General features: G+C 44.3%; 1 protein-coding gene across 1 annotated transcript; it reads left to right on the top strand.

Annotated features, from left to right (window-relative positions):
• Nucleotides 1–57,761: 57,761 nt before the first annotated feature.
• On the top strand, nt 57,762–162,530 carry CEP120 (centrosomal protein 120). The gene is made up of 20 exons (XM_073676815.1): nt 57,762–57,986; nt 67,346–67,502; nt 72,117–72,231; nt 72,799–72,940; nt 77,542–77,681; nt 78,000–78,197; nt 79,465–79,689; nt 79,773–80,025; nt 81,448–81,625; nt 82,026–82,175; nt 85,047–85,229; nt 89,872–89,968; nt 90,794–90,931; nt 94,615–94,704; nt 103,383–103,475; nt 107,340–107,501; nt 110,571–110,693; nt 128,251–128,349; nt 156,885–157,030; nt 161,897–162,530. The coding sequence occupies exons 1-20, from the start codon at nt 57,938–57,940 to the stop codon at nt 162,126–162,128; spliced, it is 2,970 nt and encodes a 989-aa protein (XP_073532916.1). The 5' UTR covers nt 57,762–57,937; the 3' UTR covers nt 162,129–162,530.
• The last annotated feature ends 125,828 nt before the right edge of the window (nt 162,531–288,358 follow it).

Raw genomic sequence — 288,358 nt, forward strand, 5'->3', positions numbered from 1 at the left:
ATGGGATTCTGAAAGCTCAAGATGATGCTCCATCTAACACTCCCCATGGGAGGTTGTTCGTGCCTATAGCCTTTAGGAGAGATTTGTTTGTGGAGTGTCATGAGTCTCTGTTGGCAGGTCATCCAGGAATTTCAGAGACTAAGAGACTTATCAGTCACAGTTTTTGGTGGCCTGGATGGCAGAAGGAAGTCATCAAGTGGGTGCGTCAGTGTACTGTGTACGCTAGGTCAAAGGCTTCACATACTCCTGCTGCGGGGTTGCTTTGCCCTCTGGAGGTTCCTAGTGCGCCTTGGACGCATCTCACTATGGATTTTATTACTGATCTTCCTGTGTCCGAGGGCTTTACTGTCATCTGGGTGGTCGTGGACTGTTTTAGTAAGATGTGTGATTTGGTTCCATTCATTAAGTTGCCCTGCGCCAAGACACTCGCTAAGGCGTTTGTTAAGGAGATTGTCAAGCTCCATGGCGTTCCCACGGATATTGTTTCTGAAAGAGGACCTCAGTTTGTGGCTCGCTTTTGGCGTGCTTTTTGTGACAGTTTGGGAATCCATTTGTCATTTTCGTCTGGTTATCATCCTGAGTCTAATGGACAGACTGAAAGAAAGAACCAGGATGTTGAACAGTTTTTGCGTTGTTTTGTGGCGGAAGATCAAGAGGTGTGGTCTGAGTTTCTGCCTCTCGCACAATTTGCTCTTAACAATCATACATCCTCCTCTGCTGCGTGTTCTCCTTTTTTTTGTTGTACTGGGAGACATCAGTCTTTTGGTTCGTTCTCCAAATTAGGGTCGGCGGTGCCGGAGGAGGAGAATTTTTTCGGTGATTTGGAGAGAGTTTGGACTAATGTACGTTGTAACCTTCAAGAGCCTAACAGAAAGTCCAAGAAGTATTTTGACAGAAAACATAAAGAGGTTTTGTTTACTGTGGGTGACATGGCTTGGTTGTCCTTGAAGAACCTGCGGTTGAGGATTCCCTCTAAAAAACTGGGCCCTAAGTTTGTGGGTCCATTTAAAGTGCTTCAGGTTGTTAACCAGTCTGCTGTTAGGTTGCAGGTCCCCACCTCCTGGAAGATTAATCCTGTGTTTCATGTTTCCTTGTTGAAAAAGGCTGACGTATCTGATCGGGACTCCACTGTCACAGTTCCTCCTGTGGTGGAAGACGGCGAATATGAACTTTCTCGTATCTCGAATTCTAGATGGCATAGAGGGAGATTACAGTATCTTGTCTCCTGGAAGGGTTTCGGTCCCGAAGACAACTCCTGGGTAAGGACGGATGATGTCTCTGCTCCTAGGCTTGTTAAAGCTTTCCACAGGAGGTTTCCGGATAGGCCTGGGCCTGGAGGATCCGGAGGATCCTCATAAAAGAGGGGGTACTGTTAGAACCCTCCTGTTAGTTATTTTGTGGTTTGCGGTCATGTGACCATCTGCTTTTATATTCCAGCTCCGCCCTTCTGGCTGTGCTGGACTTCAGTGTTCTACTGTCTCTCTAGCCTGGTGCTTCTGTGCCTTTCTCTGTCAAGTTCGCTTGGTCCTCTGGGACCTCTAGTACTTTTTGTCAGTTTGTCATTTTGTGTTCTGCAACAACTTCTTTTTAGGAGGTGTCCCTTTTTGTTCCAGTCCTTAGTTCTTTTAGGGACCCCTCCCTTAATTCTATAGGTCTTCGTTCAGACTAGCCGAGGACTAAGACGGGTCTGTTCACAAGGAACAGGCAGCCCGCTACATCGTAGGGATTCAGCTTGGTCTTACTGTAGGGACAGCTTTCCCCTATCTTTCCTTAGTATATGTTGCAGATCATAACAGCAGTAGCTTAACAAGACGGTTTTAATGCCCCTTGGAAGAGACGTGGAGGTTGCAGTGGAATAAAAAGACAATATCAATGCCCCTGGGAAAAGTGTTGGAGGTCGCAGTAGCTTAACAAGACGGTTTTAATGCCCCTTGGAAGAGACGTGGAGGTCACAATAGCTTAACAAGATGGTTTTAATGCCCCTTAGAAGAATGGTGAAGGTCGCAGTAGCTTAACAAGACAGTTTTCATGCCCCTTACAAGAGCCATGCAGTACAGCATATTAAAAACATTATTCCCATTATTGGGGAGTGGTCTCCCATAGTCTTTGCCTATGCCTTCCAAGCAAAAGCTGCCAAAAATTAGGATGGAGGAACTTGCAATACTGGCAACACGGACCACGGTCACCCTGGTGGTGTAGCGGTAGTGGAGGCTGAGGATAAGGAGAAGAGCACAATACAGCCGAAATGAGGAAGCGTATACCCATGTGTGGGTGTGAAGCTGTGCATGGGAATACACCTCCCGAAATAACACAGTGGATTTGACTTTATGTTACTCTGCTGTCATTTGGTGGTGATGAGAAGTCTGGCCAAATCCAGCCCTTGTTCATTTTGATAAGGGTCAGCTTGTCAGCATTGTCAGTTGACAGGCGAGTGCGCTTATCAGTTATAATTCCCCCAGCGGCACTAAAAACACGCTCCGATAACACGCTAGCGGCAGGGCAGGCCAGGACCTCCAAGGCGTACAGAGCGAGTTCATTCCAAGTGTCCAGCTTGGATACCCAATAATTAAAAGGCACAGAGGAATCACGGAGGGCGCTGGTACGATCGGTAAGGTACTCCCTCACCATCTTTTGAAACTTTCCACTCCTTGTGAGAGTACCCCGCGCCTCAGGGCCTTTAAGCTGGGCGGGTTACAGAAAACGGTCCCAGAATGTTGACAGTGTTCCCCTGCTTCTGCTGGATTGGAGTTGCGTCTCTCTTGCCTGTACGCCTTGGTTGGTCAACGAACTGTGACCTCTGCTGCTAGCGTGTTCAGATGGCAATTTTTTTTAACAGTTCTGCAGCAAGGGCCTTCTGGTACTGCCCCATTTTTGTAGACCTCTCCACCTCAGGAATAAGAGAGTGAAAGTTATCCTTGAAGCGGGGGTCTAAAAGTGTCACCAACCAGTAATGACTGTCACCCAACATTTTGACAACGCGAGGGTCACGGTTAAGGCAGCGTACATAAAGTCAGCCATGCGTGCCAGACTGGTAACGGGCAAGACTTCCGTGTCCTCACCAAGATGACGACTGACCATGCTCTCCTCCTCCTCCTCCCTGTCCTCAGGCCACCCACGCTGAACCGACTGTATGACAGTTGTACAGGTACTGCCGTCTACAGCGCATGATACCAGCTCCTGTTCTTCCTCCTCCTCCTCTCCCTCATTGTCCCCCATTGCACGTTGGGATGAGATGAGGCTGGGCTGTGTGTAATCGCCCATTACGGGTTCTTGATCCATCTCATCATACTCTGGCTGCAATGCCTCCTCTTTAATTCTCTGCAGAGAGCGTTGCAAAAGACAGACAAGTGGGATGCTGACGCTAATGATGGCGTCATCGCCACTCACCATCTTGGTGGACTCCTCAAAGTTTGTCAGGATGGTACATATATCAGACATCCAGGTCCACTCCTGAGGTCTTATGTGTGGAGTCTGACCTGAATATTGACAGCTTTGTCGCAGCTGGTACTCCACAACTGCTCTCTTCTACTCACAAATCCTTTGCAACATGTGGAGGGTAGAGTTCTAACGTGTGGGGACATCACACACCAGTCGGTGTGCCGGAAGCTGCAAACGCTGCTGCAACACAGCAAGGGCGGCGGAAGCTGTAGCCGACTTGCAAAAATGAGCTGACAGGCGGAGTACTTTGACGAGCAGATCTGGCAACTCGGGGTACGATTTAAGAAACCGCTGAACCACGAGGTTAAGCACATGAGCCAGGCATGGTATGTGTGTGATCTCGCCTTGCCTCAGAGCTGCCACCAGGTTACGGCCATTGTCACACACGACCATGCCTGGATGTAGGTTCAGCAGTCTCAGCCACAGATCTGCCTGCTCTTTCACAGCTGTCCACAACTCACAAGCAGTGTGAGGTTTATCACCTAAGCTTATGAGTTTCAGCACAGCCTGTTGCCGCTTGGCTGAGGCAGTACTGCAGTGCTTCCAGCTTGTAACTGATGTGGTGATATCTGAGATGGAGGCTAAACATGAGGAGGAGGAGGATGCACAGGAGCTGTACACTGTGGGGGCAACTCTGACTGACATAGGGCCCGCAATCCTCGGTGTGGGGAGGATGTGTTCCGTCCCAAGGTCCGACTGGGTCCCGACTTCCACTATGTTTACCCAGTGTGCCGTCAGAGAGATGTATCGTCCCTGGCCACAAGCACTTGTCCACGTGTCCGTTGTCAGGTGGACTCTCCCAGTAACTGCGTTGTTGAGGGCACGGCATATGTTTTGGGACAGGTGCTTGTGTAGTGCGGGGATGGCACACCGGGCAAAATAGTGTCGGCTGGGGACCGAGTACCGAGGGACGGCCACCGCCATAAGATTGCGGAAGGATTCCATCTCCACCAGCCTAAAAGGCAGCATTTCCAACGTAAGCAGTCGTGAAATGTGCAAATTTAGGACTGTGGCCTGTGGGGCGTTGGCTGCGAATTTGCGCTTTCGTTCAAAGCTCTGGGATATGGACAATTGAACGCTGCGGTGGGACGTGGACGTTGATGCTGTTTCTTGAGAAACTGCCATAACAAGTGAAGACTGAGAGGAGGGGGCATCTTTGCATGCAGTATGGACAGGGGATTGCCTTGCACGCACAACAGGGGGTTATATTACACGCACAACAGCGAAAGAAGCAGTGGTAACACCCGCCGACACTGGTCGTGGACTCTGGGGTTCGCCCCATAAAGTCGGGTGCTTTGCTGCCATGTGCCTGATCATGCTGGTGCGGGTCAGGCTGGTAGTTTTGTCACCCCTGCTGATGCTGGCCTGGCAGGTGGTACAAATGGCCTTTTTGGGGTTATCAGCAGAGTCTTTAAAAAAATTCCAGACTCTGGAAGACCTACCGGTTGTACTGGCAACGTCCCTCGTATTGGTGTTACAGGGAACTGTTGCCCGCCTTCTGTGTGCGGCCACCACACTGCTTCTTCCTGCCTGTTGGGGTACTCTACCTCCCTCCCCCTGTGTGCTGCTGGCCTCGCTCTGCGTGTCCTCCTGCCACGTTGGGTCAGTTACTAGATCATCCACCACCTCCTCCTCTTCCACTTGCGCACCACGATCCTCCTCCTCACTTCGTGGCAATTGGGTCTCATCCTTGTCCACCTCTTGTGACAAATTGCCAGTGTCGACTTCCTGTGGCTGTGGCTGTTCAAATATTTGGGCATCGCTACATGGGATCTCCTCTTCCACCACTTCAAGCGGAGCAGGCGAGGGGCACAAATATGGAAATGGACCAGTGAACAGCTCTTCAGAGTGTCCAACTGTGGGATCAGTTGCTGTCTGACGACACTCGGCATGGTGGGAGGAAGGAGCATCAGGATAAGGAGGAGTATGCGGTCGAGACTCACGGCTACTAAAACTTGACCGTGTGGAAGACAGACCGGAGGTGGTGGTGCCCAGGTAACTGGAAGTATTATCTGCTATCCAATTAATAACCTGTTCACACTGATCAGTTTGCAATACTGGTGTTGTAGTGTGCTTCCCTAGTAATATGGTCAAGAAGTGGGAGCGAGAAGATGTGGCTGTTGGTTGTGGCACATTTTCACCTTGGCCGCGGCTAAGTCCTCTACACGCACCATCACCAGAACGTCCAGTTCCACGTCCCTTGCCACGCGCCTTGCCCATTGTAAATGAAGTAAAATAGCTTACATTCGCATCTATGGAAAAAGGGTAATAAAAAGGAGATTAGAACCGTGGAAGAGGAAAACCACAGTTCTATTCCTCTGGCCTACACCAGACTCTTTTAAACAGATATATTGGTGTCTGAACAGTCACAGATACACTCAATTTTTTTTTTTGTGGGGGGGGGGGGGGGGGGGGTGAATACCATAAGGTTAATAAGACGTGTATTTGTACAGTCTGACTGAGGGAAAAAAAAAATACAGGATTTAGATGAAAAAAAATAATAATTTTTCCTGGGGCCTGAGACCGGGGTGACAAGTCTAGCAAGTTGACCAACAGGAGCACACAGGACTGTAATGCAGCGTTTGCTGGTATAACCACTGCGTCTCCTATACAGCCTGCCTGCCTGATATCTGGGATGGATATTAGTCCTGAGAAGGACTGTTTATTTGATTTGGCAGGCTTTAGAGACCCTACACTACCTATTTCGCACTATATATCTCTCCCTAACTCAGCAGCACCCTCTCTACAGTATCTGATCCGGAGCGACTGTGTCCAAGATGGCGGCGCCCAGTTTTAAATACTCAAGGGGGCGCTGTGCGGCCAGCCAATCACTGTAATGCCCACAAACAACATGGCTGCGGCATTACAGTGACTGGCTGGCAATCCCTGCATGTTCATTGGCTCTGTAAAGAGCTCCAAACGTGCAGGCCGGAGACCAGAGCTCCCGCCCGAGTAACCCGGAAATGCTCGGTGCTCGCTGAACATCCCGAGTAGTGAGATGCTCGGGCGAGTAACGAGCAGTGTCAAGCATGCTCGCTCAACACTAGTAACAGCTGAATATTTGGTCACTTTTCATTCACCTCTACTGAGCCAGGATGGAATCAGGGGACGGTGGTAGCGGTGGTAAGTGACAGCAGTGCCGATGACGTTTTATTCACGAAGGGTGATAAACGCTACAGAAATGTGACTGCAGCCTGAGCCTCCTCTCAAAATATCACAGAAAGTGAGGTAAAAAAAATATAGGAAATAGCAGGATTGTGAGAAATGAAGGGAATTTAATAATAAAGCTAATTATAAACGTGGATAGGGCTTAAAAATAGCTATTTATAAAAGACTATCTGTATTGGACCTCCCCTTTAGCACAGTTCTCTAATAATTGCTATATTCCTATTTCTAATGAATGTAATGGAGCATTTTGCCTTTTCCTCAGGCTGTCTGTGTTTAGTAATGGTAAACTTTTATTTTTCCCAGTGATTAATAAATGATCGAAGGCCAAAAATATTAAACTTGGAATTGTTCTTCCATTATCTTTCTTTTCACCAGGAGTGTACTTACAAATTACGATACAGTGCAAACACTTTGAAAGCTTCACAGACAGAAAATAAATTGTCACATCACATTAATAGGCTAATTGATGTATTTACAGAGAAAAGCTCCCACCATATAACTCTGACAAAGGACGGCAGTATATCACACTATATAAGCAAACAGCAGAATATCTGTCCATAGGGTCCCATAGAAGAAAAGCGTATTCCACTCAGTATACTTTTGACCTCCATTGGGTATGGAACCCTCTGGATTCAATTAGTGCATACCTGCTAAGCAGAAGCCAACATTGTCATGATTAGAGATGAGCGTTGTTCTACTCGAACTGTTCGCCAATCTCAAATTCAAGCTGTTTTGGGCGGTGTTCGAGCCGTTCGGCGAACACGAACAATTTGAGAAAAATTCGGCTGTTCGAGGTTATGTTCGATAACTGTTCGTGCACCAAAATCATAACTGGATTTTTTCTCAGTAATGATGAAAATTAATTTTAATACGCAGTTTGAGTGTACAGCGGGGTGGGGGGAGGGGCATGGGATGGATCTCTGCAAGAACAATGAAGATCTCCATTTTTTTTTCTCTTTCCCGCATTTGCAGTGGGGAGGTGCAATCTGTCAGCCTATCAGCAGCGCACACACGGAGCGAAGTGCTTTTTTTCACACAAGCAAGGGCATGTGTCATTGGCAGTGTATGTCACATGTCCTTGCCCTATAAGACCAAGCCATTTTCCCCGTCGCCACCATTTTCTCACTGCTGCAGCTGCGTGTTAGACGGCACCGCTGTTGCTGTGTGCGCTATACCTTGTTAATTTCAAGCCAATTTTCGCACAAATCTACAGATAGCTTGGGAGTAGGGAATAGTTGTGATTGCAGTCCTTTTAAGGACTAGGTTACAGCATTTCCTACGACTTTTATCAGGCAGGTCTGTGCTCTTAAATAGATAGATTGTGGGAGTAAAGACTAATTGTAATTGGAGTCCTTTTCAGGACTAGGTTACATCAGTTCCTATCAGTTTTTGCCAGGCAGGTCTGTGCCAGTGCTGTGCAAGTTTTTTTCACAGCATTTGGCTGAATCTAGCAAAGATAATCCTTTTTGGCCTATTGCAGAGTGTGTTAGTCAGTGGAGTAGCCTATCTGTGTTGCAAGATATACCACCTGTGTATAGAATACCAATTTTTTTACTGCACCTAGTGAAGTAAAATCTTTTGGGCATAGCATCATTCTATTAGTCCATCTATACTGACCTCCATCAGGTTGCAAATTGAATATAATTTTTTTCTGCATCTACCTCTGAAAAAATATTGGGCTTCTAGCTGTGTGTGGGACTTGTTGTATTAGTCCATCTATACTGACCTCCATCAGGTTGCAAACTGAATATATTTTTTTCTGCATCTACCTCTGAAAAAATATTTGGCCTTCTAGCTGTGTGTGGGACTTGTTCTATTAGTCCATCTATACAGACCTCCATCAGGTTGCAAATTGAATATAATTTTTTTCTGCATCTAACCCAGCCAATAGTTTTGGCCTAATACCACAGTTTGGCCACTCAGCTCTGCTCGGTTCCCATCCATTGTTTTTTTGTGCAAACAACTCCAGAGTTGTGAATTAGTTAACCACCAAAATGAGTGGAAAAAGGCCTGCTGCTGGTGGAAAGGGGAATAGGCGTGTTGGGAAGGGGAAAAAAGGTTGTGTCCGTGGGGTAGGTGTTAAAGCAACAGTAACATCTGCAGAAGAAAGACCATCTTCCAGCCAAACTAAAATGTCTACTTCTTTTAGCGGACAATGTGATAAGATCCCTTTCTTACGGCCACGCCAATCGCTACAAATTCCAGATGAGGCACAAAAACAGCAGGTGCTTCAACGGATATCAAGTGCTCCTTTAAGTGGGCTCTCCTCCACATCAACTTCAACATCACAAATACTCCAGTCCTCAAAGGTGTCACCCCAATCGCACTTGCTTCCTCACAGCTCCCAAATCTCCAGCTGCCCGTCTGAGTATGAGGTAGAACAGATGGTTGAGTCTGCAGAGCTGTTTACTCATACTATAGCCTGGGAATCAGAGGTCGACTCCAGCGCTTCTGTGAATCCAGACGAGGAAATGATCTGCACTGATGCCCAGAATCTTTATGAGTCGGATCCAGGACCAGACGCAGAAGGTTCTGACCATAATGTAGACCCTCATTCCCAAACTGTAACTCCTGTTGGTGGAGACAATGAGGAAGACGATGATAAGACTCAAATACCTGATTGGAGCGACAACTTTAGTTTTTTGTCAGGGCAGGAACAGGTTGGCTCTGAGGACGACGGGTGTGATAACGCACAGGGTGATGATGATGAGGTTGGAGATCCCACTTACTGTCAACCCACAGTCAGCCAAGAGATGAGGTCAGCAGAGGAGGTGGAGGAAGATGCTAGTGACGACGAGGTCAGGTTGCGCCTTCCTGGACAGAGACGTAGTACTGGAAGCACGTCAACAACTGCATCCTCAACACAACTCTGCCTCTCACCACAAGTCGTGGTGGCTCTTCAGGTCGCATGGGTGCTAAGCCTTGCATAGCCTGGGCATTTTTTCAGATCGATAAAGATGACCCAACTCGTGTTATCTGTAACATTTGTCAGCAAAAGCTAAGTAGAGGCCAAAAAATACATAGTTTGAGTACTTCATGCATGAACCGGCACATGGACATGAAGCATAAGTTGCAGTGGGAAGCTCAGTGTGCTACAATGCGGCCTAGCCGGCCGGGCCAACCACCGTCTGCCATATCTTGTGCATCCGCGGCCTCTTCATCCTCTGTGACTGGGGGGACAGCAGTCACACCTGTTTTGGGGCGCAGACCTGCCACCTCTTTACCCGCAACAGCCAGCGTGATTGGCAGGTCATCATTTTCTTTGGAGGTGGTAACACCAGCTGGTGTTGAGCGCTGTCCGACATCGATAGCACCACCTTTGGATCAAGGCAACCTAACATGTCCGCCTGCATCTTCCTCACAGACCGGCAGTTTGCCGGGGACACCCTTATCAACCCCGTCTAAGCACAATAGCCAGCCCTCGGTCCCTCAGATGTGGACAAGTAAAAGACCATTTCCTCCTAGCCATGAGAAAGCTAAGAGGTTGAATTTCACCATCTGCAAGCTCTTGGCTACAGAAATGCTGCCTTTCCGCCTGGTGGACACAGAGGATTTTCGAGACCTTATGTCCGTCGCAGTGCCCCAGTACCAGATGCCCAGTCGGCACTACTTCTCAAAGAAAGGTGTGCCTGCGCTCCACCAGCATGTCGCACACAACATCACCGCTTCTTTGAGAAACTCTGTGTGTGACAGGGTGCATTTCACCACAGACACTTGGACGAGTAGGCATGGACAGTGGCGTTACATGTCGCTGACTGGGCACTGGGTAACTATGGTGACAGCAGGACAAGGGGCTGCTGTCCAAGTCTTGCCGTCCCCACGAGTTGTGCGTCAATCCTCTTTATGTCAAAGTTCCTCCACTGCTTCTGCCTCCTCAACCTCCTCTCGGTGTTCCACCTGCACCCAAAGCCTGTCTGGTCATGCCACAAGCTTTCTAACTGCGCAGAAGGGATCCTGCACACCTCCTTACTATGCTGGCAGTAGGGCTCAACGTCATCAGGCGGTTTTTACATTGAAATGTCTGGGAAATGTGAGTCACACAGCTGAGGAGTTGTGGTCAGCTCTGGAGAACCAATTTCATGAATGGTTGTCTCCACTGGACCTGAAACCAGGGAAGGCCGTGTGCGACAATGCTGCAAACCTGGGTGCGGCCCTTCGCCGGGGCAATGTCACACACGTGCCTTGTATGGCTCACGTGTTGAACCTGGTTGTCCAGCAATTTTTAGCCCACTATCCCAGACTAGATGGCCTTCTGCAGAGGGCACGGTCGCTGTGTGCTCACTTCCACCGTTCGCATCCCGCAGCTCAGCAACTTACATCTCTACAGAAGTCGTTGGGCCTGCCACTTCACCGGCTAAAATGCGATGTGCCTACCCGGTGGAATTCAACTCTGCACATGTTGCAGCGACTGTGGCAGCACCGACAAGCCCTGGTGCAATACGTTCTGACGTATAGCCTGGGCCAACGAGATTCAGAGGTGGGGCAAATCACGCTGGAGGAGTGGTCTCAGATCAGGGACCTATGCACCCTTCTGCACAGTTTTGAAATGGCGACGAAGATGTTTAGTGTTGACGATGCCATTATCAGCATGACTATTCCGGTGATTTACATGCTGGAGCACATGTTAAACAGAATTCGGAGTCAGGTGGTGGCACAAGAGGAGGTGGAGGAAGTAGAGGAGGAGGAGTTGTATGCGGAAGGGCTAACATCTGCAAGGTTCAGACGGTCGGCAGCACCAAGGCGGCAGGCATGTGAGGGTGGGGGAGATGGTTTTACCAGGGCGCATGGTAGCAGCCAAACTAGTGAGGAAGGTGCAGGAGCCCAGGAAGAAGTGGAGGACGAACTGATGGAAGACTCATCAGATGAGGGAGACCTTGATCACATTTCTGTTGTGCGAGGTTGGGGGGAGAGGACAGAGGAAGGAAGCATGATTGTTACCTCGCCACCAACACAACAGGGACTTGGTGCTCCTGGATGCGCAACACACATGAGTGCCTTCTTGCTGCACTACCTGCAACATGACCCTCGAATTGTGAGAATTAGAAATAATCCTGACTACTGGGTTGCCACACTGTTAGATCCCCGGTACAAAAGTAAATTTGCAGAAATTATTCCTGCAATAGAAAGGGATGCACGCATGCAGGAGTATCAGCAGAGACTGTTGCAGAATCTTACATGTGCTTTTCCACAAAATACCAGTGGTGCACGTAGTGAATCTCACAGTTCCAACTTGCCAACCGTGGGACCGTCAAGTGTTCAGCACTCAAACCGTAACAGAACCACAGTATCTGCTGGTAACATCAATTTTGCGGAATCATTTCACCACTTTTTTAGCCCATCCTTTGCAAGGCCACAGGAGACAAGAAGTCTGACACATAGTCAACGCCTAGAGACGATGGTACAGGAGTATCTCCAAGTAAACATTGAAGCCACGACTGTGTCACTGGACCCTTGCTCTTTTTGGGCTTCCAATCTGGATAAATGGCCGGAGCTAGCCACTTACGCCTTGGAGATCTTGTCATGCCCCGCAGCCAGCGTTCTGTCTGAACGTGTGTTCAGCGCTGCTGGTGGTGTGCTGACAGATAAGCGCACGCGGCTCTCCACTGATAATGTAGACAGACTCACGTTCATAAAGATGAACAAATCATGGATCCGAAACGACTTTTCTACCCCTGTGTCATCCTGGGGAGAGTAAAAGCTTGATGATTGGTTAAAATCACCCTACCAACCGTTTTAAGCTTTCAAATTACTAATCATGTTTATCTGTATCTTGGCTGGAAAATAATTTGGGCTTTGTAGCAGTGTGCAGCACTGATTCTATTAGGCCATCTATAATAAGCTTCACCAGATTTAAAATTACTAATAATTTTTAGCTGCATCTAGCCCGGAAAATAATTTTGGGGCTCCGAGATGCGCAAGATACATAAGTGCCTTCTTGCTGCACTACCTGCAGCATGACCCTCATATTGTCAGAATTCGAAGTAATCATGACTACTGGGTTGCCACACTCTTAGATCCCCCAAACTTTTCGATCAACCTTTTCATTTTAATAAAGACCAAAAAAATGGTCATTTTTGAAATTATAAGCATTAGCAGGTTGTTAGAAACTGAAATCAAACAGTTTTCAACTCAAAACTTTATTCTAGGTGATGTTACATTTTCACATAGGACCCCTTGTTCGAAAGGAGCTTCTGAACTCTCTCGTCCATTGAATTTGTCAGGTTTTGGATGGTTTCTGCTTCAATTGTTTTGCATGAGGACAGAATACCCTCCCAGAGCTGTTGCTTAGATGTGAACTGCCTCCCGCCATCATAGACACTCCTTTTAATGATGCTCCAAAGGTTCTGAATGGGGTAGAGGTCAGGGGAGCATGGGGGTCACACCATAAGTTTGTCCCCTTTTATGCCCATATCAGCCAGAGATGCAGATGTTTTATGTGCAGCATGAGATGGTGCATTATCATGCAGAAAAATGATCTTGCTGTGAAATACACGGTTCTTCTTCTTGAACCATGGCAGGAAGTGCTGTTTGAGAAAATCCACATACATTATGGAGTTCATCTTTAGCGCCTTCAGGGATCCTAAAGGGGCCGACAATCTCTCTCCCCATGATTCCAGCCCAAAACATTACTCCACCTCCTCCTTGTTGGCGATGTAGCCGTGTTTGCGTGGGGTGTCCATCAACCAGCCATCCTCCACTCCATCCATCTGGACCATCGAGCGCTGCACGGCACTCATCCGTGAACAAAACAGTTTTGAAATCAGTCTTCATGTAATGTTTGGCCCACTGGAGCCGTTTCTGCTTGTGTGAAGTGGATAGAGGAGGTCGACAGGATGGCGTATGCACAGCTGCAAACCTCTGAAGGACCCTGCATCTTGTTGTTCGGGGGACGTTGGAGGCACAAGCAGCTTCAAAAACTTGTCTGCTGCTATGACAAGGCTTTTTTGCCGCTGCTCTTTCAACCTGACGTAATTGCCTATAGGAAAGAGTCCTCAATTTGCCCTTATCAGCACGCACACGTGTGTACTGTGAATCAGCTACATACTTCTTGATTGCCAAGACACTTCATCCTGATCATCGCACAATGTTGATTGTAGTCATGCCTTGACCTAAACACTCCACAATTTGTTGCTTCTCAGCAGCCGACACATCCTTTTTCTTTCCCATTTTGGCAGAAAATGTAGGCTGCTTAATAATGTGAGACAGCCTTCTTAAGTAGTCTTGCCTTTCATTGGACACACCTGCCAAACTAATTAGCACAGGTGTCTGCAATTGCTTACAGTGATATAAAGAGCCCTGACACACATCACCATCAATGAGTTTAACTGACAAACAAACAAATTCTTCCCTTATCACTCCTAAACACTTTTTGCATAATAATTTGGAACACAGTGTACATGTGCTTTTCCACAAAACACCAGTGGTTCACGTAGTGAATCTTACAGTTCTAACTTGCCAACCGTGGTCTGTATGGAGTTGTTCAATAAAGGGCCCAAAATTAAGATAACATAGATGGGAGAGGTCTCTATGAATAGGAATTCCTAAGTATTTGATACCCTGTGAGGGCCAGGCAAAGGGAAAGTGGGACTGGATGGAATCCTATATGGATTTAGGGAGGGAGACATCAAGGGCCTCAGACTTCGCTGCATTGATTTTAAAATTTGACCATGTAACAAAGTGATCTATTTCAGCCATAACAGCATGGATGGATATATGTGATTGAGTGATATATACTAGGACATCATCAGCAAATAGAGAGCACTTGTACTCGGTGCCTCCCACCTCAATCCACCTAATATTGGGGTTATGGCGAATTGATGAGAGCAGGTGCTCCGTCACTAGGATGTATAAGAGAGGGGACAGAGGACATCCCTGCCTTGTCCCATTGGTGATTGTGAAAGGTGATGAAAATGTTCTGACGCACCCCCTGGGCCTTGGGACACCCGGAGCCGGACCCTTTTTGGTGGATGCTGGTGGTTGTAGTCTTCGTGGCGGCGACCCGGTTCCGTGGCTCAGGGTGGTCAAACCAGTGGCGGAACTATTTATGTGGTTTTGATGTTTAAATGTCCGACTACGCCACCCGTGGATTGCGGTCAGAGTGAACCGCCGCTACAGGGCAGACCGCTGAGGCTGGTGTTGTGGGTGCAGCAGAGCGTAGCATAACTCCCCACGGGAGGAGTATAGCCTCAGGGCAGTGTATGCGGAGGATGGGGGTGATGGTGCAGGGCAGCAGCAGTAACGACACGGAGTCAGTGATGCAGTTCAGGGCCTTTACTCACAGTTCTTATTATCCAGACCACGTCTGCAGGTAACGGCTGCCCACGTCGTACTGTGCTCACCAGGTGAGGGGCTCAGACAACTCCCAGATAACTTTGGAGCGCTTCACAGGACCCCCTTTGTGTGTCCTTTGTCTGGCCTTTCTTACCAACGCTTCTGTCCGGCTGCCTCGGGCCTCCTCTTGGTAAACTTGGCGCCAGTTTCCCTGACCCTATGTGGTGCCTTCCTAGCGGGTGTAGCGAGGGGCTGCGCCACATAAAATGTCAGAGCCTCCGGTTTCTAGCTGAGGGTCGTTTCCTGCCTCCACTAGTTCGGGGACCGGTCTCCCCCTTTGGCCTGACCCCTCCACGCAGGTGGATTCGGGCGTGCGGTGGCGACTCGCCCGTCCGCACCCCTGGGATCCCTTCATTCCTCGTTCCTGGAGCCGTCTCTGCTCCTCTTCCTTCCTTCTCCCTCTTGCAGGCCTGGGCCTCTGTTACTAGGCCCGCCTCCGGAGCAGAGCTCATGCAGAGCCCCTGCTCCCTGCCACTTCTGCTCAGACTTCTCTGCACTGAACTAAGATGGTGCCCACCTTTTATACTCCCTTCTCAATGCACCCAGGAACTGCTTCCTCCCTGCTCCTGCACTACAGGGTTCCCCTTCCTCAGTGTTCCCTCCCCCCACTCCAGCCAGGGACAGGGACTGTCGTGCCCATCTCAGGGGCATATTGGTCGCCCTGCCCCACGGCAATGTGGTGTAATGCATGCAGGTGTCGGGTCCTGATCCACACTCCATCCTTACCTGAGAGTGAGATATCACTCCTCTGGGTGAGGTGCAATACCTCTGTAGCAACCGAGCCCTCAGGGTGCTACAGTTCCATTTATCTTCAGCCTAGGTGACGTATTGGGATACAGGGCCGTGATTTTGGCTATAAAAGGGTCCCCTAGACCCCTACCCCAAGCTTTTTAAGAGAATCATATATGGCGTGCCAGGAGACTCTATGGAATGCTTTCTCAGCATCCAACGAGAGTATCTAATTACAAATTTTTAACTGCATCTAGCCCAGGAAATACTTTGTGCCTAGTAGCAGTGTCTGCTAGTCAGCGGATTATCCCGGCTGTTAAGCAAGCTACACCACCTGTAGTTTAGACACTTAATTTTTTCAAAGGAAATGCTTCGGGATCATGGGATACTCAGTGAAGAGCATCAGGAGGCACCCCAAGGCATAGGGGCTGGGACTGGCAGTAGGATGCCTTGCGGTGGACAGCCGAGCTCTATCCTTATAAAAGCTTTTTAACTGCAGCAGCTTTAGTGGACGCTACTGGAGCTGGAATTACGCGGCTGCTGGCATGAGACTTGCCCTCCAATAGATCCTTGTAAATGGATTTAAAGTGTATTCATTCAAATTAGAGAGACAATTTAAATTAAAAAGCTTAGAGCTGCCTCCACCACAGGGGGGCTCGCTCGACCCACCAGCGGACAGGCACCAGTATTGGGAGAGGGGGGCTGGCCATCAGGGTTCACCGCGGCTCTGGCACAAACCCGGCGACACGGAGGTGGCACGGGCAGGAGCGGACTGGCCGTGTCGGCTTCTCACTTTTTGGATTTTAGAAGGGCATGACATGCCTATATCTGTGTCTCCCCCTCCTTTTACTCCTCCACCTCTTTTATTTTCGCATGACTATATGTACTTGTCACTTTTCCATGTGTTAGTTATGTCTTCTGAGCAGTTTGTCAGCTTTTGGACACCTTTGAAGGTGTTTTCTATGTGTTTCTATGTGTTTTTGTTTGCCTGCCATTGGTTTTAACGGTGTTCGACGAACAGTTCGACGAACAGTTCAGCGAACACACGGGTGTTCGACGAACCGAACCGAACTCGAACACTACGGGGGTGGCTCAACACTAGTAATGATATGAGCACGGCCTTGGTCATTATTCGTTTTGCATGAGTCAATTTTCTGAAATTTGGCTTATTGTAAACCAAATAAAGCGCCTACAGGTTGTAATGTTGAAAAAAAAACAATTAACTGCACACTGCAACATACACTGACAAGCAAAAGGGTAACCATGTTTTTTACTTTTGACTTTCAGACTCCAAATTTCAACCATGCACTACTGCTTTAATCGTGATGGAGAGTACCATAATTTTAAAGACAATCATCTTGGCTATCTCATACGTAGATTTGTCTTGCAACTATTTTGCATATGATTAGTAATGCAGATTGTTATCATGTCACTGCATTGTTACCAGAGGTGTAGCTAGGGTTTTGGTTCGGGGGGCGGGGTGGGGGGTGAAACTTCTGAGTGAGCCCCTAACCAGGTAACCCTGATTACAAAAATAGTGGCGCACCCAGATAGTGGATGTAGGAGAACCTAAGCAGATGACCGCGCTGTTACTAAAAATAGTCTCTATACAAAGACCAGTACTGATACTACCGCCATATGGTGACATATATTGATAGAATCAATACCATTGAATCAATACCATCAATCACGCCTCATGGAATCAATGTAGAATATATAAGAGATTACAGAGATATATATATGTATATACACACACACACACACACACACACACACACACACACACACACACACACCTTACCTGCCATCACCGCACTCTAATCAGCATCTGTTTATCCATTCCTCTTACAGGTACGTCACCCAACTTTCCCATGCCGTCTTCGCTATACCATTCTGTTCCTATTTTCTAATGGTACGTCATCCAAGCTACACCAGCTACCCCCCACTTTCATTTATGACCTTGTTTACTCAGTCTTTGAGTATCCAGCATCTGGTTCAACCTTAATCAGCTGATCAAGATGAGCACAGACCACTCCCCTCTGGTTCACAGCTGAATCAATTATGTTACAAATATATTGTGGGCCAGGAGTCTGTGTCAGACTTTAGTCTGTGTCCATCACCTTAAGTGTCCATTAGCTGAAGTGTCTGAAATTTGAATTAATCCTGAAATGGAACTGAAGGAAACTGGATATTTTGTCACAGGAAACAATGTTTGGGTTTGTTTTAACTCTCACCCCCTTAATCCTTCACTTCTTACAACCATCCCTAATCCCTACACCTAGTAAGGAACTCTTCATCTCTCCCTCCATTCTCCCCATCCATCTCACCTCCTCCTCAGAGCTATTCCTCAACATACAATCCTTTGTCTCCAAACACAGACAGCCACCTCATGCCCTCTCCTGCTCCCACCTAATAACGCTTTCTCTGCTCTTCCTTACTGCCGGCGACATCTCTCCAAATCCTGGCCCTCCTCACCACATCCCTACAATCACTTCCACCTCCTACCCACGATCTATCCCAAACTCTCGTAACCCTTCTAACCTTACACCCATCCACCCAGCCCCAGCTTCCCCAGTTCCACTAATAGGAGCTCTATGGAACGCTCGCTCCGTCTGCAATAAACTTTCCTACATTCACGATCTCTTCATCACTAACAAGCTTTCCTTCCTCGGCATCACTGAAACCTGACTAACCCCCTCCGACACAGCCTCTCCTGCTACACTTTCGTATGGCGGATTCCACCTCTCCCATACCCCCCGCCCCACCGGCAAGCACGGTGGAGGAATAGGTTTCCTCCTCTCAGAAAACTGCTCCTTCACCCATATCCCACTGCCGCCCTCAATTACTCTCCCCTCTTTTGAAGTGCGCTGCGTGCGCATCTACTCCCCATCCAACCTCCAACTGGCTGTCATCTACCGCCCCCCAGGATCAACCACCACTTTCTTTGACCACTTCACCACCTGGCTCCTTCATTTCCTCTCCGTTGACATCCCCACTATCCTCATGGGCGACTTTAACATCCCCATTGACAATTCCCTCTCAGCTGCCTCTAAGCTTCTATCCCTCACTTCCTCCTTTGATCTTACTCAGTGGTCTTCCACACCCACCCACAAAGACGGCCACATGCTGGACCTCATCTTCACCCGCTTCTGTTCCCTATCTAACCTCTCTAACTCACCTCTCCCTCTTTCTGACCACAAACTACTCATATTCTCTTCTCTCTCCCCCCCGGGGCAACAATCCCCACTCCACAAACTTGCATACCCTCGCAGAAATCTCAAACACCTTGACCTACACTCACTCTCTGAATCCCTCCTCCCTCTTACAGACATTAGTTCCTTACATGATGCAGATGTTGCTGCCACTTTATACAACACTACAACAGCTGCAGCTCTCGATTCGGTCGCCTCCCTCACACATACCAAGACTCGCACAAACAACAGACAACCCTGGCACACCAGCCTAACTAAAGAACTGACACGGGCCTCCAGGGTTGCTGAGCGTAGATGGAAGAGGTCCCACTTCCATGAGCACTTCATCGCATTCAAACAGTCCCTCACTACCTTCAAGTCCACACTCACTGCAGCAAAACAAACATACTTCACATGTCTCATATCTTCCCTGTCTCACAACCCCAAACAACTATTCAACACCTTCAATTCTCTCGTCTGTCCCCCAGTGCCTCCTCCCGCTCCTCTTATTTCAGCCGAAGACTTTGCCTCATTCTTCAAGCAGAAGATTGACACCATCAGACAAAGCTTTTGCCTAAAGCCCTCACAGCCCCTCCCCACACCTACTCAACCCTCCTCCTCCAAAACCACATTCTCCACCATTTCTGAAGATCAACTTTCCTCCTTACTCTCCAAATCACACCTCACCACCTGTAAACTTGACCCAATCCCGTCCCACCTCATCCCAAACCTTACCACCATCTTCATCCCAGCCCTAGCCCACCTCTTCTACCTGTCACTAACAACTGGTGTCTTCCCCTCATGCTTCAAACATGCCTCAATCACACCCATCCTCAAAAAGCCCTCCCTTGACCCATCCTCTCTGACTAGCTATCGCCCCATATCACTTCTCCCCTATGCCTCAAAACTACTGGAACAACATGTCCATTCTGAAATGTCCTCCCACCTCTCCTCCTGCTCCCTCTTTGACCGCCTACAATCTGGTTTCCGACCGCACCATTCTACTGAAACTGCACTGACTAAAGTCACCAACGACCTACTAACCGCCAAATCTAAGCGACACCACTCTGTCCTCCTCCTCCTAGACCTGTCATCTGCCTTTGACACAGTGGACCATTCCCTCTTACTCCAGACTCTCTCATCTATCGGCATCACAGACTTGGCCCTATCCTGGATCTCCTCATACCTAAAAGACCGGACATTCAGTGTCTCCCACTCACAGACCACCTCCTCGTCTTGCGCCCTATCCGTCGGTGTCCCCCAAGGTTCAGTTCTAGGACCCCTGCTCTTCTCCATCTACACCTTCGGCCTGGGACAGCTCATAGAGTCTCACGGCTTTCATTATCACCTTTATGCTGATGACACACAGATCTACCTCTCTGGACCCGATATCACCTCCTTACTAACCAAAATCCCACAATGTCTGTCTGCTATTTCATCCTTCTTCTCTGCCAGATTAACATGGACAAAACAGAATTCATCATCTTTCCGCCATCTCATTCAACCCCCCCAACTGGCCTATCTATCAACGTCAATGGCTGCCCACTCTCCCCAGTCCCTCAAGCTCGCTGCCTTGGGGTAACCCTGGACTCGGAACTCTCCTTCAAACCACATATCCAAGCCCTTTCCACTTCCTGCCGACTCACATTCCTAAACCATGAATCTGCAAAAACACTAGTGCACGCCCTCATCATCTCCCGCCTTGACTACTGCAACCTCCTGCTCTGTGGCCTCCCCTCTAGCACTATCGCACCCCTCCAATCTATCCTAAACTCTGCTGCTTGACTAATCAACCTGTCCCCCCACTATTCCCCGGCCTCTCCTCTCTATCAATCTCTTCACTGGCTCCCCATTGCTCAGAGACTCCAGTTCAAAACCCTAACCATGACATACAAAGCCATTCACAACCTGTCTCCTGCTCTACTCCCCTCTTATCTACTCCTCCCACAACCGTATACAAGATTTCTCCCGTGCTTCCCCCCTACTCTGGAACTCTCTACCCCAACGTATCAGACTCTCGCCTACCGTGGAAACCTTCAAAAGGAACCTGAAGACCCACTTCTTCCAACAAGCCTACAACCTGCAGTAACCACCGCTCCACCATACCGCTGCACGACCAGCTCTACCCTCACCTACTTTATCCTCACCCATCCCTTGTAGATTGTGAGCCCTCGCGGGCAGGGTCCTCCTGTACCAGTCGCTGTCACATTGTGTTCAAGATTATTGTAATTGTTCTTGTATTATACCCCTTTTTCACATGTAAAGCGCCATGGAATAAAATGGCGCTATAATAATAATAGTTATATATAATAAATTACAGCTGACGTTCTTTCTGATTAAATTGTTCTTTTCCCGTCTTTTCCATCTGGCCCAGACCGACACGACAACGTCTCCATCCACATTGGACTCCTTACATTTCAGGCACCGTCCCCATCTATTCCCAACCTGCACAAACCCCTCATCCTGCTGATAATCCAATACTGAGCCTCTGTTGCTGTACATGTCCCTATTACTGCACCTGCTGTGTGCCCTCTAAATTGTAAAACAAACCTCTAGAATATAGTAATGGACTGTGCAAGTGCCCTAGAAAACAGTGCCCACATTTTGCCCCCTAGAAAGTAATAGTGCCCTCTGTGTGCCCCTTTGACAGTCACAATAACTTGAGTTCCCCTATAACACTAAGTGTCTACTTAACATTTAATAATGTCCTGAGTCCCCCCCCCCCCCCATGTACAGCCCCTCTCTACACAGTATGATGCTCTCCTATACACAGTATAATGCCCCCTCACTGTATAGTACCCCCCACACACGGTATACTGACCACTTAGTAGCCCCCAAACTGATGTCTCCAACACTGTATGATGGTCACCACACTATACAAAGACCCCACATAATCTCCCACACTGTATGACCCTAACTGTAATCCCCACACTGTATAAATAGCCTCCATATAGTATAATGCACCAGATAATCCTCAATATAGTATAATGCACTCCCCATAGGTAGAGTCTGTAGCATAATCCCCCCATAAGCAGTCTGTAGCATAATCCCCCCACCCCCATAGGCAGTCTGTAGCATAATCCCCCCCACCCCCCACAGGCAGTCTGTAGCATAATCCCCTCACCCCCCATAGGCAGTCTGTAACAATCCCCTCACCCCCCCCATAGGCAGTCTGTAGCATAATCCCCTCACTCCCCCATAGGCAGTCTGTAGCATAATCCCCTCACCCCCCATAGGCAGTCTGTAGCATAATCCTCCTCACTCCCCATAGGCAGTCTGTAGCATAATCCTCCTCACTCCCCATAGGCAGTCTGTAGCATAATCCTCCTCACTCCCCATAGGCAGTCTGTAGCATAATCCTCCTCACTCCCCATAGGCAGTCTGTAGCATAATCCTCCTCACTCCCCATAGGCAGTCTGTAGCATAATCCTCCTCACTCCCCATAGGCAGTCTGTAGCATAATCCTCCTCACTCCCCATAGGCAGTCTGTAGCATAATCCCCCCCTCCCCAATAAGAAAAAATAAATAAATAAAAGCACAATACTCACCTCTCTCTCCTACTCGTTCCCCCGCTGCTCCGAGCGCCCGGCCAGCACAAATCTTCAGCACAGCGGGCCGGGCGCCAAATGATGACGTCAGTGACGTCAGACACAAAGGACGCTATGGAGACTGATGGGAGAGGGAGCATCGCTCCCTCTCCCATCACTGAGCTTGCGGTTGCGGTGACGTGCGGGGGGGGGGGGCGATGCTGGCACCGGGGCCCCCCCCTCCTGCTCAAGAGCCCCATAGCAGCAGTCGGGCAGTGCAGGTACATCGGGTCTCCCAGCTCTGCCCGCAGTGTAACTGTAGCGGCGTGCCGCTACAGTTACAATAGCGTAGCTCCGGGTGGGCCCCCTCTGCCCCCCCGGTAGCTACGCTACTGATTGTTACTGTTTTTCTCTTGGTGGTGGAAAATCTTTTTCTTCCTGTATACTACAAAATACAACCTGTTCTCACATTCCCTAATGGCTCAGTGTGCAATTGGGTTGATTCCCAAGCGGAAGTCACTGGTTCAAATCAAGGAGCAGCCATGAAGAAGATTTCCCAAGAAAAGAGAAACAGCATCATCCAGCTCATAGATAGCAGTCGCTTGGCCTAGAGAATTGCCAAACTGCATCATGCGAGTGCCATGACAGTTGGAAGAATATGAAATCCATCCATCCATCCATTTAAAAACTAAGAGATGGACGTCCAGGCAAAATATCGGAGTCAACAAGCTGGCTAAAAATAAGGTCTATCAGTTCTGACGCGACAAATACGGCAGTGGAGGTGACTCATATGCTTCGTAATAGTGAGATCACAGACATCCATGCAAGCACGCACGTTACACAAGTCTGGAATGGTGTCCCCAAAAAAACGGGAAGAAGCCTCACCTTTAATATCATTATAAGAAGCGTTGGCTCGAATCTGCAAAAAATTACGAAAAGTTGACAGTAGAAGATTGGAAATGGGTGATTTGAACCGATGAGACAAAAGTCAATAGACTACGCTTTGATGGGTGCAAATGGGTCTGGAAGATACAAGGGAAAAAGGGGTAATGGATCAAGAAATTGAGGGAACTGTCAAGTTCGTTGGAGGATGGCTGATGATGTTGGGTTGTTTCAAAACCAAATATGTTGGATAGTTGACCAGGATCGATGGTGGTCTCAATACTGAGCTATTTGTGAGCATACTACAAGACGAGTTACTTTGTACACTCGAGTACTATGGGTAGGAAAAGGATGTCATAGTGTTCCAGCAGGACAATGACTCAAAGTATACATCGAGAATGGCGAAGAAATAGTTGAATGACAATGAAGTAGAGGTGCTGGATTGGACCCCACAGTCCCCAGACCTCAACCCAATCGAACACTTGTGGGTAGAGTTGAAGAAAAAGCTGTATACATGTGGAATGTAAAAGGTTGGGCACCCCATGTCAAAATTACTGTTATTGTGAACAGTTAAGCAAGTTGATGATGAAATGATCTCTAAAAGGCCTAAAGTTAAAATGACACATTTCCTCTGTATTTTGGGCAAAAAAAAAAAATAGTCATCTTTTACACCTTAAAAATTGCAAAAATGAAAATGGGCCTATGCAAAAGTTTGGGCACCCTTGGAGATTTGTGTGCTCAGATAACTTTGACCAAGCTTCAGATCTTGTTCACTATCATCATTATGAAAAGTCAGGTGATGCAAATTTCCTAGCTTTATAAAAACCCAGCCTACTCTACCCTTGTGCCAAAAAACAGCAGTCATGGGTTCTTCTAGCACTCTGAAAATGGTGGGGGCCCACAAAGTAGAAGAAGGCTATAAGAAGGTAGCAAAGTGTTTTCAAGTTGCCCTTTCCTCAGTTCGAAATGTAATTAACTGCTATTTCTTAACAGGAACAGTGGAGCTCAAGATAAGGTCTGGAAGACCAAGCTAACTTTTAGTGAGAGCTGCTAGTAGGATAGCTAGAGAGGCAAATCAGAAGCCCCGCTTGACGGCAAAAGACCTTTAGAAAGATTTAGCCGACTGTGGAGTTGTGGTACATTGTTCTACTGTTCAGAGATACCAACAAATATGGCCTTCATGGAAGAGTCATCAGAAAAAAACCTCTCCTGCGTCCTCATCATAAAATTCATGTCAAAAAGGAGAAAGGGAGGTAGGCACTGCTACAAATAAATGTGGCAGGGTGCTACAGTAACCTGGCAAGATTAGAGCATATTGATAAGAGAACAAGACTCAGGGTATAAAAACTATGCACACTCAAAAATAGAAAAGATATATCAAAAAACCTTTATCACAATTTTACAAATGACCACAGACACAAGAAGATAAAAACATTTAAAAGTAGGCAAAACATTGCACTACACAGTTGCAAAGAAAGGGGGTGCTGGTATGGTAACCCAAATCAGTAAATCCCTTTTAAACCGCAGGTATATTGAACATCATTTGTCAAATATCCCAATACAAAGCAAACATAGCTGTCAAAATACCATGACGTCTATATTATAAGCAAGATAACACACAAAAATGTAAATAATGGCAGAAATCTCCCTGGGTAGTCATATCATGAATTGATATGTGCTAAAAGGAATGAATTGGAATAGTCAACTGCCGACAATGAGGACCCTACGTGTTGCTCTGCTAGACCACAACTTCGTCAGGGGTAAGTTGTCAGTGGGCATATATGCATTTAAATACTGTGTCCAATTTAGTGTGACCCTTTACAGGTGAGAGCCCATGGCGTGGCATGATTTCAAACCATGCATCAGCATAGGATGCCGGCCGCTTCCTGTATCAGATGCGTACCACCTGAGTTTGTCGGTGGAACGCAACCGGAAGTGGGCAGTGCGTCATATCCGGCTAGTGAACCACCCCCATCGCGTGGTCATATCCGGTCAGCGGAATGCCCCCAATGAGTGTTCGCAACAGGAGGAAAGCATGCGTTCCATCTAATGGTGGAACGCAAAACCGGAAGTAGCACGTCCGCTACAAGAATACCGGTAAGGTATCATGGGTTGAGAGTGCAGATCTTTTCAGCTTGGGAGGCCACTCCCCAATTTAAATCCACATGGGAATCTGGCTTATCACAGTGCTCCAATATTCTTGTCAACATGCTGATTCAGCATGACAAAGAATTGTTCCAGACGCTTAAAACTCACATCAAACTGCTGGAGATGCAGATGCCGATGCCTAAATATGATTATAATAAGCTGGTAGTACCCTTTCAAACCAATTTGAAATACTGTCGTCATTTGTAAAATTGTGATAAATAAAGGTTTTTTGATATATCTTTTCTATTTTTGGGTGTGCATAGTTTTTATACCCTGAGTCTTGTTCTCATCATAAAATTCAGCATCAGACTCAGAAGTATGCAAAAGAACATCTAAACAAGCCTGATGCATTTTGGAAACAAGTCCTGTGGACTGATGGGGTTAAAATAGATCTCTTTGGCCACGATGATCAAAGGTATTTGTAGAGAAAAAAGGGCACAGAATTTCAGGAAAAGAACATCTCGCCAACCAATAAGCTTCGGAGTGATTAATCATGCTTTGGGGTTGTGTTGCAGCCAATGGCATGGGGAATATTTCACAAGTAGAGGGAAGAATGGATTCAATGAAATTTCAACAAATTCTTGATGCAAATGTGACACCCCAGGGGTCTGGTTGCCACAGTGATAGAGATATTACGTCTGAGAGCAGGTGGGAGGTCTCTTGGTCAGGGATCCTATGCATGCCACACCTCCTGCCCAGTCCTGGGAGGGGAAGAACTTCCCCTAGATAAACCTGGGGCTGAGGCAGGGTTAGTGAGTAGAGAAGAAGTAGAGACAGAGAAAAGAAGCAAATATAGGAACAGAACATCAGGAGCTCTGTGGGAGCAGTGTTACAAGGAGTCAGGGGCTGGCAGCTGCAGAGCTCGCCCTGACTGAGAAGATTTCTTACCGGACCCGGAGTCCGAGGCTGTGGGGACTAACTCCTACCCAGCAGCAGAATCCGCCCGGCAGGGGATTCCAGGTCCTCTGGCCAAGAAACCCGAAGGCACGGTCACACGCATGGGACCAGCACCGCCGTCGTGGAGCGGAAGCTACTAGAAGGCCCCGAGTCACCGGCCATACGGGTGAGCACCACACGGTACACTCAGGGACGTGGGCTACTTATACCCGCCTCTAGCAAGGTAGCCAGAAGAGTACAGTCAGTTTGGGAGGCCTACAACTCCGCCTGGCCAGGGGAGATCCCATCTGCTCAAGGACTGACCAGGCCCCAATCGCTAGCCAGTACTCCGGGAGGGTCTATCGTTGTCACCAGTAAAGACCCTGAACTACACTGTACCGTCTCTGAGTGGTTCCTGCTACCCCCATCATCCACGTCGGCTGCCCTGAGGCCATACCCCTCCCGTTGGGGGTTATACTATCACGCTGCACAATCCTACCACCGGCCTCAGCGGTCTGCCCTGCAGCAGCAGCTCCTTAGCTGCATTCAACAGGTGGCGTAGTCGTACAACATCTACCACTAATCCAGCGCCACTTAGTCTGACTCCCTGGGCACGGACCGGATCACCGCCACGAGACTACAACCCTCAACAGATCCGGCTCCGGGTAAGCTCCCGCGTGCGCAACGCAGCGCGACACAGGCCCAGGGGCGCGTCAACTTTTGGCGTAGTCGGCAGGATTTCGTGCCCGCAACCACCGGGTACTGCGTGCCTGAAAAAGACTGTTCAAACTTACCAGTGGTGAAGATTCCCGCCATCCGGCGCCATTTTCAGCCTTCTTCCCGCCTTCCGTGGAGTTTTCCCGCCGTTGGACGCCATCTTGAAGACGCCGCGCGGGAAGAAGAGGGGCGTGGACTCCAAAAGCGCGCGAGAACTGAAGCCCCGCCTCACGTCCAGACGTCGCGTAAGGTCCTGGAAGGAGCCTAGCAGACGCTGACGTCACAGGAGCGCGACGGAAGGTCCTCAACCCTGACGATCCACTGCGGAGCCGCGGCCTACGGAAGAGGATCATCGCAAGGTAGGCCACGGTCCACTAGGGGGGAGAAGGATGTCGGATACGGAGGAGAGCTTCACCGCTTCAACCCCCGCCAGCGCCACCGCTGTTGCGGTCATGCCTTTCACCATGCCCTATATCCCGGGGGCAGCCTGGCTACCCCAGTACTCAGGGGAATCGCATACCCTGCATGACTTTAGAGAAAAGCTGGATAGCCTCTTCCAGGTGTACCCCCTTACAGAAGAGCAAAAAGTGAGCATCCTGGTGGCCCAATTAACCGGGGCAGCCCAAAGGGAGGTAAAGTCCTGGCCACCTGGGGGGAGGACTGTCGCAGGGATACTGGCCCGGCTGAGGGACACCTTTGATACCCGCACCTCAGCCGAGATCAAGCTCAGATTCTACGGGTGCAAACAGCGGGCACATGAGAGTATAAGGGACTATGCATTAAACCTACAAGAAGCCCTGAGAGCCATTAAGCAGACCGACCCTGACGGCGTGGGAGACGAGGACAGGCTGTTGACTGAACAATTTATAGAGGGTTTATATTGCAATGCCCACCGAACCCAGTTGCGGGCAATGGCCTTACAGGACCCTCATCTGGGATTTGCACAGTTCAAGGACAGAGCCATCCGGGTGCTCCGAAAACCGGCACCAGGTGGCGTTGTGACCCACAGACGCCCCACTACCACTTACCACCAGGAGGCGGCGCCCTTGTCGGCAGGGCCTGTGGGAGCTGATGCGCAGGCTTTGAACAATGACCCGGCTCCAGACCTGCACCATCAGGTCCAAGAGCTAGCTAAAAGCGTTGCTGCGCTAACCCGAACTGTGCAGTCTTTACAGGTTTCTACTCCAGGGAAGATCCAGCTGGCATCCGGACCGGAGGACATCCCGTGGCGTCGACCAAGGAGGACCCCACCGGCCAGAGGAAGACCCAGCGACCGATACAACGAGGACGGACGACCCATCTGCGGCCGCTGTAATCAACCCGGACATATGGCAAGGTACTGTCCTTTAAACTGGCACAACCTAGGGTAGAGGGCCAACCCCTAGGAAGAAGATCATCAGGCCCATCGAACTGGCGCGACAAATATGTGGGAGGACGTCCAGTCTTGCCTGTGGTACTGGATGGCATTCCTATGAGTGCCCTACTGGACACCGGGTCACAGGTCACCACCATCCCGTACGTGCTCTTCAAGCAGTACTGGAATGACTCGGATATTACCCGCTACCCTGACGACGACTTGAGTATCATCGCCAGCAATGGTCAGCCCGTGCCACAGATTGGATTTAAAGAGGTGACCATTAAAATTGGTAGAGTTGAACTGGCAGCACAGGGACTGATCATTGTAGACATTGACAAACACGAGAGTCACCCAAAGATAACTCTAGGAACTAATGTAATTGAAAATTGTCTTGCAGAGGTGATTTTCCTTTTACAGCAGGTTGCCAAGAACGCCAGCTCCGGCGAGCAGCGAGTGCTCCAAAAAGAGATCCGGGCACTGATGCGACGGCAACAGGTGGAACTCTCCGGCGGTGAGATTGGTAGCGTGAGAATGTGTGACCCTTTCCCTATTGCCATGCCCCCAAAAAGTGAAATGATGATTTGGTGCCGGGCAGCTATTGGTCTGAGAGGTAGAGATTACTGGGCAATGGTAGAACCAGTTTACTCAGACAGTAGGCCCACCATCTTGACAGCACGGGGGGTGGTTAATGTACGCCATGGGAGGGTGCCCGTTCGCATAATCAATATCGGGAAGAGGGAAGTGTACCTGCCCCGGTATGCCACGCTAGCCAAATTATATACCATTAACCAAAATGCTATACAATCTGTGGAACCCTTGCCTCCATCTCACCCGGAGGAAGGTAACGGCTCTAAGAAAACAATGGAGGACTGGTGTCAGCAACTACATTTGGGTACTGACTCCACTCCCTCACACCAGAAACAGGGAGTCTATCGGGTGGTTCAAGAGTACGAGAGAGTGTTTAGTAAACACCCGTTAGACTTCGGGCGAGTCAAGGGGGTAGAACACCACATCCCCACGGGAGACCATCCTCCCATAAAAGAGAGGTATCGACCCGTACCCCCTGCACACTACCAACACGCCAAGGGGATGCTTAGAGACATGAAGGAGGCTGGGGTGATCAGGGATAGCTGTAGCCCCTGGGCAGCTCCACTAGTCTTAGTCAAAAAGAAAGACAACACCATGAGGATGTGTGTAGATTACCGGAAAATCAACCGTATCATACACAAGGATGCGTACCCCTTACCAAGGATAGAGGAGTCTTTGGCTGCTTTAAGATCTGCTAACTTCTTCTCTACCTTGGATCTCACTAGTGGGTACTGGCAGGTTCCTGTAGCAGAGGCGGACCGGGAGAAGACCGCATTCACCACCCCGATGGGACTTAGCGAGTTTACCTGCATGCCGTTCGGACTCTGCAACGCACCAGGAACCTTCCAACGATTAATGGAGTGCTGTCTGGGCCACAGAAACTTCGAGACGGTCCTGTTGTACCTGGACGATGTCATCGTATATTCTAAGACTTATGAGGACCACCTGAAACACCTGGCGGAAGTGTTCGAAGCTCTGGCAAGCTACGGCCTAAAGGTGAAACCCTCCAAGTGTCACCTCCTGAAACCAAAGGTGCAGTACCTGGGACACGTGGTGAGCGCTGACGGAGTGGCTCCCGACCCTGATAAGATCACCGCAATTAAGGAATGGCCAAGTCCCTCCAGTGTAAAGGAAGTGCGGTAGTTCCTCGGGTTGGTAGGCTACTACCGCAGGTTCATCCCCGGTTTCACCAAAAAGGCAGCTCCTATGCAGGACCTCCTGATAGGCCAGTCCCGGAAGGCCAAGAACCAGAAGCCGCCCTTCAGATGGGAGAAGTTAGAAGAAGAGTCCTTCCGCCAGCTGAAGATGGCCCTCACGGGGGATGAAATCCTGGCGTACCCGGATTACAGCCAGCCCTTTATCCTCTACACCGACGCAAGTAACATCGGGCTAGGAGCCGTGCTGTCCCAGATCCAGCAGGGGAAAGAGCGAGTAATCGCTTACGCCAGCCGAAAACTGCGACCCACCGAAAGAAACCCTGAGAATTACAGCTCATTTAAGCTAGAGTTCCTGGCAGTGGTGTGGGCAGTCACCGAACGCTTTAAGCACTACCTCGCTTCTTCCCGGTTCGTCGTGTACACGGATAACAACCCGTTGACACATCTGGACACGGAAAGACTCGGTGCCCTAGAGCAGAGATGGATGGCCCACCTGTCCAACTACGAGTTCACCATCAAATACCGGGCAGGACGCTCCAATACCAACGCGGACGCCCTGTCCAGGATGCCAAACCTACCGGACGTAGGAGAGGATCCAGAGGGACTGGAAGAAGTCGAACTCCCCGCGTTTCACCGTCATGGGACTATCCAGTATTCCCATCGGGTAAGGAGTAAGCAAGGCGCTACGCTTAACCCCTTACCTCACTACAACTAGACGGAAACGCAAGACAGTGACCCTGCTGTCCGGCTGGTGAAGGAGATGCTGACTCAGCCAGAGGCTCGCCTTGACCCAGACGCTCCGGAGGAAGCCAAGCAACTTTGGGCAGAAAAGAGTAGACTGTTCCTTTACAAGGGGAAGTTGTGCCGCAGGATGGTTAACTCCCGGACGCATGAACTAATCTGGCAAGTAGTGGTGCCACGACGAGACGCAGCCATGGTGATGGAGGCATACCACGATGGAGCTGGGCATTTCGGATGGAAGAAGCTGGAGTTCCTGCTGCGCGGGCGGTTCCATTGGGTAGGCATGAGGGGAACCATCGAGAGGTGGTGCAAAGACTGTGGCCCGTGCAACCTGAGGAGGAAGGACCGTGCCAGCCAGAAGACTCCCCTGCAGTCCATCGTCACCCGGCAGCCGTTGGAACTGGTAGCCTTGGATCATGTAAAACTGACCCCAAGCAGAAGTGTCTACGTCTACGCGTTAACCATCGTGGATCATTACTCCCGGTTCTTGGTTGTCGTCCCCGTCAAGGACTTAACGGCTCAAACAGCAGCTAGAGCCTTCCAGCAGCACTTCTGCCGTCCACACGGGTACCAGGACCAAGTGCTGACGGACCAGGGACCTGCCTTTGAAGCGGAGGTCTTCCAGGAATTCTGCAATCTGTATGGCTGCCGGAAGATAAGGACGACACCCTATCATCCGCAAACTAATGGACTTTGTGAGAAAATGAACCAGGTGGTAATGGATCTTCTGAAAACGTTGCCCCTGGAAGAACGCAGTCTGTGGCCTGAGAAGCTGCCCGATCTGGTGGACCTATACAACCACATCCCGGTAGGTTCCACCAACTGTACCCCGGCTTACCTAATGAGGGCGAGACCTGGTAAGTTACCTGTTGACCTGGAGATGGGAGTCCTGACACCCGAGGACACTTCACCAGAAGCAGACTGGGACACAGAGAGGCAGCAGCAGTACCGGAAAGTACAGGAGAGCGTGGAGCGAAGTCTCTGTCAGGCTAGGGAGAGACAAGAGAAAACTTACAACCAGTATGCTCCCGCTGTTCCCCTGGTGCCCGGAGAGCAGGTCTTGAAGAGGAAAAGACGGCTCCACAAGTTGGACGACCAGTGGGAGAAGGACCCGTACACCGTACTGCCCTCAAGCCACGAGAACCCGAAGGTCTGTACCATCAGTAAAGACGGAGGGGAGACCACAGCCATTGTATCCCGGGATCACCTGAAGAAGTGTCCTGAACAGCTACGGAACCCTGAAGAGGAACAAGAAGACCATCGACCCGTAGAGGAAAGGGAAGATATGGTTAGTACTGTGCTCGGAGACTTCCCTCGGTCTTGGACTCAAGTCAATGGTGCAGTTGTGGTACCCGTACTCACCTTCCTCCAACCAGCATCCCAAGCACCTACGGAGCAACAGGTAGAGCTGGAAGAACAGCCGGTCCAGGAGGCAGAAGACCCCACACCAGCAGACCAGGAGGATCAACCCTCTGCTTGCAGTGAGCCTGCCATATCCCTAGTGAGCCAAAGGGCCCGTAGACCGCTGCCCAGTTTACCCTTAACAGCTCCTACACCCTGTAGTTCAGGGCCAGACAGTCAGCTCCGTAGGTCCACTAGGGCCACTAGAGGCCAGTTACCCGCACGTTGGAGGATTTGAAGTGTATAAATTGTTTTATTTGTGGTTACCTGTTTTTCTTGTTGCTTGTGTATAATTATGTGTTTCTAGTTGTTTATAGGAGTCTTTGGTGGATTTACCGGGAATCCTGTGTACATAGTTGGAGCGTAACCCAGGACGGACTAAAGACTGTTAAGGACTCGGGGCAGGACAGACCCCTACCTGGTTACGTCTCCCTGTTTTGGTGAAATGGACACCTTGCTTTCTTCAAAGACTGCACCCGGTTACGGACATGCCGTGACCACCTTTATGTGTTTCTTTATTGTATTGTTATTGTTATATCTTGTTATGTTTTTCTAAAATATGTTTAGTCCCGGAGTACTAAATTTCACTAGGGGGGAATGTGACACCCCAGGGGTCTGGTTGCCACAGTGATAGAGATATTACGTCTGAGAGCAGGTGGGAGGTCTCTTGGTCAGGGATCCTATGCATGCCACACCTCCTGCCCAGTCCTGGGAGGGGAAGAACTTCCCCTAGATAAACCTGGGGCTGAGGCAGGGTTAGTGAGTAGAGAAGAAGTAGAGACAGAGAAAAGAAGCAAATATAGGAACAGAACATCAGGAGCTCTGTGGGAGCAGTGTTACAAGGAGTCAGGGGCTGGCAGCTGCAGAGCTCGCCCTGACTGAGAAGATTTCTTACCGGACCCGGAGTCCGAGGCTGTGGGGACTAACTCCTACCCAGCAGCAGAATCCGCCCGGCAGGGGATTCCAGGTCCTCTGGCCAAGAAACCCGAAGGCACGGTCACACGCATGGGACCAGCACCGCCGTCGTGGAGCGGAAGCTACTAGAAGGCCCCGAGTCACCGGCCATACGGGTGAGCACCACACGGTACACTCAGGGACGTGGGCTACTTATACCCGCCTCTAGCAAGGTAGCCAGAAGAGTACAGTCAGTTTGGGAGGCCTACAACTCCGCCTGGCCAGGGGAGATCCCATCTGCTCAAGGACTGACCAGGCCCCAATCGCTAGCCAGTACTCCGGGAGGGTCTATCGTTGTCACCAGTAAAGACCCTGAACTACACTGTACCGTCTCTGAGTGGTTCCTGCTACCCCCATCATCCACGTCGGCTGCCCTGAGGCCATACCCCTCCCGTTGGGGGTTATACTATCACGCTGCACAATCCTACCACCGGCCTCAGCGGTCTGCCCTGCAGCAGCAGCTCCTTAGCTGCATTCAACGGGTGGCGTAGTCGTACAACATCTACCGCTAATCCAGCGCCACTTAGTCTGACTCCCTGGGCACGGACCGGATCACCGCCACGAGACTACAACCCTCAACAGATCCGGCTCCGGGTAAGCTCCCGCGTGCGCAACGCAGCGCGACACAGGCCCAGGGGCGCGTCACAAACATAATGCCATCTATAAAAAAGCTGAAGTTGAAAAGAGGATGGCTTATACAAATGGATAATGATCCTAAGCACAAGTCAAAATCCACAATAGACTACTTCAAAAGGCACAAGCTGATGGTTTTACAATGGCTCTCACAGTCCCCTGATCTGAACATCATTGAAAATCTGTGGCTAGTAGTGATGAGCGAACGTGCTCGCCACTGCTCGGTACTCGCCCGAGCATCTCACTGCTCAAGATGCTCGGAGCTCGATGAGTATTTCCAGGTTGCTCGGGCGGGAGCTCGGCTCTCCTCCCTTCATGTTTGGCGCTCTTTAGAGCGCCAATGAACATGCAGTGATTGCCTGCCATGCACTGTAATGCCGTAGCTATGTTGGTTGTGGGCATTACAGTGATTGGCTGGTCACACAGCATCATCAAGTGTATATAAGACCGGGCTCCGCCATGCTCGTCACAGTCTACCCCGGAATCAGGCAGAGTAGGGAGAGATTGGCTTCTTCATAGTTAGTATAGGTATTCTGCAACATATATTTAAATCCATCTCAACTAACAGTCTTTCTGAGGACTAATCCAGCTGCATATATTCAGTGGTGATAGCAGGAATTGTATGTATCAGACTGCAGTGCATATAGTGCAAGAGGGTCCATTGAACGTTCCTGCTGCTGTTGTTCTTACAGATACTTGTAGACATAGCCCCAGATATCAGGGGCCAGGGAAAAAAAAAAAAATTCTCATCTTAATCCTGGTTATTTGCTTAAAAAGCAATCCTGAGTACACCATTTTTCAGCTCCATTTGCTTGTTGGCACTGCAGAATACAGCCAGATCCTTTCCATATTACAGCGATAAAAATCCAGAAATTTGTAATGAACGTGGAAAATATTGGCCTCCATTAAAATTTTGTTGCAGTGTGTCAGTGAAGTTATTGACACAAGGTCGCTGTGAAAAATAATAACCTATAGGCCAGCTATTTAAAACTGTTGTTTTCCGTCACACGTATCACATATCACTGCGGTTCAAATCCAGCCATTTGTAGTGAACGTGGAAAATATTGTCCTCCATTTAAAATGGGCAAGGCGCATGGCAAGGGATGGGGAAGTGGACGTGATGGTGATGGTGCATGCAGCGGATGAGGCTGAGGCCGTGGGAAAGCTGAAATTGTGCCACAACACCCACATCTTGTCGCCTGACCTTCCTGTCCCAATTACTTGTGGACCGTAGCACACCACTATTGAACCCATAGCAGTGTCAAAAGGTTGTTGGTTGGATAGCGGATAATGCTGCCAGTCACTTTGCCACCACCACCCTGTCTTCCATATGGTGAAGTCTCAGTAGCCGTGAGTCTGGACTGCATATTCCTCACCCTGATCTTCCTTCCTCCCGCCATGCCGAGTGCCCGGAGACAACTGATCCCACACTTGGACACTCCAAAGAGCTGTTCACTTTTCCATTTATAGATTCGATCCTCTCGCCCGGTCCACTTGAAGCGGGGCAAGAGGAGATCGCATGTAGCGATACCCAAATTTGAGCAGCCACGGTCACACGAAGGCAATGGTGGGAAAGTGTCACAAGAGGTGGATGATGATGAGACACAATTGCCAGAAAGTCAGGAGGAGGACCAGGGTGCGGAAGTGGAAGAGGAGGTGGTGGACAATGAAGTCACTGACCAAACCTGGCAAGGTGACATGCAGAGCGAGGACAGCAGCACACAGGGGAAGGGAGGCGTAGCACCACAACAGGCAAGAGCAAGCAGTGTGGTGGCCGCAGACAGAAGGCGGGCAACCGTTCCCAGTAACACCAACACGACGGAAGTTGCCAGTACAACTGTTAGGTCTTCCCGAGTCTGGTTGTTTTTTTTAAAGACTCTTCCGATAACCCCAAAAAGGCCATTTGCACCACCTGCCAGGCCAGCATCATCAGGGGTAGCAAAACTAACAGCCTGACCACCAGCAGCAAAGCACCCGACTAATTGGGCCGAACCCCAGGGTCCAGGAACAGTGTCCGCGGGTGACACCACTGCTTCTTCCGCTGTTGTGTGTGCACGCCAATCCCCTGTCTATGGCGCATGCCAAGATGCCTCTCGCCCTGCACCTGTCATTGCACATGCTCAACTAGCACCATCAGCAAGCACGTCCTTGTCCCAGCGCAGCGTTCAGTTGTCCCTACCCCAGTCCTTGGAACGCAAGTGCAAATACGCAGCCAACGCCCCACAGGCCACACTACTAAATTCACACATTTCGCGAATGCTTGTGCTCAAAATGTTGCCTTTTAGGCTCGTGAATACAGAAGCTTTCCACAGCCTGATGGTGGCGGCCGTCCCTCTGTATTTTGTCCCCAGCCGCCACTATTTCTCCCGGTGTGCCGTCCCCGTATTACACAAGCACGTGTCCCACAACATTAGCCGTGCCCTCAACAATGCAGTTACTGGGAAAGTCCACCTAACCACGGACACGTGGACAAGTGCTTGTGGGCAGGGACGGTACATCTCGCTGATGGCACACTGGGTTAACATAGTGGAAGCCAGGTCCCTGTCAGACCTTGGGACGGAACACGTCCTCCCGACACCGAGGATTGCGGGCCCTAGGTCTATCAGGGTTACCCCCACATTCTACAGCCCCTGCACCTCATCCTCCTCCTCCTCCTCTTCAGCCTCCATCTTTAAAATGACAAAATCAGTTACAAGCTGGAAGCACTGCCTCAGCCAAGCGGCAACAGGCTGTGTTGAAGCTAATATGCTTAGGTGACAAACCGCACAATGCTGAAGAGTTGGACAGCTCTGAAAGAGCAAGCAGATCTGTGGCCGACACCGCTGAACCTACAGCCAGACATGGTCGTGTGTGACAATGGCCGGAGCCTGGTGGTGGCTCTGAGGCGAGGCGAGCTCACACATGTACCATGCCTGGCCCATGTGCTTAACCTCGTGATTCAGCGGTTTCTCAAAACTTACCCGGATCTGCTTGTCAAAGTACGCCGCCTGTGTGTCCATTTTAGAAACAGCTTCTGCCACCCTTGCAGTGCTTCAGCAGCGTTTGCAGCTTCCGGCTCACCGACTGGTGTGTGATGTCCCAACGCGTTGGGACTCTACATTGCAGATGTTGGGAAGGATTTGTGAGCAGAAGAAGGCAGTTGCTGACTACCAGCATCAACAAGGCCGTCGGTATTAGGTTCAGACTTGACACATAAGACCTCAGGAGTGGACATGGTTGTCAGACATATGTACCATCCTCCAAAACTTTGAGGATTCCACCAAAATGGTGAGCGGCGATGACGCCATAATTAGCGTCACCATCCCGCTTCTCTCTCTTCTGAAATGCTCTCTGCTCACAATTAAAGAGGATGCATTGCCGGTGGCGTACGATGAGATGGAGCAAGGAACCATTTAGGGTGATTACACACAGCCCAGCCTTATCTCACCCAAACGTGAATTGGGTGACAATGAGGAGGAGGAGGAAGAACAGGAGCTAGTTTCATGTGCTATAGACGGTACTACCTGCACAATTGTCATACCATCTGTTCAGCATGGATGGCCTAAGGACAGGGAAGAGGAGGAGGAGGATGAGGAGGAAAGCATGGTCAGTCTTCCTCTTGGTGAGGACACTGAAGTCTTGCTTTTAGCAGTCTGGCACACATGGCTGAGTTTATGTTACGCTGCCTTTCCCGTGACCCTTGTGTTATCCAAATTTTGGGTGACAGTCATTACTGGTTGGTGACACTTCTAGACCCACGCTACAAGGAGAACTTTATATCTCTTATTCCTGAGGCAGACAGGTCTACTAAATTGGGGCAGTATCAGAAGGCCCTTGTTGCGGAATTATTTAAAAAATTACTATCTGAAAACGCTGGCAGCAGAGGTCACAGTTCATTGGACAACCAAGGAGTACAGGCGAGAGAGACACAAATGCAATCCAGCAGAGGCAGGGGAACACTGTCTAAGTTCTGGGACAGTTTTCTCAGACCCTCCCATCACATAGGCCCTGAGGTGCGGGGTATTCTCCCAAGGAAGGAAAAGTTTCAGAAGATGGTGAGGGAGTACCTTGCCGACCGTACCAACGTCCTCCGTGATTCCATTGTGCCTAATAATTATTGGGTATCCAAGCTGGACACATGGCATGAACTGGCTCTCTAAGCTTCGGAGGTCCTGGTCTGCCCTGCCACTACCGTTTTTGTCAGAGCGAGTTTTTAGTGCCGCTGGTGGAATTATAACTGATAGACGCATCCGCTTGTCAACTGAAAATGATAGCAGGCCGACTCTTATCAAAATGAACAAGGGCTGGATTGGGCCAGACTTCTCAACACCACCGAATGATAGTGTAACATAAATACAGTGTCTTTTTTTTTGGGAGGTCTAACTCTACTCCCATGCACCTCTGTCTTCACACCCAGACATGGGTATGTGCTTCCTGATTTTGTCTATTTGCTCTTGTCCTCCTTCTCTGCATCATCATCGTCCACCACCATATGTACGTCTCTTGCAAGGGGAATTGGTGTTCCTCCAAATTTTTGGCAACCGTTGCAGTCACTGCATACGCAATAACAGTATAGGAGACCCACTCGTTAATAATGGGAACAGCAAAGCATAGCCGACTGATAGCTCTCTAACAATAGCGTGGGCCGACTGCTGGCCCTTTAGGAATTGTAAGGGCTGCCTGATGGCCCTATAAAAATAGTCTTTGTGACTTTCAGAGTCCCTCCATCATAAATGAAACAGGATGTGTCTGATGATGTGTCACACATCACATGGCCAGATAAGGTAGTAAAATGTTAAAATGACATTTCCTGGTGAATGCATTTGTCTTGGCTGAAAGCAATGCAAAAGTGCAAAAACGCATCAAAAATGCTACTTGTGAACATAGCCCAAGGTGTGGAGGAGCATTTTTGTTTTTGGTTATTTATTTTGGCTTATATACAAGTCATTACCCTGGAAAGGATGTTCCTTAACATATTGCCCAGGAAAATTTTGGTTTCGTTTTTGTATGTTTTATTGTGAGTCCGTAAAAGTGGCGTAATACCTCTGACAACGTTGTTGACAGCAGTGATCTGGGAGTCAGAAAATCTTCCAAGGGTCTTCCCTATGCTGTTACCATGTCATTTGAGCACTGTTCCCATCGATTTGGGCAATTTTTAGGCCCTCTGCAGACCGCCGGGGTGAGCTGCCGGAAAAATTCTTGAGTTTTCCATAGACTTACATTGGGCTCGTTAATCGGACCGAGCACTCGAGCATTCCAATTTGCTCGAATTGAACAACAAGTACCCGAGCATTTTAGTGCTCGCTCATCACTAGTGGCTAGACCTCAAAATAGCAGTGCATGCAAGATGACCCAGGAATCTCGCAGAACTGGAAGAATTTTCCAAGGAAGAATGGATGAAAATCCCTCAAACAAGAATTAAAAGACTCTTGGCTGGCTACAAAAAGCATTTACAAGCTGTGATACTTGCAAAAGAGGGTGTTACTAGGTACTGACCATGCAGGGTGCCCAAACTTTTGCATCAGGCCATTTTCCTTTTTGTAAGGTTTTAAAATGTAAAAAATGACAATATTTTTTTTTTTTTTGCCTAAAATAGAAAGGAAATGTGTCATCTTTAACTTTAGCCCTTTTAGACATTATTTCATCAACTTGCTTTTCTGTTCTTGCGCTAAATGGTAAAATCATACTTGTGTAGGGCTAAGCTCCACTGCAGTAGTTTAATATTGTCTGCAGCCACCCAATGTAGCCATCTGAGAGGGTTGTGGTCAATCACTATGGTGAAGATGCGCCTGTATAGGTAAAGCTGCAGCTTCTATAGGGCCCACACTGTAGTGAGAAACTGCTTCTCCACAGTGCCGTAGGCCACTTCCTGGCGTAAGAGCTTGCGGCTGAGGAACATTACTGGATGCTCTTCCCTTTTCCCGCTTACATGGCAGAGCATGTCACCCAGGCCAAATGCACTGGCATCTGTTTGAACTACAAACCGCTGGGTGAAGTCCAGGACCTGTAGAACTGGCAAGGGCAGCCTTCAGCACTGTGAAGGACTACTCACAGTGAGCTGTTCAGTTGACTGTTTGCAGTAGCTTTTTTTTTGGTGACGTCTGTCAGAGGCTTTGCAAGAGCACTATAGTTGCGGACGAACTTCCTATAACACCCTGCCGTACCTAATAAGAACATCACCTGCTTCTTGGTTTTGGGGTAGGCTAGGAGGTGATAGCATTAATCTTCCCAGGCTCTGGTTTCAGAGATCCACCACCCACTTGGTAACTGAGGAGTTGCACCTCCATCATGCCTTTCTTTCCTGGCTTTATAGTCAAACCAACACTCTGGACCTGCCTAATCACCTGCTCCAGGTCCCCCAGTTGTTTCTCCTAGGTGGGACTGAAGATGGCAATATCGTCCAGGGGAGTCGGGGAGTCACTGTGGACTACCTGGCGCCTGCGCAATAGAGCACTGTGCTCAGCCAAACGGGCCCGGGAGGAAACAAAGCGCGCTTCCTGTGAGCCGCGCTTTGCGCATGCGCCAGGAGGTGAGGGAAAAAAATCCACGTCACAGGGACCTGTGATGTGCGGGGAGGGGGGGGAAATATAGTAAATGTGGACATAGGCGGGGAATTGGTGGAATAATAAACATATGGCCGGGGATAGCATGGCGTCCGAGGGACGCCAAGCCTGTGAAAAACCAAGGAGATAAAACTACATTTCTCTGCATTCAGACCTCTACTATGGGCCATACAGGTGTGTATAGATTTACTTTTCTATACCCTGTATGCCCATAGTAGAGGTCTGATAACTCCAGATCTGTGGTGACAGATTCCCTTTAAGCCAGTCAGTGAAAGACCAACTAGGGTTTATCTCTCTGCTGTTTATATTCTTTACCCCGCACCTATCTTCTGTTTCTTTTTAGGACGTAGACGGCATATTCTCTAACAGTACGTACTTAATCCTTTATTTTGTATTTCATGGTTTGTTTTACTTACTCTGGGATCTCTTTCTATTTCAGCGCACTTTCCCTTCTGTAGGTGATTTGCACTCTGCTCTGACCTCCGCTGACGTCGGCGGTCCCGTGACCTGTCACTTTACTAAATGACGTCATGGCAGGTCCTTTCACACCACCGCGACCCATACAACAGACCGGACGCATCGCTGAGGAGACCGGGGGCCATCAGAAGGTATAATCTTTATTTTTTATTTTAAATTCTTTTTTTAACAGGTTCTATGGCAGATGGGTCTGGAGGAGAGTCTCCTCTTCTTCAAACCCGGGTACCATCCGCACATTGAATCGCATAATACCCGCTTGTGCAAATGTGCTCATACGGATATTATGCAATTCAATGCAAGTCAATGGCGGCAATTACGCTCCGTATCCGCAAAATTAATTGACTTGCTGCGTATTTTTCCGCAATGATATTCCGCAGCGGAAATTTCCGCAGCATGTGCTCAGCACATGTAGATTATCATTGGAGACCATGGAGCACGTATTACCAAGCGTTTTTGCTGCAGAAATTCCGTGGCAAAAACGCTTGAAAAACGCATAGTGGGCATGCAGCCTTAGTGTGTTATCTATTTTGCCGAGTGAGTTGATAGACTAGTTGCTGTTATGATAGTGTATCGAGCAGCTGGTTGACTAATCACTGGAAAGTGGCAGGAGCATTTCTCATACCAATGGGCATGATGAGGGATTCATACAGTACGAATGGGGTAAAGAAGGTGGACCTGTCCTGTGCCTCCTTGGACATAGGAGTCTGCCAGTAACATCGACTCAGGTCGGTGATTGTGAAGTCCTGGGCTCCGGCTAAGCGATCCAGCAGCTTATCGATGCGTGGCATTGGGTATGCATCTGAGGCTGTGAAGGCACTTAGCCTCCTGTAGTCCATGCAGGACTCGGTGGTCCGGTCCTTTTTCGGGACAAATACTACAAGCGAAACCCACGCACTTATAGACTTTTGGATCAACTCCCACGCATAATATTTCTCTATCTCCCTTTTTATGTTCTTTTGTACCTCTAGTGAGACACTGTATGCAGGTTGGCGGACTGGTGGGGTGGGGGTGGGGGGGTGTGGTGACTCCCTGTGTCCATAAGGTGGATGGCTAGCTGCGTCTTCTTTGGTACACCAGTGAATATGGTCAGGTAGGGCAAGAAAACCACCCCCAGCTGGGACCTTTGGTTCATGGATAGCTGTGGGTTGAATTTCGTGTCCTCAATAGACCCTCCGTCCTAAGCTGCTGCTAGAAAATCCACCAGGACTTCACTCTTGCCTCTGTCTGGCAGGCTACACACAGGAAGGGCACAGGCTTCCTTGTCATAATGAGCTTTTATCATGTTGACATGGAAAACATTCTGCCTCTTCCTGGTGTTGTCAGTGGTGACCACATAGTTTATGTAATTAAGGCGTTGATGCACAAGGTATGTACCTTCCCAAGCTGCCTGAAGATTGTTCTGGGTCATTGGGACTAGGATCTACACCTCCTAACCCACTTCGTACACCCACTCCCAGGCATTCTGGTCAAACAACAGCTTCTGGCTGGCCTGGGCCTGCGCCATATTCTCACGCACCAGCCGTGTCATTGACTGAATTTTGTCATGGAGCTGCATGACATACTCGATGATGGACATGTTGGGGCTGTTCAGTTCCTCTTCCCAGGATTCTCTTACCTGACCCAGGGACCCCGAGACTCATCTGCTGTACAACAGCTTGAAGGGGAAGAACCTCGTTGAGGCTGGGGGTGCCTCTCTTTAAGCAAAGAGCAGATGTGGGAGGTACCGCTCCCAGTCACGCCCATGGGACTCAACCAACTTCTTAAGCATCTGTTTAGGGTACTGTGGAGACATGGGGGTCAGTGGGTGCTCTCGTCTGCTGGCCCAAGACTGCATGGACCAGGGTTCATCTCACTGAATGCCCGCTCTCCTTTACCGTGGGCATAATACTACTCAGAGAACACAGGGTGAGAGTAAAACAGTGTGGCAATATTGATTGAACCACCAAACAGACAATAACATATAGAACAGTCCCAGCAAATACCCAAGGTGGTACAAATTACAGAGTCTCACCCTTCTGCTGTCTCACCCGGATTAGAGCAGCTGCAACTTCGGGGCTTACGAGGCCGACGACCCCGACCAGTGGCACCCTGCTTTTGGTGGGGACCCACAGAGAGGAGGTAAAGACAACTTAGGAAGCCGACAGTCCATTGAGGCACGTTGCCAAGGTGACCAGAGGGTCACAACCTGGCTTTTCCGAATGTCTCCATGGGGGCAAGTGACCGATGGGTCTCAATCCTGGCTTCCCCAAACGTCTCGATGGGTTCAGTGATGGTCAATGGAGCAGATCTGTATTCTTCCAGCTAGGGCCATGGTCCTTAAGCTTGTATCCTGTAGAATGTCAAATCTGTGTCCCTCTTGATGGAGCCATGGTGTCCTGGCAGCTGTCCTGTAGAGTGTTTCTGGCTGTGGTTTGGTCAAGTTACCCTGATACAGAGGCGGATCCCCTTTTATAGTTTACAGCTCTTATTCAGGCATTTTTCCACAGGATTGGGGGAAGGTGGCAGGGGGCTCATCTCTCATTGTTTGAGTATTTAATCAATGTGCATAGTTTGTCCTCCTCTGTTTTCACATCACAAACATCATTTACAGTGTCAACATTCAAATTCATATGACAATAGTCCATGTGTCTTGACCCCCTCCCAACAGCCCAATCTAGGAAAACCCGTGTCATCGGGAAAGGTAGATGGACTCCCCCAATCCCAGTGGCAGTAAAGGTGTACCCAGGGATAAGGTCTTCAAGGGACACCAATTCAGGATGGGAGGAGGTTTCATTCTTCACCAGTGTCTTAGACCGCCACAGTGATGGTGTCACCAACATTAACTGGCTGCAAGTTGTCACAGACCCTCCCAACCACAAAAAGAACAGCTGCATTAGGCCCCTGGGCCTTGGAAGAGGGGTTCTTCTTTTATTTCAATGGACAGGTGAGGCTGATGTGGCCAGTTTGGTTGCAGGTATAGCACTGGTGGGAGTAAGATGCAGGTCGGGTGCTGGAAGATGGGGCGAGATCCCTCCGACGACTGGCTGGCAGGGGCATTGGGTGTCAGTATACCCCCTTTCCAACTGGTGAAGGCTGACTTTCGCACCTCAGGTGTATGGTTGGCCTCATAGGTGTCAGCCATCTGTGCTGCTTTAGCAGCCTCTTTTGGCTCCCGGTCCATCATAAACTGTCGCACCTCCACAGGGCAAAGAAGAAATTGTAGCTTGTTGATAGATGCTACTGCGCAAGCGCCGCTAGCAGCTCCATTTTGCTGGAGGAAGAAATTTGCCTGCAGCAATATGGCCCCCGCTGCCCGTGCTTACGCAGTAGCATTTCTCGGTTGCCGAGAGATGCTACTGCGCATCGCAACATGCGGCGCCATATTGCTGCAGGCAAGTTCTATTTCCTCCAGCAAAATGGCACCCGAGGGTGCACAGTAGCATCTCTCGGCAACCAAGAGATGCTACTGCGCATGCGAGGGTGCCATTATGGTACATGTAAATTTCATGTGTGGCACATAAATTACACAGGCAGGTCAAAATAGTAGGCAGGTCACTCAAAGTACATTGACCTGTCAGAAGGCAGAAATATGAATACATAAGCAGAGCACCAGATAAAGCCCCTCCCAAAAGGCCGCCCTGAAGCATGAGCATATCATTATGGCAGAAATGAAAATAAAGATTATAAAAGAACCACTGGACTGATTTCATCAACCAAGGTATCATTTTACTTAGTGTAACGGCGCCCACCTGACAGTGTATGTGGTTTACTGACCAAAATCCTGCTGACAGGTGCTCTTTAATGCAAATAATGTTGACATTTCCACATTAAAATAAGGCTTCCTAAGGCCAACATCTTGAACCTTAAAGAAACCCTTCTAGTGTTTATGACAGTAGAACCTAATTCAATCATTAGTAAGCTGCAAATTAATTTCAAGAATTTTACATTTTCATTTTAAAATAGCCACTCGGTTCTATGCCATCAAATGTAGATTGAGCACTGAAGTATGCTATTCACTGGGCTTGAAATATTTTCACCAGATCTAGTATAAATATGTTTGTCATACAATGTCAACTAGGAGGATAGACTGGGATATTGATGGTTTAGCTAACTAATACCGACCAGTCTAACTTGCGACTCCAGACTAGGAGGGTATGTGAGGGGTACAGACAGGGTGGTAGTAGTGGCGAGGGCCTGCAGTTGTTGTGCATTTGCATTCTCACTCTGACCGCCCACAAATAAAATATAATGTCTGGTTTGTCCTGTGCTTTGTATGTTGTGTAGAACACTTACAGTTTTCTGTTGCTTCTCCATCTTCTTTAGGAATCCAGAAGTTAAAGGCAAACAACCACTTTCACGGTCAGTTTCTTTTTTATAAAAAACATCTCAACTTCTTTTGCTCAGTTCTGGTCACAGATACAGCCTCTTTGAACATCACAGTTACAGTTTTCATCCTCTCTTCTGTCCCTTTCTGTCCTGTCCTCAGAGTTAGTGTCCCCAGTACCGCAGCTTTCCAGAACACGATCCTACTTTCCTCAGGTATGTCCCCATCCGTTCTCCTCTCCTTGGGAGTAGTGAAGGCTGGCTCCATCAGTCCTTCTACAGGCCGTAGACCTCGGACGTTTAGGGAATTTTCCTCAGAGTTGCCCGCTTTATCGTTCCCCAAGCTGCCTAACTCTTTTCCCATCATCCGTCTGTATCTCTATTGACCTTCAACCCCCAGGGCCCTGAACTTCTCCTCAGTCTTCCTCCTGCACATACTTAAACGTTACCACTAACTAAGACATCTCTGACAGAACTGATTCCTGACAGGAATAACCGTTGCTCCCCTCTGGCCCAAGCTCCTCCCCCTTTTAATTGGACCAATTACCAGCCGTCTCCGCTGGTTGCTGGGCAAACTACTCCCTTCACCAATGAACTGCCGTATTCACCCACTAATAACGTACACTGAACTTCCTATACTCTAAACTATGGCCTAAATCCCATACACTATTAGGCCCACCTCTGCCTATCAGCCCTATTCTTTCTAACTATCACTAACCAAACACTAAGCAATGTCCTATACTTTCCCTATATACCATATATAAATAACATTATACATTTCATTAGAGATCCATAAACAACAAAAACTGTTTAGTAAGGGAGAGGCACTTGGTAGCCTCGGTCACACCCTTACATGTAGACTAGTATTTAGAATAGTGCTGTCAGACTTAGCTCAATTTTGTCCATTTTACCAATCCAATCTAGGAGGATTGAATGGAACATTGAATGTTTAACAATTTAATGTCTAGAAGAACATTTTATGACCACAGACTAGGAGGATTAACTGGATTTACAATGGTTTTATTCGGCTAAGCACAACCATGTCCATCTTACAACTCCAACTAGGAAGATAAACAGGCACATAAATGTTTAGCAACCTAACTGCAGACCAGTCTATTTTATGACTCCAACTAGGAGGATTAACCTGACTACAATGGTTTCATTCGGCTCAGGCTCACCATGTCCATCCTACAACCCCAACTAGGAGGATAACCTAGGACACAGATATTTATCAACTTAAATCTTAGCCAGTCCATTTTATGACTCAAGACTAAGAGGATCAATTGGACTTATAATGGTTTCATTCGACTTAGCGCAACCATGTCCATCTTACAACTTCAATTAGGAGGATAAACCGGGACATAGATTTTTATCAACTTGAATGTTGATCAGTCCATTTTATGACTCCAGACTAGAAAGATTAACTCGAAGTTCAATGGTTTCAGCCTGCTTAGCGCAGCCATGCATATCTTACACCTCCAACTAAATGAATAAACTGGGACAGAGGTGATTTACCAAATTAAATGCTGACCAGTTCTATTTATTACTCTAGACTAGGAAGAATGACTGGACTTACAATGATTACACCTGATTTAAAGAGGTTGTCCACTACTAGGACAACTCCTTCTCATTCCCCATGTTTGGCCCCGATAAAATAAAAACACTTACAATGGTGGCCAAAAGTATTGGCACCCCTGCAATTCTGTCAGATAATACTCAGTTTCTTCCTGAAAATGATTGCAATCACAAATTCTTTGGTATTATTATCTTCATTTAATTTGCTTGCAAGGAAAAAACACAAAAGAGAATGAAGCAAAAATCAAATCATTGATCATTTCACACAAAACTCCAAAAAAGGGCCAGACAAAAGTATTGGCACCCTCAGCCTAATACTTGGTTGCACAACCTTTAGCCAAAATAACTGCGAACAACCGCTTCCGGTAACCATCAAGGAGTTTCTTACAATGCTCTGCTGGAATTGTAGACCATTCTTCTTTGGCAAACTGCTCCAGGTCCCTGATATTTGAAGGGTGCCTTCTCCAAACTGCCATTTTGAGATCTCTCCAAAGGTGTTCTATGGGATTTAGGTCTGGACTCATTGCTGGCCACCTTAGAAGTCTCCAGTGCTTTCTCTCAAACCATTTTATAGTGCTTTTGGAAGTGTGTTTTGGGTCATTGTCCTGCTGGAAGATCCATGACCTCTGAGGGAGACCCAGCTTTCTCACACTGGGCCCTACATTATGCTGCAAAATTTGTTCGTAGTCTTCAGACTTCATAATGCCATGCACACGGTCAAGCAGTCCAGTGCCAGAGGCAGCAAAGCAACCCCAAATCATCAGGGAAACTCTGCCATGTTTGACTGTAGGGACCGTGTTCTTTTCTTTGAATGCCTCTTTTTTTTCCTGTACACTCTATGTTGATGCTTTTTCCCAAAGAGCTCTACTTTTGTCTCATCTGACCAGAGAACATTCTTCCAAATGTTTTAGGCTTTCTCAGGTAAGTTTTGGCAAACTCCAGCCTGTCTTTTTTATGTCTCGGGGTAAGAGGTAGGTCTTCCTGGGTATCCTACCATACAGTCCCTTTTCATTCAGACGCCGACGGATAGTACGGGTCAACACTGTTGTACCCTTGGACTGCAGGGCAGCTTGAACTTGTTTGGATGTTAGTCGAGGTTCTTTATCCACCATCCGCACAATCTTGCATTGAAATCTCTCGTCAATTTTTCTTTTCCGTCCACATCTAGGGAGGTTAGCCACAGTGCCATGGGCTTTAAACTTATTGATGACACTGCGCACGGAAGACACAGGAACATTCAGGTCTTTGGAGATGCACTTGTAGCCTTGAGATTGCTCATGCTTCCTCACAATTTGGTTTCTCAAGTCCTCAGACAGTTCTTTGGTCTTCTTTCTTTTCTCCATGCTCAATGTGGTACACACTGTTATGATCTGCTTCAAGCACTAAGGAAAGACAGGAGATCTGTCCCTACAATAGAACTAAACTGGATCCCTACGATGTAACGGGGAACCTGATCCTGCGATCAGACCCGCTAAAGTCCTCAGCTAGTCTGTACGAAGACCTATAGATGCAAGGGAGGGATCCCTACAAGATCTAGGGACTGGGATAAAGTTGAATACCTCCTAGCAGAAATTGTAGCAGTAAAAGACAAACACACAACATAGGTCTTCTGACCTCTATGTTCTATCAAAACTAACAGAGAAAGGTAACAGAGCACCAAGCTAGCTCAAGAGTAGTAATACAATGAAGTCCAGCAAGGCCAGGAGGGCGGAGCCGGATAAAATAGGCAAAAAAGGTCATGTGACCAGCAAACTAGAAAAAAACCAACAGGAGAGTTCTAACAGTACTCCCTCTTCTAAGAGGATCCTCCGGATCCCCTAGGCCCGGGCTTATCAGGAAACCTCCTGTGAAACGCTCTGACAAGTCTGGAAGCAGAAACATCATCCGCCCTCACCCATGAGTTATCCTCGGGTCCGAAACCCTTCCAAGCGACGAGATACTGCAAACTCCTTCTATACCGTCTAGAATTTAGGATGCGGGAAATTTCATATTCCCCGTCCTCCACCACCGGAGGAACAGTGGATTAATCTTCCAGTAGGTAGGAATCTCCAACCTAACAGCAGATTGGTTAACTATTTGAAGCACATTAAAGGGCCCTACAAACTTGGGACCCAATTTTTTAGAAGGAATCCTCAATCGCAGATTCTTAGAGGACAACCAAACCATGTCACCAATAGCAAATGAAACCTCTTGCCGTTTCCTATCAAAGTACCTCTTAGATTTTTTGTTAGCCTCCTGAAGATTATCACGCACATCCGTCCAAACTCTCTCCAAATCACCGGAAAAACTCTCCTCCTCAGGCACAGCCGAAACCAATTTGGAGAATGACCCAAAAGACGGATGTCTCCCAGAACAACAAAAAAAAAGGCGAACACCCAGCAGAAGAGGATGTATGGCTGTTAAGAGCAAATTCAGCAAGTGGCAGAAACTCAGATCACCCCTCTTGATTGTCTGCCACAAAGCAACGCAAGAACTGCTCAACATCCTGGTTCTTTCTGTCTGGCCATTAGACTCTGGATGATATCCGGATGAAAACGACTGTAGCGCCGGCGTCCCTGCCCTCTGTTAGGCAGGGACTCTGTTCCCCTCACCTCTCTGCTCCGTGCCCGGCGTCCTCCTCCCGCTCTGCTGGCAGCACGCGCTCCTTCCCGGCCACTGTGCTTAGGGCGCGCGCGCGCGCTCTCCCTCCCTCTTAAAGGGGCCGCGCGCGCCGTCCTAAGGAGTCCCCGGCCAATGGCCGGAGGACTTCACCATATATAAGGCACCTCCTCCAAAATGGAGGTGCCCGAGCAATGTTGTTGCACTGTTCACTACTCTGCTTCAGCCCTCAGGTCCCGTTGCCAGTTACCTGCCAGATACCTGCCAGATTCCTGCCAGCTTGCTGTCTTATTCCTGCCTGATATTCTGCTACCTGCCTGCTAGCCTGAGGTCCAACGGTCTGTCTTACAACTCCTGTCAGTCTGTCTAAGGACCAGCTTGCCCGCTCACCTGGGAGCGCACATCAGCTACCTGCCTGCTTGCCTGAGGTCCGACGGTCTGCCTTCCAACTCCTGTCAGTCTGTCTATGGACCAGCTTGCCCGCTCACCTGGGAGCGCACATCTGCTACCTGCCTGCTAGCATACCTGGAGGCTCCGCCGTCACGTGCTGTGACCACCTGCCTGTCCAGTGACTCCTGCCCGCTCACCTGGGAGCGCTCATCTGCTGCCTGTCTGCTAGCCTACCTGGAGGCTCCGCCGTCACATGCTGTGACCACCCGTTTATCCAGAGACTCTCGCCTGCTCACTTGGGAGCTCACGTCTACCATCAGCCGCCACAGGTCGTACCAACCCTTTACCCAGAGACTGCCCCGGTCACTTGCCGTGACCATCTGCCCGTTCATCCAGAGACTGCCCCGGTCACTTTCCGTGACCATCTGCCCGTTCATCCAGAGACTGCCCCAGTCACTTGCCGTGATCTCCTGCCCGTTCTTCCAGAGACTGTCCCGGTCACCTGCTGTGACTGCCTGCCTGGTCGCCACCCGCTCCCTTACAAGGACCGCCCCCTTGTATAGTAGCTCAGAGGTTCCGCCTCCCAGACCCGTTACAACGACAAATGAACTCCCAACCTGTCACAAAAGGCACGCCAAAAACGAGCCACGAACTGAGGTCCCCTATCAGAAACAATGTCAGTAGGAACGCCATGTAGTCTGACAATTTCCTTGACAAAGGCCTTAGCGAGTGTCTTAGCGCAAGGCAGTTTGATAAAGGGAACCAAGTGACACATCTTGCTAAAACGGTCCACGACCACCCAGATGACCGGTGAAACCTTCAGAGGGGGGAAAGTCAGTAATAAAGTCCATAGCCAGATGTGTCCAAGGTGCACTAGGAACCTCCAGAGGGCAAAGCAACCCCGCAGCAGGAGCATGCGAAGACTTAGATCTAGCACACACAGTACATTGACGCACCCACTTAATGACTTCCTTCTGCCATCCAGGCCACCAAAAACTGCGACCCACAAGTCTCTTGGTCTCAGAAATTCCTGGATGACCTGCCAACCGAGACTCATGACACTCAACAAACAAATTTCTCCTAAAGGTCCTAGGCACAAACAACCTCCCATGGGGAGTGTTAGATGGGGCATTCTCCTGAGCTTTAAGAATCTCATCCTCCAAAACGGAGTCCAAAGCAGCAATCACAACACCTTCTTGTAAAATGCTCTCCTCCTCCTCCTCAGCACCGACCATGGGAGAAAAGCTGCGAGACAAAGCATCCGCTTTAACATTCTTGGTACCCGGGATGTAAGTAACGGAAAAATTAAACCGCGAGAAAAAAAAGTGCCCACCTAGCCTGACAGGCATTCAAGCGCTTGGCAGCATCAAGATAGATCAGATTTTTATGATCAGTGACCAGTGTTCGAATGAGAGTTTAATAGCCAGCAATTCCCGATTACCAATATCGTAATTAAGTTCAGTCTCAGAAATTTTTTTTGAAAAAAAGGCACAGGGATGTACTCCATCCTTGCTTTCCTGAGACAACACCGCACTGACCCCCACAGAAGAAGCATCAACCTCAACCAAAAAAGGCTTAGTCACATCAGGCTGCATAAGGATGGGAGCAGAGGTGAACCTCTCCTTTAGAAACACAAAAGCTTCAATGGCCTCAGAAGTCCACTGAACCGCATTAGCACCTTTCCTGGTGAGATCGGTCAGCGGTTTGACAATAATAGAAACATTTTTAAAGAATTTTCTGGAATAATTGGCGAAACCCAAAAACCTCTGTATCGATTTCAAACCAATAGGCCTAGGCCATTCCTGCACAGCTTGAACTTTAACCGGGTCCATCTCAAAACCTTCACTGGAGATAATGTAACCCAAAAAACTAATTCTCTGTACAGAGAACTCACATTTCTCTAGCTTAGCAAAAAGCGAATTGTCCATTAATAACTGTAAAACCTCACGTACGCTCCGCCAATGAGACTCCAGATCAGGCGAATAAATCAAAATGTCATCCAAATACACAACCACATTTTTGCTGATCAAAGGTCTAAGGATGTCATTAATAAGATTCTGAAAAAATGCTGGAGCATTGGTAAGACCAAAAGGCATAACCAGGTTCTCAAAATGACCCACAGGAGTGTTAAAAGCAGTCTTCCATTCATCACCCTCCTTCATGCGCAACAAATTGTATGCCCCCCGGAGATCAATTTTAGACAACCACTTGGCCCCCACTAACTGGTTAAACAAATCAGGAATCAATGGCAGTGGGTAAGGATTGCGTACAGTAATTTTATTAATCTCACGAAAGTCCAGACAAGGACGTAAACCGCCATCTTTTTTTTTTACAAAAAAAAATCCAACAGCCAGAGGAGACTTGGAAGGCCTAATGTGACCGGCGGCCAAGCTTGTCTGTATGTATTCCTCCAAAGCCTCTCTCTCAGGAATAGTAAGATTAAATAAACGACTTTTAGGAAGAGTCGCTCCAGGGACAAATTCAATGGTACAATCATAGTCTCTATGGGGAGGCAATATTTGTGACTCCTCCTCAGAAAAAACTCTCCAAAAATCCTGAATAGGTACAGGTAATTCCCCTTTTTCCACTGCAGCAATACGCCCGTTACAACACTTGTCATAACATTTAGGGCTCCAGGACTTAATTTCATTGGTAGACCAATCCAGTACAGGATTGTGCAATTTTAACCAGGGCAACCCCAAAATTACTGGAGAAGGCAAATTATTTAATACTACCAAATCCAAATTCTCTTGATGAATACCATTAATAGTGAGGGGAAATTCACAGACCTTTTGAGTAATATTCTTCAAGGGAGAGCCATCAACAGAAACCACGGCAATAGGGGATGACAAAGGTTTGGGTTTTAAATTAAGTTTTTCCAAGAATCCCCCATCAATCACATTCAGAGTAGAACCACAATCCACAAATACCCGAAATTCAATTAATTCTTCCTGAGCAGCGGTAGTAGCAGATAGGAATACTCCCTTAATATTTAAACAGGCTATACGTGCATGACTGACCATTTTTTTTTTCTTTGTTCATACGAAGCACACAGTTCTTAATGAAATGACCAGAATTTCCGCAATAGAAGCACAAACCTCCGGAAGCCTGCGGTCTTTTTCCTGAGAGCGGGGTGCCATCGCCCCAATCTCCATCGGCTCTCCTTTGTCAGCACAGACCCTCTCAAGACTCGGAGCTGACATAGCAGAGGATTTACTCTCTAACCCTTGCACGCAGTCTCCTGTCCATCCGTATAGCTAATTGCATTGCCTCCTGCAAGTTTCCAGGTGTGGGATAAGCAATCAGCAAATCCTTAACCCTTTCACCTAGCCCTGCAAGAAACAAGCTTTTCAAAGCTGAATCGTTCCACCCCACCTGGGAAGACCACCGACGGAAGTGAGAACAATATTTTTCCACATTACCTGATCCCTGCCTCAGATGTCTCAATTCAGACTCAGCAGATGAGACACGATAAGGATCATCGTACAACAAACCCAAAGCAGAAAAAAAAACTATCCACTGATCTAAAGCACGGATCACTAGGTTGGAGAGAAAAGGCCCATCCCTGAGGATCTTTGTGCAAAAGTGACATTATGAACCCTATGCGCTGTGATTCATCACCAGAGGAACTGGGTCTTAAAACGAAAATACAATAAACAAGCATTTTTAAAAGAAAAAAAATCTTGTTGTTCACCAAAAAATAGATCAGGCAGACGTACCTTTGGCTCCACAAAATGTGCTCCAGAACAGCTACTCACGTGTTGTTGGAGCTCGGCCACCTCCAGAGAGAGTCCCTGTAAGTGTTGAGCCAAATCTTGAACCGAGACCATGATGGAAACTGGAGGTCTTTCCTTAGAGATTTTTTTTTTTTTTTTTTTTTTAGGCTGGACTTACTGTTATGATCTGCTACAAGCACTAAGGAAAGACAGGAGATCTGTCCCTACAATAGAACTAAACTGGATCCCTACGATGTAACGGGGAACCTGATCCTGCGATCAGACCCGCTAAAGTCCTCAGCTAGTCTGTACGAAGACCTATAGATGCAAGGGAGGGGATCCCTACAAGATCTAGGGACTGGGATAAAGTTGGACACCTCCTAGCAGAAATTGTAGCAGTAAAAGACAAACACACAACATAGAACATAGAGGTCAGAAGATCTAGCAAAACTAACAGAGAAAGGTAACAGAGCACCAAGCTAGCTCAAGAGTAGTAATACAATGAAGTCCAGCAAGGCCAGGAGGGCGGAGCTGGATAAAATAGGCAAAAAAGGTCATGTGACCAGCAAACTAGAAAAAAACAACAGGAGAGTTCTAACACACACACAAGGACACAGGACAGAGGTTGAGTCAACTTTAATCCATGTTAACTGGCTGCAAGTGTGATTTAGTTATTGCCAACACCTGTTAGGTGCCACAGGTAAGTTACAGGTGCTGTTAATTACACGAATTAGAGAAGCATCACATGATTTTTCAAACAGTGCCAATACTTTTGTCCACCCCCTTTTTAGGTTTGGTGTGGAATTATATCCAGTTTGGCTTTAGGACAATTCTTTTTGTGTTTTTTCATTGAAGACAAATTTAATGAAGATAATAATACCAAAGAATTTGTGATTGCAATCATTTTCAGGAAGAAACTGAGTATTATCTGACAGAATTGCAGGGGTGCCAATACTTTTGGCCACCACTGTATATTCTCCTCCCGTGCTGGCGCCGTTCCAGTGGTGTTGGCACTCGCATTCCTGGAGCTCTCCTGCAGTAGTTATGACATGTGAGCCCTGCACCCAATCAGTGATGGAGTCACTTTCCCTGCCTTCAGACAAATCGAACATGAAGAGGAAGTCAGGGCTGCGGCTGCTCTCTGACTTCCTCTTGATGTTCGATTTGTCCGAAGGCAGGGACAGTGACGCTAGTGCTGATTGAGCACCAAGCTCACGTTTCATAACAGTCACAGGAGGGCCCCAGGAATGCAAGTGCCAACAAAGCTGGAACAGCGCTGGCACGTGAGGCAAGTATAAGTGTTTTTATTTTATCGGGGCCAAATATGGGGAATGAGAAGGGGTTGTCCTACTAGTGGGCAACCCATTTAATGCAATATGCACATCCAGAGTAGGAGAGATAGACTGGGAATATGATGGAGTCAGCAGCTTCCTGCATGACTGTATTTTCGCTCCATTCTTAATTACAACAGACTCCCGGTATCATCTGGAATTTATTTTTCACTAAGCTCAGTGGCATCAGGCCGCAACCAAAAAGAAAGCAGCATGCCAAAAATCATATTGTGAGGCAGTAGCGAAAGAATAAAGCTACAAAGCTATGAGTCGGCTAAGCAGGCAAAGCCACAAAGACCATAGTTAATGCATATCACCGATGGTCATAACTGGCTGAATGCCACATCAAGCCAATCCATGAGGCTTGATGTATATGTGTACACTGTTTTCTCAACGTTTCCTATTTAATGTATTGTAAGGCAGCGGCTTTCACGACAGTGTGGTAATGAGGCAGTGGCCCAAGATACTTCAAATTAAATGTTTTTTATTTTAGGAAATTACGAAAATAATCTCAAACGTTATCCTTCAGTTTGCAGTCGGACCTTCCGTAACATTCCGTTTCAATCCGTCGCTGTGGACGACTGCACCACCATAACTCGTGGGTGCGGCAATGGCTTTGCTCTCTTTGGCTCTGGACTGTGTTCAGTCTCACACAGACCTGACATACACAGAGCTCCTGCTCTGATGCTTGCAAAACCAAATACTGACACACCCAACCCTTAACTGAAAGTTTAAATGGGAATTGTGGACATGGGCTATTCCCAAGACCCGTAATGGAGGGAGAGATCTGTCCAACTACCTTCCTACAGATCTCTCCAAAAATAAAAGCCTATGTTAGGTTTTCCTACATCTGACTTGGTCAAATAGCTTGACCTAGTCCACACTCTCTTTTATTTTGCATTGTAACCAGAGCTGTAGCTGTAATTACAATGCTCTCCAGTGGGTTCAGTAAGTTTCTATGCACATCCTGGGGGACACGTAGCGACCCTCACATATGATCCCCCTCACTGCCTCATAGTATTTACAGCAGTCTCAGTGTATCCAGTGTGATATATACAACAGGCTCAGTGTATTCTATGTGATGTATACAGCAGTCTCAGTGTATCCCATGTTATGTGTATATAGCAGTCTCAGTATATACTATGTGATGTATACAGCAGTCTCAGTGTATTCTATGTGTTGTATGTGACATGCAGAAGTAGTGCTGTTGCTTCAAAAGCATCCAGCAACTATTAGAAGTAACACAAGCACAGGAGACAGGAAGTGTTGTGCTCCAGAAGCATCCAGCAACTAGAGGGATTAACATAGTCACAGGAGACAGGGAGTGGTTTAGCAGAGCCCCAGGGGGATTGTGGAGAACTTGTTTACTATTCTGGATACAGCCAAATGGAGAAGTGGTATGTGTGGTCTATATCTCACAGAAGTGAAGGAAAGAGAACAGGATTCAAGACCAGGGTGAATCTCAACACAGGTCAGATAGACTTCCTGAACTAACAGTGCAGGGTATCATGGGGCAGGAAGCTAAGGACTGGAAGGAATTGTGTCACAGGGATCATCTCCCTCATCAAACCCTCCCCCCTCCATCTCCATGCAGGATAAAGAATGCTGTTTACTATTGAGTCCTTGTGAAGGAAAAGCCTGTGGTTGTGTATGCATAGAAGTGTGCTGCTATGAGATCTAATCTGTGCTGAATTATGCAACTGAAGAGACTGACGTTACTGTGCCTGCTTTAATAGATTGTACTGTAATGAAGAGTTGCTGTAATATCCCTAATATCCCTGAATTGCACTGGCCGTGCTTCAGATTAAATCTCACTGTTAAACTGTTGAAAAAGACTCTTGTCAGATGTCTGGTCAGCAATTGAATCTATCGTGTGCCTGAGAGAAGCTGCAGCCTATGGTTGCCCTGAGTAACAGTTCCCACAGGATTCCAAAGAATTCATGAAACTCGTCTCGCCCTATCTGAACCTAGCGGCGTGCATGTAACATGTGTATATATATAGCAGTCTCAGTGTATACTATATGATATATATAAAGAAGTCGTAGTGTCTCCACTGTGATGTAAACAGAAGTCTCAATGTCTCTGTCAGCAGAGTCTCTGTATATCATATGCGATGTATAAACAGCAGTGTCAGTGTATCCTATGTGATGTATACAACAGTCTCAATTTTCTCTATGCAATGTATTTATAGCAGACGCCCTGTATCCTCTGCGATGTATAGACAGCAGTTTTAGTGTCTCCTATATGATGTTCACATTAGTTTCAGTGTTTCTTTTTTGTGATGCATACTTCATTGTCTTAGTATATCCTATTTGATGTACAGTACAGACCAAAAGTTTGGACACACCTTCTCATTTAAAGATTTTTCTGTATTTTCATGACTATGAAAATTATACATTCACACTGAAGGCATCAAAACTATGAATTAACACATGTGGAATTATATACTTAACAAAAAAGTGTGAAACAACTGAAAATATGTCTTATATTCTAGGTTCTTCAAAGTAGCCACCTTTTGCTTTGATGACTGCTTTGCACACTCTTGGCATTCTCTTGATGAGCTTCAAGAGGTAGTGCATCGCGGTGGTCCAATGTATTTTCACCTTTTTGATTACATCCTTTGATGCCCATTTTGTGCCACGTTTAGATTTGTGTAGCGCTTACACGCCGTATTCACATCATGGCTCCTATCTGCATTGAATGAACTGTATCATTGTGATCACTTCTGTTTGTTATTAACCATGTAAAACAAAATATAAAAATATCAACATTTTGCGAAAAATAAACTGGACGAGTAAGAATCCAATTTCATCTTCCAGTAGTATCACTAAGAGAGAAGCCAGCTGGGCTCTGCGCGTCCTGCTGCCCACAGAAAACATGGCTTCGCGTCTACTGTCATGTGACTGGATATCGTCTTAGTGCGCATGCGTGTTTCTGGTCCGTTCGGTTGTCCTCTAGCTCTTGCCTTCCCTCACGTTCTCCCGCCGGCCAGATTGCGGTTGCCAGGCGGAAGTAGTTGGTAGTCAGGAGGAGGAACTCGCTGTGTTTGTATGTTGGGAGAAGCGGCAAAGAGCCCCACAGCGGCGGGTGACGCGGTATCGTTACCGGGTAGTGAACCCTGGACGGCGTCCTGTGCTACTGTGAGTCTGCCCTGATACCCGCACAGACATGGGATACAAGACGGAGCAGCTGCTCATCGTTGTGTCCATCCTAGAAGGTAAACAGAGCTCTACATGAGGCTGTGTGCAGTGTATACCGGCATAGTGCGGTACCGCAAGGCCCAGCATGGCACTGCGGACTCCTGCTGTAAGCATACGTGTGATGTGCGGCACAGGCCGGCAGTGCAATGTACAGACATGTCTGCTGTGGTGGATGGATGCAGCCATGTTCTGATCTGTCCTGCGCATGTCCTCTATGGCTGATCCTACAGAAATGTCCTATATTATACCATGTAGCTGTCCTGCTGATGACACCTATGGCTGATTATACCATAATGCCCTGTGTTGTACCATGTACCTGTCGTGCTGCTGATGTCTCCTATGTCTGATCATACTCTAGTGTCCTATGCTGTACCTGTTCTGCTGATGTCTCCTATGTCTGATCATACTATAGTGTCCTATGCTGTACCTGTTCTGCTGATGTCTCCTATGTCTGATCATACTATAGTGTCCTATGCTGTACCTGTTCTGCTGATGTCCTCCATGTCTGATCATACTATAGTGTCCTATGCTGTACCTGTTCTGCTGATGTCCTCCATGTCTGATCATACTATAGTGTCCTATGCTGTACCTGTTCTGCTGATGTCCTTCATGTCTGATCATACTATAGTGTCCTATGTTGTACCATGTACCTGTCCTGCTGCTGATGTCATGCTAAAGATGCCGATGTACATCTGTCCTGCTGATGTCGCCTGTGGCTGATCATACAGAAATGCCCTATGTTGTACCTTTGTTCTATTACTGACATCACCCACATGGCTGATCATACAGAAGATGCCCTTTGTTGTGCCATGTATCTGTTCTACTGATGTCATCTATGACTGATTATACAGTAGATACACACTGCAATTATACATAGAGTAGGTGACTTACCCGAGACAATCAGTTACCTTTGACTGATCGCCCATAGAAGACAACTGACCGACACCCTGTGTAATTAGTGATGCCTCCCACTTGTACTTGATGAGACTCCCGTACTCAGGAGCATTCAGGTATTTCTGTACCTTGGAGAATGTCACACAAGGGCTGGATGTTGCAGGTTTTGCTCAGGCCTGACTGAATGGATGAGAAATGTAATTGTAATCCCTTGCTTATGGTGACATGCAGCAGGATCCCCATACACTGTAATACTTGCAGTTTTCTTGTGTGCTGCAGTAAATCACAGCAGCTACAACACTCCACTCATGGGGGATGTTTGCGTGTATCTCTGATTCTGGCCTATGCTAGGTTATGTAAGGCAGCGCTAGTCATCATATTGGTGGATACTCGCTGCACCGGGTCAATTAAAGCACACCAGCCACATTTTTCTGTTTTCACACTTCAGCAGTTTATTGCACTTCATAACTGCTTATCACACAGTCCATCTTAGTGGCTCACCGGCATATTACACACATAACATTCGGGAGCCTTTCCAGCGACAGACACGTCCACTTGGCTCCAGTTACAGCCCTCAGCTAGGCAACAACATAAATGTCCATATAACGCAGTGTTTTTACCTTTGGCTGGTTTTAGCTGCTTCAGGTTTATTCTGCCACCACTGTGGCTTTACGGCTTCCCAGGTGGGGGTCTCCAGCCCTCGTTCCTTCAAAGGCTGCTGGTATGTGGTCTCACCTCACATCCAGCCTTTGCCTTCCAAGCCTCTGGCCCCCCAAGGCTACTGGGATCGCTTACACAACTAAGGATCCAGCCTCCACCTTTCAGGCTTCACCAGGCTTCAAAAGGCCTCACTCTCGAGCGGTGTCCCACACAGGCCTTACACACCCTGTCTCAAGACTACCAGGGTTTATATATCCTGTAGTTCACACCCACAGGACCTGTGCTGATGTCAAAGTCATGTGATCAGACATTCTGTGTGCACAGGACCTGCACTATGTCACAGTCATGTGACCAGTCACCTGAGGGGAAGGTGCATGGTCAGCCCAAAACACATCATGGACCATTACAATAATGCCAAGCAAGCCTATAATAGGGTGAAATCTGCAATAAATCCACAGAATTTTTGCAGCAAGCTGTAGTGTTTTATACTTTTTCACTATTGTCCGTTATCCTGTATTTGTCACCAGGTTTCATATTGATGCAAACGATTCTCAGAAAAGTTAAGTCACTAAAATAATTTGAGACGTGTCTGTGACTCTCTGGCTATTTTAGAGCTGTGATTTGGCTGTTCCCACCCGAAAAACATCCACATTTTAGGCTCCACGTATCTTGCATTAGAGGGGTTGTTCAGTCCTATCAGGCCGTCTCGTCTCCACACTGTGGCGATCACCTGGTGAACCAGTGTCTTGTGCAATGATTTTTAAGCTTGCTAAGAATGATCGTTTTTCTAGCGCATCCTCCTGTGTAATTGTGAGATGTGCTGCTGATAATGTGATATTCTGTACAAACGGAAAGATCGAATTATTCACTCTTTGCTCATTGTATTCTGGTCTGCTGTTCTAAACAGAGCATTAAATAATCTGCGACTAGTGTGCCCATCGGCGGTTGTTCGATGGTCACGATCAATATATGTTTACGCAACATGTAAGGGGGTTGTCCAGGTCGAAGATATTGATGAGTTTTCCAGCTGTTATTGACAGCCGGATGTAGCATGGCGCCATGTACTATTTAGTGGTCATTTGCGATACTAAACTAAAAGCAAGAGGAATTAAAATTCCCCCAGAATGAAATAAAAAACTAGTAAAAAAAGACAGCAGCATTTACCTGCCCAGATCTCAGAACTAATGCACTACCAGAATGCAAAAAACCCATATAATAACGATGGCGGCAACACAGGTCCAAAATGCTGATGAGACAACCACTCACAACCTACCAATTCATGGAGGGGATGTGTTTTATCTTGAAATATTGCGTATTTTGGCCAAAATATTGACCAATACCTCATATATTACATATATTTTTGCATGTTTAGGGTGCCGCCAAGCCAATCAGTGTTAGCATTGTAAACTAGGATGTCTGTTCTCATGGGGTGTACTTATATAGTACTTGGCAGCCCGCCTAATCTAATAGTATGGGCGTCACGAATAGGCTGTAAGCCGGATACTGTGCACTACTTATGTGTGACCAGCGCTCTATACAACGCTTTTTTGTGTATAATTTTAATACTAAGCAGTCCTCCCCTCCCTGAATTGGTAGGTTGTGAGTGGTTGTCTCATCAGCATTTTGCACCTGTGTTGCCGCCATCTTTATTATATGGGTTTGCTGCTTGCTGCTAATTTTTCTTCTCTCGCCATTGAAAAGACATGAACGCTGTGCTGAGGGCTCATGTAAGAGGAAGTCCAAAGTAAGGTACTCTGTCATGTATATGCCTAGGTTTAAATTGACCATACATGTTAGATATATTATTTATTTTGCTTTGTTATATAGTGCCATCATATTTTGCAGCTCTTTACAGATATCATAATCACTGTCCCCATTGGGGCTCAAAATCTAGATTCCCTATCAGTATGTCTTTGGCGTGTGGGAGCAAACCGGAGAACCCGGAGGAAACCCACGCAAACACGGGGAGAACATACAGACTCCTTGCAGATGTTGTCCTTGGTGGGATTTGAACCCAGGACCGCAGTGCTGCTAACCACTGAGCCACTGTGTGTGTGTGTGTGTGTGTGTGTGTGTGTGTGTGTGTGTGTACACTGCTCAAAAATATAAAGGGAACACTTAAACAACAGAATATAACTCCAAGTAAATCAAACTTCTGTGAAATCAAACTGACCACTTAGGAAGCAACACTGACAATCAATTTCACATGCTGTTGTGCAAATGGAGTAGACAATAGATGGAAATTATGGGCAATTATCAAGACACACTCAATAAAGGAGTGATTCTGCAGGTGGGGACCACAGACCACATCTCAGTACCAATGCTTTCTGGCTGATGTTTTGGTCACTTTTGAATGTTGGTTGTGGTTTCACACTCGTGGTAGCATGAGACGGACTCTACAACCCACAGAAGTTGCTCAGTTAGTGCAGCTCATCCAGGTTGGCACATCAATGCGAGCTGTGGCAAGAAGGTTTGCTCTGTCTGTCAGCGTAGTGTCCAGAGGCTGGAGGCACTACCAGAAGACAGTCCAGTACACCAGGAGACGCGGAGGGGGCCGTAGGAGGGCAACAACCCAGCAGCAGGACCGCTGCCTCCGCCTTTGTGCAAGGAGGAACAGGAGGAGCACTGCCAGAGCCCTCCAAAATGACCTCCAGCAGGCCACACATGTGCATTTGTCTGCACAAACGGTTAGAAACCGACTCCATGAGGGTGGTATCAGGGCCCGACGTCCACAGATGGGGATTGTTCTCACAGCCCAACACCGTGCAGGACACTTGGCATTTGCCACAGAACTCCAGGATTGGCAAAGTCGCCACTGGCGCCCTGGCTCTTCACAGATGAAAGCAGGTTCACACTGGGCACATGTGACAGAGTCTGGAGACCCAGTGGAGAGCGATCTGCTGCCTGTAACATCCTTCAGCATGACCGGTTTGGCAGTGGGTCAGAAATGGTGTGGGGTGGCATTTCTTTGCAGGGGCGCACAGCCCTCCATGTGCTCGCTGGAGGTAGGCTGACTGCCATTAGGTACAGAGGTGAGATCCTCAGACCCCTTGTGAGACCATATGCTGGTGCGGTTGGCCCTGGGTTCCTCCTAATGCAGGACAATGCCAGACCTCATGTGGTTGGATTGTGTCAGCAGTTCCTGCAAGATGAAGGCATTGAAGCTATGGACTGGCCCGCCCGTTCCCCAGACCTGAATCCGATTGAGCACATCTGGGACATCATGTCTCGCTCCATCAACCACCGTCACATTGCACCACAGACTGTCCAGGAGTTGGCGGATGCTTTAGTCCAGGTCTGGGAGGAGATCCCACAGGAGACCATCTGCAACCTCATCAGGAGCATGCCCAGGCGTTGTAGGGAGGTCATACAGGCACGTGGAGGCCCCACACAATACTGAGCCTCATTTTGACTTGTTTTAAGGACATTACATGAAAGTTGGATCAGCCTGTAGTGTGTTTTTCCACTTTAATTTTGGGGGTGACTCCAAATCCAGGCCTCTATTGGTTAATAAAATTGATTTCCATTGATGATTTTTGTGTGATTTTGTTGTCAGCACATTCAACTTTGTACAGAACAAAGTATTCAATGAGAATATTTCATTCATTCAGATCTAGGATGTGTTATTTGAGTGTTACCTTTATTTTTTTGAGATATATATTACAGTGAAGGTAATAGTTATTTAATCCCTTGCTGTTTTTGTAAGCTTGCCCACTGACAAAGACATGAACAGTCTATAATTTTAAGGGTAGGTTAATTTTAACATTGAGAGATAGAGTCTCCAAAAAAAAGACAAGAAAATCACATTGTATAAATTAGATAAATTTATTTGCATTGTGCAGTGAGAAATAAGTATTTGATTCTTCTGGCAAACAACACTTAATACTTGGTGGCAAAACCCTTGCTGGCAAGCAGAGCAGTCAGACGTTTTTTGCAGTTGATGATGAGGTCTGCACATGTCCGGAGGAATTTTGGTCCACTCCTCTTTGCAGATCATCTCTAAATCGATCAGATTTTGAGGCTGTCTCTTGTCAACTTGGAGCTTCAACTCCCTCCATAAGTTTTCTATGGGATTAATGTCTGGAGACTGGCTAGGCCACTCCGTGACCTTTCTGTGCTTCTTTTTGAGCCACTCCTTTGTTGCCTTCTCTGTATGTTTTTGGTTATTGTCTTGCTGGGCCCACTCGCCGTCGGGCACCTCTGCGCGCTATGGGACCCGTGAGCAGTGCGGTGCCGGTGCAGGTCTATGATCTTGTCCCTGACATCCTTAGAAAACTCTTTGGTCTTGCCCATGTTGTAGCGTTTAGAGTCTGACTGATTAATTGAGTCTGTGGACAGGAGTCTTTTATACAGGTGACTATGTAAGATAGCTGTCTTTAACCCCTTTATGACCTTGTCAGTAATACTGCCTAGCTGCGCCCTGGGCTTATAGGGCCAGCTCCGTACTATTACGCGCTCTGCGATCGCCCCCGTATACAAGCGGTGCGGGGCGATCGCCGCCGGGTGTCAGCTGATTGTCACAGCTGACACCAGGTGCTATGTGCAGGGAGCGGTTCCGCACCTCTGCCTGCACATTAACCCCCGCAATGCTGCGATCGAAGTCGATTGCAGCATTGCGGTGGCAAAGGGGGAGGTGATCGCTATACTCACCTCTCCTGCCGGCGTCCCGCGATGTCTGTGGCGGCTTCCGGATGTTTTCATGATGGCCCGATGTCGTTATAACAACATCTGGGTCACCAGGAGGCAGGACCTTACTTTGGTCTTGCACAGTGCATTTGTAAAAATTCAAATTTTGAAAATTGTGAAATTTTCTACATTTTCGCCAAATTTCCAATTTTTTTTCACAAATAAACGCAAGTGATATAGAAGAAATTTTACCATTATATGTCACAAAAAAGCAATCTCAGAATCAGTGGGATCCGTTGAAGCGTTCCAGAGACACTGGTCAGAATTGTAAAAATTGGCCTGGTCATTAACGTGCAAACCACCCTCTGGGGTAAAGTGGGTAATGCAGGTAACGAGTTGATTAGGAGCGTCCAACTGGTCTGTAGGAGCCAGAACTCATAATGATTTGAAGGGGATCAAATACTTATTTCTCACTGCAAAATAGAAATAAATGTATCTAATTTATATAATGTGATTTTCTTGTCTTTTTTTGGATATTCTATCTCTCAATGTTAAAATTAACCTACCTTTAAAATTCTAGACTGTTCATCATGTCTTTGTCAGTGGGCAAACTTACAAAAACAGCAAGGGATCAAATAATTATTTCCTTCACTGTATGAAAATAGGTCAAACCCGCCAACCATCTATTGTCCATGTGGTCACTAACCTTTTGTTAAAGTATGGTGTTTGTTAATTTTTCTATATTTGTTCCATGGAAGGAATATCTACGGTATATTATTGAAGTAGAACATCCTTGACATAAAGACATTCCCACCATTTGAGCAGCAGGGAAATCATTTTTGGATGGCGTGGTTTATTGTTTCCATGCTACTGGATTAATCCTCCTGGGGAATAATTTTGTCATCTGAGAAGCCTTTTGGGAAATCGCAGCATCTGTTAAAACGGAAAAAAATTAATTGTAAAGATTTCTGCTGTTTTCTGCAAAATAGGCAATTAGTTGTGAAAATATTACCGTACTTCTTTGTGCGCGGGAGCAATGTTGGTAATTGCTTACCTTAACTAAACATTTAACAAAAAAAAACAGCTTAAAGGCTGGCGTATAAATGTATTTCTGATAGCGGTGCAATGCTGATACACATACTACATGAATAAAAATAATGTAAATGAGTTAATGTTGCTAGATACAAAGGATTATCTCAGGATTGCCATTGATGGTGGCAGAACGCCAGAAGATGCCAACCAAGTTGGGAGTGGTCTGATTTCTGTTACCCCATTTAACTCTAGAACCAAGTAGCAGAGTCCGTAGGAAAGTCTCATTTCATCTCCTGTGTCCTCTGAACTTTTTTCAGGTCATAGCAAAATTTGCTTTCATTGGTCCATTGTGATCTATAGATAAGTGAAACTTAAACCTGGAGATGAAAAGCATGGTGCTTCTCTAGGGCTGCGGTCACTCTCCTGCTCATCGGGTGTCAGAACATGATATCCCAGAGACAAGTAACAAATGTCTGTTCTGAGACTACACTTGTCCCTATGTCCTATTTAGTTCCTGCTTGGGCCCCTACAATGGGGCTACAGCTGCTCCCACTCTTGGAGTACCAGAACACTCCATACTTAATATCGATGGTGGGCTTGTAATGTGACCTCTGCAGCAGGGGAATGTCTAGGCAGACATGGCTTTCTCCAGTCATGACAGCTGATCGCCAAGGCTTAGAGAAGCCGACACACCGTGATTAGCCAATTTAAACCAAGGCTACCACCCCACCTCCATTGATGACCAGATCATTAGGGCCACAAGGATCCCTAGAAGTCAGTTACTTCAGTATGGAGAAAAAGAGGAAAATAATAGTGTACCTCCGGTTGTGACCTACAGCCCACAGCTTTAGGTACTAAGAAAAACTGCTAAAAAAACTTCACCACACCCTACACAAGGATGACCGGCTAAAAACAATATTCAAAGACCCTCCCTTGCTGTGCTACAGGCAACCTCCAAATTTAAGAACCATCATGATCCGAAGTTCAATGCCCTCAGATACACCAAGAGGAACTTTTCCTTGCAATGTGAAAAGCTGCAAAACCTGCACCCACCAAAGACCGGACACAGATTCCCAACACACATCAGGACATCAAGATTCCTGGGACATTCACGTTCCTCTTCCAATGTGGTGTACTTAATTCTCTGCACTATATGTCCTATTGGGGGTCTCTGTGGGACAAACAGGACAGAAACTGAGAGCAAGGATGAGGTCTCCTCGCCACACAATTACAGATAAAAAAAACAAAAAAAAAAACACACCCCATGTACCGGTGGCCAAACATTTCTGTGGTCCAGGACACAACATCAAAAATATGAAAGTTGTCATATTAAAAGGCAACTTTAAATCGCAAAAACATCAAAGGGTTTGGGAATACAAACTGATTAGGGTCTTTGGCACCCTCCATACAAGAATAAATAAGTCAGGAGGATTAATGTCTCACTACAAAATATGAAGACTGTGCTCCAGAGACATTGAGGGCACCAGGCCTCTGATCTTACATGGATATTGGGACCATAAAACTTTCACACCACTAATCTAATCCAATTAAGGATTCACTCTCTAAGCTCAGTTTGCTTATTTAAATGTCAATTTATTATGCCATGCATCTGCTTTTTGAGACAACTTAGGGACCTAAGTTGTCTCAAAAGCTTGCCTTGTAAGATCATTTATTTTATTTTTGTTAGCCATTAAAAAGTATCTGAACTACAAGATTATCTTGTTTTTCCCACTGAGAGTTATCTTTTTTTTTCAACTGGCTAACACGGTACCAAACCTCCCCCTTTTTTTTTTCTTTTTAGCCAATCTCTAGGTACATACAATATCGGGCTGTCGTCACAAGAAAACACATTTAAATTGTCCCTAGTTATGTCAATAAGTATTACAATCAAAGATTTGAAAAAATGCAGATGTCAACGCTGTAAAATTAATGATCGAAAAAGCTGAAGTGTGATCGGTCAGTAAACACCAGCGGTTTTGGAAAACTTACTACATTTTTGCCAAATTTCAAACAGAAGGGTGGCACGAAGAACAAGAAGAAAAGCAGCCTCCGATAATGAGTTGGACTTATAGTCATTTAGTCTTGTCATTATTACATTTTAACATTAACCTTCTTGTTTCTTTTGCAGACCTGTTGTACTGATCTTACTCTTCTCTCTTCCTAGGGCGTCATTTTCCGAAACGTTCTCGGCATATGCTTGTGGTGGAGGCCAAGTTTGATGGTGAACAGTTGTCCACAGATCCAGTACCGCACTTAGAGCAGCCACAGTTTGCTACAGAACTAGCCTGGGAACTTGACAAGAAGGCGCTCCACCAACACAGGTAATTATCTATCTTCTGCCTTCAAGGTGTTGTCTGGAAGAAACATTTAACCCCTATTTAACCCCTTCATGACCTTGCGATTTTCCGTTTGTGCACTTTCGTTTTTTGCTCCCCTTCTTCCCCAAGGGATAACTTTTATTTTTCTGTCAATATGGCCGTATGGGAGCTTACTTTTTGCAGGACGAGTTGTACTTTTGAATGACACCATTGATTTTACTATTTAGTGTACTAGAAAATGGGGAAAAAAATTCCAAATGCGGTGAAATTGCAAAAAAAGTGCAATTCCACAATTTGTTTTTTTCTTATTTACCATGTTCACTATATGGTAAAACTGACCTGACAATATGATTCCCCAGGTTGGAACGAGATACCAAACATGTATAGTTTGTTTTTGTTTGTTTTTTTATTAACCCCTTCAGGACCCAGCCTATTTTGACCCTAAAGACCTTGGCATTTTTGTAAATTCTGACCAGTGTCCCTTTACGAAGTAAAAACTCTGGAACACTTCAACGGATCCTAGCGATTCTGAGAATGTTTTTTCGTGACATATTGGGCTTCATGTTAGTATTAAATTTAGGTCGATAATATTTGCGTTTATTTGTGAAAAAATCAAAAATATGGGAAAAAATTTGAAAATTTTCAAATTTTGAATTTTTTTTCTACTAAACCAGAGAGTGATGTGACATAAAATAGTTAATAAATAACATTTCCCACATGTCTACTTTACATCAGCACAATTTTGGAAAAAAAAAAAATGTTGGTAGGAAGTTTGAAGGGTTCAAAGTTCATCAGCAATTTATCTTTTTTCCAGCAAAATTTACAAAACCATTTTTTTAGTGACCACATCACATTTGAAGTCCCTTTGAGGGGTCTTTATGACAGAAAACACCCAAAAGTGACACCATTCCAAAAACTGCACCCCTCAAGCTACTCAAAACTACATTCAAGAAGATTTTTAACCCTTCAGGTGCATCACAGGAACTAAAGCCACATGGAAGAAAAAAATGAACATTTTTATTTTTCTAACAAAAATTTTCTTTTAGCCTAAATTTTTTAATTTTCACATGGGTAACAGGATAAAATGCATCCTAAAATTTGTTGGTCAATTTCTTCTTAGTACACTGATACCTCATATGTGGTCATAAACCACTGTTTGGGCACACGGCAGGGCTCAGAAGGGAAGGAGCGCCATTTTACTTTTTGAATGGAAAATTAGCTCCAAAAGTCAAATTGCGCTCCTTCTCTTCTGAGCCCTGCCATGTGCCCAAACAGTGGTTTATGACCACATATGAGGTATCAGTGTACTCAGGAGAAATTGACCAATACATTTTAGGATGCATTTTATCCTGTTACCCATGTGAAAATTAAAAAATTTAGGCTAAAAGAAAATTTTTGTGAAAAAAAAAGTACTTTTTTGTTTTCACAGATCATTTTGTGAAGCACCTGGGGGTTCCAAGTGCTCACTATGCATCTAGATAGGTGCCTTGGGGGGTCTAGTTTCCAAAATGGGGTCACTTGTGGGGGAGCTCCACTGTTTAGGCACATTAGGGGCTCTCCAAATGCAACATGGTGTCCGCTAACAATTTGAGCCGATTTTCCATTCAATTTGTTAGCGGACAGCATGTCGCGTTTGGAGAGCCGCTGTGTGGCCAAACATTGGAGCTCCCCCACAAGTGACCCCATTTTGGAAACTAGACCCCCCAAGGCACCTATCTAGATGCATAGTGAGCACTTGAAACCCCCAGGTCCTTCACAAATTAATCCGTAAAAATAAAAAAGTGTTTTTTTTTCCACTTTTTCATTTTTATGAATCAATTTGTGAAGCACCTGGGGGTTCCAAGTGCTCACTATGCATCTAGATAGGTGCCTTGGGGGGTCTAGTTTCCAAAATGGGGTCACTTGTGGGGGAGCTCCAATGTTTGGGCACACAGCGGCTCTCCAAAAGCAACATGGTGTCCGCTAACAAATTGTCGGCTCAAATTGTTAGAAGACACCATGTTGCGTTTGGAGAGCCGCTGTGTGGCCAAACATTGGAGCTCCCACACAAGTGACCCCATTTTGGAAACTAGACCCCCCAAGGCACCTATCTAGATGCATAGTGAGCACTTGAAACCCCCAGGTCCTTCACAAATTAATCCGTAAAAATAAAAAAGTGTTTTTTTTTCCACTTTTTCATTTTTATGAATCAATTTGTGAAGCACCTGGGGGTTCCAAGTGCTCACTATGCATCTAGATAGGTGCCTTGGGGGGTCTAGTTTCCAAAATGGGGTCACTTGTGGGGGAGCTCCAATGTTTGGGCACACAGCGGCTCTCCAAAAGCAACATGGTGTCCGCTAACAAATTGTCGGCTCAAATTGTTAGAAGACACCATGTTGCGTTTGGAGAGCCGCTGTGTGGCCAAACATTGGAGCTCCCACACAAGTGACCCCATTTTGGAAACTAGACCCCCCAAGGCACCTATCTAGATGCATAGTGAGCACTTGGAACCCCCAGGTCCTTCACAAATTAATCTGTAAAAATAAAAAAGTGTTTTTTTTTCCACTTTTTCATTTTTATGAATCAATTTGTGAAGCACCTGGGGGTTTCAAGTGCTCACTATGCATCTAGATAGGTGCCTTGGGGGGTCTAGTTTCCAAAATGGGGTCACTTGTTGGGGAACTCCAATGTTTGGGCACACAGGGACTCTCCAAACGCAACATGGTTCCAATTTGTTAGTGGACACCATTGTGTAGTGTATGTCAGGTTGGTGTGCGGTGTGGTGTATTGTAGTGTATACACCACACACACACACACACTACAACACACACACCAGCCTGACATAGCCTCCTAAGCTGAGTACGCCCTAGACTGGGATGAGTGGGACGGGCGGGACATTTTGTGTGCTGTGTGCGTGTGTAAAAAAAAAAAAAAAAAAAATCGAAACTTTATTATAGTGTGAGTGTACATGTGTGTGTGTGTGTGTGTGCGCTTGGTGTAACCTTCTGCAGTCACGTGTGGGGGCTGTCAGGCGTAGGGGGCTGTCAGGCGTACGGGGCTGTCAGGCGTACGGGGGGGCTGAAGAGATGGAGGAGCCAGCAGCTGCAGCAAGGGGGGTGATCACTGGGGCAGGAGCCGGCAGCAGCAAGGGGGGTGATCACTGGGGCAGGAGCCGGCAGCAGCAAGGGGGGTGATCACTGGGGCAGGAGTCGGCAGCAGCAAGGGGGGTGATTACTGGGGCAGAAAGGGGAGCAGGAGCCAGCAGTAGGGGGGTGATCACTGGGTTTGCGGGGGGGGGATGATCACTGGGATGGGGGGGTGCACACTGGGGATGGGGAGTGAACACTGGAGACAGGTGGGGGTGAACATTGGGGACGGGGGGGTGAACACTGGGGACAGGGGGGGGTGAACACTGGGGGGGTGAACACTGGGGACAGGGGGGGTGAACACTGGGGACAGGGGCGGTGAACACTGGGGGGAGGGGTGATTATTGGGAGGTGGGGGGTGATATCACTGGGACTGGGGGATGGTGGGTTTGATCACAGGAGCAGGGCATTTACACTGAGCCTGCTGCTGCTGTGATCACAGTCCACCGGCTGTCAGAAGGAGAGCAGCAGCCGATGGATGAAGACGTGGGAGAGGGAGCAGAGGGAGCGGAGGTCGGGGTGCAGGTATGAAAGTGGAGGGGGGGTCGGGGGTGGAGGGGGGGGCAGGGTGGAGTGGAGGGGGGGTCGGGGGGAGCGGGGGCAATACTACCTGATGCAGATCAGCGGCGGCAGCAGGCGATCAGCGGCGGCAGAAGCGATCCACGGGGGGGCAGCTGCAGAGGGTCCACGGGGGGGCAGCAGCAGAGGGTCCACAGGGGGCAGCAGCAGAGGGTCCACAACGGCCGGCACCCGATCCATGGACGGGCAGTTGCGGCCATCATTAAAAACTCCCTCCACATCTGATTGGGGCTAGTATCCATGTGACGCTAGCCCCCCAATCAGATCTGGGGGGAGGGGAGGACAGAAGTGACACTCCCCTCAGCCAATGGCTGATGCTATAAGCATCAGGCCATGCCCAGATTTAAATATTACACCAATTTTCATTGGTGAAATATTTAATTCATACCGATTGGCAGTTTCATTAAAAGTGAAAATGAAACAGCCAATCGGAGGGGTCCCAGGCACAGGGGGGTTAATCCACCCCCCGGGGGGTCGACTTCAGGATGTCCAGTTGCAGTAGCAACTGTGACACCTGAGCGACCCCGCTCGCAGGCGCTGCAGGGGCTCTTTCCCTCCATGTCACAGACGCTGTGACATGGGTCGGGAACGAACTGTTTTCCATGTCACAAACGGTGTGACACGGGTCGGGAAGGGGTTAAAGTGGTGAATTATTATTTTTTTTTTTTAGCCCTGTGGGCTCATTATTAAGTTGGACAATCCCTTTAAGGCACAATGGCATTTGATACTGAATTTACAGTTTTAGTATTTTTGAGCTCACCATTACATTTTTCTATCTCGAGTTTCTTTAAGAGGAAACCTCCTCATATTTTGTAGTCTTGTCTCTGAGCGCAGTGCCATGTGTGTGGGATTATAATGCCTCTTGGATATGTAAAAATGTCCCTATAACAATACCTCTCTGTTCTTGTTGTAGGCTGCAGCGAACGCCGATCAAGCTCCAGTGTTTCGCCTTGGACACGCTAACATCAGCCAAAGAGTCTGTCGGATATGTTGTGTTAGATTTGAGAGCTGCTCAAGAAAAGAAACAAGTAATTCTATCCCCTTTATATAAAGAAACATTTCAGCTGGGCTTCTGCTGGAGCCCCAACCTTGTAAAAGGAATGTTTTCATTTATTTCTTACCTAATTATCCACATTCTGATGCTGAAAACTGGAAGCCATCTTTCCTTGTGTGATGCGGGAGGCTTATGAGAGTTTTGGAAGACTTCCATTACTTGTATGTGAATGGCTGACATAAGTAGTCAATGGTTGTACAGCCCCCGCTCTTATTTTGCCTGATCTGATGTTGGGTGTGGAGAGATGCTGCTACAAGCGTGGCAGGTCAGATGCCAAGGTAACCCTCTGATGGCCAGCAAGCATCATGCCTATCTTCCAGACTTCTTTGATCTAATATGTGAATGATACTTTTTGGGTGTGAGATTGATATCTCGTCATCCGTCCCACCAGTCTTGCAGCAGCATCTTTTCAGCTCCAATGTTGGATCATGAGGGGCTGCACATGCCTCCATGTTGCTCTTGTATCCCAGTTCAGCCGTACGTGTAGCATATACATTTATGGATCAGTTATTTTATTCACTTATACTTTTATATTTCACAGGCACCAAAATGGTATTCTCTATTGAGTAGTAAGTACACAAAATTTAAACCAGAAGTGCAGCTTAATATCGCTCTGGAAACTGACACCAAACCTGCTGTAGATGCTTTTAAAGCCAAAGATGCTCCTCCACGGGCCAGTAAAGGTGAGAAGAGTGCAGTATTACCCAAGTGTACACCGGCCTAGACACTTTACTTCACTCCAAGACCTAACTCAGGAAAATACCGATGTAGAGAGGTGACAGCACATGTGGTGACCAGGTTCAGGTCCACCCTTGAAATAGTAACCATAATTGTATCATTGTAAAATGTCTAAAGCCTTTTTATCATCTTGGAATTTCTAAATTGCCATCTTTGCTAAAGATCAATTGAGTTCCACTATATGTATAAGGAGTCTGGTCCAAGAATCCACGTGTCTCTCTAATCTACTAGTTAATGATCCTGATGTGCCCTTGCAGAGTAGGAGGACAAGCCTGAGCTTACAAGAATCTGTTCTGGTAGTCAAGCACTTGTTGGATTCCTGACGTTAATTTATTATTTGATGAGTGTTTATAATAAAGGGATCCTCTAGCCAGGTTTTGGCCCTATAAATTGTTCCTACCATGCTGTAGCAAGTGCGAACTACTTTTTTTTTTTAATGTTTGGCTTATGTCTTCAGAGTACAGCCATATATCTTAGAAAAAGAAACAATAGTCATTAATTAGTGCTGTCCACAGAGCTTATGCCGGACTCCCTAGTGGCCATAGAATCTGTGCTAGCCCAGGCTATCTTTGGTTCCTTGGTGTGGTTGATGGTTCTTGCGTCTTTCATGGTCCTCCTGGTGCTGAATCCTCTGCTCACCGTGAACTCCCTGCTGTGGGCAGAGACATTTAGAGTTGTCTGTGGATGAAAAAAGGAAAACATCATCCATGTCAATTAACCATAGACTAGTTGGATTACTACAAATTCAGCTCCACTCTTGGGTGTGTAATACTCCTAGGCGACACATACTGGTAAAATACAATAAGTGTCAATTCAGCTCACCACACCTGTGTTAGAGCTCAGTATCCCAGGAATCTTCCAGGATAGACAGTCTGGGTGTGGTGCACAGAGTATGCACTGGTCTGCCTTCCAGGTCAAATAGCTCTCAATAATTCAAAGGATTAAGGGTTTCTCTACCCAAAACACTTATGCATTATAGTTTTTTTTTTTTAATATGTGCAGTGCACTTTCTGCCATTTTTTTTATCCTGTATGATTAAAGGCTAAGTTTTAACTATTTTCTTTTGGTGTTGGAGAACATCCCCTTTTGCACCATTGAGAGTCGCATACTGGTACCACCGTATCTCCCCATCCATTGGGCTTAATCAGTGCTTTACAATGTCTCCTTATGGAGGGGCTTAATTAATTATGAATTAATTATTTGGGTATATTCACACGTTGAAAATTTGATGCAGATCATTGTAGAACTGGAAACCCATTTGATACATGGAAATTGGGTTCTTTCTGGAGCATGCTTTTGGATTTTTACAAACCCAGTTCACTTATGGCAGGTGAAATAAGTATTTAACATGTCACCAATTTTCTAAGTAAATATGCTTTCTAACTAAAGGTGCTAAAGATATGAAATTCTCACCAGATGTTGGTAACAACCCATCCAATCCACACAGGCAAAGAAATCAAACCATAGTTGTCCATAAATTATGTGTAATAATGAGAAATGATACAGAAAAAAAGTATTGAATACATGAAGAAAGACTGGTGCAAAAAAACATGGAAAGTCATGACACCAGCTGAAATCTATCAGAAATTAGAAAGCAATCCTGCCACCTAGTGAAAAATATCAGCTGGTTCATCTGATGGCCTATAAAAGGTGTCTCATTATCAAGGTGCCACACAAGTAAACATCTCATGATGGGTAAAACCAGTGAGCTGTCTCAAGATCTTTGCAACCTTATTGTTGCAAAACATACTGATGGCATTGGTTACAGAATAATTTCTATACTATTGAAGGTTCCAGTGAGCACTTTTGGGGCCATAATCCGGGAGTGTGAAAGAACAAACTTCATTTCAACATAAACCGGCCATGACCAGGTTCTACCTGCAAAATTTCAGAAAGCGGAGTCAAAAGAATTATCAGTCCAAGAGCCAATGATCACCTGTGGAGAGCTACAGAAAGACCTGGAATGGAATGGGTAGGTATAATTGTTTCAAGGAAAACAACAAGTAATGCACTCGACCTCCATGGCCTGTATGCACGCTTACCATGCAAGACTCAATTGCTGTACTAAAAGCATATTCAATATGGGAACATCATGGTGTGGGGCTGTTTTTCAGCATACAGCACTGGCAAACTTCTTATGATTTTGAAAGAAGGATTCATATACAAATGTATCTAGACTTTCTTGATAAAAATCTGCTGCCATCTACCAGGATGATGAAGATGAAACGAGGGTGGACATTTCAACAAGACAATGATCTCAAACACACAGCCAAGGAAACTCTCAATTGGTTTCAGAGAAAGAAAATAAAGCTGCTTGAATGGCCCAGTCAATCACCGGACCTGAATCTAATAGAAAATATATGGAATGAACTAAAGTGAGTTCATAAAGGCGCCCACGAGGCCTTCTTTACTTGAAGAGTTTTTGTGTGGAAAAATGGGCCAAAATCACACCTGAGCAATGAATGCCACTAATTTCTCCATACAGGAGGCGTCTTAAAGCTGTCATCACCAACAAAGGCTTTTGTACGAAGTATTGAATAAATTTTAGTAAGTGTGTTCTATACTCTTTCCCTGTGTCATTTCTCATTATTACAGATAACTTAACTTAATTTATGGACATCTATGGTTTGATTTCTTTACCTGTGTGGATTGGATGGGTTGTTACCGACATGTGGTGAGAATTTCATGTAATCTCATCTCTCCCCGTATCTGACCATCATCTACTCACTTTTTCATCCCTGTCGCTGCTCCAGTTCGCCTCCAAACTGCTCAAACACCGTGTCCACTCTCGCACCTCTCTAGTCCGTCATTAACTCTGCTGCCTGACTAATCCACATCACTCCACGCTACGCCTCTGCTTCTCCCCTCTGCAAATCCCTTCATTGGCTCCCAATTCCCCAACGTATCCAGTTCAAATTACTAACGCGAACTGACAAAGCTGTCCATAATCTGTCTTTCCGTGTATCCCCAAACTCCTCTCTCGATATATTTCAACACCATCTCCGATCCTCCCAAGACCTCCTTATCACCTTCACACTCGTACGTTCCTCACCCATTCGCCTTCATGACTTCTTCTGAGTGTCCTTCATCCTCTGGAATTCTGTGCCTCAGCACATCCGATTATCCGCCACACTCGGTGCTTTCAGATGAAACTTGAAAACCCACCTCTTCAAGAAAGCTTACAGCCTGCAATGACACCCTGCCACATCTCCACCACCGGAGCTGCCACAGCCCCCTACCCTACTGTCTCCTTCTCCATTATCCTGTAGACTGTAAGCCCGCAAGGGCAGGGTCCTTTCCTTTCTGTACCAGTCTGTATCTGTTGGATTGTTCACTGTAACTTATATTTGTATCCTGTATGTAACTCCTTCTCATGTACAGCACCATGGAATCAATGGTGCTCTAAAAATCCATAATATACCCGGGGATGCGTGTCTCTGTCTGAAGCCTTGATAGACTGCGCATGCGTGACGTGCAGTCTGGCTCCAGACAGAAGCACGCATGGAGCCGTTACAGGTAAGAGGAGTGTATGGTGCCGGAGATTGCGGTATGCGTAGATACTGAACGTATACAGCGATCTCCGGCGCCATACTTACCTGACCGGAAGGAGCGTTGCCGCGGCGCCTCTCTTCGCCGGAGACCGGGGCAGGAGTGAGGCGTCTTCAGCAAAATGGCGCCAGACAGCGCGGTATGGGCACGCGCGTACTCCGGCGACACACTCCTTCCCCGGCCTCCGGCAGAACAGTACACAGCAGCGCTGGAGCACAGGGAAGAAAGGTGAGTATAAGTGTTTATTTTTTTGTATGTGTGCAGCGTGAAAGGGATGAGGGATGCCATACATACCAGGATTGGTGGGTGAGGGGGGCCACGCATACCGGGATTGGGGGGTGAGGGGGGGGCACGCATACCGGGATTGGATGGTGGGGACATGATGGGGACAGCACAAATACCAGGAGGGGGGCAGCTCATACCAGCATTGGAGACCATATACCAATAAAAATGCTCGCTACCTGGGCATAGAATGGGTTCAATAGCTAGTAATAATAAAAGCACCTTTTAGAGAGCTATTTACTTAGACAATTGGTGACATGTTCAGTACTTATACCCGCTGTGTATGATACATTTAGTAAATCTAAAGGGTCTCTGGGTCTGAATCCTGGTACATCAGTATGGGATGTGCTTACAGCAGTAATGTGAGATCATGTATCGGGCCGGTCAGCTATCGGCATGTTACCGTTGATAAAGTATGAAGGCTAAGTGGGTTAAGCATGGTGGAGCGTCTGTCCTGGAGGAAAACATGTTTTCTGTAGCATTTTAAATCTGCTTTCCAACATAAAAAAGAACATTCAGATGGATGTAGAAAGGGATCTTCATGGTGCTGCGTGCTGAGTACTCTTTTGTAGATGTGCCCATTCAGTTATACGTTAGATTATATATAGCAGTTATGCTAACAGCACATTATATTGAGACAACTCACAGTTAAGGAGAAATGATCTATTGATCTGTCGTTTTATATGTCCTTAGCTTTGTCTTTTATTTTCTTTAGTTCCAGGAGAACTTGACCCGAAAAGTCTTGTGCCTATTCTCAATGAAGCGGAGGGCTACCATCAGATCGGGCCTGTTCAGTACTGCAAAGACTACTTTGTTCTCTCTGTAACCATCGCTTTTGCTACTCAGTTAGAGCAGGTAATAAAATTGTCAAAGCTCTATGAACAGAAACGCTCATTGTTATTGCTTAGCATATGGTCTCCAGAAACCAATTTGTTAGGTATTGGAATTATTTCCTGATGAAGTGAATTGTTCCTCGGACCTCCGAACAATAATAAATACATGTTACAACGGATCCTCCTAATGTTTTTCCAGTACATACATCATTAGAAGCGATCATGTATACGATTTTTATGGCACTTGAAATCGGTTTTGATAAAGGTTTTTTTTTGTAGGGGTGTTATTTATTCACTTGGTGATACATTTCCTTGATATCTCACATCTGTTTTCTTTCAGTTAATCTCTAATACTTTAAGACTTCCAGCACCAAAGCCAGAATTTTACTTTTACTACTCTTTATTGGGCAATGATGTGACAAATGAGCCATTTACTGATCTGATTAATCCAGACTTTGAACCAGAGAGAGCATCTGTGAAGATACGCAGCAGTGCTGAGGTGCTGTGCCTGTATCTGTCTGTGCAGCCTAAACTGCAGGTAAGGGTCTCCTCACTTGTTATAGTGCTGATCAGTAGGTCAGTAGGACTAATAGGACTGTAGTTCTGCCCACACTAATCTAACAATGACACTTAATTTACAGCAATTTTTTTTATTTTTTTTTATCTAACATTTTTATTAATATATTTGCCCCCACCCACTTATTATGTAGTAATGTCCCCCACCCTGGGCTTCTTACAGGAGTATATGCCCCTCATCCTGGGCTCCTTCCTGGCATACCTGTTCCCCATCCTGCTATATATGTCCCCCATTTTGAGCCCCTTCCTAGTATGTATGTTCCTCATTCTGGTATATATTCCCCCCCCCCATCCTGGGTTCTTTCATGGTATATATGTCCCCTATCAATGGCCCCTTCCAGGTACATGTGTCCCTCCATCCTGGCCCCCTTCCAGGTACGCGTGTCCCCCATCCTGGTATATATGCTTCCCATCACGGGTTCTTTCCTTGTATATATGCCCTCCCCCCCCCATTCTGGTATATATGTCGCTGTTCTCTAATGCATTAAAAAAAACAAAAACCTCTACTCTCCTTTTCCCGCTCCTACGACACGCGGCCTTCTCTTCTACAGCCGACCTTGAAGCCAACAGCTGACATTGGCATGCCTGCTATGGGCAACGTTTGATATCACTGCCATGCGCCGCCTGCCAACGTCAGCTGTTGGCCTCTGATTGGCCGGAGGCGTATATTGCAGTGTAGGGACCCGGTAGCTCTCTGCGCTGCAATACATTTCAGCGTCATCGGACTCACATCCAGCTGAAATAGCTGCTGCTGTCGGCGGGTCCCCTTCCCATACGGTCGCGGTTGCACCCTCTGTGACCGCGATCATTATGTCCCTATCTCCAGCCACAGCTCATCAGTGTCCCTTACCATTGTACTGATGAGATCTTACACTGCTCAGTACAAGCTGCAGCTGTCAGGCTGGTGACTGAATACATTTGGACTTAGGAGCTATTTTATTCTATAGCAGGACTCATTAAATACTCCTCTTAATATCAGGATTATTCAGCCATTCTGACATGGTTTTTCAAAGTAAATACGCCAGTCTAAGACAACTATATGGTAATGCGTGCCGCTTGTATTGTGAAGACTGCTGACTCATCAGCTGTAAAAGCCGGTTAGACCACTGTATATGTCAATCAAACTGTTGCATGAAATCTTGGCATTTCAACTTATGTAAAAAACTTCAGATGTTGCACATAACCAGCTTTTCTATAGCAAAATTCATTTTTTTTTAATGTCTTCAAAGATCCATCTGTGTTGTGGTGATCAGTCTCTCGGCAGCACAGATATTCCTTTAACTGGATTGCTGAAGAAGGCAAGTACAGAAATGGAGCATCATCCAGTGGTTGTCGAAGGTGCATTTGTCCTTACTCCTCCTAATAGAGCCAAACAGACTATACCCTCGCTGCCGGCAGATCGCTCCCCTACAATTGGAGTGTCTGTTTCCCTGTACAAAGAGGCTGTCCTACAGGTTAGATGCCCGCCTTTTCACCTTTTAGTAACACATCATTAATCATGCATTGAAAAATCTAACTAATTATTTTTTCTTTACAGGCTTCACTTCACCTGAAAGAACGCAGTGCAAATGTTCTAACCGAGACAGAGCCATCTACACCACCTAAAAATCCTACCGAAAATGCAAATGGCGTACTACCTAAACCACCTATGTACAATGGTTCTCCACCTACCAAAGATGATGCCACAGAGAGTGACGTAGAAAGCATAAAATCTGTGCCAGCAGAGGCCGCAAGCTCCTATCCACAATCTGACTGTGCTGCTGATGGAGCATCTGAACGGCGCCTACCAGGTAATGGCTCTGATTTAGATCCTTACCGCTGAAGATTGACTACTGTGCTTCTGATGGAGAAATATCCTCACTGGCATCCACACTGAGTAAAACAGAGAGAGTAAATGAATACTCCTTTCTAAACACGGCCATTACTTAAGAGTATGTACTCGGTGGTCTTGTACAAGTTATTAAGAAACTTGTCATATTTGTCTAAGCTGCTATAGTGATCAATTGATAGTCACTGGTATGGCTCCTGGTCTGTTGATTCCCCCCCTCAGTTACCTGAGGCCTGCCAAATGTATTAAAATGACCATCCATGTAATAGGAGTCCCTTGAACATCTCTCTGTTCTGGCTTATGGGGGAGGATATTGATTGAGGAAGCCACTTTGTGACATATAAATGATCTAACATGGCTCATGGAGACGTCTTTCTAAGACAAATCTTGTTTCTGTATATAATCGCCTTTTCTTAATTGACCATTTATATAATGGGATGTCCCAGTGGAATAAAAAATGTGGAAAAGTGAACTTACTGCAAATTGATGATTTGCTAATGTAATCTGCACAAATGTCCCAGTAGCAGCTCCGTCCCAGCACATCCACTGGCTGTGATCTAGAGGAGAGCCCCCTTTCCCCTCTGTGTGTTAGTTGCTGGCTGTCAGACACTCTCTTCTGTATCAGTCATCACAGAGATGGACACTGGCTTAGCTATTGAAATGAACCTGACAGCCAGCCCCTTGAGGACAACTCACTGGCACAGAGAGAAGGAGCATGAATTTCTCTTCTGTGCCAAAGCCAAGCCAGACAAGGAGATGCCATGAGCTGAGCTGCTAGTGAGACAGAGATTAGCAAATTTAATCGAACGGAATTGAATTCTCCTCAAGTTTTACAAAAATTAAAATTTTCAGAATATAATTTTTTTTTTTTTGTAAATTTAGCAAAATGGCCGCAAGCTACGGCCACTATGCCATTTTATTGAACCGGGGAGGGCAAACAAACTTAAAAAAATACTTACCTCATGTCTCACCTATCCCGCCACCCCCGAAATCTTCCATCCAGCCCTTTGTGCTTTTACTTCTCACCTTTACCTGCCGCGCATCCTGGTCAGCCTCTTGGCTTGTGGATGGACTAGGCCTCTGACATCACTGCGCAACGCGTTGTCACAGCTCACACCATGGCGTTGCAACGAGCGTCACCCGAGTGACGTCAGAGGCCTAGTTGAGCTGTAAGCCACAACACGAGCATACAAAGGAACATTCAATTCATATCAAATAACATCGTTGCAAATTGAATTTCCCTTGAAAATCCGCGCAATTTGGCAAATTTGAATCTGAGCAGATTTGATCATCTCTAGTTTATTAAGTTATTATTTTTTAATTCAGCTTGAGCACACCTTTATCATGCTCTTCAAATGACAGTCTTGTCTGTTGTCTACCACAGTGGCCCAGTCACCGCCATCTGCTCCACAAGGTTCTGTGGAGGCTGTGAAGAGTCTCTCAGAGTCTGTCTCTGGGCTGAAGATCGCAGTGCCCCCTGCCGCACACCACTTCTGCCTCTCCATCGACTTGAGAAGCATTAGTAATCTAGATGTTGGATTTCCTATAAACTGTATGCTAAGGTTTGGCATTTGTTCTTTTGGCTCGGGGTAATGTTGGGTTACCAAGCACTTAATTTAGAGTAATCCCCCGTGTATTGGATATCCTTCACACTGGTAAATTGCTTTCGCTTGTCCCTCTTGTCTATAGTTTGAGAACAAACTTTATATTCACTTGGCAACGTCATGGGATTTTCATCATTGCACCTGACTGCCGAGCAGATCCAGCCTCATGGCAGACATGTGGGAACAGAAGAACTCTGGGGAGAACTTTTGGTTAAATGACCATTTATCTCTGTCAGTCTCTGCAGTCAGAGACTGCAGTCAGTCTATCACTAGTTCCCAATTTGTGTAGTGTGGAGGTGGAATAAACCTGCTGAGCAATCAGAGGCTGAGCTGCACTTCTTTTCTTTCTCTGCTTCAGGTACACTTACTCATTCTTTGGCAGTGCAGCCCCCATTATGACTAACCCTCCAGTGGAAATACGAAGGAATATGGAAGTGTTGCTCCCACAGTCTTATTGCACCTTTGATTTTGCAGCTATGCCTCATAAACTTCAGGAAACATTCATAAGGTATGGAGCCGCTCCACTTGTCAGCCCTAATCCATATTGGTTACCAATACAGTGCAGTGTAATAACACTTGTCTCTTCCTTTATATATTATTGCTGCTATCAGGTATGCATTGTGTTTAGTGAGCAGAATGGAAAAGATTGGTAGCCTTCTCTACCCAGATAGGAAAGAAAAAAACATAAAAAGGGAATCTGTCAGTATGATTTCCCCCCGCGCCCCTCCATACATACTGTATATGAGCAACACAGGCCATTGACACCTTTTATAGCTTCTGTGTGTGGCTGCATCTCTGGCTTTAATTTATTTGCAAATGTGGTGTAAAGTGCTCTGGACGTGGCAGAGCACTTCGCAAACCTCTGCCTCGTCAAGGTCTTTCCCCGCCCAGCACCAGTCTCTGAGAGCTAGCTCTATGTTGGCATCAGGCGCTAGGCAAGGAAATCAAGTTAAAGATGCTGGGCGAGGAAACAAAGATTTGGGAAATGCTTTCACACCCAGAGCACTTAACAACTGGTTTGGATAAGAATTACAATTCTGGTTTCTTATGAATGTAGTAACTGCTAAAAATTTAGAATTAGATGATGATAAAGAAGACAAAAAAGGTGTTGATGGATTTGGCTTTAATTTTTTGGGGGGAAGTTAGAAGGGTTAAAAGTTGATCAGCAAATTCAAATTTTTCCAACAAAATTTAACAACAAAAACAATTTTTTTAGGGCCCACATCACATTTGAAGTGACTTTGAGGGGTCTTTATGACAGAAAATACCCAAAAGTGACACAATTTTAAAAACTGCACCCCGCAAAGTGCTCAAAAGCATATATAAGCAGTTTATTAACCCTTTAGGTGCTTCACAGGATTTAAAGCAATGTGGAAGGAAAAAATTAACATTTTTCTTTTTCTCACAAAAATATTTTTAGCTCCAGCAACATTTTGCGGGAAAAAGTAAAATTTTCTTTTTTTTTTTTCTTCCACATTGATCTAATTCATGTGAAGCATCTAAAGGGTCAATAAACTTATTGAATGTGGTTTTGTTTCTAATGCAAATGAAAACAGTACAAATTCGCTCAAAAGTAGTTTCCATAGAAGATGGGAATAGCATATGTTCAACTTTGCTTTAGAATAGATCAGCCAGAAGGTCAGTTTGGGTCAGGGAGAGCAATATCCATCCAGATCTGCCCATCAGAATAATAATATTTTTTTTAACATTTTTTGTTGGCGATTATCTGGCAATGTACCGTAATTTTCAGACCACAAGACGCACCTAGGTTTTATAGGAGGAAAATAGAAAAAAATTGAAGCAAAAAATGTGGTCATGATGCACTATTATGGGGGAGAGGATGTGCTGCTGACACTGTTATAGGGGTAATGTCCCCCAATTCTGTACTAATATGCCCCATCCTGATATATATATATATATGGCCCTATTTTCCTGTTATACGTGACCCCCTTACCCCCCCCATCCTGGTATGCATGGCACCCCTTACCCCCCCCATCCTGGTATGCATGGCACCCCTCACCCCCCATCCTGGTATGCATGGCACCCCTCACCCCCCATCCTGGTATGCATGGCACCCCTCACCCTCCATCCTGGTATGCATGGCACCCCTCACCCGCCATCCTGGTATGCATGGCACCCCTCACCCGCCATCCTGGTATGCATGGCACCCCTCACCCTCCATCCTGGTATGCATTGCACCCCTCATCCTGGTATGCATGGTGCGCCCCCCCCCCCCCCATCCCTCATCCTGGTATGCATGGTCCAACCCCCCCCCCCCCCCCCCCTCCGTCACTGCCATGCTCCCTCACATGGTGAGGTGAGCTGCTGGAATAGTCAATGTTCCCCACACTGGGACTATGGGCGTGGAGAGTAGGGACTATTCATTCTCCACACTGTAGCCTCCACAGCTCTTGCTGTGCCTGGGCAATCGCGTGTGCCCGCTATTAAAGAGCATGAATATTCACTACTCCCCACTCCTATGAGAGTGGAGAGTAGTGCATATTCATTCCCTTTAATAGTGGGCACATGTGACTGCCCAGCCGCTGCAGGAGCCTGTGGCTGCTGGTGACACTGTGTTACCGCTATTAAGGAGAATGAATATTCAGTGCTCCACACGCCCATATTCATTTTCTTTAGCAGCGGCACAGTGTTGGCTGCTGCAGGCAGCTGCTGCCTCCTGTGCCCCGCTATTCCTCCACTGCCGCTCCCCCCACATCCACCATCACCCACAGCAACAGTATAATATAGTGTATTCGAACTATAAGTCGCACCCCCCCCACTTTCCTCCAAAATTTTGGAGGAAAAAAGTCAATCAATCAGAAGAAGTTGGCACGTGAGGCACAGAACCCGGGACGCTGAGGTTCGGGAAGTGCTCTGGCATGCCCAAGAGCACTGCAGCCTCATTTGCATAAGGAAGAAAACATTGTTTTTATTTTTTACTTCCTTTCCATTAATTCTGCAACAAATTGTATAAGTAAATGTACAATTTCCTTATGTTTTTTCAATGCCCTATACACCCGTACAAGTAGGTTTGGGGGTGGATCACACTGATATTCCCTTCAAATTTCTATAATCTTGAATTTACTTGTTTAAAGTTACATCATGACTGTCTGAATTTAATAGAACTTAATTTGTTATTTTTTTTTATTTTTTTTTTCCTGCAGTGTACCGCTATTTACAAATTTAGGTTAAGCTAAATGATCTATAAAAAGATTTAATACCGCTTTTAATCTGGTATTCATTCTTCCCCCTGACCACTAGAGGGCAGTTTCGCTCTGTGTCCGTCCTTACTGCTGCTCTCTGTATAGGATATAGCTAATCTCACATAATCCATTTTATTGTACAGATCTTGAGAACCTAACACCATGATCTTTTCTAGGATGCCGCTGCTTGTTGAAGTGTGGCACAAGGATAAATCTGCAAAGGATCTTCTCATCGGAGTAACGAGAGTTCACTTATCAAATGTGTTAACTACCGAAAAGACGCGGTTCTTAGGACCGAATGGAGACAATTGCTGGAGACAGATTTTTAATGAGAAGGCTCCTGTTCTGTCTATACAGGGGTAAGACAGGACCATAAACAAAGAACTTAGGCAATGTCCGAATTCTTTTTCTTACCTTTTTTATTCACATTGCTATAGAATGAGTGTGTTCAGTGCTGGAATTTGTTTCTTTCTTTCTTTTTTTTTTTTTAAACTTAAAGGGGTATTCCCATCTCTAAAATCCTCTCTCAATATGTAGTAGGTGTAATAAAAAATCTTGGAGATGGGAATACCCCTTTAACGATAGATTTGCCAAGCAAAATGCCCTGGAATTCTGGCAGATTGCAGATTGCATCCAAATGTAGCGTATGGGACAACCCCACCATATGCATCAATCACGTTTCACTCCTTCTTTGACAGTTTTAAAAAGTATCCTCTAAAAGGGGCGATGACCAGACTAGTTTTAACCTCTGCCTGACTAAGCCAATTTTTGTTCCTGCACCCTCACTTTTTTCCTCCAATTTTTCTTACAGCCAAAATTTTTTATTTGTGTGGGACAAGTTGTAGTTTTGTATAACACTATTAATTTTACCATATAATTTTTAGATCGTTCAATGTAGAGTAAAAATGACCTGGCAACATGATTCTTCTGGGCGGTGTGATGACCGCCATCCTTAGCTTATATAGTTTTTTGGGGGGAGATTTTAGCGAAAGTGATTTAGAAGTATTCACAACTTTGTAAAAGAACAATAAAATTCTATTGCCATTTTTGGAGACTTATAACTTTTCTATTATTGTGCCATCAAAATGAGCTTGTTTTTTGCATATCGAGCTTTCCTGTTTATTGACGCCATTTTTGGGGTACACACTACATTTTGATATATAATATTTTTTTTTAACTGCTTTTTTGGGTTAGAGATGTGGTAAGTCTAAAAAGATGTTTATTGTGTGGTTTAAATGTAATATTTTGATCATATTTTTGGCTGGGGCTACACAGCAACATGTGTCATTGGAAACTTTGCAAAATTAGATGTAATGATTTCTCATAGTGTCATGTTGCAACCTGTATTATAGACACTACATTCGCAAATGTTTCCAAAAATTTGGGATTCTTGTTGTTACTGATTGCAACTCACAACACACTTGCCATAGACGCCAGTTCAAATTGCATTTTTGCTGTCTTTTTTTCCTTAATATATAGCTAAATGACAGCTTTAAAATAGTCGCACAACAGCAAGTTACAGACAAGTTGCACAAATATTTTTGTCGCACTACTTTTCATTCAGAGAATTGCTGTTACTCGATACATGTTGCTGTGTAACCCTACCAATGCAGCAATACCCAATTTTGGCTATTCTTTTTTTTTATTTTTGTTTTGGGAAGTGGGTGATTTTGAAATATATAGATTTTAAAAACTTTCCAAAATTACTTTTACTTTTCTTTGCCAATTGACCTTAAAGGGGTACTCCGAGGAGATAAAAAATGATTCTAATGGCTCAGCCTTCATAAACAATAAAGATAACATGAACAGTGCTGTTTGTAACTCTCTAAGTACCTGGAATTCCGACACTGGAGCTGCTCCTCACTGCTCCCCCTCTCTTATGGGATGTTACGTCACAGATCAGGTGTTGTGGAATGCTTCTAGTAGCAGCAGCCAGCTCCCAGATAATGTCTCCTTGTCTGCAGGGCTACTAGTAGGGGGCAGGCCACGCCCCTTCACCTCAGACTGCAGACAAGGAGACATTATCAGGGGGCTGGCTGCTGCTACTAGAAGCCGGGTATAAGGGGGGCAGGCCACGCCTCCTGATCTGTGAGGTACCATCGCATAAGGGAGGGGGAAGCAGTGAGGAGCAGCTCCATTGTCACACAGAACTACAGATACTCAAGAGGGTTGCAAACAGGACTGTTCATGTTATCTTAATTGTTTATAAAGGCTGGGCCATTAGAATTTTTTTTTATCTCCCCGGATTACCCCTTTAACCTGCAATTGTTTGATCACTTTCAGTATATGCTACAATACTTTAATGTTGAATGTGTGTGTTTTTTTTTTGTTTTTTTTTTACTATTTAACATAATGTAGCAAGCAGGGTCAAGATGGAGTCTGCGGGGGCTATCAGTGTGCCCCTATCTGCAATGGCACTCAACAACCATGTTGCTTAAAAGCTTCTGGCGGAAAATTGTCAGCAGCATTATGGGATCCCGCTTTTCATGTCGGGATCCCACCATCCAGAGGTTCGGGCACAATTTAAAATAATTTTCCAGTATCCCAATATTAAGTAATTTCTATGCTATTTTGTGCCCAAAAAAAAAACCATGCAAGTGTGATCAAAGCACTAAAGTGGGCAGCACGGTGGCTCAGTGGTTAGCACTGCAGCCTTGCAGCATCGGGGTCCTGAGTTAAAATCCCACCAAGGACAAAATTCTTACCGTGTTTGCCTGGGTTTCCTCCCACACTCCAAAGACGTACTGAATCTAGATTGTGAGCTCCAATGGGGACAGTGCTGATGATGATGTCTGAAAAGTGCTGTGAAATCAGTGGTGCTGTGTGAGTAAAATAAATAAAAATTTTAATAAATAAAATAATGAACATTCAAACCAATAGATGGCACTGTCTGAAAAGGAATCATTGTGGATCATGCAGACCTTGTATTAATTTTTTGTTTAAATCTTGCCCTTCTGTAAGATAAGAGCGCTCCTAAAATGTCAGCATAGACAAGATAACGCCTTGATCTTGTACTTCAATATGTATATTCTTGTTGATCTAAACATCATTAGTTAGGGTGTCACTATTATTTTTACTTTACCAAAAAGTTTCTGCCGTACACCGCACAGACAGCCGCTGCAATGTATTCTGCATGATAGGCACAGAGATGAAGCCTGATAGACCCTTCTGTAAGTCAGTCTGGTGCCCGGGCACTGCTGGCATCTGTCTTAGGGCTCTTTTAGACATCATTTTTTTCCACGTACAAGAAAAACTGACCGAGCTTCATCCGATTTTCATTAGAGTGTGATCTGAGTTTCATCAGAATTTGGTCTCATTTTCATCAGTTTTTCTTGTATGGGAAGAAAAAAAAAAATTCTTCACCTTCTCCTAACAGTGCATGAAACACTCAGAGAGCCGTCATATTTGGATCAGTATCGCACATGTTGCTGCGATTTTGCGCAGAACACTTGTCTGCAAATAATCATGGACATGTATATTGCTCCATTCACATTCATAGGTACAAGTGCTGTCTGGGAAAAACCTAGGATAGCACCTGTACGCCAAAAACGGATGTCTGAACGAGCCCTCATGCCTGATGCAACACTATTAAGGTGTACATTTATAAGAGAAATCTCAACGCAGATGTGAATATGGGCTTCTTTTCATTGTTGCATTTATATACTGACATATTTTATTTCTGAACAAAAAAAAGAGATTTTGTAACCATTTTTTTTATAATGCTTTTTGCAGCACAAAATCAAAGAAATAAAACTCCATTAAACAAAGTTGGGCTACACCGCACCATGCTGTGTTATGGGAAAATGAATTGTCCTACATCATTATTTACCATAGTTAAGAACCAAATTTTATAGATTTAAGGATTACTGCCTGTTTCTGTCCTAAACGCCCCCCAACCCCAATACAGCCGCCAGTAACTTTGAGAGGTGATACTGAAACTTTTCTCCTTGTTTTAACCCTCACCCTGTCACATTTCAGGGTGTTTCTTTTTTTCTCTCTCTCTATCTATCTATCTATCTATCTATCTATCTATCTATCTATCTATCTATCTATCTATCTATCTATCTATCTATATATATATATATAAGTGAATGTGTCAGCCAGATTACCACCCCTCCCACCAAACTGTTTATAGGCACATATCACATCATAATAGCAAGTTATCACCTACCCACGGAAAATGGTTGAGTCTTCTCCTTCACCAATCCCAAGAACTGGTCTTTGGAGTGCTCCGTTTCCATTGATCGGTGGACTTTCATGTGCACCACCACTCCATTCATTGTCTATGGTTTGGAGAGAGCGAGGTGCAACACATAGCTATCTCCTGCAGTCCCATAGACAATGAATTGGGCGGTAATGCACATGTTGAATGGAGCATTGCTCCACTCGAATTTGACACCTTTGTGCCCTATTGTAAGGATTAGGCTACGGTCACACTATCAGTATTTGGTCAGTATTTTACATCAGTATATGTAAGTCAAAACCAGGTGAGGAACAATCAGAGAAAAAGTATAATGGAAACACTTGCACCAATTCTGCATTATTGACCCACTTCTGGTTTTGGCTTACAGATACTGATAGTGTGACTGTACCCTTAATGAGAGCCACGTCGGTGGGACACCCAGCCATCAGCAAGTTATCACCTATCCTGTAATTTTCTTTCATGATAAAACTTTAATGACTGATATGCACCTCTTGACATAATTCCTTTTAATTAACTAAAGTAAACCACTCACATAAGTAAAAATTATTTCACTAAGTGTCAGTCTGAAAACTTAATTTCTTCATTAATTTCTAACTCTCCTGAGTTTCTCCATTAGTTTCTAAGCCTCCTGAGTTTCTAACTCTGCTCTCTCCTGGGCAGCTTCTATCTAGGACTTACCATATCTACTCCAGTTAATAAAACAATGTGTTTAAAAAAAAAGATGTATAAAGTAATATTATTCTTTTTCTTACATTGTTCTGAATACTATAATGAGTATTTGCAAATAATCTTTTCAGATCTGAAAGCAAAGTGGCTGATCTCTCATACGCTATCATATTAGAGGACTTTGGACTGGTGAAAGAACGAGAAGTTGTTGTGTCCGAGTCCTTTCAGGTATTTTTTTTATTCATTTTTATCCGACGACCGTACATACAGAGGTTGAAATAAGTATTGAGCACATCACCAATTTTCTTAGTAAATATATTTCTAAAGGCACTATTGACATGAAATTCTCACCTGATGTCTGTAACAACCCATCCAATCCACACAGGCAAAGAAATCAAACCATAGATGTCCATGAATTCAGTTATGTGTAATAATGAGAAATGACTCAGGGAAAAAAATATTGAATACATGAAGAAAGAGGTTCAAAAAACCATGGAAAGTTATGACACTAGCTGAAATCTATCAGTAATTAGAAAACAATCCTGCTGCTTAGTGAAAAATATCAGCCGGTTCATCGGATTGCCTATTAAAAGGTGTCTCATTACCACAGAAGAAACATCTCATGATGGGTAAAACCAGCGAGCTGTCTCAAGACCTTCGCAACCGTATCGTTGCAAAACATACTGATGACATTGGCTAAGGAAGAATTTCTAAACTACTGAAGGTTCCAGTGAGCAGGTTCTGACTCCAACACACCCCTCATCAAGACCGGCGTTGTTCCCACCAGTCTTGATGAATTGTGGCCTATGTTTTTTACTTTGGGAGTCGATAGACAGTATGTCCCGTTGTATTTTTGTACAGTGGCCTAAGTTGGTGGTATTGTTGTGCAAGACTTTTACATCTGTCAGAAGGCTTAGATGTCATGTCAAGAAGGCCTAACACGTTCTAGTTGTTCGAAATGTACAGCTCTAGTCTTTTGTACTTAGGTTTCTTTTCCTTCCTATGATGTCAGTCACATTTAATATTAATTCTTTAATTTTTGTAAATCTCCAGAATTCAGCACCACCGAATCCTCCCCAGCTGTCACCTTCTCCGAAACATGCTTCTGAGCCACGTGAAACCCTCGAGTACAAAGCTGCCCTCGAGCTGGAAATGTGGAAGGAAATGCAGGAGGAAGTTTTTACAAGTCAGGTATGCAGTGTGTAGGTCTCACTAGTAAATGATTTTAAAAAATAAAGTTTTGTGGTCACTCATCCATTTGTGCCTGTCTTTCTATATTTCATTTTTCAAATCTATAGCATGTTTCTCATTTCGATCAAGGCATAAGCCAAAAGCACAGTTATTGCCTGGAGCAGAGTTGCAAAGCCAAGCCTTTTTAAAAGGGTTTCTCCGAGAATATGAAAATGGCCACCGTCACATATTTTAAGCTGCAACATGTCAGGACAGGTTGCAGCATGTACAAACACTGCTCGAGACTTGTCTCGACAATCAGAGGAGCAGCATCATTAACAAACATACCTGATCTGCTCTCTCAGCTACGGAACAGGACTATTACATGAGAAAATAAAAACTTCTCTACTGACTGAGCACAAGGGGCTTTTTTTCTCAAACTTCAGTCCTGCTCTGTGCTCATTTATATAAACCAGTTCTGCATGATTTACTGCAGGGTACGGAAAGTGACTGAGCATGCAGCAGGACTGAAGCTGGAGGAAAAAGCCTGTTGTGCGAAGTCAGCTGAGGACCAGCGGGAGACACTAGCAATTGTGCAAAGAACCATTGGGGATCTTATTACCTGATTTGTTGTTTTTTTTGTTTGCTTTTTTTTTTTTATAGTTATAAGAACATAATGGATCCCTTTTAAAGCCGTGTAAGAAGACTAGTTACCGTACTATATATGAAGATTAATTTTTCATTTGCTTCTAAGCATGATTTTGTAAGAGAGGCATGTAAGTGGCTGATTAGGGCAGCAGTTACGGTATATTGCTCTTGGACTAGACATGACCTCTCATGTTTTGTGTCTAAATTATTTCCAGCCCTACCCTTTCAGCCATATATCCGGGGTTCTGATACAGCGTACAATAATGACTACATGCCAACATACTTTTATCATGATTTCTAGCAATAATATAGATATTATTGGCAGGAACCTTGTATTATTCATGAGATTCTTTGTATCAATGTAAACTTGCATTTTATTAAATACTATTTAGAACATTCTTTTAATCTGGCATGGCTGCAGTTATTAAATATTTTTCCATGCTTATTTAAGCACCATGTTAGGTAAATTTTGTCTTCATTATCAGCATATAATCTATCTTGAAAGGGAACCGGTCTTATCCCTTAACGCCATTAATCTGAAGGTTAATAGCGTTACAGAAGTGCCCAGCCGGTGTACTGAAAGTGCGACACTTGGGAGAAAATGAACTTTATTTTTCCAAGGAACCGCCGGCTTTCAGTCATGCAAGCGTGCTGGTGCAGCTTCAGTCATCACTCTATATACTATACTGTGATTGGCGGCTATTAGCACGCCCGGCACTTACAGTGACAGCCGACTCTGTTCTGATACACTGCTGAGTTGGCTGTCACTCAAAGTGCCAGGGCGTGCTTACAGTGCGCAGTGACTGAAGCCAAATCGGCACGCCTGCCTGAGTGAAAGCCGTCCACTCTCGGTAAAAATGAAGTTAATTTTCTCCTGGATGCAGCACTCTCAGCACAGCGGCTGGGCACTTTCATAACTGTATTATTCTGCAGAATAACCCTATAACTGCAAGTTAATAGTGTTGTCGTACAGGACAGGTTCCCTTCCTTTTTTTTTTTTTTTTTTTACGGTCTTAGATAGGTGGTTTCCAGCATTATATAATTTATGTATAATCTGTTATAAAGTAAAAGGGAAGATAAAATATAGTAGGAGTTCTTTATTTCTTTGAGGTTAGAAAAACAATGGACGTATGTTCGGACCAGAATTGGCCTCCAACTATGTGAGCTATCTTTATTGCATGCGTCAGGTGTTATATTCTCATTTTTCACCCAGCCACTTGTGTGATCTGATTTCCTATTAGGGAGCCTGTCCCTGATTCATGCTTCCCATGGTTCTAGCTGCTGGACACACCTGTCCGGTTTCCCTTAAAGTATTTAAGGTCTCTTTAAGTCCATAAGAAAAAGACCCCCTCTGGCTGCTTGCTCTGTACAATATATAGCAAGAGACTGAGATTAATCCTTCACAAGCAACTGTGTTCTACTTTTAGCAGATTAACTCTTTATAAACTGCTATTTTCTCCTATTGCAGATTAACCCCTTAGAAGCAGATATGTCGTCTTCTTTTAGCTGGGATGCAGAGTAAGCAGGGATATCTTATAACATGTCTGATATATAACCGCATTCATTATGAAGTAAAGTTTAGGCTCTTGGTTGACGAGGAGGAAAATGTTCACATTCTCTGATTCACTGCTTATTGGAATGCACTGCCGAAACGACTCCGCATCTTAAAGGGAACCTGTCACCATGAAAATGCAGTAGAATCTGCCGGCATCATGTTATAAAGCAGGGGGAGCTCAGCAGATTGATGTATAGTGTTGTGAGAAAGACTAGGTATAACTTGTATTTTCTTCATTTAATGCTCTGCTCTTTCTGGGGTTTTTGGTCCAGAGGGCGGGGCGATCAGTAGCTGACAGCTATCTTTATATGATTGTGCAAACAGAAATAACTGTCAGTCAGTTGGAATTCCAAGAAAGAGCAGAGGTATAAATGAATAAATCACAGGTTATACTGAATATTTTCCCACAAAATCATATTCCATTCTGCTCAGATATTCCTCCTTCTCTATAACATGGTGCCTGCAGATCGCATTGTATTTTCTTGGTTCCCTTTAATGAATCAGTTTAGGCAAATTTATGAGAAAAATAGGTTAATCTATTCTGTCATGGAATTAAGTGGCAAACGACTCGATAACACAGATGAATTGGTAAGTCCACCCCAAATCCTGCAGCGCTAAGCACAAATTTCCATTTATTTATTATTTATTATGCATTGCTTATATAGCGCCATCATATATTCCTCAGGACTTTACAAATATTCTTATCACTGTCCCCAATGGGGCTCACAGTCTAAATTCCTTATCAGTATGTCTTTGGTGTGTGAGAAGAAACTGTAGAACCAGGAGGAAACCCACACAAACACAGGGAGAACATACAAACTCCTTGCAGATGTTATCCATGGTGGAAGTTTGAGCTTGCTCTGATAAAGACCACCTAAAACTTGCATTGTTGTATCTCCGAGAGAAATCGACTGATTTTCTAATGGCATTTATTTGAGAAAAGTCTATTTAAATTCACCTCTTGTCGTTTCTTGTGTTTTTCTCAGGGTTGACGAGTCCTACATGAGCATCCCTGCTCTGCAGATTACAGTTTACAGCAGAGCATGGAATTGCACACCGCGCCTTTTTTCCTCTTGTCTGTAACCAATTGTAAACCAGAGCTAATAAGTGATGCTTGTTTAATGCTACTCCTCAACCTGACGGACTCATGTCTTGAGAAATGTTTCTTCATGCTGCAACCCTTGCTTATGATGGGTTGCTGCCCGAAATAGGTGACAGTGGTCATTTCTGATTACTTCTCGGAGAATCTCTTTTTAAGTTTGGACCACCAAGCATTTTCACGATACTTGACACACTTGAGGTATGTTACTAGAGCACAATGAATCCTTCTTCAGCTCTGAACCAGGATGACCTTACTGCAGAGACATAATGTAACTCGGTATGTTTGACGTTTATTGTGATATTTTTTTTCATTATTATATTGCTTGGTATTACTTTCTTTTTTATTCATTCAATAAAAATATTCAAAACTAATTTTTGTTATCATATTTGTCATGGACAGTTGAAAAAGAGAGAATTGGCTCACTTGCAAGTCCTTGTAGAGGAATGGAAAAAGAGAGAGCAAGAAAGGGAAGCATTGGTAAAGAAAAAGGTAAGCCTTGTTGACAAACTTTTTTTATATTTAGGCTTCAGTGTGTTATGTCAAGCAGTAACCTCTTTTTAAATGGCGTGTTAAACGGTTGGCATCTGCCTATGAAAGCAGTATTCGGAGCTTGCTCAGATCACTGCTGTTTAACCATTCAAATGACTGAAGCATTTAAATTTCTCCGTTGCCAGTGCCTGATCGAATGGCTTCCATCAGCCCACCGTGATGTTATTGCAAGATGTCTTTGGGTTGTTACGGCAGCTGGGCTGGCATCCTTTTTTGAAGAACGTCATTTTATGTATGAACTGCAGTACATGAATATTGCAGTATATAGAATAAGTGAACAAATGCAGATTTAAATCCCCTTTGGCAAATAAACATCATAAGTTCAACGGGATTGAAGAGAACCTGTCACAAGAAAAAAATGCTGTTAATAGCATTATTAACCTGCCTGGCGCCCGCACATAACCAGACGCTGCGGGGAGAAAAATCACTTTATTCCCCCTGGCAGTGTTCCGGTTTCAGTCACGGGGACTGTGCCGGCATGGGTTCAGTCACCGCTCTGAGAATAGAGAGCAGCAGCTGTAACTGCGCCCACAGCCCTGACTGATACAGGCTCTGCATTAGGGCCTGTTGTCAGTCAGTACTGGGGGCGGTTACAGCCAGCCCCCTGACTGAAACCGGAACGTTGACGGGGGAATAATGTTAATTTTCTCCCAGCAGCTTTCAAGTAAGTGCCGGCCCTGGGCAGGTTTGTAACGCTATTAATTTGCAGATGAACACCATATCTACAGGTTAATAGTTTTTTCCTGGTAACAGGTTCCCTTTAAAAGAGAAAAACAATTGAAAAAAAGTGAAATCATGCCCCTTTTCCCTTTATTAAAAATGAGCATATATTTAATTTCTGCATCTGTAAACATCCAATTCATCAAAATATAAAATTAAGTAATTCAAACTTAAAGCAATGCAAAGAGAAAAAAGCATGAACACCAAAATTGCAAGGTTGCAGTCAAAATGCTTCTCTAAAATAAAGCAATAAAAAATCAGTATATTAGCAGTGTATGTAACCCAGAATTGTATTAATAAAAAAACATTTAAATACACTTTTTTTTAGCAGTGATTGTGCTGCCATAGAAAATCATATTGCCACGTCATTTTTAATGCACAGTGATCTCTGTAAAAGCTAAAAAAAAAAGGCAGAATTGTGTCTTTTATTTTTTTTCAATTTCACTGCATATTAATTTTTTAACAGTTTTCAGTACATTATATGATAAAGCGAACGGTGTCGTTCAAATCTACAACTTATCCCACAAAAAAAAGTCTCCCTATGGCTAAGTCACCTGGAAAGTAAAAAAGGCACAAAAAAATGAAGATTGTCCGTGGTGGGAAGGGATTTTATCAAGTATTGCTTGTATTTTTCAGTAATTAAATTTTTATTTTTTTTTGGAAGCTGATCAACATTTGCTCCTGTCATGCATTTTTTGAAGATTGTAGTATTAGTATTTTACAGAATATTATCTCATCAAGATGTTAGTCCTTACAGCAGGGTTAAATGGGATCTGTTATTTTTCTCCTGATCTGTCTATTTTAGTAAATATCTGTATTCATCATGAAATTTCACAGCTTCTATTCTTAGATCTCTGCTTTGTATTATTTCTCATATGTGTAATTCACTTTGTATTAACTATATCCTATAATCTGATACCATTAGGTTTTTTTTTTTTTTTGAGTCAAGTTTTAGGCTATGTGCCCACGATGCAGAAATGAAGCAGAAAATTTCTGCAGCGTTTCTGCATCTCCCTGGCAGAAAAAACGCATGCAGATTGTGCATGCGTTTTTCCTGCAGAATACATGCGGATTCACATGTGGATTCACATGCGTTTCCGCATGCAGATTGACAAGCGCTTTCCAGGCGATAGCATCACTTGGAAAGTGCTTGACAACTAGGTCACACTATATAAACCCATGCAACCGGCATGGATTTATATAGTGTGAACTGTAAAAATAAAATAAAATAAAGCTATACTCACCCCCGAGGCCCCGGCGTGTGCTGCAGTGCTCCTTCCTGGCTGGTTCCCTGCTGCCGGCATATCGCGAGACAGAGCGGTGAAGGGCCTGCGGTCACATGACTGTGACGTCACCGAAGGTCCTTCAGCGAAGCCGGCATGCAGAGAAGCCTTCGAAAAGGGGAGTATAAACTTTATTTATTATTTTATTCTTTTTTTACAGGTACAATGGTACCCAGGTCTGGAGGAGAGTCTTCTCTCCTCCAGAACTGGATACCATCCGCACATAGAGACTCATATAATCCGCTTGTACAAATGTACAGTCGCGGTTTCTATGCGTCTCAATGCAAGTCAATGGCGGGAGTTCCGCTGTGCTTCCGCAAAATTAAATGACATGCTGCGGATTTTTGTACGCAGCATAAACGCTGCGGAAAAATCCGCAGCATGTGCATAGAACATGCGGAATCCCCTTGGGGACCATGGGGTGCGGATTACCCAGCGTTTCACCAGCGTTTATGCTGCGGAAATTCCGCAACATAAACGCTTGAAAAGCGCTACGTGGGCACCCAGCCTTTAGGTAAGTCACTTCTTTCTTACTAAGAGTTGAATAGAGAAAATTGTGTCACTCAGCAATGTGTAAAATGGTGGTAAACTTTATTCAAAAGGAATAAAATTACAGCAGGGAGGGAGCAAGGATGTGGAATACCACGTGGTACCGCCTGGACAACAGCCGTTTCGTGCTTAGGAGGCGCACCTTCCTCGTCCATGCCACAACTTTCTCTCCGACTCTTAGTAATTATGTATTGTATTTCTCATTGCATCATTGCTGAGCACCACTAAGGTTATTGGGAATCTGTTTTTTGGAGTGTCTGTACTACCCTTTGGGATCTGCAACTTCTTTCTTGTTGATCAGCAACATATTACTTTTACCTAGCACTTAGGGTTTAAGCAACCCTAAGTAATATGTGACTTACATATCCATCAAGAGCATGTGTCACTTTGCTCCATGACATTGCACTGATGGCACCTGCTGATTGGTCTTCTTATAGATCCTAGAAGGTTACCCCTGCTGCTAAAGGGAATCATAATATAGGGCAAGAAAGCCTGATTCCAGCAATTTTTTTTTTTTTTTTTCTTAGAAAGCTTCAATTTGTGCTCCAAACCCGTGTGCTTAAAAAAGTGACTATGTGCTACAAAAAAAGTGCAATAGGATGCTGATATCTTGAAACCTCTCTAAAAGGAGAAGGGTCCCCAAACTGTTCCCCATCCCTCCAAGCCAGAAGAGGCCACAGCGAGAGTCAGGGACAAAATGTTTCCTCTAGTCAAAGCCAAAGGAGAAACAATCTTACTCCCAGCATCTGCCTGAGTCAAAGGATCCCATTTCTCGTTTGGGTGGGAACTGTCTGCTCCCCTCCAGAGAGAGGATGGGTCAGGGGAGAGCAGAACCCGATGACTACACACTCCCCACTCCCACCACTCAACCCCAGACCTGCCAAGAGAGGAACCCGTAAGGGAACAACAAAAGTCTAGTGACAAATGGACACACGTGGAAATGATGACACACAGTGAAAACAAATATAATAATAAATAGTAAAGGTTTTACAGTGTAATACTGAACGGACCTGAGACAGGGAATTTAAAAACCCTAAGGCCTGGAAAAGGGTGTCTGCATGAAGAGTAAAATAGGTGAAGTGCAAATATAAAGTGCCGAAATTCATGTGGGGTTCCCAATACCAGTAAATTAAGGCGTCCCAGGGTCACCAGTCCTTGGGCACTTCGGGTTTTCCATCTCCCTCGACCTAATGGCGTTGATCCTGGGGGGCCATGCTTTCCACCAGATGACTATATAAGCCACCTGGTGTACTAGCAGGCGCACCAAACCCAGTGTGCATTGTGTTAATCCACTAGGGCTACCTGCTCTCTTAGCCACCTTTTCGAAAGTTACTACTCTTGAAATTGGCCAAATGGCCGAAAAGCAATGATTCCAGTAATGTATCACTTACTGGACTACTTTGTGTAGTTTGTATGCAATCCCTGTTTTCCCTGCTGCAGATGTAGCGGTGGTCAGGACACTGAGCTGTGTATTACCCTGCCCACACCCCTGATTGGCAGCTTCCTGTGTACAGTGTGCATTGTCAGCAAGATGCTAATCAGTGGTGGGGGCAGGGTTACACAGATCAACCTGACTGTCCTGCATGTCAGACCTAGTCAGGCAGAGGTAATCGCCTGCTCATAAAACACTGATGGTATTTAAACTACAACACACAGCCTGGGTGTTACCATTCCTCATGTCGGAGAGGCTTGTACTTACAATCTAAGGCTATGTGCACACGAAGCGTTTTTGATGCATTTTCGCGGTGGTTTTCCTGCTGCGAAAACGCTTGTTAATAGGTCTGCCAGGTATAGCAATGGTAATCCGGTTGTGCTGTGCACATGATGCGGAAATTTCCACTCCGGATTACCGTTGCGGAGAAAAACGCAGCATGACCATTGTTCGGGCGTTTCCGCCGCAAATTCGTGCCTATTGACTTGTATTGAACCGCAGCAAACCCGCAGGTATAATATCTATACCTGCAAAATTGCTGGGTTTCAATTGAAGCCAATGGGCGCGAATTCACGCCGGAAACGCGCTGCGGCTGGTACCCAGTTCGGTAGAGGAGGACTACAACTCCTCTCATCTGCTCTGCCCAGCCCGCATGCCCGCTGTGAAAAAAAAAAAAAAAAAAAAGTAAAACATTTTTTTTAAAAAACCTCTATACTCACCTGTCCGGTTCCCCCCTGGTATCCTCCTTGTCCCTGGCGGTGATGCGCTGTGGCCGGCGGTGCACTGCGAGAGCGTGCTCGCTGCCAGCAGCGTACTGAGCTACCAGGAGCTGCAGTGACGTGGGCGATCAGCTGATCGGTCACGTGACAGATCAGCTGATAGCTCATGTGATGTCACCGTGGGAACCTTCAGAAGAAAGTTCCCAGTGTGATGGTGGTGAGAGCTCATCAGCTGATCTTCAGCTGATGAAGCCCAGTGACCTACTGCAGCAGCATGTATACTGTCAGGGGTCATTTTACACCCCTGTCAGTATACACTGCTGTCTTCTACATCAGTGACATCAGTGATTGCTGATGTCACTGCTGTAGAAGTGACACCTATCGTCGTGGGACACTCGTTGGCGATGATCGTGGACTACGTCGTTGACGACGGACAGGTGAGGGATATTGTTGGTTGTTATTTTACGTTTTTTTTTTCAGAAGATCGATGGCTTCGTGGACGGAGTGTAATAAAAAAAAATTGTAGGAACGTGTGTTTTTTATTTAATTAAAATACTTTATTCTGGCCGTGTCTTTTATTGAAAAAGCGGCGACCATTTTACTACGCAGTTAGTAATGGGGGCGTCTTACAGACACCCTCCATTACTAATTTGGGCTTCACGGCAGCCACTAATACAAGGCTGACGTGAACCCCAACCCTATTACCCCACTCGCCACCACTACAGGGCAGTGGGAAGAGCGAAGGCTAAGCGCCATCTTATGGATGAGCCAGTTCTAGGACTGCTGAGGGGTGATATTAATAACCGCGGAGGGGGCTAGTATCCATGGCCCCTTCCCTAGCTATTAATATCAGCCCGCAGCTGTCTAGTTTAGCCTTTTCTGGTTAGATTTTACAGGGGGACCCCATGTCATTTTTTTTCTGGGGTCCCCCTGTAATCTAGCCAGTAAAGGCTAAACAAATAGCTGTGGGCTGATATTAATAGCCAGTGAAAATTGTTAGCTAATGGCCCCTTCTCCGGCTACTAATATCAGCCCCCAGCGGTCGGCTTTCCCCTCTTCTGGTTATAAAAGTGATGCGGGAGCCCACGTCACTTTTTTTTTTTTTTAAATTTTAGGCTCTGTGCTCACGATCCAGACGTAGCAGCGCTTTGGACGCACATGTTTTGCTGCGTCCAAAACGTTGCATTCTATTGAACGCAGGTAAATTCACATGTGTTCACTGAACCATGCGGATTTACCTCATTCAATACATTCTAGTGATAAAATTTCTGTTGTGCAGACTAGCGACTCCGCAAGAGAATTTGACGTGCTGTGGTCCTGAAAGACGCGCCGCATGTCAGTGTCCACGGGTGATTCGCAGCCTCTGATGCATGCATAGAGGACATGGATTTTCTAGAGATCCCATCCACTATGCTGTAACATCTGGACGCTGCGGGTTTGACGCTGTATAAACGCGCAGCATCAAACCTGCAGCTGCTCCTGATCGTGGCCACATACCCAAACTCACCTGCAGCATGTCAGTTTCTGTAGCGGACTTGCTAGTCTCCGCTGCAGATTTTGACCGATTTGAAGTGTCATTATATACGGTGGATTCACATGTACCGACAACAAAAATGTGGCATTAGAACACCGTGTTTTGGATGCAACAAAAATACGCTGCATCCAAAGCGCTGCTAAGTGCTGGTCGGGGGACGTAGCGGCTAACGAACCAGCTGTGAGCTGTTATTAATGGCCAGGGACCATGTTTGCAAATGGCACCTTCCCAGGCTAAAAATAGCAGCTCACAGCAGCCGCATAAATTACATGAATAGAAATGCTAATGAAGATTGGATGAATGGGACTAGCTGACACCTAGTTCTTTTGTTTGGTGATGTCAAGGTGTCAATCAGACCTTTTCATGACCAAACCTAATTAAAGTAAAGAGTTAAACACACAGACACAAAGTAAACACTTTATTTGAAATACAACATACACATTCTTTAATCATTTAAATTAACCAATATACTCACCCCAGTTGTGATGGTAACCCAAGGTTTAAGCAATGTCCCACAAAATAACTTTATTTAGCTCCAAAAGGCATTCATTGATGTACAAAAATGCTTCAAAAAATGCATCAAAGACGCGTGGAAAATCCGCATTTGTTTTTTCCTGCCAAAGAGATGCAGAAACACACAGGAAATTTCTGCTTCAAATCCTGACCGTGCGCACATAGCCTAATACTGGCAGCACTGATTGGATGATGGAAGTGTCCAGGGACACCCCCAAGTCGTAACGATGTATTCAAAGGAAGCTCAGAAAAGAGGCTTCATCAGCAGCATTACTATTATTTACTAAAACAGACACGTCAAATGATGTGACTGAGCCTCTTTTTAAATTATTACAAAGTTTATCGGATGCCAGACCAACAAAGGACTGATCGTACAGACTTAGACCAGATTTTTTATTACTGTTAGCTGCTTTTTTCTTGCCATAATACAAATTCTAAGTAAAGAAAAATGAGTGGCCATCATTACTTTAAGAAATGAAGGTCAGTCAGTCCGAAAAATTGGGCAAACTTTGAAAGTGTCCCCAAGTGCAGTTGCAAAAACCATCAAGAGCTACAAAGACACTGGCTCATGTGAGAACCGCCCCAGGAAAGGAAGACCAAGAGTCACCTCTGCTTCTGAGGATAAGTTTATCCGAGTCACCAGCCTCAGAAATCGCAGGTTAACAGCAGCTCAGATTAGAGACCATGTCAATGCCACACAGAGTTCTAGCAGCAGACACATCTCTACAACAACTGTTAAGAGGAGACTTTGTGCAGCAGGCCTTCATGGTACAATAGCTGCTAGGAAACCACTGCTAAGGACAGGCAACAAGCAGAAGAGACTTGTTTGGGCTAAAGAACACAAGGAATGGACATTAGACCAGTGGAAATCTGTGCTTTGGTCTGATGAGTCCAAATTTGAGATCTTTGGTTCCAACCACCGTGTCTTTGTGCGACGAACAAAAGGTGAACGGATGGACTCTACATGCCTGGTTCCCACCGTGAAGCATGGAGGAGGAGGTGTGATGGTGCTTTGCTGGTGACACTGTTGGGGATTTATTCAAAATTAAAGGCATACTGAACCAGCATGGCTACCACAGCATCTTGCAGCGGCATGCTATTCCATCCGGTTTGCGTTTAGTTGGACCATCATTTATTTTTCAACAGGACAATGACCCCAAACACACCTCCAGGCTGTGTAAGGGCTGTTTGACCAAGAAGAGTGATGGGATGCTACACCAGATGACCTGGCCTCCACAGTCACCAGACCTGAACCCAATCGAGATGGTTTGGGGTGAGCTGGACCGCAGAGTGAAGGCAAAAGGGCTAACAAGTGCTAAGCATCTCTGGGAACTCCTTCAAGATTGTTGGAAGACCATTTCCGGTGACTACCACTTGAAGCTGATCAAGAGAATGCCAAGAGTGTGCAAAGCAGTCATCAAAGCAAAAGGTGGCTACTTTGAAGAGCCTAGAGTATAAGACATATTTTCGGTTGTTTCACACTTTTTTGTTAAGTATATAATTCCACATGTGTTAATTCATAGTTTTGATGCCTTCAGTGTGAATGTACAATTTTCATAGTCATGAAAATACAGAAAAATCTTTAAATGAGAAGGTGTGTCCAAACTTTTGGTCTGTACTGTATGTATATGTATATGTGTGTGTGTGTGTGTGTGTGTGTGTGTATGTATGTATGTATGTGTATATATATATATATATATATATATATATATATATATATATATATATATATATATATATATAATAATATTGGTTTTGAATGATTGTAATATTCATTACAGTGTGGTCGAGAAGTATAGTTTATACACATTTTTAATATTTTGGTTTCAAATTGTAATTGCTGAATATTTTTGCTGCAACTTTTCCAGGTTGCGGACTACATGGCCCAGGAAGAACAACTGCAGAAAGCCTTGGCGGATTTAAAAAAGAGAGAACTTTTAATTTCGAGTGACGAACTTGAGGTATGATCGTCTCCTCTTATACTTTCAGTAAAAGGATAAATAGATGTTAGCTATGAGGAAACTGTCTGGCTGTAAAATAGGAGTGCCTATATTAATTAACTTGTCATTAAAGAGGTTGTACTCTACTTTATCATTGGTGACCTGTCCTTAGGATAGGTCATCAGTGTCAGACTGGTCAGGGTCCAACTCCTGGCACCCCCCCCCACTGATCAGCTCTTCTTGGTGTCGGCGGCAGTTGCCGTCCGGAGATGCTTGTCTGTGGAGCTGCTCCATCTTCTGATAGTGGCCACAGCAGGGTACTGCACATCCACTTGCTATTGATTTGAATAGGAGGCGGATGTGTACAGTAGTAACCGGCCGCTATCAGAAGACGGAGCAGCTCAGCTACTGAGTATTTGTGGCCACCGACACCGAGAACAGCTGATCGATGGGGGTGCTGGGTGTCAGACCCCAACCGGTCTGACACTGATGACCTACCCTAAGGATAGGTCATCAATGATAAAGTAGTGGACAACCTCTTTAAGTCAAAGCAATACATCATAGAAAGGTAAAATTAAATGAGGGGAATACTGAAATTGCACAATATTTAGAATAAAACTAGAAAATAGTCCAGGATATTGTAGTAAAGACGTATTATTCACTTGAGTCCCAAATACAGGAAAATAGACCTGTAAATTGTGTCTTGATGTTGACAGTGATAAGTTGTTCACCTTCGTTCTCCATTCTCATATATTGTAAAATATGACCATGCTTCCATACTTTCACCTATGAAATGTAAGGCTTTCCGCCTAGCAAGGATTGAGTAGAGAAGTCATAAATCTTCAGGGTCATGGAGAATATCCTGCTTTTTGTTCTTGGCACAATCCTATTGGTAAAATCCGACATTTGCTATGATACGGACATAAAGCAGAAAGTAACTGGTGCCTTAAACATTTCCTTATCTAAGACACATTAATTTATTCTAGACATGTTGACATACTGGATCTGTACAAGGAAAGTTTTATTAAGTTTGCCTTCTGTTACAGTGTAAGCTTGTACATATGCGATAATTCGCTTTGTAGTAACAGTATCCTAGCCTGTTAATAGCCTGTTACCATTAGATTTGTGTTCGTGTTTTGTTTCTATCTTGTTTTAGGCAAGCCACTTCCTTCTTGCTGATTAACCAATATTTTTGTTCTAGGTGTTCTTTAGAGCAGGGTTCCCCAACTCCAGTCCTCCAGGCCCACCAACAGGTCATGTTTTCAGGATTTCCTTAGTATTGCACAGGTGATGGAATTATTGCCTGTGCAGGTGATGCAATTATCACCTGTGTAATACTAAGGAAATCCTGAAAACATGACCTGTTGGTGGGCCTTGAGGACTGGAGTTGGGGAACCCTGCTTTAGAGTATTCGTTATTTTTATTTCATAAATTAATACTGCACATGTAAGTAAACAACTTTTATAATATATTTTTTATCAGAAAAAAATGCTTCTTTCTCCTCGTAGACTGATCTTTCACTTAATTCATGGGTAAAATCTGTATTGAGTGAAGACAGATTTTTTTCCATTACTGAATTGATGTTGGCAGTTGGTGCTTTCAAAATCTATGGAGAGAGAAGTTGGAGGCAGACACAGACATTCTGCTGAACATTCTTATGAAATGACTGTTACATTTCTGCATAGAACTTTATAAGCACCTACTGTCATCTCCTATATCAGTTGTGGGGAAATCTGTATTCACTGAAGACACATTTTAACCATGAATTGAGAATGAAAGGAGAAAAACGCAAATTTCTCTGATACGAAAATAATAAACTTTTCAATATACCTTCTGTACTATTGATTTATGAAAAAAAAAGTTAAGAGACAGTTACTATTTTAACGCACCACTCCAGCTTTTTTTTTTTATTGCAATGCTGGAGTGGTGCTTTATAAATATAAGTCCCCTGCCCCTGTCTGATACTCACCTGCTGTCTTCATCCTTTTCCAGCGTCACTCCGGTCAGTCTCCGGTGAAAAGGTCACTTTTCAATAGAAGTCTGAGAGCCTCGTTCTGTCCCTCATAGACTTGAGAGCTTGTGACGTAGCTTCTGACTTCAGGCCATTCAGAAGGTGGTGTCATAAGATGATGCTGGGGGACCGGAGCTGCGCCAAAAAAACTATGAAGAAGCCGGAGGGCGAGTATATGGCAGGCGACTTACACTTAAAGTGCCACTCCAGCAATGCTGGAGTGGTGTTTTAAGCAATTGGGGATGAGTAAATAAATTTGCAGGATCTTGGCCAGCAACGGCCATGTCAGTACTCTGTGGGCTCAGGACAGGAACCCTGTGAACCGCCTTGTTCCTGTTGGAATCCGTGGTGCCTCTTCTGATTTTTAGGCCCAGCATGACATCATCGTCTTAACACATGCTTAATGTTGTGCGAAGCCCGCTAATCAGAAGAGGCGGCAGGTATGAGGCAGTTCTCATGGCTCCCATCTATCAGCCATAGACTACTCATGTGGCTGCTGGATAAGGGTCCTTCAAATTGATTCACTCATCTCTACTATCAATATAATGAATTAAAGGGAATCTGTCACCCCCTTGGCGTTATCACACCTCTAATATGGGCATACAGGTGATAGAAATGTAAATCTATACAGTGTCTTTTTATAAAATCCGTTTTCATATGCTTGGCGCCTGGGGGACGCCAAGAAATCCCCGTCTATCTGCTTAATTTCCATAATCCTCCCCTCCCCTGCACGTCAGTGACTCGCACTAGACCACTGCAGCGAAAAATGGGGCCGGGAGCAAAAACAAGCGCGCCTGATGTTGGAGGCGCTTTGCGCATGTGCGGGATGTGAACAAGAAGAGTGCACGTCACAGGGCCCTGTGACGTGCAGGGGAGGGGAGGAATATGGAGATTAAGCATATAGGTGGGGATTTCTTGGCGTCCCCCGGACACCAAGCGTATGAAAACGGATTTTAGAAAAAAATCATTTTTCTGCAATAAGACCGCTAATATGGGAAATACAGGTCTGCATTGATTTACATTTCTATAACCTGTATGCCCATATTAGAGGTCTGCTATCGCCCAGGGGGGTGACAGATTCCATACGAGCAGGTAGGATAGAAGTACATAAAATGTTATAGAATCATTATAACACCACCAATTTTAATGAAAATGCTTGTCAGTGATGCACATTGCATCACTAACAACGCTATGGGGGCAGTGTAGATAGTAGATAGGACATGACAGGTTCCCTTTAAAATCAAGTGTTTGGGCAGAAAATGATGTACACTAAATATATGGGGTACAGATGAATCACAGACCGGGGCAGGGTCCACGTGTCCCTTGGCAGTGACATCACAGCTCCCGGCCTGGCAGAGACTGTCAGAACAACGTGTGGGTTGGAGTATGTCTTCATTTATTGCTAACAGCATGGCTCCCCTCTAGAACAATTATCATTTGGACAGAAAATCCCTTTAACCCCTTATTGACATTTGACGTATAGTTACATCATATGCTACTACCCTAACTTTGACGCAGGCTAGCAAGCAGAGTCAGCACCTTTCCCGGAAGATAAAGGCAGATGATAGCAGCAATCAACAGCCATGGGCGGAGCAGAGCTGGCGTTCATAGGAGACCGTGATTTCCGCTATACATAGCACTTCTATAAGTATTGCTGTGTAAGCAATTGGATCATTGCAGGTTAAATTCCCCTAAAAGGGACTAATAAATATGGTAGAAAGTGAAAAAAATAGTGAGGTGCAGTGCTTTTTCACATTGCGGTTAGATAGGGGCATATTACGAACAGGAGAAGGTAATCCCTATATCTGTATTTCCATTTGTTCTGCTTTCTTATTCTGATTTTCTTTAAAGCTTTTACTGTCCTTACTTTTCAGTTAAAAAAGGTTAAGGCAGAACTTCAGTTAGACTGTGAGCGAAGCGTCCAGGAGCGGCAGGACGCCGTAAGGAGAGTGCGAAAAGACTGTGTACATCAGATAGAGATGGAGAGGTTAAAGGTGCGGCAGCTGGAGGAGGACAAGCTGCGGCTTCAGCAGCAGGTAATTGTCTCATCATCTGGATTGTTATCTCAGGGCTGGAACTGTGTTATTTTATAAGTTACCTTAAAATATTGTTTAATATGTTATGTGAAAATCTAGTATATGATGTAGATGTATAATAAGGATGCATAGTGATCTATCTAGATATCTACAGTACATGGCCAGGCACACCGACGCCATTGTTCATAGGTTACATAATCTAATTTTAGTAATTCAAAAGAAGTAGAGGATAGATTGGCATCGCCATAGATTCCATGCTTCCAAAAGGTTTGTCAACTTTCTCCCTGCTGAAGCTGCCACACTAGACTAGGTAAGTACTCCAGTCAGGTACTGGAGTGAGATTTCTGGTGTGTGGGACACCACCACTCGTCAGGAATTAGACAAGCCGTGGCATCACGCCCGTGTCTCTTCCCATCCTGCCACAGCTCCACCCATTTTGGTGGAACTGGGATAAACTGTGGTGAATATTGGTGTGAAACTGTTGATGAGTCGGGCCCTCCCAGCTTTAGAATACAAGTCCATGGAAGGAGTCAAGGTATACCCAGAAGACACCAGGATGTCCTGAGAGCGTTTTGCCAGTATTTTTGCTTCAGAAATGGCTGTTTCATTATTGGAGAAAGTCATGAAAATACAGAAAAATCTTTAAATGAGAAGGTGTGTCCAAACTTTTGGTCTGTACTGTATCAGATATTGATTTGAGTGTTGGATCAAGCTCGGCAATGCAATTCTGTGGGTCCACGAACACAATTGGACCGCATTTGGATGCTGAGTGCTGTCTGTTTTTCATGGAGTTAGGTGAAAGCTGAGAATTTTTTTTTTCCACATACGAGAAAAACTGTTGAAAGTAAGACCTAACTTGGATAACACTGATAAAAAAAAATTCTGTTGAAACTCCTTTGTTTTTTCTCGTATGTGAAAAAAACCTGACATCTGAATGAGGCCTTTAAGGGAATCTGTCACCAGGTTTTTACTACCCCATAGGAGAGCAGCATGATGTAGGGGCAGAGACCATGATTCCAGCAATGTGTCACTAGGCTGTCTGTTGAATTTTTTATAAAATCCCTGTTTTATCTGCTGCAGATCTACCAGTTCTCTGAATGATGAGCTTTAACCCCGCCCACACCACTGATTGGCTGCTTTTAACATGCACTGTGCGTAAGCAGAAAGCTACCAATCACTTGTTAGGGTGGAGTTATACAGAGCTCATGAATATGGAGTACTCCATGGCATCAGGTATACTAGTCTTTTAGTGATAATCTCCTACTGATAAAAGTGATTTGATCAAAACTACAGCAGGTGACTCAGTAAGTGACACATCACTGGAATCAGAGTCTCTGTCTTTAAATTATGCTGCTCTCAGATTAGGTGGCAAAAACCTGGTGACAGATTCTCTTTAAGTTTGCTTCATTTTAATTATTTCTTTCCACATTTGAACATTGGATATATTCCGGCTCCCTGATCTTGATGTGTGCTCAGGAAATTAGCCCTTATCTTTCCTGGCAGATGATGGCTGTGTTAATCAGCCATCATCTGCCTCTAACAGCTGCTGTTAACCTGTTAAATCTTGCTGTCATGAATGTCACAGCGGCATGAATAGTGCATTGTCAGGGGAGGGTGGGGCGTCACTCTAGCCACCCATGTGACACAATCGCAGGATGCCAATGCGTTGTCATGACGACCCAGGGTCTGCTGAAGACCTCCTCATCCGTTATGACTGTGATCCAATGAAAGGCTGCTTCTGGCTGGCATACATAGGAGACCGTGATCTTTGCTGTATGTAGCATTACTACTGTATTGCTGTATATAGCACAAACTATTAAGTCCTCCAGAGATTACAAAATACTGTGAAAATTAAAAAAAGCAGCGTTTAGAAAATATGAAATAAAAATAATGTAAAGTTTTGTATCACCACCTTTTTCCTTCATTAAAATGTAAGAAACAAAAAATACACATTTATTATTATCTCCACGACCGTAAAAGTCTGATCTATTAAAATTAATTAAATTGGTCGGTAAACGCTGTTATGAGAAAAAAACCTAAGTGCAAAAATTGTGTTTTTTTTTTTCGGCCACTGCAACAACACAAAAAAATACAATACCAGGCGATCAACACATTGTATCTGTCCCAAAAATGGTGTCAAGAAAAACATGGTCTGGTGGAGGTGCAGAAAATAAGGCATCACACAGCCCATTACCCAAGAAGTTAAAATGTTATGACTCTCTGAAAATGATGACACATGCAATAAAAAAAATTATTATATATTTTTTTTTGTTTTACAAATTTTCGAATTTTGTTTTCACAACTGAAAAAAACAAACAAAATAAATATTCATGTTTGATATCGTTGTAATTGTACTGACCTGGAAAAGCAAACTGCCAAGTCCTTTTTACTGAATAATGAACGCTGTAAATAAAAAAAAAAAATCCCCAAAATAATGGCGGAATTGCGCCTTTTTTTTTTTTTTTTTTTGCTATTTCGCCGCACTTAGAGTTTTGTTCCTGCTTTCCAGTACATCACATAATATAATCAATGGTGTCCTTTTAAAAGTACAATTTGTCCCGCAGGAAAAAAACAAGCCCTCATATGTCTATTTGGATGGACCTATAAAAAAAAATTAGAGCCTTTGGAAGAAGGGGAAGAAAAAAATCGAAAGCCCCAAAAAAACTGAAAATTGAAGGGGGTTAAAATGAGATTTCTCATCTGTAAAAGGAGAATTGTAATTTAATAAATAATGCATTTAAAAATATAAATTGCACATCCAAGCTGTCGCTGTTAGTAGGATTTGGTGAAGGGCAGTGTCTGTACTTTATCTCTTGTCTGTGTTTTCTTTGTGTCACTAGGAAATAAATAACTTTTCACGTTTGTTTCCTAAGCGCTTGTTTTAACATGGTTGGTTTTGTCTTTTGTGCTGTAATTTATGGTGGCAGTGCTATTTTGATATCTGTTTAATGTCTATAAACATAGGGTTCATGGGCTGAGTACTGACATGTTCTATGTCCTCAGCTTGCTTCTTTAAGTAGCCAGTTTTAATGGGTTTTATATCAATGTCTGTCTGCTTTTTCCTCCTAGCTTCAAGAAGCGGAGCAGAAGTTTAAATTACTAGACAAGGAGTTCCAGCAGTATAAGGGGCAGCAAAGCAGTAAGCCAGAAATCCGATTACAGTCCGAGATCAATCTTCTCACCCTAGAAAAGGTAACGCAGACTCCTTCATCCTCTTAGTTTTCTTTTGTTTTTTTTATTTTATTTTATTTTTATTTTTACTATATCTGTTTTAATGAGGAAAATTGCTAAGTTTTTTTAAACTCACTCTTTGAATAAAGAGAAGAAAAGTACAAAGTCTGTTAGTAGGCGATATGGTCTCTTATTTTCCTAAAATTTAATTGTAGGCAAGTGCCATACTAATGACTAACTTGCATACAGTAGTTGGCAGTTGACAGCCCTTAGGGTGTAAATGAAGTCTATAAGGGTAAAATGATAAATAATCGCACCTCCATGTAGGGCAGTTTGCCCCAAGAAAAATTGCACCTCTTATTTGTTGAGAGATTTCATGATACTTTTAAAGTCTCTTATGCAAACTAGGTGCTCGGAGCGCCCGATTCTCAGCACCTTGCCTCAATCTGCTCGGGCAGCTCCACTCCCTGCTTCCATGGTTAAGAGAGCGCGGTCTCAGCTGAAATCCCACCGCACATGTGCACATCACCGTGTTATGGGAGCAGGGAGATGGCCAACTCCAGGGGAAAGCTTGGTCTGCACATGCTCCACTACTGTGGACCACTCTACCCCATAATACTTTAAAGAATTGTTTTTGAAATCTCACACATGGACTTTGAAATAAGTTGTTTCTTCTTGGCACACACTGCCCTACGTCCATAAATTTCTATATAGACAGTGTCCATTCTCAGCACAAGCACTCTGATGTCTGTCCGTGGTCACAAGCAATGGCAAATACAATCACATCACGCAATAGTGATCTGCAGCTCTGCTTACCTGGAATTCATTGTCACCATGGAAACATCCCATAATCAATGACGCAACATTGGTATAACGATTGCTCTGCACGGAGTATGTGAGTGTTAAGAAGACATCTGCTCAATGACTACAGTGGGGTAGACACTAGTACACGCATCGGAAATTGCTCAGATACATTCTATGGATTAATGAAGAAGAATTTGTTGGTATTTTTCTATACAGTCGTGGTCTAAAGTTTTGAGACTGAAACATTTTGGTTTTCACAAAGTTTGTTGCTTCTGTGTTTTTAAATCTGTTAGATGTTCCTATGGCTACGGGAGTACAATTTTACCATTTTATAACTTTTTAACCATTTTTTGACAAAGGCATCAAGCTTAACTCGTACTTCAGGACGACCTATAGTTTATAAAGGGCCGGCCGGCTCCCGTTATATTCTGCAATGACATTCTATAATGTCATTGCATAATAGAGCTACAGCTAGACTCGCTGGTAAGAAAGGAAGACATGATTTGTTATCATAAAAAAACAAATAAACATAACAAGCAAATACCCTGCAGTAAAAAAAATAAACCGCAATAGTGCATGAAAATAATATAGGGTACTTAGTTAACATAATTTTGCTAAAAAAAAAAATGCAAAAGCCATCCCACCACGTCAAGGTGACCCTAATCAAGACTGTTCTACCTCTAATATAAAAACGTTACCGTTTGTTAAGTAACTGATGCTAATATACTAGCCCCACTTAAAGGGAAAATCAGCAATAAAATAAATGTATTCTTCTGTTCAAATGCCTCCACAAATGTATTATAGGGCCTTAATGGTGGCACAGTGTGCACGATAAATTAAAAAAATATATATAGATAAAAAGGCATGTTAAAAAAAATGAGTTGCTGTTTTCAGGCTCACCCCCATCAAAAAAAAATGTATAAAAGATATAAAAAAAACTTTATGGAAAGGGGAGCATAATTTCAAATGTATATAGTGGTCCATTCTGGAAAAAAAAAGTTAAAATAGAAATTTATTTATTTATTTTTTTCTTTATTTTCCTGATATCCGCAAAAAAAAAAAAAAAAAGAATATATTTAACGTCATTTTTATAATCTCCATGTATCGAGGGGGAAAAAGAGACAAAAACTATTTTAATATCCGAATGGGAACATTTTTTTAGAGCCATTAAAAGAAGCTCATGTATGATAAAACCTGAAAATATGCCTGGTCAGGAGCAGGGGGGAAATGGCCTGGTCATAAACTGGTTTTGCAAAGACTCAATATGTACATTATTGACTTTTCAAGATGTTTGCAGTTCTCCTTACATGCTGGATATCAGGTTGTGGACCAAACCTTACTGATGACAACCCATTCTTGCCTAACCACTGCTTGGAATTTATCATAAACTCTTTGGTTTTGTTTGTGCCTTCTTTTTGAGGATTGACCACAAGTTCTCAATGGGATTGAGATCTGGGGGGTTTCCTGACCATGGACCCAAAATTTGAATGTTTAGTTCACTGAGCCATTTAGTAATCACTTTTGCCTTGTGAGAAGGCTCTCCCTCATGCTGGAAGAAGCATTGTTCATCACCAAATTGCTCCTGGATGTTTGGGAGAAGTGGTTGTTGGAGGACGTTTAGATACCATTCTTTATTCATGGCAGTGTCCTTAGACAAAATTGTGAGTGAGCCCACTCTCTTGTATGAAAAGACCCCACACATGAGTGGTCTCAGGGTACTTTACTGTTGGTATGACACAGGACTCATGGGAGTGCTCACTTTTTCTTCTCCGGACTATCATTCTTACAGATGTCCAAAACAGTCTGAAGGGAACTTCATTAGAAAAAATAATTTCACCCCAGTTCTCTGTAGTCCAATCCCTGTACTTTTAGCAGATTTATTTTCAGGAAGGTTCGGACATTTTTATTAAAAATGCCAAGTCTTTCTCTCATCTGTTGGGAAAAAAACATGGCATACTTACACCTTCCCACGAGTTGTTTGTTACTTTGCAGGCATGCTCACACTGCTCTTCAGAGAGAGTTTTCTGGTAGTTTCAATGCCCTGTGTACAATGTGCGTTTTATAATGTAATGTAGTGTATAGTGATAACTGCTCTGTTTTGGGTAAGTATTCCTCCCTGTGCTGTATGAATTGTCATGAAGTTAAATCTCTTGTTGGTTTCAAACCCCATAGTGTCCCAGACAATGGCCTGGCTCACAGTCAGCAATGTGTTGCAAGTCCGTCATTAGAACAAGGTTTCACCCTGATAACCTCTCTGGAAATAGTGATTGAGATTCATTCCCCATAGTCTGTTTCCCAGACTCATTTTCTAGATGGATTTCTCCCTTCATTTCTTAGTCATAATGACTCTGATTGTAATTGGAAAGCAATTGCATGCAATCACATAGGGGCTACTGTACTTTACTAATTGCTGCATTTTAAGCACCCGCTTTGTGTAAAGTAAAAATAAAAAACGCCTTCCATTGGGAGGACAAATTTCCCTTGACTGATAATACGGGGTTATTCAGCAAAGGCAAAATTTGAAAGGAATCGGTAATAATTACAATTTTCACAAAAATCTTTTTATCCATTTCTTTTTTTTATTTAAATGATCAGTTGCATTCCCTTTTTTGTACTTGATTGGCCTTAACAACCAGTATAGTTAAAGGGATAGTCCACATCAATGGACATTTTCCTTTTCTTAAAGAATAAACCGTCTGTTTAATTTTTATTTATTAAAACAAAAGTACAAGTGAAATTGTTAAACATTGTAATATATTTTATCAGGAAAACCCGCTTCTTTCTCTGCCAGGACTGATCTTTCATTTTCAACATTCTCAATTCACAGGTAAAATGTGTATTCAGTGAAGACAGATTGTTACATCACTGATGTAGGAGGAGACTGATAAGATTTTATACTGATGGGGTGGTGGGGTGAAGGAGCAGGGACCCTGCTTTTAGCTCCTCCCTATAAAAATAAAAAAATAAATATATCACACCATTTCTTATTTTCACATGTACAATTAATTTACGCAATACAAATTAAAACAACGGTTTACTCTTTAAATGCATGTATTTGGGCCTAAATAGCTATCATTTTTGTATGGTTTGACTTTCACAGGCTCTTTGTGCAGGGAAACAATAATCTTTGTGTTTTTAGGTCATTAATAAGATGAGAGGAGCTTAAAAAACAAAAACAAAAAAAGCGAGTTACAAATTCTATCTGTCAGAACCAGTTCACTGACCGATATTTAGTTAACTCATTCTACAACCATCAATGAACAGTACAGCACGGGCTATAGCAGGCAAGCGGTGTAAAATTTTTAGTGAAACCCATTTACAAAAAAATTTAACCCCCGAAATGCAGCATTTAAAGGCGTATTACTAAGTTGTCTCTCAAGCAGCTTCAGAGGTATGCAGGGTGGGCTCTCCTTGACTCTGGTGAATAGCAGAGCTGTAGTATTAGAACTATAAAGCTCCGCACAAGATCTGCTGTAACACATTCCGTGATTTGTTCTGGAGTCTACACTGCTATCCCTGTCTTTACATACAGAAATCACAGGCCTCTTGAACTAGCAAGCAGCTCCAGCTTTTCAGACAAAATCTAGTTTGAAAAGGCAGCTAGGGACTATAGGGAGAGATGAGACTAGTCCGGCACTGCCCCCCTGACTGCTTCTCCCCCGCACCGCTATAGTTGATTGACAGGTCTCTTTCATGTATGTATATCTGCAGACACCTGTCAATCAACTAGAGCAATGTGGGGAAAAATTGGCCAGGGGGGGAGGTCCCGGTCCAGTCTCTTCTCTCCCTTTTAAACTGTGTTATGTGAAATTGGAGCATGTCAGAAAAAAACAAAGCGGGCTGCAGTCGTACAGCTAGTGGGATTCATGCTGCTCGTGGTTTGGGCAGCATGGATCCGCTGACAGATTCCCTTTATCTACCCTCATTGTGAAATGTCATGGCTGCAACTCTCTCCATTTTCCACTAGCCATGCGCTTGCTGGCATTTTTTACCATCTACTTTCTGAGTAATTTGTCTCTGCAGGCTACGATTAGCCTCTCCAGGCTGATAGTACGGAGAAGTAATGCAGTAGTTCACTCCCAGAATGTGTGACTCCTAGCTATCCGAAATATCATTATTTTGTGATTTGCGGAGTTTTTACACCATGTAAACAATGAGTGATTGTAGATTGTTTTGAACTCTTATATTGTAAAAGTACTTAATCATTCATGTAACAGCTTTCAGTATAAACACCGTCCTGTAATCTGTTATAAAGAGTCCAGTATCGGCACTGTTATTATTGTCCTTATACATACAAACACAGTCATTCATTTTCCCGTCTTCTATTGATATTAACTAGTCAACACAGCGGAGGGTTCATTTCTGAGCAGAGTTAAATATATAATTTATTTACTTTGGACCGGATTTCTTTTCTGAAAGTGCACGGTAAAGGAGGCCTGACATTTGTGTTTCTTTAAACTTGCTATCATTTTATTAAAATAAAGAGTAAAACGTTGTCTGCTGAGTGTTTTAGCCAACTCGTTTCTCTGTTTGAGACTGAGAAAGTACATTCCTAAAACAAGGCCAGATTGGCTTGAATTCAGTTATAACAGATCAGCTATGGCAAGTAAAAATAAGCATTTTGATTCAGTCTTTGTACCCTCTATCTACACCCCCTCCAACCAAATGCTTAGAGTGAGTGGCTGAAAATGCCTCACCAGACCTATGAGCTGTCGGCACATACTGTACAGTATTAGAGGGTCACCTCCGACCCGTGAGAAGGGAAAACTGGAACGCAGAATGGCTATATGTGCTTACCACATCTTTTTACCGTACGTTTGTGTGAGCCATTGAGGCTAGTAATATTCGAGGACCAGTCATGTCAGTAGGTTAGGGCTTTCACTGTGTAATTCAAAATGTTGAGTTCGATTTTGTGAAATGAATAAAAATTAGTACAGGAACGCTGTGGTGTAAAATTAAGTAATTGACCGAACAGTTCTCCTATTAACATTGCCCCTTCCTGCTCCATAAAGTATATATCCATCATGTGTGCATGCTGGTATATTATTATTATTATTATTATGGCGCCATTTATTCCATGGCGCTTTACATGTGAAAAAGGGGTATAAATAGCAAACAACAAGTACAATAATCTTGAACACAATGTGACAGTGACTGCTGCGGGAGGAGAGAAGACCCTGCCCACGAGGGCTCACAGTCTCTGGAGCTGAGCCTGCTTGACACTGGAAAGCTAGTGACTGTTATACATAGATCACCTGTCTCTTACAGCCGCTATCAGAAATGGCTCAAATCACTGCTGGAGATTGAGAGCAGAATTTACGTGGAGCAATCCTGGTCCAGGATCCTGGGTACCAATCTGTCATGGCTGCCGATAGCCTGCTAAAGGCCCCCATCGTCACTATCTTATCATTCCAGTGAAGTCCAGACCTGGGCTGGGCTTAAAAGATATAAAAGGTGACTGCAATTTTTACTAAATACTGCAATAATGAAGTATTATAGTACATAGTAAAAGCAATCATGACCCCTAAAAATACTAAAAAATAATGTGAAAATTTTGCAAAAATAAATTAAATATTAAAATGTAAAAGTTTCAATCACACCCTTTTTCCCAGTTCAAATAAAAAGAAAATTGCATCATCTATAAAAGTCTGATCTATTAAAATGCAAAACGATTTAATCCAAAAGCTAAACAGCATAAAGAAATAATAAAAACGCCAGAGTTGTTTGTCTTGCATTTTTTTTTGGAGGGATGTGTCCAAAAAAAAAGACATAAAAAAAACCCCACAAAGCGATCAAAATGGCTTATGTACTCAAAAAATGGTATCTATAAAAACTACAGCTCGGCACACCAGAAAAAAGACAAGCCCTCACACAGCTCGATATATGGAAAAATAAAGCAATTATAGCTCCCAGAAAAAGTTTATAATTGCCGTAATTATTCTGACTTGATGAATAATACTGATAGGTAATTTTTACCACACATTTAACACAGTAAAAATGAAACCCAAAAAACAATTGCTTTTTTTTTTTCCTATGTGGACGGAAAAATTATTGTTATGGCTTTTAGAAAAATTAAAAAGCATAAACAAAAGTGCAAAAATGAAAATTGAGGTTGCTTCCTCTTTAAAGGTGTAAGAGTAAAAATCTCTAACTAAAAGTTTCTAGGATCCAGTTTACAGTCGCTGAGACTAGAAGTAGTTTTTTCTTTCCTGATTAGTGCCAATTTGCCTCATAATAATTTTTGTCTAGACTAGATTAACATTTCCTGCTACTTTCTTGTTCCCATATAACTCCACGGCACTTCCGCCCCTCACCTTACCTTACACTCCCTGACAGAAGTAATGTCGCTTATCCATGTTATGTAAATAAAAGCTTATAACCTGACGTTAAATTCATCCATTGGTTTTATAAATTACCAGACCTCATGTGGCTGGAGTGTGTCAGCAGTTCCAGCAAGATGAAGGCATTGAAGCTATGGACTGGCCCGCCTGTTCCCCAGACCTGAATCCGATTGAGCACATCTGGGACATCATGTCTCGCTCCATTCACCAACGTCACGTTGCACCACAGACTGTCCAGGAGTTGGCGGATGCTTTAGTCCAGGTCTGGGAGGTGATCCCACAGGAGACCATCCGCAACCTCATCAGGAGCATGCCCAGGCATTGTAGGTAGGTCATACAGGCACGTGGAGGCCACACACAATACTGAGCCTCATTTTGACTTGTTTTAAGGACATTACATCAAAGTTGGATCAGCCTGTAGTGTGTTTTTCCACTTTAATTTTGGGGGTGACTCCAAATCCAGGCATCCATTGGTTAATAAATGTGATTTCCATTGATTTTGGTGTGATTTTGTTGTCAGCACATTCAACTTTGTGCAGAACAAAGTATTCAATGAGAATATTTCATTCATTCAAATCTAGGATGTGTTATTTGAGTGTTCTTTATTTTTTGAGCAGTGTATAAAAAAAATGCTGTGACACCTCCTTCATTGTACAATTAACATTTAAATCAACATAAAATTACAAAGACCAAAATTACAAATTTTGTTTGAAAGTTATAAGTGCTAAAAAGTAAATTTACAAAAATAATGGACAGCACTGTTTCAAAGATATTAAAAACGTGCACTTGACAGATCGGAGGCAACTCTTATGGCAGCCTATGATTGCTACATGGCATGTAAGGCACACAGATTTCCCTGTGCAGGTTGTATGCTCCTTACATCACTTACGTGGCTCTTCCAGCTAGCAGACTGGACACGAATGTCTGGTCTGTATTTAGCGCTATACATGCAGCGGGAGACCCAGACTAGGAGTGTGTCACCATTAGCAGGGAGCACTAATCAGTCAGTATAGATCCCATATCAGGTGTATGCATGTACACTCCCTGACAGAGGTTATGTCACTTATCCATGTTATGTAAGTAAAAGCTTATAACCTGACGTTAAATTCATCCATTGGTTTTATAAATTACTCTTTTGAAAGCTGAAACTCATCAAATTTGGTTTCGGTTAAGAAAATAAATTGGCATCAATGCTGAAATATTGATCATTTAATGAACACAGAACGGTCAGATTTTGGCAAGACAAAAGTTTTGTCGCCCAACGAAAGTAATGTGATTTTCAAACAAATAATTATCTTAAAATACAAATATATGTTGCATAACATTGGTGAATGAAGTTGTGGTGCTATTAGAGTCATATTTAATATTTTTTGTGACTTCCATGAGCTTGAAGGACTGCATGCGGTTCATACAATTTATCAGGGCCGGCGTCAGCACCCGGCATACCCGGTCAGGTCCCGGGGCCCTGGACCATCAGGGGGGCCCACTCGTTATCGGGGTCCGGGCCGCTTCCCCGGCATCTGTGCAGGGCCACCGTTGCTGTTCAAGCCCTGCTGTGCTTCACGCAGCATCAGCAGTGTGCGGTCAGTGTGCTGGTGCTCCACCAATCAGGCCCAGTGCTGTCACTTTCCAGACATGGCTGTGCGCTGTGTGATGTGCGGCTGTGTCTGGTAGTAATGACACGCAGGGGCGACACTGCGCCTTTAATTGTGCTTGTGTGTCGCACCTGCCGCGTCTAGAAAGTGACAGCACTGGGCCTGATTGGTGGAGCAGCAGCACACTGACCGCACACTGCTGCTGCTGCGTGAAGCAGAGTAGGGCTTGAACAGCACTGGCGGTCCTACACAGATGCCGGAGAAGCGGCCCGGGCCCTGATGGCGAGTGGGCCCCCCTGATGGTCCAGGGCCATGTGACACCCCTGAGGCCCTGCACTGCCCTGCCACATGACTGAGGAGCTGGACGGGACACAGGCCAGGGGGCAGGTGAGTGAGCTTCCCCAATCCCCATATAAAAAATATTTCTAATGTGTGTGTGCATGTATGATGTATCTGTGTATGTCAGTGTGGATGACTGTGTATATATAAATTTATGTCTGTTTTATGTGTTTTTAAGAATGTGTTCAAATATGTATGTGTATGTATCTGGGCGTGTCTGCATATTGTGTGTGTGTGTGTGTGTATATCTGTGTACCATGTTCATGTGTGTGCATGCGCATGTCTGTGTACTGTGTATGCGTGTCTGCGTATTGCGTGTGCGTGCGTGTCTGCCTACTGTGTGTGTGTGTGTGTGTGTGTGTGTGTGTGTGTGTGTGTGTGTGTGTGTGTCTGCGTACTGTGTGTGTGCGTGCATGTTTGCATATGTGAAGGATGAGGTGGCAGGCTGGGCCCTGTGTTGTATATCTATATTTTTACGCCATATCTGTGCATCATGAATCGTGGTATGTGCTAAAGGGGCCCACTGAGACTCTTTCGCCCGGGGCCCAGAAAAACCTGGAGCCGGCCCTGCAATTTATTAATGCCATCAGGAATAGCAAAGAATGCAGTCTTACATGCCTCCCAGAGTTCATCTAGATTCTTTGGTTTTGTCTTCCAAGCTTCCCCTTTCATCCTGCCCCAAACATGTTCAATGATGTTCATGTCTGGTGACTGGGCTGGCCAGTCCTTGAGCACCTTAATCTTTTTTGCCTGGAGGAACTTTGTTGCAGAGATGGATGTTTGAGATGAAGCACCATCCTGCTGCAGAATTTGACCCCTTTTATGATTTGTAATGTATATGGTAGCTAATGCTTCTTGATATTTTAGGCTATTGATATACTGAATGTAACCCCAGACCATGATCTTTCCACCACCAAATTTAACTGTTTTCTGGGTGTATTTTGGATCCATACGGGCTCCAGTAGGTCTCCTGCAGTATTTGCGGCGGCTGTGGTGTAATTCTACTGAAGATTCATCAGAGAAATCCACCTTCTGCCACTTCTCCAGCGTCCATCTGTTTAGCAGGCTGTGGGACTTTGCAAATGCCACACGGTTTTTTATTTGCCTTTTGTTTAGTGCTGGCTTTTGGGCACTGATTCGACCGTGGAGGCCATTTCGAGACAGAATCCTACAAACTGTTCTAGTTGACACAGGGACTTGAGGTGACCAGGCCTGTTGGAGCTCTGCTGCAGTGGAAGAGGGGCTTGCTTTGGATTTTCTAACCAACAAGCGTTCCTCCTGAGCAGTTGTCTTGCAGGGTCTGTTGGACCTGAGCTTGTCAAACACATCTCCAGTCTCTTCAAATCTTTTTTTAATTCTTTGTACTTGACGCTGAGACACATTAAAGGTGCCAGCCACCTCTGCAGTGGATCTGGTCTTCAGCCTCTTGATAATCAAGGCTTTGGTCGCAGGGTGGATTTTTGGCATGTTGTCAGAGCTCACGTTGCAGTTCAAGTGAAGGTCTGGGGTGCTGGGTTTCTTTTTATACACACCCACTAATTAAACCGATCATTTACTGAGCACTGGTGAGGATGTAAACTAGGATTGGGTGCATTATATGACCAGGCGACAAAACTTTTGTCTTGCCAAAATCTGACCATTCTGTGTTCATTAAATGATCAATATTTCAGCATTGATGCCAATTTATTTTCTTTACCTAAACCAAATTTGATGGGTTTCAGCTTTTCAAAAGAGTAATTTATAAAACCAATGGATGAATTTAACGTCAGGTTATAAGCTTTTACTTACATAACATGGATAAGTGACATAACTTATGTCAGGGAGTGTACATGCATACACCTGATATGGGATCTATACTGACTGATTAGTGCTCCCTGCTAATGGTGACACACTCCTAGTCTGGGTCTCCCGCTGCATGTATAGCGCTAAATACAGACCAGACATTCGTGTCCAGTCTGCTAGCTGGAAGAGCCACGTAAGTGATGTAAGGAGCATACAACCTGCACAGGGAGATCTGTGTGCCTTACATGCCATGTAGCAATCATAGGCTGCCATAAGAGTTGCCTCCGATCTGTCAAGTGCACGTTTTTAATATCTTTGAAACAGTGCTGTCCATTATTTTTGTAAATTTACTTTTTAGCACTTATAACTTTCAAACAAAATTTGTAATTTTGGTCTTTGTAATTTTATGTTGATTTAAATGTTAATTGTACAATGAAGGAGGTGTCACAGCATTTTTTTTATACACTGCTCAAAAAATAAAGAACACTCAAATAACACATCCTAGATTTGAATGAATGAAATATTCTCATTGAATACTTTGTTCTCCACAAAGTTGAATGTGCTGACAACAAGATCACACCAAAATCAATGGAAATCACATTTATTAACCAATGGATGCCTGGATTTGGAGTCACCCCCAAAATTAAAGTGGAAAAACACACTACAGGCTGATCCAACTTTGATGTAATGTCCTTAAAACAAGTCAAAATGAGGTTCAGTATTGTGTGTGGCCTCCACGTGCCTGTATGACCTCCCTACAACGCCTGGGCATGCTCCTGATGAGGATGCGGATGGTCTCCTGTGGGCTCTCCTCCCAGACCTGGACTAAAGCATCCGCCAACTCCTGGACAATCTGTGGTGCAATGTGACGTTGGTGGATGGAGCGAGACATGATGTCCCAGATGTGCTCAATCAGATTCAGGTCTGGGGAACGGGCGAGCCAGTCCACAGCTTCAATGCCTTCATCTTGCAGGAACTGCTGGCACACTCCAGCCACATGAGGTCTGGCATTGTCCTGCATTAGGAGGAACCCAGGGCCAACCGCACCAGCATATGGTCTCACAAGGGGTCTGAGGATCTCATCTCGGTACCTAATGGCAGTCAGGCTACCTCTGGCGAGTACATGGTGGGCTGTGCGTCCCTCCAAAGAAATGCCACCCCACACCATTTCTGACCCACTGCCAAAACCGGTCATGCTGAAGGATGGTGCAGGCAGCAGATCGCTCTCCACAGCGTCTCCAGACTCTGTCACGTCTGTCATATGTGCTCAGTGTGAACCTGCTTTCATCTGTGAAGAGCACAGGGCGCCAGTGGCGACTTTGCCAATCTTGGTGTTCTGTGGCAAATGCCAAGCGTCCTGCACGGTGTTGGGCTGTGAGCACAACCCCCATCTGTGGACGTCGGGCCTTCATACCACCCTCATGGAGTCGGTTTCTAACCGTTTGTGCAGACACATGCACATTTGTGGCCTGCTGGAGGTCATTTTGCAGGGCTCTGGCAGTGCTCCTCCTGTCCCTCCTTGCACAAAGGCGGAGCGGTGCTGCTGCTGGGTTGTTGCCCTCCTACGGCCCCCTCCACGTCTCCTGGTGTACTGGCCTGTCTCCTGGTAGCGCCTCCAGACTCTGGACACTACGCTGACAGACACAGCAAACCTTCTTGCCACAGCTCGCATTGATGTGCCATCCTGGATGAGCTGCACTACCTGAGCAAATTCTGTGTGTTGTAGAGTCCATCTCATGCTACCACAACCAACATTCAAAAGTGACCAAAACATCAGCCAGAAAGCATTGGTACTGAGATGTGTGTGGTCTGTGGTCCCCACCTGCAGAACCACTCCTTTATTGAGGGTGTCTTGATAATTGGCAATAATTTCCATCTATTGTCTATTCCATTTGCACAACAGCATGTGAAATTGATTGTCAATCAGTGTTGCTTCCTAAGTGGTCAGTTTGATTTCACAGAAGTTTGATTTACTTGGAGTTATAGTCTGTTGTTTAACCGGTTCCCGACCGCCCACTGTAGATAAACGTCGGCGCTTGCCGGGCTCTGTGCAGCGCCGACGTTTAAAAACGGTGGGTGGTCTCGCAGCGCTCAGGACCCCTAGGGTCCTGCAAGCGCTGCGATTCCGGTGCAGAGCGTTAGCTCTGACAGGGAACATCATCGGGACCTGATTAGATCAGGTCCCAGTGATGTTAACCCTTAGCTGTCTTCTATATGCTGTGATCTATAGTGATCACGGCATATAGGAGACAGCAGGAGGAGAGGGGGTCGTCAACTTACCTCTCCGAAGACCTCCGTGTCCTTCCAGGACCTGGGGTTGCTATGGCAGCTGGAGGTCACATGACCGCCTCCAGCTCTGCCATATATGGTGTCCTGTCTGGCTCAGCTGCAGCTGTAGGAAGACAGGAGACTCTGACTGAAACAGTCAGGGAAGATCTCATGTAATGTAATATATGTCTATTACATTACATGAGATCAGAGATCAGAAAAATAAAGATTAATGTCCCATACAGGGACTAAGTAAAAATGTGAAAAAAAGTAAAAAAAAAGTTTTTAAACTATTAATAAAAAAATCACAAAATAAATAAAAATAAATAAATAAAATATTAAACCAATAAATCCGTATATTTTTACAAAACCAAAAAAAGTACACATATTTGGTATCGCCGCGTCCGAAACAACCCGAGCTATAAAACTGTCACACTAATTAACTCCTTCTGTGCACACCGTAATAAAAATAAATAAAAAACGGAGCAAAAAAATATGCTTTTTCATCATATTGCCAAACAAAAAGTGGAAAAAAATGCGATCAAAAAACAAAATAGAAATAAAAATGGTACCACTGAAAACGTCATCTTGTTACGCAAAAAAAAAGCCGCCATACAGCTCCATCAGCCGAAAAATAAAAAAGTTATAGCGCTCAGAATAAAGCAATGCAAAAAAAATATTTTTTTCTATAAAATAGTTTTATTGTGTTAAAAGGCCAAAACATAAAAAAAATACAGTAAGTGTAGTATCGCTGTAAACGTACTGACCCGAAGAATAACGCTGCCTGATCACTTTTACCACACGCAGAACGGCATAAAAAAAAAACTCAAAAAACAATTCCTGAATTGTTTGTTTTTGTTAATTTTACCTCCCAAAAAACGGAATAGAAAGCGATCAAAAAATGTCACGTCCCCAAAAATGGTACCAATAAAAATGTCAACTCGTCCCGCAAAAAACAAGCCGTCACATGACTCTGTCGGCCGAAATATGGAAAAATTATAGCTCTCAAAATATGGTGATGCAAAAACTAGATTTTGCAAAAAAAGCGTCTTTTAGTGTGTGACAGCTGTCAGTCATAAAAACCCGATATCAATCTGGTATCTCTGTAATCACACCGACCCGAAGAATAAAGTAATCTAATCAGTTATATCACACTAGGAACGGCGTAAAAAATAAATAAAACCAATTCTTCACCTGCTACTGATTTGTTTATTATGTCCCCAAAGATCCCAGTAAGGCTCTGCCCACATTTATCCTGTGCTCTGCGCTGAGCACTTACACCAGAGTTTCCGTGTAAATCTCTGAAATACATGATTCAGCCGGAACCCATGACGGAAGATTCCCTGTAATGAGACAGATATAGGCCACTGTGGACGCCGTCTAGCCTAGGATCCCACGGTGTCATTTGTTTTAGGCGTGCATAAAAGTGCGGTTGGCCACAGTTTTGTGCACTTCTGAAAAAAAGGACACCGCTACACAGAGGCCAGACGGTGTCCAGAGTAACTCTGCTGCCTCATTACAGTGAATGGATCCTGCAGGGGTTTCATCTGAATTACATCACTTGGAAATTTAGATGGAAACCCCAATGTAAGTGCTCAGCCTAGAGCGCCGGATAAATGTTACGTAAAATGTTCCCAATAAAAGCTTCAACTCAGTCCTCAAAAAAAGCTAGTCCCCACTCAGGTCCATCATCTGTTAAAAATATAAGGGACTTCCAAGTTACTGGTAGCAGAAAGGCTCTGGAAAAGCAAAATGACCCTTGCCCCCCAAAAGAAATTCAGAAAATTTTGTGCTCCCAAATCCAAATGCCTATTCTACAATAATTTGTTCTCCAATTGTCAAATAGCACTCCGTCCCCCCCAGATCTCACCGTATGGCTAAGCGGTACGATACAGCCACATATGGGGTATTGACACTTTTAGAAGAAATTGTGTGACACATTTCGGCACCATTTTTACCCATTGCCCTGTGTGAAAATGTAAAATCTGAGGGTAAAACATTTTTTTGTGGTAAAAATATAATTATGATTTTTTCACTGCCCAATGGTATAAATTTAAAAATTAAAAAATACTCACTACTTCCCTAGATGAATTCCTTGAGAGGTGTAGTTTACAAAATGGGGTCATTTGTGGAGGTTTCTGCTGTTTTGGCATGTCAGCGACTCTTCAAATGTGACATGGTGTCTGCTGCCTATCCCAGCCAACATAGCGCTCCTTTCTCTTCCGAACCCTGCCGTACACCAAAGCAGTGGTTTTCCCCCACATATGGGGTATCGGCGTACTCAGGAGAAATTGTACAACAAATTTCATGGTGCAATTTCTCCGGTTATCCTTATGATAATGCAAAATTAGGGGATGAAAAACATTTTTTATGGGAAAAATGTGAAAATTTTATTTTCACGGCTCAATATTATAAACTTCTGTGAAGCAGCTGGGGGTGCAAGGTGCTCACCACACATCTAGATAAGTTCCCTAAGGGGTCTAGTTTCCAAAATGGTGGCACTTGTGGGGGGTTTCCGCTGTTTAGACACATTAGGGGCTCCACAAATGTGACATGGCGTCCGCTAATTATTCAAACAAATTTTACATTCAAAAAGTCAAATGGCGCTCCTTCCCTTTCAAACCCTGCCGTGCGCCCAAACAGTAATTTGCCTCCACATATGGGGTATCAGCGTGTTCAGGAGAAATTGCACAACAAATTTCATGGTGCAATTTATCCTATTACCCTTATGATAATGCAAAATTAAGGGATGAAAAACGGTTTTGTGGGAAAAATGTGAAAATTTTATTTTTACGGCTCAATATTATAAACTTCTGTGAAGCAGCTGGGGGTGCGAGGTGCTCACCACACATCTAGATAAGTTCCCTAAGGGGTCTAGTTTCCAAAATGGTGGCACTTGTGGGGGGTTTCCACTGTTTAGTCACATTAGGGGCTCCACAAATGTGACATGGCATCCGCTAATTATTCAAACAAATTTTACATTCAAAAAGTCAAATGGCGCTCCTTCCCTTTCAAACCCTGCCATGCGCCCAAACAGTAATTTGCCTCCGCATATGGGGTATCAGCGTGTTCAGGAGAAATTGCACAACAAATTTCATGGTGCAATTTATCCTATTACCCTTATGATAATGCAAAATTAAGGGATGAAAAACGGTTTTGTGGGAAAAATGTGAAAATTTTATTTTTACAGCTCAATATTATAAACTTCTGTGAAGCACCTTGGGGTTCAAGGTGCTCACCACACATCTAGATAAGTTCCCTAAGGGGTCTAGTTTCCAAAATGGTGTCACTTGTGGGGGGTTTCCACTGTTTAGGCACATCAGGAGCTCTCCAAACGCAACATGGCGTCTGCTAATTATTCAGACAAATTTTACATTCAAAAAGTCTAATGGCGCTCCTTCCCTTCCGAGCTCTGCCGTGCGCCCAAACAGTGGTTTTCCCTCACATATGGGGTATCAGCACGCTCAAGAGAAATTGCACAAAAAATTTTGGGGTCCATTTTTTTCCTGTTACCCCTGTGAAAATAAAAAAAATTGGGTCTAAAGTAACATTTTTGTGAAAAAAGTTAAATGTTAATTTTTTTCTTCCACATTCCAAAAATTTCTGTGAAGCACCTGAAGGGTTAATAAAGTTCTTGAATGTGGTTTTGAGCACCTTGAGGGGTGCAGTTTTTAGAACGGTGTCACTTTTGGGTATTTTCTGTCATAAAGACCCCTCAAAGTGACTTCAAATATGATGTGGTCCCTAAAAAAATGTTTTTGTAAATTTTGTTGGAAAAATGAGAAATCGCTGGTCAACTTTTAACCCTTATAGCTCCCTAACAAAAAAAAATTTTGGTTCCAAAATTGTGCTGATGTAAAGTAGACATGTGGGAAATGTTATTTATTAAGTATTTTGTGTGACATATTTCTCTGATTTAAGGGCTTAAAAATTCAAAGTTTGAAAATTGCAAAATTTTCAAAATTTTCGCCAAATTTCCGATTTTTTCACAAATAAACGCATGTGATATCAAAGAAATTTTACCACTATCATGAAGTACAATATGTCACGAAAAAACAATCTCAGAATCAGGGGGATCCGTTGAAGCGTTCCAGAGTAATTGCTTCATAAAGTGACAGTGGTCAGAATTGAAAAAATTGGCCCGGTCACGAAGGCAAAAACAGGCTCTGGTGCGAAGTGGTTAAGAGTTCCCTTTATTTTTTTGAGCAGTGTACATTAAGCTGTTTTGGTGGCGTTGGCATTTTTTTCAAGCTAAAGGCAAAAATAGATTTAATGGAAATGGTAAATGGAAAGGAAAGACTTTGTATTTCTCCTTTTAGTTTATGTATTTGGCTTTGACGCCAAAAAAATGCATATAAAATTGTATTGGTGTTTCATAAAAAATGTTGCGAGACACCACCCTTAAGAATGTTGGTATGTATCTCATTTGGGACTTTTTATCGTCTTTAGGTTGAACTTGAAAGAAAGTTGGAATCTACAACAAAATCTAAGTTGCACTATAAGCAGCAATGGGGAAGAGCGTTAAAGGAGCTGGCAAGAATAAAACAGGTATGTGTTCTTATGTTAAATACTTAGAAGGATCTTGTTGAAGATGTTCAGGGAGGCATTTTAGGATTTGAAAAATCCTAAAATAATAAACTGATCCTGTTTCTCTGCCAAAAGGGCGGAAAAAACATACAGGCTTGTTATCAATGTAATCATAATGAAAAAAAATGACCAGCATATGTGTACAGAGAAGGCTGTCGATCAATGTGCTGGGGCGTGATTACAGCCAAGTTCATTTGACCGGTAACCGCTCCCCGCTCTGCCTCAACTGGAAGCGAATATCTGCAGGGAGAATAAAAAGTCATATTCTCCCGTATTCACTGCTCAAATAAGCTGACTAAATAGGATTTTACCTGCAGATTACTATTTTCAGGTAAGTAAAATTTCTGTATGTGATCAGTTCCCTTTTGAAAAGGTTGTCTCATGATAGGTTTTCAGGAGCACAATGCCCCCTTGCCTCCCGACATCCTGAACACCAGGTGCTATGTGCTCCTGATTTGAATGACAGTTTGGACCAAAAGCATTACACCTCTTTGCCTTTGCTACATAAGAAGTATGCAGGAGCACTGAAGTTGGCTGAACCTGGTTCCATTTGCAACATCTGTTGGAAAGAGCTTGTAAGTCCTGCTCTCCTGGAGACCCGCCATCTCTGATAGACAGCAGAGTCATTCAGTAGCCTGAGCAGTAAGCAGTACACTAGAGAAGAAAAATCACCTCCGTTCTTGAGAACAGTGATGATTTTTAATAGGAATTAAATTGCAAAGTTGCTTCTTTTTTTAAGCACTTAGCAGTTTTACCCTTTAAAGCAAACCTGTCGGCAGGATTTTGCTAAGTAAACTACAGGCTGTGTCATGTTGTGGCTGCTGCACTTATGAATATGATACCTGAGGTGAAGAAATCCATCTTGTGATTCTTGTGTAATCAGTGTTTGTAGTTTGGAGTTAATGATATGCCCGTGCTACAGGACGGGACTGTAGGCAGGGTCTTTCCTTGGTGCTCTAGGCCAGATCAGCAAGATAAGACCTGCCCACAAGCCCGCCCCTGTCTGGCTGTCTCTATGATGAGGAACATACTTGTGCTTCGGGGCGGACATGTGGGCAGACATCTGGCCTAGAGCACCAAGGAAAGACCCTGGCTACAGTCCTGCCCTGTAGCACGGGCATATCATTAAATCAAAACTGCAAACACTGGTTACACAAGAAACACAAGATTTCTTCAGGTATCCTATTAATCAGTGCAGCAGCCTCAACATGAGACACTGCCTGTAGTTTACTTGGCAAAATCCTGCTGACAGGTTCACTTTAAATAACTTAAGAACAACCCCTTCAACCACCTATCCTGTGCATGGGTGATACAGATTTGTGGAATAACCTTTTAAAGTCCATGTACCTAACATGCTGTACAGTTGAGCAGGCACAGCTTGTATTACTTTGATGGCTTAAAGGGAATGTGTAAGCAAGTTTTCGCTATGTAATCTGACCGCAACATGACGTAGGAACATAGACCCTGATTCCAGCAATGTATCACTTAGTTTACTGGGTGCAGGAGTTGACAGAATCACAGTTTTCTCTGCTGCAGATTTAGCAGTTCTCAGTATGTTTAGCCCTTTGTAACCCTGGCCCACACCATGAATTTTCAGCTTTCTGTGTACATTGGCAGCTTCCTGTCAATATGCAATCAGTGCTCGGGGCGTGGTTGGACTAGGAGGCACCAGGCAGCTTGTCCTGTAGTGATAATCGTATTTAAACAGCAAAATACAGCCCAGTAAGTGGCATATCTTTGGAATCAGGGTCTCTTCCCCTACATCATGGTGGTCTCAGATTACATAGCAAAAACCCGATGACCGATTCCCTTTGAAGAGTCCACTACATTGCCAGTTTTTTTTTACCACACCGTATGGTAATCAAAGTGAACAATTGTATGAAATGTTGATACTTTAAGCAATTAACCAAATCTCCTTGAAAAAATAATGACCAACGAGGATAAGAGGTTATTTGTACATACACTAGAAGAAGTTCAAAAAGCTTAGACAATGGGTTAGTGAACATGGGAGTTCGTTAGGACCTCACGTACTGCGGCAATGTGTAATTTGCCTAACATCCCAACTCTGGTTTTTCGAGACTGTAGCTCACAACACAGAGTGCAATTAACTGGCCCATGGAAGTAGATCAGAGAGTGGGATTCAGAAGGAGCTGGGGCTGTTTGATGATTTTATGTCCTTGTTAGAAATCCCAGCACTCTTCTGTCTGGCACATGTACTTTCACACACAGATTTCTGCCAGTAAGAAAATGCTTTCTTCAAACAATATATCCTGTGAATAATTCTTACCACACTTGGATAGCTGCCTTTGCCAGCCATTTGTTATACCTCAGTATTGTACACCTAACAAGTAATATTCAACTTCATGCAAATTGGATGCTGGAATTTATGTCTTATTATTATTATTAAATGTTAATGACCAAGCCCAACTGGTAGGAGTCTCAGACGGCTAGCTTGTGCGAGTGCCCACTGCCAATAAGCAGTGAGTAATGATTTCCATTACTAACTTGTGCCTGCGCTAAGTCCGTTTAGTGAATAATTGTAAGACTTAGCCTAGAGAGTAAACATTTGGAAAAGCTGCCCTCTTTGTGATTTGAGAGATCCCTTTCTGCATTTTCTTCATTAAAAAAATAATAAATCTTGACTTATTACCATCACTCGAGCCGTTTTTTTCTTTCTAGCTGTAGCTTGTGTTTTGTATGGATTTAATGTTAATCACACCAGAATGTGTAAAAGGCTGTTAATGAAACTTGGAGTTTTACATCTAAAGCTTCTAAGACTAGAATAAAAGGTGTGTTTTCCAGCACGTAGAGCTATAAAGTTAACATCCATGTGTTTGACCTACAGTCATGGCCGAAAGTGTTGGCACTGTTGAAATCGTTCCAGAAAATGAAGTGTTTCTCCCAGAAAATTATTGCAATTACACATGTTTTGTTATACACATGTTTATTTCCTTTGTGTGTATTGGAACAACGCGGAAAAAAAAAAAAAAAAAAAAAAGGCAAATTGGACATAATTTCACACACAACCCCAAAAATGGGCCGGACAAAATTGTTTCAAGCATGTGATGCTTGTTCAAACTCACCTGTGGCAAATAACAGGTGTGGGCAATATGAGAATCACACCTGAAACCAAATAGAAAGGGTAAAAGAAGACTAAGCATGGAGAACCGAAAGAGGAGAAGAGAACTGTCTGAGGACTTGTAAACCAAAATTGTTGAAAGATATCAACAATCTCAAGGTTACATCTCCAGAGATCTTTGTCCACGGTGTGCAACATAATCAAGAAGTTTACAACTCATGGCACTGTTGCTAATATTCCTGGACGTGGACAGCAGAGAAAATTTGATGAAAGGTTGTAACGCAGGATAGCCTGGATGATGGAAAAGCAGCCCCAATCAAGTTCCAAAGAAATTCAAGCTGACCTGCAGGCTCGGGTGCATAAGTGTCCGCGTGAACTACTCGTCAACATTTGAATGACTCTGTTTTGAAGACTTCCATTGAAGGAGAACTCACGACCTCTCGTTGCTGCTGCCTGTTCCACTCATTGATCACCCTTAGTGTCAAAGTTTTTTCTAATTATCTAATTTGTATCTTCCCCCTTTCAGTTTCATCCCATTGCTTCTCGTATTTCTATGTGCTAATGAAAATAAGGATGATCCCTCTACACTGTGACAGCCCTTCAGATATTTGGAGACAGATATTAAGTCTCCTCTTAGCCTTCTTTTTGCAAGCTAAACATTCCCAGATCCTTTAACTGTTCCTCGTAGGACATAGTTTGCATTTCACTCACCATCCTGATAGCTCTACTCTGAACTTGCTCCAGTTTTTTTTTTAAGTCTTTTTAAAATGTGGTGCCCAGAACTGGACAAAGTATATCAGATGAGGTCTGACCAAGGAGGAGTAGAGGGGATAATTACTTCTCGTGATCTACCAACCAAATATTAAGTTGAGGGTGCCAACAATTTTGTCCAGCCCATTTTTGGGGTTTTGTGTGAAATTATATCCAATTTGCCTTTTTTCTTGTTTTTTGTTTTGTTCCAATACACACAAAGGAAATAAACATGTGTATAACAAAACCTATGTAATTGCAATACTTTTCTGAGAAAATGAAGAAAAAAGGAAACTTATCTATGGTATTAGACATTTAGTGGTATTTGTCATTAATGTGCAGCTGTCACCAGATTTCAAATTACTAATTGCATGCATTACTAAGTAGATCTCTTAGACTTGATTTAGATGAAGGAATTGAGTGTAGCCTGATTAAATTTGCTGATGACACAAAGCTAGGAGGGATAGCTAATACTAGAGAAGAAAAAGTAGATTCAAAAAGATCTAAACCAACTAGAACTGTGGGCAGCCACTTACAGAATGTTTTTTTAACAAGGAGAAATGCAAAGTCCTACGTCTGGGCAAGAACAATGAAAAAAAGCATATACAGAATGGGAGGAATAGAGCTAAGCAACAGCACATGTGAAAAAGACTTCTGTATACTAATAGATCACAGACAGAACATGAGTCAACAGTGTGATGCCGCAGCAAAAAAGTCAAACATAATTCTGGGTTGCATTAACAGAAGTGTACAGTCTAGATCATGTGAAGTAATTATCCCCCTCTATTCCTCTTTGGTCAGACCTCATCTGTAATACTGTGTCCAGTTCTGGGCACCACATCTTAAAAAATGACATGAAGAAACTGGAGCAAGTTCAGAGAAGAGCAACCAAAATGGTGACCGGTCTGCAAACAATGTTCTATGAGAAACGGTTAAAGGATTTGGGAATGTTTAGCTTGCAAAAGACAAGACTTAATAGCTGTCTACAAATATCTCAAGGGCTGTCACACTGTAGAGGGATCATCTTTAGTCTCATTTGCACAAAGAAAGACTAGACGCAATGGGATGAAAGTGAATGTGAGAAGATACAGATTAGGTATTTGAAAAAACTTTTTACCATGAGGGTGATTAATGAGTGGAACAGGCTGCCATGAGAGGTGGTGAGTTCTCCTTCAATGGAAGTCTTCAGAGGCTGGACAGAAATCTGTCTGAGATGGTTTAGTGAATCCTGCATTGAGCAGGGGGCTGGAACAGATGACCTTGGAGGTCACCTCCAACTCTACCATTCTATGATTTTATGAGGATGTTATATTTGCTTTGAAAATCCATGCATAATTCTTTCTGAAAGTTTAATTCAATCTCCACCCATCTAGCCTGATAGTGTTTCTCCTGCTGTTGAGAGCTCACACTGCTCAGTACAAGCTGCAGCTGTCAAGCTGGATGGGTGGGTGGACACTGAATACATTTGGACTCAGAACCTATTTTATTCCATAGCGGGACTCAGCTTTAATATCAATGTTACGTGGCCATTCTGACATGGATTTTCAAATAAAACCCAAGAAAAAAACAAAATGAGCATATACCTTGTAGTAAGGAAGTAAATATTAATCGTACATGTAAATAACATAGGGCACTTAGGTAACATTGTTTTGATCAAAAAGCGTAAAAACCATCCCACCACGACAAAGTGTACCCAGTCAGGTTGGCCCTAACCTCTAGTATTAAACCTTACCATGTGTCAGCTGACCTCAATATAGATGGGGAGAGCAAGACCCAGGCTCGACTGTTCAGACACCTGCCTATAGGAAGCTATATAGATGAAATGCCCAGCTCATAAAGGGGAAACCACGCCCTTGGATTTTCAAGTGCAAGTACATCCGTCTCATCAGGGGGAAGAAGTGTATTTAATGTATACAGCTTATATTGTGAAATCTGGTGACATATATGCTTTAAACAGTATAATTCTAGCATAGAAAATATGGAATCAGTTCTGTATAATAAGAGTGCAACAATGTGTATCTTATCCAAAAACTTCTATGCTTTCCTGACCAAGTTGGTCATCACAGACATTTAGAAGAAAGAGAAAAAAATGTGCCCCTTTTTTCGATTTTCCATTCTCTTTGCAGAAAGGGGGAAAACAAACTTGACTCACAAATACAGCAAAAGCTACATTCACACATCCATTGTACACATGACCGCACACAGACCCATAGAGTTTCATTGAATCATACACATCTGTTGGAAACACTGGTCCGTGAGACTCTCTGAACATGGCCTATTCTCATCGGCTTTGCAGACCAGACTCTGTTGTATAAGTCTACGGTGATCCATTAAAAATGTATAATTTCATTTGTGTTTTTTTACGAAATCAACGGATATATATATATATATAAAAAAAAAAGTTCATACCGTTAACTGCATGAGAGGAAAAAGGGAGGAGAAAAAACTATTTAGCATGTATGCAAAATGGATGACGTGAGAGAAAAATGATTTGTTTCTGGAAACAGATGTGTATGTCTAAATGCAGTCTAAGTTGAGAAGTAAAAGGGAAGACTAGAGCCGCCATCTTGCCTGGGCATGGAACCGCAGCTGCAGAGATTTGCTTTTGCAGGTGCCCAGACATACTGTGTATCAACGTAATGCAGTAAGCTTGAGAAAGTCTTGTCAACCATAAACCAGTTTTCCTACAGTGTTGATCCAGAGGAAGGCAGACCGGATGATATTATGTGTGCGATAAGTGCATGCTTGTTTGCTGCTCAACTCACTGTCTCCTAGGGTATATGCACACCGTGTCTTTTTATGCTGCCAAAAATGTCCATTTTTCAAGCAAAAGACTCTTCAGGAACAGCTTGTTTCCTCAGCGGTTTAACAACAATATTTTTATTTGTTTTTCTTTAAGCAAAAATTCTAAGAGTAACTTTAACTTCCCTTCTTTTCTAACCTTCTCCAGCATGGAGAGTTATAAAATTTAGCAAATCACTTTATTAGGGCTCTTGCTGTTCTTCAGTCCATCTCTCTGCCCTCAGCTGCATTGCTATCAGAATGTAGTCATTTGGAGAACAGGTGATGGCAGTGAAAGAGTCGGTCCCTGCCTCCTCCTCTGAATGTTGTGCTTATCAGAACAATCTCCTGCAGCAGTTTATCCCCAAAGTTAGTGAGGCACAGGTGCTGAGCTGATGCTTTCACTGCCATCATCTGTACTCCACATTCTTACAGTATATCTGGGCAGCTAAAGCCAGGCAAACACTGGGGAAAAGCAGGCTATGGAAGCCACTTACAGTGAGGAAAATAAGTATTTGATACACTGCCGATTTTGCGAGTTTTACCACCTATAAAGAATGGAGAGGTCTGTAATTTTTATGGTGGGTACACTTCACCTGTGAGAGACAGAATCTAAAAATAAAATCCTGAAAATCACATTGTATGATTTTTAAATAATTAAATTGGCCAATAAGTAATCTGGGTTCCAAGCCAAAACGCTGTAGCTTCGTTCATATTGTAGGAACTATTAAATTGTGATTTTTGGGAATAACCCTTTATCTCCTATTCACTGGGTAGGGAATAACTTGCTGATCTCTGGCGGTCCCACTGCTCGGATCCCCAGCAATTCCGAGATTGAGGGTCTTGAAGACTATAACCAGGCTTTGCTGTCCAGTCTTGAATGAAGTGATTATTTGTCAAGGAGACTGGTGGAAATGGCTGACTACAGCACTCTGCCTTCTCACACAGTCCCATAGACAATGAGTGGAGTGGAAGTCGAGCATCTACACCCAGTAATCAAAACGTTATCCCCTATCCAGAGGCTAGGGGTTACTTGTGATTTTGGGAATTGCCCTTTAAGTACTACAGCTCCCATTGGATAGAAGCTGAGCTTCAGTAGTCAAAGCCTGTTACTGCACATTGTATAGAGGTGTCCTACCTGAGTAACACTGTTTATTCCGGTTGCTATGGAACCAACAGTTGATCGGTGTGGGACGCTGAGCGTCCATTGGTCTGACTTTAAGTCTTGGAAAACCCCTTTAAGTAGCTTGAGCTCATAAAGCAATATAGCCTCTGCAAACATTCTCTTCTCGAAAGGGGTCTGTGGAGGAGTAAGGGGCTATAGATTTCAACTACTTTCCTGTCTCTGAAGTCTTGAGAACTGAATTTTTAATTTTTTTTGCTTATTTTTGTGAAAATGTACTTGTTTTTTTCCTTTTATTCTAGACTTCTGCTTACGCCCATACAATGGAAAATAATGACTTTATAGATTTCAAAGGTTCTTGATGATGTGCAGGACAGGACGGTTTTAGACGTCGTACAGGGGCACATAAATGTTAATTATCTAAGGCTGTCTGGATGCCGACTATCTCTCTTCCTTATTTTTGTAAGGGCAAATAAAAGAAGCATGGCCAGGTCATTTGTCGTCTAATCGCACAACAAGCTCCTTTTCTGCCTTTGCTCAGCACAAATTTTTCTGTCTGACATCTGGACTGTCCCTCTCCTGTCCCGTCCTTATCCACTCTCCATAATTAATTTGATTCATTATTAAGTCGTTTGGCCAAACATGGGAAGCAAGAGTTTGTTTAAAGATATATTAGTTGGGGCTCTTGGGTAGGGTGAAAACTGTGTCTTGAAACCATCCAGGCCCCCCTACTGGCTTGTCAGATCTGGGTTATTTTCAGAAAACTTGACTTGAGTTCCTTTGCAAGAGAGGCATTATTTTCCCACAGACGGACTTGGTATGTACGAGTGGGAGAGAGCAGTGGCCACTATTTAGCGATTGTTTAGTCTACTGTATGTGTGTTTACCGCTCTTCTCAGGATTTATAGGCAGCCACAGCAAAGGAAAGATTGGGATTGCTTGACGTGAGAAGCCGTTTGTCCTCTACACTCTCTGGGTTGGCACGTCTCTAATGAATATTTAACCTCCCTGCTCCCGAAAGGAAGTTAAAACTGCATAGGCAAAGCTTTTTAAGAGTTAAATATATATAGAGAGAGAGATGGGTGTCTATGTATAGATGTGTGTGTGTAATATATATATATAGATAGATAGATATGTGTATGTAAAATATATATATATATGAGAGAGAGAGATTATAATTTATTTATATATATATATATATAATTTTTTTTTTTTTCACAAATTATCGTCAGTTGTTATAGTGTCTGGATTGGAGGGCTCTGGAGTCAGTAAACCAAACCTCCAACGCCTCAATTTCCCTGACTCCACAGCCCTGCCTCACTACTGAGCGTGTACATAAAGTGCAGCACAGATTCATCTCACTGCCTCACTACTGAGCGTGTACATAAAGTGCAGCACAGATTCATCTCACTGCCTCACTACTGAGCGTGTACATAAAGTGCAGCACAGATTCATCTCAACTAAGAGCCGAGATCCTTAGATCAGGAACAGAACAGACATTTATAGGACACTTCATAACTTTCCCAAATTCTTATGAAAAAATATTCAGCACATCCTGCATTGAACTACTGTACCCAATTTATTATATATTTTAGGAGTCAGTCCATTTTATTCCAAGTCCACCAAAACAGTCTCTGACACCACAGCACTGCGATTCAATTGTATACGAATTAGAAGCATAGACGTTTCCAATAAAAATATTTGTTGTTGAGGCAGGATCTGATGGGTATGTTTTGTTTTTTTTGTCATGTGAATGAATATTTCATTTATTTATTTATTTTTTTTGCATTAATCATTTTATAGAAGGTTGTGCTCAATCTTAACCACTTCGCGCCAGAGCCTGTTTTTGCCTTCGTGACCGGGCCAATTTTTTCAATTCTGACCACTGTCACTTTATGAAGTAATTACTCTGGAACGCTTCAACGTATTCCCCTGATTCTGATACTGTTTTTTCGTGACATATTGTACTTCATGGTTGTGGTAAAATTTCTTCGATATAACTTGTGTTTATTTGTGAAAAAATCGGAAATTTGGCGAAAATTTTGAAAATTTTGCAATTTTCAAACTTTGAATTTTCATGCCCTTAAATCCGAGAGATATGTCACACAAAATAGTTAATAAATAACATTTCCCACATGTCTACTTTACATCAGCACAATTTTGGAACAAAATTTTTTTTTTGTTAGGGAGCTATAAGGGTTAAAAGTTGACCAGCGATTTCTCATTTTTCCAACAAAACATTTTTTTAGGGACCACATCATATTTGAAGTCACTTTGAGGGGTCTTTATGACAGAAAATACCCAAAAGTGACACCATTCTAAAAACTGCACCCCTCAAGGTGCTCAAAACCACATTCAAGAACTTTATTAACCCTTCAGGTGCTTCACAGGAATTTTTGGAATGTGGAAGAAAAAAATTAACATTTAACTTTTTTCACAAAAATGTTACTTTAGACCCAATTTTTTTTATTTTCACAGGGGTAACATGAAAAAATGGACCCCAAATTTTTTTGTGCAATTTCTCTTGAGCGTGCTGATACCCCATATGTGAGGGAAAACCACTATTTGGGCGCACGGCAGGGTTCGGAAGGGAAGGAGCGCCATTAGACTTTTTGAATGTAAAATTTGTCTGAATAATTAGCAGACGCCATGTTGCGTTTGGAGAGCTCCTGATGTGCCTAAACAGTGGAAACTCCCCACAAGTGACACCATTTTGGAAACTAGACCCCTTAGGGAACTTATCTAGATGTGTGGTGAGCACCTTGAACCCCAAGGTGCTTCACAGAAGTTTATAATATTGAGCTGTAAAAATAAAATTTTCACATTTTTCCCACAAAACCGTTTTTCATCCCTTAATTTTGCATTATCATAAGGGTAATAGGATAAATTGCACCATGAAATTTGTTATGCAATTTCTCCTGAACACGCTGATATCCCATATGTGGAGGCAAATTACTGTTTGGGCACATGGCAGGGTTTGAAAGGGAAGGAGCGCCATTTGACTTTTTGAATGTAAAATTTGTTTGAATAATTAGCGGACGCCATGTCACATTTGGGGAGCCCCTAATGTGCCTAAACAGTGGTAACCCCCCACAAGTGCCACCATTTTGGAAACTAGACCCCTTAGGGAACTTATCTAGATGTGTGGTGAGCACCTTGCACCCCAAGCTGCTTCACAGAAGTTTATAATATTGAGCCGTAAAAATAAAATTTTCACATTTTTCCCATAAAAAATGTTTTTCATTCCCTAATTTTGCATTATCATAAGGGTAACAGGATAAATTGCACCATGAATTTTGTTGTACAATTTCTCCTGAGTACGCCGATACCCCATATGTGGGGGAAAACCTCTGCTTTGGTGTACGGCAGGGTTCGGAAGAGAAAGAAGCGCTATGTTGGCTGGGATAGGCAGCAGACACCATGTCACATTTGAAGAGTCGCTGACATGCCAAAACAGCAGAAACCCCCACAAGTGACCCCATTTTGTAAACTACACCTCTCAAGGAATTCATCTAGGGAAGTAGTGAGCATTTTTTTAATTTTTAAATTTATACCGTTGGGCAGTGAAAAAAGCATAATTATATTTTTACCACAAAAAAATGTTTTACCCTCAGATTTTACATTTTCACACAGGGCAATGGGTAAAAATGGTGCCGAAATGTGTCACACAATTTCTTCTAAAAGTGTTAATACCCCATATGTGGCTGTATCGTACCACTTAGCCATACGGTGAGATTTGAGGGGGAAGGAGTGCTAATTGACAATTGGAGAACAAATTATTGTAGAATAGGCATTTGGATTTGGGAGCACAAAATTTTCTGAATTTCTTTTGGGGGGCAAGGACCATTTTGCTTTTCCAGAGCCTTTCTGCTACCAGTAACTTGGAAGTCCCTTATATTTTTAACAGATGATGGACCTGAGTGGGGACTAGCTTTTTTTGAGGACTGAGTTGAAGCTTTTATTGGGAACATTTTACTTAACATTTATCCGGCGCTCTAGGCTGAGCACTTACATCGGGGTTTCCATCTAAATTTCCAAGTGATGTAATTCAGATGAAACCCCTGCAGGATCCATTCACTGTAATGAGGCAGCAGAGTTACTCTGGACACCGTCTGGCCTCTGTTTAGTGGTGTCCTTTTTTTCAGAAGTGCACAAAACTGTGGCCAACCGCACTTTTATGCACGCCTAAAACAAATGACACCGTGGGATCCCAGGCTAGACGGCGTCCACAGTGGCCTATATCTGCCTCATTACAGGGAATCTTCCATCATGGGTTCTGGCTGAATCACGTATTTCAGAGATTTACACGGAAACTCTGGTGTAAGTGCTCAGCGCAGAGCACAGGATAAATGTGAGCAGAGCCTTACTGGGATCTTTGGGAGACATAATAAACAAATCAGTAGCAGGTGAATAATATTTGTTTTATTTATTTTTTATGCCGTTCCTAGTGTGATATAACGGATTAGATTACTTTATTCTTCGGGTCAGTGCGATTACAGAGATACCAGATTTATATCGGGTTTTTATGACTGACAGCTGTCACACACTAAAATACGCTTTTTTTTGCAAAATCTAGTTTTTGCATCACCATATTTTGAGAGCTATAATTTTTCCATATTTCGGCCGATAGAGTCATGTGACGGCTTGTTTTTTGCGGGACGAGTTGACATTTTTATTGGAACCATTTTTGGGTACGTGACATTTTTTGATCGCTTTCTATTCCGTTTTTTGGGAGGTAAAGTTAACAAAAACAAACACTTCAGGAATTGTTTTTTGAGTTTTTTTTTATGCTGTTCTGCGTGTGGTAAAAGTGATCAGGCAGCGTTATTCTTCGGGTCAGTACGTTTACAGCGATACTACACTTACTGTATTTTTTTTATGTTTTGGCGCTTTTACACAATAAAACAATTTTATAGAAAAAAAAATATTTTTTTTGCATTGCTTTATTCTGAGCGCTATAACTTTTTTATTTTTCGGCTGATGGAGCTGTATGGCGGCTTTTTTTTGCGGAACAAGATGAAGTTTTCAGTGGTACCATTTTTATTTCTATTCTGCTTTTTGATCGCATTTTTTTCCACTTTTTGTTTGGCGATATGATGAAAAAGCATATTTTTTTGCTCCGTTTTTTATTTATTTTTATTACAGTGTGCACAGAAGGAGTTAATTAGTGTGACAGTTTTATAGCTCTGGTTGTTTCGGACGCGGCGATACCAAATATGTGTACTTTTTTTGGTTTTGTAATAATATACGAATTTATTGGTTTAATATTTTATTTATTTATTTTTATTTATTTTGTGATTTTTTTTTTTTTAATAGTTTAAAAACTTTTTTTTTACTTTTTTTTACATTTTTACTTAGTCCCTGTATGGGACATTAATTTTTATTTTTCTGATCACTGATCTCATGTAATGTAATAGACATATATTACATTACATGAGATCTTCACTGACCGTTTCAGTCCGTTTCCTGTCTGGCATCAGCTACATACAGGCTGAAGCCAGACAGGAAGGACACCATATATGGCAGAGCTGGAGGCGGTCATGTGACCTCCAGCTGCCATAGCAACCCCAGGTCCTCAAACGAAACGGAGGTCTTCGGAGGTAAGTAAGACGACCCCCTCTCTTCCTGCTGTCTCCTATATGCCGCGATCACTATAGATCACAGCATATAGAAGACAGCAAAGGGATAACATCACTGGGACCTGATCTAATCAGGTCCCGATGATGTACCCTGTCAGAGCTAACGCTCTGCACCGGAATCGCAGTGCTTGCAGGACCCTGGGGGTCCTGAGCACTGCGAGACCACCCACCGTTTTTAAACGTCGGCGCTGCACAGAGCCCAGGCAGCGCGGACGTTTATCTACAGTGGGCGGTCGGGAACCGGTTAAAGGACCACTTTAAAAAAAATATTTAACTCTAGTACTGTATTTGATAAATTCAATATAATGGACATCAAGATAAACTTCCTTTTTTTTTTTTGTCTATACTGTATTAATGTCTCAGACTGTATTAATTGAAAGGGCCACAATAACTTTAACGTTATGTTTTTCCAAGAGTGAAATTCTGGATGAAAAAAATCTGCACGATAAATGTAACATGCTTTAGATTGTGATACAATCGAATCCACTTTACAGGTAATATTATGTGGATATTCCACCTCAAAGTTCTGCATAATATCTGCCATGTGTGAACATATCCTTGGCGTACTGCGTTAAATAAATGTGCTTTTATTTTTCTAAAACGAATACGGGCCAGATAATAAACTAAACTCATGGACTTGGTCATTAAATCCTGGTAAGCCCTAAAACCACTTTTAAAACTTAAATGTACTATTATAATATAATACCTACACGGGAGCATTTCCTTTTTATTTCTCGGCTATATTTCTGTTATCAGAAGCAACCTTGGTTGGCTTGTCTGTTGTTGTTTTAAAGCACCGCTCCAGCATTTTTTTTCTAAATTTTACCTGTAGAGTGGTGCTTCTAATCTAAGGTTCCTTCCCCCATTCTCAACACCACCATCTTGACCTTCTATTGGCGCCGCTCTGGTCAGTTTATGACCTGCCCAATTGCTCCATTGTTTGCAGGAGCGAGCCAGGGGTCCCTTTTCAATACAAGTCCATGGAAGTCTCGCTCTGTCCCTCAGACTTACATTGAGAGCTTGTGCCCATTACTTCTGACTTAAGGCCAGTCAGAAGTTGCAGTCACAAGATGGTGCTGCCGCGGGACAGGAGCAGCCCCGATAAAAGGTGAAGATGGGGGCTGGTAAGTATAAGACTAGGGTCAGTGACCTTAGATTAGAAACACTACTCCAGCGCTGAAAAAACTAAACGCTGGAGTGGGGCTTTCACTGAATCTGGCATTGTTTATTTTTTTATCCTGCACCTCGCCATTCCTGATGGATGTCCTTTTCTTCTCTGTATGTAAATCTAGTCTTGTTAGCCAAGTGGGTGTGATCCAGATGAAGATGTCCATAGAGTTAAGGATCCTACCCCCTTGGTAAAAGAAAAATTACATACAAGGAAAAAGGGGCTATATGTCAGTAAGGGTCTTTTCACATGTCATGTTTTTGGCGCAAAAAACTCAGCATTTTACTATCCCAGCAAATTGAATACAATTTCTAAAGCTCATGCACAAGCGGCTTATTTTTTTCCTTGCAGATTTGAAGCAGTTACAGATCTGCAGTGCGTCAATTCTTTCCACGTTTTTGCAACGTTTTTCAAACATTCACATTAATGGGAATAACGCATGAAACCCTCCATAATCGTACTGACGTGGAGAAACCAGGTATTTTTTTCCGTAGAAAGCAAACTCACTCCCCAACCGCAAAAAAAGATGATTTAATTTCCTTTTTTTTTTTTTTTTTTTTTTTTTTTTTTTTTTTTTTTTTTTTATATATTTGCTTTGACAATTTTACCACACTTATTAATTTTACAGTAAAATGTTTTGGAAAGCGGGAAAAAAAAAAATTCTAAGTGTCATGCAAAATTACAACTCGTCCTGCAAAAAAGCAAGCACACATATGGCTTACGACAGACAGATAAAAAAAAAAAGTTTTAGAAAAACAAAAGCAAAAAAAAACAGTCAACATATGTATACACATGAATAATCCCTGCCCTTATGGGCTCACAATCTAAAGGGATTGGTGACGGAGACACATGGCCGTACTGTGTTGGCCGCACTCAGGAGCGCCATCATTTTGTGGGTTTGCTGAAGCCGTACGGGATTATGGTAAATCCACATTGTGTCTAGAGATGTCAAACCAACGTTGACAACCTGAATGCTCTCCTAAACTCTGTTAACTACGATGCTAGTTTCTTTAGATTAGTGAATTATTTTCTTTCACTCTGGAAGCCTTGTGTCTCCATAAGACACTTTAGTACATTTATGGCTGGATTTCTGGACTTTCATCACTTGGGTGGAAAGAAATCTCGCACCCGGCAAGTGATGAAAATGTGATGGAAGCAAAGAGTTCTTGGCATCCTACTGTAAGAGGGCTGCTGATAAACTGGTGATAGCTGCATCTTCCTGAAGGTTAGATAAGGCGTTTTATCTTCTTTCTAGTCCACATTGCTTGTATTTTTATATTCATTTTTAGTTTTGCCTACAATACATGAAGGGGAAGTGTCAAAGACATTAAGGGCTGAGGGCTGTGATAACGGAGCGGACATTAGAATTTATTTGTAGTGTCCTCTCAGCAATTTATCAGTGTGGTGAAAGCCGTGTTCTCATCTGCCTTTGACAGTACTAAAATATCTATAGTGATGGTGTGACTGCTGAATCAATATATCTGTTACATAGCTGCAGGATGTGACGTCAGCATAGGTAGCATGTCACCTTGTGATTATAAAGCTATAGGTTACTGATGGAGGGGGACAGAGGTATGTTAGAAAATTGTTTTTAATAACCCACCAGGTCGGTCTCATACAGGACAGCCTATCTAAGTGATCACATAGAAGCAAAGTTTTGACACTGGGGAAGTCATATGTGTTCGACTCCATGCCCACGTTTCATAGAGGGTTTTCCAATAGTGTTCATTGGTTGCACGATTTTGCTGGCAATACCACAATTTTACCTGCAAAACCATACAGCTATTAACATGATAATTATTAGCCGTAAATGGCTGCTGTAACAGCCTCAATTACAGTGGAAATTATAGCATAAAAAAGTGATAAACTAATAACCATTGGAATATAGGGATAAAGGCCAAAGTAAAAAAAAAAAATACAACAAACACTGCTCTATAAAAATTCATCTACCTTAAGTAAGACACGTTTTATAACTTAGTGGAGATGATGAAAAACAGAAGAGTAAAGTAATTGTCTATTTTATGATTGATTTTCTGATTGCAAATAAATTGTTTATAAAAAAAAAAAGTAAAAATCTTTTTTATTTTTTATTACTCGTCACTAGTTCTAAAAAATGTGTTTGTGTAATACAGTGTGTATGTATATACAGTAGTGTGAAAGTGTTTGCCCCGTTTTTATGATTTCTTATTCTTTTGCATATTTGTCTAATATTTAAATCTGTTTTGTGATCTGAAACATTTAAGTGTGACAAAGATAACACAAGTAAACACAAAATGCAATTTTTAAACTCATGGTTATTGGTTGGGTGAAGCCATTTATTGTCAAACTACTGTGTTTTCTATTTTTAAATCTTAATGACAACCAAAAACATCCAAATGACCCTGATCAAAAGTTCACATACCCTGGTGATTTTGGCCTGATAACATGCACAGAATTTGACACAAACTGGTTTGAATGGCTACTAAAGGTAACATCCTCACCTGTGACCTGTTTGCTTGTAATCAGTGTGTGTGCATAAAAGCTGAGTGAGTTTCTGGGATCCAGACAGACTCTTGCATCATTCATCCAGCCACTGATTGTGAGTCATGGGGAAAGCAAAAGAATTGTCAACAGATCTACTGGAAAAGGTAGTTGAACTGTATAACACAGGAAAGGGATACAAAAAAATATCCAAGATATTGATAATGTCAGTCAGCCGCATTCAAACTGTGATTAACAAATGGAAAATCAGGGGCTCTGTTAAAACCAAACCACGGTCAGGTAGACCAACAAAAATTTCGGCCACAACTGCCAGGAAAACTGTTCGGGATGCAAAGAAAAATCCACAAATAACATCAGCTGAAATTCAGGACTCTCTGAAAACTAGCGGTGTGGCTGTTTCAAGATGCACAATAAAGAGGCGCTCGAAGAAAATTTTTTCCTGCATTGTCCATTACTGCGCAAATGCCACAAAGTATCTCACCTACAATATGCCAAACAGCACAGAGACAAGGCTCAAAACTTCTGGAACAAGGTAATTTGGAGTGATGAGACCAAAATTGAACTTTTTAGCCACAACCATAAACGTTACATTTGGAGAGAGGTCAACAAGGCCCATGATGAAAGGAACACCATTCCTACAATAAAGCACAGAGGTGGATCGTTGATGTTTTGGGGATGTGTGAGCTACAAAGGCACAGGAAATTTGGTAAAAGTTGAAGGAAAGATGAATGCAGCACGTTATCAGCAAATACTTGAGGCAAATTTGCACTCATCAGCCCGGAAGCTGCACATGGGACGTACTTGGACGTTCCAACATGACAACGATTTAAAACACAAGGCCAAGTCGACCTGTCATTGGCTACAACAGAACAAAGTGAAGGTTCTGGAGAAGGTTCTCAAGCACACAGTTCATGCTAGACAGCCCAGGAATTTACAGGAACTGGAGGCTTTTTGCCAAGGAGAATGGGCAGCTTTACCATCTGAGAAATTAAAGAACCTCATCCACAACTTCCACAAAAGACTTCAAGCTGTCATTGATGTTAGAGGGGGCAGTATTAAGAACATACATACAGTCCAAAAGTTTGGACACACCTCATTTAAAGATTTTTCTGTATTTTCAGGACTATGAAAATTGTACTTTAAGAAATGAAGGTCAGTCAGTGTAAGTGTAGTTCCAAAAACCATCAAGCGCTACAAAGAAACTGGCTCACATGAGGACTGCCCCAGGAAAGGAAGACCAAGAGTCACCTCTGCTTCTGAGGATAAGTTTATCCGAGTCACCAGCCTCAGAAATCGCAGGTTAACAGCAGCTCAGATTAGAGACCAGGTCAATGCCACACACAGTTCTAGCAGCAGACACATCTCTACAACAACTGTTAAGAGGAGACTTTGTGCAGCAGGCCTTCATGGTAAAATAGCTGCTAGGAAACCACTGCTAAGGACAGGCAACAAGCAGAAGAGACTTGTTTGGGCTAAAGAACACAAGGAATGGACATTAGACCAGTGGAAATCTGTGCTTTGGTCTGATGAGTCCAAATTTGAGATCTTTGGTTCCAACCACTGTGTCTTTGTGCGACGCAGAAAAGGTGAACGGATGGACTCTACATGCCTGGTTCCCACTGTGAAGCATGGAGGAGGAGGTGTGATGGTTTGGGGGTGCTTTGCTGGTGACACTGTTGGGGATTTATTCAAAATTGAAGGCATACTGAATCAGCATGGCTACCACAGCATCTTGCAGCGGCATGCTATTCCATCCGGTTTGCATTTAGTTGGACCATCATTTATTTTTCAACAGGACAATGACCCCAAACACACCTCCAGGCTGTGTAAGGGCTATATGACCAAGAGAGAGCATGATGGGGTGCTACGCCAGATGACCTGGCCTCCACAGTCACCAGACCTGAACCCAATCGAGATGGTTTGGGGTGAGCTGGACCGCAGAGTGAAGGCGAAAGGGCCAACAAGTGCTAAGCATCTCTGGGAACTCCTTCAAGATTGTTGGAAGGCTATTTCCGTTGACTACCTCTTGAAGCTGATCAAGAGAATGCCAAGAGTGTGCAAAGCAGTCATCAAAGCAAAAGGTGGCTACTTTGAAGAACCTAGAATATAAGACATATTTTCAGTTGTTTCACACTTTTTTAAGTATATAATTCCACATGTGGTAATTCATAGTTTTGATGCCTTCAGTGTGAATGTACGATTTTCAAAGTCATGAAAATACAGAAAAATCTTTAAATGAGAAGGTGTGTCCAAACTTTTGGTCTGTACTGTACATACATACATACATATATATACATACACAGGGTGGTCCAGAAGTAGGTGGCCAGAAAATAATAACATTTATTTTGTTTTGTATATAAAATTATATTTACTAACACAAGCATAACATTGACAATTAAATTTTATTCTGAACAATAATACAAAAACACTTAAATTTTATCAACGCAGGTGCTCAAACTGTTTTCCATTACAATTTGCACAGCTTTGAAGTCGCCTCTTACGCTTCAACAAACTTTTTTGCACAAGTCTCTTTGGGTATTAATTCCTTGAAATGCATCTCTTATGTAATTTTTTAAATCACCGACACTTTTTGGTTTTCGACTATAAACTTTGTCCTTGAGTATTCCGCAAAAGAAAAAATCCATTGGGGTAAAGTCTGGTGAACGTGCCGGCCAATCAAGTGGGCCTCTTCGGCCAATCCATTTATTAGGAAATGTTTCATCAAGATACTCGCGGACTACTCTTGAATAATGTGTAAGGGCCCCATCTTGTTGGAAATAAAGGTCATTTGAATTAGGCTGTTGCTGTAACTGGGGAACAACTTGATTCTTTAGAATTTTGAGATACTTATCTCCTGTGACTGTTCCATCAAAAAATATTGGTCCTAAAACACCAAAACTTGAAATACCACCCCAAACATTGACACCAGGCTCATTTAGTTGTTGCTCTAATGTTAAATGCATGTTCTCATTATACCAGTAAATACAATTATGTCTGTTAATATGGCCGGATAATTTGAAAGAAGCTTCATCACTCCACATAATGTTATCTAAAATTACTGGATTTTGTTTGATAAATCTCCCCCTTCGTAACCTTATTACACTTTCTGTCCACCTACTTTTGGACCAATATATATATATATATACAGTACAGACCAAAAGTTTGGACACACCTTCTCATTTAAAGATTTTTATGTATTTTCATGACTGTGAAAATTGTACATTCACACTGAAGGCATCAAAACTATGAATTAACACGTGTGGAATTATATACTTAACAAAAAAGTGTGAAACAACTGAAAATATGTCTTATATTCTAGGTTCTTCAAAGTAGCCACCTTTTGCTTTGATGACTGCTTTGCACACTCTTGGCATTCTCTTGATGAGCTTCAAGAAGTAGTCACCGGAAATGGTCTTCCAACAATCTTGAATGAGTTCCCAGAGATGCTTAGCACTTGTTAGCCCTTTTGCCTTCACTCTGCGGTCCAGCTCACCCCAAACCATCTCGATTGGGTTCAGGTCTGGTGACTATGGAGGCCAGGTCATGTGGCGTAGCACCCCATCACTCTCTTTCTTGGTCAAATAGCCCTTACACAGCCTGGAGGTGTGTTTGGGGTCATTGTCCTGTTGAAAAATAAATGATGGTCCAACTAAACGCAAACCAGATGGAATAGCATGCCGCTGCAAGATGCTGTGGTAGCCATGCTGGTTCAGTATGCCTTCATTTTGAATAAATCCCCAACAGTGTCACCATCAAACCACCCCCACACCATCACAACTCCTCCTCCATGCTTCACAGTGGAAACCAGGCATGTAGAGTCCATCCGTTCACTTTTTCTGCGTCGCACAAAGACACTGTGGTTGGAACCAAAGATCTCAAATTTGGACTCATCAGACAAAAGCACAGATTTCCACTGGTCTAATGTCCATTCCTTGTGTTCTTTAGCCCAAACAAGTCTCTTCTGCTTGTTGCCTGTCCTCAGCAGTGGTTTCCTAGCAGCTATTTTACCATGAAGGCCTGCTGCACAAAGTCTCCTCTTAACAGTTATTGTAGAGATGTGTCTGCTGCTAGAACTGTGTGTGGCATTGACCTGGTCTCTAATCTGAGCTGCTGTTAACCTGCGATTTCTGAGGCTGGTGACTCGGATAAACTTATCCTCAGAAGCAGAGGTGACTCTTGGTCTTCCTTTCCTGGGGCGCTCCTCATGTGAGCCAGTTTCTTTGTAGCGCTTGATGGTTTTTGCAACTGCACTTGGGGACACTTTCAAAGTTTTCCCAATTTTTCGGACTGACTGACCTTCATTTCTTAAAGTAATGATGGCCACTCGTTTTTCTTTACTTAGAATTTGTATTATGGCAAGAAAAAAGCAACTAACAGTCTATTCAGTAGGACTATCAGCTGTGTATCCACCAGTCTTCTGCACAACACAACTGATGGTCCCAACCCCATTTATAAGGCAAGAAATCCCACTTATTAAACCTGACAGGGCACACCTGTGAAGTGAAAACCATTTCCAGTGACTACCTCTTGAAGCTCATCAAGAGAATGCCAAGAGTGTGCAAAGCAGTCATCAAAGCAAAAGGTGGCTACTTTGAAGAACCTAGAATATAAGACATATTTTCAGTTGTTTCACACTTTTTTGTTAAGTATATAATTCCACATTTGTTAATTCATAGTTTTGATGCCTTCAGTGTGAATGTACAGTTTTCAAAGTCATGAAAATACAGAAAAATCTTTAAATGAGTAGGTGTGTCCAAACTTTTGGGCTGTACTGTATATATATATATATATATATATATAATAATATGTGTGTGTGTATATATACACATATTCATACAGCTTTGGCAAAAATTAAGAGACTGTACAGTTTTCTAAAATTCACCATCTCTACATGTCTGACAGCCATTCCATTCCAGTGTCAGTTGAATTCCAACCAAAGTCCACCTCATTTTACTTAATGTGCTTCTGATTAGGTGATCACCTGAACCAAATCTTATGTAACGAGGGAAAGTATAAAAAACACTGCTGTGGTCTAAACAATCCTCTTGCAATAGGACAAGCTGAAAGGCAAAACAAGTGCTAGGAATAGCCCAAAAGTAATTTGAATGAAAAAATAACTTTTAACCATGCCAAAGGAGTTGAAAAGAAGGGCTTAATTCTGGCTTTACTAGCAGGGGGATACAGTGAGCGTCATGTTGCCGCCATCCTTAAAATTTCGAAGATGGCAGTCCATTACAACAAGGTCAAGCAGCAGACATTGGGAACAACAAAGCTACAGACCGGCAGAGGGCGAAAACGATTGTCCACTGACCGGGATGACCGTCATCTTATTCGAATGTCACTCAGCAACTGCAGGATGACATCAAGGAATGGCAAATGGCAGCTGGGGTGAAGTGCACGGCAATAACAGTTCGTAACAGGCTCCTAGAGGCAGGCCTCAAGTCATGTAAAGCTAGAAGAAAGCCTTTCATCAATGAGAAGCAAAGGAGAGCCAGGCTGGAGTTTGCCAAAGACCATAAGGATTGGACCATAGAGGACTGGAGTAAGGTAATCTTCTCTGATGAGTCTAATTTTCAGCTTTGCCCAATAACTGCTCATCTTTTAATTTACTGAGATAATGACTTTTGTGTTTTCATTGGCTGTAAGCCATAATCGTCACCATTAACAGAAATAAACACTCTATATAATGAGTTTCACTTTTTATATATGTGTGTGTATATATATATATGTACACATATACATACACACACACACACACACACACACACACACACACACACAGGTGCATCTCACTAAATTAGAATATAATCAAAAAGTTAAATTATTTCAGTTTTTCAATACAAAAAGTGAAACTCATATTATATAGAGTCATTACAAACAGAGTGATCTATTTCAGGTGTTTATTTCTGTTAATGGTGATGATTATGGCTTACAGCCAGTGAAAACACAAAAGTCATTATCTCAGTAAATTAAAATAATTAGCAAAAAATACCTGCAAAGGCTTTCTAAGCATTTAAAAAGGTCCCTTAGTCTGTTTCAGTAAGTGGGTGCAAGACACTGGCTTGTATGCCTCTCCAGGTCTCTGTCTAATCATTAGATGAGTAGGTATTGGGCAAAGCTGAAAATTAGACTCATCAGAGAAGATTACCTTACTCCAGTCCTCTATGGTCCAATCCTTATGGATAGAATTACCTATAATTAATGGAATGAATGTGAGGACAGAAGTGGAGGAATCTCTACATTGTCCCAATGGATGGTTGTCGTTGACTTTGTGCATGTCACCGTGGACTGCCGCACTGCCAGAAATTACGTATAGGACAACTAATGAATAGAAGTACTGGCAGGAAATGGCATGCGTTTCACAGTGGACCGCTAAGCCGGAAGGGACTTATCTCAAAGGTAAGATTTTGCCTTTTGAGATTCGTCGCTTCCGACTTCGCATTCCACTGTGAAACGCATGGACCCCTCTGAGTTGAGCTTGGAGGCGATGGATATTTCCTGGTAGATGGATATTTCCTGGTAACCTGGCTGGTCTACAGGTGTGGTTCAGCTCCAGGATTATCTTTTCTCCTCACACACTGAGCTGCTGGGCTGTCAGCACTCACTCTGTACCTCTGTTCTCTGCTCTCCGCTCTCCAGTGTCGGGCTCCTCCCTTCTCCAGCCAATCAATCTCTTCTTCTGCTACTCCTCCTCTTCCAGGATGTAAAGCTGATCAAAGTTTGCTGGGAGTTGTAGTCTAGGGCAGTACAGCAAATGAAGCATTAATGTCTGCTGCTCTGAATGTCTCTGTAATCCCAGCAGCAGTAGTCTCTGTACAAACAGCTCCCATTGCAGGTGATGAAAACGATGTCTGAAAATTATAGTGAAATGAAGCCTTATGGGTTGTAAATATAAATGCTGTGAATATGAAGTCAGTATTCTAATAATTGTAAAGCAAGTCTAATGGCTCAAAATACCAGAGTCCTGATTTAATGAAAATTATGAGCAGTTCTTTTATGCCATCCATACACAAGATAGTTGTCAGCCGAACTTTCATTCTTCAACGCTTATCTCAAACACCTTCCCCCAAACATATGAGCGTACGTATCGGTAAAGCGTCCAGATGTTTTCTGTGGGAAGAGTGTTGAAATCTGAACTACCCCCATTCCGCCATCATATGTCGGTGGGTGAGTTTGTAGATCCTCGTACAAATCAGATGGTCGTCCAGTCCCACCAAAACCGGCAGGTTTCGCTGTCTCTCATCCAATGTATATGGGGATTGTTGCTATAAAAGGTAGGGTCCCACAGCTCGTTGACCACACACAACCTAGAAAAATATACCCACATGCGGTTATAAATATGCCAAATGACCAGACTCTTTGCCACCATACTTGTTGGTGGTTTTCCGCCACACTATGGGCCACTGTCCTTTATTAACGCCCCCTTTTTTTTTTATAAAGCTTTTTTTTCCTACTGACTGCTGGTTAGTTCTTCATTTGTTATACTGCTTTCTTTTCTTTCTTACATCTGTGAGCCACCCTATAATTTGTCTTAGACCATAACAATCAGACTTTACATGTCTAACTGGTGAGTTCATGTATTAATGACTTGGTCAAGTTGCCAAAACATTGAGAATATTTAAAGCGATAATTAATTTTCAGATGCAGCAAGTAAAACATGGCTTATATGAGTGAAAGATTGATGTTATAGTGTGGAGCCAGACATGGTTCAAGGAGTCACTAGGCAGGATCCCATAACACAGCAAATGCAAACTATCGCTGCACCCCTGCTACTTTCCAGAATGTCTTCAATGTTAATACCGAATTGTTTGAGGCGGAGTTGGGGTATTTGAGAACAGACTGATTTGTGGAATTTAACTGTATACCGTAAATTATACTTTCCCCAACTACCCATTATCTCTGTATTAATTGCTCCAGTTTTACGATGTTTAAAATACGGATATTCCTAAGACATGAAATATCGTTATATAGGTTTAATACATGGTCAAGGACATTTTTTTGCTTTTACACTAAGTAGATATCAGTTCTCTGACAAAACACATCTACGTCACATTTCTCAACGTTTTGACATTGCAGATATTGTTCTGACTCCATATAGACCATAAGTTTCGGAGATGTGAAAGTAGAAAAGTTATGAAAAATATGCAGCAGACCTTATGTAGCAGGGCTTCTCAATCTTTTTGTTTTGGAGCTTCACCGTTAGTGGTGCAAGATTTATGCCAAAATCAAGAATACTTCCTTTTTTTGTTGTTTCCTGAAGTCTGTGTAGCATTAAACAAGTACAAAATGAGTCACTCATAGATCTCTGCAACCAGGTAGTAGATCGTGATTTCTGCTATACAAACCAGTGCATCATGTGTAGATAGCACAAGCAATTGGACAATCGCAGATTCAAGTCCCCTAAGGGGATTATTTAAATACAGTAAAAAGTTTTTAAAAATGTTAACCTTTTTTTTTTTGTTTTGTTTTTTTTTTCATATTACCCCACCCACCCTTTTGCCCATTGAAAATAAAAAAAAAATGCACATATTTGGTATATTATTCAGAAGTGTCCGATCTATAAAAATATAAAATTAATTAATCAGATCGGTAAACTGTAACAAAAAAAAATTAAGCGCCAGAATTACATTTTATTTGTCCGCTGCAATATTGCTATAAGAGGCGATCAAAACATCATATCTACCCTAAAATGGTATCAGTAAAAACGTCCTATCAGGGTGCGTAAAAAAATAAATCCCTCACACAGCCACATAACTCAAAAAATGAAAACATTACAGGTCTCGAAAAATGACGACAAAAGCAAAAGAAAAAATTTTCATGCAAACTTCCGAATTTTGTTTTCACCGCTTTAAAAAAAAAAAAGTGCAATGACACAATTGTTTTTTGTTTTTTTTTTATTGATGGAAAAGTAAAAAAGTTATGGCTCTTGAAAGAAGAGGAGAGAAAAAATGAAAACAAAAAAATTGCCATGGGGTAAAGGGGTTAACCCCTTACTGGCCTGGGGCGTATTAGTGCGCCCCAGGCCATCACCCCCGGTTCAGCACGGGCTTCGGCGCTGAGCCCTCACTGAACCGGGCACGTTAGCTGATTTTTACAGCTGATATGTACCCGCAACAGCCGTGGGTGGAATCACGATCAACCTGACAGCGGCATTTAACAGCGCTGCGCCGCAAGCGTGTCTCTTACCCTGCCCATCGGTGACCCCGTCACGGGTCACTGATGGGTGGGTATGACAACCCTGGGTCTGCAGCAGACCCCAGTGGTTGTCATGTAAAGATCGTTACGAGCGCCACCTAGTGGTCGGCGCTCATAGTACAGGAGCATTTCTGCTACATAGAGGTGATCTGCTCATCACCCCTGTAGCAGAGGCGATCAGACAGTTGCTGCTTCTAGTCTACTATGGAGACTATAGAAGCAAGCAAAAAGTGTTAAAAATATATATATATATATAAGTTTAAATCACCCCCCTTTTGCCCCATTCAAAATAAAATAATAAAAAAATAAACTCCACATACACATATTTGGTATCCCCGCTTTCAGAATTGTCCGATCTATCAATATAAAAAAAGAATTAATCTGATCGGTAAACGGCGTAACAAGAAAAAAATTCTAAACGCCAGAATTACGTTTTTTTTTTGGTCGCCACAACATTGCAATAAAATGCAATAATGGGTGATCAGAACATCGGATCTACCCCAAAATGGCATCAATAAAAACGCCAGCCCGGCGCGCAAAAAATAAGCCCTCACCCGGCCTCAGATCTCAAAAAATGGAGACGCTACGGGTCTCAGAAAATGGCGCCATTTTTTTTTTAATAGCAAACTTTGGATTTTTTTTTCACCACTGAAATAAAAAAGAACCTATACATGTATGGTGTCTACAAACTCGTAATGACCTGGAGAATGAGGATAACAGGTCAGTTTTAGCATCCAGTGAACGTGGAAAGAAAAAAAAAAACAATTGTGGAATTGCAATTTTTTTTTTTAAATTTCACCGCACTTGGAATTTTTTGTCCCGTTTTCCAGTACACGATATGGTAAAACTAATAATGGTGTTTAAAAGTACAACTCATCCCGCAAAAAATAAGCCCTCACATGGCCATATTGCCCAAAAAATAAAAATGCTATGGCTCTGGGAACAAAGGGGAGCAAAAAACGAAAATGCAAAAACGGAAAATCCCAAGGTCGTAAAGAGGTTAAAGGGTTTATAGTATTTTCATGTACAGACATTGGAGTTGATTCATCAAACTGTTTGCAGCAGAACTCTGGCATAAAACTGAAAGGTTGGAAAAATAAATAAATGAAACTCTGCGACTTTTGGTATTTTTATGCCATCTCTAGCATCTTTATGAAAAACAGGCTGAGTTCAAAGGGATCGGCATGGCTGAGCGCTTTCTGGCAAATACATCATCATTTTACACCAGGACAGTGATGTAAATGATGACAGAAATGTACTCAGGTTCTTGATTGGAGTGTATTTCTGACGTTGACTCATGGCAGATGAAACATGCGGCGAAGTCATTAAACATACCTCTTTGACATACTGTACTCCAGTGCACCCTTGATCAAGAGTGGTGTACAAATTGCACATCTTGATGAATCAGATGCTATACATTGATGTGGAGAGATGCCCATCATATTTTGAAGCAATAAGTCGGTGACTGTATGCCCTGGATGGAAGATGACGATCTTCATCTGTACCTTATTTTAAGGACTGTATTGGGGCACACTTTTCTCTGGTAGTAGATACAGATAACAACCCAATGTGTATAAGTGTCAGTCAGATGTATCCGGATAGTCCTGACAGTCTAGGAAGAAAATGTTTGTCTTGACCTCGTATATTAGAATGTAATACAGGGAGGAAATGCTGCATTGTCAAAGTATTTAAAGTGAATCTGTCACCATGCTTTTGCCGCTTCTTTTGAGAGCAGATACACTGATTCCATTGATGTCACTTACTGAGCTGTTTGCTGTAGTTTTCATAAAATCCCTGTTTTATCTGCCAGAGATTATCACTAGAGGACTAGTAAACCGGCTGCAATGTTGTCTTCTATAATCATGAGCTCTGTTTAACCACGCCCTCTGAAACTGATTAGCAGATTTCTGCCTATGCATAGTGTACACAAAAAGCTGTCAATCAGTGGTGTGGGTGGGGTTAAATTCAGAGCACTGGTAGATTTACAGCAGGTAAAAGTGAATTTATCAAAATTGCCGCAAGCCACCCAATAAGTGACACATCGCTGGAATCCGGGTCTCTGCCCTTACATTATGCTCCTTTCAGGGTAGCAAAAGCCAGGTGACAGGTTTCCTTTCAGAAAACCACAACAATCTCATGTGGAGATATGTCATTAAATATACAACTATTCCCAGTTATTTCTTGAAACTACTATTTTTCATTTTTTATGTTGTTCGACTATATTACACACTTGTATTGCACATTTATAATATACATTTTTTTATATATAATTTTTATAAAGCGAGAACAAGAGAATGCTATGGCAAGACTTAAAAAGCAACAAGAAGAACTTGAACAAATGAGATTGCGTTATCTGGCAGCAGAAGAGAAAGATATGGTGAAGAACGAACGTCTAGAGCTGGAGGAAATCCGAAATGAGCTAAATAGGTACCAAAATGAACTCCAGTATTTTTGTGTTTGTTTGTGTTGCTTCTCAACTACTGCATTGTGCATGGCTGAGGGGGTTAGTAACAATGGACTAATGGAGCCCCCTTAGATGCTACGGTCTCTATTAACTTCAGCAGCTGAGGAATTGGACGTAGCTTCAGCTACACTCTGGTCAGCATAAAGGATGAAAACATCCCCTAGAAACCCATGACATGAAAGTATAGTTAATAATATAACTTATATTAAAAAAAAATCTTCAGTTTTACTCAAATTAGTTGATGCAAAATGAAAACAGCCCACGGCTAAAACTACATCTAGTATTTTGTATGACCTTTATGATATTTAACCACTTCGCGCCAGAGCCTGTTTTTGCCTTCGTGACCAGGCCAATTTTTTCAATTCTGACCACTGTCACTTTATGAGGTAATTACTCTGGAACGCTTCAATGGATCCCCCTGATTCTTAGATTGTTTTTTCGTGACCTATTGTACTTCATGATAGTGGTAAAATTTCTTTGATATCACTTGCATTTATTTGTGAAAAAATCGGAAATTTGGCAAAAATTTTGCAATTTTCAAACTTTGAATTTTCATGCCCTTAAATCAGAGCGATATGTCACACAAAATAGTTAATAAATAACATTTCCCACATGTCTACTTTACATCAGCACAATTTTGGAACCAAATTTTTTTTTTGTTAGGGAGCTATAAGGGTTAAAAGTTGACCAGCGATTTCTCATTTTTCCAACAAAATTTACAAAAACATTTTTTTAGGGACCATATCATATTTGAAGTCAATTTGAGGGGTCTTTATGACAGAAAATACTCAAAAGTGACACCATTCTAAAAACTGCACCCCTCAGGTGCTCAAAACCACATTCAAGAACTTTATTAACCCTTCAGGTGCTTCACAGGAATTTTTGGAATGTGGAAGAAAAAAATTAACAATTAACTTTTTTCACAACAATGTTACTTTAGACCCAATTTTTTTTATTTTCGCAGGGGTAACAGGAAAAAATGGACCCCAAAATTTTTTGTGCAATTTCTCTTGAGCGTGCTGATACCCCATATGTGGAGGCAAACCACTGTTTGGGCGCACGGCAGGGTTTGAAAGGGAAGGAGCGCCATTTGACTTTTTGAATGTAAAATTTGTTTGAATAATTAGCGGACGCCATGTTGCATTTGGGAAGCCACTAATGTGCCTAAACAGTGGAAACCCCCCACAAGTGCCACCATTTTGGAAACTAGACCCCTTAGGGAACTTATCTAGATGTGTGGTGAGCACCTTGCACCCCCAGCTGCTTCACAGAAGTTTATAATATTGAGCCATAAAAATAAAATTTTCACATTTTTCCCACAAAAAATGTTTTTCATTCCCTAATTTTGCATTATCATAAGGGTAACAGTAGAAATTGCACCATGAGATTTGTTGTACAATTTCTCCTGAGTACGCTGATATCCCATATGTGGGGGAAAACCACTGCTTTGGTGTACGGCAGGGTTCGGAAGAGAAAGGAGCGCTATGTTGGCTGGGATAGGCAGCAGACACCATGTCACATTTGAAGAGTCGCTGACATGCCGAAACAGCAGAAACCCCCACAAGTGACCCCATTTTGTAAACTACACCTCTCAAGGAATTCATCTAGGGAAGTAGTGAGCATTTTTTAATTTTTTAATTTATACCATTGGGCAGTGAAAAAAGCATAATTATATTTTTACCACAAAAAAATGTTTTACTCTCAGATTTTACATTTTCACACAGGGCAATGGGTAAAAATGGTGCCGAAATGTGTCACACAATTTCTTCTAAAAGTGGCAATACCCCATATGTGGCTGTATCGTACCACTCAGCCATACGGCGAGATCTGGGGGGGACGGAGCGCTATTTGACAATTGGAGAACAAATTATTGTAGAATAGGCATTTGGATTGGGAGCACAAAATTTTCTGAATTTCTTTTGGGGGGCAAGGGCCATTTTGCTTTTCCAGAGCCTTTCTGCTACCAGTAACTTGGAAGTCCCTTATATTTTTAACAGATGACGGACCTGAGTGGGGACTAGCTTTTTTTGAGGACTGAGTTGAAGCTTTTATTGGGAACATTTTACGTAACATTTATCCGGCGCTCTAGGCTGAGCACTTACATCGGGGTTTCCATCTAAATTTCCAAGTGATGTAATTCAAATGAAACCCCTGCAGGATCCATTCACTATAATGAGGCAGCAGAGTTACTCTGGACTCCGTCTGGCCTCTGTTTTGTGGTGTCCTTTTTTTCAGAAGTGCACAAAACTGTGGCCAACCGCACTTTTATGCACGCCTAAAATAAATGACACCGTGGGATCACAGGCCAGACGGCATCCACAGTGGCCTATATCTGCCTCATTACAGGGAATCTTCCGTCATAGGTTCCGGCTGAATCACATATTTCAGAGATTTACACGGAAACTCTGGCGTAAGTGCTCAGCGCAGAGCGCAGGATAAATGTGTGCCGAGACATAATAAACAAATCAGTAGCAGGTGAAGAATTGGTTTTATTTATTTTTTTACGCCGTTCCTAGTGTGATATAACTGATTAGATTACTTTATTCTTCGGGTCAGTGCGATTACAGAGATACCAGATTTATATTGGGTTTTTATGACTGACAGCTGTCACACACTAAGAGACGCTTTTTTTTTTTGGAAAATCTAGTTTTTGCATCGCCATATTTTGAGAGCTATAATTTTTCCATATTTCGGCCGACAGAGTCATGTGACGGCTTGTTTTTTGCGGGACGAGTTGACATTTTTATTGGTACCATTTTTGGGTACGGGACATTTTTTGATCGCTTTCTATTCCGTTTTTTGGGAGGTAAAATTAACAAAAACCAACAATTCAGGAATTGTTTTTTGAGTTGTTTTTTTTTATGCCGTTCTGCGTGTGGTAAAAGTGATCAGGCAGCGTTATTCTTCGGGTCAGTACGTTTACAGCGATACTACACTTACTGTTTATTTTTTTAATGTTTTGACGCTTTTACACAATAAAACAATTTTATAGAACAAATTTTTTTTTTGCATTGCTTTATTCTGAGTGCTATAACTTTTTTATTTTTCGGCTGATGGAGCTGTATGGCGGCTTTTTTTTTTGCGGAACAAGATGAAGTTTTCAGCGGTACCATTTTTATTTCCATTTTGCTTTTTGATTTCATTTTTTTCCACTTTTTGTTTGGCGATATGAGGAAAAAGCATAGTTTTTTGCTCCGTATTTTATTTATTTTTATTACGGTGTGCACAGAAGGAGTTAATTAGTGTGACCGTTTTATAGCTCGGGTTGTTTCGGACGCGGCAATACCAAATATGTGTACTTTTTTTATTTTTGCATAAATATACGAATTTATCGGTTTAATATTTTATTTATTTATTTTAATTTATTTTGTATTTTTTTTTAACAGCTTCAAAACATTTTTTTTTACTTTTTTTTACATTTTTACTTAGTCCCTGTATGGGACATTAATTTTTATTTTTCTGATCCCTGATCTCATGTAATGTAATAGACATATATTACATTACATGAGATCTTCACTGACTGTTTCACACTGTGTCTCCTGCCTGGCTTCAGCTGCAGGCTGCAGGCTGAGCCAGGCAGGACACCATATATGGCAGAGCTGGAGGCGGTCATGTGACCTCCAGCTGCCATAGCAACCCAAGGTCCTGGAAGGTATCAGGGGTCGTCGGAGAGGTAAGTGGACGACCCCCTCTCCTCCTGCTGTCTTCTATATGCCGCGATCACTATAGATCGCGGCATATAGAAGACAGCAAAGGGTTAACATCACTGGGACCTGATCCAATCAGGTCCCGATGATGTTCCCTGTCAGAGCTAATGCTCTGCACTGCTCCTGCCGCGCTTGCAGGACCCTGGGGGTCCTGAGCGCTGCGGGACCACCCACAGTTTTTAAACATCCGCGCTGCACAGAGCCCAGGCAGCGCGGACGTTTATCTACAGTGGACGGTCGGGAACCGGTTAAGGACGGCACCAAGTCGTGTAGGCATGGAAGGAACAAGTTGGCGACATATTCCAATATCTATCGTTTTCCATTCTTTAAGAACGACCTCTTTTTGAGTCTGGATTGAGAATGATGATCAACTTGTCTCTTCATGATTCCCTATAGGTGTTTTGGTTGGGTTCAGATCAGGAGACACTTGGCAACTTAATCTCTTTCACCCTGTTCTTCTGCAGAAATGCAGCAGCTGTATATTTTGGATTATCATGATGTTGCAGAAGTGGATGTCTACCAAGTGCACAGAGTGATGTACTGCACTAAATTGAAAGAGAAGATGCTACCATCTGTGAATTCATTATCCCATCAATGAAATGTAGCTGTCTATGAAGCTCTCTGCATTGAGAGATCTGGTAGATCTGCAACAAATAAAACAGTGATTTTATGAAAATTGCAGAAAGCAGCCCAGTAAGTGACACTGCTGGAATCTGCGTCTCTTCTTTTTCATCATGCTGATCTCAGATGGGGTAGCAAAAACCTGGTGACAGATTCCCTTTAAAGTCACCCAATTTCTTACCAGATTTGACCTAGATTTTCTGTGTGCAAAAGACTAATTGCTAAGTATGCCATGAGTTCCTCTGGTAGCAGGGACTGCTCAGTTCTATGGATCTGATTATGCAAAGAGCCACTTCAGAGAAGAGGACTTGGCCTATAGCACCACCTATTGGATGTAGCAATGCTAAAAGTCAATATTGACCCTTTAACACTTTTTATAATTAAATGCTGAAATACATTAATAAATTCATGCATTATGTTGTCTTTGCTGCTCTGATAGGTAATTTGTCATATGAACGTCTCTCATTTCACTAAAACAGAAACATTTTCTGTTTCCATTAGACTCCGGCTGCAAGAAGACCAAAAACAGCCTGAAACTTCTAAAAGCCGGGAACGAAGAGTGACAACCTCAGGGTCCAGGCCACAAGATGAAGGTTTGGATGACTTCCTGTCTCGCTTAATTGAAGAGAGGGACACCTTATTAAGAACAGGCGTCTATACTCATGAAGATCGGATCATTAGTGAGCTGGATCGTCAAATTCGAGAGACAATGGCAACGAGGAGTATAAGATGATGATTTAGCCATGTTTGGCCAACATCTACCCACTGTGCTCTAATGAATGATGATTACTATCCATGGTTCAATTTCATCTGCATGTTAAAAAAAATACAAAGGGCTAGGGCTCTATATTGTTTTTTAAGCATCATATTTTTAAATTTCTTGTACAGATCAATTCATATTTTTGTAAAATTGTAATTTAAGAGTGTACTAAAAACCTGCTCATTTCTATTTATGACCTTTTTTAAGTGCTGCTTTTTGTTCTGTGTTTTTTTTTTCTTCTGAATGTGACAGTGCAATGAATAATGTATGCCCTATGTAATTGATTTTGAAAATTGTAAATTCTGGCTGGTTTTGGATGGTTTGGAAATGTTTAACAGTACCCACAGTTTTCTAATAAAATGTTCTAACGGTTAATATTTTGATATGTTCTCTTAGAAAACTTGATGGCAAATAATCAGAAACAGACCGTCCTATTGTTTAGTTTAATTTTCAGTCAAAAAGTATTTGACGCATATCTGTTCTTTCACACACAAGCTGTACAAAAGCATCATCTTGCTGCCATCACCCATCTGAACAAGTTAGTACTCTTACGCTTCAGGAGCAATGTAAGTGTACGCTTTTAATGTATTGACCAGTCTAATACGCCAAGACCTGTCCTGGTCCTTTGCTTTGTAACTTGCTATCCACTCCCTTTAAGTGACTTATTCCCATTCTGGCCTTCTGCTAGCAATATAGTTGCAGGAACTTGCCTTTCCTCACTTTGCAACATGCAGTGCTCCTGCCATTATACAATGGCTATCCTGCCCTGAACCGAAAGCAAGCCTCTCTATCTATCTGCTTCTGATCTCCTGACTGTCAAACCACATTCAGGCATACCAACTTCCATTAATCCGTCTGTGTCTCATCCCTGGTCCTAGAGACGTATTACACTGGACAACATACTATGGACAACAAGTTAGACAGAATGGAGACACCTAGTAGCTGACACTAGGTGAATTTTCATGGGTAAGACAACATACTATTTAAATAAAGTGACTTTCATTTCCATTATTTTTTTTTTAGAATTGACATATTTAAATGTACTGCCGAGGCATGAGGGGGTCCAGGTAATGAGATCTTCACTGATTGCTCAAATCACCACTGTGATGCGCTTTCTTCTACAAGCAGCAACGCTCAACTTTTGCAGGAACAGTCTGGTGAGTAAGCTGAATAGAACGTCTGAGGCAGACTCATAGACTATCTTGAGCCCATATACTGCTTTGTGCATGTGCTAATGTGTAATATATATGTACAGTACAGACCAAAGTTTGGACACACCTTCTCATTTAAAGATGACCTGGCCTCCACAGTCACCAGACCTGAACCCAATCGAGATGGTTTGGGGTGAGCTGGACCGCAGAGTGAAGGCAAAAGGGCCAACAAGTGCTAAGCATCTCTGGGAACTCCTTCAAGATTGTTGGAAGACCATTTCCGGTGACTACCTCTTGAAGCTCATCAAGAGAATGCCAAGAGTGTGCAAAGCAGTCATCAAAGCAAAAGGTGGCTACTTTGAAGAACCTAGAATATAAGACATATTTTCAGTTGTTTCACACTTTTTTGTTAAGTATATAATTCCACATGTGTTAATTCATAGTTTTGATGCCTTCAGTGTGAATGTACAATTTTCATAGTCATGAAAATACAGAAAAATCTTTAAATGAGAAGGTGTGTCCAAACTTTTGGTCTGTACTATATACCTTCTATCCTGGTATATATGTCCCTAAAGAAAATTCCTAAACCCGATGTCACAGAAATGGCACAGTGCTTAGCGGATGAAGTAAAATGGACAGAACCCACATCAAGCTGTACCTTACAGGACTGATAAAATGCAAAAACCCAAATTCTGCTTTTTATTAGATCAAGGTTATGCTCACATACCTCTCCTTGGTGAGCTCATATGTTAGTTGGTTGTGGGATGTGCTAGGTCTGTTAGAATTTTATGAGATCATAAAATCATAATCAGAATATCTTCGCCCCTGAAGGTAACAGGCAGTAGATATTGTCATCATGTTTCCTATCGCGATTTTACCTTTCTAAGGAGATGAAACATGGCATCTTCTATCTGAACAATATTAAGTTGGAGGGATTAGAATAGCATTACAGTGATGTGAGTGAATGTGTTATGTTTGTCCATTTCCCATAAATATCGGATTGATGCGAGCCCCAATATTCATCACTGACCACTGGCTCCAAAAAATCTGGGAACCAGTGCTTTGAACTGAGGAAGCTATTGCCTCAGAAGTGTACTGCTCCGCCTGTGCGTAAACAAATCCCAGTCTTGGTGAGTGACTGGTATTCAGATCAGATCTGTTGTAATTACCTGGTCACTACAGGAGGTTTTTACTTCAGTTGAGGTTGAAGTGTCACGTCTGCCCTGGCCGGCTCTCTCCAGTGCTACTGCAAGTGATTGACAAGTCTCTACCATAGCAAGAGACCGGTCAATTACCTTTAGCAGCACTGGTAGAAACTGATCAGGGGTGCAGTTGGATTAGTTTATAGGAGAGACCTGTCAATAACCTGCAGTGGCACTTGGAAGAGTCGGCCAGGGATGAAGCCAGACTAGTCTTATCTCTGCTTATTGTCCTTGGCTAGATCTTTAAAATATATGTTTTCTGATACACTGGAGCATTTCAGAGAAAAATATCAAGTCCATACACTAGACTTTCAGAAGAGATCAAAGATGAAAGGCTGGGTTTCATCATTGGTAGTAGTAGCTCTGAGACCATTCAGGTGCAACAACTGATGCGCCGGATGCCTGGGATCAGTTCTGGCATTAGTTTCTTTCCATCATTTTTGTGCAACGTCAGAGGTAAAAACAGTGGATAGCCTGAAAAATGGAAACTAGGCTAAAGATGACACTAAATGTTTCCAGGTAGCAAGCATTATTTTGGAAGAAAATGAGTAGCAAAACTTTAAATTATAAGATCACACATAGGCCTCATTCAGATGTCAGTGATTTTTCTCATATGCAAAAAAATGTTTAGATTTTTAATAGTGTTTTGGTTCAGATTTGGATCATCATTGTTTGGTCAGTGAATCACTTGTTACCATCAGTCTTTCATCAGTAGTCTTTTCATGTGCAAAAAAAAATAAAATGCAAAGGGAACATCACACAAATTACACACTCATGGCATGCGTGTGCGGTACGTGACCCATAGAATTGTTTGGGCGATTTTGATCTGCGTTTCCGATCAAAATCAGACGTGCCCCTATGATTTTTTCAGGAACACACAGTCCACATAAAAATATGGACATGTGAATCCCTAGACTATAATGGGTGTGTGTTCTGTTTGTTAAAAACATTGATAAAACATGTATGTGTGAAAATGTACATCTGAATGAGGCATTAGGTTGGGAAACTGTGCTTGACTTCTGGACATTACTCCAAAAATACAATTGAAAGAGTATCTTGGACTACATAGCAATGCTTATCCCTACAGTTGGGGTTATTTCCCACAGACATTGTAATATGGCTGCTAAATTGCGAAGAAACTTGCAAATGAGATGGTTTGAGAACTTGTTTCTTAAGTATTTGGGTGGTAGAAAAAAAATATAGCAGTCAACACTGAGTTGTAGACATTAATTCAGATGCGAGTGTCTAGAGACGGCCTCAACTTTCAACTGCACTGTCTGGGAAAAAAAGTGTTTGTTGTCACAAATGTCTGTATCCATTCAAAAGCTGGGAACCGTCCAATGGTTGGAAAATTCTGTATGCATCAGTCTATATAGAGGCTCATTTAATGTGTCCCAGGGAACTTGTGCCGAAATATGAAGCCAAATTGAATCTGGACGCTGCAAACTCCATTCAAATTCTGTCCACTTTATTGCTCTGTAACCACTGTGTAGCTGTCTGAGTGCAGTGCCTGAAAAGCAAAAGGGTTATTAAATGACCCCTGTCTCATCAAATTTGCTTTGGAGCCAAAATTAGTTTAAGTGGGCTTTTTTGTTTAAAATATGTGTAATCTTTATTGCCGTAGTTCAGAAAAGAATGTAGAAGGGATTATTTTATAAAAAAAGATTAATAGGATTGAGATTTGTTTAAATATGTTAAAAATTTGCTTTCATATCATATATGCTCTAATTTCAGTTTAAATACAATGAAAAAATGTTAGCTTTATCCTAGTCCATTGTAAATCATGAAAAGGTTTTGTGTAGTATTTTGTTTTGCTGTAAAATTGTATATAATTCTTTAAATTAGAATTTGAGCAAGCAAAGTGCCACTCCAGCATTTTTGTTGCCCAAATAATGTTTACTCATCATCCACATTCTCTATTTAATCTACATAATCCCACCAGTCACATCTATAAATTTACCCTACTTTATTATAGAAAGTTGGGTCATCTGATCCTTAGTTTGACTGCCAGTTCAGTACATGCACTAATGTGTAGACAGGAAGTCAGTTTATGATTTCCTGTTAAGTCGAGTATGACCTCATGTATGAAATTCCCTTAGTAGCTCTTTCACCCGTCCCCTTCCAACCCACCAGCTCTGCTCTGTCCCTCTGTATGTTCTACCATGAAGCTAAACATGTCATTGAAGACTTATGAATCTGTCAAGAAAACCTGTTGTTGCTGCCTGTAGCTCATCATATCAATTCATGCAGCTGCTTTTATTTTGTATTCTGCTCTTGAAAACAAAGATAGTTCTTATTTTAGACAGGTTTCATAAGCCTGTCAATATATTTTCTACTTTATATAAGAGAGCAGTGATATAGTAGGTGAGACAGGTTGAAACTATGACTCTGCTACATCCTGTACAACACATGATATAATGAGACCACTGTATACATCACATAGTATACAATGAGACTGCTGTCTATACATCACATAGGATACACTATTACTTTGCTGTATACATCACATAGGATACACTGAGAGTCTGCTGTATACATCACTCAATCCCCCCCCATCTGACCTATCCATCAAAGTCAATGGCTGCCCACTCTCTCCAGTCCCACAAGCTCACTGCCTCGGGGTAACCCTGGACTCTGATCTCTCCTTCAAACCACATATCCAAGCCCTTTCCACTTCCTCCCGACTCCAACTCAAAAATATCTCCCGGATCCCCACATTCCTCAACCAAGAATCTGCAAAAACATTAGTGCACGCCCTCATAATCTCCCGCCTCGACTACTGCAACCTCCTGCTCTGTGGCCTCCCCTCTAACACTATCGCACCCCACCAATTTATCCTAAACTCTGCTGCCCGACTAATCCACCTGTCCTACTGCTATTCCCCAGCCTCTCCTCTCTGTCAATCCCTTCACTGGCTCCCCATTACCCAGAGACTCCAGTTCAAAACCCTAACCTTGGCATACAAAGCCATCTACAACCTGTCTCCTCCATACATCTGTGACCTAGTCGCCCGGTACTTACCTGCACGCAACCTCCGATCCTCACAAGATCTCCTGAGATCCTGCTGTATACATCTGTATACATCACATAGGAGACACTGAGACTCTGCTGTATACATAACAGGAGACACTGAGATTACTTTGTACATCACATAGGAGACACCAAGACTGCTGTATATACACCACCTAGGATACACTGAGACTACTTTATACATCACATAGGATGCACTGAGACTGCTGTATATAAATCACATAGGGTACACTAAGACTCTGCTATATACATCACCATGGAGACACTGAGACTGCTGTGTATACATCACCTATGAGACACTGAGACTGCTGTGTATACATTTCATAGGACACTGCTGTGTATACATTTCATAGGACACTGCTGTATATGTCACCTAGGATATACTGAGATTTTGCTGCATACATCGATTGTGGATGCACACAGGAGTTGGGTAAGTCCATTCATGTGGCATCTCATATTCCCTATAAGGCTCCATAGTATGTAATGACACGTTAGGTGTCACTGTCTTTGAGATGTCACTGGTGATAATGTCATCAGGAAAGTTGTCTGGGACATAGTCTAATGGGTCACATATATGGGAGCAATGCATGTGGTGATGCCACAGGAGTTTATAATGTCATAAAGGGTACAATCAGAAACATTCCTAATGTATCCTTATTACAGTCCAAAATGGGTGATAATATTTGATCATAAAGGCTATTGGCTCTATAAACATCACTGAGATTGTAGCTGCCAGACTACTGTAGCAGCTGTACTTAGAGCCAGGGGTTGCAAATATTAGAGTTTGAGATTCGATGGAGATGGTGCATGTTCCATAAAGCTTCCACCTTTGGGGAAAAAAATCGTACTTAACTGCATGTAATTGGGGTTAAAAATCATTATTGCAATTGGGTTTCTTTAACATTTTTGCACCTTTTGACTTCTACAGCCTCTGTATTTCTTTATGTATTGTTGGCTGCAGAATTAGTTAACTGAGAATCCATTTGTCAGCCTGCTGTGATGGTCTGACAGGCAGTTTGCAATGCTTTTGTCTTCTTCTGTACTCCTCTCAGCTTATTTAAGACCACATCACAGTTGAATGTTCAGGGAAACAAGGGAGCCTGTAAAAGCTAAATTGTGCAACAATTTTAATGAAACCTGACTGCAAAAATTATGTTTAGCCCCAAATCTATGCATTTAAGTGGAAAAAAAATATGAATAATTTTCCCCAAAGGTGGACAACCTAGAATGAGTGTCATTGGTTTGGAGATTTCACCCCTGAGCTATAGTAGGCTTTTTGTGGGGCTCCAGTACCTCAAGCACCCTTAATGGGAGTCTGTCAGCACAAAATGAGTGTCCAAACTAAGCACAGCACCTTGTAGGGAACATAGCCCTTATACAAATTATACATTCAGTGCATTAATCCGTTGCTGCATTTGCCCGAAATTCGTGTTAATTAAAACATGCTAATGAGGTGCGTGGTGCACCCCTCACAAGGATAAGTAGTTTAGTGCACCTTCTAACTTACTTGTTTTCTATTTATTGGGCAGCATGGTGGCTCAGTGGTTAGCACTGTTGCTTTGCAGCACTGGGGTCCTGAAATTAAATATCACCAAGGACAACATCTGCAAGGAGTTTTTGTTCTCCCCGTGTCTGCATGGGGTTCCTCCAGTTTCCAAAGACATACTGATGGATAATTTAGATGGTGAGCCACAATGGGGACAGTGATGATGATGATGTCTGTAAAGCACTGCGGAATATGATGGTGCTTAATAAGCAACGCATAACAAATAAATAATACACTTATCTCTGCCTCCTCTTTCTTGATTGACAGCTCTAACTCCTGTGAAGTATATGTGTATGACAAGTACACTAGTGTTCAAAATAATAGCAGTCCAATATGACTAACCAGATTAATCACTGTTTTTGGTATAAATTATATTACCACATGTCAAACAATTTACCAGTTGGTGCAGTAGATTCTAAGAAAAACACCAGACTCAGCATTCATGATCTGCAGGTTTTTGAGTCTGTGTATTTAAATGAACAATTGAAAGGGGGTGTGTTCAAAATAATAGCAGTGTGGAATTCAATTAGTGAGGTCAATCATTCTGTGAAGAAACAGATGTGAATCAGGTGACACTTATTTAAGGGTGAAGCCAGCACGTGTTGTACATGCATTTCCCCTTGAAAGCCTGAGAAATATGGGTCGTTCAAGACATTGTTCAGAAAAACAGCATACTTTAATTAAATAGTTGATTGGAGAGGGTAAACCTTAGAAAGAAGTGATAGGCTGTTCAGCTAAAATGATCTCCAATGCTTTAAAATGGAAAGAAAAACCAGAGGGACATGGAAGAAAATGGAAGACTGTCATTCAAATGGATCGAAGAATAGCCAGAATGGCAAAAGCTCAGCCAATGATCAGCTCTAGGATGATCAAAGACAGTCTCAAGTTACATGTGATACTGTGACAGTTAAGATATGTGCACACTGTGCGTTTTTGTTGCATTTTCACAATGTTTTTGCAGCGTGGAAATGGGCCAAAATCGCTAGGGAATCCTTGTGCCAGCTAATGCAATGACAATCCTGGAGTGCTGTGCACATGAACAGGAATTTTTCCTGTCAAGACTGGCATTGCGTTTAAATCTGCAGCATGTCCATTCTTTGTGCATTTTTGCAGAATTTTTCACCCATTGACTTCAGTTGAGTCAGTCAAATCTGCAGCAAAAATGCAGGTATAAAAATATTTTTGGATTTGCTGCAGATTTTTGCTGCATATTTGACTGGCTCAATTCAAGTCAATGAGTCAAAAACGCACAAAAAATTGCCCGCAGGAGTCTACTCCTGCCATCATCCTATGGCCGTTCCTGCTGATAACAGCGGAAGCAGGCGCGGCTGAGGGGAGGAGTAGTCTCCTCAGCCGGCGCCTATGCGTAGTGTAAAAAAAAGTTAAAATAAATTGCTATTAAAATAAAAAACACATTATACTCACCTACTGCCATCATCACGAGTGTCCCACGGTGACTCAATCACCCGGCAGCACTCTGTACACTGACGGGAGAGCGATCGCAGTGTATAACGCTGAGCTGCCGGGACTGAGGTCACTAGAGTTCAATCAGCTGATGATCAGCTGAGAGCTCCGGTGACCTCACTTACGGCACTGTGTGAGAACTTTCTCATGCAGCACTGATGTAGTAAGTGAGGTCACTAGAGATCATCAGCTGTTTGAATTCCAGTGACCTCTGTCCTGTCAGCTCAACGCTATACACTGACAGGAATGATTACACTCCTGTCAGCGTATAGAGTGCTGTCCTCTAGAACAGTCACACCAGTGATTGCTGGTGTGACAACTGTAGAAGTCACCCAGATCGTAGTGGGACACTGGATTATGTCATCACGGCGGACAGGTGAGGGATATGGTTGTTTTTTTATTTATTTATTTTTTTACAGGTGACAATGGCTTCAGCGGAATGGGTGTTAGGTGAGGATATGGTGTTTTTTATTTTTAAATAAATGATTGAAACCATGTGGAATTTTATTTAAAATAAAATACTTTATTCTGGCTGTGTCTTTATTTCAAAAACTTTACTACGGGATTAGTAACGGGGGCGTCTTATAGACCACTCCATTACTAACCTGGGCTTCATGTCAGTTGCTAATACAAGGCTGACATGCACACCAACCCTATTACCCCACTTGCCTCCGCACCATGGCAAGTGGGAAGAGCTGAGGCTAAGCGCCAAATTTGGCGCATCTTATTGATGCGCCATTTCTGGGCTGGTTGAGAGTTGATACTATTAGCCTCAGAGGGGGCCATGTTCCATGCCCCTTCCCAGGCTATTAATATCTGCCCACAGCTGTCTGCCTATCCTTTGGTGGTTAGATTTTATAGGGGGATCCTATGTCAATTTGTTTCTGGGGTACCCATGTAATCTAGCCAGTAAAAGCTAAGCAAACAGCTGTGGGCTGTTATTAATAGCCAGGGAACATTTTTGGCTAATGGCCCTTTCCCTGGCTAGTAATTTCAGCCCCCCCAGTGGTTGGCTTTCCCTCTACTGGTTATGAAGATGATGCTGGAGCCCACGCCATTTTTTTGCTGCGTCCAAAACACTGCGTTCTATTGAACACAGGCAAATCCACGTGTGTTCACTGAACCATGCGGATTTACCGCATTCAATACATTCTAGTGGTCAAATTGATGTTGCGAAGACTAGCGAGTCTGCAAGAGAAATTGATATGCTGCGGTCCTGAAAGATGTGCCACATGTCAGTGTCCGCGGGTGAGCAGCCGTATCAGATGCACGCATGATGGACATGGGATTTCTAGAAATCCCATCCACTATGCTGTAACATGTGGCCGCTGCAGGTTTGACGCTGCATAAATATGCAGCTTCAAACCCACAGCATTTCTTGATCATGGGCACATACCCAAACTCATCCGAAGCATGTCAATTTCTGTAGTGGAGATGCTAGTCTCTGCTGCAGATTTTTACAGATTGAAATGTTGCATATACTGACAACACTAGTGCAGCATTAGGAGTAATGGGATTTGACTTAATGGGATTAGGTGTCACTGACTGGCTTTTGTTATGAAGAGGTGTCAGCCAGACACCCTCATTACTAAGTAAAGAGTTAAATAAACACACACACTGAGAATAAAATACTTTATTTGAAATACAACAGAAACATTCTTTAATCATTTAAATTAACCAATATACTCACCCCAGGTTCGACGGTAATCCAAGGGTTAAAGCGATGTCCAACGTTTCTTTTTTCAAATATCTTTATTTAGCTCCAAAAAGCATTCATTGCTCTACAAAAACGCATAAAAAAGGCATAAAAAATGCACCAAAATCGCTGCAAAACTTGCATTTTTGTCACAGTGTTTTTGCTGCCAAGAGATGCAGAAACCTTGCAGAAAGTTCTGCAATCAAATAATGAACATGCGCACATAGCCTCATAAGATGCCTATGTGAAGCTAATCTCTTAGCAAGAAGTCCCTGCAAAATCGCACTTTAAAAAAAAGACATGTACTGAAGCTAATACAATTTGCCAAAGAACACATCAACTGGCCTAAAGAGAAATGGAGAAACATTTTGTAGACTGATGAAAGTAAAATTTTTCTTTTTGGGTCCAAGGGCCTCAGACAGTTCGTCTGACGACCCCCAAACTCTGCATTCAAGCCACAGTACACTCTGAAGACAGTGAAGCATGGTGGTGCAAGCATCATGATATGGGCATGTTTCTCTTACTATGGTGCCGGACCTATTTACCGCATACCATAGATAATGGACCAGTTTGCATATATTAAAATAGTTGAAGAGGTCATGTTGCCTTACGCTGAAGAGGATATGCCCTTGGAATGGGTGTTTCAACAAGACAACATCCTTAAACACACGAGTAAGCGAGCAAAATCTTGGTTCCATTCCAACAAAAATGAGGTTATGGAGTGGCCAGCCCAATTCTCGTACCTTAATCCGATAGAACACTTGTGGGGTGACATCAAAAATGCCATTTCTGAAGCAAAGCCAACAAATGCCAAAAAATTGTGGGATGTAGTCAAAGCATCCTGGGCTGGAATAACAGTTGACAGGTGCCAGAAATTGGTTGACTCTATGCAACATAGATGTGAAGCAGTTCTAAAAAACTATGGGTATACAACTAAACATTAGGTAAATGATTGACAGGAATGCTAAATCCTCAAAAAAAAGAGTACATATTGTGAGTTTGTAAAGACGAATGCAGACACTGCTATTTTTTAGAACAGCCCAATGTTCGTTTTTTATTTTCGGTAAAGTAGTTAAAAATTATATACATTTCTCTTCATGTTTTGAATTAGAAAAGAGTGTGCAATGTTCCCATTGCATGGAAATAAAAACTAGTATAAAGATTTTGTTCTTAACTCACAGAACACACAGATGTTACTTTGAACACTACTATAGTTGGGAAGGTGCACTGAACTACTTGGCCACGCCAACGTGCGCTGAGCATCTCATCAGTATATTTGAATAAGGCCACGGCCCACTATCAGTAGTTGGTCAGTGTTCAGTCAGTATTTTTTCTCAGGAGTGGGAGCCAAAACTAGGAGTGGGTGATAAATGCAGAGTTGGTGACTTGTTTCTATTATACCTTTTCTCTGATTGTTCCTCACCTGGTTTTGGCTCCCACTCCTGAGAAAAAATACTGACCGAATACTGATAGTGGGGCTGCAGTCTAAAGGAGGATTTTAGGCAAACTCAGCAAGGGATTAAAACACTAAAGGTACAGTTAGGATTATGTTCATAGTTTGGACACTCATTTTGTGTTGACAGACTCTAATATGACCCTGCCAGTACAGGTGTATATGGTGTAGAAGCAGTTTAGATATAATAGTTCATCTGACATATCTATGCATCTACTATACACCTAGCTTTTCACTGTAAATCCATGCATTTATTTCAGTCTGCTGTACAATAATCCTCATCAGATTGTGGATCAGATATAATATATTGTCATAATCTAATTTATTAAGAATTCAAATGGTGAAACTTTATATTATTTCGTGGAGAAAACGGGTGGAAGTAGCTCCAGCTGGTTGCAAAATAAATTTCTGTTCAATATTCTTGATTCTTTGTTCACAGGAACGTTTACTAGAGATGTGTGACTTACTTTGGAACATGCTACTCTCCATATCATTGTTCTGTTTTCTTTAGTATGCAGCAGGAGATAAATCATGCAATCATGGTTATATCTACCTTCAGTTATAGTGTACGTCCATCTCCTTATTTAAGCAACACTTCAGCATTTTTTTTATTTCAGCTCTCGAGTGGTGCTAGTAATCTACAGTGGCTTACAAAAGTATTCACCACTTGGGTTTTTACCTATTTTGTTACATTACAACCTGTGTTTAAATATTATTGTGATCCATTTTGTGTGTGATGCATCAGCACTAAATAGTCTAAGTTAGTGAAGTGAGAAAAATGTAGGCATAAATTAAATTTATGGGATCCAATAACTAAAAATTGTCATGTGCATATGTATTCACTCATTTTGCGATGAAGCCCCTAAAAATTTCTGGTGCAAGCAATTACCTTCATAAGTCACCAAGGAGATCTTCAAACAAGTCAGGGACAAAGTTGTTCAGAAGTACAAGTCAGGGTTGGGTTATAAAAAAGTATCTCAATCTCTGATGATCCCCTGGAGCACCATCAAATCCATTATCATCAAATTGAAAGAACATGGAACCTGTTATGATCTGCTACAAGAACTAAAGAAAGAAAGGGAATCTGTCCCTACAATAAGACTAAGCTGATTCCCTATGTTGCAGCGGGCGACCTGTTCTTTGTGAACAGACCCGCCTTCGTCCTCAGCTAGTCTGAACGCAGACCTATAGAATAAAGGGAGGGGTCCCTAAAAGAACTAAGGACTGGGACAAAATTGGACACCTCCTAGCAGATGTTGTAGCGGAGCAAAAAGACAAACAGACAAAAAGTACTTAGAGGTCCAAAGGACCAAACGAACTAGAGGGATAGGTACAAAAGCACCTGGCTAGATAGAGAGTCAAATAACACTGAAGTCCAGCAAAGCCAGAAGGGCGGAGCTGGAATAAATAGGCAGCAGGTCAACTAACAGGAGAGTTCTAACAGTACCCCCTCTTCTATGAGGATCCTCCTAATCCTCCAGGCCCAGGCCTATCAGGAAACCTCCTGTGGAACGCTCTGACAAGTCTAGGAGCAGAGACATCATCCGCCCCTACCCAGGAGTTATCCTCGGGACCGAAACCTTTCCAAGCGACGAGATACTGCAATCTCCCTCTATGTCTTCTGGAATTCAGGATACGAGAAATTTCATATTCGCCGTCTTCCACCACCGGAGGAACTGTGACAGTAGCATCCCTATCCGATACATCAGCCTTTTTCAACAAGGAAACATGAAACACAGGATTAATCTTCCAGGAGGTGGGGACCTCCAACCTAACAGCAGACTGATTAACCACCTGAAGCACCTTAAATGGCCCCACAAACTTCGGACCCAATTTTTTAGAGGGAATCCTCAACCGCAGATCCTTTGAAGACAACCAAACCATGTCACCCACCGTAAACAAAACGTCTTTATGTTTCCTGTTAAAATATATCTTGGACTTTTTGTTAGCCTCTTGAAGGTTACAACGTACGTCAGTCCAAACTCTCCGAATCACCGGAAAAATTCTCCTCCTCCGGTACAGCCGACATCAATTTGGAGAACGAACCAAACGACGGATGTCTCCCAGTACAACAAAAAAAAGGAGAACACCCAGCAGAAGAGGAAGTATGGTTGTTAAGAGCAAATTCAGCGAGTGGCAGAAACTCAGACCACCCCTCTTGATTGTCTGCCACAAAACAACGCAAAAACTGTTCAACATCCTGGTTCTTTCTTTCTGTCTGTCCATTAGACTCAGGATGATACCCAGATGAAAATGACAAATGGACTCCCAACCTGTCACAAAAAGCACACCAAAAGCGAGCCACAAACTGAGGTCCCGTATCAGAAACAATGTCGGTGGGAACGCCATGGAGTCTGACAATTTCCTTAACAAACGCCTTAGCTAGTGTCTTAGTTCAGGGTAGTTTAATGAAAGGAACCAAATGACACATCTTGCTAAAACGGTCCACGACCACCCAGATGACAGTGAAACCCTCGGACACAGGAAGGTCAGTAATAAAATCCATTGCCAGATGCGTCCAAGGCGCACTAGGAACCTCCAGAGGGCAAAGCTACCCCGCAGCAGGGGTATGCGAAGCCTTTGACCTAGCACACACCTTACATTGACGCACCCACTTGATGACTTCCTTCTGCCACCCAGGCCACCAAAAACTGCGACTTATAAGTCTCTTAGTCTCAGAAATTCCTGGATGACCTGCCAACCGAGACTCATGATATTCCACAAACAAATCTTTCCTAAAGGTTCTAGGCACAAACAACCTTTCATGGGGAGTGTTAGATGGGGCATCCTCCTGGGCTTTCAGAATCCCATCTTCCAAAACGGAGTCCAATGCTGCTACCACAACTCCTTCCTGTAAAATGCTCTCCTCCTCCTCGGTACCAACCATGGGAGAAAAACTGCGAGATAAAGCATCGGCTTTAACATTCTTGGTACCAGGAATGTAAGTAACAGAAAAATTAAAACGAGAAAAAAAAAGTGCCCACCTAGCCTGACGGGCATTCAAGCGCTTGGCAGCATCTAGATAAATCAAATTTTTATGATCAGTGAAAACCTGAACCGGAAATGTAGCACCTTCCAAGAAATGCCGCCAATGTTCAAACGCGAGTTTAATAGCCAGCAATTCCCGATTACCAACATCGTAATTAAGTTCGGTGTCTGAAAATTTTTTCAAAAAAAAAGCACAGGGATGTACTCCGTCCTTGTTCTCCTGAGACAAAACCGCACCGACCCCCACCGAAGAAGCATCAACCTCGACCAAAAAAGGCTTGGTCTCATCAGGCTGCATAAGTATAGGGGCAGAACTGAACATCTCCTTGAGATACATAAAAGCTTCAATGGCCTCAGTAGTCCACTGGACAGTATTCGCACCTTTCCTGGTGAGATCGGTCAGCGGCTTAACAATTACAGAAAAATTCTTAATGAATATTCTGTAATAATTGGCGAAACCCAAAAATCTCTGTATCGATTTCAAACCTATAGGCCTAGGCCATTCCTGCACAGCCTGAACCTTTACCGGGTCCATCTCAAAGCCCTCGCTGGAGATAATGTAGCCCAAAAAACTAATTCTCTGCACAGCGAACTCACATTTCTCCAGCTTAGCAAAAAGTGAATAGTCACTTAATAACTGCAATACCTCACGTACGCTCTGCCAATGAGACTCCAGATCTGGCGAATAAATCAAAATGTCATCCAAATACGCAACCACATTCTTACCAATCAAAGGTCTCAGGATGTCATTAATAAGGTTCTGAAAAAACGCGGGTGCCTTGGTAAGACCAAAAGGCATCACCAGATTCTCAAATTGACCTACCGGAGTGTTAAAATCAGTTTTCCATTCATCACCCTCCTTTATTCGTAACAAATTGTATGCCCCCCGGAGATCAATTTTAGAGAACCACTTGGCCCCCACTAACTGGTTAAACAAGTCAGGAATTAACGGCAATGGGTAGGAATTGCGTACGGTAATTTTATTAATTTCGCGAAAGTCCAGACATGGACGTAAACCGCCGTCCTTTTTTTTTACAAAAAAAAATCCAACAGCCATAGGTGACTTAGAAGGTCTAATGTGACCAGCAGCCAAGCTCGTCTGTATGTATTCCTCCAAGGCCTTTCTCTCAGGGATAGTCAGATTAAATAAGCGACTCTTGGGAAGAGTAGCTCCAGGAACAAACTCAATGGTGCAATCATAGTCCCTATGAGGAGGTAAAACTTGTGACTCCTCCTCTGAAAAAACCTTCCAAAAATCCTGAATAGGTACAGGTAATTACCCTTTTTCCACAGCCGCAATGCGACCGTTACAACACTTATCATAGCACTTAGGACTCCATGACTTAATCTCATTAGTAGACCAGTCCAGTAAAGGATTGTGCAGTTTTAACCAAGGCAAACCTAAAACTACTGGAGAAGGTAAATTATTTAATACCACCAAATCCAAATTTTCCTGGTGAATACCATTGATAGTGAGGGAAAATTCAGCAACCTTGTGAGTAATACATTTCAAAGGAGTGTTGTCAATAGCAATCACAGAAATAGGTGATGACAAAGGTTTGGATTCCAATTTAAGTTTTTCCAAAAAACCCTTATCAATCACATTAAGTGTTGAACCACAATCCACAAATACCTGAAATTCAATCAAATCTTCCTGCAATAAGGTACTCCCTGCAAGAAATACTCCCTTAGAATTCAAACAAGCAATACGGGCGTAACTGACCTTTTTTTTCTTTGCTTAAACGAAGCTCACAGTTCTTAATTAAATGGTCAGATTTACCACAGTAAAAACACAATCCCTTGGAAAACCTGCGGTCTCTTTCCTGAGAGCGGAGTGATATTGCCCCAACCTCCATCGGTTCTCCGCCGTCTGAGCAGACCCTCTGAGGACTAGGAGCTGCCATTGCAGGAATTTTCTCATCATTAACCCTGGCACGCAGTCTCCTGTCCACACGTATAGCTAATTACATGGCCTCTTGCAATGTCACAGGTGCAGGAAATGCAATCAGCAGATCTTTAACCCTTTCACTTAGACCGGCAAGAAACGAATCATTCCATTTCACCTCTGAAGACCACCTTCTGAAGTGTGTACAATAATTTTCAACATCACCTGACCTCTGCTTCAAACGTCTCAGTTCTGTCTCAGCAGATGAGACTCGATCAGGATCGTCATACAATAACCCCATAGCCGAAAAAAGATACTCCACTGATCTAAAACATGGATCATTAGGTTGGAGAGAAAAGGCCCACCCCTGTGGTTCCTTGCACAAAAGTGACATGATAAACCCAATGCGCTGTGATTCATTCCCAGAGGACCTGGGTCTCAAACGAAAATATAATAAACAAGCATTTTTAAAGGAAAAAAAATCTTGTTGTTTACCATCAAAAATATAAGGCAGTCGTACCTTTGGTTACACAAAATGCGCTCCAGGACAGCTACTCACGTGTTGCTGGAGATTGGCCACCTCTAGAGACAATCCCTGCAGGCGTTGAGCCAACTCTTGAACAGACACCATACTGATCCCAGGATTTCTTTCCAAGTTTAGTTTGGGCTGGACTTACTGTTATGATCTGTGACAAGAACTAAGGAAAGAAAGGGAATCTGTCCCTACAATAAGACTAAGCTGATTCCCTACGTTGCAGCGGGCGACCTGTTCCTTGTGAACAGACCCGCCTTCGTCCTCAGCTAGTCTGAACGCAGACCTATAGAATAAAGGGAGGGGTCCCTAAAAGAACTAAGGACTGGGACAAAATTGGACACCTCCTAGCAGATGTTGTAGCGGAGTAAAAAGACAAACAGACAAAAAGTATTTAGAGGTCCAAAGGACCAAACGAACTAGAGAGATAGGTACCTGGCTAGATAGAGAGTCAAATAACACTGAAGTCCAGCAAAGCCAGAAGGGCGGAGCTGGAATAAATAGGCAGCAGGTCACGTGACCAAAATAGAAAAAAACTAACAGGAGAGTTCTAACAGAACCACAACAAAACTGTCAAGAGAGGGCCACCCACCAAAACTCTCAGCCAGGGCAAGGAGGGCATTAATCGAAGAGGCAGCACAGAGACCAAAGAAAACCCTGAAGGAGCTACAAAGTTCCCAATTTGAGACTGGAGTATCTGTCTACATGACCACAATATGTCGTACACTTCATAGAGGTGGCCTTCATGGAAGAGTGGCCAGAAAGAAGCCTTTACTTACACACAAAAATTGTAAGGCTCTTTTTGAGTTTGCCAAAAGACATGTGGGACAGAGGTTCACCTTCCAACAAGACAATGACCCAGAAACACTCGAGTGGTTTAAGGGAAAACGTGGCAGCACAGTGCTTCAGTTGTTAGCATTATTCCTTTGCAGCGCTGTAGTCCTGGGTTCAAATCCCACCAAGGACAACATCTGCAAGGAGTTTGTATATTCTCTCCGTGTTTGCGTAGGTTTCCTCCGGGTTCTCCGGTTTCCTCCCTCACTCGAAGGACATACTGATAAGGAATCTAGATTGTGCACCCCAATGGGGACAGTGATGATAATGTCTGTAAAGTGCTGTGGAATTAATGGTGCTTTGTAAGTGAGTAAAATAAATAAATAAAAATAAAATAAATGTTTTGGAGTGGTCTAGTCAAAACGCAGATCTTAATCCAACTGAGAATCTTTGGTCAGAGTTGAAGATTGCTGTTCAAAAGAGGAAACCATCTAACTTGAAGGAGCTGGACGAGTTTTGCTTTGAGAAATGAGCAAAACTCCCAGTGGCTCATAGAGACTTATCCAAAGCTCATAGAGACTTATCCAAAGCATCTTGCAGCTATAATTGCTGCAAAAAGGAGGCTCTACAAAGTACTGACTTTAGGGTGGTGAATAGTTATGCACACTGAAGTTTTCAGTTATTTTGTCCTATTTGTTGTTTGCTTCACAATAAAAAGAAAACCCAATGTTCACAGTTGTAGACATGTTCTTCACATGAACGAATGCAAACCCTCAAAAAAACTGTGAAATTCCAGGTTGTGAGGTAGCAAAACACAAAAAATGCCAAGGGGAGTGAATACTATTGCAAACCATTGTAACTTCCCTGACCCTAGTATTATACTTACCTTATCTTCCCGGCACCACTGTAGTCCCGCGCTGCCATTTTGTGACCCCAACTTCTGACTGACCACAAGTCAGAAATAGCAGTCACAAGCTCTCAGTGTAAGTCTGTGTAAGCCACGCTCTGGCCTTATTCTGGCTTTCATAGACTTTCACTGGAGCGATCCAAAAGGTCACAACCTGCAGAAGACTGACTGGAGCTGCTCTGATAATAGAAGACAGTGGCTGGTGAGTGTAAGACTAAGGGCAGGGAACTTAGATTATTAGCTCCACTCTAGTGCTGAAATTTAAAAAATGCTGGCGTGGTGCTTTAATGAACAATCATGAAAACCTGCTTAGTGTAGGTTTTCATTAAAAATTGTCATCTCCATATAACCTTTCTGTATCCCCAGACTTTGTGGGCTTTCTTCCAACTCTTCAATATGTAGTCTCTGAAGCTCTGTTTTCTTTGCTCACTAGCACGCTGCCTTCAGCTATTTCAGTGCCAAATTTATCAAACAATGAGTTGTGATCAAAAGAAATATTACTGCAACCAGTTTTATTAAAGCTGCTAAAATGTTGCTGTCAGACTGTGATGAAAACATATATTAACAATGTGCGTTTTCTTAAACATTGTGTCCTTTTGTTTTATAGAAGTAGACACTTTATTATAATATGTATAATGAAATACTAGTATATACTATTCCGATAGTATTCTCTTGTATCACTTGCTTCCTCAATCCTCCACCAGGAAATGCAGCCTTGTAATAGTGTGATTTGCATGGAAGTTTATTCATTCAGAATCATTATTGAATATAAAAAAGGGTCAAAGTTGCCTCCTAAATTGCTAAGAGTGATTGATCTAAGACATTGAAACTACATTACTGCAATGGAAAAGTAAGAAAGAGCTACAAAATGTACACGTGAAATATTTAAAAAAAAAATTCTGCAATATTTATATGAAAAATTACAGTAAAAGAAAGCACTTAGCGCATAGATTGGCCAATATATGTGTGCTCAACAGCCAGCATCAAGGCGTCTTTGTTGGGGGTGGGGAGGGAGGGGTGGCACCACAGGGACATTTGCCACAGGCAGCAGATTTTGAGTGGCGCAAAATTTCTGTCTCCCACCTACTTTCCACTTGGAAACAGGACATTGGCATATTGTTCTCTTGTATCAGACTCATTTTCCCTAAGAAGTGATGTAGAGCACACCTCCAACACCAATTCAAGTGTTAGGTTGCCTGGGTCATCTCGCTGGCCAGATAGGTCTGCACTCAGTACTAACTGGGGACCCAGGCAGCAGAGTGTAAGCTAATGACACATGGCAGAGGGTGTACATAGCGGTGCAGAGATATGTGGCAGTCATGGGTACTGGGTAGTGACACTGAATGCATCATTGCATTAGATCTCCTCATTGAGGGTCCTATGAGCTGTTCTCTATGTGTAGACACTGACATTAGTGGTCTTAAATCTTAGTATAGGTCTTACCCGTTTATTATAAATCTTTACAATGTTAAACAGGGGCTTTGTAGTGCGAGTGTATACATCTTAGTGTCTGTGTCAGAGTCGTACTACGCAGGACTGGAGGACCATGATTTCTACCTAGCATTAAAGAAATCTAGCAATTAAATACATTTCATGTTAATTACATCAGTATTTTCTTAAAATAGATGTGCTTGGTGGATAAGGGGTTAAATACTGGACTAGTGAAATGGTGCTAATGGTCGACAGATTAGGTAGGCGCAAAAAACTTGGCTTGCCCATATGCGTGTCTCTGTCTGAAGCCTTTATAGACTGCGCATGCGCGACGCGCAGTCTGGCTCCAGACCATGCATACCAGGATTGGGGGGTGAGGGGTGCCAGGCATACCAAAATAGGGATGATGGGTACCATACATACCAGGATAGGAATGCGGGGTACCATGTATACCAGGATGAGGGATACCATGCATACCAGAATAGGGATGAGGGGTACCATGCATACCAGGATAAGGATGAGGGGTGCCATGCATACTAGGATCAGGGATTGAGTGCTGTGCATACCAAGTTTCTGGGATGAGAAGGCCATACATACCAGAATTGGGATGAGGGGTACCATGCATACCAGGATGAGGAGTACCATACATACCAGAATAGGGATGAGGGGTACCATACATACCAGAATAGGGATGAGGGGTACCATGTATACCAGGATTGGGGATGAGGGGTGCCATGCATACCATAATTGGGGATGAGGGGTGCCATGCATACCAGGATTGGGGATGAGGAGTGCTATGCATACCGGTATTGGGGATGAGGGGTGCCATGCATACCAGGATTGGGGGTGAGGGGTGCCATGCATACCAGGATAGGGATGAGGGGGGCCGTGCATACCAGGATAGGATGGTAGGAACAGGATGGGGGCAGCACATACAGTACAGACCAAAAGTTTGGACACACCTTCTCATTTAAAGATTTTTCTGTATTTTCATGACTATGAAAATTGTACATTCACACTGAAGGCATCAAAACTATGAATTAACACATGTGGAATTATATACTTAGCAAAAAAATGTGAAACAACTGAAAATATATCTTATATTCTAGGTTCTTCAAAGTAGCCACCTTTTGCTTTGATGACTGCTTTGCACACTCTTGGCATTCTCTTGATGAGCTTCAAGAGGTAGTCACCGGAAATGGTTTTCACTTCACAGGTGTGCCCTGTCAGGTTTAATAAGTGGAATTTCTTGCCTTATAAATGGGGTTGGGACCATCAGTTGTGTTGTGCAGAAGTCTGGTGGATAAACAGCTGATAGTCCTACTGAATAGACTGTTAGAATTTGTATTATGGCAAGAAAAAAGCAGCTAAGTAAAGAAAAACGAGTGGCCATCATTATTTTAAGAAATGAAGGTCAGTCAGTGCGAAAAATTGGGCAAACTTTGAAAGTGTCCCCAAGTGCAGTTGCAAAAACGATCAAGCGCTACAAAGAAACTGGCTCACATGAGGACCGCCCCAGGAAAGGAAGACCAAGAGTCACCTCTGCTTCTGAGGATAAGTTTATCCGAGTTACCAGCCTCAGAAATCGCAGGTTAACAGCAGCTCAGATTAGAGACCAGGTCAATGCCACACCGAGTTCTAGCAGCAGACACATCTCTTCAACAACTGTTAAGAGGAGACTTTGTGCAGCAGGCATTCATGGTAAGATAGCTGCTAGGAAACCACTGCTAAGGACAGGCAACAAGCAGAAGAGACTTGTTTGGGCTAAAGAACACAAGGAATGGACATTAGACCAGTGGAAATCTGTGCTTTGGTCTGATGAGTCCAAATTTGAGATCTTTGGTTCCAACCACCGTGTCTTTGTGCGATGAAGAAAAGGTGAACGGATGGACTCTACATGCCTGGTTCCCACCGTGAAGCATGGAGGAGGAGGTGTGATGGTTTGGGGGTGCTTTGCTGGTGACACTGTTGGGGATTTATTCAAAATTGAAGGTATACTGAACCAGCATGGCTACCACAGCATCTTGTAGCGGCATGCTTTTCCATCCGGTTTGCGTTTAGTTGGACCATCATTTATTTTTCAACAGGACAATGACCCCAAACACACCTCCAGGCTGTGTAAGGGCTATTTGACAAAGAAGGAGAGTGATGGGGTGCTACGCCAGATGACCTGGACCCACAGTCACCAGACCTGAACCCAATCGAGATGGTTTGGGGTGAGCTGGACCGCAGAGTGAAGGCAAAAGGGCCAACAAGTGCTAAGCATCTCTGGGAACTCCTTCAAGATTGCTGGAAGACCATTTCCGGTGACTACCTCTTGAAGCTCATCAAGAGAATGCCAAGAGTGTGCAAAGCAGTCCTCAAAGCAAAAGGTGGCTACTTTGAAGAACCTAGAATATAAGACATATTTTCAGTTGTTTCACACTTTTTTGTTAATTCCACATGTGTTAATTCATAGTTTTGATGCCTTCAGTGTGAATGTACAATTTTCATAGTCATGAAAATACAGAAAAATCTTTAAATGAGAAGGTGTGTCCAAACTTTTGGTCTGTACTGTACCAGCATGGGAGACCATATACCAATAAAAATGCTCGCCACCCGGGCGTAGAACGGGTTCAATAGCTAGTTGAGTTATAAAAGTAGATGCCAAGTGTGGGACTGATGCACAAAATGCTGTACAATACCATTCTCTTATAGCAGACCTTGCCAGTCAAAGGGGGAGAAAAGCATAAATGTTATCTATGCCAGTATAATAAATAAATATATGATGTGGTTATATATGCCATCTAAAGAAAACATTAGCCCATATATGCTTTGAAAAATTATACGTAAGCCAACACTTCAAACCTATTGCTGTATTGATTTTCACAGCCAAGATATATGATATTAGAAGACAGTAGTTTAATGAGATGTGGAATGAGAAAACCTGCTCAGAATCCCACTATGAAAGACCAATCAAAAAAATTGAGATTTTAAGTGTTGATATGAAGACCTGGGATTTCTTCCAGATTATATACAAGACTTTTTGCCCATGCTTCAAAGCAAGGAAATGTACATCTCAAAGAGACGTTAAGTAAATCAAATTGTTTCATGATGTCTATATTCCTCTTTCCCTGAGCTGAATTTACTGTTTCCACCTTCCTTTATTTCATACACATCATAGATCAACATCATATTCTGCATCCATTTCTCAGCACGGCTGGCAGACATTTTCCCATACGCAGATAATTCAGTTATCTTCACAAAGTGCCAGACAGCTTTTGTTTTAATAGAGAAAAGAATAAATGTTTTAAGTATGGAATGAATTTCCTGACTACGGAAAAAGCATGAATGAGAAAAATATAACATTTTCTACATAGTAATATTTATATGCCTGAAAAGAACACTCCAACTCAAACTGTTAAGAGTGAGTATATGGGGTTTTGTTAAAGTTTTCATGATGGTGTACAGTAGTGTACATAGAAGAGAAGGGGTAATAGCAAAGACCAAATTAGGCACTTTGGATGGTGAATTTTGCCGTTTTGAATTTTGCTTCTTGACGAACATAGGTGCGAAGCGCGCGTCGGGTGCGGTTCCTTCATTGACTGGAGAGATTTCTTTACGCCACTGTGCATCTTTACATTCCCTATCCACAGGACTTACACTTTTTCACTTCATGATACCTTACCTTTGTCTATTGAGTCCTTGTATGAACACGTGTTATGGTATTCCTTATGCATTGGTATCAACCCATAATATTGGGACTTTACTTTGTATACTACACTATTGTATTTATTACTACCTTGACCTAGTTGCACTTTGTCTATTAACTCATTTTTAAATGTGTATCATGCTGTTTATATTTTATGTTTGCTCATCAGCCATGATTATCTTGTGTCTTGCACGTTTTATTAAATTTTAATCTATTCTCAAATAAAATTCAGTTTTATTCGTATAACTTGTGTGGCTTGCACTCATTTTTTTTTATAGGTTTTGCTTCTACTATATGTGCATTTTGGCCTCTTTACTTCATGCTCATTATACATATGTAGGTGTATCAATTGACTAGTATAGAGACAGTCTGGTATTTGTTTCCCCATCCCTGAAAAATACATAAAGGTATACATATTCAGTAAAAGCTAAGGAACATGAGATGTTTGGACATTTTATCCATACTGGGACTGATTTACTAAGCTAAATGCACCAGCAATCTGGCTTAATTTATGCCTTGCACCACATTTATTAGATAAGTTTTTCAACATGTTCGGCAATGGGATGTGAACTGTCAGAAATAGGTGGAGAAATGGGTTTTGTATGAACTTCAGTACTTTGGGCCAAAAAGTACATCAAAATTGCACCACAATTTGGCGTAACTTCGTCGACAAAAGTAAGACAACTAATAGGTGGTGTAAACTAAGACTGGACAGTATAAAGATGGGCCAACTATAAAACAGCATGAGCAACTATGATAAATTGGAGTCATATTAAGACTGAAAAAAACAAAGAAAATTGGATATAAGTATACTAGGCTATACAGGGTATGGAGAAAGGTTAGTATATACCAGTATATATATTCTCAATTGTATGGGTATACATATTACTGGACATTATTCTCAACCAGACAAATCGGTGAAACCAGAAACACCTATAAACATAAACATCCGACCATATAGTCCATAAATCACACCATTATGAAAGATTAAAAAATATATACTTTATTAAGGATCAACGATGGTACAAAAGTGGGTGTACAAAAAGAGAAAGGTCGCACACACAATCTTAGGTAAAAATAATTAAAATATTATATATAGAGCCATTTGTATGTAAACAATTAGACCATACAAATTAGACATGTATTTATTATACTTATACATAAGTAATATATAGGTAATATAGCTGTCTAATCTGTATGGACTACCTTCATTTCTCCCATAGCATAAGTAGGGGGAAGGACGGATTTCAACATGCTTGAATCTTTGTTCTTGTGGGAAATACGCCACTGTCAGACGTGTAGGGCAGTTGCCTTTTACCTTTCCCACAGGTGCAATATCTTTCATTATAATCCTGATATATGATATTTACATGAAGCTCAATGGTTAGGGCAAAAAATGCAAGATTTTAGGATAATGTTTTTTGTAGATAGTGACATGGAAAATGATAAAAATATAGCCAAATAAAAAATATGATAAAACATTACTTCTACTCCTCTATCAACTACAGTGTTAGAACCCTCCTGTTTGTTTTTTCTATCTTGTGGTTTGCGGTCACGTGACCATCTGCCTTTATATTCCAGCTCCGCCCTTCTGGCTGTGCTGGACTTCAGTGTTTGACTGTTTCTCTAGCCTGGTGCATCTGTGCCTTTCACTGTCAAGTTCACTTGGTCCTCTGGGACCTTTAGTACTTTTTTTCAGTTTGTCTTTTTGTGTTCTGCAACAACTTCTGTTTAGGAGGTGTCCCATTTTTGCTCCAGTCCTTAGTTCTTTTAGGGACCCCTCCCTTAATTCTATAGGTCTTCGTTCAGACTAGCCAAGGACTAAGGCGGGTCTGTTCACTAGGAACAGGCAGCCCGCTACATCGTAGGGATTCAGCTTAGTCTTACTGTAGGGACAGCTTTCCCCTATCTTTCCTTAGTACATGTTGCAGATCATCACAGTAAGTCCAGCCCAAAAAACTAAAAGGAAAGAAATTCGGGGATCAGCATGGTTTCCGTCCAAGATTTGGCTCAACGCCTGCAGGGATTGTCTCTGGAGGTGGCCGAGCTTCAGCAACACGTGAGTAGCTGTCCTGGAGCGCATTTTGTGGAACCCAAGGTAGGACTGCCTGATGTTTTTTATGGTAAACAGCAAGATTTTTTTCCTTTAAAAATGCTTGTTTGTTATGTTTTTGTTTGAGATCAAGCTTCTCTGGGAATGAACCACAGCGCATTGGTTTTATTATGTCACTTTTGGGCAATGAACCTCAGGGGTGGGCCTTTTCTCTCCAGCCTAATGATCCGTGTTTAAGGTCTGTTGAAGAATTTTTTTCTGCTATGGGGCTATTATATGACGATCCTGATCGAATCTCATCTGCTGAATCAGAACTTAGACATTTGAATCAGGGGTCAGATGATGTTGAAAATTATTACACACACTTCAGGAGATGGGCTTCAGAAGTTAAGTGGAATGATCCGGTGCTGAGAAGTTTATTTCTTGCTGGTCTGAGTGAAAGGGTTAAGGATTTGCTAATTGCATTCCCTGCACCTGAGACTCTGCAGGAAGCTATGCAGTTAGCTGTTCGTATAGACAGGAGACTGACGTGCAGGCTCAATGAGGTAAAGACTACTGTAATGTCAGGTCCTAGTCCCCAGAAAATCTGCTCTGATGGCGGGGAACCGATGGAGGTTGGGGGGATGTCACTCCGCTCTCAGGAAAGAGACCGGAGATTCGCCGAGGGTTTGTGTCTTTATTGTGGTAAAGCTGACCATTTGATTAAGTATTGTGAGTGTCGTTTAAGTAAAGAAAAAAAAAGGTCAGTTACGCCCGCATAGCTTGTTTACGCTCTGCAGGAGTATTTCTTTCTGGGAGTACTACTCTGCAGGGAGATTTGATTGAATTTCAGGTATTTGTGGATTGTGGTTGAACACTTAATGTGATTGATAAAGGGTTTTTGGAAAACCTTAAATTGAAATCCAAACCTTTGTTATCACCTATTTCTGTGGTTGCAATTGATAACACTCCTTTGAAATGTATTACTCACAAGACTGCTGCATTTCCCCTCACTATCAATGGAGTTCACCAAGAAATTTTGGACTTGGTTGTTTTGGATAATTTGCCCTCTCCAGTTGTTCTAGGATTGCCTTGGTTGAGACTGCACAATCGTTTATTGGACTGGTCTACTAATGTGATTAAGTCTTGGAGTCCGAATTGCTATGATAAATGTTGTAATGGTCGCATTGCGGCTGTGGAAAAAGGGGAATTACTGGTACCTATTCAAGATTTTTGGAGGGTTTTTTCGGAGGAGGAGTCGCAAGTTTTACCTCCTCATAGGGATTATGATTGCGTCATTGAGTTTATTCCGGGTGCTACTCTTCCCAAAAGTCGCTTGTTTAATCTGACTATCCCTGAAAGAAAGGCCTTGGAAGAGTACATAGAGACTAGCCTGGCTGCTGGTCACATTAGACCTTCTAAGTCGCCTGTGGCAGTTGGATTCTTCTTTGCTAAAAAAAAGGACGGCTGTTTACGTCCATGTCTGGATTTTCGTGAAATTAATAAGATTACCATACGCAATTCCTACCCATTGCCGTTAATTCCTGACTTGTAACTTAACCAGTTAGTGGGAGCCAAGTGGTTCTCCAAAATTGATCTCCGGGGGGCATACAATTTGTTACGTGTGAAGGAGGGTGATGAATGGAAAACTGCTTTTAACACTCTGGTAGGTCATTTTGAGAATCTGGTGATGCCTTTTGGTCTTACCAATGTACCTGCATTTTTTCAGAACCTTATTAATGACATCCTGAGACCTTTGATTGGTAAGAATGTGGTTGTGTATTTGGATGACATTTTGATTTGTTCACCAGATCTAGAGTCCCATTGGCAGAGTGTACGTGAAGTTTTGCAGTTATTGAGTGATAATTCACTCTTTGCTAAGCTGGAGGAATGTGAGTTCGCTGTGCAGAAAATTAGTTTTTTGGGCTACATTGTCTCCAGCGAGGGCTTTGAGATGGACCCTGTGAAGGTTCAGGCTGTGCAGGAATGGCCTAGGCCTATTGGTTTGAAATCTATGCAGAGATTTTTGGGTTTTGCCAATTATTACAGGAAATTCATTAAGAATTTTTCTGTAATTGTTAAACCTCTAACCGATCTCACCAGGAAAGGTGCGAATACAGCCCAGTGGACTACTGAGGCCATTGAAGTGTTTGAGTATCTCAAAGAGAGGTTCAGTTCTGCCCCTATCCTTATGCAGCCTGATGAGACCAAGCCTTTTTTGGTCGAGGTCGATGCTTCATCGGTGGGGGTCGGAGCAGTTTTGTCTCAGGAGAACAAGAGTGGAGTACATCCTTGTGCCTTCTTTTCGAAAAAAAATTCGGAAACCGAACTGAATTATGATGTTGGAAATCGGGAGTTGCAGGCTATTAAACTTGCGTTTGAACATTGGCGTAATTTTTTGGAAGGCGCTAGATTTCCTATTCAGGTTTTCACAGATCATAAGAATTTGATTTATCTGGATACTGCCAAGCGCTTGAATGCCCGTCAAGCTAGGTGGGCACTTTTTTTTTCTCGGTTTCATTTTTCTGTTACCTATATCCCTGGTAATAAGAATGTTAAAGCCGATGCTTTATCTCGCATCTTCTCTCCTACGGTCGGTGCCGAGGAGGAGGAGAGCATTTTACAGAAAGGAGTTGGGGTGGCGGCTCTGGACTCCGTTTTGGAAAATGGGATTCTGAGGCTATGTGCCCACGTAGCGTTTTCCAAGCGTATTTGATGCAGAATTTCCGCAGTGGAAACGCTTGTAAAACGCTTGTTAATCCGCACCCCATGGTCCCCTATGCGAATCTGCAAGTTCTATGCCCATGCTGCGGATTTTTCTGCAGCGTTTTTGATGCGCACAAAAATCCGCAGCATGTCAATTAATTTAGCCTTTGCAATGCAATAAAAAACGCAAGGCAATTCCGCATGTGCAAAACGCGCAAAAGACGCGCGGAAAACGCATGTGAAATTCCGCATGCGTTTTTCCGGGAAAGGACATGCGGAAATGAAGCGCAAATTTTCCGCTTCATTTCCGCAACGTGGGCACATAGCCTGAAAGCTCAAGATGATGCTCCATCTAACACTCCCCATGGGAGGTTGTTCGTGCCTAGAGCCTTTAGGAGAGATTTGTTTGTGGAGTGTCATTAGTCTCGGTTGGCAGGTCATCCAGGAATTTCGGAGACTAAGAGACTTATCAGTCGCAGTTTTTGGTGGCCCGGATGGCAGAAGAAAGTCATCAAGTGGGTGCGTCAGTGTACTGTGTGTGCTAAGTCAAAGGCTTCACATACTCCTGCTGCGGGGTTGCTTTTCCCTCTGGAGGTTCCTAGTGCGCCTTGGACGCATCTCACTATGGATTTTATTACTGATCTTCCTGTGTCCAGGGGTTTTACTGTCATCTGGGTGGTCGTGGACTGTTTTAGTAAGATGTGTCATTTGGTTCCATTCATTAAGTTGCCCTGCGCCAAGACACTCACTAAGGCGTTTGTTAAGGAGATTGTCAAGCTCCATGGCGTTCCCAAGGATATTGTTTCTGATAGAGGACCTCCGTTTGTGGCTCGCTTTTGGCGTGCTTTTTGTGACAGGTTGGGAGTCCATTTGTCATTTTCGTCTTGTTATCATCCTAAGTCTAATGGACAGACTGAAAGAAAGAACCAGGATGTTGAACAGTTTTTGTGTTGTTTTATGGCGGACAATCAAGAGGTGTGGTCTGAGTTTCTGCCTCTTGCAGAATTTGCTCTTAACAATCATACATCCTCCTCTGCTGGGTGTTCTCCTTTTTTTTGTTGTACTGGGAGACATCCATCTTTTGGTTCGTTCTCCAAATTGGGGTCGGCGGTGCCGGAGGAGGAGAATTTTTCCGGTGATTTGGAGAGAGTTTGGACTAATGTACATTGTAACCTTCAAGAGGCTAACAAGAAGTCCAAGAAGTATTACATAGTTACATAGTTTATAAGGCCGAAAAAAGACAAGCGTCCATCCAGTTCAGCCTATTTCTTGTGCACTGCAGCTATTCCGCAGCGTTTATCCAGGGGAAGGTAAAAAAAACCAAACATGCGGTATAGACCAATTTACATCATTGAGGAAATATTCACTTCACCACTCCAATCTGGCAGTCAGATTAAATCCCTGGATTAATTAACTATCACTAAGCATAAGATGTAATTTTATTGTTCTCAAGAAAGGCGTCCAGGCTTCTCTTGAACTCATTAAGTGAGTTGGACATCACCACTTCCTCTCCCAGAGAGTTCCAGAGTCTCACGGCTCTGACCGTAAAGAATCCCCTTCTATGCTGGTGCAAGAACTTCCTTTCCTCCAGACGCATAGTGTGCCCCCTCGTCTTTGTCACCATCCTTGGTATAAACAGGTCATGGGAGAGATCTCTGTACTGCCCCCTGATGTATTTATACATGTTTATGAGGTCTCCCCTAAGCCTTCTCTTTTCCAACGTAAATAGGCCTAATTTTGACAACCTCTCTGGGTATTCTAGTCCCTCCATTCCCTTTATTACCTTAGTCGCCCTCCTTTGTACCCTCTCTAGCTCCAATATGTCTTTCCTGAGCACCGGAGCCCAGAACTGTGCACAATATTCTAAGTGCGGCCTTACCAGCGCTTTATACAGAGGAAGAACAATGTTCTCATCATATACCCCTATTCCTCTTCTGATGCATGCCATGACTCTATTTGCCTTCGCAGCTGCTGCCTAACACTGGGCACTCCAATTTAATTTGCTGTAACCAAGACGCCCAGGTCCTTCTCCATGTCAGATTTCCCCAACGGTTTCCCATTTAATATGTATGGGTGACTGTTGTTTTTCTTTCCCATGTGCATGACCTTACATTTATCGGCATTGAACCCCATCTGCCATTTTTTGGCCCAACTCCCCAATTTATCTAAATCTTCCTGTAGCTGTGCCCTATCCTCATCTGTATTAACTACTTAACAAAGTTTAGTATCATCTGCAAACATTGCTATTTTACTATGCAACCCTTCCACTAGATCATTAATAAATATATTAAATAATATAGGGCCCAAGACAGACCCTTGAGGCACCCCGCTAGTAACCCTGACACACCCTGAGCTTACTCCATTGATAACCACCCTCTGCTTTCTATCACTCAGCCAGCTATTTACCCACTTGCACACATTATCCCCCAGACCAAGCATTCTCATTTTATATACCAACCTTTTGTGTGGCACGGTATCAAACGCTTTCGAGAAGTCAAGGTATACAACATCCACTGACTCTCCCCGGTCCAGCTGTGAGCTCACCTCCTCGTAGAAGGCGATCAGGTTTGTTTGGCTGGAGCGATCCCTCATGAATCCATGTTGATATGGAGTTAGACAGTTATTATCATTAAGATATTCTACAATAGCATCTCTAAGAAATCCTTCAAACAATTTACCCACAACAGACGTTAAGCTTACTGGTCTATAGTTCCCAGGGTCACTTTTAGACCCCTTTTTGAATATTGGTACCACATTTGCTTGGCGCCAGTCTAGTGGGACAGTCCCTGTCCATAAAGAGTGCTTGAATATAAGATACAGCGGCCTGTCTATCACATTACTTAATTCTTTTAGTACCCGGGGGTGTATGTCATCTGGGCCTGGTGACTTGTCTATTTTGATATTATTTAGGCGTTTCTGAACTTCCTCCTGGGTTAGGTGGGTGATATTTAGCGGAGGGTTTACTTTATCACTCCGCATTTCCTCCGATAAAATGTTTTCTTTTGTGAAAACAGTGGAGAAGAAGCTATTGAGTAGGTTTGCTTTACCCTCATCGCCCTCTATGATTTTACCCAGGTTATTTTTCAATGGGCCAACTCCATCAGTTTTAATCCTTTTACTGTTTATATAGTTAAAGAACAGTTTGGGATTTGTTTTACTTTCCTTGGCAATTAGTCACTCTGTCTCCTCTTTTGCTATTCTTATTTGTTTCTTACAGATTTTGTTTTTTTCCCTATAAGATATTAGCGCTTTTGACAGGAAACGTAAAGAGGTTTTGTTTACTGTGGGTGACATGGTTTGGTTGTCCTCGAAGAACCTGCGGTTGAGGATTCCCTCTAAAAAGCTGGGTCCTAAGTTTGTGGGTCCATTTAAAGTGCTTCAGGTTGTTAACCCGTCTGCTGTTAGGTTGGATGTCCCTACTTCCTGGAAGATTAATCCTGTGTTTCATGTTTCCTTGTTGAAAAAGGCTGATGTATCTGATAGGGACGCCACTGTCACAGTTCCTCCTGTGGTGGAAGACGGCGAATATGAAATTTCTCATATTTTGAATTCTAGATGGCATAGAGGGAGATTACAGTATCTTGTCTCCTGGAAGGGTTTCGGTCCCGAAGACAACTCCTGGGTAAGGACGGATGATGTCTCTGCTCCTAGGCTTGTTAAAGCTTTCCACAGGAGGTTTCCGGATAGGCCTGGGCCTGGAGGATCCGGAGGAACCTCATAAAAGAGGGGGTACTGTTAGAACCCTCCTGTTTGTCTTTTCTATCTTGTGGTTTGTGTTCACGTGACCATCTGCCTTTATATTCCAGCTCCGCCCTTCTGGCTGTGCTGGACTTCAGTGTTTGACTGTTTCTCTAGCCTGGTGCATCTGTGCCTTTCACTGTCAAGTTCGCTTGGTCATCTGGGACCTTTAGTACTTTTTTTCAGTTTGTCTTTTTGTGTTCTGCAACAACTTCTGTTTAGGAGGTGTCCCATTTTTGTTCCAGTCCTTAGTTCTTTTAGGGACCCCTCCCTTAATTCTATAGGTCTTTGTTCAGACTAGCCAAGGACTAAGGCGGGTCTGTTCACTAGGAACAGGCAGCCCGCTACATCATAGGGATTCAGCTTAGTCTTACTGTAGGGACAGCTTTCCCCTATCTTTCCTTAGTACATGCTGCAGATCATAACATCCAGTCCTGTTCAATGAAAACCTTAAGGCTTGCCAAGAATTGGAGAATCAGTGAACAGAACATTTCAAACTTTGCCCACTTTAAATGTACAATTCTAACTTTTCTGATCTGTCAAGAGTGGCCTACACATTTTCTGTACTCACAGGACAGGCTCTTGGACTGTACAGTTGTGGAAAAGGGATAACTCCATTTTGTATTCACACCCATCTTTTCCCTTGGTTTTTCCCAATGCCTTACTATATCTGAGAGAAAGTGCTAACTCTGAGGGCCAATTTGTCATCCAGTTTTGAACTTAATCAACTGAGCTGGCCTGAAACAATAATCCTTTCTGGTGATATTTTATGCCAGACTGTCTAAATCAGGGGTCTCAAACTCGGCTGGGTATATGGGCCGCACATAGAAAAAATTTTAATTTGGAGGCCGCATTCTTTGCAGGTCAAAGTGACATTTTTAGTGATACCAATTTTTTTGCATACACCGTCTGAACATTTTTGCTGTGTTTATTTTATTTATACCTTGGGTCGTTACGGATGTGGCGATAATAAACGTGCACTTTTTTGGGTTTACTTTAGTTTATATATAAAACAGCATTTTTAGCTGCAAAATATTTTTTCATGCTTTATTTTACTTTTTTTTTTTTAATTTTTACAATTTTGTTTCCTCCAATAGGCCACATACAGTAATATTGTTTTATAATTAGCACCATATAGTAATTCTGGCAAACATCTAGTAATGTGCCCCATCCAGGTGGTCCCAATCATTTAGTAATGTGCCCCAACCTGGTGGTCCCAATCTTGTAGTAATGTGCCCCATCCAGGTGGTCCCAATCTTATAGTAATGTGCTCCATCCTGGTGGACCAATCTTGTAGTAATATGCCCCATCCTGGTGGTCCCAATCCTGTAATAATGTGCCCCATCCTTGTGGTCCCCATCTTGCAGTAATGTTCCCCATCCTGATGGTCCCCATCTTGCAGTAATGTGCCTTCATCCTGGTGGTCCCCATCTTGCAGTAATGTGCCCCCATCCTGGTGGTCCCCATCTTGCAGTAATGTGCCCCATCCTGGTGATCCCCATCTTGCAGTAATGTGCCCCATCCTGGTGGTCCCCATCTTGCAGTAATGTGCCTCCATCCTGGTCCTCGTCTTGGAGTAATGTGCCCCATCCTGGTGGTCCCTATCTTGCAGTAATGTGTGGTCACCATCTTGTAGTAAGGTGCCCCCATCCTGGTCCTCATCTTACAGTAATGTGCCCCATCCTGGTGGTCCCCATCTTGCAGTAATGTGCCCAATCCTGGTGGTACCCATCTTGCAGTAATGTGCCCCATCCTGGTGGTCCCCATCTTGTTGTAATATGCCCCCATCCTGGTCCTCGTCTTGCAGTAATGTGCCCCATCCTTGGGGTCCCAATCTTGTAGTAATGTGCCCCCATCCTGGTGGTCCCCATCTTGTAGTAATGTGCCCCCATCCTGGTCCTCGTCTTGCAGTAATGTGCCTCATCCTGGTGATCCCCATCTTGTAGTAATATGCCCCATCCTGGTGATCCCCATCTTGTAGTAATGTGCCCCCATCCTCATCCTCATCTTGGAGTAATGTGCCTCATCCTGGTGGTCCCTATCTTGCAGTAATGTGCCCCATCCTAGTGGTCCCCATCTTGCAGTAATGTGGTAAATTTGGTAAAGTCTAAAAAGTTCCCTTTTTACCTCATTAAAGTTCACTCTGTACCCCATCTTGACTGAAAAAAACAGAAATGTAGAAATTTTTACTAATTTATTAAAAAAGAAAAACTGAAATATCACATGGTCATAAGTATTCAGATCCTTTGATCAGACACTCATATTTAAGTTACATTTCCTTGTGATCCTCCTTGAGATGGTTTTACTCCTTCATTGGAGTTCAGCTGTGTTTAATTAAACTGATAGGACTTGATTTGGAAAGGCACACACCTGTCTATATAAGACCTCACAGCTCACAGTGCAAGTCAAATGAGAATCATGAGCTCAAAGGAACAGCCCAAGGAGCTCAGAGACAGAAATGTGGCAAGGCACAGATCTGGCCAAGGTTGCAAAAGAATTTCTGCATTACTCAAGGTTCCTAAGAGCACAGTGGCCTCCATAATCCTTAAATGGAAGACGTTTGGGACCACCAGAAGTCTTCCTAGACCTGGCCGTCCAGCCAAACTGAGCAATCGTGGGAGAAGAGCCTTGGTGAGAGAGGTAAAGAAGAACCCAAAAATCACAGTGGCTGAGCTCCAGAGATGCAGTAGGGAAATGGGAGAAAGTTCCACTGCAGCCCTCCACCAGTCTGGCCTTTATGTCAGAGTGGCCCGACGGAAGCCTCTTCTCAGAACAAGACAAAAAAGGCCGCATAGAGTTTGCTCAAAAACACATGAAGGACTCCCAGACTATGAGAAATAAGATTCTCTGGTCTGATGAGACGAAGATAGAACTTTTTCGTGATAATTCTAAACGGTATGTATGGAGAAAACCAGGCACTGCTCATCACCTGCCTAATACAATCCCAACAGTGAAGCATGGTGGTGGCAACATCATGCTATGGGGGTGGTTTACAGCTGCAGGGACAGGACGACTGGTTGCAATTGAAGGAAACATGAATGCGGCCAAGTATAGAGATATCCTGGGTGAAAACCTCTTTCAGAGTGCTCTGGACCTGAGACTTGGCCGAAGTTTCACCTTCCAACAAGACAATGACCCTAAGCACACAGCTAAAATAACAAAGGATGTGGTTTCAGAACAACTCTGTGACCATTCTTGACTGGCCCAGCCAGAGCCCTGACCTAAACCCAATTGAGCATCTCTGGAGAGACCTGAAAATGGCTGTCCACCAACGTTCACCATCCCACCTGACGGAACTGGAGAGGATCTGCAAGGAAGAATGGCAGAGGATTCCCAAATCCAAGTGTGAAAAACTTGTTGCATCATTCCCAAGAAGACTCATGGCTGTACTAGCTCAAAAGGATGCTTCTACTCAATACTGAGCAAAGGGTCTAAATACTTATGACTATGTGATATTTCCATTTCTCTTTTTTAATAAATTTGCAAAAATTTCTACATTTCTGTTTTTTTCAGTCAAGATGGGTTGCAGAGTGTACTTTAATGAGAAAGAAATGAACTTTTTAGAATTTACCAAATGGCTGCAATGAAACAAAGAGTGAAAAATTTAAAGGGGTCTGAATACTTTCCGTACTCACTGTACATAGTTTGTATCACAGGGGCTCTTGTAAATACATATCATTGTTTCAGAATCAATAAGCAGACAGCATTCAGGGTTATACAAATAATAGTCTGTGTTAATCAACTAAAGAAGAACACAGATTAAAGAGTCAACATAAAAATAAAGGTGTGCTGCTCTTGCCATCAGAAAGTATGTCTGGCATAATTAAGATTTTACTCTGTATCGTCACAGGCACGCTCCCCAGTAGAGAGGTGTCTGAGCAACATTCTCCATTCAGTAGTATTGTGCAACTAGGTCCCTGTATCCTGTGGTGTATGTGTCTGAACCTTTTCCTATATCCCGCGTTGCAAAGTCCAGAACTCTAAAGCCGCTTTGTGGTACCCCAGCCTTGAAGTCGCACCTGCCATACCTGAACCCTGACATTTTTTTGGCGGTATGTGAACCCTGACACGACACATGTGGTACCTGAAACCTGACACTGCTCTGGCGATACCTTGAACCTTGACATCGCACCTACGGTACGTGAAGCCTGAAACTGCTTCGGCAGTACCTTAGCCTGTAGTCGCACCTGCGGTACCTGAACTCTGACATGCGGTACCTGTGCCTGAAGCCGCACCTACGGTACCTGAAGCCTGGCACCACTCCTGTGGTACCTTAGCCTGAAGCTACACCTGCAGTATCTAAACCCTGAAGCCGCTTTAGCAGTACTTGAACCTGTAACCATTCCAGCAGTACTTGAACCAGCACCAGTGTCTTTCCTGGTTAGCATTCCAGAGTCCGTACTGTCAGAGCCTGTATCCAAATCCTGTCCTGCCAGTGACTCCAAGTCTGTGTCTGTTTAGCCCAGTGACCCAGGATTCGTGCTGTCTGAACAGTGCCAAATCCTGTCCTGCCAGTAACTCTGAGTCTGTGTCCATCCTGCCCAGTGACCCAGAACCCATGTTGTCTGAACAGTGTCCAAATCCTGTTCTACCAGTGACTCCAAGCCTGTGTCCGTGTCTGTGATCCTGACCCCTGGGGTCAGCAGCTGCTGTACCAGGGACTGCCTAGGATTGGTACCTGGCAGCTACCAGCAGCTCAAGTCTAACTCCACCATCAGGAGCTCTAGCTAGCACCATATAGCCGCTTAGCTACTGCCCTACTAGGTAAGCCCGGATTGTGGCACAGTGGGTCCACGATCCACATGTGTGACAGTATCTTTCCTTCAGCTTTTAAACACGCCAGCATATACCCATTACTTAAAAAAAATCCCTCGACCAGAACTGCACTGCTAATTATAGACCTGTCTCTAATCTCCCTTTCATCTCTAAACTCCTGGAACGTCTGGTCCACTCCCATCTGATCTGCTATCTCTCAAATAATGCTCTTCCTGACCCTTTTCAATCTGGTTTCCGCTCCTTACACTCTACTGAAACTGCCCTTACTAAAGTCACTAATGATGTAAGAGTAGCTAAATCTAATGGTCTCTACTCCCTGCTGATTCTCCTGAATCTCTCTGCAGCATTTTACACTGTGGATCACCAGCTACTCCTCACTATGCTCCGCTCTATCGGCCTCAAGGACACTGCTCTCTCTTGTTTCTCCTCCTACCTCTCTGATTGCTCCTTCACTGTATCTTTTTCTGGCTCCTATTCCTCTCCCCTCCCCCTTAATGTTGGGGTTCCTCAGGGTTCATTTCTAGGTCCCCTCCTTTTCTTCTTATATACTGACCCTAATGGAAAAACCATCAGTAGATTTGGCTTTCAGTACCATCTCTATACTGATGCCTCCCAATTATACACATCGTCTCCTGACATCACCCCTGCATTGCTACAAAATACCAGTGATTGTCTTTCTGCTTTTTCTAACATTGTGTCCTCCCTCTATCTAAAACAGAATTTGATAAAAAACTGAATTCCTCGTGTATCTTCCCTCTACTAACCTACCTATACCCAATATTGCTATTTCCGTGTTTGTTTCTAAAATTACTTCCCAGCAACATACCCACTGTCTTCGGTCACATTTGATTCAGATCTTTAATTCATCTCCAACATCCGATCACTCGCTCATGTCACCTACACCTCAAAAACATCTCTAGAATTTGACCTTTTCTTACCTTTAACTCTGCAAAAACTCTTACTGTTGCTTTTATTCATTCTCTTCTGGGCTATTTCAACTCTCTACTAACCGGTCTCCCTCTTACTAAACTCTCCCCTGTACAATCCATCCTTAATGACGCAGCCAGGATCATATTCCTTTCCAACCGCTACACCGATGCCTCTTCCCTTTGCCAGTCATTGCACTGGTTGCCCATCTGCTGCAAAGTCCAATATAAACTTGTCACTCTCACCCACAAAACGCACAACGGTTCAGCACCACCCTACGTCTCCTCCCTCATCTCTATCACCCTATCTGTTCCACTATTGACCTAAGGCTAACATCGTCAGTAATCCGAACCTCCCACTCCCCTGTCCAAGATTTCTCGAGAGCTGCGGCAATGCTCTGGAATGCATTATCCAGGACAATTCAATTAATTCCTAATACCAACAGTTTTAAGCGTGCCCTAAAAATGCATCTATCTGTTGAATTATGTAAAGTGCTGTGGCTTATGTTGGCACTACAGAAATAAAAAATATTATTATTATGTTACATTTCTCTGTGACAGTTTCTTTTTTATTTTTCAATCTTGTGTACTATAATTATGCTTTGAGAGAAGATAAAGGATTATCAGCAAGAAGCACATGGCTCAGACTTACTAACAAAGGTGAAAATACTTTCTAACATATTCATATGATTTTTAGGAGTTGATAGTAACAGTTGATATATTATTGGTATTTAATGCTAATATATTATTGGTATTTAAAAGGGTTGTCTCTTTCCAGAAAATTCTAGTCCCCAAGGGCAGTTTCTATATGAAAGAAAATACAACCATGTTTTACGTACTGCCCCTCTGTCCACTTCTACACCCAATATCTGGTGTTAGCACTGAGCAGATTATTCCGTCTACATGGGCCGAGACGCTGAGCTCACTGAATGACTACTGCGCTGTCTATGGGAAATCACTGTCAATACTAAGTAACATGAGATTCGACACTGGACTCAGAGACGGTAAGTAAAGTGCAATTTGTTAATAAATAACAAACTGTGCCCGGGGACCAAGATTTTCTGAAAAGAAAACAACCACTTTAACACTTATATGATTTATTAAATTTTAACAGTTTTAAGTAATCCATATTTCTTAACTTTTGTAGGAGAGATCATAAATGACTTAGTACAGGGTTCCCCAACTCCAGTCCTCAAGGCCCACCAACAGGTCATGTTTTCAAGATTTCCTTAGTATTGCACAGGTGATGTAATTATTGCCTGTGCAGGTGATGTAATTATCACCTGTGCAATACTAAGGAAATCCTGAAAACATGACCTGTTGGTGGGCCTTGAGGACTGGAGTTGGGGAACCCTGACTTAGTACATAAAATTTTACCTTTGTTTCACACTTTGAACATCATTTCAGATTAGATGACATTTGGATGACATAAAAAATGGTAGTGTGTCATCACTTGTCTAAACAGTAATCCCATCACATTCATGTTTAAGCTTACTGATAAAGATGTCCACATATTTTGAGAGATTGCGAAATCCCTGAAAAAGAAGGAATTACAATATGACAAACGCAAGGATTGGCATGTTATAAATATGTATTCATTCATACAGATAAAGTCTGTCTCGGAAATTATAACAATTTTCACGATCACTCACTGAGAATTTTAGAGGTTAATTATCAATATAGTATAACTTTGATTTAGGTATTAGTAATATTTGTAAAACATTTTTACAATTACTTATAATAAGTAAAATGAGGCTTTTAAATACAATTTTAGGGCTTGTATCATGCTCATTCCAGTCAAATGCAGCTTCCTAAAGTGCTCTCCACTAGTGATGAGCGAGCGTGCTCATTTAACCCTTTCGCTGAGCATACTCAGGTGCTTTCCGAGTATCTTCGGCATGCTCGTATATTAAGTTTGAGTCCCTGCGTCTGCATAATTTATGACTGTTAGTCAGCCTCGGAAAGCACCCGAGCGTGCTCGGCGAAAGGGTTAAACGAGCACTCTCGTTCATCACAACTCTCTACTCTATAGATCCTGTATACCTTAAGGTGTGAAAAAAACTGCTTCACAGTATCAAACTGGACAGGACGAGTTGCCAGATTGACACCCTGTATTATGTGCACATAATACTGTTATTACGGAAAGCTCTCTCCTTTTCAGATAATTCTCTTTGAATACTGTTTAAAATCCTGGAGGATGCAGCCAAATGGAGCAGAAAAATCAGTATGACCAGAATGAGATGCTTTAGCCTAGTGTTAATGCAGCGCCCCGAGGGTTCGGCCGCTACAGGGGTATTGCACCTCAGACCAGAGGTGTGATATTCCACTCCCAGGTAAGGATGGAGTATGGACCAGGGCTCAGTTAGCTGCATACAGCACACACACCCCATTTCCGAGGGACAGCTCAACGGTGCTCCCACTAGACAGAAGTGCAGGCACGACCGACTATGTCCCTGCCTGGAGTGGGGAGGGGGGTGGAACACCCAGTGCTGTAGGGGCAGATAGGGGTTGGTTCCTGAGCGTAGGTAGGAGCCCATTGGTTGCTGGTCACCTGGGCTCATGGTCAGAGGGAGGTATAAAAGGTGGGCACCATCTTAGATCTAGTTTCGTTCAGTCAGAGGAGAAGACAGGGAGTAGAGGCTCTATAGGAGCTCTACTCCAGGAGGGCCTAGTGAGAGGCCGAGGAGGAGGTGAAGGGGAGCTGAGATTTTGGCTCATCTCAGCTCCAAGAGAACGGAACAGAAAGGAACAGGAAGGAACGGAAAGGGAAAAGAAGAGACAGAGAAACAGAAGGGCTCAGGAACAAGAAGGTGGAAGGGACCCTAAGAACCCACGAGAATCCAGGGTGAAGGGTCAGGCAGATTAAGGGTACCGGACCCCTAGTTGGTGGAGGAGAAACTACCCTCAGCCAAAGACCGGTCGTCGTGATCATCTATTGGTGCGACACCTCATCAAACCTGCTAGGAAGGCACCATATAGGACAGCGGAGGACGGGGCCCACGTTTAACCGCACAAGTCCGTGGCAGCTGGACAAAAGTGGGTCACTGGTGAGGCAGGCCAGAGAAAGGATTAAAGGGGGTCCTGTGCCATGCTCCTGAACTGCTTGGGAGTTGACCGAGCCCCACACCTGGTGGACGCAGCATGGCTCGGGCGGTCACTGCTGACACAAGTGACCCGGAACAAATGAACTGTGAGTAAAGACCCTGGACTGTAACTTGTTGTCTGTGTGCTCCTTCGTGCCTCCAGCACTACCGGTACTGGGACTCTCACCACCATCACTCCCACCATCCACTACACTGCCCTGGGGCCGCACTCTTCCCGTGGGGAGTCACACTATCCCAGCTGCATTCATCATCAGCCCCAGTGGACTGCCTTGCAGCGGCGGTTCCTAATAGCCGCAATCCACGGGTGGCGTAGTCGGACATTATCTGAAGCACGTAGCAGACTACCATTGGTCTGACCACCCTGAGCCGCGGGACCGGGCCGTCACTACTACCCCCATCGTTCCCCTATCGCCCTGATCCGCGTGCCCCACGGCCCAGGGGGGCGAGTCATTATCATACCTCCAACTGGATACAGTAGGACAGTCCCTATTTAGGGAGCTGTCTCAATTTCCTGCTGAGGTCAGGATAAACCCCCTTTCCTTATGACAAACATATAGTTGAATACAATGGTAGAGCAGGGAGCCGACAGATCCCTGTTCCACCATTCAATCTGGGTAGAGACTGAAGGAAATGCAGGAACCTTCATGTCAAGTAACTGGCTTCAGAAACCAGCTTAGTAGGAGAGAAGCAGGAAAGACAGGCAAGTAGGATGCTTGTGTGTGGCAACATAATATAGTGTTAGGGAGACACTGGAGCCACATACTGTGTGGGGATGGACTGTGGGTGCATCATACTGTATGATGGAGCTTTGAGTACATAATACTGTGCGTATAGGACTGAGGGGGAATCATACTGTGTGTGAGGTGAGTGTGAGGGCCTCCAATTGTGTGGGGTGCATCATACTGTGTGTGGGGGAACTGTGAATGAGGGAATATAAGGGGTTATCATACCGTATGGAGAGAATCATATTGTGTGGGGGACACTGGGGTTATCATACAGGTGGGGTGGCACTGGGGGAATCACACTGTATTGAAGTCATCATACTGTGTGTGGGAGGTAGTGGGGGCATCAAACTGTATGTGGATGTACTGTAGGGAGACATACTGCGTGTGAAGAGGTGTGGTTGGTATCATACTGTGTGCGGGGAACTTAATGTAGGAGCACCATACTGTGTAGTGGCATAATATTGTGTATGTGGGGTCTGTGGGGCATTACATTGTGTGTGAAGGGTACTCTATGGTATCATACTACGCGGGTGGTGTGGGGGCTACTGTGGCCATCAAAAGGTCTGTGAGGCCCTGATAGGGCATGTTACTGTGTGAGGACAATGTTCTATGAAAACATCATACTCTGGGGGGGGGGGGGACTATTGTAGGGGTTATGAGAAAGGTATTGTACTGCGTAGATTAGATATAATAATAGGTTAGGAAAGTTTCTTGATGTAAAATAAAACTTGCTGTTGCACACATAGCGGAATGTGTCCCTTTTTCCTGTCTTTCTAAATTGGGAGGTATGGTGTTATCCTAATGGAGACACAATAAAGTGAGTCATTTCTTACCAAATCAGCATTAGATGGATGCAAATGGGGCATTACATCAGGTCCCCAACCCCATCAGGCTTGTCCAGGTATCCGGTGCACCAAACTTTTGAGCCACAAAAAAGCATCACCACATCCTGAGGAAACCTATTATAGAATTATAGGCCTGTGGCTAGAAAAAACAGCAAGATCGCCAATAGAATATCAGCATCCTAGAACATGTGGTACAATAATGCCAGTGAGGACTAACATGAAGTTATATAGGCTGAAGGGCTCCATTTACCTGATGGAGGCCAAAATTGTGTTGTTTTGATCTCGAGTTTGTATATGTTGATAGCCCTTTTTTATTTTGTAGTATGGAATAGTGTAGCAAAAAACAGCCTATTGTATAAAATGAGTACAGGGCTGTAGATTTTTTTTGCAATAGGTGATAAAGGGCAATTTATCCCACTATATGTCTATAAGATGGGATAAATTACAGTCTTATGTCAGAAGTATATGTCAGGAAATCCTCTCGATGTGAGTGATGTGAACAGAGCTTTAAATGTTTTCATAATGCATTGCCGCCTGGGACATGGGTACTTCATGATGTAAAGTATTACACTTTTTGCATTATTTCAATACTCCTAAGCTACTTTTAAATTATAATTAAAATGTATAGAAATATTTATGAACTTATGAATGAAAATGAGTCTTTAAAAGGAAAGAAATTTTGAATTTTCCAAGTACAAACTTGTCTTTTAATCAATTACTAGAGTTGCTCATTGCTTCCTGATTAATATCTGTAGCATAAATACAAGCTTTGTAGATGTACCTTTATGGTTTGCCCTTATTATAGAAAATGTTGGTATTTCCAGAGGTTAAGTGGCTACAGACGCTTGTTTAAAGTATAGTAATCCCAAAGCTCCTCTGTGATGTACATTAGCTTGATCTTGCTGGATTACTTGTAGTATGTATTGCCTCTCAAGAGTATAGCTCTAGAATGACAGTCTGCTTGGATACAATCCAGGATCTAAAATAATAGGATTAGGAAGTGACATATAGTTGCTTTAACTCAGTAAAGCTTGAAACACGCACATACTTTCAAAACACGTTAACTTCAATGTTAGAAATAAGTCTGTAGCATTTCTGTCACATGTGTGGTAAATGTATGATGGCTCATTTAAAAAGCATCTGGCATGTTGTGTGATAGATATATAATAATTGATTGCCAATGTGATGCTAAATATTTTTCCAAAGAGGCAAAAATATGACACCTTTGAATCACTTATATTTTTCTAGTTAAGGCCTCATTCAGACATCCATGATTTTTCTTGTAAATAAAATGTAAATGTTATACATTAAAGATTTGGATCCAAGTTTCATCAGTGTTTGGTCAGTGTGTCAGTTCTTACTAATAGTGTTTCATCATTGACTTTTCACTTTTCTCCTATCCATTACAATCCTATCCATTAGAATGTTAAAGGGGTTGTCCGGTTGTTAACTACAAGTCTGCAGTCACTCTATATGACTGTAGGCTTGTGAATGCTCACATCACGTGCACTTCATGCTGTGAGGATTCTCCGGTGCCGGGAGCCGAGGACATGTGACGGCAAGTATGCGATATACATACTCCCGGCCACAATCACGACTAGACTGTTTCCGGCCTCACTTAACACATTTGTAATGAGCGAGGCCCATCTAATCAGACTGTGGCCTGGATTATGTATATCGCATACTTGCCGTCACAAGAATCCTCACAGCATTCAGTGCACGCAATGTGAGAGTGATTGCAGACTTGTAGATTAAGACTGGACAACGTCCATGTGCTGTCCCATATCCATAGACTTGTATGTCTAGTTTTGGTTCGTAACTCGGATGAATATTGAACATGTCTCTGTGATTTTTAGCAGACACTAGGTTCAGAAAAAAAACATGGCTATGTGAACAGTTCCCTAGATTATAACGGGTACAGTATGTGTTCTATCTGTGAAAAACATAGAACATGTTAGACCTCCTGGACATCTGAATGAGGCCTAACATGGTGCTACACTATTTTTTTTCATACACACTATGTAGAGTGAATGTACGGGGGTGATGAACAGGAAGTCTGAAAGATGCAGCTTCAGTCAATAGCAGTAAGTGGTATTGTTATGATCTGCAACATATACTAAGGAAAGATAGGGGAAAGCTGTCCCTACAGTAAGACTAAACTGAATCCCTGCGATGTAGCGGGCTGCCTGTTCCTTGTGAACAGACCCGCCTTAGTCCTCGGCTAGTCTGAACGAAGACCTATAGAATTAAGGGAGGGGTCCCTAAATGAACTAAGGACTGGGACAAAAATGGGACACCTCCTAAACAGAAGTTGTTGCAGAGCACAAAAGACAAACTGACAAAAAGTACTAGAGGTCCCAGAGGACCAAGTGAACTGACAGAGATAGGCACCGAAGCACCTGGCTAGAAAGACAGTCAAACAACACTGAAGTCCAGCAAAGCCAGAAGGGTGGAGCTGGAATATATAGGCAGATGGTCACGTGACCGCAAAATACAAGATAGCAAAAACTAACAGGAGGGTTCTAATAGTACCCTCTCTTCTATGAGGATCCTCTGGATCCTCCAGGCCCAGGCATATCAGGAAACCTCCTGTGGAGAGCTTTAACAAGCCTAGGAGCAGAGACATCATCCGTCCTTACCCAGGAGTAGTCTTCGGGACCGAAACCCTTCTAGGAGACACAATACTGTAATTTCCCTCTATGCCATCTAGAATTCAAAATATGAGAAAATTCATATTCACCGTCTTCCACCACAGGAGGAACTGTGACAGTGGCGTCCCTATTAGATACATCAGCCTTTTTCAACAAGGAAACATGAAACACAGGATTAATCTTCCAGGAAGAAGGGACATCCAACCTAACAGCAGACGGGTTAACAACCTGAAGCACTTTAAATGGACCCACAAACTTAGGACCCAGTTTTTTAGAGGGAATCCTCAACCGCAGGTTCTTCGAGGACAACCAAACCATGTCACCCACAGTAAACAAAACCTCTTTACGTTTCCTCTCAAAATACTTCTTGGACTTCTTGTTAGCCTCTTGCAGGTTACAACGTACATTACTCCAAACTCTCTCCAAATCACCGGAAAAATTCTCCTCCTCCGGCACCGCCGACCCCAATTTGGAGAACGAACCAAAGGACGGATGTCTCCCAGTACAAAAAAAAAAGGAGAACACCAAGCAGAGGAGGATGTATAATTGTTAAGAGCAAATTCTGCGAGGGGCAGAAACTCAGACCACACCTCTTGATTGTCTGCCACAAAACAACGCAAAAACTGTTCAACATCCTGGTTCTTTCTTTCAGTCTGTCCATTATACTCCGGATGATAACCAGACGAAAATGACAAATGGACTCCCAACCTGTCACAAAAAGCACGCCAAAAGCGAGCCACAAACTGAGGTCCTCCATCAGAAACAATATCCGTGGGAACGCCATGGAGCTTGACAATCTCCTTAACAAACGCCTTAGCGAGTGTCTTGGCGCAGGGCAACTTAATGAATGGAACCAAATGACACATCTTACTAAAACGGTCCACGACCACCCAGATGACAGTAAAACCCTCGGACATAGGAAGATCAGTAATTAAATCCATAGTGAGATGCGTCCATGGCGCACTAGGAACCTCCAGAGGGCAAAGCAACCCCGCAGCAGGAGTATGTGAAGCCTTTGACCTAGCACACACAGTACACTGACGCACCCACTTGATGACTTCCTTCTGCCATCCAGGCCACCAAAAACAGCGACTGATAAGTCTCTTAGTCTCCGAAATTCCTGGATGACCTGCCAACCGAGACTCATGACACTCCACAAACAAATCTCTCCTAAAGACTCTAGGCATGAACAACATCCCATGGGGAGTGTTAGAATGAGCATCATCTTGAGCATTCAGAATCCCATTCTCCAAAACGGAGTCCAAAGCCGCCACCCCAACTCCTTTCTGCAAAATGCTCTCCTTCTCCTCGGCACCGACCGTAGGAGAGAAGCTGCGAGATAAAGCATCGGCTTTAACATTCTTAGTACCAGGGATATAGGTAACAGAAAAATGAAACCGAGAAAAAAAAAGTGCCCACCTAGCTTGACGGGCATTCAAGCGCTTGGCAGCATCCAGATAGATCAAATTCTTATGATCTGTGAAAACCTGAATAGGAAATCTAGCGCCTTCCAAAAAATGAAGCCAGTGTTCAAACGCAAGTTTAATAGCCAGCAACTCCCGATTTCCAACATCATAATTCAGTTCGGTTTCCGAATATTTTTTCGAAAAGAAGGCACAAGGATGTACTCCACCCTTGTTCTCTTGAGACAAAACTGCTCCGACCCCCACTGATGAAGCATCGACCTCGACCAAAAAAGGCTTAGTCTCATCAGGCTGCATAAGGATAGGGGCAGAACTGAACCTCTCTTTGAGATACTCAAACGCTTCAATGGCCTCAGTAGTCCACTGGGCCGTATTCGCACCTTTCCTGGTGAGATCGATTAGAGGTTTAACAATTACAGAAAAATTCTTAATGAATTTCCTGCAATAATTGGCAAAACCCAAAAATCTCAGTATAGATTTCAAACAAATAGGCCTAGGCCATTCCTGCACAGCCTGAACCTTTACAGGGTCCATCTCAAAGCCCTCGCTGGAGACAATGTGGCCCAAAAAACAAATTTTCTGCACAGCGAACTCACATTTCTCCAGCTTAGCAAAGAGTGAATTATAACTCAATAACTGCAAAACGTCACATACACTCTGCCAATGGGACTCGAGATCTGGTGAATAAATCAAAATGTCATCCAAATACGCAACCACATTCTTACCAATCAAAGGTCTCAGGATGTCATTAATAAGGTTCAGGTGCATTGGTAAGACCAAAAGGCATCACCAGATTCTCAAAATGACCTACCAGAGTGTTAAAAGCAGTTTTCCATTCATCACCCTCCTTCACAGGTAACAAATTGTATGCCAACCGGAGATCAATTTTGGAGAACCACTTGGCTCCCACCAACTGGTTAAACAAGTCAGGAATTAACGGCAATGGGTAGGAATTGCGTACGGTAATCTTATTAATTTCACGAAAATCCAGACATGGACGTAAACCGCCGTCCTTTTTTTAACAAAGAAGAATCCTACTGCCACAGGTGACTTAAGGCCCCGTCACACTAAGTGACGCTACAGCGATCCCGACAACGATACGACCTGTCAGGGATCGTTGCTGCATCACTATGTGGTCGCTGGTGAGATATCAAACAGTCAGATCTTCCCAACGACACAGCAACGATGCGGCGACCCGTAACGATCTGTATAACGATGCACGCCTATGTGTTTCTGTGTCTGAGTCATCAACAAGGTCGTTGGTAAGGTGTCAAACATAGCGATGCATGCTACCAAGCGGGGCCTCAACGATCAAAGAAATGTCCAGACCATTCCGACATGACCAGCGATCTCACAGCAGGGGCCTGGTCGCTGCTAAGTGTCAAAGGTAGCGAGATCGCTACTGAGGTCGCTGTTGCGCCACAAAACTTGTGACTCAGCAGCGATCTCACTAGCGATCTCACTTAGTGTGATGGGGGCTTTATAATAATAATAATAATAGTTTATTTTTATAGCGCCAACATATTCCGCAGCACTTTACAAATTTTAGGGGGGACTTATACAGACCATACAGAATAAGCATATCTCATATCGAACGGAGTGAGGGCCCTGCTCGCGAGCTTACAGTCTATGAGGAAGAAGGTCTAATGTGACCAGCAGCCAGGCTAGTCTCTATGTACTCCTCCAATGCCTTTCTTTCAGGGATAGTCAGATTAAACAAGCGACTTTTGGGAAGAGTAGCACCCGGAACAAACTCAATGGCGCAATCATAATCCCTATGAGGAGGTAAAAATTGCGACTCCTCCTCTGAAAAAAACCCTCCAAAAATCTTGAATAGGTACCGGTAATTCCCCTTTTTCCACAGCCGCAATGCGACCATTACAACATTTATCATAGCACTTCGGACTCCAAGACTTAATTACATTAGTAGACCAGTCCAATAAAGGATTGTGCAGTCTCAACCAAGGCAATCCTAGAACAACTGGAGAGGGCAAATTATCCTAAACAACCAAGTCCAAAATTTCTTGGTGAACTCCATTGATAGTGAGAGGAAATTCAGCAGTCTTGTGAGTAATACATTTCAAAGGAGTGTTATCAATTGCAACCACAGAAATAGGTGATGACAAAGGTTTGGATTTCAATTTAAGGTTTTCCAAAAACCCTTTATCAATCACATGAAGTGTTGAACCACAATCCACAAATACCTGAAATTCAATCAAATCTCCCTGCAGAGTAGTACTCCCAGAAAGAAACACTCCTGCAGAGCGTAAACAAGCTATACGGGCGTAACTGACCTTTTTTTTTTTAAATTTAAACGACGCTCACAATACTTAATCAAATGGTCAGCTTTACCACAATAGAGACACAAACCCTCGGCGAATCTCCGATCTCTTTCCTGAGAGCAGAGTGACATCACCCCAACCTCCATTGGTTCTCCGCTGTCAGAGCAGATTTTCTGGGAACTAGGACCTGAAGTTACAGGAGTTTTTACATCATTAACCCTGGACCTCAGTCTCCTGTCCACACGAACAGCTAACTGCATAGCTTCCTGCAGAGTCTCAGGTGAAGGGAATGCAATTAGCAAATCCTTAACCCTTTCACTCAGACCAGCAAGAAATAAACATCTCAGTGCAGAATCATTCCATTTAACTTCTGAGGCCCATCTCCTGAAGTGTGTGCAATAATTTTCAACATTATCTGACCCCTGATTCAAACGTCTAAGTTCTGATTCAGAAGAAGAGATTCGATCAGGATCATCATATAATAGCCCCATAGCAGAAAAAAATTCTTCAACAGAACTTAAACACGGATCATTAGGTTGGAGAGAAAAAGCCCACCCCTGTGGTTCTTTGTGCAAAAGTGACATAATAAAACCAATGCGCTGTGATTCATTCCCAGAGGATCTTGGTCTCAAACGAAAATATAACAAACAAGCATTTTTAAAGGAAAAAAATCTTGCTGTTTACCATAAAAAACATCAAGCAGTCCTAGCTTGGGTTCGACAAAATGCGCTCCAGGACAGCTACTCACGTGTTGCTGAAGCTCGGCCACCTCCAGAGACAATCCCTGCAGGCGTTGAGCCAACTCCTGGACGGAAACCATACTGATCCCCGAATTTCTTTCCTTTTAGTTTTTTTGGGCTGGACTTACTGTTATGATCTGCAACATACACTAAGGAAAGATAGGGGAAAGCTGTCCCTACAGTAAGACTAAGCTGAATCCCTACAATGTAGCGGGCTGCCTGTTCCTTGTGAACAGACCCGCCTTAGTCCTTGGCTAGTCTGAACGAAGACCTATAGAATTAAGTGAGGGGTCCTTAAATGAACTAAGGACTGGGACAAAAATGGGACACCTCCTAAACAGAAGTTGTTGCAGAGCACAAAAGACAAACTGACAAAAAGTACTAGAGGTCCCAGAGGACCAAGCGAACTGACAGAGATAGGTACCGAAGCACCTGGCTAGAAAGACAGTCAAACACTGAAGTCCAGCAAAGCCAGAAGGGCGGAGCTGGAATATATAGGCAGATGGTCACGTGACCGCAAAACACAAGATAGCAAAAACTAACAGGAGGGTTCTAATAGGTATCAGAGAAAGGGACATCATTTCGTGGGATAGCCAACTCACCAGTCCGCTTAAAGAAGTTGTCCACTACTTTTTTATTGATGGCCTGTCCTTAGGAGAGGCCATCAATATTTGATCAGAGCAAGTGCGATTCCATATACCCCCGCCGATCAGCTATGAATGGCTCTGTCAAAATTATAGTGGCTGCAGCTGGAAACTACAGAACCACCAGTTATATTCATTAGAATAGGGAGTGGATTTCAGTAGCTACTATAAAATGACGGCGCTACAGTGTTCCAGCGGCATCCGAGAACTTCTGGCCACCAGCGGGGGTGATTGGCGGGGGTGCCAGATGTGGCACTGCAACCGATCAGATATTGGTGGTCTATCCTAAGGATAGGCCATCAATTAAAATGTAGGTGCCAACCCCTTAATTGGAAGTCCACACATGCTCAGATAGCCTGGAGATAAGGCTTGAGCTTTGTAGTACCAGAATAGGGGAAAATTCCAGAAGGTTCCAAATAAACTGAAACATTTTTACTCATAAAAATATAAAACACCACAGTGTAGAACCTGGTTAGCCTGGCTTACACTTGTGGACATAGTTCTTAGTAAAAGTATAAAGCAGATACTATACACCCCCTAAAAATCACCTGATCACATGCAAAAGATAAATGGAGCATATAGAAACACATGAATCTTCATTTCAAATAAACAAAATTTAATACTGAAAATAAAGTATTGAATCAAGTTCAATCCACTAAAATAAGCTTTGGTTTTAATGGAATCTGAGAAGTGTGTTTTGATATAGACCTTTCAGGCCATGTTCCCATGTAACGTAAACTGCATTTCTTCTGTCTCATTTTTGTACAGAAAATCTGATGCCGCTCACAGTTCAAGCAAAGTGGATGTGAATATGAAAACTTATGCCCACTGTGAGTTTAAAGATATTGTTGAACTATGTTTTTGAAAAAATGCATTTAAAAAATGAAATTCCATTTTTAAATACAGAGTCACATCTCGTTTCTGCAATAAAAAAATGCATTAAAAACATGAAAAAATCAGCCCAAAAAGTGGAAAAGACATGAAAAAAATCAACAAATATGCAATTATCAGATCAGATTGCTATTGTGCATTTTGGTGCAGACACTTGCCGGAAAAATGCAACTGAAAAAAGGTTATGTTTGTTTTGGAGGTCAAAATAGTCTGGTAAACTACATCATTCTGTCCTTCAGAAACAGAATATGCAGATATATTTGAGTATATTTTTTGACTGCATTTACTCTAGTAAAGTCAATGTTTTATTATTCCAGATTTCTTTACATTTAGCCGAAAAACTCCTATAATAAAAGACTATGATGAACTTAGCTGCTCAAAAGTGTTGCTCACCCTGCAACTCTGAAGAACTTGCTGCAGTGATTTCGGTAGCTCTTTTCTCTTGCCTGGTAGAGCAGGTGACAAGAAGTGTGAACAGTCATACACTTTGTCCTGACACTCCTTGCTTTGCTCCTGCTTTAAAGAGAATATGCAAGCAAAATTTTGCTATTTAATCTGAGGACAGCATGACGTAGGGGTTAAACACAGAATTCAACGATGTGTCACATGTCAGACTGTGTGCTGTTGCTTACTTACAATGAAGGTTTTATCACTAGGACATAATCATTGTTATGACTAGCTGTCGCGAGTGCCCTAATACGACTTCGCCCCTCCTGTGATAAGCAGCTCACTGTCAATAGACTGTGTATGTATAGAGCCTGGTGTGTGGTGGGGGCAACTTTCTCAGCTCTGTTACATTGCTAAATTTAAAAGCACTAATTGTGTCAAAACGACTGCACCCAGTAAATTAAGTGATACATCACTGGATTCAGGGTCTCTTTGCCTACATCATGCTGCTCTCAGATGAGGTAGCAAAAACCTGCTGACAAATTCCTTTTAAAGTGAACTGACATTCAAGGAAATGGTTGTCTCATCTTATTAGTGGGTAAAAAAAGCAAAATGCTTGTTAAAATAAGCAACTTTGCCTTTCATATCCTATGAAAAATCCCCTCCATTTTCAAAGCTGCCTCTACTAGCAGAATCGGAGAACTCATAGTTCACACCAGTGGATCAGCCATTCTGCTGACCCAAACTTTCAAAAATCAGGACACACACCCCTCCCAGCAAGCCTGGAGGCAAGGGAGCAGTGAAAAGGAGATGAATATACACCTTTAACCCCTCCTTCACGACCGATGACGTATATTCACGTCATCAGTCGCGTCCCTCCCTTTCACGCAGGTGCTGAACTCGCATCTTTCCCCTCACTTGATGGCTGATTTAATGAGCCGTCAAGTGCCTCTAACAGACGCGGGCGGATCCGAGATTCACCCGCAGCTGTTAACCAGTTATGTGCCGTTGTCAATCACTGACGTTTAACATGTACTGGCCAGAAGCGCGTCACAAGTCCCGCACATCTTTGCCCCTGTCACGTGATCGCGGGGTGTCGATGGGTTGTTATGACAGCCGGAGATCTGCAGACGACCCCCTGTGTCTGTCATCATGATCCTCCTGTGAATGCCGACCCGTGGCCGGCATTCATAGGAGATTGTGACTTTTGCTATACACACCAGTGCTGAAGCCCTGCTATGTATAGCACAGGAAATCGGAAGATAGCAGCGTCAAGTCTCCTAAGGGGACTATTGAGCACAGTAAAAAGTAAAAAAGTAAAAAAAATAAAAAAAAACATATTACAAAAATTTAAAAAACACAAAAGTTTAAATAAACCCCTTTTGCCCCATTAAATATAAAACAATTCAATTTGTTTAAAAATGCACATATTTGGTATGGCTGCATTCTGATCGAAAAACAGCTTAACGAGTAAAAAAATCAAAACTCCAGAATTATGTTTTGTTGGTCTCCACAATATTGCAATAAGAGGCAATCAAAGTATCGTATGTACCCCAAAATGGTATAAAAAATCATCAAATCAAGCCGCACCCAGCCCCAGATCCCAAAAATGGAAACATTATGGGTCTTGGAAAATGGCGACAAATGCAAAATCTTTTTTTCATACAAATTTATGATTTTTTTTTATTACTAAAATAAAAAAAGAACCTATACATGTTTGTATCTCCATACTCATACTGACCTGGAGAATAATATTGCCAGGTCAGTTTTATCATATAGTGAACATGATAAATGGAAAACCCAAAAAACAATTGTGGAATTGTACTTTTTTTTGCAATTTCACCGCACTTGGATTTTTTTCCCCTCTTTCCAGTGCACTATGTGGTAAAATCAATGGTGTCATTCAAAAGTACAACTCATCCTGCAAAAAACAAGCCCTGATATGGCTATATTGATGAAAAATCTAAAAAGTTATGGCTCTTGGAAGAAGAGCAGCATGGTGGCTCAGTGGTTAGCGCTGCAGTCTTGCAGCATTGAGGTCCTGGGTTTAAATCCCACCAAGGACAACATCTGCAAGGAGTTTGTATGTTCTCCCCATGTTTGTGTGGGTTTCCTCCAGGCTCTCCAGCTTCCTCCCACACTCCAAAGACATACTGATAGGGAATCTAGATTGTGAGCCCCAATGGGGGCATCAATGATAATGTCTGTAAAGAGCTGTGGAATTAATGGCACTATATAAGCGAGTAAAATAGATAAAGGGGAGAAAAAAATGAAAAACAGAAAATCACCCAGGAATGGAGGGCTTAAAAGGATAAAATGTAAGCTTGTAGTTTTATATTTACTGAGCCAAGCATTATTATTATTATCTGTTTTCATCTCCAGATCCATTGATTGCAGCATATTTAAAATGTATATATCAGTAATAAAATACAAAAATGAAATTCCATTCTAGTTAAATTTCTTAGTCACATTTCCCAAAGAGGCAAGAAATAATCAGACCCTGATGACAGAAAAGTTAAATTGAAATTGTTTTTGTGTGCAGATGCCATTGTTGGTAAATATCCAATTAACTTCTTTATCTGAATTGATTCAATTAAGCAATGAGCTGTGATGTTACCAAGTATTCACCATAATACTCTCTAGAATATTGCCAAATTCCTTTCCATCTGAATTCAATAAGTCACTGCCGTAGTGTAATGCTTTGGACCGGCAACTGATAACATCCATGTTTGAAGTTTCTACGTCGTATAAATAGTTGAAGAATTTCTTTTAATACTGTAGAGACATCTGTAAATATTTTAAGATGTTAGGAAAGATTGTTCTATTTTCTCATACATTACAGTATTATCTATTCTACACACTCTCATCAAAGCAGACATCCTTACTTCCATCATCCAACTGTGTATCCAAGGAAATCTGACTTGAGTCTTGTGAGTTAAATGACAGCACATCCCTGGAAACTCTTTATTATACACAGAAAACAATCAATATCTGGCAGCCACACCGGTTGTAGCTAAACATTTGTGTAACTTTTGGTGCCTTAAAAATAATCCATATAAATATACATATAAATCCATATAAGACTAGTTATACTGAACCAAAGTGTTTTTAGATAAAGGTGTTCTTACTAATTTATTTTATTTTTGATTGATAGTAAATAGTGATGATCGAGCACAAAATGATCAAGTGCTCAGTACTCGAACTGAGCACTTCGGATGCTCGGATGTGCTTGACTTGAGTAGCGAGCATAATGGAAGTGAATGTGAAACTCAAGTATTTTTTCGGAAGACGGTCTCTCCCTATCTCTCTGGAGTTCTACAGCTCACAAAGATTCCACCTGACGAAGTAGTCCCTGCGCTCCCATCAGGAGAATACCCCGCTTCAGTGCAGTGCGCGGCGCAGATAATTCAAATGAGCTTCTTATGAGGACCCGAGCATTCGAGCATCACGCGATACTCATCACGACTCGATACTTGATCGAGCACCCCGATTCTTCATCAAGTAGCGAGCGGTGGTAAGCACACTCGCCCATCACTAATAGTAAATATTAAATGTGTTACTGTGGCGCCCCTGCGGGTTCAGTCGCCACAGAGGTACTACATCTGGTGATGCCTCACTCTCTGGTAAGGAAAGGGTGCAGCCCGGGACCCCAACACCTGCATCCAACACTACACTGCTCCAGGCCGGCTGGAAGGGCAAGATGCACTGTGTTATACTGAGCCCTGTCCCTGGCTGGAGTGGGGGGGGACCAGAGTGAGGGGGAACCAAGTAGTGGGTGTGGGTGGAGGAAGGAGCTTAGGGGAGCATTTGTTAGGAGTATAAAAAGGGGAGCCATTTTAGTTAGGAGGAGAGGGAAAAAAATAAGCAAGAAAGAGAGGTCTGTGTCTAGTGAGAGGAGCAGGTGCTCTGAAGGAGCTCTGCTCCAGAGTGGGCCTAGCGAATGAGGCCCGGCAGAGGAGAGAAGAGGAGGGGAACAGAGGAGGAAGGCTCCGGTAACTGAAGGGGTCCCAGGGGTACGGAAAGAGCAGGAAGCCACCCATACGCCCTAATCTGTCAAGTGTCAGAGGGACCAGGCCGCAAGAAGGGAACCGGTCCCTGGGCTAGTCGTGTCACTTCAAGTCTCGGCTAGGAATCCGGAGGCTTCTGACTTTTATGGTGCAGTTGCCATACTCGCATTCCAGTAGCCAAGAAAGGTAGCCGTGTAGGATCAAGGAATTCCTGGTGACCCTGAAGGATCCGAGGACGCCATCTTGGGGCTCAGTTTGTGAGGCGCAGGGCAGGAGTGAGAGACCCAGCGTTGAAAGTCGGCTGAGGAAAGGAACATATAGAAGGGGGGTCCCAATAAGTACTCTCGAATTGCCAGAGGGACTTCTGAATCCCTGCTTGGTGAACGCAGCGCGACGTGGGAAGCGGTAACCTGTGCAGTGTAACCTGAGGAACTTGTCAACTGTGAGTAAGAATCAGAGGACTGCACTTGACTGTTTCTGCCGGTTATTGCCGCTGCGCCATCATCCCTCCTACACTGCAACGCCCTGCATCCCATCCATCAACCCTGCCCCGGGGGCCCGCTCCGACTGTGGGGAGCAGAAACATCCCAGCTGCCATCCCATCACCGGTCTGCAGCAGCGCCGGTATTCGTTACTGGGAACCACAGGTGGCGTCACGAGACAAACTGTTAACAAAAACCCCCTTTTAAAGAGTGACCCCAGAGGACGGGCCCGGGAGCCAACTGCCGTGACATCCTACAAAGAAGATGAAGGCCCGGGTACCGAGTCCCCCATATCCCCCCTGGGCGAGTCATTACCTCATCTGTCATATAATAACATGGGTGTAACTACTACGGCAGCAGCGAGAGCAGCTATAACCCCAAATCCAATGAAAAAATTAACCTAAAAAAAAGGAGCAGTCAGTAATCACTGTGGGTTATGGGAGTTGTAAGGGCCATGTGTTGCAGAACATTGAAAGGTAGAAATAATAATTTATTCCTTTACTTTTTCCAAACTACTACTGAATTCATGGTGGAATGAAACCTTATGTCAAATTTTACTGCGAGGTCCATTGACTATTTATTTTGTCAATTGGACAAAAGTATTATGCCAAGATCAACCCTCTAATAAACACTATATAGACAAGAATATTAGAATATCTATCTACACATTACACATTACACCTACAGGAGCTTTTTTGAAATCTCATTCTAAATCCATAGTTGTCAATACAGAGTTGGAACCTACCTTGAAGACACAACAGCTTCCACTCTTCTGGGAAGCCTTTATACAAAGTTTTGGAGTTTGTAAAAAATGTTCCCATTCATCTAGAAGATCATTTGTCACTGATATTGTAAGAGAAGTTTCATGGACTCAAGTCAGGTTCTTCTACACCAAACTCACCCAACCTTGGTTTTTGAGCATTGGGGCACAGTCATGCTGGGACACAAAAGGATTTTTCCCTTACTATTTCCACAAATTTGGAAGCATACAATTGTCCAAAATATTCTGATATGCTGAAGCATTAAGATTTCCCTTAGCTGGATCTAAAAAGCCAAGGCCAAGCCCTAAAAAACAACCCATATTATTATTCATCCTCCACTACATTTTACAGTTGGCACAATACAGTCAGGCAGCAGCATTCGCAAAAACTCATTCATTACACTTTCAGAGCCCAGTGGTGACATGCTTTACAAAGCTCAATATGACTTTTTGCTCATTGTACTTGGTGATGTAAGGCTTGCAACCCCTGACATGAAGCTCAAGGTGCACAGTATTGGGGTGCAGATGTTAATGCCTGAGGAGGTTTGGAACTCTGCAGTTATTGACTCAGTTGAACATTGGTAATTTTTTTTTAAGGACCATGTAACTCAAAAATCGGCAAAACATTCTGTAACTTTACGTGGTCTGCCACTTCGTGGCTGAGTTGCTGTGATTCCTAAACGCTTCTGTAGCACCCTGAGGATTCGGCTGCTACAGGAGTATTGCACCTCAACCCAGAGGTGTGATATTCCACTCCCGGGTAAGGATGGAGTGTGGAACTGAGCTCAGATAGACTGCATGCACTACATACATCCCATTCCAGAGGAGCAGGCCGACGGCACTCCCACTTAGAAATGTGCAGGTGCGACCGAGCCTGTTCCTGGCTGGAGTGGGAGGGGGGAGGAACATCCCATGTAGTGTAGGGGCAGATAGGGGGAGCAGTCTGGGTAGTGGTAGGAGCTCATTGGGTGCTGGTCACCTGAGCTCACACATAGAGGGATATATAAGGAGGGCACCAACTTAGAATCAGGGTCAGTCAGTCAGCTGCAGAGGACAAGTCAGATGCAGAGAGCAGGAAACAGCAGCCCTGGAGAGAGAGAGAGTGGAGTGAAGAAAGACCCAGAGGGGGACAAAGAAGGGACCCAAGAACCCAAATAAGAACACCGGGTGAGGAGTCAGCAAGAGGGTACCGGAACCCAAGCTGGTGGGGGCAAAGACATTCCCCAGCCAGAGACCGGAGACCGTGGGCAGTGTCTGTCACGGTCACCCACTACATTCACCCTGAAGGCACACCACAGGAAGGGTCAGGGAACCTAAGGCCAAAGGTTACCCAACAGAAGGCCCGAGGGAGCTGGACTTAGGTGAATCACTGGTGGGGACGGCTGAAGAAAGGACAGAGGGAGAGCTCAGGGCCACGCTCCGGACTTGTTTGGGGGTTGGCCGGATCCAGGACCTGGTGGACGCAGCACGGCTCGGGAGGTCACTTGGAGCTAGAGTGACCAGGAACATCTGCAGTAAGTAAAGACCCTTAACTGCACTACCCGAGTCTGTCATCATTACCGGCTGCACCGCACCACCACAACCCCCATCCTCTGCGCCTGTCCCCTCTGAGGCTATACCCCTCCCGTTGGGGGTTATCCCACCAAGCTGCGCATCCACCATCAGCCTCAGCGGACCCTGCTGCAGCGGCGGCCACAGTGACCGCATCACAACGGGTGGCGTAGTCGACACAACGAACTTTAATAACATCAGTAAAGACTGCCACATAACCCTGAGCTTGACGCCCTGGGCACGGGACCGGGTCACAGCCGCTCGGAGACTACAACCCCCCATCTGATCCGGTGCCGGGTATTCCCCTCAAAAAGGAATATGTCCCAGGGGGCGCGTCAACTTTGGCGTAGTCGGCAGGATTACGTGCCCGCAACACCCGGGTACTGCGTGCCTGAAGAAAAGTGCAAGTTTACCTCAGAAAGAAGTCTCCCGCCGGTTCCGGAGGGTCCACGCCATCGGACTCCATCACCAGTCGTTTCCCGCCGATTGTCCGCCATTTCCAGCTTGTTCCCGCCATCTGCAGAGTTTCCCGCCACTGGGCGACGCTTCCCGCCAAAACCGCAGATTTCCCGCCTTGGAAGAGCAGCGGACGCCATTATGGGCGTGCCAAAGGAGGGCAAGAGGCCACCTCCCATCGTGGGCCAGGACAGAAAATGGCGCCAAAAGTGGAAACCGCCCCCACCAACAGAGACTGTGATGCTGGAGGTGTCTGTCAGCGTGAAAGAACTACCCCTGGAGCTGACAGTCACCGAGTTGCCCCGGGACCGCCCTCGAAGTGGGAGGAGACGAAAGAGAAGAGAAAAGATGGGTGTCGCTTGGAGCAGTCTAGAACGAGCGCACCCGGAGGCAAGGTGTCCAGAGCGAGAGCACCCGGAGTCGAGGAGAGGAAGAGTAGACCCGGGAATGGAGCGGCAGCAGAGCAGCACCGGCCCGCTGGCCAGGAGCCTGCAAAAGGAAGAAGGAGGAGAGCAGAGCAGCACCGGCCCGCTGGCCAGGAGCCTGCCGGAAGCAGAGCAGAGCAGCACCGACCCGATGGTCAGGAGCCTGCTGGAGTCAACAACCCCGCTAGGCTTAGCGGAGATCCTGGCGCAGCTTCCCCGAGATCGGGAGTGCGCGCGGAGTGCCCTGGAGGGCCTCGCGGGAAGGATGGCCCGAGTGCAGAGGGAGATCCTGGCGGAGTGGGGCCGGGAGATGGCCCAGCAAGCTGGAATCCGTCCACGGAACCCGCTCCCTTGGAAGAAGACACCGACTACCTCTGCGGATGACGCGGGAGGACCCAAGGCCGGAGACGGCGCAGAAGAGGGAGCGAGACGTATGGCAGCAGGTAAGGGGGACGCCTATACCCCATACCGGAAGACCGCCCACCTGCCCCAGCTCCCCGTCGCAGAGCCCGAAAGTCCCCCTGCCGTACCCGAGACCGCCATGACACCGCCACCGACTAGGCCCCGACCGGAAGCCGCCGTCGCGACCCCAGTGACGTCACGCGTCGTGACCCGGAGCGTGGCGAAGGAAGGGAAGCCTCCGGCCTGGTCGCAAGGCCTAGCGTTTCCGGGCGCCGCATCCCCAGCAGAGCCATCTACCTCCGCGGAGCCTCCGGCCTGGTCGCAAGGCCAGGTGGCCCAGGGTGCCGCCGTGTTAACAGTTCCATTTACCTTCCAGATGCCCCAGGCCTGGCCGCAAGGCCTGGGCAACCTGGGCGCCCCCACCATCGCGCCCGCACCCGTAACATCAAGGGTGCCAAGTCTGGGAGAGGACCCCTTCAGCCAGCTAGCGTGGCCGGACGGGCGGCCCTTCATCTGGCCCAAAGAATTCTTGGAACTGGAGCGACAAAAGAAGTTAGGTCCCCTGTGTGAGCCCCTGATCCCGGCTCCAAAGCCCGTGACTCGGGTCTCGCCTCCACTCGAGGAAGCCCAGTTCGTGTGGGACCCCACGGGAGAAGATTTGATGGGGTTCACCGGAGAGACTCGGGCAGCTGCAGCAGAGCGTACCGAGTGTTGCCGTCAACAGCTGGCAGAGTTCAAGAGAGAGCGGGAGGAGAGGCGGGCCAGAGAGCAATGGGCCCAGACCCGCAGCGCGGAGCAAAAGAGTCGGACCAGAAGGGACCCCTATGCAGCAGATCGTCCCCGTACCATCGGGACGGTAATAAAGTTTAATGCGCAGCATGGGTGGGGCTTCATAAAGGACCGGAACACCATGGGTGACGTCTTCGTTACCCGACGGGACGTCGAGTCCCACCTGCCAGAGGGTCACAAAGGCCGTGACCTCTACGTCGGTGACGAGGTAACGTTCACCCGGCACAAGTGTGCCAAGGGACCTTACGCCCTCCACGTGCATCGCCTGACAGAGGAGGAGTTGCGGTGTAGGGAGGAGGAGCCAGAAGACCCGGACGGGTTCAAGGCTAGAAGGTACTATGACTGAAATAGTACAAAGGAGATGTAAATAGTTACCCGTCGGGGTACACAAGTAATCGTGGCTGCTTTAAAGTTTAGTCCCCGTTGGGACCAGTGAACAGTTTAACCCGTGTGTCCCCTACCCAAACCAGGCTGAGGACTGTGAGCAGCCATCCCATTCCCTTTACTTGGCCGGGGACTGAGAACGGCCAAAACTTCCCTGTACATAGTTGCGCTTCCTAAGGCGCCCCCTACTGGTTTTATGAGAAACTGCTTATCAAAAGACTGTCGCACTTTACCTGGTCACGAGTTGCACGGTGACCAGAGGAGGAAGAAAGAAAGAGACGACGAGAATGTTATAATGATGTCTATATGAAAAAGTTATATATATATAATATTTTATATGTTTTATATGTTTATAAAAATTTGTATGTTTTGGTGTTTTTGTCTTTGCAGCCCGAGGACGTGCTGTGATTTACCAGGGGGGAATGTAGCACCCTGAGGATTCGGCTGCTACAGGAGTATTGCACCTCAACCCAGAGGTGTGATATTCCACTCCCGGGTAAGGATGGAGTGTGGAACTGAGCTCAGATAGACTGCATGCACTACATACATCCCATTCCAGAGGAGCAGGCCGACGGCACTCCCACTTAGAAATGTGCAGGTGCGACCGAGCCTGTTCCTGGCTGGAGTGGGAGGGGGGAGGAACATCCCATGTAGTGTAGGGGCAGATAGGGGGAGCAGTCTGGGTAGTGGTAGGAGCTCATTGGGTGCTGGTCACCTGAGCTCACACATAGAGGGATATATAAGGAGGGCACCAACTTAGAATCAGGGTCAGTCAGTCAGCTGCAGAGGACAAGTCAGATGCAGAGAGCAGGAAACAGCAGCCCTGGAGAGAGAGAGAGTGGAGTGAAGAAAGACCCAGAGGGGGACAAAGAAGGGACCCAAGAACCCAAATAAGAACACCGGGTGAGGAGTCAGCAAGAGGGTACCGGAACCCAAGCTGGTGGGGGCAAAGACATTCCCCAGCCAGAGACCGGAGACCGTGGGCAGTGTCTGTCACGGTCACCCACTACATTCACCCTGAAGGCACACCACAGGAAGGGTCAGGGAACCTAAGGCCAAAGGTTGCCCAACAGAAGGCCCGAGGGAGCTGGACTTAGGTGAATCACTGGTGGGGACGGCTGAAGAAAGGACAGAGGGAGAGCTCAGGGCCACGCTCCGGACTTGTTTGGGGGTTGGCCGGATCCAGGACCTGGTGGACGCAGCACGGCTCGGGAGGTCACTTGGAGCTAGAGTGACCAGGAACATCTGCAGTAAGTAAAGACCCTTAACTGCACTACCCGAGTCTGTCATCATTACCGGCTGCACCGCACCACCACAACCCCCATCCTCTGCGCCTGTCCCCTCTGAGGCTATACCCCTCCCGTTGGGGGTTATCCCACCAAGCTGCGCATCCACCATCAGCCTCAGCGGACCCTGCTGCAGCGGCGGCCACAGTGACCGCATCACAACGGGTGGCGTAGTCGACACAACGAACTTTAATAACATCAGTAAAGACTGCCACATAACCCTGAGCTTGACGCCCTGGGCACGGGACCGGGTCACAGCCGCTCGGAGACTACAACCCCCCATCTGATCCGGTGCCGGGTATTCCCCTCAAAAAGGAATATGTCCCAGGGGGCGCGTCACTTCCACCTTTCAATGATACCACTCACAGTTGATTGTGGAATATTTGGGAGGGAAGAAATTTAATAAACTGACTTGTTACCACGGTGGCATTTTATTACAGTTCCCTGCTGGAATTCAGTGAGCTCATTTGAACTAAACATTTTTTCACAAATATTTGTAAAGGCAGACTGCATGGCTGGGGAACAAACTAATGATTGAAAGAATAAAATTCAATAAGTTAGAAGTGTTTCCTTATACTTCTGTCCTTGTAGTTGAGATTCTGTGGGTAAATGTGATCCATGAGAGCTGAGCTCTGTGATTGTGGCCTGCAGGAACACGTGAGCGCCGTACCATTATGAGGAGTCTCCTGATTATGTTTTCTGAATGAGAAAAGCATAATATTGTACTTATTGTAGTGAATGGATGCCCATCTTACAGCTATGCCAATTGCCAAGAACGCCAAACAAACCATTTCATCTCTCTAACTCCAATTTAATTTATGAACATGTTAAAGAAATCTTACCCCAAATCACTTTGGTTCAGTTTACATCTTATTTTTACACTACACTCGACGTCTGCAGCAGGAAAGCCCCTGGCATATACACTGATCACAGGCATAGTCCCCATTCACATAACAGAAACTATAACAATGTTTTAGGCTCCATCGGGCTGGTATGAAACAGTGTTGCTATATTTTTCTTATAGTATATGAAAAGCAGACTGAGTTTTCTGATACAGCGGGCCACGGCAAAAAAATGTATACCATGGGGTATAACTTTTTATAACATTATGGCCAATAGTTATGAATGCTATTGTATGGCTATACAGAGCCATACATTGGAGGTATATGTCAGAAGAGTACGGTGAGGAATATTCCCGACATTTACCTCCAACATACAGATGCAAAGAATCCTAGAATGTTAGAGTTGGAGGGGACCTCCAGGGTCATCATGTCCAACCCTCTGCTCAATGCAGGATTCACTAAACCATCTCAGACAGATGTCTGTCCAGCCTCTGTTTGAAGACTTCCATTGAAGGTGTTACAGATCCGGGTGGTGGAACCTCTGTGCCGTGATACAAGGAGGGACCAGAGGGGCGTAACTAAGTGCCTACCAGGACCGACCCTGGCCACATGGCGGCTTAGTCGACTCCGTGAATCAAGGAGGGACCGGGAAGGTGAACCACGTGCCACTCTGGGACCGACCTTGTGTGAGAGCAGGCGACTCTCACGGGACTGATGGCCAAAGCCGACAGGCAGAGCTGATGAGCACGGCTTGCAGACAGGCAGGCGGGTACAGCAGTTAGACAGTCTGGCGGGTGTAAGGGGGAAGACCGGGGTGTAAGTACTTTCAGAACAAGGGATCCGGAACTGCCGGGGCCGTACCTCTGGTTGCAGGGGGAAGACAGACTGCGAGCACAGGAGTCAGGTGACTGGGAAGCTGGGGGCGTGTCCAGAGTGAGAGCTGGGAGGTCAGGTGACCGGGAAACTGGTGGCGTGGCTAGACAGAGGGGGAGACGAGGACTTTTGCGCGGGAAAGCGGCAGGAGAGTCCCGCTCAGGAGAGCAGTATGAGAGGGTCCAGGCTCTTGGCTCCAGTACTTGGAGCAAGATCAGAGAGCAGTGGACCGTAGGAGTCAAGCCGACTAGAGGGAGAAGAGACTCAGGTTCCATGGAGCCAGGCACGTGAGGTGCCGTTTTATGGACTTGGGGCTCAGGTGGCAAAACCGAAGACCGCCCGCTGCCGCCAGAAGACGGAGCACTGTTTGGGCGGGGAAGCCTGAAGAAACACCGGCATCAGCTGGCAACTGCCTTGTGGAGGATAAGAGTCAGCTAAGTGTAAAAACTGTCGATTACAACCGGTTCGACTCTGCTACATCTAGTTAAATTGTGAACTGTCAGTTATAGACTTTTACCTCAACTTCCCTTGTTTTTCCCCATAATTCCCCTGTTACTCCCTGCGTGGAGATTGACCCTGTTATCATAAACCTCCCCTGTTTATTAACCCTGTATTGGCTGCTCTGTGTTTCTGTGTCACTGCATCTAAAGTACCCGTGTTACATTTGGCGTAGTCGGCAGGATGCAGTCGTTAGACACAGACACTGCAGAGCAGTCCATCCTGGGAGCCCCTAAATCTAGCTTGCCGCTGGGGGCCATGCTCAGCAATCTCCTAAAGTTCACCGGGGACAATATGATGCTGTGGCACTGGATTGAGAGAGTTAGGAGTATGTTACATATGCATCCGATGACCCCAGCTATGCAAGCCGAAATAGCCTTACTGGCCCTGGACGGCGAGGCCCGACAATCCGTGATGTACCGCCCTCCCCATGACCGGGATACTGTAGAAAAGGTGGTGCGGATACTGGAGGAGATGAATGGGGATCCCACCAATGTAGGAGAGCTGAGGATATGGCTTTTTCACCAAGTGCGGCAGACTGTGACGCAGTATGTTAATGCCTTACAGAGGGGGCATGCCTATATCACTAGAAAAGACAACATGGGGAATTTGGGAATGGGTCCCCCTGACGTGATCTTAAGGGACCAGTTTGTGGCAGGCCTCAGGGATGTGTAGCTGAAGCAGGCCTTGTGGGAGCGCCTGCTCGCCAACCCACGTATGACTTTTCTAGAAGTGGGGGCGGAGGCACGTGTGAGAGAGCAGGAGATGGGGGTGATGGCCCTGGCAGGGATAGTCCGGAGTAACGAGGTACCCACCCCACCTGCAGCTGAACCGGAATGGGCTCGAGAGATGCGAAAGGAGATACAGGAGATGTGTGATGAATGGTCCAGTCTCAAGAAGACCCCTTCCCGGACACCAAATCGATTGCCCCAGTTATGGAAAGAATTGAATTCAGGCCACCCTCTGCAGGAGAGTTCCGTAGAGGAGTGAGGCAGCCCTACACAGACAGAAACACGACCCGCTGGAAGTGTGGAGGCGCAGGACATTATGCCAGGGGCTGTGCTAGCCGAGGGCGGCCCCTGTCGCGGCAGCCGTTAAACTAGCGGGCTCCGTGTTTGGGGGACACAGCCCGGACCCTGAGGAAGGGGAAAGAAAAAGAGGAAGTCCCAAGGACCTGGTTTCCACCAGCCCGACTGTCTGGGCTGCAATAAGCGGTCGGGCTGTTCACTGCCTGATTGGCACGGGATCCCAGGTGACTACGATGACAGAAGCCTACTTTCAACAGCGATTTCCAGAGATAGCGCAGCCTGAATGGGGACCAGTAATTAGACTCACGGCAGCTAATCAATTACCCATCCCGGTCGCAGGGGTGATGTGGATGAAGATCCGAGTGTGTGGAAAAGATTTGGGAAAAAAAGGAGTCATCCTGGTCGCAGGGGGAACCGGAAGTGGACCCCCGGTGACCCTCGGAATGAATGTGCTGAAAGAGATGGGGCAAATCCTGATTAGTGAGCTGAAGGAGATTCCTCTAGACCAGTGGGACCCGCGAACCCCCCAAAGGAGGGTCTTTCAACAACTAATCCGAGCTGCCCAGGCTCAGGAGACGTCGAGTGAAGGGAAGATCCTGGGGAAAATAATAGTGCCAGCAGCTACGGTGATCAACTTACCACCCGGACAAACTGTACTCACGTTATCCGCACGGGCCTGCACACCTCTTGAGGGGGTCGAAGTTCAGATAGAACCAACATCGATGGACAAAGTACCCCCCGGACTCTTGGTGGCTCGGACACTGGCCACCGTTCAGGGTGGCAATGTTATAGTGTGGTGTGTTAATCTGGGCGAAGATGATCTCACACTCCCTCCCAGGGCGGAAATAGCCCAGATTCTGGGAATGCTAGAGAAGTTGGTGCAACCTGATGTGGTACAGATGTCCACTGTACGAGGAGATCCCTGGACTCTGGTGGTCACCGTGCCGCCGTAATCCCACCGGGCTAGTGCGAAGGGGGGCCGAAGAATCCTAGAACGAATGCGGGCTCAATTGACGGGACTTACACCTTGACAGGTGCAGCAGGTTGAGGAGGTACTGGAGTGGTACCAGGAAGTCTTTGCTCGCCATAAGGATGATTTTGGTTGCACCGAAGCCAATACCCATGAGATTCCCACGGGGAGCGCTGCCCCAGTGCGGGAGAGATACCGGCAGATACCTCCCCAGATGTATAAAGAGGTTAAGGAGATGCTAGCCCATATGTTACAGAGTGGTGTGATACGGGAGAGTCAGAGTCCGTGAGCAGCCCCAATTGTCCTGGTCCAGAAGAAAGATGGGACCCTGCGGTTCTGTGTGGACTATAGACGAAAGAATGCCTGTACAGTACGGGACTCTTACCCACTACTCCGAATCGAAGAGTCCCTGTCGGCCTTAGGGAAGGCAAGATTCAAGATACTTCTCCTCCTTGGATCTGGCCAGTGGGTACTAGCAGGTGCCCATGGCCGAACATGACCGTGCGAAGATGATGTTCATATTACCCATGGAACTGTTTGAATTCAATGGGATGCCCTTCGGTCTGACTAACGCCCCCGGGACGATCCAGCGTCTGATGGAGAGGTGCCTGGGCGATTTGAACTTCAAGGCGACACTGATTTACCTTGACGACATAATTGTCTATGCCGCCACCTTCGAGGAGCACCTCCAGCAACTGGCGCAAGTACTGAGTCATGGCCTAAAGGTGAAGCCCCTGAAGTGCCACCTTTTCCGCAAACAGATGGAATATCTCGGTCATACTGTGTCCGGTGAAGGAGTCAGGCCCACCCAGGAAAAGGTGGCCGCCGTACAGGCGTGGACTACCCCGAAGACAGTGAAGGATGTTCGGGCCTTCCTGGGACTTGCCGGATACTACCGAAGATTCGTGAATAACTTCACCCGCATAGCCAACCCATTGCCTCAGCTACTTAAGGGAGTGCCGGCGGGCTCCAAGAATCAGGTGATGCGGTGGGGAAGCAGCCAGGAAGAGGCCTTCCATGCCCTAAAAATGGCCCTGACCGAGGCCCCAATACTTGCCTATGCACATTTCTCCCAACCATTCATACTTCACACTAATGGGAGCCTATATGGTCTGGGAGCCGTGTTATCCCAAGTACAGGAGGGGAAAGAGCATGTGACTGCGTACACCAGCCGCTCCCTTTACGAATCCGTGAGGAACCCAGATAATTATAGCTCTTTCAAATTAGACTTGCTGGCTCTGGTTTGGGCAATGACCGAGAAGCTTACAGAGTATTTGTCCTGGTCCAAAGTACTGGTGAGAACAGATAACAACCTGCTGGGCCACCTGGAGAATGCAAAATTGGGGGCCCTGAAGCAGCGGTGGGTGGCCCGCATGGCCAGGTACTGGTATAAGATTGCCTACCGGCCTAAGGCAGAGAATACTGATGCCGACGCCCTCTCCAGAGTGACATATGAACGGCCTGATCATGACCGCGATGAAGATTTGGAGGCGGATGAGACACCTAGCTTCCGAAGTTTCGGGGGACCGCTGGCCGCGGCGCAGGGACAGATCGGAGAGACGTCGGAAGAACAAGTGCTAGGGCAGCCAAGAGATGACTGGATCCGACTTCAACAGACTGACAGAGAAGTTGCTCAATTACCTCAATGGGTGGCTTTGCGGCAAGTCCCCAGTCGAGAAGAGAGGAGTACCCTGTCCCCGGGAGCACAGACAATTCTGGGACAATGGGAGAGACTGTGTTTGCGAGACGGGCTGCTGTACCGAGGGGTGCAGCCCCTGCGAGAGTTCTGGACCACCGGTCAAGTTGTGATCTCAGAGAAGTTGGTCGGAGTAGTGGCTAAGGAGGCTCATGAACGAAGGGGCTCACTTCGGACCAGAGAAGACGTTTCAGTGGTTGGTAGACAGGCAGACGGGCACGGCTGATAGACAGGCTGGCGGGCACGGCTGATAGACAGGCTGGCGTGTACTGGAACCTGAGGGCTGAGGAGAGTGTTAGCACACAAAGAACAATTTTGCACAGGCACCTCCATTTTGGAGGAGGTGCCTTATATAAGGGCAGTCCGTCGGTCATTGGCCGGGGACTCTTTAGAACGGCGTGCGCGGCCCCTTTAAGAGGGAGGGAGCGCACCCTAAGTACAGTGCCCGGGGAACTGCACGTGGTGCGCGCACCCCGGGCGGAAGCAGCAGGAGCGCCAGAGGATGCCTGACCGGGGCCGCGGCGGTGAAGGGATCGTCGTCTCTGCCCGGCAGGAGGCAGAGATGCCGACGCTACAGTACCCCCTCCTTTTACGCCCCCTCTTCTTTAGGCCAGCAAGAAATTTTTCTAGAAGACGAGGAGCATGAATGTTCTTCCTGGGCTCCCAAGACCTCTCCTCAGGACCAAACCCCTTCCTTTCCACAAGAAAGAAAGTCTTTCCTCTTACCCTCTTGATGGACAAAATATTCTCTACCTCAAAGACGTCCTCGGCGGAGACTGGAGCTGGAGTGGTACCTGGGTCATCAGAGAAATGGTTAAGGACAACAGGCTTGAGGAGAGACACATGAAAGGAATTGGGAATCCGTAAGGAGGCAGGGAGTTTCAGCTTGTACGCCACTGGATTTATTTGGTTCAGAATCTTGAAAGGACCAATGAACCGCGGACCCAACTTGTATGATGTTATCTTGAGACGGACATATTTGGAGGAAAGCCAGACCTCGTCTCCCGGACAAAATAGAGGCGGATCCAGACGTCTCTTATCAGCATGCTTCTTCATCCGCTCAGAGGACTGAAGAAGCGCAGATTGTCCACTGAAGAAGAGACGGGAAACGGAATTCGGGGGTGTCGACCGTAAACCACAAAAAACAGAGACTTAGCAGAGGACTCACTCACATGGTTGTTATAAGAAAACTCGGCCCAAGGCAGAAGTTCTACCCAGTTGCTATGGTGAGCATTGAGAAAGTGCCGAAGAAAACTGGTAAGGATCTGATTAATATGTTCCACCTGACCATTGGACTGAGGATGATAGGCCGAAGGAAAGTCCAAAGTGACATCCAGAAGCTTGCACGTGTCTCTCCAGAAGCGAGAAGTGAACTAAACTCCTCTGTCCGAGACAATGTGGAGGGGTAAGCCGTGGAGACGAAAGATGTGATGGATGAAGTCCTTAGCCAACACAGGTGCGGACGGAAGACCAGGCAAAGGAATGAAGTGAGCCATCTTGGAGAAGCGGTCAGCGACCACTCATATGAAGGTAGAATCGGCAGATACTGGAAGGTCAGTGATGAAGTCCATAGCAATGTGTTGCCAAGGAGCAGAAGGCACAGGGAGAGGAAGAAGTCGACCAGCCGGGAGATGCCTAGGTATCTTGTTACGGGCACAGGAGGAACAAGCCGCGACAAAATCTGTAACATCCTTGCGCAGGGTGGGCCACCAATAATGTCGGGCAATGAGCAGAAGCGTCTTCCTCTGGCCGGCATGACCGGCCAGTTTGGACGAATGACCCCAGAGTAAGACCCTCTTCCGATCCTGAGCCGCTACAAAGGTCTTACCAGGAGGTAGATGAAACAGGTAAAACGGAGCAACAGTCATTATTCTGGAGGGGTCAATGATGTGTAAAGGCTCCTCCTCTTGGTCGGTAGACAGGAAAGAGTGGAATAGAGTGTCAGTTTAATATTCTTGTCTGCCGGGCGGTAATGGAGAGTGAAGCTGAAGCGAGCAAAGAATAAAGACCATCTGGCCTGACATGGATTTAGTCTTCGGGCGGTCAGCAAGTAAGCGAGGTTAGTGTAGATGACCACCGAGTGCAGAGCCCTCTCAAGCAAGTAGCGCCCCTCCTCCAGCTCTAATTTGATGGCCAGCAGTTCTCGTTCTCCTATGGAATAATTGCACTTGGACGGAGAAAAGAGTTTGGAGAAGAAGCCGCAGGTCACCATTCGCCCGGACGAGAATTTTTGGGTGAGCACTGCTCCGGCTCCGGAGGATGAGGCATCAACCTCCAGGAAGAACTGTTTATTGCAATCTGGACCATGTAGCACTGGAGCGGAGGAGAAGGCTTGTTTAAGAGAGACTAAGGCACTTTTAGCCTCTGAAGTCCATTCCCTGGGATTTGCTCCTTTACGGGTGAGAGCAGAGATGGGAGCAGTCCGAGAGGAGAAATGAGGAATGAAGGGGCGGTAGTAGCTAGCGAATCCCAGAAACCGCTGAATAGCCTTCAACCCCTCAGTTCGGGGCCACTTTAATGGCAGACACCTTCTCGGGATCCATCTGCAGTCCGGTCTCAGAGATGATATACCCCAAAAATGGTAGGGAGGTCTACTCAAAGAGGCATTTCTTGTACTTTGCATACAGGCGATACTTCCGTAGCCTCAGCAGTACCTAACGAACATCCCTCTTGTGAGAGGGCAGATCAGGGGAGAACACCAAGATATCGTCCAGGCACACCACCACGCAGGAATACAGTAGATCTCGGAAGATGTCGTTCACTAACTCCTGGAAGACGGCTGGAGCATTGCAGAGACCGAAGGGCATCACGAGGTACTCTTAGTGACCATCCCGAGTGTTGAATGCTGTCTTCCACTGATCTCCCTGGCGATTCCGAACCAGATTGTACACTCCACAAAGATCGAGCTTAGTGAAGATCTTCGCTCCTTTTAGGCGGTCAAACAGCTCTGAGATGAGAGGCAGGGGGTACTTATTTTTTATGCTAATCTGGTTTAGGCCCTATAGTCGATACATGGACGAAGAGAGCCATCTTTCTTTTTGACGAAAAAGAATCCTGCTCCAGCCGGAGAGGTGAATTCTGGATAAATCACCTAGCAAGATTCTCTTCTATGTACTCAGACATAGCACGGGTCTCGGCCAGCGACAAGGGGTAGATTCGCCCGCGAGGAGGTGAAGCACCAGGCATTAGGTCGATGGGGCAATCATACGGCCTATGAGGTGGTAGTGTCTCTGCCTCCTTTTTATCAAAGACATCCGCATATGACCAGTAGGGTGCCTGCAGGCCAGGTAGGTTAGCTGGAGTAGATGGAGGTCGTGCAGGACGAACCGGAACCAGACAGGACTTATGACATTCCTGACCCCAATGGAGCACCTCACCCGAGCTCCAATTCAGGACGGGCTCATGTCTCTGTAACCAAGGCAGGCCAAGCAAGAGGGGATGAGAGAGACCGGACAGCACGTAGAAGGAGATCTTCTCCGAATGTAGCATTCCCACCTGAAGAGTTACAGGCTCAGTGACAAACAAGATGGTCTCAGAGAGAAGCTTTCCATCACAGAGGAAACCGCTAAAGGATCAGCCAGACGTAGGAATCTGATATCGCTCCACAATGGCCTGTTGAATGAGGTTCCCAGCAGCTCCAGAATCCGGATAGGCAGTCTCAAAAAAGCGGGTCTCATTACCGGTAACCGAAATGGACAGAGTGAAAGGTGGAGAGGAAGAACTTTTGCCTAGGATGACCTCTCCGAGCGGTCCTAGACACTGGAGTTTCCCGGTCTCACCAGACAGGAGCAGATTAGATGCTCTATACTGCCACAGTAGAAGCAACTCCCCTCGGCGCGGCAGACCTCCTGGCGAGACTTGACCATCTTAACTTGGTCTGTTTGCATAGACTCTGGAGAAGACACCGGAGGAGATGCAGGTTGTGAGACTAGCCTTTGGAAGGTTGGTGCGAGGCGCAGGGGACTTCTCTCACGGGTCGCCTCCTTAGAACGCTCCTGAAAGTCGATCCGTGTAGCTAATGACACCAGATCGTCCAGAGAGGAAGGTACTGTATGTCGCGACCGGCTACCTCATCCTTGATCTGTCCGGAAAGGCCCTCCCAAAAGGTGGACACCAGAGCCTCATTGTTCCAGGCAAGTTCAGATGCGAGGGTGCGGAAATGCACGGCATACTGCCCCACAGAGAGACTCCCTTGGCGGAGTCGGAGAAGAAAGGAGGCAGTCGAAGATTTTCGTCCAGGCTCATCGAACACCTTCCGGAAATCCGTGAGGAAGGCCTGGAGGTCGGACACCAGAGGATCCCCTCTCTCTCACAGAGGGTTAAGCCACGCCAACGCCTTTCCGGTGAGGTGAGACACGATGAACGCCACCTTGGCCCAGTCAGAGGCGAACTGTTGTGCCAGGAGCTCAAAGTGCAGAGTACACTGATTTATGAAGCCCCGACATAGGGTAGGGTCACCACCAAAACGTGGAGGAGCAGATAAGCCGGGTGCCACAGCGCCAATTGGTTGAGGTGCAGTCGGAGCGGGTGCCGCTTGGTTAGAGGCGAACACAGACGGGGTTGACACTGCGTCCAAGTGGGAGTTGACTGTCCGAAGATAGGACAGGATAGAATCCTGTTGGGATCTCTGGCAAGAGACCTCTTGATACAGGTCTGAGAGTGAAGGAGCCTGGGAGCCACTGGATTCCATGGCCTGTGCAAACTGTTATGGATCCGGGTGGTGGAACCTCTGTGCCGTGATACAAGTAGGGATCAGAGGGGCGTTATTAAGTGCCTACCCGGACCGACGCTGGCTACACGGCGACTTAGTCGACTCCGTGAACCAAGGAGGGACCGGGAAGGTGAACCACGTGCCATTCTGGGACCGACCTTGTGTGAGAGCAGGCGACTCCCAGGGGACTGATGGCCGAAGCCGACAGGCACAGCTGATGAGCACGGCTTGCAGAGAGGCAGGTGAGTACGGCAGATAGACCGGCTGGCGGGCACGGCTGATAGACAGGCAGGCGGGCACGGCTGATAGACAGGCAGGTGGGCACGGCTGATAGAGGGGCAGGCGGGCACGGCTGATAAACAGGCTGGCGGGCATGGCTGATAGGCAGGCTGGCGGGCACGGCTGATAGACAGGCTGGTGGGTACTGGAACCTGAGGGCTGAGGAGAGTGTTAGCACACAAAGAACAACCTTGCACAGGCACCTCCATTTTGGAGGAGATGCCTTATATAAGGGCATGCTTAGCCTGACAGTGTAATATGCGTAGCTCATATGATGCCATTGTACAGAATATATACATTTAGACATATATACACATAGTGGGTTTTCTACAGATGTACAGTGCTCAGAATAAATGAGTACACCCCAACAGATTTGTCAGAAAACACTTAGTTTCCTTTCTGAATCAACATTTTCTATGGATACCATACTACAAAATGCTCCCACAAATGTGGGCCATTGATTGCAAAAACAATTTATTTTGCACGCCCAAAAAAATAAATTTTCCTAACAAATTAATTTTACCCCATACCAAAAAAATTAGTACTCCCCAATAAAAGTCTTAAAAGCAAAGCTAAAGTTTAGCCAACAAAATTGTAATGAACTAGAATTCAACCACAGGTAAGTCTAATTATCATTAAACAGGTGTCCAGTAGACAATTAACTATAAGGCTATGTGCCTTCCGATGCAGAAATGCTCAGGATTTTTTCCTGAGCGTTTCTGCATCTCCCAGGCAGAAAAAAACGCATGCGGATTGTACATGCGTTTTCCTGCCAGGGACATGCGGATGTGAAGCGTTCTTCACTTGCTTTTCCGCATGCGGGTTGACAAGCGTGTAGCACCCCGAGGGCTTGGCTGCTACAGGGGTATTGCACCTCAAACCAGAGGTGTGATATTCCACTCCCAGGTAAGGATGGAGTGTGGACCAGGACTCAGTAGCTGCATGCACCACACACACCCCATTTCCGAGGGACAGCTCAACGGTGCTCCCACAAGATAGAAGTGCAGGCACGACAGCATCTGTCCCTGACTGGAGTGGGGAGGGGAAAGTACACCCAGTGGTGTAGGAGCAGATAGGGGTGGGTCTCTGGGCATAGGTAGGAGCCCATTGGTTGCTAGTCACCTGGGCTCGGGTGTCAGAAGGAGGTATAAATGGTGGGCACCATCTTAGAACAGGAGTCAGTGCAGTGCAGAGAAGAAGCTAAGAGTGAGAGGAGAAGACAGGAAGCAGAGCCCCTGCATGGGCTCTGCTCCGCAGGCAGGCCTTGTCAGGAGGCTGGAGCCTGAGAGAGAGAGAAAGGAGAATGAACAGAAAGGACAGTAAGAAAGGAAGCAAGGAACAGGAACACAGAGAAAGGCCCGGAGACACGAGGACAGAAGGAACCCCATATGCCCAGGAGATACAGGGTGAAGGGTTGGCAGAGCAGGGTACCGGAACCCAAATTGGTGGAGGCGACTAATCCTCAGCCAAAACCGGAGGTTGTGACCACATCTTGGTGCGACCCCTCACTACATCCACCAGGAAAGCATACCACATAGGGTCAGGGAAACCGGAGAGAGGTTTCGCCAACAGAAGGCCCGAGGAAGCTGGACAAAGGTGGGTCACTGGTGGGGACGGCCAGAGAAAGGAAAGGAAGGGAGTCCTGTGCCACGCTCTGGAATTGCCTGGGAGTTGGTCGAGCCCCTTGCCTGGTGGACGCAGCACGGCTTGGGCAGTCACCACCGTTACCGAGGTGACTAGGACCAGTAAAGAACTGTGAGTAAAGCATTGGAAACTGCAACCACACGTCTCTGTGTTTCATCGCCTCACCAGCACCATTAGTACTGGGACGCTCACACCATTACCACCATCATCCACATTAGCTGCCCTGAGGCAATACTTCTCCCGTGGGGAGTTATCCCATACTTGGCTACGCATACAACACCAGCCTCAGCGGTCTGCAGCGCAGCGGCGGTCCCCACTGACCGCAATCCACGGGTGGCGTAGTCGGACACTTATTATAACACCAATAGACTGCCACTGGTTTGACCACGCTGGGCACGGACCGGGTCAGCGCCACGGAGACTACAACCCCCAGCATCTTACAGAAGGCCCGGTTCCGGGTTCCCCAGCACAGGCCCAGGGGGCGCGTCAAGCGCTTTTAGCATCACTTGGAAAGTGCTTGTCAGCTTGGTCACACTATATAAATCCATGCAAACGGCATGGATTTATATACTGTGACCCGAGAGAATGTCAAAAAATAAAAAAATAAATCTATACTTACCTTCTGATGTCCCCCGGTGTCTTGCTTCACCGTCTTTGCTGCCGCCAGCGGTACACTGAAGGACCTGCCGACGTCAGCGTCGCGTGACCCGTCACATGACTCTGACGTCAGCGCAGGTCCTTTATTCCATCGCGAACTGCTGCCAAGCAAGGAGGAGCGCACCACGGGCCGCCAGAAGGTAAGTATATATTTCTTTTTTATTTTATTCTTTTTTTACAGTTTTCAATGGTACCCAGGTCCAGAGGAGAGTCTCCTCTTCTCTAGACCTGGGTAGCATCCGCACATTAGAACACATGGAATGCGCATCTACATATGCAGTGATGCGTAATCATGCGATCTAATGCAAGTCAATGGCGGCGAAAACGCAGCACTAACGCAAAATAATTGGTAATGCTGCATTTTTTTCCGCAATGATAATCCGCAGCGGAAATTTCTGCAGCATATGCACAGCACATGCGGATTATCATTGGGAAACATGGCAGGCCTTCTACCATGCGTTTTTGCCGCTGCGGAAACGCTTAAAAAATGCATCGTGGGCACACAGCCTAGAAGAAAACTTATTAACCTTACTTTCATTTTATGGGTTAAAACAAATGTTCCCTGAAACTCGGTCTTGTCAGAATTTTGGAAATTGTTCCTGTGTTCAGTGAGATATTGAATAAAATCATACTTTTCAAAGGGATGTACTCAGTTATGCTGAGCACTGTATATATCCATACACCTCTGACATAGGCTCTAAACAGGATAAAAACAGAGCTTTAGCTGTGATTGCATGTTGATGAAGCTGTTTATGAATTCACTTGTTCAGCAAGTTTTATTGAGAATTTTGACCCTTTCATATTCTTTACTACAGGTTTATATCCCAACATATGATTTATTAGTGGAGCATTGGTCCATTAGCCATCTATATTAAATTTTTCAATAGACTTTAAGGGCAATCAATGACTGTAAGAATGGCTCTACACTCACTACATAGTGAATCATTGCTTTAATAGACAGCATAGAAAACAGATAAAAGCAGAGAATATGAGGAAATTACAATAAGTACTATAGTCTAATTCTGTCTGTTTGTCTGTAACGGAAATCCCGCGTCGCTGATTGGTCTCGCCAACCGCCCGCGACCAATCAGCGACAGGCGCAGTCCGGCCGCGAATTGGTGCGGGATTTGAACCGCGCTTCGCTGATTGGTCGCTAGGCTTCTTTAAATTAACTCCCCAATGTATCCCCCCGGGGCCCCTAATGAATTTCATAAATACCTCATGTTGCCAATACTGCCTGTGCGCGGCGCTATCGCTGACCGCGCACAGGCAGCACTTGACCCCCGGCTGCAGCCTGCTCTTGCTTCCGCTTACCTCACGACTATTTGCGGCTGCAGCCAGTGGTCTCCTGTTCCGCATTCCATGGTGAGTGATGAGTTGTGGGCGGGGTTATCCCCCATCGCGTCTGACGCGCCCCCGGGGCAATGGGGTACTCGGCAGCCGGGCCTATGGATGCTGGGGGGGGAATGTCACAGTGGCTGGCCCGGTCCGTTGCCCAGGGCGGTCAACCAAAAAGGGGATTGTAACTTGGATAGAAAAATAACAATAAAGTAAATAGTTTGTGACGCCACCTGTGGTACCAGGTAAGGTTTACCAGCGCTGCTGCAGACCTCCGGGGGTGATGGGATGGCAGCTGAGGTGTTTCTGCTCCCCACAGGTGGAGCGGGCCCCCGGGGCAGTGTGGAGTTTGGTGGGTGGTGATGCTGGGACTTGTTGTGCAGACGGGATGGCGCAGCAGGAGTAATTGACAGAGACAGGGGATTCGCTTCAATACCTTTACTGGTGCGGATGTCAGGTACGGTCCAGGGTACTCAGTAGGATGGGTGCACTTCAGGACTTCTCCCCAGTGAGCGGGTATAAGGCCTCCTGGTCCGTATCTGCCTCTCTGTATGCTCCTGGCCTGCCTGCAACTGGGCCTAGCTTATGTGTCATGCTGTTCCTTCACCTGTCGCTCGGCAGTAGGACCTTCTGCTGGCAACCACTATCCCTGGTTGCCGGGGCCTTCGTGGTTCCTGGTCCTGTAATGGGTCTAGCTTCAGGTCAGCCAGGGAATTGTAGTCCTCCTGGTATGCCGGTGATCCCTACTGGGTATGAAGGATCCTGTAGGTGCGGACCCGGTGTCCGGTTTGTATATCGGGGTGAGCCTATGACGCTCCTCTGCCCCCTTTCAACTCCTCTCTCCTTTCTCCTCTTGCCTTCGGCCACACTCGGGGCCCTCAGAACTCAGCAGCAGACGCGCTGCGTCTTCGCTGCTCTCAGCGTCAGCACGCTCTCAGACTTTCTGACTCTGTCTGACTGAACTGCCTGGCTCCACCCTCCATAAATATATCCCTAACGGGCTCCCTCTGGTGGTATGAGGTGGAAGGGTGGAGGTGTTTGTATGCAGTGAGGGCCTCTTGTGGAGAAGTCCATCCATGCACCCTGGGTCCTGTGGTACCTGTGAACAGCAGGGTGCCACACGTCACACCCGGCATCCACCGCGCTCTCTCTCAATGAATGGGAGCGCGGTGGACGGGATGGGGGATAATCCCGCCCACAACCTGTGACTCACGAACGCGGAACAGGAGACCCCTGGCTGCAGCCGCAAATAGTCGTGAGGTAAGCGGAAGCAAGAGCCGGCTGCAGCCGCTGGTCATGTGCTGCCTGTGCTCAGTCAGCGATAGCGCCGCGTGCAGGCAGTATTGGCAACATGAGGTATTTACGAAATTCATTAGGGGCCCCGGGGGAATACATTGGGGGGTTAATTTAAAGTAGTGGACAACCCCTTTAAACCCAGCTTCACTTCGCTGATTGGTCACGCCCGGCCGGCGCGACTTTACTGTCCTATTTTTTTATGATTAAATATATAATTATAAATGCTTGTATGTATTTTAAAGAATAAATCAGAAAGCTTATATATTATTAGTAGTGGTGGAAAGGATTGGAATAGCTAAAAAAGGATATCTTCACACCTTGATCCAGAACTTTGTGGAGAAAAGGGAGTAATCAAATGTCCATTTGGTTTTGTACATATGAGACAAGCCACAGAATGTGTTTATACGTAGGCCCCACTATGACTAGGTGACCGAGACGAGCAGACATGCTAAGAATAGCACAATCTTCATTTATAGCAGCTGAAAAGGCTCGCTTAGGAAAAAATAATGTAGCGACAGCTTTTCAAGATTTGGTGACGTCTCACAAATTTGCACATTAAATGCCTTGTCAGTTAAAATATCAGGTTTCACAATTCCCCATGGATTACATCTGTGCAAGTCACTAATATATTAAGGACTCATAGCCGCTTATGCAGAACAAACAGAGGATTAAACTTAAATAAACAGAAGAGAGCTCAATGTCTTTTATGTCCATGTCTGCGAAAGGCAAAAACGAAATGACCATAAATCATCCTAGTAAAACAACATGGTGTAAATGCAGTGTGTTTATAGAATACTTTATCCCGCCATTTGTCTGGAGTATATAATTCAGCCTGAATGTGCTACACAAGGACTAAGTTTGGATAAGTTGTCGTAATCAAAGACAAAAAAATGTATCTCACTGTTTTATGAGTGTAAGCTCACATAATTGAGGCTATTTGGACATTTGTGCCTCAAATACATTGGGGTTGTTTAAAAGAAAATGAAATAAAAGCAGATTTAATTGTGTATGCACTGTTTTAGCGCAAAAATCCTCAGTGGAATACTATGTCACCACAGGGAGAATGAGCTAGAGAAAAGGTAAATCCTTTCTGGAAAAATATGAAACTAGCTGTCAAGAAAAATGTCCCCAGAAGAAAAATACAGTGGATGCCACCATAGAAAAACATCTATATAGGTTGCCAAAAATGTTATAATGGCGCTATACAGGGAAAAAGAAAAGCCCCATGTTCTTTCTAAGTAGAAACATGAAATATAAAGTGAATTTTTCCATCCCAGATAAATATCGCAAATTTTCAGAGCCGCGTACAACTTCTCCACCTCGCCAGAAGCCGCCTCTCCACGCCGGTTGGGACTTGCAAGACTCTAATTCTGAAAGTTTGCTCTCGTTCTGCATTCTTGGTCTCAGAGGTTGTACCAGCATGCAATAAATTTCCAAGATGTTAGTACACCTTTAAGAAAATCATCCCTGTAAAATATACAGTATGTAACTTGGGCTTTCAGAGGGAAAACATACAAAAGAACAGTTTCTATGGATGACTTCTCTAATGCCAATACCCGAGATAGACACCTTCGACCAAATTATTTTTTTATCTTTTCACCCTGATCATCACAAAGTAGGTTTCTGCTAAACTCTGTGAGATGTCACTAAATAATCTCACTATAATAATGCTTCTCCATTTTATCCAACAAAATTTACAAAAACATTTTTTTAGGGACCACATGACATTTGAAGTGACTTTGAGGGGCCTATGTGACAGAAAATACCCAAAAGTGACACCATTCTAAAAACTGCACCCCTGAAAGTGCTCAAAACCACATTCAAGAAGTTTATTAACCCTTTAGGTGGTTTATAGAAAATCATATAATAGGGTATATGTTATCAAAGTGTTATAGAGAAAAAACCCATATACAGTGAGGAAAATAAGTATTTGATACACTGTCGAGTTTGCAAGTTTTCCCACCTACAAAGAATGGAGAGGTCTGTAATGTTTATTGTAGGTATACGTCACCTGTGAGAGACAGAATCTTAAAAAAAATCCAGAAAATCACAACTGACTTAATACTTGGTACAGGAACCTTTGTTTGCAATTACAGAGGTCAGACGTTTCTTGTAGTTCTTGACCAAGTTTGCACACACTCAGGCTTGGACTGGCCCACAGCAGAACAGGAGAATCCTCTGGTGGGCCAGCACCATCTTATATCAGCAGTATTCAGCACTATAACTTGAATCACTATGTACAGACAGAGGCAGCATCTTATTCATTTTACAGTCTACCCAGTCCATTGTTATATAAATTTGTGATTGAGGATAATGTCACATTTGCATGAAGCTGAAAAGTGGGGCCCTGGAGTTTGTTACTGGTGGGCCCTTGGCACCTCAGTCCAACACTGCTTGTGTCTCTTGTATTTGGCGACTGTGTCCCGGCCTTTAGTCTTCTATCAGGTAGTTTGTTGTGTAGGACATATACTATTTTAGTGCCCTGCCCCCATCACAGAGATTGGCCCCCATAGCCCTTGCAATATAACTTGGGACAGGAGCTGACATTATGATACCACAATGGGTGGAGATATATGTGTCTGCCGTCTGTAAATGACGCCCCCCATAATTTCTGGTTCTACTTGTGGAATATTGAGGGTAGTAATGATCACTCCCATCATTGTAACTGTGTAAGAAAAAAAGTCAAGGCTAGAGACCTCACATGACACTTTTATTTTCTTTCTTTTTATATTTTATTGGAATAGCAATAAGCAACATTGTAATAAAAATATAACCGGCCCTTTAAGAAATTAAACTATGATCGCAATGACTCTCAGGTCAGGCCCCATAAAGACCACAGAACTAGCTGTGGTCATTGAGGACTGGCTGAGAGCCACTGGACCCAAAGATCCAGAGGAAGGCGAAGAAACCCCCCGGAGAGTTCTGCCTCAGGGGGGAAAAAAATTCCTTCCTGACCCCAGTTAAGGCGATCGGATATTTCCCTGGATCCCGTCTGTCCTGTTGCATATTGCTGTATATCTGCATGTATCATAAGCTCAGGAGAGTCGATCCTGGGAAGGAAAAGATAAATACACCCTGCTCAAGAGGAGCTTACAATCTAATATAATATACAGACTGCTCCTGAGAGCATACAGAATAATGTACACCCTGTCCAAGGAGCTTACAATCTAATATAATATACAGACTGCTCCTGAGAGCATACAGAATAATGTACACCCTGTCCTAGGAGCTTACAATCTAATATACAATATACAGACTGCTCCTGAGAGCATACAGAATAATGCGCACCCTGTCCTAGGAGCTTACAATCTAATATAATATACAGACTGCTCCTGAGAGCATACAGAATAATGTACACCCTGTCCTAGGAGCTTACAATCTAATATAATATACAGACTGCTCCTGAGAGCATACAGAATAATGTACACCCTGTCCTAGGAGCTTACAATCTAATATAATATACAGACTGCTCCTGAGAGCATACAGAATAATGTACACCCGTCCAAGGAGCTTACAATCTAATATAATATACAGACTGCTCCTGAGAGCATACAGAATAATGCGCACCCTGTCCTAGGAGCTTACAATCTAATATAATATACAGACTGCTCCTGAGAGCATACAGAATAATGTACACCCTGTCCAAGGAGCTTACAATCTAATATAATATACAGACTGCTCCTGAGAGCATACAGAATAATCTACACCCTGTCCTAGGAGCTTACAATTTAATATACAATATACAGGCTGCTCCTGAGAGCATACAGAATAATGCGCACCCTGTCCTAGGAGCTTACAATCTAATATACAATATACAGGCTGCTCCTGAGAGCATACAGAATAATGTACACCCTGCCCTAGGTGCTTAAAATCTAATATATAATATACAGGCTTCTCCAGAGAGCATGCAGAATAATGCACACCCTGTCCTAGGAGCTTACTATTAGAGATGAGCGGTGTTCGACTAGAACTGTTCGCCAATCTCAAATTCGAGCTGTTTTGGGTGGTGTTCGAGTTGTTCGTCGAACCCGAACGATTTGCAAAAAATTCGGCTGTTCGAGGTTATGTTCGATAACTGTTCGTGCACCAAAAGCGTGTCCTGCATGTCTGGCGCTATTTAGAGCACCAATCATGCAGGGATTGTCTGCCACTCACTGTAATGCCACAGCCATGGTGGTTGTGGCATTACAGTGATTGCCCAAATCGATGGGAACAGTGCTCACAGTGAAACATGAAAAGCCGGCAATTCAGCAGCGACATACACCGGTACCTGACAATTTAGAACAGAAAGAATAGAGCTTCACACATAGATTAGATAGATAGAAACATGTCAGCCACATATATATGAAGTACAGTGACAGTGTTGCTTACTGTACTTGTCATTTAGTGTAAAGGATTTATCAAAAAAAATAATAGTGTTTTCATGCACCGTCTCTTTAAAAAAGCCGGCCGGCAATTCAGCATCTGTACCCGACAATTTATAACAGAAAGAATAGAGAATCACACATAGATTAGGTAGATAGAAACATGTCAGTCACATATATAAGAAGTACAGTGATAGTGTTGATTACTGTACTTGTCATTTAGTGTTAAAATAAAGGATTTATTTAAAAAAAAATTGGCGTGGGGTTCCCCGTAATTTTAGGCTCTAGCGGAGGTTAAGCAGACGGCTGGGGCAGATGTTTGAAGCCTGGGAAGGGGGTAATACCCACGGAGCTTCCCAGGCTACTAATATCAGCCCCCAGCGGAATACCTAGCCTTTACTAGCTATTAAAATGGGGGACCCCCCCAAAAAAATGACGTGGGGTCCCCCCTATTTTAATAGCTAGCAAAGGCTAGGCAGACAGCTGGGGGCTGATATTAATAGCCCAGGAAGGGTGCCATGAATATTGGCCCCCTCCCAGGCTAGAAACACCAGCCGTCAGCCGCCCCAGAAATGGCGCATCCATAGGATGCGCCAATTCTGGCACTTAGCCTCGCTCTTCCCACTGCCCTGTAGCGGTGGCAGTGGGGTAATAGGGCTGGGGTTGATGTCAGCTTATAATGCCAGCTGACATCAAGCCCAGGTTAGTAATGGAGAGGCGTCTATAAGACACCCCCATTACTAACCCCATAGTCAAAGTTAAAAGAAAACACAAACACCCAGAATAAAGTTCTTTAATTGAAATAAAGACACAATCCTTTATTGTTCTAAATTAAACCATACTTACCATCACGCCCATTCCAGCTGAAGCCAACGATCTCCTGCAATAAAAGTAAAATAATAAAGCAACCTCATCCTTACCTTTCCATGGTTCCCAGGACAGCTTCAGCTCTGCTACATTGAGATGACAGGCTGGACCGCAGCAGAACGCTGCCATCCAGCCTGTCATCCCGCAGACACTGAGAAGCGCAGGCATGCTTGCGCTCCTCAGTGTCTCGCTGTGACGGCATAAAGATGAGCCGACAATGAACTCGGCTCACCTCATGCACGTCACTGACAGCGTGGGAGAATTCTCCTGCACTCAGCGCTTCAGCGTGAGAATTTTCCCACGCTGTCAGTGACGTGCATGAGGTGAGCCGAGTTCATTGGACATGAATGAGCTCACCTCATGCACGTCACTGACAGCGTGGGAAAATTCTCACGCTGAAGCGCTGAGTGCAGGAGAATTTTCCCACGCTGTCAGTGACGTGCATGAGGTGAGCTCATTCATGTCCATTGAACTCAGCTGACCTCATGTACGTCACTGACAGCGTGGGAGAATTCTCCTGCACTCAGCGCTTCAGCGTGAGAATTTTCCCACGCTGTCAGTGACGTGCATGAGGTGAGCCGAGTTCATTGGACATGAATGAGCTCACCTTATGCACGTCACTGACAGCGTGGGAAAATTCTCACGCTGAAGCGCTGAGTGCAGGATAATTCTCCCACGCTGTCAGTGACGTGCATGAGGTGAGCCGAGTTCATTGTCGGCTCATCTTTATGCCGTCACAGCGAGACACTGAGGAGCGCAAGCATGCCTGTGCTTCTCAGTGTCTGCGGGATGACAGGCTGGATGGCAGCGTTCTGCTGCGGTCCAGCCTGTTATCTCGATGTAGCAGAGCTGAAGCTGTCGTGGGAACCATGGAAAGGTAAAGATGAGGTTGCTTTATTATTTTACTTTTATTGCAGGAGATCGTTGGCTTCAGCTGGAATGGGCGTGATGGTAAGTATAGTTTAATTTAGAACAATAAAGAATTGTGTGTTTATTTCAATTAAAGGACTTTTTTCTGGGTGTTTGTGTTTTTTTTAAATACTTTACTAGAAATTCATGGTGGTCATGTCTAATATTGGCGTGACCCCATGAATTTCGGGCTTAGGGCCAGCTGATAATGCCAAGCTGGCCCTAACCCCTTTATTACCCAGTGAGCCACCGCACCAGGGCCCTGGATGAGTTGGGTACAGCGCCAGAAGATGGCGCTTCTATGAACGCGCCATTTTCCGGGGTGGCTGCGGACTGCAATTTGCAGCTGGGGGGACCCAGAAAGCTTGGGCCTCCCTGCGCTGCAGATTCCAGCCCCCAGCTGCCTAGTTGTACCTGGTTGGACACAAAAATAGGGCGAAGCCCCACGTATTTTTTTTTTTAATTATTTCATGAAATTCATGAAATAATTAAGAAAAAAAGGGCTTCCCTATATTGTTGTGTCCGACCAGGTACAAATAGGCAGCTGGTGGTTGGGGGCAGCCCGTTCCTGCCTGCTGTACCTGGCTGGACACAAATATAGTGCGAAGCCCCACGTCAATTTTTTTTTAAATTATTTCATGAAACTAGATGGTGGCCCGATTCTAACGCATCGGGTATTCTAGAATATGTATGCGGCAGACCCGGCGCAATCAGCAGAGCGGTGTTTAAATTTGGCGCCAAAATCGCTGACTGGTCGCGGCCAGCAACCGCGACCAATCAGCAAAGCGGTGTTGAAATTTGGCGACTATATCACTGATTGGTCACGGCCGGCGGTCGCGACTAATCAGCAGAGCGGGGTTTAAATTTTGCGCCAATAATGCTGATAGGTTGTGGTCGCGACCAATCAGCAAAGCGGTGTTTAAATTTGGCGCCAATAATGGTGATTGGTCACGACCTCGACCATTCAGCAGAGCGGTGTTTAAATTTGGCGGCAACAATGTTGATTAGTCGCGGCCGGCGGTCACGACCAATCAGCAGAGCGGGGTTTAAATTTGGCGCCAATAATGCTGATTGGTCGCAATCGCCGGCCACGACCAATCAGCAGAGCGGTGTTTAAATTTGGCGTCAAAATCGCTGATTGGTCGCGGAAGGCAATTGTGACCAATCAGCAGAGCGGGGTTTAAATTTGGCGCCAATACTGCTGATTGGTCGCGGCCGGCAACCGTGACCAATCAGCCGAGCAGGGTTTAAATTTGGCACCAATACTACTGATTGGTCGCGGACGGCGACCGCGATCAATCAGCAGAGCGGTGTTTAAATTTGGCGCCAATAATGCTGATTAGTCGCGGCCGGCATCCGCGACCAATTAGCAGAGCGGGGTTTAAATTTGGCACCAATCTCGCTGATTGGTCGCGGCTGGAGTCCGCGACCAATCAGCAGAGCGTTGTTTAAATTTGGCGCCAATCTCACTGATTGGACGCGTCTGGCATCCGCGACCAATCAGCAGAGCGTTGTTTAAATTTGGCGCCAAGCTCGCTGATTGGTGGCGGCCGCTATTTAAATGTGGCGCCCAAATCGGTGATTGGTCGCGGGCAGCGTCCGCGACCAATCAGCAGAGCGGTGTTTAACTTTAGCGCCAAAATCACTGATTGGTCGCGTGCGGAGAGCGCGACCAATCAGCTAATCGTATTGGTGAGGATCGGGGAGCGCCGCTGCCTGGTCGGATACTTCCGCTGCGAGAAGCCGGGAGATGAGCGACTGCTCGCAGCAGAAGTATCCCGACCCGCAGCGCCGCTCCCCGGTCCTCCCTTGACACCCTAGCCGCTGATGTCCCCACAGTATCCGCATGGTGTTACAAAGATCCGGACATTTGTGTTAAAAATCGCTGATTGGTCGCTGGCGCTGCCCGCGACCAATCACCGATTTGGGCGCCAAATTTAAATATCGGCCGCAACCAATCACCAATCTTGGCTCCACATTTAAACACCGCTGTGCTGATTGGTCGCCGACGCTGGGCGCGACCAATCACCGATTTTGGCGCCACATTTAAATAGCGTCCGCGACCAATCAGTACAGCGGTGTTTAAATGTGGAGCCAAGATCGGTGATTGGTCGCGGAGGATATTTAAATTTGGCGCCCAAATCGGTGATTGGTCGCGGCTGATATTTAAATTTGGCGCCCAAATCGGTGATTGGTCGCGGGCAACGCCAGCGACCAATCAGCGATTTTTAACACAAATGTCCGGACCTTTGTAACACCATGCGGATACTGTGGGGACATCAGCGGCTAGGGTGTGAAGGGAGGACCGGGGAGCGGCGATGCGGGTCGGGATACTTCTGCTGCGAGCGCCCGCTCATGTCCCGGGTTCTCGCAGCGGAAGTATCCACACAGGCAGCGGCGCTGACATCCATGCGGCTAGGGTGTGAAGGGAGGACCGGGGAGCGGCGCTGACATCCAATTGGTCGCGGCCGCTATTTAAATGTGCGGCACAAATCGGTGATTGGTCGCCGTCTTGACCGCGACCAATCACTGATCTTGCCGCCAAAGTTAAACACTACTGTGCTGATTGGTCGGATATTTAAATTTGGCGCACAAATCGGTGATTGGTCGCGGGCAGCGTCCGCGACCAATCAGCACGGTAGTGTTTAACTTTGGCGGCAAGATCAGTGATTGGTCGCGCGCCAAGACCGCGACCAATCACCGATTTGGGCGCCACATTTAAATATCGGCCGCGACCAATCACCGATCTTGGATCCACATTTAAACAACGCTGTGCTGATTGGTCGCGGCCGATATTTAAATGTGGCGCCCAAATCGGTGATTGGTCGCGGTCTTGGCGCGCGACCAATCACTGATCTTGCCGCCAAAGTTAAACACTACCGTGCTGATTGGTCGCGGACGCTGCCCGCGACCAATCACCGATTTGTGCGCCAAATTTAAATATCAGCCTCATGCACGTCACTGACAGCGTGGGAAAATTCTCCTGCACTCAGCGCTTCAGCGTGAGAATTTTCCCACGCTGTCAGTGACGTGCATGAGGTGAGCTGAGTTCATTGGACATGACCTCGGCTCATCTTTATGCCGTCACAGAGAGACACTGAGGAGCGCAAGCATGCCTGCGCTTCTCAGTGTCTGCGGGATGACAGGCTGGATGGCAGCGTTCTGCTGCGGTCCAGCCTGTCATCTCGATGTAGCAGAGCTGAAGCTGTCGTGGGAACCATGGGAAGGTAAGGATGAGGTTGGTTTATTATTTTTCTTTTATTGCAGGAGATCGTTGGCTTCAGCTGGAATGGGCGTGACGGTAAGTATGGTTTAATTTAGAACAATAAAGAATTGTGTGTTTATTTCAATTAAAGGACTTTATTCTGGGTGTTTGTGTTTTTTTTAACTTTGACTATGGGGTTAGTAATGGGGGTGTCTTATAGACGCCTCTCCATTACTAACCTGGGCTTGATGTCAGCTGGCATTATAAGCTGACATCAACCTATTACCCCACTGCCACCGCTACAGGGCAGCGTGGAAGAGCGAGGCTAAGTGGATGCGCCATTTCTGGGGCGGCTGACGGCTGGTGTTTCTAGCCTGGGAGGGGGCCAATATTCATGGCACCCTTCCTGGGCTGTTAATATCAGCCCCCAGCTGTCTGCCTAGCCTTTGCTAGCTATTAAAATAGGGGGGACCCCACGTCATTTTTTTGGGGGGGTGCCCCATTTTAATAGCTAGTAAAGGCTATGTATTCAGCTGGGGGCTGATATTAGTAGCCTGGGAAGCTCCGTGGGTATTACCCCCTTCCCAGGCTTCAAACATCTGCCCCAGCCGTCTGCTTAACCTCCGCTAGAGACTAAAATTACGGGGACCCCCACGCCAATTTTTTTTTAAATAAATCCTTTATTTTAACACTAAATGACAAGTACAGTAATCAACACTGTCACTGTACTTCATATATATGTGACTGACATGTTTCCATCTATCTAATCTATGTGTGATGCTCTATCTTTCTGTTCTAAATTGTCGGGTACAGATGCTGAATTGCCGGCCGGCTTTTTTAAAGAGACAGTGCATGAAAACACTATTATTTTTTTAAATAAATCCTTTACACTAAATGACAAGTACAGTAACCAACACTATCACTGTACTTATTATATATGTGACTGACATGTTTATATCTATCTATGTGTGATGCTCTATTCTTTCTGTTCTAAATTGTCGGGTACCGCTGCTGAATTGCCGGCCGGCTTTTTTAAAGAGACGGTGCATGAAAACACTATTATTTTTTTAAATAAATCCTTTACACTAAATGACAAGTACAGTAAGCAACACTGTCCTAGGAGCTTACAATCTAATAATCTAATATACAATATACAGGCTGCTCCTGAGAGCATACAGAATAATGCACACCCTGTCCTAGGAGCTTACAATCTAATATACAATATACAGGCTGCTCCTAAGAGCATACAGACTAATCTACACCCTGTCCTAGGAGCTTACACTCTAATATACAATATACAGGCAGCTCCTGAGAACATACCGAATAATCTACACCCTGTCCTAGGAGCTTACAATCTAATATACAATATACAGGCTGCTCCTGAGAGCATACAGAATAATGTACACCCTGTCCTAGGAGCTTAAAATCTAATATACAATATACAGGCTTCTCCGGAGAGCATTCAGAATAATGTACACCCTGTCCTAGGAGTTTACAATCTAATATACAACATACAGACTGCTCCTGAGGGCATACAGAATAATGTACACCCTGTCCTAGGAGCTTACAATCTAATATACAATATACAGGCTGCTCCGGAGAGCATTCAGAATACTATACACCCTGTCCTAGGAGCTTACAATCTAATATACAATATACAGGCTGCTCCTGAGAGCATACAGAATAATCTACACCCTGTCCTAGGAGCTTACAATCTAATATACAATATACAGGCTTCTCCGGAGAGCATGCAGAATACTATACACCCTATCCTAGGAGCTTACAATCTAATATACAGGCTGCTCCTGAGAGCAAACAGAATAATCTACACCCTGTCCTAGGAGCTTGCAAATCTAATAAGCAATATACAGGCTTCTCCGGAGAGCATGCAGAATACTATACAACCTATCCTAGGGGCTTACAATCTAATATGCAATATACAGGCTGCTCCTGAGAGCATACAGAAAAATGGGCACCCTGTCCTAGGAGCTTACAATCTAATAATCTAATATACAATATACAGGCTGCTCCTGAGAGCATACAGAATAATGCACACCCTGTCCTAGGAGCTTACAATCTAATATACAATGTACAGGCTGCTCCTGAGAGCATACAGAATAATGCACACCCTGTCCTAGGAGCTTACAATCTAATATACAATATACAGGCTGCTCCTGAGAGCATACAGAATAATGCACACCCTGTCCTAGGAGCTTACAATCTAATATACAATATACAGGCTGCTCCTGGAAGCATACAGAATAATGCACACCCTGTCCTAGGAGCTTACAATCTAATATACAATATACAGGCTGCTCCTAAGAGCATACAGACTAATCTACACCCTGTCCTAGGAGCTTACAATCTAATATACAATATACAGGCCTTTCCTGAGGGCATACAGAATAATGTACACCCTGTCCTATAAGCTTACAATCTAATATACAATATATAGGCTGCTCCTAAGAGCATACAGACTAATCTAAACCCTGTCCAAGGAGCTTACACTCTAATATGCAATATACAGGCTGCTCCTGAGAACATACAGAATAATCTAAACCATGTCCTAGGAGCTTACAATCTAATATACAATATACAGGCTGCTCCTGAGGGCATACAGAATAATGTACACCCTGTCCTAGGAGCTTAAAATCTAATAAACAATATACAGGCTGCTCCTGAGAGCATGCAAAATAATGTACACCCTGTCCTAGGAGCTTACAATCTAATATACAATATACAGGCTGCTCCTGAGAGCATGCAGAATAATGCACACCCTGTCCTAGGAGCTTACAGTCTAGTATACAATATACAGGCTGCTCCTAAGAGCATACAGACTAATCTACACCCTGTCCTAGGAGCTTACAATCTAATATACAATATACAGGCCTTTCCTGAGGGCATACAGAATAATGTACACCCTGTCCTAGGAGCTTACAATCTAATATACAATATACAGGCTGCTCCTAAGAGCATACAGACTAATGTACACCCTGTCCTAGGAGCTAACACTCTAATATACAATATACAGGCTGCTCCTGAGAACATACAGAATAATCTACACCCTGTCCTAGGAGCTTACAATCTAATATATAATATACAGGCTGCTCCTGAGAGAATACAGAATAATGTACACCCTGTCCTAGGAGCTTAAAATCTAATATACAATATACAGGCTGCTCCTAAGAGCATACAGACTAATCTACACCCTGCCCTAGGAGCTTACAATCTAATATACAATATACTGGCCTTTCCTGAGGGCATACAGAATAATGTACACCCTGTCCTAGGAGCTTACAATGTAATATACAATATACAGGCTGCTCCTGAGAACATACAGAATAATCTACACCCAGTCCTAGGAGCTTACAATCTAATATACATTATTCAGGCTGCTCCTGAGAACATACAGAATAATCTACACTCTGTCCTAGGAGCTTACAATCTAATATACAACATACAGACTGCTACTGAGAGCATACAGAATAATGTACACCCTGTCCTAGGAGCTTACAATCTAATATACAATGTACAGGCTGCTCCTGAGAGTTTACAGAATAATGCACACCCTGTCCTAGGAGCTTACAATCTAATATACAATATACAGACTGCTACTGAGAGCATACATAATAATGTACACCCTGTCCTAGGAGCTTACAATCTAATATACAATATACAGACTGCTCCTCAGGGCATACAGAATAATCTACACCCTGTCCTAGGAGCTTACAATCTAATATACAATATACAGGGTGCTCCTGAGAGCATACAGAATAATCTACACCCTGTCCTAGGAGCTTACAATCTAATATACAATATACAGACTGCTACTGAGAGCATGCAGAATAATGTACACTCTGTCCTAGGAGCAGTGTAATATACAGTATACAGACTGCTCCTGAGGGCATACAGAATAATGTACACCCTGTCCTGGGAGCTTACAATCTAATATACAATGTACAGACTGCTCTTGAGAGCATACAGAATAATGCACACCCTGTCCTAGGAGCTTACAATCTAATATACAATATACAGACTGCTCTTGAGAGCATACAGAATAATGCACACCCTGTCCTAGGAGCTTACAATCTAGTATACAATATACAGACTGCTCCTGAGAGCATACAGAATAATGTACACCCTGTCCTAGGAGTTTACACCCTAATATGCAATATACAGGCTGCTCCTGAGAGCATACAGAATAATGTACACCCTGTCCTAGGAGCTTACAATCTAATGTACAATATACAGACTGCTCCACAGGGCATACAGAATAATCTACACCCTGTCCTAGGAGCTTACAATCTAATATACAATATACAGGGTGCTCCTGAGAGCATACAGAATAATCTATACCCTGTCCTAGGAGCTTACACTCTAATATACAATATACAGGCTGATCCTGAGGGCATGCAGAATCATGTGCACCCTGTCCTAGGAGCTTACAATCTAATATACAATATACAGGCTGCTCCTGAGGGCATGCAGAATACTATACACCCTGTCCTAGGAGCTTACAATCTAATATACAATATCCTAATGTAGCTTACCGGGGGGTGTGGGTGCGGTGGAGAGGGGTCACAGGAGTCAGTGTTGCCGCTTCAGGAGGCCGGTGTCGGCGTGCACTGGGCTCTCATAAGATGTCGGTGTCAGTGAGCAGAGTCCCTTTTCTCATTGATTGCCCTGCAGTGGGCTTTGGGAAAATAGACGCTGGAGGAGGCGCATGCATCTCCCGAGATTTCGATCTGCACATGCGCTGCCTCCAGTGGCCATTTTCCCAAAGCCCACGGTCAATAGGAAAGGGGACTCTGCTCACCGGCGCCGATATCTTATCAGAGCCCCGGGCCCACAGTATCGCCTCGCTCCTGCCACCGCAAGCCCCCTGAAGCAACGGCCCTGCTTTCTGTGACCCTGTTCCACCGCCGCCTTATCCCCCCCGGTAACCTACCGTTAATTGAACTATAAGAGGCACCGCCATTTCAATTTAAAAAATTATTTTCCACCCCAAAATTTGGAGTGCGTCTTATGGTCCGGTGCATCTTATAGTCCGCAAAATATGGTAATGGCAATGCAAGTCTATGGGTCCGTGAAAAAATTGGACCGCACTTTGATGACATCTGAGTGTGGTCCAATTTTCACCGACTGACAGATGGGAGATGGTGAGAAATCTTTTTTTTCTCATCTCCACGTCCGAGAAAAACTGATGCCACTCTGATCAAAATCTGATCAGAGTCTGTAACTCTATTGCGCCAATTGCCGTTGCTTCAATTCTGCTGATGATATCCTGTGGTTCCAGTTCTGGTCCTCTGGTCAAGCTAATACGTTCTCCGTTGTGTCTGCTTGGCCATCCTGCTCCGCCACGGTCATCTGTCCGTGCTTCATTACAGCTGCTCATCTGAACTAGATGAGACATAACACCTATGATTACAAAAAAGAGGATTAAATGATAGGTCCTTATTTAAGAAATCATCCTGATACAGAAGAGAGAACACGTCACTCAGAGATGTTTGCTGAGATTATTTAGGGGTAAATGGTGCAGATCTAAACTTCACCACAAACACCCCACATCTACACAAGGTGTGAATGGGGCCTTAGTGTTCAGTGAACAGCTGCCTACCTGGACTTGTCTTCCGCAAGCTGCTGCCTCTGGGACACAAGATGGTTCAGGATTAGAACCTTACACATTCTGTACCAATTGTGAAGTCATGTGATATCTATGATGTCATATCCTTTGTGATGTCATGTGATATCTATGATGTCATGTGTCCTGTGATGTGATAATAACTGCCACTGTTGTGTTATGTATCACGTTTCCAACATCAAGGAAGAGGTGAATTAATAAAACAAAATCACAGGCTGCAAATAACCACCAGCCTCATTTTTAATTGAGCCATGACGCACGTTATAACCTAAACATTTTCACCCTCTTATTCTAATCCGTATCATCTATTGTTCTATGAACTAAGGGAAACCACATGACGCCATATTGCAATTCCTGATCACGATAAACCGTTGGTTCCGGTCATTCCTGATCCAACAGGACCATGAGAGCTGACAATGGAGAACTGTAGCAGTCTGCAATTACATTCATGTTATGAAAACACTATGTTTTGACAACATTAATGGCAAAGTTACCCAAAAATGGAGCCAAATGGAGTGGTCTCAACTGGCCCACTCCTTTCTATATGCTTTTATTAGAGCACATGGGTGTCATAGAGGGAAAAACCAGCCGATTGCTGAGGGTCTTCAAGACCAGTGACACATGATCAGTTGATCGACCAGCAAGTCCTCATTTAGGGAAGGGGTTGTCCAGATTGGTAACCCCTGTTAGGCTGGGCTCACTCTGACTTATTAAAGCACCCGAATGTGCAGACTTTCCTTAGAATCTGGTCAATAACATTTTTTAAAATCCTAGAATCATTATAACAATCACAGCAAGGGACACATGATCCAGCGCTTTTTGCTGAGATTTTCAGGTGAATGATGCAGTTCTGAATTCCACCACTAACCCCTCATCTATAAATGTATGAGTGAGGTCGTAAGTGAAGAGTTGCCTACCTGGACTTGTTCCTTACAAGCTGTCAGGCTCTAATGAAACAAGATGGCTCCGGTGTTACACTTTGTACATTCTATAACAATTGTGATGTCACATGATGTCTGTGATGTTTATGTGCTTTGTGATGTCATCAAAACTGCCTGTTTAACCCTTTCCCACCCAATAACATATTTTGTTTTTGTGAACAGGTTATTTAGATGCAATGGCGCAGACAATGAAGGGACAATAGTAACCATTCAAAACTATTTATTTTTCTACCACCGAAAGAAAATCTAACTATAGGGACACACACACATATACAGTTATATGAAAAAGTTTGGGCACCCCTATTAATCTTAAGCTTAATGTTTTATAAAAATTGGTGTTTTTGCAACAGCTATTTCAGTTTGATACATGTAATAACTGTTGGACACAGTAATGTTTCTGCCTTGAAATGAGGTTTATTGTACTAACAGAAAATGTGCAATCTGGATTCAAACAAAATTTGTCAGGTGCATAAGTATGGGCACCCTTATCATTTTCTTGTTTTAAATACTCCTACCTACTTTTTACTGACTTACTAAAGCACTTTTTTTGGTTTTGTAACCTTATTGAGCTTTGAACTTCATAGCCAGGTGTATACAATCATGAGAAAAGCTACTTAAAGTGGCCACTTGCAAGTTGTTCTCCTGTTTGAATCTCCTCTGAAGAGTGGCATCATGGGCTCCTCAAAACAACTGTCAAATGATCTGAAAACAATGATTATTCAACATAGTTGTTCAGGGGAAGGATACAAAAAGCTGTCTCAGAGATTAAACCTGTCAGTTTCCACTGTGAGGAACATAGTAAGGAAATGGAAGAACACAGGGACAGTTCTTGTTAAGGCCAGAAGTGGCAGGCCAAGAAAAACATCAGAAAGGCAGAGAAGAAGAATGGTGAGATCAGTCAAGGACAATCCTCAGACCACCTCCAGAAAGCTGCAGCATCAACTTGCTGCAGATGGTGTCACTGTGCATCGGTCAACTATACAACGCACTTTGCACAAGGAGAAGCTGTATGGGAGAGTGATGCGAAACAAGCCGTTTCTGCAAGCACGCCACAAACAGAGTCGGCCGAGGTATGCAAAAGCACATTTGGAGAAGCCAATTTCTTTGTGGAAGAAGGTCCTGTGGACTGATGAAACCAAGATTGAGTTGTTTGGTCATGCAAAAAGGCGTTATGCATGGCGGCAAAAAAACACAGCATTCCAAGAAAAACACTTGCTACCCACAGAAAAATTTGGTGGAGGTTCCATCATGCTTTGGGGCTGTGTGGCCAATGCCGGCACCGGGAATCTTGTTTAAGTTGAAGGACGCATGGATTCCACTCAGTATCAGCAGATTCTTGACAATAATGTTCAAGATCAGTGATAAAGTTGAAGTTACGCAGGGGATGGATCTTTCAGCAAGACAATGATCCAAAACACCGCTCCAAATCTACTCAGGCATTCATGCAGAGGAACAATTACAATGTTCTGGAATGGCCATCCCAGTCCCCAGACCTGAATATCATTGAACATCTGTGGGATCATTTGAAGAGGGCTGTCCATGCTCGGCGACCATCAAACTTTACTGAACTGGAATTGTTTTGTAAAGAGGAATGGTCAAAAATACCTTCATCCAGGATCCAGGAACTCATTAAAAGCTACAGGAAGCGACTAGAGGCTGTTATTTTTGCAAAAGGAGGATCTACTAAATATTAATGTCACTTTTCTGGTGAGGTGCCCATACTTATGCACCAGTCAAATTTTGTTTGAAGGCAGATTGCACATTTTCTGTTAGTACAATAAACCTCATTTCAAGGCAGAAACATTACTGTGTCGAACAGTTATTACATATATCAAACTGAAATAACTGTTGCAAAAACACCAATTTTTTGAAAACATTAAGCTTATGATGAATAGGGGTGCCCAAACTTTTTCATATAACTGTACATACATATACATATATATATATATATGTATATACAGTGCCTATAAGTAGTATTCAACCCCCTGCAGATTTAGCTGGTTTGATAAGATGCAAATAAGTTAGAGCCTTCAAACTGCAAACGAGAGTAGGTTTTATGAACAGAAGCATAAATCTTACAAACCAAAAAGTTATGTTGCTCAGTTGAATTTTATTAAATTTTAAACATAAAAGTGTGGGTCAATTATTATACAACCCCTATGTTTAATATTTTGTGGAATAACCCTTGTTTGCAATTACAGCTAATAATCTTCTTTTATAAGACCTGATCAGGCCAGCACAGGTCTGTGGAATTATCTTGGCCCACTCCTCCATGCAGATCTTCTCCAAGTTATCTAGGTTCTTTGGGTGTCTCATGTGGACTTTATTCTTGAGCTCCTTCCACACGTTTTCAATTGGGTTAAGGTCAGGAGACTGACTAGGCCACTCCAACACCTTGACTTTTTCCCTCTTGAACCAGGCCTTGGTTTTCTTGGCTGTGTGCTTTGGGTCGTTGTCTTGTTGGAAGATGAAATTACGACCCATCTTAAGATCTTTGATGGAGGAGCGGAGGTTCTTGGCCAAAATCTCCAAGTAGGCCGTGCTATCCATCTTCCCATGGATGCGGACCAGATGGCCAGGCCCCTTGGCAGAGAAACAGCCCCACAGCATGATGCTGCCACCACCATGCTTGACTGTAGGGATGGTATTCTTGGGGTCGTATGCAGTGCCATCCAGTCTCCAAACGTCACGTGTGTGGTTGGCACCAAAGATCTCGATCTTGGTCTCATCAGACCATAGAACCTTGAACCAGTCTGTCTCAGAGTCCTCCAAGTGATCATGAGCAAACTGTAGACGAGCCTTGACATGATGCTTTGAAAGTAAAGGTACCTTACGGGCTCGTCTGGAACGGAGACCATTGCGGTGGAGTACGTTACTTATGGTATTGACTGAAACCAATGTCCCCACTGCCATGAGATCTTCCCGGAGCTCCTTCCTTGTTGTCCTTGGGTTAGCCTTGACTCTTCGGACAAGCCTGGCCTCGGCACGAGAGGACACTTTCAAAGGCTGTCCTGGCCGTGGAAGGCTAACAGTAGTTCCATAAGCCTTCCACTTACGGATGATGCTCCCAACAGTGGAGACAGGTAGGCCCAACTCCTTGGAAAGGGTTTTGTACCCCTTGCCAGCCTTGTGACCCTCCATGATCTTGTCTCTGATGGCCTTGGAATGCTCCTTTGTCTTTCCCATGTTGACCATGTCTGAGTGCTGTTCACAAGTTTGGGGAGGGTCTTAAATAGTCAGAAAAGGCTGGCAAAAGAGATCTTTAATCCACACATGTGAAGCTCATTATTCTTGGTGCCTGAACTACTTCTTAATACTTTAGGGGGACCAAACAGAATTCTTGTGGTTTGAGGGGTTGAATAATAAATGACACTCTGAATTAACTTTTTACGTTTTAAAAAAAAAAAAAAATTTGCTGCAGTGCATTTCCCACTTCCAGGCTGATCTACAGTACAAATGTCACAATGCCAAGTTAATTCCGCATGTGTCAACCAGCTAAATCTGCAGGGGGTTGAATACTACTTGTAGGCACTGTATATATATATATATATGTATATATATACATATATACAGTACAGACCAAAAGTTTGGACACACCTTCTCATTTAAAGATTTTTCATGACTATGAAAATTGTACATTCACACTGAAGGCATCAAAACTATGAATTAACACATGTGAAATTATATACTTAACAAAAAAAGTGTGAAACAACTGAAAATATGTCTTATATTCTAGGTTCTTCAAAGTAGCCACCTTTTGCTTTGATGACTGCTTTGCACACTCTTGGCATTCTCTTGATGAGCTTCAAGAGGTAGTCACCGGAAATGGTTTTCACTTCACAGGTGTGCCCTGTCAGGTTAATAAGTGGGAGTTCTTGCCTTATAAATGGGGTTCGGATCATCAGCTGTGTTGTGCAGAAGTCTGGTGGATACACAGCTGATAGTCCTACTAAATAGACTGTTAGAATTTGTATTATGGCAAGAAAAAAGCAGCTAAGTAAAGAAAAATGAGTGGCCATCATTACTTTAAGAAATGAAGGTCAGTCAATGCAAAAAATTGGTAAAACTTTGAAAGTGTCCCCAAGTGCAGATGCAAAAACCATCAAGCGCTGCAAGAAACTGGCTCACATGAGGACTGCCCCAGGAAAGGAAGACCAAGAGTCACCTCTGCTTCTGAGGATAAGTTTATCCGAGTCACCAGCCTCAGAAATTGCAGGTTAACAGCAGCTCAGATTAGAGACCAGGTCAATGCCACACAGAGTTCTAGCAGCAGACACATCTCTTCAACAACTGTTAAGAGGAGACTTTGTGCAGCAGGCCTTCATGGTAAAATAGCTGCTAGGAAACCACTGCTAAGGACAGGCAACAAGCAGAAGAGACTTATTTGGGCTAAAGAACACAAGGAATGGACATTAGACCAGTGGAAATCTGTGCTTTGGTCTGATGAGTCTAAATTTGAGATCTTTGGTTCCAACCACCGTGTCTTTGTGCGATGCAGAAAAGGTGAACGGATGGACTCTACATGTCTGGTTCCCACCGAGAAGCATGGAGGAGGAGGTGTGATGGTGTGGGGGTGCTTTGCTGGTGACACTGTTGGGGATTTATTCAAAATTGAAGGCATATTGAACCAGCATGGCTACAACAGCATCTTGCAGCGGCATGCTATTCCATCCGGTTTGCGTTTAGTTGGACCATCATTTATTTTTCAACAGGACAATGACCCCAAACACACCTCCAGGCTGTGTAAGGGCTATTTGACCAAGAAGGAGAATGATGGGGTGCTACGCCAGATGACCTGGCCTCCACAGTCACCAGACCTGAACCCAATCGAGATGATTTGGGGTGAGCTGGACCGCAGAGTGAAGGCAAAAGGGCCAACAAGTGCTAAGCATCTCTGGGAACTCCTTCAAGATTGTTGGAAGACCATTTCCATTGACTACCTCTTGAAGCTCATCAAGAGAATGCCAAGAGTGTGCAAAGCAGTCATCAAAGCAAAAGGTGGCTACTTTGAAGAACCTAGAATATAAGACATATTTTCAGTTGTTTCACACTTTTTTGTTAAGTATATAATTCCACATGTGTTAATTCATAGTTTTGATGCCTTCAGTGTGAATGTACAATTTTCATAGTCATGAAAATACAGAAAAATCTTGAAATGAGAAGGTGTGTCCAAACTTTTGGTCTGTACTGTATATATATATATATACAGTGCATTGTGAAAGTATTTGGCCCCCTTGAACTTTTCTACCTTTTGCCACATTTCTGGCTTCAAACAAAGATATAAAATTCTAATTTTTTTGGGAATAATCAACAAGAAGTGGGACACAATCGTGAAGTGGAACAAAATTTATTGAATATTTTAAATTTTTTTAGCAAATTAAAAACTGAAAAGTGGGGCATGCAATATTATTCGGCCCCCTTGAGTTAATATTTTGTAGCGCCACCTTTTGCTGCGATTACAGCTGTAAGTCGCTTGGGGTATGTCTCTATCAGTTTTGCACATCGAGAGCCTGAAATTCTTGGCCATTCTTCCTTGCAAATGAGCTCGAGCTCATTGAGGTTGGATGGAGGGCGTTTGTGAGCAGCAGTTTTCAGCTCTTTCCACAGATTCTCGATTGGATTCAGGTCTGGACTTCGACTTGGCCATTCTAACACCTGGATATGTTTATTTTTGAACCATTCCATTGTAGATTTTGCTTTATGTTTGGGATCATTGTCTTGTTGGAAGATAAATCTCCGTCCCAGTCTCAGGTCTTTTGTAGACTCCTATAGGTTTTCTTCCAGAATGGTCCTGTATTTGGCTCTGTCCATCTTCCCATCAATTTTAACTATCTTCCCTGTCCCTGCTGAAGAAAAGCAGGCCCAAACCATGATGCTGCCACCACCATGTTTGACAGTGATGAGCTGTGTTGCTTTTACGCCAAACATATCGTTTTGCATTGAGGCCAAAAGTTAAATTTTGGTTTCATCTGACCAGAGCACCTTATTCCACATGTTTGGTGTGTCTCCCAGGTGGCTTGTGGCAAACTTCAAATGAGACTTTTTATGGATATCTTTGAGAAATGGCTTTCTTCTTGCCACTCTTCCATAAAGGCCAGATTTGTGCAGTGTACGACTGATTGTTGTCCTATGGACAGACTCTCCCACCTCAGCTGTGGATCTCTGCAGTTCATCCAGAGTGATCATGGGCCTTTTGGCTGCATCTCAGATCAGTCTTCTCCTTGTTCGAGATGAAAGTTTAGAGGGACGGCCGGGTCTTGGTAGATTTGCAGTGGTCTGATACTCCTTCCATTTCAATATGATCGCTTGCACAGTGCTCCTTGAGATATTTAAAACTTGGGAAATCTTTTTGTATCCAAATCCGGTTTTAAACTTTGTCACAACAGTATTTCGGACCTGCCTGATGTGTTCCTTGGTCTTCATGATGCTCTCTGCACTTGAAACAGAACCCTGAGACTATCACAGAGCAGGTGCATTTATACGGAGACTTGATTACACACAGGTGGATTCTATTTATCATTACCAGTCATTTAGGACAACATTGGATCATTCAGAGATCCTCACTGAACTTCTGGAGTGAGTCTGCTGCACTGAAAGTAAAGGGGCCGAATAATATTGCACGCCCCACTTTTCAGTTTTTAATTTGTTAAAAAAGTTTTAAAATATCCAATAAATTTCGTTCCACTTCATGATTGTGTCCCACTTGTTGTTGATTCTTCCCCCAAAAATTAGAATTTTATATCTTTATGTCTGAAGCCAGAAATGTGGCAAAAGGTAGAAAAGTTCAAGGGGGGCAAATACTTTCACAATGCACTGTATATGTGTGTATATATATATATATATATATATATATATATATATATATATATATATATATATAGTGAAGGAATTAATTATTTAATCCCTTGCTGTTTTTGGAAGTTTGCCCACTGACAAAGACATGAACAGTCTATAATTTCAAGGGTAGGTTAATGTTAACATTGAGAGATAGTTCTGTCAGTATGGGAAGTGAGCTGCAGTCTGCAGCTGAGGAGATTTAGTGACCCATGCTCTGATCTCCCGAGATGTGTAATGCTGGGAGAAGAAGTCAGCAGTACTCAGCGGAACTAGCACATGACATGCTGCAAGCACGGCAGCTCACACGTGTTTGTGCTACTGATTACTATGCACTACTCCTCCCAGAATTAGACATCCCAGCAGAGTGCATGAATCTCTTCTGCTGCAGACAACAGCTCACTTCTCATACTGACAGAACGCTGATCAATAATGCTGGGTCCTTGTCACTGCGATACTGCACCTGGAACAAGCAGGGAGAGCGGTGCTGCTGTTGGTAAGTCTAAGGCTGTGTGCCCACGTAGCATTTTTCAAGCGTATATGCTGCGGAATTTCCACAGTGTAAACGCTTGAAAAACGCATGTATATCCGCACCCCATGGTCCCCAATGGGATTCCGCAAGTTCTATGCACATGCTGCGGATTTTTCCGCAGCGTTTATGCCGCGTTCAAAAATCCGCAGCATGTCATTTAATTTTGCGTTTCCGCAAGCGGAATTGCCTTTGTCCAATGCATAAAAAACGCAAGGCAATTCCGCATGTGGAAAATGCGTGATAAACGCGCGAAAAATGCGCGATAAACGCGTGCGGAATTCCGCATGCGTTTTTCCGGGAGAGGACTTGCATTTATGCAGCAGAATTTTTCTGCTTCATAAATGCAACGTGGGCACATAGCCTAACAGTGGTTGGCAGTAATGCAGCCAATCAGTGTTAATTTTGTTTGTGGCCTCTTCCCAGTGCTGATGGTACAGCTCAGGTAATGAGCCTTGCTATGCTGAATAACAGTGCTCCTCCGCCACAGTGTCACAGGCTGGCAGTAAGAAGCACAGGGAGATGTATGGTTGCCTGCTACATCACTCACAAAGGTTAGATGTATGTAGCTGAGCAGGATTATCACCCATATCTAAGCGAGCCCCCGTCAACACCAACAGTGAGTGTCATAGGGGGTTTTACTCATTGGTGATAGAGGGTGAGAGGATCAGTCACTAAGGGAGGATTTCCCTCATTTTTTTGTTTCACACTAGACTGACTGAGCCTCCCCTGTATCACCCGTGACTGAGCCTCCCCTGTATCACCCCTGACTGAAACCCCCCATATCACCCCTGACTGATATAATGTCCCCCTTCTGGTATAATGTCCGCCATCCTGGTGTAATTGTCACCCACCCTGGTATATTATCCTCAATTCTGGTATATTGTCCCCATCCTAATATAATGTCCCCAGCCTGGTAAAATGTCCGCCATCCTGATATAATGTCCCCCATCCTGGTATAATGTTCCCCATCCTGGGATAATGTCCGCCATCCTGGTATAATGTCTGCCATCCTGATATAATGTCCTCCATCCTGGTATAATGTCCGACATCCTGATATATTGTTATCCATCCTGGTATAATGTCACCCATCCTGATATAATGTCCGCCATCCTGGTATAATGTCAGCCATTCTGGTAGTTGAAATGAGTACACAGAATTTGGCTCAAATTACACTATTTTTGATAAATGTGAACCATTGTGTTTTTATGTTATTATTATTATTTGTTTATATTGCACCATTGATTCCATGATACTGTACATGAGAAGGGGTTACATACAAAATACAGATATCACTTACAGTAACAAATAAACAATCATAGACTGGTACAGTGGGAAGAGGACCCTGCCCTTGCGGGTTTACATTCTACAGGATGATGGGGAAGGAGTGGGTTGGGGGGTTGCAGAGCCGTGGTGGTGGTGAGGCGCAGTTTTGGTGTTGATAATGACTCGCCCAGGGGGATATGGGGGACTCGGTACCCGGGCCTTTACCTTCTTTGTAGGATGTCACGGCAGTCAGCTCCCGGGCCCGTCCTCTGGGGTCACTCTTTAAAAGGGTTTTTTTGTTAACAGTTCGTCTCGTGACCCCACCTGTGGTTCCCGGTAATAAATACCGGCACTGCTGCAGACCTCCGGGGGTGATGGGATGGCAGCTGGGATGTTTCTGCTCCCCTCAGGCGGATCGGGCCCCCGGGGCAGGGTTGACGGAAGGGATGCAGGTGAGGGGTGACCCGGTCGGGTCAGGGGGAATGACGGACACGCACACAGGGGATTCGCTTCAGTACCTTTACTGGTGTAATGGCAGGTAGGGTCCACGGTACTTAATAGGAAGGGTGCGCTTCAGAACTCTCCCCAGTGAGTGGGTTGTAGGCCTCCTGGTCCATGTCTTCCTCTATCTAAGCTTCTGGCCTGCCTGGAACTTGGCCTAGCTTCTATATTGTTTTGCTCTCTCACCTGACTGCTTGGTAGTAGGACTTTTCTCTGGCAACCACTATCCCTGGACACCAGGGCCTTTGTGGTTCCTAGTCCTGTAATTGATGGCAGCTTCAGGATGACCAGGGGTCTGGAAGCCTCCTGGTATGCCGGTTGTCTCTACTGGGTGTAGAGGACCCTGTAGGCGCGGACCCGGTGTCCGGCTTGTGTCTTGGGGTGAGCTTCAGACGCTCCTCTGTCCCCTTAACTCCCCTCTTCTCTCTCTCCTTGCCTTGGCCACACTCGGGGCCCTCAGTACAGCAGCAGACGTACTGCGTCTTCACTGCTCTCAGTGTTAACACACTCTCTGACTGACTAACTGGCGACTACTGCCTAACTGACTCCACCCTCCAGTTTATATATCCCTAACAGGGCTCCCTCTGGTGGTCTGAGGTGGAAGGATGGAGGTGTCTGTTTGTAGTGAGGGCCTCCTGTGGAGAAGTCCGTCCATGCACCCTTTTGGGTCCTGTGGTACCTGTGGTAACAGGGTGCCACAATAAGGCAGCAGCTCCAGTGGTGTTGAGGAGGCAGCGTGGTCATTGCAGGTTGTAAGCTTTCTTGAAGAGGTAGGTTTTCAGGTTCCGTCTGAAGAATCCGAATGTGGCGGATAATCGGACATGTTGAGGCACAGAATTCCAGAGGAGGGGGGATATTCGGGAGAAGTCTTGGAGGTGATTGGGTGAGGAAGGAATAAGTGTGGAGGAGAGGAGGTGCTCTTGGGAGGACCGGAGAGTGCGTGAGGGAATATATCGGGAGATCAGTGTTAGTAGTTTGAACTGGATACGCTGTGCAATTGGGAGCCAGTGAAGATATTTGCAGACAGGGGTAGCAGAGGAATTGCAATGAGAGAGATAAACTAGTCGGGCGGCAGAGTTAAGGACAGACTGGAGAGGTGCAAGAGTGTTAACAGCTAGGCCACAGAGGAGAATGTTGCAGTAGTCAAGGCAGGAGATGATGAGGGCATGCACAAGCAGTTTATTAAATTGAGGGTTGAGGAAAGGACGGATTCTGGAAATATTTTTAAGCTGGAGACGACAGGAGGTGGCGAGGGCTTGGATGTGTGGTTTGAAGGACAGAGCTGAGTCGAGGTTTCCGCCGAGGCAGCGGATTTCTGGTACAGGGGAAATAGTGATGTCATTTATTGTGATAGATAGGTCAGATGGGAAAGATACGCGAGATGGAGGAAAGATGATGAGCTCAGATTTGTCCACATTGAGTTTGAGGAAGCGAGAGGAGAAGAAGGAGGTTATGACTGATAGACACGCTGGGACTCTGGACAGCAGAAAGGTGACGTCTGGGCCAGAGAGATAGATCTGGGTGTCATCAGCGTACAGGTGGTACTGGAAACCATGGGACTTTATGAGCTGTCCCAGGCCAAAGGTATAGATGGAGAAGAGTATGGGTCCTAGGACAGAGCCTTGAGGGACTCCAACAGAGAGAGGGTGGGATGAGGAGGTAGTGTGGGAGTGGGAGACACTAAAAGTGTGGTTGGAAAGGTATGAGGAGATCCAGGATAGAGGAAGGTCTTTGATGCCAAAGGAAGAGAGAATTTGTTAGTAGGAGGCAGTGGTCAACTGTGTCGAAGGCAGAGGATGGGTCTAGAAGGTGGAGTATGGAGAATTGTCTGTTAGCTTTGGCTGTAAGTAGGTCATTAGTAATTTTGGTAAGGGCAATTTCGATGGAATGGTAGGGACGGAAGCCAGAGTGTTGGGTGTCGAAGAGAGACTCAAATGAGAGGTGAGGGGAAAGTTCAGCGTGAACATGTTGCTCAAAGAGTTTGGAGGCGAATGGGAGCAGCGATATGGGGTGATAACTGGACAAAGCGGTTGGGTCGAGGGATGGCTTTTTGAGGATGGGAATGATTGTGGCATGTTTGAAGGCAGAGGGGAAGGTACCAGAAGTTAGCGATAGGTTGAAAAGATGGGTTAGGGATGGGATGAGTGTGGGGGTGAGGTTGGGGAGGAGGTGGGATGGGATGGGGTCGAGTGCACAAGTGTGATTTGTAGAGGAGTGATTTGGTGTGATTTGGAGAGGAGGTGAGTAAGCTCTCCTTCATTGATGTTGATAAGGGAGGTTATGGGGGAAGGGCAATGGTCTGGAAAACAAAGGGATTGTGGTGGTCGGACAATGAAGACTTGCCTTGTTTGGTCAATCTTGTTTTTGAAGTGTATGGCAAAGTTCTCAGCAGTGATGAGGGAGTTCGGAGGGGGCAGTGGAGAGTGAAGGAGGGCGTTAAGTGTTACAATACAATTGGTGGGCTAGTTTTATTTCTATGTAGCTACATAGTGGGCCCCAGGAATGGTTTTCTATGGTGGGCCCAAGGCACACCAGTCCGACGCTGCACACACTGCAGCAGGGATTTTGGCCCAGTCCTCCATACAGATTTTCTCCAGATCTTTCAAATTTTGGGGTTGTCGCTGGGCAACATTGAGTTTCAGCTGCCTCCAAAGATTTTCTATTTGGTTCAGATCTGGAGACTGGCTAGGCCACTCCAGGACCTTGAAATGCTTCTTACGTAGCCATTCCTTAGTTCTGTCTGTGAGTTTTGGGTCATTGTCTTGCTGGAACACCCAGCCACAGCCAATCCTCAATGCTCTTACTGAGGGAAGGAAGTTGTTGGCAAAAATCTCGCAATAAATGACCCCATCCATCCTCCCTTAAATACGGTGCAGTTGTCCATTACCCTTTGCAGAAAAACATCCCCAAGCTATGATGTTTCCCCCACCATGTTTCACGGTTGGGACGGTATTCTGGGGGTTGTACTCATCCTTCTTCTTCCTCCAAACACGACGAATGGAGTTGATACCAAAAAGTTCTATTTTGGTGTCATCTGACCACATAAACTTCTCCCATGCCTCCTCTGGATCATCCAGATGGTCATTGGCGAACTTCAAATTGGCCTGGACATGTGCTGGCGTGAGCAGGGGGACCTTGAGTGCCCTGCAGGATTTTAATCCATGATGGCGTAGTGTTTTACTAACGGTAATGTTTGAGACTGTGGACCTAGCTCTCTTCAGGTAATTGACCAGGTCCTCGCATGTAATTCTAGGCTGATTCCTGACCTTTCTCAGAATTATCCTTACCCCATTAGGCGAGATCTTGCATGGAGCCCCAGACCGAGGAAGATTGATAGTCATATTTTGTTTCTTCCATTTTCTAATAATTTTGCCAACAGTTGTTGCCTTCTCACTAAGCTGCTTGCCTATTGTCCTGTAGTCCATCCCAGCCTTGTTCAGGCCTACAATTTTATCCCTGGTGTCCTTAGACAGCTCTTTGGTCTTGGCCATGGTGGAGAGGTTAGAGTGTGATTGATTGTGTGGACAGGTGTCTTTTATACTGGTAACGAGTTCAAACAGGTGCAATTAATACAGGTAATGAGTGAAGAGTAGGAGGGCTTCTTAAAGAAAAACTAACATGTCTGTGAGAGCTAAAATTCTTGCTGGTTGGTAAGTGATCAAATACTTATTTCATGCATTAAAATGCAATTTAATTATTTAAAAATCATACAATATGATTTTCTGGTTTTTATTTTTAGATTCTGTCTTTCACAGTTGAAGTGTACCTACGATAAAAATTACAGACCTCTCCATTCTTTATAGGTGGGAAAACTTGCAAAATCGGAAGTGTATCAAATACTTATTTTCCCCACTGTATATGTTAAAATACTTAAACTTTATTCATAATCATATTAAAAGCAGATAACCCACAAAAATGTAAATAATGAAGTAGAGACCTAAGTATACTAACAAGTGCTAAAAAACACCAATATTCACATTTATCCCCTTGCAAAAAGTAGACAAATAGCGCATATAAGGGGCAAGAAATAACAATCATATAGGCAATTGGAACAATGTAAAGGGTTCATTTGAATTAATATAGGGAATCTTCCGCCGGGGTTTCCATCTGCATCCCGTATTTTAGAGATTTACACGGAAACCCTGGTGCAAGCGCTCAGCGCAGAGCACATGATAAATGTGAGCTGAGCCTTACTGCGATCTTTGGGAGGCAGAATGAGCAAATCTATTGAAGGTCAAGAATTTGTTCTATTTAGTTCCTCGTGCGGTATAAGTGATTAGACGACTTTATTTTTCGGGTCGGTGCGATTACAGCGATACCAGATTTACAGTGGGTACAGGGGTATTCAGACCCCTTTAAATTTTTCACACTTTGTTTCATTGCAGCCATTTGGTAAATTCTAAAAAGTTCATTTTTTTCTCATTAACTCCTTAATAACATCTGACGTACTAATACGCGTCTGTGCCCTGGGACTTAAGAGCCAGACCCGTATTAGTACGTCAACGCGATCGCGCGCGCACACAGGCTGTGCGGGCGCGATCGCCGCCGGGTGTCAGCTGATTGTCACAGCTGACACCCGGTACTATGTGCAGGGAGCGGTCCTGCACCGCTCCCAGCACATTAACCCCCGAGATGCTGCGATCGAAGTCGATCAAAGTCGATCGCGGCATTGCGGGGGCAAGGGGAGGTGATCGGCGATACTCACCTCCTCTTCCGGCTTCCAGCGCAGTCTGCAAAGGTTTCCCGGGTGTTGCCATGACGACCCGATGTCGTCATGACAACATCCGGGTCACCAGATTGCAGGAAGATTGCTTGGACATGCGCAGTGCATCTCCAAGCAATCTTCACACTGTGCACTTCTGACAGCCTTCATGGCATAGGGATGGTGCTCCATTCCTGTGCCATGCAGGCGATCAGAAAAAAAAAAAGTGAAAGTCCCAGAGTGGGACAAAGTAATAAAGTGTATAAACTGTGTGAAAGTAGAAAAAAAAAAAAAAATGTGCAAAAATATTATAAAAAAATAAAAAAAATAATACACCAAAAATAAAAATATAATGTACCCATCAATAAATATTATTATAAAAAAAATAAAAAAAAAACAATAAAAGTACACATATTTGGTATCGCCGCGTCCGGAACAACCTGACCTATAAAACTGTCCCACTAGTTAACCCCTTCAGTGAACACGGTAAAAAAAAAAAAAAAAAAACGAAGCAAAAAACAATGCTTTATCACCATACCGCCAAACAAAAAGTGGAATAACACGCGATCAAAAAGACGCATATAGATAAAAATGATACCGCTGAAAACGTCATCTCGTCCCGCAAAAAACAAGCCACCATACAGCTCCATCAGCCGAAAAATAAAAAAGTTATAGCTCTCAGAATAAAGCGATACTAAAAAATATTTTTTTCTATAAAATAGCTTTTATTGTGTATAAGCGCCAAAACATAGAAAAATGATACAAATGTGGTACCGCTGTAAACGTACTGACCCGAAGAATAAAGCTACCTCATCAATTTTACCACACGCGGAACGGAATAAAAAACAAACAAAAAACAATTCCTGAATTGTTGGTTTTTGTTTATTCTGCCTCCCAAAAATCGGAATAGAAAGCGATCAAAAAATGTCACGTGCCTGAAAATGGCACCAATAACAACGTCAAGTCATCCCGCAAAAATCGAGCCGTCACATGACTGTCTGCCAAAATCTGGAAAAATTATAGCTCTCAAAATATGGCAATGCAAAAACTAGATTTTACAAAAGATGCGTCTTTTAGTGTGTGACAGCTGTCAGTCATAAAAACCCCATATGATTCTGGCATTGCTGTAATCACACCGACCCGAAGAATAAAGTCGTCTAATCACTTATACCGCACAAGGAACGGCGTCAAAAATAAACTCTTGGGTTAGGATTGGGCTAGGGTTAGGGCTGGGTTTGGGGCTAGGGTTGTGCTGGGGCTAGGGTTGTGCTGGGGCTAGGGTTGTGCTGGGGCTAGGGTTGTGCTAGGGTTAGGGCTGGGGTTGGGATTTTTTTCAAAAGTAAGAGAAAAAGATGACGATATGGCGACTAGTGTTGAGAGCAAGTGCTCGCTACTTGAGTTTGCATCGGGTGCTCTGGTATGCATTGAGTATCGTGGGTATTTGAGTGACATGCTCGAGTCTCTGCCCCATATGCTTCGCGGCCAAAAAACTTTACGGGGATTGCCTGCCATGCACGAGCGATCCCCGCATGTTTTTTTTTGGGTGTCTAATAACCGTGAAACATGCGGAGCAGGGACTCGAGCATGTCACTCGAGCACACGCTGTACATGGTGCATACCTGAGTACCCGATGCAAACTCAAGTAGCGAGCACTTGCGCTCAAGAATAATGATAACTTATTCAATATGATGACCTAATGTAAACAAATAATGTGCCGTACCTCTGGGTTCAAAATGTTCACTATACACCTTAATAAAATCCTTGAGGGGTATAGTTTCCAAAATGGGGAAACTTGTGGGGAGCTCCACTGTTTAGGCACATCACGGGCTCTCCAAACGCGACATGGTGTCCGCTAACAAATTGAATGGAAAATCGGATCAAATTGTTAGCGGACGCCATGTTGCGTTTGGAGAGCCCCTGTGTGCCCAAACATTGGAGCTCCCCCACAAGTGACCCCATTTTGGAAACTACACCCCCCAAGGCACCTATCTAGATGCATAGTGAGCACTTGGAACCCCCAGGTGCTTCACAAATTGATTCGTAAAAATGAAAAAGTGAAAAAAAAAACACTTTTTCATTTTTACGAATCAATTTGTGAAGCACCTGGGGTTCCAAGTGCTCACTATGAATCTAGATAGGTGCCTTGGGGGGTCTAGTTTCCAAAATGGGGTCACTTGTGGGGGAGCTCCAATGTTTGGGCACACAGGGACTCTCTAAATGCAACATGGTATCCGCTAACAAATTGAAAGGAAAATCGGCTCAAATTGTTAGCGGACACCACATTGCGTTTGGAGAGCCCCTCTGTGCCCAAACATTGGAGCTCCCCCACAAGTGACCCCATTTTGGAAACTAGACCCCCCAAGGCACCTATCTAGATGCATAGTGAGCACTTGGAACCCCTAGGTGCTTCACAAATTGATTCGTAAAAATGAAAAAGTGTTTTTTTTTTCACTTTTTCATTATTACGAATCAATTTGTGAAGCACCTGGGGGTTCCAAGTGCTCACTATGCATCTAGAAAGGTGCCTTGGGGGGTCTAGTTTCCAAAATGGTAGTCACTTGTGGGGGAGCTCCAAAGTTTGGGCACAGAGGGGCTCTCCAAACGCAATGTGGTGTTCGCTAACAATTTGAGCCGATTTTCCATTCAATTTGTTAGCGGATACCATGTTGCATTTAGAGAGTCCCTGTGTGCCCAAACATTGGAGCTCCCCCACAAGTGACCCCATTTTGGAAACTAGACCCCCCAAGGCACCTATCTAGATGCATAGTGAGCAGTTGGAACCCCCAGGTGCTTCACAAATTGATTCATAAAAATGAAAAAGTGTTTTTTTTTTCACTTTTTCATTGTTACGAATCAATTTGTGAAGCACCTGGGGGTTCCAAGTGCTCACTATGCATCTAGATAGGTGCCTTGGGGGGTCTAGTTTCCAAAATGGGGTCACTTGTGGGGGAGCTCCAATGTTTGGGCACACAGCGGCTCTCCAAACGCAACATGGTGTCGCTAACAATTTGAGCCAATTTTGCGTTAAATTTGTTAGCGGACACCATGTTGCATTTAGAGAGCCGCTGTGTGCCCAAATATTGGAGCTCCCCCACAAGTGACCCCATTTTGGAAACTAGACCACCCAAGGCACCTATCTAGGTGCATAGTGAGCACTTGGAACCCCAGGTGCTTCACAAATTGATTCATAAAAATGAAAAAGTGTTTTTTTTTTTCACTTTTTCATTGTTACAAATCAATTTGTGAAGCACCTGGGGGTTCCAAGTGCTCACTATGCATCTAGATAGGTGCCTTGGGGGGTGTAGTTTCCAAAATGGGGTCACTTGTGGGGGAGCTCCAATGTTTGGGCACACAGGGACTCTCTAAATGCAACATGGTGTCCTCTAACAAATTTAACGGAAAATCTGCTCAAATTGTTAGCGACACCATGTTGCGTTTGGAGAGCCGCTGTGTGCCCAAACATTGGAGCTCCCCCACAAGTGACCCCATTTTGGAAACTAGACCCCCCAAGGCACCTATCTAGATGCATTGTGAGCACTTTGAACCCTCAGGTGCTTCACAAATTGATTCATAAAAATGAAAAAGTGTCTTTTTTTTCACTTTTTCATTGTTACGAATCAATTTGTGAAGCACCTGGGGGTTCCAAGTGCTTACTATGCATCTAGAAAGGTGCCTTGGGGGGTCTAGTTTCCAAAATGGGGTCACTTGTGGGGGAGCTCCAAAGTTTGGGCACACATGGGCTCTCCAAACACAACATGGCGTCCGCTAATTATTCAAGCAAATTTTACAATCAAAAAGTCAAATGGCGCTCCTTCCCTTCCGAGCCCTGCCGTGCGCCCAAACAGTGTTTTTTCCCCAAATATTGGGTATCTGCGTGCCCAGGGGAAATTGCACAACAAATTTTGGGGTCCATTTTTTCTTGTTACCCCTGTGAAAATAAAAAAAATTGGGTCTAAAGTAACATTTTTGTGAAAAAAGTTAAAAGTTCATTTTTTTCTTCCACATTCAAAAAATTCCTGTGAAGCACCTGAAGGGTTAATAAAGTTCTTGAATGTGGTTTTGAGCACCTTGAGGGGTGCAGTTTTTAGAATGGTGTCACTTTTGGGTATTTTCTGTCATAAAGACCTCTCAAAGTGACTTCAAATGTGATGTGGTCCCTAAAAAAATGGTTTTGTAAATTTTGTTGTAAAAATGAGAAATCGCTGGTCAACTTTTAACCCTTATAGCTCCCTAACAAAAAGAAATTTTGGTTCCAAAATTGTGCTGATGTAAAGTATACATGTGGGAAATGTTATTTATTAACTCTTTTGTGTGACATATCGCTCTGATTTCAGGGCTTAAAAATTCAAATTTTGAAAATTGCTAAATTTTCAAAATTTTCGCCAAATTTCCGTTTTTTTCACAAATAAACGCAAGTGATATCGAAGAAATTTTTCCACAATCATGAAGTACAGTATGTCACGAAAAAACAATCTCAGAATCAGGGGGATCCGTTGAAGCGTTCCAGAGTAATTACCTCATAAAGTGACAGTGGTCAGAATTGTAAAAATTGGCCCGGTCATTAACGTGCAAACCACCCGCGGGGCTTAAGGGGTTAATGTACACTCTGCAACCCATCTTGACTGAAAAAAAACAGAAATCTAGAAATTTTTGCAAATTTATTAAAAAAGAAAAACTGAAATATCACATGGTCATAAATATTCAGACCCTTTGCTCATTATTGAGTAGAAGCACCCTTTGAGCTAGTACAGCCATGAGTATTCTTGGGAATGATGCAACAAGTTTTTCACACCTGGATTTGGGGATCCTCTGCCATTCTTCCTTGCAGATACTCTCCAGTTCCGTCAGGTTGGATGGTGAACGTTGGTGGACAGCCATTTTCAGGTCTCTCCAGAGATGCTCAATTGGGTTTAGGTCAGGGCTCTGGCTGGGCCAGTCAAGAATGGTCACAGAGTTGTTCTGAAGCCACTCCTTTGTTATTTAATGCTTAGGGTCATTGTCTTGTTGGAAGTTGAACCTTCGGCCAAGTCTGAGGTCCAGAGCACTCTGGAAGAGGTTTTCATCCAGGATATCTCTGTACTTGGCCGCATTCATGTTTCCTTCAATTGCAACCAGTCGTCCTGTCCCTGCAGCTGAAAAACACCCCCATTGCATGATACTGCCACCACCATGTTTCACTGTTGGGATTGTATTGGGCAGGTGATGAGCAGTGGCTGGTTTTCTCCACACATACCACTTAGAATTATCGCCAAAAAGTTCTATCTTCATCTCATTAGACCAGAGAATCTTATTTCTCATAGTCTGGGAGTCCTTCATGTGTTTTTGAGCAAACTCTATGAGGGCTTTCATATGTCTTTCACTGAGGAGAGGCTCCGTCGGGCCACTCTGCCATAAAGGCCCGACTGGTGGAGGGCTACAATGATAGTTGACTTTGTGGAACTTTCTCCCATCTCCCTGCTGCATCTCTAGAGCTCAGCCACAGTGAGCTTGGGGTTGTTCTTTACCTCTCTCAACAAGGCTCTTCTCCCACGAATGCTCAGTTTAGCTGGACAGCCAGGTCTAAGAAGACTTCTGGTGGTCCCAAACTTCTTCCATTTAAGGATTATAGAGGCTACTGTGCTCTTAGGAACCTTGAGTAATGCAGAAATTTGTTTGTAACCTTGGCCATATCTGTGGCTTGCCACAATTCTGTCTCTGAGCTCCTTGGGCAGTTCCTTTGAGCTCATGAGTCTCTGAGATGGTCTGACATGCACTGTGAGCTGTGAGGTCTTATATAGACAGGTGTGTGCCTTTCCAAATCAAGTCCTAACAGTTTAATTAAACACAGCTAGACTCCAATGAAGGAGCAGAACCAACAAGGAGGATCATAAGAAAATGGACAGCATGTGACTTAAATACGAGTGTCTAAGCCAAGGGTCTGAATACTTATGATCATGTGATATTTCACTTTTTCTTTTTTAATAAATTTGCAAAAATGTCTACATTTCTGTTTTTTTTCAGTCAAGATGGGTTGCAGAGTGTACATTAATGAGAAAAAAAATGAACTTTTTAGAATTTACCAAATGGCTGCAATGAAACAAAGTGTGAAAAATTTAAAGGGGTCTGAATACTTTCCGTACCCATTGTATATATATATTTTTTTATTTTTGGCTGCTGTCACATACTTAAAGACGCTTTTTATTGCAAAAAACTAGTTTTTGCACTGCCATATTTTGAGAGCTATAATTTTTCTATATTTCTGCCAACAGAGTCATGTGAGAGCTTATTTTCTGCTAGATGAGTTGGTTTACATAATTTTTTTAGGTTTTGCCGCTTTTACACAATAAATCAGATTTTTAGAAAAAATAATTGTTTTTGCATCTCTATATTCTTATAACTATAGCTTTTTTATTTTTCCAGTGACACAGCTTTATGGTAGCTTATTTTTCGCAAAACAAGATGACGTGTTTAGCTATACCATTTTTGTTTGCATTTGACTTTTTGATCGCATTTTATTCCACTTTTTTTGGTGGTATAATGAAAAACGATAGTTTTTTGCCACATTTTTTGTTTACTTTTTTCTGTGTTCACTGAAGGGGTTAACTAGTGTGTCAGTTTTATAGACCAGTTCAATCTAGTCGTGGCGATACCAAATATGTGTACTTTTTTATTGAATTTTACTTTAGCATAAATAAATATATTTATTGATATAATATTTTTTACTTTTTTTACATTTATTTTGTGATTTTTTTTTAAGTATTTTCCAAAAATTTTTACATTTTTACTTTTTTTTTAAACTTTTTTAACTTAGTACTTTTAACTTTTATTACTCTGATCACTGGTATAAATATACCGGTCAGTATTACACTGACAGAACGCCTTTTAGACCATGCTGCTGGCTTGGTCTAACAGGCCACCATAGCTGGCAGATCCGGAGGTTGTCATGTGACCTCCAGTTGCCATGACTAGTGTTGGCAGCCCGCGATTACTACTTGGAAGTGCCGATTGGGTGGAAGAGGGATCCCCCTCCCTCTTTTAGCCTCCTAAATGCTGCAATCGATATTGATATCGGCATTTAAGGGGTTAAACAGTTGGAACTCGGCTATCACTTTAGCCAAGTTCTCGGCAGTAATTGTGCGGGCACAGCTCCTGTGCCCCGCACGATCGTCATAATGTAACTATACATCATTGGTTGGGAAGGGGTTCCCGACCATGATGTATACGTTTGTCCAAGATCATGAATAGTGTTGAGCGAATTTTTTCAGCATTTCAAATTTGTGTTTGTGTTCGGGGTTCCAACTTGTTCGCGCCAAAAAATTGGCTCCGCCCATGAGCATCCCTGATTTGACAAACTGTCATGCAGATGTTATCTGTGTGACAGCGTGGCAAATCAGGGATGTTCGTGGGCGGAGCCGATTTTTTGGCGCGAACAAGACGGAACCCCGAACACGAACACGAATTTGAAATGCCGAACAAATTCGAACAACACTAATCATGAAAGGGTTAAATACTGTTTAAATACACTCATCTTCATTGACTACAATGTTACCTATATTGTATTTTTTATTTCTGTTGTGTTTTGTAAAAGCTGCCATGTAAGTTAATAATAATGATAATAATAATAAATTCTTTTGTCAAGGGGAGAAAAAATTGAAAATTTATAGAAAACCCTATACTATTAACGGCCCTATGTAGAGATTATTAATCCCACGGGAATGCAATTCAAAATGAAGCTTTGTGAAACAGACCTAGATGAGAAATAGTGATCAAATGTCTGCAGTGTAATTTTCACACGTCATTATTCATGAGACAGAAAGCCTTTATGAAGAAGGGGTTAAACTATTGGGTGCTGGTGGCTCTTATTATTCAACTCCTAGAGTTAGTTTGGGGCACTGTATACAGTACCTGGCACCCAGATAAAAAGGAGATTTAGATGAGCATTCCTTCTGTGCACTCCCTCTAATGCCCGCTTTTCAGTAGTAAGTCTTCTTTACATGTCTTCATTTTAAAGTGCCTTTGTTTGATAAGAGACACATTTAGAAGACCCACCAGAGGACATTTGTAAATGGTGAAAAAAGCATTTTAATTCCATTGCACTTTCCATGTTCCTTTTTACTTACTTTATAGTGATTTATTGTCCACAAGGGTGAATTAACAAGCTGTGAAAATGCCACAAATTTTTAATGCACTGAAAACTCACAGCAATTTAAAGTACATGTTGATGAGGTTCTACAAATCCCATTCAAATGTAGTGGAAAATATAAATGCGTCTTAATTCTGTTGCAGATTTTCACAGCAGATTTCGCTCATTGCAATGAGGAGGGTGAAATGTGCTTCAAAATTCAATTTCACTGCAAATGTTCTAAAAAAAAAAGTAGAAAGCCCTAAGATTAAAGGTCAAAGCTTGAGACTGCACTACTTTTTGGTTCTGATTGCAATACCCTCCCTACTAATTTCCCACGGCCCAACACATTTACTTTTATTTCATTGAGCTGAACTATCATTGCAGCAACAGCTTTTTCCTCACTCTTTATGTCCCCAAACACATAGGATCTAGTGGCCCGAGCCAGCCTATTTTGGTGGTTGCTCTAGACCAGTGTTCCCCAACTCTAGTCCTCAAGAGCCACCAACAGGTCATGTTTTCAGGATTTCCCTAGTTTTGCAGAAGTGATGGAATTATTGCCTGTGCAGGTACTGAAATTATCAACTTGCAAAACTAAGGAAATCCTGAAAACATGACCTCTTGAGGACTGGAGTTGGGGAACACTGTTCCAGACTATCTGATTTCCTTTGAGGGCTCCCGACTCTAACAACAGATAATGTCAGAAGAATGAGGTATATTGAATTTCAAGCTGGATCTTTTTGTTCTTTCCATAACCCCTTGGCTGGGCATTAAGCAAAGGGCGCATGCTCACCCAACCTGCCAAACAACTACGTATGTTGCTTTCTTATGGGTAGTGTAATAAGCATGTGCCAGACACTCATTGAGAAATGTAGAGGCCATTTATTGGGATTTGTTTTACAGGGTGTTGTACTATTTTTGTTGTCTCAGTGTCTGCCTGTGACATGGTAGGAATATTGTGGTCATCATTAAAGAAGCACTCCCAACAAAATGTTTATCCTCTTACTGTATTGCAGTCATCATTATATAGCGTTGTGTACTTACAATTGCTAATTTTGCCTTTATACCCAGCTAATTCTCTTGTTTTTTATTAGGTCTATGACATCACGTGATTCCCCTCTTCATCTCCTGACCCAGCTGCTCTTCTCCTCCCCCTTGCCAGAGACTTTGCAGTGAGGTAGAAATGTAGTTCTAATGCTGACTCACGCAGGGAAAATAGACTTCCTGTTTATGACGCGCCCCCTGGGCCAGTGTTGTTTGGGGGATACCCGGAGCCGGATCAGATGGGGGTTGTAGTCTCCGAGTGGCGGTGACCCGGTCCGTGCCCAGGGTGTCAAGCTCAGTGTGTGGCAGTCCTACAGATGTTACTGGATGTTCTTTAGTGTCGACTACGCCACCCGTTGATTTGCGGTCACTACGGCCGCCGCTGCAGCAGGGTCCGCTGAGGCTGGTGGTGTGTGTGCAGCTCAGGTAGTATAACCCCCAACGGGAGGGGTATAGCCTCAGGGGGTCAGTTGCAGAGGATGGTGGTTGTGGAGGTGCAGTGAATGAAACTCAGAGTCGGGCTGTGCAGTTCAGGGTTTTTACTTACTGCTTTTGTGTTGGTCACTCCGGCCTTGAGTGACCACCCGAGCCGTGCTGCGTCCACCAGGTCCTGGACTCGGCCAACCCCCAGGTGATTCTGGAGCGTGTTCCTGAGCTCCCTTTCTGACTTGTCCTTCTCTCTGGCCTTCCCCACCAGGGATCCACCTAAGTCCGGCTCCCTCGGGCCTCTTGTTGGTAAAACCCTTGTCTCTGGGTTCCCTGACCCTATTCTTGGTTTGCCTTCCGGGTGGATTTAGTGGGTGGTCGTGGCAGATCCTGCCCACGACCTCCAGTCTCTGGCTAAGGATTAGTGCCCTCCACCAGCTTGGGATCCGGTACCCTTGTGCCAACTCTTCACCCTCTGGTCTAATTTTGGGTTCTTGGAGTTCCCTCTTTTCCCCCTCTGGGTCCTTCTTTTCTCCTCTCTCTCACTCTCTTGGCCTTGGAGCTGGCTGAGCTGCTCTGCTTGTCGGACCAGACCTCTACAAAAGACCCTGTTCTAAGATGGTTCCCACCTTATATACTCCCTCTATGTGTGAGCTCAGGTGACCAGCACCCAATGAGCTCCTAGCTTTACCCAGACTGCTCCCCCTATCTGCCCCTACACTACTGGGATGTTCCACCCCCCTCCCACTCCAGCCAGGGACAGACGCTGTCGTACCTGCACATTTCTCTAGTGGGAGTACCATTGGTCTGTCCCCCGGAAATGGGATGTATGTAGTGCATGCAGCCTACTGAGCTCAGTTCCACACTCCATCCTTACCCGGGAGTGGAATACCACACCTCTGGCTTGAGGTGTAATACCCCTGTAGCAGCCGAATCCTCAGGGTGCTACATTCCCCCCTGGTAAATCACAGCACGTCCTCGGGCTGTAGGATATAAAAAAAACATCCAAAACATACAATTTTTTTTTTTTATAAACATAAACATATAAAACATCACATATATTATCAGCAATAAAACTTTTCATATAAAACTTTTCATAAATAACCTCCTTGTAAACACTCTTGCTCCTCCGGCCACGGTGCAACTTGTGACCGGGAAAAGTGCGACAGTCTCTTCAAGAAAAACAACAGTTTCCTATAAAACCGGTAGGGGGCGCCTTAGGAAGCGCAACTATATACAGGGGGAATATGGCCGCTCTCAGTCCTCGGCCAGGTAATGGGAATAGGGACACACGGGTTAACAGTTCACTCTTGTCCCAACGGGGACTTATTTAAAGCAGCAACAGTTCACTGTACCCCGATGGGTAACTATTTACAGTCTCTTTACCGTACTTTAACGACGGCGTCCTCCTGCTCCTTCTTTGGATTTAGACCCGTCCGGGTCCTCCTGCTCCTCCTCACACCGCAGCTCCTCCTCCGTCAGGCGATGTACATGGAGGGCGTAGGGTCCTTTGGCACACTTGTGCCGGGTGAAGGTGACCTCGTCCCCTACATACAGGTCACGACCTCTGTGTCCCTCCGGCAGATGGCTTTCTACGTCTCTGCGTGTGACAAAGACGTCGCCGGGGGTATGATGGTCTTTTATGAAGCCCCACCCATGCTGCAGGTTGAATTTAATCACAGTCCCGGTGGTACGGGGACCATGAGCTGCACGGGGTTTCCTCCTGGTCCGGCTCTTCTGCTCTGCGCTCCTTATCTGTGCTTGCTGTTCCCGGACCCGCCTCTCTCTCCGCTCCTTCTCGAAGACCTCGAGCTGCTGGCGGCAGCACTCTGCACGCTCCGCTGCGGCCGCCCGAGTCTCCTGAGTGAACCCCATGAGGTCTCCTCCGGTGGGGTCCCACTCAAACTGTGCCTCCTCTAGCGGGGGCTGGGTCCTCCTGACTGGCTTCGGAGCCGGAATCAGGGGCTCACACAGGGGCCTCGCCCTTTGGAGTTCCAGTTGGTAGTACTCCTGGGGCCATATGAAGGGCTGCCCATCCGGGCACGTATGCTGGGCGAACAGGTCCTCACCCAGGTGCGGTACTTTGGGTGTTATGGGCGCTGTGGTGGTAGCGGCGCCCGGGTTGACCAGGCCTTGCGACCAGGCTTGGGGCACGCTAAAGGAATAGGGCACCGTAAGAACGGCGGCGCCCGTGGTTACTCGGCCCTGCGACCAGGCTGGTGGCTCCGCGGAGGTAGGGGGCGCTGTTGGAATGGCGGCGCCCGGGTGTACTAGGCCTTGCGACCAGGCCGATGGTATTTCCTGCTTTGCCGCGCTCAGAGTCGAAGCGCGTGACGTCACAGGGGTCGCGGCCGCGGTTTCCGGTTGAGGCCTAGTCTGCGGCGGTGACGATGCAGCGACGGGCACGGCAGGGGGAATTTCGGGCTCTGCGACGGGGAGCTGGGGCAGGCACGCGGTTTCCCGGCTCGGGGTAGAGACGTCCCCTTTACCTGCCTCCATTCGTTCAGCTCCCTTCTCGGCGCCGTCTCCGGCCTTGAGTCCTCCTGCACCATCCTCAGAGGCGGTCTGTCTCCTCGTCTCGGGTGGCGTGCTCCGCTGACGGGTTTCGGTCCGCTGGGCCATCTCTCGGCTCCACTCCGCCAACGTATCTCGCTGCACCCGGGCCATCCTCCGTGCGAGGCCCTCCAGTGCAGTCTGTGCACACTCCCGGTCTCGGGGGAGCTGTGCCAGGACCTCCACTAGGCCTAGTGGGGTTGTGGCTTGTAGCAGGCTCCTGACCACTGGATCGGTGCTGCCTGACTCTCCCTCCATCTCCGGGTAGGCTTTCTCTGGACTCCTCTCCAGACTTCTTGTCTCCGGGTGCGCTCTCTCCAGACTGCTCCAGGCGACACCCATCTTCGTTCTCTTGTTCTGTCTCCGCCCACATTGAAGGTGGTCCCGGGGCAACTTTGTGATTGTCAGTTCCAGGGGCAGTTCTCTTACGCTGATGGACACTTCCAGCATCACAGTCTCTGTTGGTGGGGGCGGTTTCCGCTTTTGGCGCCATTCTTCGACCTGGCCCACGATGGGAGGTGGCCTCTTGCCACCCTCTGGCACGCCCATAATGGCGTCCGCTCTTCCAAGGCGGGAAATCTTTGGAAATGGCGGGAAAAAGCTGCAAATGGCGGACAACCGGCGGGAAACGACCTGTGATGGGGTCCGTTGGCGGGGACCCTCCGGAACCGGCGGGAGACTTCTTTTTAAGGTAACGGTGAACTTTTCTTCAGGCACGCAGTACCCGGTTGTTGCGGGCACGTAATCCTGCCGACTACGCCAAAGTTGACGCGCCCCCTGGGCCAGTGTTGTTTGGGGGATACCCGGAGCCGGATCAGATGGGGGTTGTAGTCTCCGAGTGGCGGTGACCCGGTCCGTGCCCAGGGTGTCAAGCTCAGTGTGTGGCAGTCCTACAGATGTTACTGGATGTTCTTTAGTGTCGACTACGCCACCCGTTGATTTGCGGTCACTACGGCCGCCGCTGCAGCAGGGTCCGCTGAGGCTGGTGGTGTGTGTGCAGCTCAGGTAGTATAACCCCCAACGGGAGGGGTATAGCCTCAGGGGGTCAGTTGCAGAGGATGGTGGTTGTGGAGGTGCAGTGAATGAAACTCAGAGTCGGGCTGTGCAGTTCAGGGTTTTTACTTACTGCTTTTGTGTTGGTCACTCCGGCCTTGAGTGACCACCCGAGCCGTGCTGCGTCCACCAGGTCCTGGACTCGGCCAACCCCCAGGTGATTCTGGAGCGTGTTCCTGAGCTCCCTTTCTGACTTGTCCTTCTCTCTGGCCTTCCCCACCAGGGATCCACCTAAGTCCGGCTCCCTCGGGCCTCTTGTTGGTAAAACCCTTGTCTCTGGGTTCCCTGACCCTATTCTTGGTTTGCCTTCCGGGTGGATTTAGTGGGTGGTCGTGGCAGATCCTGCCCACGACCTCCGGTCTCTGGCTAAGGATTAGTGCCCTCCACCAGCTTGGGATCCGGTACCCTTGTGCCAACTCTTCACCCTCTGGTCTAATTTTGGGTTCTTGGAGTTCCCTCTTTTCCCCCTCTGGGTCCTTCTTTTCTCCTCTCTCTCACTCTCTTGGCCTTGGAGCTGGCTGAGCTGCTCTGCTTGTCGGACCAGACCTCTACAAAAGACCCTGTTCTAAGATGGTTCCCACCTTATATACTCCCTCTATGTGTGAGCTCAGGTGACCAGCACCCAATGAGCTCCTAGCTTTACCCAGACTGCTCCCCCTATCTGCCCCTACACTACTGGGATGTTCCACCCCCCTCCCACTCCAGCCAGGGACAGACGCTGTCGTACCTGCACATTTCTCTAGTGGGAGTACCATTGGTCTGTCCCCCGGAAATGGGATGTATGTAGTGCATGCAGCCTACTGAGCTCAGTTCCACACTCCATCCTTACCCGGGAGTGGAATACCACACCTCTGGCTTGAGGTGTAATACCCCTGTAGCAGCCGAATCCTCAGGGTGCTACATTTATATATAGAGTTTAGAAGAATTCAGGTAGTCAGTTATTAATCACGGGATGTCATAGACCTAATGGAAAAGAAAAGAATTAGCTGGGTAGAAAGGCAAAATGAGCAATTGTAAGTACACAGTGCCATTGGCATAACTAGATTCCAATGGGCCCCCATCCTGGTACATTAATATATATATCCTCCAACCTGGTTTATATATCCCCCATCCTGGTATATTTCCCCTATCCTGATATATGTCCCTTATCCTGGGCCACATCCTGGTAATGGCAATATGTTCCTTTTCCTGGTATATGTACCTTATTCTAGGCCCCATCCTGCTATGTCTCCCGTCCTGCCACTGTTCTTTAAGGCATAAAAAAAAATATTTATTTTTTGATTGATTTTACTCACTTACATAGTGCCATTATTTCCACAGCGCTTTACAAACATTATCGGCACTGTCCCCAATGGGGCTCATAATGTAGATTCCCTATCAGTATGTCTTTGGAGTGTGAGAGGAAACCAGAGATCCCGAAGGAAACCCACACAAACACAGGGAGAACATACAAATTCCTTGCAGATGTTGTCCTCGGTGGTATTTGAACCCAAGACCCCAGCGCTGCAAAGCTGCAATGCTAACCACTGATCCACCATGCTGCTCAAAAAAATAAACCATTATACTCACCTTCCCTCCAGAGCAACACCGTGTGGCATCCTCTTCTGAAGCTTACTTCAGCGTACAAGCAACGGGAGCGCATGATGTCACTGCCATGCGCCCCCAGTTACGTGCACACTGACATCAGCTACTGGCCTCTGAGTAGCCAGCAGCTTGTATTGCCGCACACGGATCCGAGGCGTCTGCATGCCACTATACACTTCAACTGGATGTGCGTCCTCAGAAGTTTCTGATAGCGTCAGCGGGCACCCACCCACACGGGCCTGGTCACTGCTGTGACCGCAGTTGTTACGCCCCTACATAGTGCTATATAATATGATGATTCCAATATATTAAGAGGATAAAAACTTTGATGGGAGGAGGAGTGCTTCTTTAAAGGGGTTGTCTATTGAAAACAAGTTATCACTTATCCCACAAATTGCACCTGCACCGATCAGCAGATCAAGGATTTTTTATCCCCAATGGGAACTTTTATGCCTGTTAATGAATGGAGTGGCGGTTGGGCATCCCACCTGCCAATTCATAATTTATCTATGGGGATGCTGGAAAAGCTGAGCAGAGTGTGAGAAAGGAATAGAAGGGAATAAATGGAGTGTCGGTCAAGCATACGCATGGCTGGTCCATTCTAATAGAGGTAAAAATTCTCTGCTGTGTTCCAGCAGTTGGACCCTCACTAATCAACAATTTATCACCTATCCTCTAGATAGGTGATAATTTGTTTTCACCAGACAATCCCTTTAACTAGAAATATAACAATGAATTATACACAGAAATATATCTTGTGACTTATTTATCTAATTATGAATAATAAAAAGGGTTTTGAGGTATTATATGGATATATTAGATATTTTTATTTGTATACACTTTTATTCTCTGGGTAGATAGTCAATTAGTATTGTACACTTATTTCACTAGTATAGGAAGGATTGTAGATGAAAGACCATGACATCTGTCAGAAAAATAAATATACTGATTATAACAACCTTTAAAATTATAAATTAAATTTAGTTTAGTATCTATTAGAGGAAAAGTCAATTGCTATACAACATCTAATAAATCAGCTATATTGATATTGGGAAGGGCTAAAGCGTTAATGAGCCATTAGTCCAATGTAAATATTTTACTCGTATTCAATAATTATATTAGCACATAATTATTGTTTGGCTAATCTTGGAGATGCTTCATGCTCAGCAATATATGGGAGCCATCAATACATCAGAAATCACAATAATCAATGTCAGTAAATGGACACCAAATCACCCTGGTATGGATCTCAAATAAATAACCAATGATTTTTAGATGAAAATAATTGCACAATATCTTATAAAAATAAAGTGTCTATTTATTTAATTGCTTTCAAAATAAGTAAAATATTAAACTCATTATGGAGAATCTCTGACATTAATATATCATAAGAAAGAAAAGACACATTTTAATTAGAATCAGCTGACATTGATTTCCAAAATTACATAAAGTTATGTAAAGATCTACAGTTGAAACCAGAAATTTACATACACTATACAAAAGACACATATGCATGTTTTTCTCAATATCTGAAATGAAATCAGAATAAACCTTTCCCGTTTTAGGTCAGTTAGGATTACCATAATTTTTAATATTTGCCAAATGCCAGAATACTGAGAGAGAGAGAATGTTTTAAGGCATTTTTATTACTTACTGCAAACTCAAAAGTTTACATACATTTCATTAGTATTTGGTACCATTGCCCTTAAACTAAATAACTTGGGTCAAACGTTTGGAATATCCTTCCACAAGCTTCTCATAATAGTTGGTCGGAATTTGGGCCCATTCCTACTGACAAAACTGGTGTAACTGATCCAGGTTTGTAGGTCACCTTGCTCGCACCTGCCTTTTCTGCTTTGCCCATAAATTTTCAATAGGATTGAGATCAGGGCTTTGTGATGGCCACTCCAAAACATTGACTTTCTTATCCTTAGGCCAATTTGTTATCATTTTGGCAGTATGCTTTGGGCCATTGTCCATTTGGAAGACCCATTTCCACCCAAGCTTTAACTTTCTGGCTGATGTCTTGAGATGTCGTTTCAGTATTTCCATATAATCTTCTTTTCTCATGATGCCATCTATTTTGTGAAGTGCACCAGTCCCTCCTGCAGCAAAACAACCCCACATCATGACGCTGCCACCCCCGTGTTTCACAGTTGGGATGGTGTTCTTAAGCTTCCAAGCTTCTCCCTTTTTCCTCCAAACATAACGATCGTCATTATGCCCAAAAAGTTAAATTTTAGTTTCATCAGACCACATGACATGTCTCCAAAAATTAAGGTCTGTGTTCCTGTGTGCATTTGCAAACATTAATCTGGCCTTTTTATGTTTCTTTTGGAGTAATGGCTTCTTCCTGGCAGAGTGGCCTTTCAGCCCATGTTGATACAGTTCTCGTTTCACTGTGGTTATTAACACAATCTTACCAGTTTCCACCATCATCTTCACAAGGTCTTTTGCTTTTGTCCTTGGATTGATATGCACATGTCGGACAAAAGCACGTTCATCTCTGGGACACAGAATACGTCTCCTTCCTGAGCGGTATGATGGCTGGACATTCCCATCTTGTTTATATAATTGTTTGTACAGATGAACGAGGCACCTTCAGGTATCTTGAAATTGTACCCAATGATGAGCCAGACTTGTGCAAGTCCACAATTCTCTTCCTGATATCTTGGCTGATTTCTTTAGACTTTCCCATGATGATACACAAAGAAGCAGTGTGTTTCATGTGTGCATTAAAATACATCCACAGGTGTGTTTTTAATTAATTCAGATGTTGCCAAGAAGCTTCCAAACACATGACATCATCATATGGGCAGTCCAGAATTGTTTAAAGGCATAGTAATCTTAGTGTATATAAACTTTTCACTTTGAAGTAAGTAATACAAATCCCTTAAAACATTCTCTCTCTCTCATTATTCTGGCATTTGGCAAATATTAAAAATTATGGTAATCCTAATTGAGCTAAAATGGGAAAGGTTTATTCTGATTTCATGTCAGATATTGAGAAAAACATGCATATGTGTCTTTTTATATAGTGTATGTAAACTTCTGGTTTCAACTGTGCATTGTGAAAGTATTTGGCCCCCTTGAACTTTTCTACCTTTTGCCACATTTCTGGCTTCAAACATAAAGATATAAAATTCAAATTTTTTTGGCAATAATCAACAACAAGTGGGACACAATCGTGAAGTGGAACGAAATTTATTGGATATTTTAAACTTTTTTAACAAATTGAAAAATGAAAAGTGGGGCGTGCAATATTATTCGGCCCCCTTGAGTTAATACTTTGTAGCGCCACCTTTTGCTGCGATTACAGCTTTGGGTATGTCTCTATCAGTTTTGCACATCAAGAGGCTGAAATTCTTGCCCATTCTTCCTTGCAAAGCAGCTCAAGCTCATTGAGGTTGGATGGAGGGCGTTTGTGAGCAGCAGTTTTCAGCTCTTTCCACAGATTCTCGATTGGATTCAGGTCTGGACTTTGACTTGGCCATTCTAACACCTGGATACGTTTATTTTTGAACCATTCCATTGTAGATTTTGCTTTATGTTTGGGATCATTGTCTTGTTGGAAGATAAATCTCCATCCAAGTCTCAGGTCTTTTGCAGACTCCAACAGGTTTTCTTCCAGAATGGTCCTGTATTTGGCTCCGTCCATCTTCTCATCAATTTTAACCATCTTCCCTGT

Source organism: Phyllobates terribilis, unplaced genomic scaffold, assembly GCF_046119375.1.
Source record: "Phyllobates terribilis strain yellow unplaced genomic scaffold, ASM4611937v1 Scaffold_1__5_contigs__length_1240528914, whole genome shotgun sequence".
NCBI lineage: Eukaryota > Metazoa > Chordata > Amphibia > Anura > Dendrobatidae > Phyllobates > Phyllobates terribilis.

Excerpts from the sequence above, each read along its gene's own strand:
- CEP120 (XM_073676815.1), top strand. The coding sequence starts at position 57,938 with ATGGGATACAAGACGGAGCAGCTGCTCATCGTTGTGTCCATCCTAGAA. Across the intron at positions 72,232-72,798 it reads CTGCTCAAGAAAAGAAACAA|GCACCAAAATGGTATTCTCT; the intron begins GTAATTCTATCC and ends TATATTTCACAG. Across the intron at positions 85,230-89,871 it reads CCTGTTCTGTCTATACAGGG|ATCTGAAAGCAAAGTGGCTG; the intron begins GTAAGACAGGAC and ends TAATCTTTTCAG.